The sequence below is a fragment of the Rana temporaria genome, chromosome 4 (genome assembly GCF_905171775.1).
Source record: "Rana temporaria chromosome 4, aRanTem1.1, whole genome shotgun sequence".
Classification (NCBI taxonomy): Eukaryota; Metazoa; Chordata; class Amphibia; order Anura; family Ranidae; genus Rana; species Rana temporaria.
Genome location: NC_053492.1, coordinates 176594432 through 176882789, shown reverse-complemented (window position 1 = coordinate 176882789; position 288358 = coordinate 176594432).

Genomic DNA, 288358 nt, shown 5'->3' with positions numbered 1-288358 from the left:
TGCCCCACAGATGCTCAATAGGGTTTAGGTCTGGAGGACATGCTTGGCCAGTCATCACCATCACCATTACCCTCAGCTTCTTTAGCAAGGCAGTGGTCATCTTGGGGGTGTGTTTGGGGTCATTATCCTGAGGCCCAGTCTCTGAAGGGAGGGGATCATGCTCTGCTTTAGTATGTCACAGTACATGTTGGCATTCATGGTTCCCTCAATGAACTGTAGCTCCCAGTGCCGGCAGCACTCATGCAGCCCCAGACCATGACACTCCCCACCATGCTTGACTGTAGGCAAAACACTTGTCTTTGTACTCCTCATCCAGTTACTGCCACACACGCTAGATTCCATCTGAACCAAATAAGTTTATCTTGGTATCATCAGATCACAGGATCAATGTCCTTAGTTTGCTTATCTTTAGAAAACTGTTTCCAGGCTTTCTTGTGCATCATCTTTAGAAGAGGCTGCCTTATGGGACAACAGCCATGCAGTGTGCAGCGTATGGTCTGAGCGCTGACAGGCTGACCCCCCCACCCCTTCAACCAGCAATGCTGGCAGCACTCATATGTCTATTTCCCAAAGACAACCTCTGGTTATAACGCTGAGCATGTGCACTCTACTTCTTTGGTCGACCATTGCGAGGCCTGTTCTGAGTGGAACCTGTCCTGTTAAACCACTGCATGGTCTTGGCCACAATGCTGTAGCTCAGTTTCAGGGTCTTGGCAATCTTCTTATAGCCTAAGCCATCTTTATGTAGAGCAAAAATATTTTTTTTTCAGATCCTCAAAGAGTTTTTTTGCCATGATGTGCCATGTTGAACTTCCAGTGACCAGTATGAGAGAGTGAGAGCGAAAGCACCAAATTTAACATATCTACTCCCCATTCACACCTTTTAACACTAACGAGTTACATGACATTGGGGAGAGAAAATGGCTAATTGGGCCCAATTTGGACATTTCCCCTTAGAGGTGTACTCACTTTTATTGCCAGCGGTTTAGACATTAATGGCTGTGTGTTGAGTTATTTTGAGGGGACAGCACATTTACACTGTTATACAAGCTGTATACTCACTACTTTACATTGTAGCATAGTGTAATTTCTTCAGTGTTTTCACATGAAAAGAGATAATAAAATATTTACAAAAATGTGAGGGGTGTACTCACTTTTGTAAGATACTGTATATATATACATCCTCGGCTGGATCATGGCTGCCACTGCAGCCATGGTTTTGGTGCCAAAATTTGCAGCCAGCAATGGGATTTTTCTACAGGGCACAGAAAGGCCCCCTCCACCACCTGCTGTCATTGCCAGGCTCTCTGCTGTAGGTCCGGCTGAACACAGAGGAAAGGCAGGTACATCCCTACCCACCCCTCCTCTGTGATAGATGAAACAGGAAGCAATGAGGATTTTGTCATTTATGTTTTCAGTTTGTTGTTTACAAATCATTATCCATTTGTAAAGAATCTGATCTCAGTTTGATCAGATGCTTTTGATGACTGAGGGGAGATCTCCCAGTAAAGAGTACTTGTTACTGCCCAGGCTATCACAAGGGATGTTGTTCATCCTTTGTGATAGCAATAAATTTGATCCCAAAAAATTTAAGGCATGTACAGCTTTAAGATGAGCTGTAAAACACCTCACAGCGTTTCTCAGACATTTTTTTTTCAATTCACTACAAAAAGTTCGTAAAATAGGGAAATATTGTGTTATTTCATCAAAATGTGTGTTATTTATCTCATGGAACCAATTTGTATTTGACATCATATCCACTGGGATGAGCATAGCACAGAGGGATTAGAATACCCAACAGTTTTTATTGCTGTCTGTGCCCCTGTTAGAGAGATTTGCTCTTTCTAATTCTTTTGTTTCTCCTTATCATTTAAAGCGGGAGTTCACCCTAAAAAAAAAATTTAAGATTAGACTCATGCTCATTTTGTCAAGGGGAATCGGGTAGTTTTTTTAAAAACAAAGCAGTACTTACCGTTTTAGAGAGCGATCTTCTCCGCCGCTTCCGGGTATGGTCTTCGGGACTGGGCGTTCCTTCTTGATTGACAGTCTTCCAACAGGCTTCCGACGGTCGCATCTATCGCGTCACGAGTAGCCGAAAGAAGCTGAACGTCGGTGCGGCTCTATACGGTGCCTGCGCACCGACGTCCGGCTACTTTCGGAAAATCGTGACGCGATAGATGCGACCGTCGGAAGCCTGTCGGAAGACTGTCAATCAAGAAGGAACGCCCAGTCCCGCAGCCCATACCCGGAAGCGGCGGAGAAGATGTATCTCTAAAACGGTAAGTACGGCTTTGATTTAAAAAAAAATACCAGATTCCCCTTGACAATATGAGCATGAATCTAATCTTAAAAATTGTCATTTCCGGGTGAACCTCCACTTTAATGTGAAAAGGAAAGAAAATCCCACATTTTGGGTTGACTTCAGAACACTAACAGAGGGGAAAACTCACCAATGGGGACACAGATGGCAATTTTTTTTAGATGTTCTAAACCTCCGTACTATACATTTAGAACCCTCTCTACAGACATTAGAGGCATAGTTTAAGCTCAAGCAAGAAAAAAAAAATCTAATTGTGTCTAAACATTCTATATGAGCAATTTTTTTCTGGCAAAGGGAACTGGCGTTTTTTTAAGCGCAGTGTGCACAGAGTCCTATAAGTGATTTTTGTTGGGATATTTGGCAAATTATTTGTTATATATTTGGTCGTGTCTGTTTTGTCTTGCTAGAGACTAGAGAATAACCATTGGGGAGATTTACTAAAACTGGAGCCCAGAGACGTTGGTGCAGGTGTTCATATTTACCAATCAGCTTCTAAATTCAGCTTTTTCATTGACAATAACATCTAGTAGCTGATTGATTACTTTGCACAGCTCTCGTTTTAATAAATCTCCCTTATGCCAGTCTCTGATGTTCTTCAAAGTCTCACTCTAGTATCCATCTCATAAAGTAATAGTGAATTGACATCAGTATCGCATGCAATATTTGGGAAACATGTGTCACGTGACCCAAATACCACATATAATATGCTTTATTGAATAGAGCCTTCAGTGTAAAAAAATAAATAAATAAGTTAAGTTAAGTTAATAAGTGAAGTTAAATTTAAATAAAATAAACAAATAATATATATATTTTTTTCTAAATACCCTTATCAACCCCCCTGTCCCCGTCCTTGCTCCCACCACAAACATCAAAGTGAGCGCAGTAATTCTAGCACCAGACCTCCTATTTGACTCTAAACAGGTAACTTTTAAAGGCTTTTGAAGTGTCACTTATGGAAATTTGGCAATGCACAATTTTAAAGTGTCCAAGGTATAGGTATCTATTTACTCGACATAGCATTATATTTTATATTTTACCAAAAAATGGCTATTATAACGTGTTTAGTGCATCAACATACATTAAGTGTATTTTCCTATAATTTGCATTTGATAAATGATTGCGCAATTATTGTTGCAACATTAAAATTGCAACAAACATCATTGTATTCTGCAGAGCTTTGGTTTAGAAAATATATTAATGCGTGGGGGGTTTGTAAATAAATTCTAGCAAAAACAAATCAGATTTTAACATGTATGAGAGAAATGTCCGAAATAGCCCAGATGGCAATAGTTAACTAAAAGTAATAATAACACTACTGGTTTAGGCTCCCACTGGGTATTGGCAGGCTAATGGTTTCTGGTCACTTTGCGGTTTGCAGCATTGGGAAGAATTTTGTGTAAAGCAGAGACACTGGGGCAGATTCAGGTACCAGCGCGCCTAGTTACGGAGGCGCAGGCGTATTGTATTTATGCTACGCCGACGCAAGTTACAGGATCAAGTGCAGTATTCACAAAGCACTTGCTCCGTAAGTGCGGTGGCGTAGCGTAAATGGGGCTGGCTTAAGCCTGCGTAATTCAAATGTGGAAGGGGGGGCGTGTTTTATGCTAATATGTGATGACCTGACGTGATTGACGTGATTGGCATGCGCCGTCCGTGTACATATCCCAGTGTGCATTGCTTCAAATGACGTCGCAAGGACGTCATTGGTTTCCACGTGAACGTAAATTACGTCCAGCCCTATTCGCGAAAGACTTATGCAAACGACGCAAACAATTCAAATTTCGAAGCGGGAACGACGTCCATACTTAACATTGGCTGCGCCACCTAATAGCCAGGAGGCAACGTTACGCCGAAAATGACTTACGCAAACAATGTAAAAAACTACCGCCGGGCGCACGTACGTTTGTGAATCGGCGTAACTAGGTAATTTGCATAATCTACGCCGAAAACGTCGGGAGCGCCACCTAGCGGCCAGCGTGAGAATGCACCCTAAGATACAACGGCGTAAGAGACTTATGCCAGTCGTATCTTAGGCTAATGTCGGCGTATCTTGCTTTCTGAATACAGAAAGAAGATATGCCGGCGCAGATTTGAATTTACGCGGCGTATCTATAGATATGCCGGCGTAAATTCTCTCTAAATCTACCCCACTGACTAGCTGTCCTAGCCTCATATAGATCCTCATATTGAACTGTTGGTACCTGTGGGGGTCCATACATGCAAAATGTAAATATTTCAGTGTGCATTATGTTTGGTACAGAACAGAAAGGTGGGAAAAGTTTTGCCTCCCCCAAAACTGCTAAAATCACATGTTGGGTTTAGGTCTACTGTAAGGTTCTCTACAACAGGTCTGGTACCAGGCTGTGGCCTCTCTGCAGGCCAGGCCGCAAGTGCAGCAGGCCAGTGGACGGCATGAAGAGCCAACAGACAGGCCAGCATGAGAGAGGCTGGCGGGCAGGTGACATGAGAGAACCGGCGGGCGGATGGTTTGAAAGAGCTGGCAGGCGAGCAGCATGAGAAAGCGGCAGGCAGGCGACAGAGCAGAGAGATGACATAATCTCTCACCACCCACCCTGCATCACCGCAGTTCTGCCTTACTGCCTGACCTCTCTCTCTCTGGGACCCAGGTGGCAGGCAACAGTGGGAAGCTTCAGCTGGTGACAGGATAGTGAAAAATTCACACCTGCTGGCAGACAACGTGGCAAGTTATAATCTGCATCTAGTGGCAGGTGACATGGAAAGTGACTATCCACATCTGGTGCCAGGTGACGTGGCAAGTGACAATCCGCATCTGGTGGCAGGTGACGAGGCAAGTGACAATCCGCATCTGGTGGCAAGCGACATGGCAATGACAAGTTGCATCTGGTGGCAGATGACATTGGCAAGTGACAAGCTGCATCTGGTGGCAGGTGACAAGGTAAGTGACAAGCTGCATCTGAAGGCAATGAACGCAGCAAGTGACAAGCTGCATCTGGTGGTAGGTGACATGGCAAGTGACAAGCTGCATCCAAAGGCAGGTGACGTAACAAATGACAAGCTGCATCCAAAGGCAGGTGATGTGACAAGCTGCATCTGGTGGCAGGCAATGTGGCAAGTGACACGCTTAGGGCTCCCACTCAGGACTCCCACTGATTCGTCATTATGGTGAGTTGAACTATTTCATTTTATATTACAATGTAATAATAAAAAATAATGCACTTCAATCATCCTGACACCATATCAATCATGGTGCCGTGATGATTAAAATGCCAACACCAGCCATTACCCAGACATATTGTCCATGAAAAACAGCATCAAAACCCCACCCCCGGGACTTGGCATAACTTTCTTCCACGCAGCCGGTTCCCAGTACCACACAGGTTGGGGACCGCTGTTCTACAATACCTTGTTCCTCCAGCAAGTAGCAATGCTGATACGGGACAATATTTAAATTGTTTTATTTCTAGCTTGTTGCACATCCAAATGTACAGTAAACTTCTAGCAGTCCAAATGGTTCAATAAAACAGGTCATTCGGAAAGGGGAAGCAACCACTTGCTGTGGGGGTCACCCTTTCCACAGTGCTTTGGAAAAGGAACCCTTTTTTGGGACGATTCTTAAACTCTTTCTCTGATGCTTGATGTTTTATCATGGAAAGGTATTACACTCTTACTACCCTGTTCCATGGGCAAGTAGAGCTGACTGCTGAACAAGTAGAGCTGGAGGTTGTAGGCTTGGCAAATAACCTACCAAGCAATTAATTTAAACGTTTGGCCCAACTTTGAACAGCCAAAATTCAGACTTAGAGATTATATAGGTTTGGTGCAAACCTGAGGCCCATGCCTATAATCCAACCAGGAAATAAGATGGGCTTTTTCTAAAATTGCTGTGGCTTCCAATGCACTCTATCAGTTTGAAATCAAAGTAAGCACTGTTCACAACTGTACAAGGCCAAAAGTAATGCTGCAGTTCACATTTTAATGTTGTGATAATTACTTTGTTATAATATGGAATATAATTTTTTTTATTATTAGAATTTTGTATTTTGATAAATATTTTGTTAAGTTTAGCATATTCATAATTTGCAAGTTTACCTTGAAATGAATGAAAACTTTATAGTGTTGTAGATATTGTATTGTGGGGTGACATTTTGCTTTAAAATTGATATTTTGTATTATGAATAATATGTTGGTTAGTTTAATATTGGACATTTTGCATAGCAAACACTTTTGTACCTTGATTCAGTTTGGAATGTTATTGATAGTTTGATTGGGGTGAACCTATAAATTGTTATAAATGTATTGTGCCATGATGCTTTTATTATTGTTCTAAATATTTTGTATTGTAATGAATAATTTGTATCATAATGGCTACTGTAAACTGTAATTAATATTTTGGATTATAAAGAATATCTTTGTGATGGATTTTTGTGCTGTGATCCAATTACAGAAAATAAACCCTATCTGACCTATGAAGAGGAGGCATGCTCTTCTCCAGAAAGAACATTTATGGTGAGCTGCAGACAGTTACGGACAATGAGCAGAGATTGACACACAGCCCGTAATGGTTTATTTTAAGATAACTGAAAATGATCTGCCGAACCTCTAAAAGAAATCACTTAGGGCTAGTATTATTATTCCTCTCAGTTATTTAACAAAGCTAAATTAAAGGGGCATATTTATAATGCAGTTAATCTAACATTAACCAGATATTCACAGCAGGTGAATCTTGTGAATTATAAATAGAAGGGAGAAGCAGAGACGCCTTCTAAGTGTAGCTTTATAATAAGGATTTATTACAAGTAAAAATCTTAACTACTCACAAGTGTAGTTAAAGTCAGGCATGTACAGTATCTAGGCACTGTGTAGGATAGGGGTTCTTAGCAACGCTGTTCGGGTGGTCCCCGAGGGAAGTGGTTACCCATCCAGTGGTGCAGGCGGTTGGCGCTGGTGAAATCCGGCGCTTCCTGGTCTGTGGAACGCACTGGCAGGCTGAGGATGACGTCACTTCCAGGATACAATGCAGGGATGTCTCAGCATTGGTGACGCATTTGGGGAGGGCCTGAAGAAGGAGAGCATGCTTTGCAATTGTGTCGCTGAAGCTGAGACATCCCTGCATTTTATCCCGGAATGACTTCATTCGTTCATCACTTTAACAGTGTTTGCATGTTCGCAAAAATGTTTTGCCTGTTCGCGTGTTCTGCTGCAAAGCGAACCGGGGGGGGGGGGTGTTCGGGTCATCCCTACACACAAAGTACAGAAGCCATTTTAAAACATCTTGGCTGAACAAAGGACTAAATAAAACATACATGCTTCAATACTTATATTTTAAGAAGCAAACATGTCTTATTTAATCTATTTTTATTTTATTTAAAGCCGCATTTATTTTTTTATTTGAACCTGCAACTTTTGTACTTATTTTTGTAACCTTTTGGGTGGTAAATAAAATCACACTTATTTTATCTTAGCTGGCTCTTTTAAAGCATTTCTTCTTACAATCACTCAAATACACAAGAGAATATTATTGGTGTCTTTTCACATTTAAAAATACTTTGGCAAGCGTCAGCCATTATCACTTTTTCTTGTTTGATCAGAGAGGAGAGTTGAATTGATTGATCAAACTTCAGAATGGTTGAAGAGCCTAGAATCGGTCAGTGATTGTGAAGAACTGAGGTTTCGTTTGGATACTAGACATGTGCATTCGTTTTAGTCCAAATGCATTTTCATCCAAATTTCGGGGTATTTTCGTTATCGTTTTAACAAACTAAAACAAATGCACAGAATCCAAAATCCAAAAGATCCGACATAAAAAATGCTTTATTTTCATTTTCGTTGCTACAACAGTTTGATATAGATAGGAGATTCGACATGACACTGACAATAGCAATTTGTGTCTATCAAACCTGTGGTCGAATGTGCCTGACCTTAACTCTATTAGTCCAAGATTATTCTACATAGAGAGAAAAGATTAGACATTATAGAGACAGTGTTGGGGTAGACCATTCGACATGAACAACGAAGATTCGACAAAGCAGCGAAAAACATACAAACTTTGAATCTGTCATTGAAGGCTTATGGTGTCTGTCTAAAGTTCGAAGAAGATTCAACAAGCAGCTAAACTGTACAATGCCACAATCGTACATTAACGGTCACATGCTCGGCCCATAGGCTATAGAAGAATTTGAATGTTGGTTGACTGGTAGTAATAAATATAATTATTACTAGTGTCATACAACATTAGAATTCTTCTAAAGCTTGTAGGCGGAACATTCGACTGGAAATCTACAATTGCGGCATCGTACAGTTACAGGGAGTAACTAAATAAATTAATTTTTTGGCCGAAAAACGAAATTCCGAAACAAAATATTTTAGTGTGCACATGTCTAGTGGATACAAGAAGTTCCTGAGCCAGCTCATATCAGGAAAAAGTGCTATATTTGGTGAGTAACAATAACGGAATTTTTGATTGTTTAGTTAATGAAAGCAAGTTGGAATTTCAGGGTTTAGCTAGCCATGCTTCTGATACTATTTTGTGGAAATCAATGTATAAGCAATTTTTACAGGCTAATGTTGATATTGATAAAAGGAAAACATTAAGTAATATAATGAAGCCATTTAGAGTTATTATTCAGGGGTATTGATGTGGCAGCAAGAAATAAGGTTTGTGTAGTGAATTAGTCAGGAGTGAAAAAAATTTGCACACAAGTGCATGAGACTGTATCACCTATTGACCAAGTTGTGCATAACTGTGAAATCTTTTGTAACTATATTGAGCAATCTGGAGAGCAAAATTTGAAAGCTCAGGATGTTGCAATATCAAGAAACACACAAATACTGTGATTTCTAAAAAATCTAAAAAGCAATCAGAATCTGCCAAAGCTTCCTATATACCAGAGTCACCAGTGGAAGGCAGATGATAATCCTAGTGAGGCAGAAGTTAGAAAACAGAAATTGTTAGATAGAGCTTCTAAACTTAAGTTGCAAATTCATGATCAGTTGATGAAAATTTTGAAGAACATCCAAAATTATTATATGAGGGCTGATGCTTTTCAAAATGGGGATGTCTTTTGAAAGTTTTTGTGACCAATTTATCAAAGTGACATGAGCAGAGGAATATCATTTTTTGCCTTTCGGTTCCCCAAATTTTATAGCACAGCGTTTAATCAAGTCGCCATATCTTGATGAAAATGGGGTTTACAGCGATGCCATCTGAAAGATTGTGTCAGTTTGTTATTATGTATTACCAGTGAAAGAACGCCTTCAACAGAATCCTGAACTCCTTAAGGGCTACCATCATGATGATCCTTTTGATTTTAGGATTAAAGGGGGTTGTAAACGCTCCTGTTTTTTCACCTTAATGCATCCTAAGCATTAAGGTGAAAAAACTTCTGGCAGTGACCGCCCCCCCAGCCCCCCGTTTTAGTTACCTGAGCCCTGGAATGTCCCACAGCGAGGATGCGCAGACTCTCTGCCCGGAGTTCTCGGCTCTTGATTGGATAGATTGATAGCAGTGCAGTCATTGGCTCCCGCTGCTGTCAATCAAATCCAATGATGTGGGCACTGGGGGGCAGGGCCGAGTCCTGCATTTAGTGGCTATGGATGCCAAATGCTGGACACGGGAGCACGCCAGCAAGCGCTTCTCCTAGGGGTTATCGAATGCGGGGAGGAGCCGTTGGGGGGGCCCCCAGAAGTCAGCGTCCTGGGCTACTCTGTGCAAAATTACTGCACAGTAGAGGGTAAGTATTTCCTGTTTGTTATTTAAAAAAAAAAAAAAACTTTAGTATCACTTAAGTTTGCTAAAGCATACAAAATGGTTTTTGCTTTAGAGAATGAGATGCCGGCTATGTTCAAGGCATTTGTTAGGAAAATTTAGAATCTGCATTGGTTATAGACATTGTAAGAAGACAATTAAAACAAAGTAATTTAAAAATCAAGATATCTTTTAATTCAGAATAGCAATTTTAAAAGAGATATGCAGTCTAGGTTCAAAACAGGAAACTCTATCCCCTATAGGAATGACTAGAGTAAGACAATTCAATCATAGAGAGCCATTTACTTGCTTTTTATTGCAATAAGACTGACAACTATAAATTCCAATGCAGGAATAATTGAAAAGATATTGAGTTGAAAAATATTTGGAAATAAAATGGACTTGTATCCATTGAACCATCCGCCCTACCTTCTGCAGAGGAAGTCAAATAATTTTCTCCCTATACTCCTCTGAGGAAAGAGCTAAGGGAGATGGCTATCAGCAATGGAACGAATGTGAATAACTTGCATTAAACCAATGGTAGACAGCCATTATTAGCTTCCCCATGACAAATTGAGAAAAAAATAATTAGAATCTCACAGTATACTAGATTATGTAGCTCCAATTTTTCTAGACAAGTGTGGAAGTCCCTTTTTAAAAGCTAAAAAAATTGACAAATTGTGGGAACTCTTCTTGACACAAGAGCTCAAATCAGCGTCACTGGCTTGAAACTACCTGTTTTATCAAAGTGCAGGTCAGTTTGTACAATTGTTGGGTTTAATGGGACATGCTCAAATGTATAAAAATGTGTTTTGAAATTCCAGGTTGCGTGCAAACTGAATATGATTTGCAAACAGAATATGATCTTTGGTATTGTTTTAGAGCAGGGAAACATTATTGGTACAGACATTTTGTCTCAAGAGGTGGATAATGATTTAGACAATGGAGTGATTCGGAAAGGTCCATCCAATCGTAAGCTTGTGGTAATTGATCCAGCAGATTATTGTAAAGTCAGAAGCATCTGTTTGACAGAAGCAATTGACACTGACTATAAATGGCCAGATACAGAGATAAATTTGGAAGTTTAAAGCAATTGGTACAGTCACACAAAGAAACGTTGGAGCCAGGGTAAAAATGAGGTTGGTTTAATTAATTACTTCAATACAGAGCACTTTCCCCCCTTCCTGCCCAGGACAATTTTCAGCTTTCAACGATGTTACACTTTGAATGACAATTGCGCGGTCATGCAACAATGTACTCACAACACTGTACATTTTTATTATTTTCTTCACACAAATAGAGCTTTCTTTTGGTGGTATTTGATCACCACTGGTGATCAAATACTGGGGGGGGGGGGCATCTTCCCTTTACTTAGCTCCATGCCGAACAGGGAAAGGGATCCGGTAAGGGATCCGGTAAGTGGAGGAGGGCACCAGAGCGCGGCAGGAGGGGGGTGGTCCTAAAGATGGCGGGCTAATATGGAATTGGGTATTGAAAGATGGTTTGGAATTAATATTAGGAATCATACCAGAAATAAGAGTGGTATTGTTGAAGGTATTTTAGGGGAAGTTTTGACAACGCTTCTGCCCTGAAATGGTATGGAGTCGGGTGGGGACCATCTTCCCCTCACTCAGCCCCATGCCAAGCAGGGGACAGTATCCAATCGCCTCCGCCTGCGCCACTTTTATCTGAAACCGGACTGCTCACTGAAAAAGAGGATACCTGGGTTATGGCAGTTAGCTGCTACCAAAATCAACGATATCCCTCTTCAAAGTGCTGACGTATATCGGCGTGAGCTGGTCCGGAAGTGATTAAACCAGATTAAATTTACACCGTATATATATGAACAGCCTTTATTGGAAATAATGCTTTTTTAGATGACATGTAAATGTATGCCTTTTAGCAAATGTATGCTAGTTCTGAAAAACAGCTAGAATTTTTTTTATTAATTTTAGATATGCTGTGTGAACGGTAATAAATAAGCAACTTATGTAGGTTTCTCAAATTTGACTGAAATCATTTTTATGAATCTGTTGCAAAGTTTCTTATCTAAAGATCCTGCCAATAACAGCACTTTCTTTTGCAGGTTGAAAATGCCAAGCCACTGCCATGCAATTAAGAGCAGCTCTGTTTTTCAGCTTCTTTTGTTTAGAATAGCATGATAGTTTGCAATGTGAAATTAGGTGTAAGATTGAGGGATATTTTTTTTAAAGTGCATTAACATACAATTTGCCACCAAAGCCTATATATATTTTGCCCTTTGTTAGGGCAGACAGAGTTTAAATCTAGTTTACGGCTCATAATAAAGGTCTGCCAGTACAGTACAGACAGGGTTCTCAATTTGATTTAGGTCTGTACTTTGACTGGGCCATTCTAACATATAATAATGCTTTGATCTAAACCATTCCATTGTAGCTCTGGCTGTATGTTTAGGGTCGTTGTCCTGCTGGAAGGTAAACCGCCGCCCCAGTCTCAAGCCTTTTTCAGACCCCAACAGGTTTTCTTCTAAGATTGCCCTATATTTGGTGCCATCCATCTTCCCATCAACTCTGATCAGCTTCCCTGTCCCTGCTGAAGAAAAGCATCACCACAACATGATGCTGTCACCACAATGTTTCACAGTGGGGATGGTGTGTTCAGGATGATATGCAGTATAGTATTTCCACCACACATGGTTGTTTTGCTTTTAGGCCACAAAGTTAAATTTTGGTATCATTGGACCAGTGCATCTTCTTCCACATGTTTGCTGTGTCCCCAACATGAATTCTCGCAAACTGCAAACTTCTTATGGCTTCTTTCAACAATGGATTTCTTATTGCCACTCTTCAAAATGCCAGATTTGTGGAGTGGATGACTAATAATTGTCCGGTGGACAGATTCTCTCACCTGAGCTGTGGATCTCTGCAGCTCTTCCAGAGTAGGTCTCTGCGCTGCTTCTCTGATTAATGCTCTCCTTGCCCGGCCTGTCAGTTTAGGTGGACGGCCATGTCTTGGTAGGTTTGCAGTTAAACCACACTCTTTCCATTTTCAGATGATGGATTGAACAGTGCTCCATGAAATGTTCAAAGCTTGGATATTTTTTTATAACCTAACCCTGCTTTAAACTTCCCCACAACTTTATCCCTGACCTGTCTGGTGTGTTCATTGGCCTTCGACATGCTGTTTGTTCACTAAGGTTCTCTAACAAACTTCTGAGGGCTTCACAGAACAGCTGTACTTATACTAGGAATAAATTACACACAGGTGGACTCTAATTACTAATTAGGTTACTTCTGAAGGCAATTGGTTTCCACTAGATTTTAGTTAGGGGTATCAGAGTAAAAGGGGCTGAATACAAATGCACGCCACGCTTTTCAGATATTTATTTGCAAAAAAACAATTCCTTCCACTTCACAATTATGTGCCACTTTGTGTTGGTCTATCACATAAAATCCCCTTAAAATAAATTTATGTTTTTGGTTGTAACATGCCAAAATGTGGGAAAATGTCAAATGGGTATGAATACTTTTTCCATGTACTATAAGTGCATAATGATTATTAATAAAGGCACAGTCTTTATGTTGTTTCAATGTAATTCTACATACACAAATGAGTCTTTATAGCATGCTAGGTGAATTAGCACTTCTTTGATTTTTTTTTTATATCAGATTTGGTATCACAAAATGCTTCAGACAACAGCTCATAGAATGATGCTTTTTCTCAACGCAATATCTATGACATAGATACTGTGTTCAGAAAAATCATCATGGTCTTTCTAAGATCTGGATGTTTGATAAATCTTTTTAACTTATTCCTAGCTTACTGCAATATTTATGTTGCTGTTTTGGTGCATATTTGGCCAGGCTAAAGATGACTATTGCAAAAAATAAGTTCTTGTTTTAACTATACTTTGCTGGCACATAGTAGTACAAGATTTTTCTACAGATTTTTCTCTTGTAAATGCATTACTATTTGTTTGTGCTTGTTCCTACAGCTTAGACTATCATATAATATTTTACCTATTTTCAACATGTTGTTAACATGCACAACGATTCTAAAAATATCAGTTAATAACACCAAAAGCTTTTATGATTGGATGAAATCCCTTAGTTTCATAAGATCAGCAATAGAGAGCTGAAATAAATGTAGCGCCTTTCTTTACTGAGAATAATGGGATGCTTAAAATGTGCTGTAAATGGTAAAGTAATCTATATATTCTTGGAATGTGGACAGCAGGCTATTCCTACTGAATGTACCCTTCTATCATTATCTCAGCATTATTACCTTGGCTTACACAGGATGGGATAGATATCTCCTTAGGGCAAATTGTCAAAACCTTGTCTTTCAGCAAGTTTGCAATAAACTTTCAGAGCCATTAATGTTATTTGTAGGTTTGCACAAGTTTACCTGCTGTATCATAAATATTGAAACAAATCATCGACTAAGCAACACTAGAAATGTTTGTTTTACTGGCATAATACCAGTAGCTTCCTGATGACATATGCCTTATTAGCAACACTTTCAATGTTCAAAATGGTAGGAAAGACACAAATCGGTTAGTGTCAGCCAAAACACAGTAGGGAAGGCTGATAACCTTTGTTAAGTTTTTTTTTTGTGTAAAAATGAGGAAATTGATTTCTGCTTCAAACTTCTCTGTAAGAGTCTAAAAATATATAAAAGTTCTAATTATATATGTATATATATATATATATATATATATATATATATATATATATATATATATATATATATACTGTATATATATATATAATATATATATATATATACATATACTGTTTATGGGACACTGGAAAATACCCTGACTTCAAATAAATACACTGAAGTGTAAAAATAAAGCTTACAATATGAATATAAATTACTTTAGTACAAAAATACAAAATATTTCATTAGGTAAAAATTATTTTTGTAGCCCCGGGAAAAAGGATCATCTTCTTAAAAAAATGTAAATGCAACAATGGGCCACTCTGACAACATCCCACACAAAGCAATTGTGGAAAAACATTTCTTGTCACTTGAACTGATTGTTTGTTCAAATGTACAATCTCAGGCTGGTAAATGTGTAAACTCAATAAGCAACAGCCACTGTAAATATTTAAAGTGTGTTTTCACTTTTGCAGCCACATTGGCATAACACCTACTTTATATTTGTTCCCATTTACATAGCATAACCTAAAACAAAAGTTTTAAAGTGACAGTTATATTTTTAGACTTTCACACTGTGGGGAAGATTTACTAAAACTGTAGCACTCAGAATATGGGCTGGGTGGTTGTACACAAGTCAATCTATTGACTGACTTGTGTACAACCAGCTTGTTAGAAAAACCTCTCTTGGTCAACATTCAGTGTTCCAGCATAATAGTCTTATCTCTTAAGTCTTATGCCGCTTACACACGATCAGATTTTCCATCGGAAAAACCTTGAATGTTTTTTCCGATGGGAATTCTGCTCAATCTTGGCTTGCATACACACGGTCACACAAAAGTTCTGAACTTTCGACCGCCAACAACGCGGCGACGTACAACACTACGATGAGCCGAGAAAATTAAGTTTAATGCTTCCGAGCGTGCATTGAATTGTTTACGAGCATGCGTCTGAATTTTGCGCGTCGGAATTAATACAGACGATCGGATTTTCCGATAGGAATTTTTTCCGTCTGAAAATTTGAGAACCAACTCTCAATCTTTTCTTGGCGGAAATTCCGACAGCAAAGGTCCGATGGAGCATACACACGGTCGGAATTTCCATTCAAAAGTTCACATCGGACTTTTGCTGTTGGAATTTCCGATTGTGTGTACGGGGCATTAGGCACACATATACTTCACATATACTAAGGGACAAATCCCCCCTTAATCCAGCAAGGCAGTGCTGTAGATCCATGTAAATCTAACAGTTTTTATGAGGCTGCACGACCACCACCGGTGACACTTCCTATTGGGTTCCCAAGTCACTTCTGGATAAGCTGCGAGTGTGGAGGAATCTTTTGGGTTGTTTATGTTGGCAGGGCCAGTGCAAGGATTTTTGACACCCTAGGCGGAACCTAATTTTACCGCCCCTCTGGCTCCGCCCCTGACTCCACCCCCATTGCCAGTGTTAAATGGTTTGATTCAACCCTATAACTGCTACATGTGCAAGACAGCTCATTCTTTTGAAAAACAGACTTACTAGAAGGATCACCAGATATATAGAAGAGAATATAAAAGAGAAAACCTAAAAAACAAAAACTAATGCAGCCACCCATCTAAGAATTGGTAAACTGCAGTATAATATTTTGCTTTGCTTTAATACTGCTTTAAGTTGATGAAGTTAATCAAGTAATTCTGTTATACAATATAATGTATAGGCAGATGATGGGAAGGAAGGAGTTGAAACAGGAGATAAACAGACTGTTGTTGGCAAGGAGAGAGAGAGGAAAGAAAGAGAGCGGGATGGCTCAGAGAGAGAGGGGAGAGAGAGCGGGGAGGGCTCAGAGAGAGAGAGGGGGGAGAGAGAGCGGGGAGGGCTCAGAGAGAGAGAGTGGGGAGGGCTCAGAGAGAGAGAGAGAGAGAGCGGGAGGGCTCAGAGAGAGAGAGAGAGCGGGGAGGGCTCAGAGAGAGAGAGGGGGAGGGCTCGAGAGAGAGAGGGGGAGAGAGAGCGGGGAGGGCTGAGAGAGAGAGAGGGGGGAGAGAGCAGGGAGGGCTCAGAGAGAGAGAGAGCGGGGAGAGAGAGCAGGGAGGGCTCAAAAAGAAGAGAGTGGGGAGCGCTCAGAGAGAGAGAGAGCGGGGAGGGCTCAGAGAGAGAGAGCGGGGAGGGCTCAGAGAGAGAGAGCGTGGAGGGCTCAGAGAGAGAGAGAGCGGGGAGAGCTCAGAGAGAGAGAGAGAGCAGGGAGGGCTCAGAGAGAGAGAGCAGGGAGGGCTCAGAGAGAGAGAGCGTGGAGGGCTCAGAGAGAGAGAGAGCGTGAGGGCTCAGAGAGAGAGAGAGAGCAGGGAGGGCTCAGAGAGAGAGCAGGAGGGCTCAGAGAGAGAGAGCAGGGAGGGCTCAGAGAGAGAGAGCGTGGAGGGCTCAGAGAGAGAGAGAGAGCGTGGAGGGCTCAGAGAGAGAGAGCGGGGAGAGCTCAGAGAGAGAGAGCGGGAGAGCTCAGAGAGAGAGAGAGAGGGGGGTCAGAGAGAGAGGGGGCAGAGAGAGAGGAGGAAGAGAGAGATCAGACACAGACAGAGAGGTCAGGGAGGGGTCAGAGAGAGAGCAAGAGAGAGAGGGGGGGTCAGAGAGGAGAGAGTAGGGTCTGGTCAGTGGAAGTGCTCACTCACTTGGCATTGTCCCGACTCCCCAGGGGCTGGCTCACTGGTTCATTCAGCATTTTGTCAGCTGCTTGTTTTAATCTTCCCGCCCACCTCCCCTTCACAGACGAGCAAATACAGGAGGGACTGGGGAAGCATGAAACTGATTGGGACAGACATGCTGGAGGCGGATTGGATGGAGCACACACGAGGGACGGGACACGGGAGAAGTGTGAAGCTGATTGGGACAAACATGCTGGAGGTGGATTAGATGGAGCACACACGAGGGGCGGGACTCGGGAGTGACTTCAGAGCGGAGAGGTGATTGCTGGACACTGTACATATCAGAGAGGAGAGCGCCCTGCTGGTGGAGGGGGGGCTGCGTGGTTTCTGAAAACGCCAGAGCGGAGAGCTGAGAGCCGCGCGGCATGGCGCTGCTTTACACATGACAGCCTGGTGGTAGTTGTAAATAAGCTCTGTGCCTAGTGCGGGAGTAAAATAACCAGCGGCCGGGCGCCCTAGGCAGCAGTGCGCCCTAGGCGGTTGCCTAATCCGCCTAGTGGTAGCGCCGGCCCTGTATGTTGGTCAATTAAGAGCAACTAAGAACAACTGGTCCGGGCGCTTATAGACAAAAGTACTATATATAAACAAATAAGCTGCTGTTATAATAAACAATTCATAAAAAACAACAAACCTAGAAATTCATAGCATGTAATTCATAGGTTAAATCAGCACTTGAGGGTGATAGGAAAAACACAAAATTGTGGTAAGGTGCCCTATGAAGGGCGAGTCCAAATAGGCACATAAAACTACATTTTTATAATTCCTATAGTGTTTATAAGAGATCTTGTCAGAAGAGATGACAGGCCTTCACTGCACTACGTGACACTGCTCCCCTCAAATTAAACACTCACCAAATGGATCTAATAAAACAGCTTTGAAATGTAAAGATTTATGTTGGGCAAGCAGCAACCACACTTCCTTAAATCCTTATTGATACTCATAAAGGGTTAGTGCATAACTCTCGACAGTCAGATAGGATCTCCACTCAATGGCTCATTGCTGGAAAAATGGATTGTGACATAAGGAAACAAAAACAATCCTCATAGAATGTAGTTTTATTTGCCTATTTGGACTCGCCCTTTATAGGGCACCTTACCACAATTGTGTGTTTTCCCTATCACCTTCAAGTGCTTCTTTAACCTATGAATTACATGCTATGAATTTCTAGGGTTGTTGTTTTTCTGTTTATGTTGGTGCTAACAATAGCACCAAAAAATGTGAGAGCAGTTGCACTCATTTTTCTTAAAAAATGTAAATGTGGTGAAGATTTACATTGTAAAGAATACTTAAACAGGTGCAAAGAAAAAAAAAAAAAAATGCATTTTTCTTTCACTCAATTGGATGATTGAAATCAGAAGGGCTTTACTACATTTACTAAGCTCTGGGGAATATTAGCGTAACTGCACTGGCAAAGTGCACAGTCTATTCATCTTTAGTAAATCAACGCCATTGCATTGCTTATTCTCTTATTAGGGTCTTAGTCAGTGGTTCTCAACCTCAGTCCTCAAGTACCCCCATGTTTTCAGGTTTTCCTTTATCTTGCACAGGTGTTTGAAATCAGAGTCAATGGCTTGGTATTTTGGACAGCTATATTATCTAAGAGAATTTCCCAAAACATGGCCTGTTGGGGGTAATTGAGGACTGAGGTTGAGAACCACTGGTCTTAGTGCTTTCAAATAAGCATTAATTTTGCGTTTTTTAGGCCTTAGACATTGCAGTTTCCTGCTCTGGATGACACCTTAGTACTTACTTCTGTAATAAATATAAGTGTGTTTGTTTTTTCTGTGTTTTATTTGGTTGTTTTATTTTTTACATCTCTTCACTATGTTTACAGTTCCTTATATAATTTTCATATAACTGTTGTTTTTTAGGATTCATTCTCACCTAGAGCCCATTCATGTTTTATCTTTGACATGCTTTTGTAGGCAGGTTGCCTACAGAAATGCTAGTTCAGTTAGTGGCTGAGGGAAAAAAGTTAATTTGTGTGCTGCTATTCCCAGGTATTTTGTATCCAGCCTGCTCACCTGTGATATAAAAAGACTGGTGTTTTGAGAGTTGTTAACTGAACATTTTGTGATTGCTGTGTAGTGAGGTTGCTGTGCCTTTCAGTCCGTCAGAGGCACCAGGAATCCAGAGATCAACCAGAACTTAGAGAATGTCTAAAATGGACTACTGCCTTTTGGTTGTAAGCCTGGAAAGCCAAGTAAAGATAGTTAGGGGCATTCTAACATAACTGTTCGTGTTGAATTGTACTGCAAAAGCAAAAAATGCATCAACTGTTCTAAGCCTCGTCTGAAGTAATTAAAGGGGTGCATAATGGTTCTGGCCTAAGAAAGAACCAGGGTCAGTAAAGCAAATGTGGGGTATGAATCAAAGCTACTATAACGGTCTACTGGGCAACGTCAAGTGAGAAGAGGAGGATGCAGTTGTTATGGATAACCAAAGTGTTAGTGCAATGTAGCAGTGTCGCAGTCAGTCATAAAGTGTGGTACCTGGTGCTGGTGGTGGGTCCTCCAGTAGCAAGGGGGTCAGTGTTCTGGCTCCCTCCCCAGCGCTCAGTCTCCTGTAGCAATCGGGACCAAATCTGCTTTCCAGACAGTATGAGAATGAGTGCTGCACTGTGTGCATGGCGGGCCCCATTATGTTACTGGGAGAGAGGTACGCTGGGCAGATGGAGGGGAGCGTGGGATCAGCAGCATGCCTCATAAATGCAACCTACATCAGTGCGTAGTGACACGTGACAGCACTTTCAGAGGAACTCTATGTTTTTGGCTCATCTCTGAAGCCCCATACACACTATCATTTTTCCTGCAGGTTTTTCTCTTCAGGTTTACCAAAACCATGTAGTGCAAGGGCCTGCCTGATTACATACAAATTGAAACTCTAAAGGTTTGACCTCATATTAGATGGTTTTGGTAAACCTGAAGAGAAAAACCTGCAGGAAAACTGATAGTGTGTATGGGGCTTAAGTTGTAGAACTGCCTTCAAGTGGGTGTAAACCCTCACATATACCCAGTGAAGTGAACAGCCTTAGATGATTAGATGATACACAGAGATAAAAACAAATCTCCCTACATAAGTTTTACATGCATATCTGCTGTCTTCATCTGTATTTATCCTTTAGAAAGTGCTGATCGTGTTAGGAGATTTTCTCTTCCTGGTCAGCACTGCATTGAAGCTGGGCATACAGCCAAGACAGCTGATTGGAGGAAAGGCACACACTGATAAAAATTATTCTGGTCGGCTTGTAATTTTAAACAAAAAATTGTATAATTCTCAACAAATGAATAAATGTTAATTAATTTACTTTAATATTTTAAGTACCTTACTTAATTTTCATTAGTTCTTAAAACACACACCTTTTACATTTACAAAAATAATGTATAATATTGAGTAAACTAGACAAAACCTTTTAGGTATGTGCATTTCCATCTTCTAATTGAGTTACATTTACTTAAAAAAAATATCTTTTCATGATGACTGAAATTGTGGGAAGCAGATGTTTGCCAAATGTGCAACGCAAAGAGTTTTGATGTGTGTAATTGTCAAAGGGTTTAATGTCTTGTTGGAACTTTGAAACCCCGCACAAGGGCAGTTCCCAAATGTGTTGGGGTCCATCAGGACAAAAGAGTGCCACCAGATTGACAAGAATTTTTTCCAAGTCACTACAAAGCCATGCAATGGCATTGAAAGGTTAAAATGAACACTTTCTTTTAAATGTTGCTTAATTCATCTAAAATGTTGTTTTATTTGTTGATTAATAAATTTATAATAAATGGAATATCTCCATTGTAAACACCTATTGAGACAACTCGCTTGTGTGCACGCAAAGTTTGCGCCTACTGCATTCGGCAGGAACGCAACCAAGATGCAGGGTGAGGGACCGCCAGCTATTTAGTATGTATGTTTCTGCCATTCGATTTTGAAGTTATTGCATATTACATTTTAGATTATATAACCCCAAGCCCCACTCAATTTGCACCCCATTTTATTAAAATGTAAAAACAAAGATAGCATTATTGTGCTGCGTCTGTGCTGATTTGTGCTGCAAAAATGAACAATGTGCTGTTTCGTTCTAGAGATATTACTCGTAATAGATGATGAAACCCCGCCCACTTTGCACCCCATGCTATTCATTCATTCTTTTAAAGCAATTATACCATTTGTGTTGATTTGTGCCACAAAAATTAATGTTTCAGCCAGTTCGGTTTTTGAGATATTGGAATTCAAATTCAGATTATGTAACATCAAGCCCCGCCCACTTTGCACCCAGTGTTATTAAAATTTTCAAATTATTTTACATAAAACAGTTCATTGAAAATATATACTGTATTTATTGGCGTATAACACTTACTTTTTTACCATGAAAATAGAGGGTAAACTGTGCCTGCATGTTATACGCAGGGGGCTGTGGAAGTTTTTTTCCTGAAACTTCCCTCTTAAAGTTAGGGGGCCAGATTCACGTAGAATTCCGGCGGCGTAACGTATCCCATTTACGTTACACCGCCGCAAGTTTTCAGCGCAAGTGCTTGATTCACAAAGCTCTTGCCTGTAAACTTGCGGCGGCGTAAAGGAAATCCGTCCGGCGCAAGCCCGCCTAATTCAAATGAGGCGTGTATCATTTAAATTAGGGGCGTTCCCGCGCCAAACGTACTGCGCATGCTCCGTTTTGTAATTTCCCGCCGTGCTTTGCGTGAAATGACGTCGCACCAACGTAATTTTTTGATGTGACGTGCGTTACGTCCTTTCCTATTCCCGTATGACTTACGAAAAAAAAAAAATTCAAAATTCGACGCGGGAACGACGGCCATACTTTAAAATGGCTAGTCTAAATATAAGCCATTGAAATAGCATGCGTAACTTTACGACGGGAAAAGCCGACGTAAGACAATGCGACGAGCGCGCGTAGCTTCGTGGATCGCCGTAAACAGCTAATTAGCATACCCGACGCGGAAAACGACGCAAACTCCACCCAGCAGGCGCCAAAGTATTGCATCCTAAGATCCGAAGCCGTACGCCTGTCGGAACTTAGCCAAATGCCGATGTATCTTTGTTTGAGAATTCAAAATAAAGATACGACGCGGCAAATTTGAAAGTACGCCGGCGTATCAGTAGATACGCCGGCGTACTCTCACTGTGAATCTGGCCCAGGGTGCGTGTTATACGTCTGTGCGTGTTATACGCTGATAAATACAGTAATTATTTTTATTGTCCTTTCAAGTCCTGTTGTGTCACTGTAATTTACTTTTAGCACTAATGGGAAGTTATGTACTTGCAAGGTGTGCTTTGATGGTAAAAGGAAAGGGGACTACTTCAAAAGCTTTTTGCCATCAACCAACTGTTATTACCTTTTTTCCAGTTAAATGATGTGATATGGGCATTTTCATATTTAGCATCAAAGAAACAAAATCATGAGAGAAATTGACTGAAGCCCAAATATTTCTTTGCAAAGCAAAAATAATTAACATCTTCAGTGTAATGAATGCCTTTTCTAAAAGGAAATTAGCAGAATAAAGAATCTTATTTTGGAAAAGATGAACATGACTGATTCCCCTCTTCCAGTGTAATAATAATATAACATACTTATCTAAAATGCAATAATTTTAAAAACAGGGAGGGTGCAGGCATGTATAAAGTGTGTGTGATTTACTAAAGATATAGGCCCAGATTCTCGTAGATGGGCGTAAAACTCTGCGGGCGTAACGTATCTCATTTACGTTACGCCGCCGCAAGTTTTACAGGCAAGTGCTTTATTCACAAAGAACTTGCCTGTAAAGTTGCGGCGGCGTAGCGTAAATCACCTGGCGCAAGCCCGCCTAATTCAAATTAGCCGGGTAGGGGGCGTGGAGCATTTAAATTAAGCGCCTTCCCGCGCTGAACGTACTGCGCATGCGCCGTCCGAAAAATATCCCAGGGTGCATTGCTCCAAATGACGTCGCAAGGACGTCATTGGTTTCGACGTGAACGTAAATGGCGTCCAGCCCCATTCACGGACGACTTACGCAAACAACGTAAATTTACAAATTTCGACGCGGGAACGACGGCAATACCTAACATTGGTTGCCCCTCATATAGCAGGGGCAACTTTACACCGCGCAAACCTAACATAAACGTTGTAACTTCACTGCGTCGACCGCGCGTAAGTTCGGGAATTCGCGTATCTAGCTAATTTGCATACTCGACGGGGAAAACGACGGAGGCGACACCTAGCGGCCAAAAAAAATATTACATTTAAGATCCGGCAGCGTAAGAGCCTTACGCCTGTCGGATCTAATGGATATCTATGCATAACTGATTCTAAGAATCAGTCGCATAGATACGACAGCCCAGATTAGGACTTACGACGGCGTACATTGCGTTGCGCCGTCGTAAGCCCTTTGAGAATCTGGGCTATAGACTGTGCACTTTGCAGGTGCAGTTGCACTAATTTTCACCATAGCTTGGTAAATGTGGTGAAGCTTCATTTTGTAAAAAAATACCCAATCAGGTACAAGGAAAAAAAAACAGCATTTCTGTGTGCACATGATTGGGTGATGGAAATCAGCAGGGCTTCACAATCTTCACAGAGTTCTGATAAAATTGAGTGTAACTGCACTTACAAAGTGTACAGTCTATTTTCCTTTAGCAATACAATACCAATGTTTCATTTAACCATCCAAGGGCCACCCCAGATACATTTACTGCAACATGGTGTCCCATTAAGCGCAAAATCACGTACCTGGGTATGATTCCTGATGTCTGGGGCGTGCGATTGGACACAGCGGGAGCCAATCAGTGGGTCCCGGCGGCCGCGCTGACCTCCGGGACCCGCTGATCATTTGTAGTAGAGGCAGAGCAGCGGTCTGCCAATGTAAACAAAGCAAATCGCTGTTTTGTCACAGAGGGAAAGAGAGATTTTTTGTTCCTGCTAATCCGGAACACAGATGTCTCTCTTCCTCCAGTCAGTCAGTTCCAAAGCTAAAGTGGTTAAGTAACAGTACGCATATGATAGTGTATGGAGGTGTTAGCAGCATGTTAGGATGCCCCAGCGTCACCGTCGGGCTGTGTCACAATGGACCTGATCCTTTTCCTGTTGAAAGTGTATGCTACAAAAACACAGGGCATGCCCTGGTAGTTTCTTAAAAGTATGCTTCTGCTAAAAAAACACATTAAAACATTCTTCATAGGTAAGTTATCAAATGAAAACAAATATTTCACAGGTTGCTCTGAGAAGACATCTTTTCAATGGGAACTTCGGCGTTAGACAGTTGCCAAAGAAACAAGTGTACCCAGACAGAAGATTTCCCCTGTTCTGGTAGCAAATCAATGTTTTGGAAGTACCCTTATTTTTATTCCCAGTGAAATTAGTGACCAAGACAATAGGAGAGGGGGAATCATCCTAATGGGGATACAAACAATAATGAAAACCTGGTAGTGGTTTTATCCCATCATCATGCTATCCATATATTACTATTTTGTACTGTCCCTTATATAGCAAGGCTTTAAGCACACCCGCACTAAAATACAAAGTCAACTTATTAGATGAGGGTCCCCATGCCCTGTAAAAGTCAGCATATTTTACAAGAGCAAAAAATATACCTGTAAGGTAAAAAGTTAGAATAAATACTTATTATACCCCATCTCCCACCCATGGTGCCAAGCTGATGGTGATACCATAATCCTTTAGGCGGAATCCAGGAAATAATGATGGTTCCAAATCTTGCAGAAAGCCACTCTTGCACTGGGCTGGAGAATCTTCTTCCAACATACTGTATGTGTTCCCAAAGAATGTCACTGGAAGGGATAAAAATGTTCACACAGAAGACCAGGGCTAATTAAGTGTTTAACATAACTTTACCTTTGCCCTTGTGATACATGGTATTTTTTACAAGGGCAGGGGGCCCTAATCTGGGCTTTACATTTTACTGCTTTAATTGCTAATTTAGTCTAAAGGAGTAGAAGAATAACTTACCTTATTCCTTTCTGTCCCAACAGTTAGCACTTTCCTTTGCTCCCAGTATGTGGATAGCCCTCTACATCATCACATACAATGCAGGAACCAAAGAGTGTGGCTTTACAGGTCCTGATCTAATAAGTGCCTGTAAGGAGTTAAGCGTTGCTATCCGTGGGGGCTGTGAGATGATGGAATAGCTAAGAAGGGCAAAGAGATTTGGGTACAAAAGTTTGACACTTGAGAGTTAAAACGTTTGTTACCCCAACATTTTATATTCCTGATATGTGCCTGCTGTACCTTGTACTTGTGTGGAAAAGTAACTTGTTTTCATTGTATTGCTAACTTTGTGTGAAACCTCTGGTGTTCCTGTCAGTCTCTTCTTTCCTATTAAAAACTGACCACACTAAGCATGAGAGCACACCATGGTCAGTTCTCTAGCTGTACTGGGAACTCAGCCTGCTCTCCTCCAATGACTAGACCTAGACTTGTCCTGACATGCCCCCCCCCCCAGCCACAGCCATTCACTTGGAAGCTCGCATGCTGTTGTCGTCTCCACCAACCAAGGCTCTTGCGCAGCTAGAACAAATTCAAGGTGATCACTTATAAAAAAAGAAAAAAAATATATTTATAATGTGTTTTTTTTTATATCTATACACAAATGTTTTGCCTTTATTTCTATTTTTAACCTGAATGGGTTGTTTTACGAAGGTGATCATTTACAATCACTTTGAGCATTTGAGCAAGGATAATTATGCCCATTAGCGTATTAATATTCAGTACCTATCATACAGCGTCTTTCCATATTTATTTTGTGAGACTGGTCTGAGACTCATTGTCTGTCTAAGCACGTCTGATATTTCAATCACAGACTCATATTGTTTATCAGGGCATATCATCATACGTTAAAACAAAACTGAGAGACTACAAATTGTACAAGTGGAAGATTCTTTATAAAAATTCAGCACGAGTCGTCTCCAGCACACCTGACCTTAAGTGTTTGATTTTACCACAGCTCACTGCTCCACTTTCATTTGGGAACATTATGTTCTGAGAAGAATAAATCGCAGTTGTGCAATTCATTGAAACTCTATGTCTGTTACTTAATGTAAAAGACAATACTGATAATGCTAATAAACATGTTCTGTAGAAATCATGACTGCATATAAACATATACACGTTGTCCTATATTATTTAGAAATAAGGTTTATTTAGCACTTTACATACAGTATCTGTGCATATATGGTTATCATTTCAGTAATATGTTTTTTTACATTGCTGAAAATGTTTTCTTTAAATATCCATTTACCCTATTACTCCTAAAGTTTTTAATTACTAGATTAATGCTTAAAGATACGCAATCATGCATCTAAAAATGTAGTCAAATGAGTATACAAAAAATATCAATCATTCTGGTATTCCATCTGTCATGAGCATTGCTAGAGCTGCACTTGAGAACCATTGCTTAGGTGAGGGGTGCAGCACCAAGTCTTAACGTGGATGTAAACCTGATTTTTTTTTTTTAGCTGCCACAATGTATAGTATGAGGCATCGTACACACAACCAGTTTCCTCGGCAGAATCCATCAAGAAACTTGGTGGGAGAGCTTTTTTGCCGAGGAAACCGGTCGTGTGTACATTTTTCATCGAGGAAACTGTCGAGGAACTCGACGAGCAAAAAAGAGAGCAAGTTCTCTCTTTCCTCGACGGGAGTCTCAATTTCCTCGTCAAGTTCCTCGTCGGGCTGATTTTCGACGAGAAACTCGAGCGTGTGTATGCTAAGAAACCCGCGCTTGCTCAGAATAAAGTATGAGACGGGAGTAAAAGTAGCATTTGTAATGGAGATAACACATTTTTCAAGCTGTAACAGACTGAAAAGTGCAAATTGTCTCTTAACAAACTTTTTCTTAACACACAAACACATGAGATTAGCAAAACCAGTCCCAAGAGTTTAGCCAGTGGAATCGAACTTCCCCTGCCGTTGTATATGTTGTATGTCACCGCGTTTGAGAACGAGGAGATTTTGTCTTGACAGTGTGTACGCAAAGCAAGCTTGTCGAGTTACTCAACAAGCCTAACAAGGAACTCGACGAGGAAAACGATGTGTTTCACCCGACGAGTTACTCGGTCGTGTGTACGAGGCCTCAGATTTCAGATCATCTGTGCCCAGTCTTGCCACAAAGAGTTAATCCAGCTCTGAGAAATCCTTGTATCTTTTTTCAGTGAGATAAAACAGACACATGAAGAAAACCCTGTCTATTCTTCCCCCCTGCTGTGAGTGACAGGTGATTTACATATCTCATGCTCGAGCCTGAGACAGTCATTATTTTTTAATTCCCACCCCCACTCCTTTCTTCTGCAGCTCTCCCAGGACTGGCTGCTCCACACCTCAGCATGATTGGGCATGCTGAAGTCATGTGGTTCTTTTTCTGGGTTTTAACTGGATATTAGTGATCATAGCAGAATTTAGTGTAAGCAATACACAGGAGAAAATGCATGTTGACAAGGGGAAAGCAGGGCGGGGAGTCTACTGACATCACGACACCACCCACTGAGCTCTGGACAACAGACCCACCCACAGAGTCTGCAGTTTTTCAGGTCTCAGAACAGACAGAAGGGAGACATTTGACAGGTAAGGATACATGCAGTAGGCATGTATATCCTTATAGATAACTGCTATGGCAGTAGTTTAGAAAGGATGAGAGTGGGTTTACATACACTTTGACATTTACTAAGATAAAATCAATTGGTATATAGACAGTCTATTGTTTTGTGTAATGCAAACTACAGATGGGTTGCAGGACAGAAAAATTGCTTGATTACTAGATCAACATAGTCAGTGTTGATGGGGGAATCCCTCCACAGCGCTATTGTGTTCTGCCGGCAGGGAGCCTTCCATGCCAGCAGAACACAAAGATCACTGCTAGCGTCTCTAGGCCTGGTACTGAAGCCGATCGATGGATTGACTTTAGCACAACCAGCCTGCCCGTGGATGGATCGAATCTCAGCCCTTCCCTGCTGGACCAGCCGAGATTCAATCTATCTATGGCCAGCTTATTCTATCCAGCCTGGATAGAATAGAAGGCATACATTAAGAGAGAAACAGTAAAGAACAATTGCTGTGTAGCACTACCAGCAAGAGGCACAGCCTTCATGTAATGATCAGATATGGCTACCTTATGTACATATACAGTACCCTTAAAACTATATACAGAAACAAGTTTTAAAAATATTAATAGATATTGTTAATATATTTGCATTAAACTGGTTTGCATGTATCAAATAAATAAATAAATACAAAGTCTATAACCCCCCCCCCCCCCCCCAAAAAAAAAAACACATAAAAGTATATCAAAATGATTTTGTTTAGTTATGTATATAATGGTGAGGTGTTTGAAGCTTGGACAGGTTTGTATTTATATTGCTGTCTGTGTCCCTGCTAGGGATTTTCACCCTCTCCTGGTGACCATACTGACCTGAACATCCAAAATTTTGAGTTGTCACCAGAACTGGAATAGAGGTGTACTCTACGTGACAAAGACCACGCATGATGAAACGTGTAGGGGTGGATCCTACATGCTTCTATCTGATCTGGGAAAAGCAGTTGGCGGCCAGTGATAAATGTTTGTTCTTGTCCATCTTTGTTTTGCAGAGCGTCACTGAAGTTACACTAATGCCGCAAACACACGGTCGGACTTTTGACCAGGCAAAACTTTTTCGGAATTTCCAACGGAAAAATAGAGAACCTGCTCTCTATCTAAGTCCGTTGGAAATTCCGACGGAAAAAGTCAGATGGGCATACACAAGGTTAGATAGCTGATGAAAAGCTCCCTCTGTCTTTTTCCATCGGAAATTCCGACCGTATGTGCGTGGCATAAGAGTTGTCTCTTTGTGTATAACTTTATTTTATTTAATAAAGATTGTGGTGACAGTATTACAAGATGTTAATCTTTTCTTTTGATCCAATCCATCCATTCACCTGGGGTTTTTTGAATTGTGAAAGAAACGTTTGAGAGAATTGCTGCTGCTTTAGATGCTTTGCTGGTGATTACTCTGACCAGGGGAGAGACACAAGCCTTGTTATCCTAATCTGAAAATATATTCCATATAAGTGGTGAAGCAATCACTGTTTTCTGGATCAGAGGACTGTATCTGCATTTCGATTTCTGCATCATGTCAAGTTTTTGACTATCTACTTGACCTCTGGAAGATTTCCTGTCTCCCCCCCTCATGATCAGGTCATTTTTTGAGATATGGCACTGCGTTATTTAACTGATGTTTGCGCAGTCATACAATGCTCTGCCCAAAAAATGTATGTCATGTTTTTCCCCCCACATATAGAGCTTTCCTTTTGGTGGTATTTGATACCACTGGGTTTTTTATTTTCTGGTATAAACAAAAAAGACTGATAATTAAAAAAAAAATGTTTTATATGGTTTATATACGTGCAGATCTGCACAATGCAGCTGACCTGTAATCAGTAAAATTGCTATAGGGCGATTGGCAAGTGGTTAAATAATAGTGTGCAGTGTGTGCGATGGGGGTGCGGACTGTACCACGGAGACACCCGCCAGAGGGGTAACACCAAGCTGGATCTAGGGGGTGCTGATTTTAGTTGTGCCCCCCTGGCAAGTCTTTTCATGGTATGGGCTTTGAAACCAGGAGGTGTGGGCTGTGGACCCGGAGTGTGGGCTGTGGGCTGAGAGGTGTGGGCTGTGGAGCTGGAGTGTGGCTGTGGAGCCGGGAGGTGGGGTATTCAAACGGTGTACAGCTCCATTCTGTATCATCTGCTGTATGGAGGATTTCTCCACTGATAGCACTGAGAGAACACAGCAAGACCTGCACCTCTACCTGGTTTTCCTACTGTAAGTTGGGGTGGGGCAAGCTTACAGGTCAAGGGGGGGCTGTACACTATGAAAGGGGGGGGTGTTAATGATTGGTGATCAGATGCAAAGTTATTGCAGGATGAAGCTATTTATGCAGCAAAGGGTAATAGGGGTGATTGGGGGGGGGGGGGTTGTGCTACGAGAAGGAATGGGGCATATATATATATACATATATATATATATATATATATATATGATCCTCTGATCCTTCCTGTATTGAATTGTATTGTAACTGTACTGTCTTCCCTGATGTTGTAAAGCGCTGCACAAACTGTTGGCGCTATATATATTATGCTTGGAGGGAGGTTGCGGGAGGATTTGTGTTAAAAGGAGGTATTGGGCTATGAAACGGGATTGGAAGGATTCGGGGGATATGATTAAGTAGGGTGGATTGAGGGCTTTTCTGCTAGGAGGGGGGATTGGGGGAATTTATGCAAGGAGGGGGGATTTGTGCTAGGAGAGGGGATTGGGAGGGATTTTTGCTGTTGGGATTGGGGGGGATTTATGCTCTGAGGGGGATCTGGGAATATGTGTAAGGAAGGGGGATATGTGCTAGGAGAGGGGATTGGGGGAATTTGTGCTGGGGGAGAGATTGGGGGATTTGTGCTAGGAGGGGGTATTGGGGGAATTTGTGCAAGGAGGGGGGATTTGTGATAGGAGAGGGGGATTTGGTGGGGAATTTGTGCTTGGAGCAGCAGCAGGACAAAATGGTGTCAACCCCCGGGTAGGTGACACCATGTTTTACCACACCAGGTGACACCAACCCTAGTGACACCACTGATAGTGTGGCAGGGACTTTGTTGTTGTTTATTTATGAACACCTTTTTTCATGAACACTTATAATTTTATGTAAGTGTATGCTTATAATAATTGTAGCACTTGGTTTATTTTTTTCTATTTGATACATTGCAACATTGTTTAAATTTTGTTCAGATTGTTTTTCTGCTAGCATTCAGTGCTGTACATGTGGAAGATTGTGATTTTACTATCAGCATATATTGACAGATTGTAGTCACCAACCTATCAGTTCCCCTTAAATACCTTATAAGGTTCCACTAGAAAGCACCTGTGGAGATGAACCCACAGCATAGGATCAAACCTTGCCTCAATGCACACAGGATATTGCAGTGATGGCGAACCTTGACACCCCAGATGTTTTGGAACTACATTTCCCATGATGCTCTTGCACTCTGCAGTGTAGGTGGGCACATGGGAAATATAGTTCTAAAACATCTGGGGTGCTAAGGAATACCATCACTGGGATAGAGTAATCTCTTCTGGGTGCAGGTTCGTTTTTAACAAAGACAAAAATAGGGAAAATGTTTAAAAACTATTGTATAAAGCTCTCAAGGACATGGCATCAATTTATAAAAATGTCAACTTGGTAAATGTGATTTTTAATTGACCAGTATGGTAGACCAACTCTAATAATGACAGATTTAAGGTGCTCATGTCAGAGGTAGAATTACTCAGACATCTGGAGTTAATCCATACTAGTCTTTAAACTTTTAATACATAATGAAATGTAATTTGCTGCCATAAATGTGTCAATTTACATACGTGCAGCCGTCTTTTATGTATTCAAGCCCAGGAATAGACGGCTCTGCTTTTCTAAGGCTGTTATAAACTTCAAATAAGTTCATCCTTGCCGGAGTATTGGGAAACCTCAGATGATTACAGGCTATCTACATTTTGTTAACTATGGAAATCAAGTTCCAAATAGTTTCTTATCAATGTCAAATCATTTTACGTGGGAAGAAGTGAAAAGAAAATGAGTTTTCTGTAACACTGCCAATTGCATTAGTAGTTCTCCATCCTGTCTGTAGACAATTATGTCTTTACAGTGAGAATGACCTTCAGAAAATTGCAGTTATGCTCTTAACACCTGCATTTCCAATGAAATGAATACTTGTCTTAAAGGTTACAAGACAAGTTCCAATCCTACATACACATTAAAGTGAAACTCCAGACAAACTAGATATTGATAGAGTTCATAAGAGTTAGAACCTCTGTTAGCGTTTTGTTACTATGGGATTCACCTTTATGATATACCCTGATGACCATTGCCTCTGAGACAGATTGTAATGTTTCTATTTCATAACTGAACACTATCCTAAATTCTGTTATAATATATTAGCCATATTATGGAAGGAAGCCCTACTGTTGCAGCATTCAAGACATATAAAGTTGGTTTACTAAAGGCTGCCCTTACCTTAGTGAATGTCATGAAAATTTACTTTGCAAAGAAAAACCAATCACATGCAAGAAAAAAAATGCTATATATGCTTGTGCATTATTGAATGATAGAAGTCAGGAGAGCCTTACCCAGTTCACTAAGCTAAGAGAATTTTTCATTGCAACGTGAAAATTACTTTGAAAAGTGAACAGCCTATTTGCCTTTAATAAATCAACCCTATACGCTTATAAGGTTCTACTTAAATTTACATTTTGGATGGACTGAACCTTTAACCACTTAAGACCCGGACCTTTAGGCAGCTAAAGGACCTGGCCAGTTTTTGCGATTCAGCACTGCGTCGCTTTAACCCTCCTGGCGGTATCCCCGAGCGTGACTCGGGGTTGATTTTTTCTACCAAAATCGGTAACCCCGAGTCACGCTCGGGGTAGATATGCAGAGCCTGCAGCGTGCGCTGGCTTACCTTGTCCTGGATCCAGCGATGTCACCACGCTGTGTGAGCGAGCGGGACCTCGCTCGATTCACACAGCGTCCTCCTGTGCCGCCGATCTCCGTTCCCTGCGACGTTACGACGCACGGGAGCGGAGATCGGCGCCAAATTCAAAAAAGTAAACAAACACTATACATACAGTATACTGTAATCTTATAGATTACAGTACTGTATGTAAAAAAAACACACACCCCTTGTCCCTAGTGGTCTGCCCAGTGCCCTACATGTCATTTTATATAATAAAAACCTTTCTTTCTGCCTGAAAACTGTAGATTGTCCATAGCAACCAAAAGTGTCTTTTTATGTCAAAAATGGTTTTAGATCAGCTAGAAAACAGCGATAATAAATTATAATCACTTGCAGAATTGTGCGATAGCGATTTGCGGGGAAATTCGTCATAAAAAAAAAAAATAATGACAGCAACAATTCTGCAACTGAGCAAATTTCAGTGATTTTGAGTTGATTACATTATTGAATAATTTTTATTTTAATTATATTATTACTTGCTATAATTATTTATAATTATTTATTATATTGTAATTTAAAATTTTGTTTTTAAAAAAATGTCATACCCAGGATGCCTATTAGATTCTTGTTTGGTCAGATTTAAGTGAGTTATTTCTAAAAATTACAGGCCTACAGTATAAAACACCAAATTTCCTTGCAAATAATTGTACCGCTTTCAGCATGTTTTTTTAGAAAGAATCATACCGCCAGGGAGGTTAACTGACAATTGCGTGGTTGTGCGACGTGGCTCCCAAACAAAATTGGCGTCCTTTTTTTCCCACAAATAGAGCTTTCTTTTGGTGGTATTTGATCACCTCTGCGGTTTTTATTTTTTGCGCTTTAAACAAAAATAGAGCGACAATTTTGAGAAAAATTCTATATTTTTTACTTTTGGCTATAATAAATTATCCCCCAAAAATATCTAAAAAATATTTTTTTTTCCTCAGTTTAGGCCGATACGTATTCTTCTACCTATTTTTGGTAAAAAAAAATCGCAATAAGCGTTTACCAATTGGTTTGCGCAAAATTGATAGCGTTTACAAAGTAGGGGATAGTTTTATTGCATTTTTATTAATAATTTTTTACTACTAATGGCGGCGATCAGTGATTCTTCCATATATATATCCCCCTGCCCCTTTAGGTGAGAGTGAGATTACATTATAGAGGAATCACCTCTATAATGTATAATGTAATTACATTATAGAGGAATCACCATCCACTACCCAGCTTTGATTCTTGGGACAACAAAGGGAAGAACCTAAAAGGTAATCAAGATTTTCTCAAACCACCAGCCATTATATAAAGACCCCCAGAAGATTTTGCAACCACTGGTTTTCCTACACGGTTACCTTACAGCAGTAAGGTAAGAGGACACTTCACACAGAGGTGACATTGCATGGAATGAATAGACACCCGTTTATATTTATCAGTTTGCATGGTTAAGACTGTAGCAGTAGACTTCATTGTTCATATTAATCCTAAGAAGACTGCCTTAGAGACTTGTTATTTGTCACATTTTCACTTCACTGTTTAGTGTATGTCGATCAGCTTGATGAGCATCGATTCACTTGCTTGTTAGATATGTCATCTTGTTTGTTGTACAAAATCATTTGTTATTTGCTTGATTGACTTTAAGGAATTTGTTATTTGAATAGTATATTTGCACATTTGGTTTACACTGTTACCTTGTGCACACCTTTATAATTGCCTTTTCATTTCAAGTATGTTTATTATTCTGTGACACATTCGTTACATTTCAGTTCAACAACAGCGCAACATCACTTATTATACACTCTACACTCAGAGTCCCAATAAGTGAACACACTAGCTTGCTAGTAGCAAACTGAGCCCTGCTCTATCTATCTCAAATTCAACAACACATTGCAAAAGATTTCCATGGGAAGGAACCGTTTATAGTGTGGGGTGGGACTATGAGCACTGAGCCCTGATTGAACAAAGCCATCAACACTTTGTCCAATCAGGGCTCTGACACTGCTCTGTGCCCTAATTGGCAATCCTCCAATTAGGGCTCTAGAACGCACTGTGCAGCACGCAGTGCATTATGAGATGCTCAGTAGGCGAACATCCTGCCGAGTGCCCCGCAAATTCAATTATTCACCGAAGGGGCAAACAGGCGATGTTCAGGCCGAAAATTAGCTCGGCCCAAACCATTTGCACAACTCTAGCCATAGATAGTCAGTGAGCAGCATGTCAAATAAGTAGAAGTATAAGTGACACATCAAGCTAAAAAGCTATGTCAAATACTTCCGTGTGACTGGTACCGATACAAACTAAAATGCTTTAAATGCGACACACATTTGCCTCAAATACTTAAACTGAATATTTATAAAATTACTTGAATTGTGCACATATAGTATTCAACGTTTCCAGCAAATTACTGACAATGACCTCATTGTATCTTCTGTGAAAGTCAGGCAGTAAATCACTAAAACTAACGTAGTGATCAATAACTGCTGCTGAATCTAAGATTGTAAAATGTAGAGCATGGCCTGAATGTGTCATTCTGAATTACAGCAAATGTAGTATTATCAACAACTTAAACAAATAAATCTGCCATATTGTTCATTAACAAAATACTTGAATCTCTTATGGATTCATTTGATGTTTTTTTAATCTGTGCTCCTTAATAAATAACAAAAACCTTCTAAGAATATTTGTATTTCTTTATGAATTAGTATAAAATGTGTCTTTTGTAATTAGATAAAAATTGTAAAAAAAATCTTGCCTATAAAACCAGATTAGATTCTTCCTTTCACCTGCAAATAAGCACTAGAAAAATGACAGATGTTTTTATGATGTTTTTATTTGCTGATTGGCTATCACCAGTCAGTATAGAAAATAAAAATTTAAATATTGTGGGTAGTTGCAGGATCTGATAATGGTGATGATATAAAGTGGCTACACGATATACAATGTCCTTGCATTTGTCCTTTCCTTCAAAGTCTTTAAATAAAATATATATTTTTTTATTCATTTCTTTATTGTGTTTAATGTGTTTTCTGTTCTTAAGTGTTAAGACTTTACAGTAAACAGCCACAACAGTAAAATCAGTCCGTATATGCAGTAAAGCATGCTTTTCATACTCACTGTGGAACATAAGGGGCTAATCCTGCACATTGTGTAAAAAGGCTGTTTGATCCTGTCTTTTTTGATCCCCCCTCTTCTTCCACAGTCACCAATCCACCTCATGATATTACAGAGTCTTGGGGGTACTCTGCACATGCTCAGTTTGGTGTGTATTGCTAGAGAGCTTTTTTTTTTCTTTTTTTGGGAGTGCATGTTATTGACACAGGGCCAATCAGCACTGTCCAGACAGAGGTTCATCAGTCATGCAGCCTCATAGGACAGTCAGATAAAAATGAAAACTCCTCCTACAAGCTTTAACCAGTGCTCAGATGGACACCGATAGAAATCAGAAGTTATATACTGCTGATGAGAAAGGGTATATAGCAGTTTATATTTACTAAAATAATTGCTTTGCCATGTTCTGTGTACAGTGATAGACCATATATAGTGAATTCAGGGCCCTGGGTTTAGTAACACTTCAAAATGGGATCTTTTTTTCACACATAATTTAATTTCAGGAAGATATTGCTAAATCCAACAAACACATTGCCAATTTAGGAAATATAGGCAATATGAAGACCACTATTGCTGGCTTAGTTCAAAACTGATAGTTGCCTGGCTGTCACACTGATTCTTTGGCTTCAATGTTTCTTGGAATTCGTTTATAATCTTTATTTATACATTTTTCATTTTACACAAAACAATACAAATATTACAGTATCTAACATCACCCATTACCCACCCATTCATCATTTTGATACCTGTATAGATCTAGTCTCATCTAGTAACATAGCTATTGATTTAAAAAGTCCCCTTATAATTTATCACACCCATACCAATACATCCCCTGCACTCGTTATTCCCCATGTCCTGACATACCGTCTGCACAACAACACACAAAAACTTAAAGAAAAAGAGAAAGGAAAAAAAAGGGGGGCGAGGAGGAATGAAAAGGGGAGGGGGAGTTCCCTGACATGAAGCTCTACATGTATGTTGATATTAGTGTGGAGGCTCTAAACTCTACCCATTGCTGCCATGTCTTTAAAGATTGTTCTTTAAGGCCTGCTTCTGATTCTATCACCATCTCCAGAGTATGCATCTCCCTCATTTCTTGGAATTTGACCTAAAACAAGTATGCAAATTAGTCCTGACTTAACTTACTGCATGTTTGTTCCATGTTAGTGACTTAGAAATCAGTAATGCCAAATAATTAGCACAGTGGCAAAGTAGTTAGCACTTCAGTCTTGCAGCACTTGAGTCTTTAGTTTGAATCCCAACCACGGCACTACCTGCACAGAGTTTGCATCTTCTGCCTGTGTGGGTTTTCTTTAGGTACACTGATTTCCTCTCACCCTCCGAAGACATACTGGTTGGTTAATTGGCTCCTGTCTAAATTGTCCCTAGCATGTGTATGAATGTGAGTTAGGAATCTTAGAATTTAAGGCCTGGAGATCATATGTGAAAGGACCAGGACTAGGGCTCAGTGGTCACAAATATTTACATAAATTGCAATTTCATAACAATAAACATAAAACATTCGAAAAGTAATGTGAAAGGTAATGTTTGGGATATAGAGTGTCTGTTAACTTTGAATCTACTTTACTAGGGTTACTATCATGAAACCATAGTAAACCCACAGATTGCACAAGTCCTTTTGTTACTGAATTCACCCCTGTGTCAAATGGTGGCCATATGAAGCAAAAATAAAAGGTAAGAGTAAACACAAATGGAAAATGTTGTGTTCTTCAATATCCATGTTTAAGCTTATTCTTTAGTCACTGGAAGCCCAACATTTCACTGTCCCCACCTACCTCTAATGCTTCCTTACCATACCTGGAGGCCCACATGACGTATTTTGTATGATTTCTGTTATATATTAACCCTTTCTCGATGTCTTTAAGCTGGTCACATTATGAGCAGGTCTTGTTCCTCTTTAACTAATCTCCATTGGTAGGCAATCCTCAAACTATGCCCCTGTTGAAGGCTTATGTGGCCGAAACGCGTCGGGTAACGCTATTGAGCACCCCATATTGCTTCACTACGTGATCACTTTTTTATGTCATTATTTTAATGTATGACGTTAACTGAATAAACCTCATATTGGTTTTATTGACCTGCACTATTGAAGCCCCTTTCTTTCATTTAAATTTTATCCCATGGTCTGACTGGAGCTGCAGCCAAGTCCATTGTTTGTACCCCTGGACACATGGCATAAGGATTTCATCAGGAAGCTGTTGCGGTTCTACAGTACGCCGTTGAAACATCGCTGGTTCCCAGTGTCCATCCTGGTTGGAGTCCCAACTACAGCATCCATCCTCTACCCGGTTGTAGTGGTCCCGGTTTCCAAATGACCACAACGCCCTTTTGACTCTTTTGCTGTATAGTATCAGAGTCCAACGCATCTGGTAAGCGTATTTACACCTACCATATATCTGATGTGATTGCGATTTTTACAGATTTCTGCAGACAACTTGATCACCTGTTTTGTTCTTTCAATCACTGGACATCAGTCCACTTCACATCTTTCACCAATTGTTCAATTGATATTCACTTCAAGTTCCCACTAGAGACTTGATTATGTTTTTTTGTCTATGGAACTTTATTTTGGACTTTATATGTCATTTGATATGTGCACATGCACTTCTTAATGTTGGTGCCTTACCTGGTATCTTACATTTTATCTTCAGCGCTACATTTTTTGTTCATTATCTATTAGCTTTGTTTGTTTGTATGTAGCAGCATATATATATTTTTTAAAGTTAGCGCAGTTTTTTCCTTATTTTGCAAACCTCAATGATGAGATAAAGTCAGTGCTGTTTTATTAATTTCATTAATTTCACCAATTTCATTAATGTGAATGCCATGATAGAACCCAGAATAATGAGGTAATTTAGCAGTGGGAAGGATTTTCGCAAGGAAAAGTGTCAGTGTGGGGTGAGTATTTTATTTATTTATTTTATTTGGGCTTTTAAGAGCTACAAAAAGAACCACTTGCTGCTAGAAAATCACCTTCTACTTGTTAATTTTTGTGACAAAAACCTGGGGTTTATTAAAGGGATCTATATATAAGGGACAAGGATGTCACATCCAGGATACTGAATGTGAATAGAATAGGCAAACAATGTATTACTTGTAAATTCAGCAGGGAAAAACCTTGTGAGGTACCCAGTTTTAAAATCACATAGTGTGGAAGGAAGATTTTACTGCTGAGCTTTGTCTGGATACTTAGCAATTCTGAATGCCTAACAAGATCTTACATTTCATAATGACATAACCTAATTGTGAAAATGACACACACTCCATCTGGGGGTCATGTCTCTATTCTGCATTGTAAATGCTTTTTTTTATTTAAAGCTTTTGTGTATCTGTCATTCTATGTCACTGCTATGAAATGAATAGAACTTTTAAATACCTCACCAAACAGTTCTTAAATACTTAGTTACTTTTTTCTAAGATATCCGTAATTCTGAACTTCAACTACAGACAAAGCACAGGTTTACTTAAAAACTTTTAGCTAGGGATGAGCAACTCTGCCCAGGTTAGATTTCTGCTTGAAAGCCATTTTGTTACACTGGGAATGTGAAATGCATTGTATATAAAAGTATTATGCTTAAAATACAAGTACAGCTAATTCAGTAAATAAACTAAATTAGCTTTTTAAAATTGTATTTTTTCATTACCAATGGAATAACAAGTATTGTATATGATAAGACCATTTCAACTATACATGAGAACAGGTAACCACCATTTTCCCCATGTAATAATTAAAACCTTCCTGCCAATATGCATTTTGAGTTATTGACAATGCTGATACAGAAGAATATAACGCTCTTGCAAGAGCTCGATCAATTATCTCCTGATTTTCAGGTGTAATTTTCTCTATAAATTAAGGGATTTTGTATTTTTGGGAGGCCGTGGTTGGCACTTCCTTACTTGAAGATGCTGCTGGTGAAGAAACACTTTGTGGTTATCTAGAAGCAACAGAAAGAGTGTTTCCGGAAGAGGAACTCTGAAGGGAAAAGCTACTTCATTTTCATTTTGGTCCTCATCATTTCATTCCATAAAGTATTTATAATGTCTTTAGGGCATGCAAGCATGTGTTTTGTCATCCTTGTAGCATTTGGAAAATAATATTTCTTCTTACAATATTTGCAAATCAAAGGGCCTAGTATTTGTCAGGGGTCAAAGTAGGATCCCGTTCATTGAAGTCGAAAGGAAGTCGGACATGAAGTCGCAGGGCAAAGACGAATCCACAGTTGTACAACTGTCTTGTTGTACCAGTGTGAATCCAGCCTTACTCTGAAGTGGGTTACTAGTCTAGTTATGTTCTGGCACAGCGTTAGTTGCAAGTTGGCATTATTTTATATATTTTTTTTCTCTGTAATTGCAAACAGCTGTTTAGCGCACACCAATGAAAAATGTGCATTCTGGTGGTGTAGGCTGTGTTTTTTTTTTCTAGGGACTGTGGGTGTGACACGAACGACTGAATATTGGTAATTGGTATTATAGTTTTTAATTGCATAGATTGCATGGTGTATGGTGGTACATGGGAAAGAAAATTTGGTTGTATAGGAGTGGGTTGTTTTCCCACTGAGATTAGCGAGAGGCAGACACTAATTAAGCACCTATACCACCTGCATATAACAGGCAGTCTTGGTATGACACAGGAGGTTGAGAAAGCGCCTTTAATTAGCGTGAAACATTTATCTGTTGTCCCAATAGTGTAGCGATTCCAGAATTTTTCATTGGTGTATGTCTGTAGATGGGCTATGCTAGCACCCTTCAACCATACTCGCAAGGTATCATCCAATATCTCACCTGAAGCGGCTTTTTAAACTTTGTAAGTTGTTCTGCATGGTAGTCTGCACCAAGCTGTTCTCTAAATCACGTGCCACAGAAAATACATATAAATATGAGCTTATGTTTCCACACTGACTTCCCTATACCCCCTTCTCAAAATTCTGGTAAATATCTATTTAACATTGAACGATGAATTAGCAGGACAGTCATACAACTACTATTTGTCTTTTCCTCAGACTGCTTATTTCTAGGTTGTTTTTATAGTAAGCATTTCCAGACATTGAATCTTGTATAACTACATAGGCACAGCTGGGATGGTTCCTGGGAAAAGACACAAATAGAGACTTCTATAAGTCAGTCCCCCAAGAGATGTAGGCCTTATTGCAGGTGCAAATGTGCAACGTCTGTTCCTTCTGCAAATAAGACAAGAGCCAAACAGGGCTTGTGACTGAAATAACTTAATTTGTCTGTGTGCTATTATTATTGCAATGCAATAAAGGTTCTGGGAGTTAAAGTACATGGTAAATATTTTTATATTTTATTTGGAGCCCAACTCCAAGTTACAAGAACAGGTAGGCTGTCCTTATCACCTAAAAACATTGGGCCAGATTTTACAGAAAAAGTACGCCGGAGTATCTGCTGATACTCCGGCGTACTTTCAAATTTGCTGCGTCGTATCTTTGTTTTGAATTCACAAACCAAGATACGACGGCATTTGGCTAAGATTCGACAGGCGTACGGCTTCGTACGCTTTCGGATCTTAGGATGAAATACTTTGGCGCCCGCTGGGTGGAGTTTGCGTCGTTTTCCGCGTCAGGTATGCAAATTAGCTGTTTACGGCGATCCACGAAGGTACGCGCGTTCGTCGCATTCTCTTACGTCGTCGCTAGTCGGCTTTTCCTGTCGCAAAGTTAAAGCTGCTATTTAGGTGGTGTAAAAATAGAGAGCCCATGTGGCCGTCATTCCCGCGTCGAATTTCAAATTTTTTCTTTGCGTAAGTCGCCCGGGAATACGAAAGTACATAACGCACGTCGCCGTTCAAAACATTACGTCGGGGCGACGTCATTTCGCGTAAAGCACAGCGGGAAATTTCAAAACGGAGCATGCGCAGTACGTTCGGCGCGGGAACGCGCCTAATTTAAATGATACACGCCCCATTTGAATTAGGCGCGCTTGTGCCGGACGGCTTTACGCTACGCCGCCGCAAGTTTACATTGTGAATCAAGCACTTATGCTGAAAACTTGCGGCGGTGTAACGTAAATGGGATACGTTACGCCGCCGGATTTCTACATGAATCTGGCCCATTGTGTTCATTTTAACTCAAACTATTTTTTTTATCAAAAGCAACCTAGAAAAATGTAAAAAATATTGTGGCTATGGTAAGCAGTCCAAAAGACTGTTTAATAGTTCACTTCCATAGGAGATTTGTGCAGGTTGGAGAATAAGGTAATGTTAGAAATTATTCTCCTACCCACCCAATCTAGGTGAGATGAGTATGGCTGGCATACTCAGCAATATTTTTTACTTTTTGCTATAATAAATATTCCCCAAAAATATATAAAAAAAAACATATTTTTCCTCAGTTTAGGCCGATACGTATTCTTCTACATATTTTTGGTAAAAAAATATCACAATAAGCTTTTATTGATAGGTTTGTGCAAAAGTTATAGCGTCTACAAAATAGGGGATAGTTTTATGGCATTTTTATTAATAAATAATTTTCTACTAGTAATGGCGGTGATCAGCGATTTTTATCATGACTGTGACATTATGGCGGACACATCAGACACTTTTGACACTATTTTGGGACCATTGTCATTTTTACAGCAAACAGTGCTATAAAAATGCACTGATTACTGTGAAAATGACACTGGCAGTGAAGGGGTTAACCTGTAGGGGCGCTAAAGGGTTAAGTGTTCCCTAATGTGTGTTTCTTACTGTAGGGGGGGCGTGGCTGGGCGTGTGATGTCACAGATCATCGTTTCCTATGACAGAGAACAGACAATCAGTGACAGGCTCACTAGGAAGCATGGGGAGAGGTTTGTTTACACTTACCTCTCCCCGTTCTTCAGCATTGTGACCCGATCGCGAGACACCGGCGGCAATCGGTCAGCGGATCCTCGCGGGCGCGGTCACGGAGCTCAGGACTGGGTCGCGAGCACGCTGGCGGCGGCATTCTCTCGCGACCCACGGCTGGGCTTCTTAAAGGGGATGTACCTGTACGTCCATATGCCCAGCCGTGCCATTCTGCCAATGTATTTAGTCGTGCAGCGGTCCTTAACTGGTTAAAGGCTGAAGTTCTCAGAATTCTCTGATCCCTGCTTGTGGTTACAGCGTTTTCCAGAAGTCTGCATACAGTATGATGTAAAATATCAATCAACTCTAGGGAAGTTGTTTTAATTTAATGCACTAAACATAGTGGGATAGTAGCCAAGTGTGCTGAAAATCTCCAGGTAAGCAAGGATTGTAGTGTTGCTTATTAAAACACTGGTACTAGTAGTGAGGTAAATATAGCCATTTTTCCATTTAATACTGTAAAAGACTTGAAAAGAATGTACCTGCACTGCAATATCAATGTCCCAATGTAGGCACTCTATGCATGAAAATAAAAAACCTCCTCTGTGCAGCACCCCCCCCCCCCCCCCCCCCCCCCAAACTTACCTGAGCCCCATCTCGATCCAGCAATGTGTCCCTCCTCATTGGCTGAGACAGCAGTGGGAACCAGTGAGCCAGTGAGGAGATAGAGAGGACCGGGCTGAGCCGTGCCGTTGTGTGTAAATGGACATGCAGAGCTGGTGCTCGGGAACGAGCCTGCTTGAGTGCCCCATTGCAGCTGCTTGCTCTGGGGGCACTCGACAGGAGGGAGGAGTCAGGAGCGCTGACGAGGGACCCACGAAGAGAAGGATCAGGACTGCTTTGTGCAAAACCACCGCACAGAGCAGGTAAGTATGACATGTTTGTTATTTTAAAATCAATAGAGAAAGCCGTTAATATTACTTTAACAGCCAGAGGTAAATAGATGACCGGGGGGATGGTTCAGCTTAATGTATTTTAAAAGTTCAGACAGAACTTGTACATGAAGTTTAAAAAAAAAAAAAACGTTTTAATCTATGATCCATATTTTAAATGTGTGTAAAACTGCTCTTTTGTCTACAATTGGTCATATTTTTGCTTTATACATCCCCTATGTACAGGGCACTGTATTTGTTAAAAATTAAAAAATCCCCCAAAAAAGGCATTTACAAAAAAAATAAAAAATATTAGGCACCTAAACAAACAGATTCAGGGTAGTTAAAAGACAAATCAGGGGGAAATATCTTTATACAATTTCCTGAGTCCCTGACCCCGGATAAGTACATTGGCCCAGATCCACATACATTGGCGCATATTTATGCCGGCGTAGCGTATCTAATATACGCTACGCCGACGTAGCGCAGAGAGGCAAGCACCGAATTCACAAAGCACTTGCCTCCCAAACTGCGCTGGGTTCCCTCGGCGTAAGGCGTCGTAGGTGGAAGTGGGCGTGAGCCATGCTAATGAGGCGTGACCCCATGCAAATGATGGGCCGAGTGCCATACAAGTACTTAAAACGAACGGCGCATGCGCCGTCCCGTGGACGTATCCCAGTGCGCATGCTCAGAATCACGTCGGAACTACTCCCTAAGATACGACGGATCACTGCCTACGACGTGAACGTAACCTAGGCCCAGCCCTATTCACATACTACGTAAACAACGTAAAATACGACGGCTGTGTTCCTTGGTCCATACCTTAGCATGAGTTGCGCCTCATATATGGGGGAAAACTTTACGCCGGACGTACGACTTACGCAAACCGCGTATATTATGCGCCGGGCGCAAGTACGTTCGTGAATTGGTGTATCTCCCTCATTTGCATATGTGCATAGAAAATCAATGGGAGCGGCAAATGCGCCCAGCGTAAATATGCGCCCACGATACGACGGCGTAGGCAAGTTACGCCGGTCGGATTAAGCCTATTTTTAGGCATATCTCAGTTTGTGGGCACGGCGCATGGATACGACGGTGCTTATTTACACTTACGCGGCGTATCTCGAGATACGTCGGCGTAAGTGCTTTGTGAATCCGGGCCATTGCTGATAAGGTCATGTTTTGTCCTGGTCTGGATACTTCTACAAGGTGAATGACTCACTAAATTGTAAAGTATTAGAGAGAAGTTGCCAATTGAAGAACAGATGTCTCTCTCATGACAGGTTCCCTTTACTAATGCAGTAGGATAAACAAATATATGTTTTAAATTCATGTAAGTTTCGGCCTTATATTTCCTATACCGCTGATAACTGAAAGCACTGGGATGGAAGAAAAATGAAAGGAATAAGACATATATGACCACAACATAATAAAGGTGAGAACAAGTTCCACTATTAATAAACTTTTTAATGAAAGGCACAGTGGGTTTAATTAGCAGTAACAAGTGTACGAATACAAAATACAACAAAGGAAAGCCTTTGAAAGTCTAATTCCATTCCAGCCTTTGATATAAAGATTCTTTTGGCAATTACACAATCTAAATCATGGAGTTTTGTAGATTAGACAGCAGCAACTTACTATACCAATAACAATGGGGCAAGGGCTTAAAAAACATTATAGACTATCTGGAGGATTGACCTTGCTCTAGATTAAACAAAATGATTAAAGCATTATATGAACATCAAGAAGACTTTACGCGTTTTGTATAAAATTTCTGTTATAACCACTGCTCACTGTGATACAGTTCTTTATGAGGGTTCGAAGACTGGCTTCAAAAGAAAAATGGGCAGTATGGCTTATTCAAATCAACTTGTTAGAATAATCACCAGTGGTTCTCTTGTATGTATACTGAATACTTACTCTTACAGCTGCCTGAGCTTACAAAAAAATGTTTCCACAATTGAACGCAGCGTGCTCTTTATGGAATTATAACAAGCAAATCATGGCAAGTGCAAGAAAAATGTTCATTAAATCATTTTTTTTTTTGTCCTAAAGCAAGACTAAATATTTGATCTCTTTAACGCTTTAAAAGACAGTTTAAGTTTAAGGCCTCGTACACACGACCGAGTTTCTCGGCAAAAACCAGCAAGAAACTTGCTGTTTTTTTAGCCGAGGAAACCGGTCGCGTGTACACTCTTCGACGAGGAAACTGTCGAGGATCTTGTCGAGCCAAAAAGAGAGCATGTCTTCTTTTTCCTCGACGGCAATGGAGAAATTTGGCTCACCGAGATCCTCGACAGCCTAACAAGGAACTCGACGAGCAAAACGATGTGTTTTTCGAGTTGCTCGGCCGTGTGTACGAGGCTTAAGTGATGTTATCCTTTAAAAAAATGTCCCTCTGAATGTAGCTAGGCATTTCAACCTGGAAACCTACCCAACACCACACAGACTTTGCACCCAAAATATCCTGGCCAGGTCATTTGCCTGTGTGACAAAGTCCCCATTAATTTGCTTGGATGGTCCACACTCATGGTAGCCCAAGAGATCTAGGGAAGTTTGTACCTTCCTTAACTCTTTCTTTTCCATCTACATATTTGCATACATTTCAGCTTGAACTAGTGAGCATTGTAACCATTATTGCAACAGTTGGTAAAGAGATGCAAGTGTCATACAAACCTGCACACAATGTAAGTATCAAGCTCAATTTACTAAGCTATAATAAATGTTTTATGTGTCACACTGATTACTATTTGTAGCCACATAGCTGTTATTTTAAACACTGATTGGCTGTCACTGTTCTAACATAATTCTAAAATAATGTCAGCCCACTGTCTGACGGATGCTCAAAGCAGTAGTTGAGTCCTGAAGCAAAAAAAAAAAAAAAAAAATCCCTGCAAGTTAAAGGGGTTGTAAACCCTTGTGTATTTTCACCTTAATGCACCCCCCCAGCCCCCCCTTTCTACTCATCTGAGCCCGTTTGTTCCCACGCCAGAGATGCGCACACCCTCTCTGGCCGGGTCTCGGCTCTTGATTGGATAGAATGATAGCAGCGCAGCCATTGGCTCCTGCTGCTGTCAATCAAATCCAATGATGCGGGCCCCGCGGGGCGGGGGCGAGTCCGGCATTCTGTATCTATGAGCGCAAATGCTGGACTCCAGGGCGCTTCTCCTAGGGGGTTTCCCGATGCTGGGAGGAGCCACAAGTGCCATTGGGGGACCCCAGAAGACAAGGATTGGGGCCACTCTGTGCAAAACAAACTGCACAATGGAGGTAAGTATATGTTTGTTATTTAAAAAAAACAAGGGTTTACAACCCCTTTAATGGCATAATGTGCTAGTATACATCGCATACTAGTACATTATGAAAGACTTAACTGTAAAACGCATTCCCTCCAGCAGTACGTCTTCGCTGTCAGGGCCTTTATATTCACCTGGTCTTCTTTTTCGGTTCGTGGGCTTCGACCTTTTAATGGCTTAGCCAAGATGCGCACAAGAGACAGGCCTTGTACACACGACCGAGTTTCTCAGCAAAAACCAGCAAGAAACTTGCTGTTTTTTTTTTTTGCAGAGGAAACCGGTCGTGTGTACATTTTTCGACGAGGAAACTGTCGAGGATCCCATCGAGCCAAAAAGAGAGCATGTCTTCTTTTTCCTCGACGGGAATGGAGAAACTTGCCTTGTCGAGTTCCTCGACAGCCTAACAAGGAACTCGACAAGGAAAACAATGTGTTTCTCCCGTCGAGTTCCTCGGTCGTGTGTACGAGGCTTTACGGTCAGGGCACAGCGCTCTAGACTGATGGCACATGCAGTGGGGTCTCATTTCATAGCACACTGTACATGAGTCGGTGATGCCACCGGCTGAAAAACATGTGAGTAGCTCCTAAATGGTGCACACGGGTAGGCTTTATTGGATATTAATGTTTACCTTTAGGTAAAAGTGACAAAGCAGAGTTTACATCCACTTTAAACTGTATTGGTGACTTTGAATACAAACTTTGAAGCCATAGTCTTCTTGTGGCTTGAATTGTACTGTAATATAGCCTTAGCACAGTTCACTGTACTACAAAAAAAATTCCATGCTACCAATACACGCCAGCGTGTTTTGCTAATCCTCACACTATGTCAAAAGCAGAATAAAAATGATTGCACTATACGGTAGTATTGTGTAGATTGCACTGTAGTATATATAGTGCTACATTTTAAAGAATGGGTTGGCTGGGGCAACTTAAAGCGGATGTGCCATGGGAACAAAATATTAAAAGTCAGCAGCTACAAATACTGCAGCTGCTGACTTTTAATATTAGGACACTTACCTGTCCTGGAGTCCAGCGCCGATCGCAGCAGAGCACGAGCGATCGCTCGTCACTCTGCTGCTCCCCCCGCCATCCACGCTGAGGGAACCAGGAAGTGAAGCGCTGCGGCTTCACTGCCCGGTTCCCTACGGCGCATGCGCGAGTCGCGCTGCGCCCGCCGATTGGCTCACACGCTGTGTGCTGGGAGCCGAGTGTTCCCAGCACACAACGGGCGACAGACGGGATGTGACGGAATGCCCGTCTTTCGCCCGTATCGTGTGGCCGGAAGTGGGTGCAAATACCTGTCTTTAGACAGGTGTCTGCACCCCCCTCCCCCCTGAAAGGTGTCAAATGTGACACCGGAGGGGGGGAGGGTTCCGATCAGCGGGACTCCACTTTAGGGTGGAGGACCGCTTTAAAGCTGTCAATTCACATTGCAGTTTGATGGTTTCCGTTCCATTTTTGGTCACAATTGAAAAGCAGTTGAAATTTGTGATTTCAATTAACCGCAAGGAGATAGGATTGAAATTGCCCCAATAGCATGCAGCAAAGTCGGATCACACGTGCATTTCAATTTTGCATGTTGATGCACTGTGCAGTTTAATCGTTATTATTGTCTACATACTCTTGGTGGATAAATCTTGTGGGTGCTAGATCAAGTAACAATTTGAGATTGCAATTCCTTGTGGCTCCAAAGCAGTTCACATTTACCACAAACAGCTATGTGTATGGCCGGCTTTAGTATTTCCCCCATGAAAAGTTTCAGCTTCGAATTATTTTTTTCCTGGCTGCATTACAATATCTGTCAAGCAGATGGAGCCCCAGTGCAAGAGCTGTATTTTATATATTTATACAATATTTCTTGTACTTACAACCCATCCCCCTTTTGTGAACAGATATGGTATATTATGTCATCTTTAATGGATCAGTTACTAAGAGCCTATGTGCATTATTAAAATTAAATACACATAATATGCATTGTTATAATAGGGCTGAATGACTGTGAAAGAGAAGAAGAATACAAACTTTGGATACATTATAATGATTGTACTTCCCTGAAGTGCCAAAAGTAAAAACTGAAAAAGTCTATAACATCTGTATGTACAGATAAAATTTGAAAAAATGTAAAAATTAAAAAAGCTTAAAGTCTAATTACAAAATGTATTTTTTATAGCACGAATAAGGCCTCGTACAACGTAAAACGAGCAAGAAACTTGCTGGGAGATATTTTTTTGCCGAGGAAACCGGTCGTGTGTACATTTTTCGAGAAACTCGACGAGCCAAAAAGAAAGCATGTTCTCTATTTCCTTGACGGGAATGGAGAAAATTGGCTTGTCGAGTTTCTCGACGGCTTCACAAGGAACTCGACGAGCAAAACGATGTGTTTCGCCTGTCCAGTTTCTCGGTCGTGTGTACGAGGCCTAAGAGATTGTTCATCACATCCTGTCCCTGTGATGCCTATGCAATAAATGAGGGTGGGAGAGAGGATGTTACTGTTGCCAGGACAAGAAAGTACATATAGCAATAAAAACTTTGGGGGTTATTTACTAAAGGCAAATCCACTTTGCACTTGTACAAGTGCAATCTACAAGTCCAAAGTGCACTTAAAAATGCACTGAAAGTGCACTTGGAAGTGCAGTTGCTGTAGATCTGAGGGGAACATGCAAGGAAAACAGCATTTTAGCTTGCACATGATTGGATAATTACCGTATTTATCGGCGTATACCGCACACTTTTTTCCCCTGAAAATAGGGAGAAAATCACGGGTGCGCGTTATACGCCGATATTGTACCTTGGGCTCGGAGGGGAAGGAGGGGGACGAGCGCTGCCGAGTGCCGCCGAGCGCCGCCGAAATTCACGAGCTGTCTCTCCTGTTTACTCGGCTCTAACGTCACACACACAGTTCCGCTTCCGCCACCAGCATTGGACCAGTGTTCTATCAATCACAGGAGCTGGTCCAATACCGATGGCGGAGGCGGGGCTGTGTATCCTCCCGCGATCCATACACGGAAGTGACCACTGTGCTTCACGGAACGCTGTCCCCCTCTCCACAGCACCGGAGGAATACGATCTCCCACGGCCGCTGACAGAGGCAAGGACAACAGCGACCCCAGTCCACCACCATCTGGACAAACAGAGCACTCACATTCTGGACGTAGAGCGGATGAAAAACCTACAGATGAGCCAGATAAACCATAGTTTTTAATTCCCTTGTGAGTGAGGCCTCGTACACACGACCGAGGAACTCGTCGGAAAAGACACATCGTTTTCCTCGACGAGTTCCTTGTTAGGCTTGTGGAGAAACTTGACAAGCTTGCTTTGCGTATACACTGTCAAGACAAAATCTCCTCTTTCTTAAACGCGGTGACGTAGAACACATACAATGGCAGGGGAAGTTTGATTCCACTGGCACAACCCTTGGGGCTGCTTTTGCTAATCTCATGTTACTGCGTGTTAAGTAAAAGTTTGGTAAGAGACGATTTGCACTTTTCAGTCTGTTACAGCGTGACAAATGTGTTATCTCCATTACAAACGCTACTTTTACCGAAGGTGCGCTCCCGTCTCATACTTTATTCTGAGCATGCGCGGGTTTCTTAGCATACACACCATCGTGTTTCTCGTCTAAAACCAGCCTGACGAGGAACACGACGAGGAAATTGAGACTCCCGTCAAGGAAAAAGAGACTTGTTCTCTTTTTTCCTCGTCGAGTTCCTCTACAGTTTCCTCAATGAAAAACGTACACATGACCGTTTTCCTCGGCAAAAAAGCTCTCCCACCAAGTTTCTTGATGGATTCTATCGAGGAAAACGGTCGTGTGTACGAGGCCTCACACTTTTATATGAATTGCCTTTTTTATTAAAACAACGAGATTACTGGAGATGGGCACATAGACTGGAGATGGGCACATAGACTGGAGATGGGCACTTCCCTCTGAAATTGGGGTGCGCGTTATACACCGATAAATACGGTAAATCAGCAGAGCTTGCCCTAATTTCAGATCTACCCCTCAGATTTATTGTGACTGCATTCCAAGTGCACTGTTAGTGCAATTTCAAATGCACTTTGCAATTGTAGTTTGTACTTGTATTGCAAAGTGGATTTGCCTTTTGTAAATAACCCTCATTGTTCCAAGTTGTAACCCTTCCTTACTCTACTAAATATATGTTTATGTGAGTGGCCCAGCTGGAAAGATTCCCCATCACTTCTTTTCCTGACAGAAAGTAAGGTAAAATCTCCCAACAAGTTCATGATTCCAATAAAAAAAACGCCCATGGACTCAAACCCTTGGTTGGGGATGAGAAAGCCAACGAGCCAGAGTACATGGCACATTTTATCAATTCTAAATTACTTTGCATAGTCATTTCATAAAATAGGCTTTTGTGTTTTGTTCTTCAATATATCCTAAAGAGGCTCAAGCAGAAATATAGGGAAACGGAGATGCATGCTAGTTCCTTCTATACACATTGGGGGTTATTTACAAAAGGCAAATCCGCTTTGCACTCAAGTGCAAACTACAAGTGCAAAGTGCACTTGAAATTGCACTGAAAGTGCTCTTGGAAGTGCAGTCGCAGTAGATCCGAGGGGGACATGCAAGGAAGATAAAAAAACAGAATTTTAGCTTGCACATGATTGGATGATTAAATCAGCAGAGCTTCCCCTCATTTCAGAACTACCCCTCAGATTTACAGCGATTGCACTTCCAAGTGCACTTTCAGTGCAATTTCTAGTGCATTTTTCCACTTGTAGTGCAAAGTGGATTTGCCTTTCGTAAATAACCCCCATTGCATTTTAAGAGTATAGTTAGTAAACAAAGGACAGTAGCAGTTCTTTTTGGGTCTCTTTATTGTGCAGTAGTGGATTTTCACAAGTCTTTGGATTCCCGGCTTTCTTAGGATCCTACTGGAAGGCTGAGTGATGTCACAAGAATCTAATCACTTCAACTCCGGAAGGTTTACCCTCCTTCCTGACCAGACCATTTTTTGCAATACGGCACTGCGTCACTTTAGCTGACAATTGCGCAGTCGTGAGACGCTGTACCCAAATACAATGTATTTTTTCCCCCCACAAATAGAGTTTTCTTTTGGTGGTAGTTGATCACCTCTGTGTTTTTTATTTTTAGCGCTAGAAATAAAGAACGACCGACAAAACACAAAAAATATAGGGAAAAAAAAAGCTTCTTCATCAATTTAGGCCAATATGTATGCTGCTACATACTTTTGGTAAAAACAAATCCCAATAAAGGTATATTGATTGGTTTGTGCAAAAGTTATAGCGTTTACAAACTATGGGATATTTTTATTTATTTTTATTCATTTTTTTTACTAGTATTGGCGGCGATCAGTGACTTATAGCGGGACTGCGATATTGTGGCGGACAAATCTGACACCTAACTGACACTTTTGTCACTTTTTTGGACCAGTGACATTAATACAGCGATCAGTGCTAAGAATATGCACTGTCACTGTACTAACGACACTGGCAGGGAAGGGGTTAACATTAAGGGCAAACAAAGGGTTAACTGTGTGTGAGTGTCTGCTAACTGTGGGGGGATGTGCTTTTACTACTGAAAGACATGGGTCGGTGTTTGATACATGTCTTCTGTACTCACAGAGTTACAGTTTGCCTTGTTTACATAGGTAGACTGCCATTCTGTCAGAGTAATAAATGATCGGTGTATCCTGGCGGACATCAGGTCCGCAGGACCCACTGATCAGCTCCCACTGTGTAAAATCACAGCGGGCGCAAGCCGCTTGTGGCATGCGCTAACGTCCAAAACTCCTGAAGTGCAGTGTCACGTATATATATGTGATTCTGCACAGATCGGCCGCCCTGTAGCATTAAATATGCTATGGGACGGTCGTGAACTGGATAGACAAGGATAAGAAAAAATAAGGTATAGGGTAAGTAACTTTTTATGCTTTGTATTTTTTTTTTCATAGCATTTGACTAGGGGGATATGGGTCTACTAAACACTGCAGCCTTAGATTTTGATGCAAGGTTCACTTTAAAATTTTAGAACATGAGAGTAAAGTTTGGTACTCACTCTGGGCTGAGTGAAAAAAACTGAGGAGCTTGTAAGGAGGTCATGTACTAACCGTGTGATGTTAGTACAGCAATCCCCCGCTGAGTGATTGTGTTCTGACAGGGGGGGACCGCTCCCCTACCAGAACGAACACACCGGTCAGCGCTCTTAGTCATTGGCTCAGAGTTATGATCGGATACTGATCGGCTGAAGGCTTTTCAGCATGCTTACTCGACAAAAGCCGGTCGTGAGATCAGCTTCCATCAAACAAGGACCTGTACACGTGGGCTGAGTGTCGGCCGATATCTACTATAGCGGCTGATTTTGGCTGATATTCAGGGTGTATGAACGGGGCTTAGGGCCTAACCACCTGCTTATGAAATCACATATATCAGCAGTGGCGGACACTCCATTAGGGTCGCAGGGGGGCCGCCTCCCTAATCCATGCGTCCAGCCCCTAATCTACATGCAGGGAGCCATACGCATGGATTTCTATGGGGTGTTTTTTTTTTTAAGCACATGATTATAGCCTGAGGCTGTAATTGGCTTCAAAAAAGGGTTGACTCGGGGCACAGAGCACTGCACCCTGATCTCACCCAGTTGTGTGACAATAGTGAATTAATATTCGCTATGTTTTCCTATTGGCCGAGAGGGGAAGTGACCATATTGGCTGGTACCGGGGGAGGATGTACATCAAGATCCGTGAGATCCAGAGGAGGCGTCATGTACCTGATGGTAGAGCCCAATATGCAGGGAGCGACTACTCTTACTCCTCTGACTCCGGAACCTCGGGTATTGCAGACAGGGAGCTCGAGAGTGCAGAGTCGCACAAGCGCCTGACAAGAACGCTGGTGCTGGAGCTGAGCTGGACTTCCGTAAACTCTGGAGAAATGTCAGTGGTACAGGTGATGACTGGAACAGCTGACAATCTGGAGGAAGAGGTGCAGGAAGCTGTAGCAGCGGGGAAGGTGTTCTGTAGTACAGGACACAAGCAAGTCCAGACAGGCCGGTTCACACACAGGCAGACAGATCAGATGCGGAGGCAGAGTCGTGGTTCAAGCCGGGTCAGCAACAGGCGGGCAGCAGTCAGACCAGAGGGAGAAGCAGAAGCGAAGTCAAACAAGCTGAGGTCAAAGGTAAGCAGAAGTCAGGAACAATCAGGAACAAGCCGGTTCACAGGAACGGATAGGCAAACAGGTTAAACAGGTAGCAGGTGGGTCTTAGGAACGCTGTAGACCGAAAAGCAAGGAGTCCAGGCATCAGCCCCTTTAAAGGGTTTGTAAAGGTAAAAAATGTTTTCCCTAAAATAGCTTCCTTTACCATAGTGCAGTCCTCCTTCACTTACCTCATCCTTCGATTTTGCTTTTAAATGTCCTTATTTCTTCTGAGAAATCCTCACTTCCTGTTCTTCTGTCTGTAACTCCACACCATAATGTGAGGCTTTCTCCCTGGTGTGGAGAAAGCCTCTTGAGGTGGAAGGGGGCGAGCAGGAGGGTCAGGACGCTATCTACGTTTTAGATAGAGAAAGGAGCTGTGTGTTAGTGGGCGTCCTGACACTCCTGCTCACCCCCTCAAGAGGCTTTCTCCACACCAGGGAGAAAGCCTTGCATTACTGTGTGTGTAGTTACAGACAGAAGAACAGGAAGTGAGGATTTCTCAGAAGAAATAAGGACATTTAAAAGCAAAATTGAAGGATGAGGTAAGTGAAGGAGGACTGCACTAAGGTAAAGGAAGCTATTTAGGGAAACATTTTTTTACCTTTACAACCCCTTTAAATAGCCCCGCTTGGCACCAAGAGCCGCGCCCACGCGCTCCCGCCCGTGTGCCGATATGGCGCATGCGCGTACCAGCGCACGCCAATGCGCCGCTATCGCGCATGCACGCACCTGTGTGCACCAACGTGTCGCTACCGCCACCTTGAAAACTTACTTGCCCTTCTTGACAGGAGACCATCCTCATCGGAGGGAGCGATCTTGCTCTGCATCGCCACGAACATCGGGAGCACCAGCAGAGAGAAAGTCAAATTCTTTGTGCAGTTTTTGACTTTAGGAAACTATGTACGACTTCCAGGATGATTAGCATGGCCCTGATGTAGAGTTATTTGTACTTTGAACTGCTCTGTGATTTATCTGCAGTTCAGGTGCCAGAATGGCGGTCATTTTAAGAACTGATGCTTGGTGACATAATATGATACTGTGGGAATTATAACCATTTTTGGGATTCTATTTGTCAAACATGTTTACTACTTGTAGACAGTGTGCAGACGTCCTGATTACTGAAATGAATGTTGTTAGGGCATTTAAGTGTTCTGTAGTGAAACACATTACATAAGTGTATATAAGAAGAGCTTTATACAAGCAAAAGGTCACATTACAAAATATGGTATTAAAAAACTGAGTCATAACCTAAAAATATTTAAGTGATTTTTGCATTACCACAGAGAAATCAAATAAGGAAAGGAAAACAAGCAAAATACATAAACATACCTAAAAAAAACATGAGGACACTGGAGCACTGGCAAAGTAAAAAGCTGCCTGATGAGGGGCAATGGGAAGTGAGGCAATTTCCTGCAGCTACGTATTATTCTCTAACTAGACATTGCCTGTACTGTATATTTAGCAACTGATAGCTGTAAGGAAGTAAAGGACTCATTGTGCCAAACTAAGTAGTAAAAATGTAGCGAGTGGTCCAGCTTCACTAGCATTAGTAATTGGTTGTAGTACCACAGAATGCCACTAGGACTAAGTTTTTTTACACAAAAACTTTTTTACATGGATAAGCTGACTTCAGCTGAACACTATTTGCAGCAGTTTGCATGTAAAACGTCTATTGCATGGGTTATTACTGGTAAAGTAGTGCTAACATGGAGATAATTGTGAGGCATTGTTGAACCATTCTTTTTTGAGGGTGAGGGACTAAACTGACTCTTTGCGGGATAAAATATTGATTCATATATTATATATATATATTTATTAGTGGGGTGAAGAAGAAATATTGCATATGAACTGTCTATGTTCCAGACACATGTGTGGTACTATGTGTGGTAAAAAAAATGCTGTTGTTAAATAGCTCATAATTTCCAAACAGACATAAATGACTCACCACTCATCAGATGGCTCAGAACAAGTTTTGTAGAGAGATAGATGCACCTTAAAAGGGAGCTACTGTTGCTGTGCTATCTCATTAGCTAACACATGGTGCTCTGTGAATCCTTTGTCTTGTACTAAATGTTTGTCAACTAAAGAATGTATAAGAAAATAGATACACAACATCATTAATCAAATAAATAAATCAAACGTACACAAAATGTTTCCTTTTGATGAACGTACCCAGGGTAATTAAAGGAGAGAAGGATGTTGTTGAACATTGACTTGATATAGATGGGGGGTCAGAAATATAAAAAAAATACTTAAAATGTGCTCCATCCAAAACAGAAATGACTGTTTACAGGGTATGGAGACATAATAGTTAACTGATTCCTTTTAAAATTGATTAAAAATAGATAAAAATCAATCATATAATGATCCTCTAGTTTAGTTTTTGCATCTAGTTTCGTTTTTGCATGTTATCCTGCCTCTGTGCTAGACAGAGCCATAGAGCAGTGATGGTTTGGAAAAAGAAACTAGAATTTCCCAGTACTGTGGTCATCAGGAAACAGACAACCAGGAAGTGTCCAGAACAGAGAAGGATTACAGCAACATCAGAGCAACAACGAACAATGAGGACATGAAACCAGGACTGCAGTAAGGTAAAGGAAGCTATTTAGCTAAAAAAAAAAATCCTTTAGTGACCCTTTAAGGCCTCCTCCTGTTTGTGAAAAGGAGCTTTTGGGAGGAGGGGGAGTGGGTACCCGATTTTGAAAGGGAAACCCACTCCCACTTCCACTCCGATTGCCTAGGGTATCGGAAGCAGAAATGCTTGCCCCCCCCCACAGTCTTTTGCGACAAGTGACAGGTCCCAGAAGACTGCAAGACCAATCACAGTGTGCAGCGCCACTCGTGCATGCGCAGTGGGCACCAGGCCATGAAACTGCAAGCTGTCACAGCCTGGCGCCCATCGTAAAGAGGCAAGGGAGAGAGGCTGTTTATTAAAAGTCAGCAGCTACAGTTTTTGTAGCTGCTGGCTTTTAATTTTTACATAGGGGGCTGGGGCTGGGGCTCCTCTAAGTAATTGAAGGAAATACATCAACATAAGTTAGTTATATGGCTGTAAAAATATAAAAATACCAAAAACTTAGCTCCAGCCATCAAGTAGAAGTATAGCCAGAGCTATTTTGGCTATACTCCTTCTGGGGATCACAGTAATGCAGTTTGCTCTGCACTCCTGTGACCAATTTCCATCCAACAGTGGGCCCACTGAAGCCCAGTGAATCCCACTGTCAGCTGATATCACTCAGTCAGTCCAGGCTCAGGAAAGATTCTGGCTTTAAAGTTGGAATCCACCCAGAAGCCTGGACTGGCAACTGGTTCGACGAGCCAGTGAGAGACTGAGCCAGCTGCTCCCAGCCCCTCCAAAGCTTAGCACTGGAGGGGAGAGCAGAGAGCCCTTTGACTGACAATCACCGCTCTTTGCTCAGAGCAAAGGGGAGAACTGAATAATCTGCTGTACCTGATCGCTCGTTTACAGTGCAGAGCAATGCTGCATCCAACTAGATGAGTATAAATCTTTATTTTTTCAAAAGCTATGCTTCGCTTTTAAAATTGCTGTTGTATTTGTGTCTGTGTGTCCCATGACATTTTTCAGCACTTTCTGCCCCTAATTGTTTCCACTCTAATAATAATGTGCTTGGAGATATTTCAACATCCCGTCCTCTGCTGACATTCACATTAAATCTGACTGCAGACCTTACAGTTCATTTGGCTGTTAAATAGCGCAGACCCTTCACTCCAGTAGATAATGGAGCTTTTAATAATGAATTAAATTGGTAGAGATTCAGATCCTCCTTTAAAGCGGGAGTTCACCCAAAAATGAACTTTCTGCAGTTAGATCCAGCATACTGCTGACATCTGCAGTATGCTGGTCTTTTTTTTTTTTTTTTGGTACTTATCGTTTTAGCAGTATTTCTTCTATGGCTCCGAGCGGGGAATCCTGCGGGGAATGGGCGTTCCCGAAGGCAAGCAAGTTGATTGACGGCCTTCGATAGCGCGTCACGGCTTCCGAAAACAGCCAAGGTGACACTTGGCTGTTTACGGCGCCTGCGCCTGCCGTGTAGAGCTGACTGCGCAGGCGCCGTAAATTTCAGAGTGTCACTCCTGTGGATTTTCGGAACCCGTGACGCGCTATCGAAGGCTGTCAATCAACTTGCTTGTCTTCGGGAATGCCTATACCAGGAAGTAATCCCCGCTCGGAGCGATAGAAGAAATACTGCTAAAATGATAAGTACCAAAAAAAAGACCAGCATACTGCAGATGTCAGCAGTATGCTGGATCTAACTGCAGAAAGTTGATTTTTGGGTGAACTCCCGCTTTAATATTTAAACATTATTGTGCTTTACATACCCTCCTAAACATTTAGGGGCAGATCCACAAAAGGATTACGCCGGCGTATCTATTTAATTTTTAAATTCCCGCGTTGTATCTTTGTTTTTTGTATCTACAAAACAAGATACGACGGCATCTCGACTGGGGTGCCATTAAGTAATAATGACATGGCAGTCACGTCCTGCGCTTTGCTGCAATTCCACCTAGGTGTGAATGGAGCCTTGAAGGGGTTGTGAAGGTGCATTTTCTTTTTCCTAAATAGCTTCCTTTACCTTAGTGCAGTCCTCCTTCACTTACCTCATCCTTCGACTTTTAAATGTCCTTATTTCTTCTGAGAAATCCTCACTTCCTGTTCTTCTGTCTGTAACTACACACAGTAATGCAAGGCTTTCTCCCTGGTGTGGAGTGTCGTGCTCGCCCCCTCCCTTGGACTACAGGAGAGTCAGGACGCTCTCTACGTTGCAGATAGAGAAAGAAGCTGCGTGTTAGTGGGCATCCTGACTCTCCTGTAGTCCAAGGGAGGGGGCACACCAGGGAGAAAGCTTCGTATTACTGTGTGGAGTTACAGACAGAAGAACAGGAAGTGAGGATTTCTCAGAAGAAATAAGAACATTTAAAAGCAAAATCGAAGGATGAGGTAAGGGAAGGAGGACTGCACTAAGGTAAAGGAAGCTATTTAGGAAAACAAAGTTGTACCTTTACAACCCCTTTAAGCTTTGACAAAAAAAACTGGAAGCCGATTGGTTTCTATGCAGAGTTGCGCCAGATTTTGCACTCTCCAGTATTAAATAAATCAACCCCATAGACTTTGTTAAAAAGCAAGTCACTTCAAAGGGGAGGATGCACTTGTTCAAGGATTACTTAAAACACGTAACTTTAATTTCAATGATGTTGTGCAATATACATACAACGACAAATAAATAAATATAACAATAAATCATAAATCAATAAATTGGTATTATATCTTTTTACAGGATTCATGCTTAAAAAAGTACACTAGTAGAGCACATAATAGAAACTATTTGATAGTCTATCGGCATTGCATAGCATTAGCAAAAGAGTCAGGATCTCCTTGTATGAGTGTTCTAATAGTTTTGAAGAATATAATGTACCTTTGAATTCAAACAAAAGGTCAACCACAAAATGTGTCTGAGTGCATTTAACGGAAATTTGGTCTATAAACACAGACTGTAAAACATCTGTTCAAGGACTTTATTTATACAAGGAATGAAAGAAAAACATGCTGCGAAGAGGGTAGTCATTTGCTGATTTTAAAGAGAAAATTCACTTACAAAGTGCAAATTCGCTTGTAAAGTGAACATTCTATTTAGCTGAAGTAAATTAACCCACGACATGTCTGCTTTGTGTTTTTCTACATTCACACAATCCCCCTTCATTAGTAAGTTTATTACAGCAGAATACAAATATGAAAATATAATATCACAATAATATTTTATAATATTATGAATTCAAATTCAAATTTAAGTCATAGAAAAGTGATGTACCATGTTAGTCATAAAATAGAGTTGCAGATAAGAGGGACCTGCCATGAGTGCTCTCATTACTTGAGTACAACCTGAAAGTGTCCTCAAAAAGGCAAGCAGATGGCAAAGGATTAGGCATCAGTAGGGATGAGCCAATGGTTCCGTCCGAACTTAGGTTCAGACTGAGAATCCGTCCGTTCGTTCCCTTTGGCAGGAGTTGTGTATCATATATTGAAGTGGTACTGCTACCCTATTTATGTGCAACAGTTTCCTGCTGTCAATGGTTCCTATGGAAGCAGCGGGTGCATCCCTAGCAATTGTTGATGTCACCGGGACATTGGCTTATATGGCTGGGGATTCCAGGCCATAAAAAAAAGGAACAGCAAGTAAATTATGCGCAAGAGCTCAGAATATTAATATCACAGCAGCATAGTCAGTGTAAACAGCACATAGAACAAATGTCAGGAGACAGAGGAAGTTCAGGCTGTTGTTGTTGTGGTTGGGAAATGTGCAGGTTTGCTTTGATAGGGGTATGCTCTCAGGGCTGCAGTCAGCGGGGAACAGAGACCATGTTCCAGATCTAGGAGGACAAGCAAGGAGAGAGGCGCCTCTGGGCGCAATACTTTAAAACAGTTTTTATTTTACAATAGCCAAAGATTAAAAACCACTCACATTTTGGTGGTGAGGAACAGGCATATAGGTGGGATTCTCCAGAAGGGATCTATCAGCTTGAAAAAGGAATGCGGCAGCCGTATCACTCGCTGCCCAGCATTCGGAAACGCTTTGCTTGCCTGGTGACGTCATCACCCATCGCCCGCTGGTATACCCGCGCATCCAGTGCCTGTTGAGGACCGTCCCGTCCACTCGCAAACCGAGTCAGAATTAAAAAAAAAAAGTTGCTTGCAAATCAAAACGCTCTAAAACCAAATTACTCTTAAACCGAGGTTCTACTGTACACTCTGTCATGCGAGGCAGGGATAGGATAGAGGTTAAAATATAGTGGTGCTCTTTAAAGAGGCAGGAATTGTCTTAGTTTTGGTTAGAATTTTTTGAAATGTTCTTTAATAAAAAAAAGGGAAATATTACAAAAACGGCAAAATATTTACAGAAAAAAGTATTCTGCCATTAATAGCAACAGTAAAAAGAATGGAGTAAGAGTGAAACGTTTTTTTTTAACAAGGTTTAGCCTGGTCTGTGGTTCTAACAGAGTCAAATTCAACATAGCATATTGTATGTCTAGTTCCATAGGTCACTGGGTTTTATGCATAGCTTAATGGAAAGAGCTGTCAAGAGGTAGTTACAACAGCTTTTTGTGGCCACTGAGGATAGCGTTGGTACCAATAAAAATGACCAATTAAAGAGTCTGAGGGGGTGTAAAGTAAAAGAGTCAAATAGCCAATATATTATCGTCTAGCGTAAAATTTACAATATACCAGATCAAGGAATATTTATTGATTTTTTTTTTCTGTGACAGACCTACAGATCCTATTTAAACTGAATTTATGATGGCCTGCTCAGTGTCTCTGAGCTGACAGGTAAATGTGAGAATTTGATTACTGAATTACCTCAATATCGTCACAATTCAGAGTTACCAATACTACACTTTCCAGTCTTTAAACTGTTGTAAGGTGTCTTAATAGATCCAGCAATATAAGTTTTCTTATGTGTCAGCATCTGTAGTCTTGAGGGGATTACCTTAAAGAGGGGGTTCACCCTATAATTTTTTTTTCTAGCATTAAATTAAGCATAGTAGTGCGAGCTACAGTATGCCTTTATTTATTTTTTTTGCCCCGTACTCACTGTTTAATCCTATAGTGAAGATTCAGACTCCCCGCGGGAAATGGGCGTTCCTATCCAGAGGGAAGATGATTGACAGCCGGGTCTGGCGCATCACACTTCTCCGGAAATAGCCGAAATAGGACTTGGCTCTTCACGGCGCCTGCGCCTAGTCTGTGCGCAGGCGCCGTATAGCGCCGTGAAGAGCCGAGACCTACTCCGGCTATCTTCGGGGAGCGTGACGTGCCATAGCCAGCCGTCAATCATCTTCCCTCTGGATAGGAACGCCCATTCCCCACGGGGAGTCTGAATCTTCACTATAGGATTAAACAGTGAGTACGGGGCAAAAAAAATAAATAAAGGCATACTGTAGCTCGCGCTACTATGCTTAATTTAATGCTAGAATGTTGTTATTGAGGGTGAACCACCGCTTTAAGGATGGAAGAGGGTCAACATGGGGCCATGCTGAGAAGGCCTAATTTTAGGCTTGAACCTTGCTGTAAGTATTCTAAACCCACCCAAAATCCCTTTCCAGACAGGTGTCTCTTTTTCAGCTGCTGGCAGGGAAGAAAAAATTGCCCCCCAACCACCCCTATGTCCCCAACTACCTCTATGTCCTGAGTCTCATACTGCTGGCTTTACACCTTACTGCACCACAGTGGTAGGTACCAAACCACAATTTTTTTCTCAGAAGACAACCCCTAACTCACACCAGCATGTGGAAAGTAACAAACCCTTGTCACAGGATAACATGGTCAGCAGCAGGTTCCACATGACCACAAACTTGTGGAAAAGCAAACACGGGTGGGGATGTAACATTTACTTTATGGCCGACTGTGTACAATTGCTGGCAGCTAGGAAGGATGTAGGACAGAGCACACCATTGGAACTGATGGTGCCCCCTCATGTCTTGCACCTTGGTGATGGTGACAGCACAGTCACCTCTACCTCCGCCTCCTCAATGGCCCCATCTAGTCCCCCCAAGTGACCTAGAGACTATGGCTCAGGAAAAATGCTATCATTCTGTTTTGCAGCTGGTATGCTTGGGGGACAATAGCCACACTGGGCCGTAGATTTTATCAGCCCTCCAGGGGAAGGTTGAAGGGCAGCTAACCCATGCCATCTTGTGCCAGGCACTATTTGGTGTGATAATGGCACCAATGTGCTGGTCACTCTTCAGTTCAATCTTATTTTATTTGATTTTACAAAAACGTAAACATATATGAAAATGAAAATGTACAGTAATACATATAAAAGTGGGAAAATAAAATTATAAATAAACTTCAGTAGCAAAATTGTATTATTATAAAAGAGCTATGTGATATGGTCCCGTATTGAGCTAAAAAAATATCACAAAGTTATCTACATTACTTGTACATCTCCAATAAATTAATCAGCTTAAAGTGGAACCTGTCAGAAGATAATAGGAGAAAAACTGGTAACTCCAAAACAGGTGGGAAGAAAAAAATATGGGAGAAATTATGAGAGGAATTTTGCTTTTGCTTTTTTTGGCAGGGAAAAAAAGGGGGGGAAGAAAAGTAAACATCCATCATGGCCCTAGGGATAAACCGTAGCTCAAGAAGTCATATCTCAAAGTTCCTGTGAGTTGCAAAATACATTACAAGAGGACCAGGTAGCAGTACATTTAACCAAATGTTCTGCCGCTAGAAGGTTCTCAAGGTCCATAATGGAATCCAGCCCCAGCACCCATTTGGTTAGTTGGAATCTGAGGGGATCTCCAGTGATCAGAGATAACTGCTCTATTTGCCATCAAAATGACAGATAATATCCCTTTTGGCTCATTTGATAGATCCTGGTATCATGTATAAAATAAGTATTTGTGGGATAGCCAGGTTCCTGTTACTTTGTATTATATATTTAGTCAGATTCTCAAAATCCTTTTATCAGTGAACACCGACCTAGCCCATATACTGTATGAGTCATGTTGCTTTCACAACCTTGATATCTCCAGCAAACATTTGGAAAAGATGGGTAGAATGTATGTTGGATATCTGAGCATCTATCCCATCGAGATCCCCTCACCTTACTTACAATCTAAGGCCTCGTACACACGATAGGATAGCCAGAGGACAACAGTCTAAAGGACCGTTTTCATCAGTCCAAACCGATCGTGTGTAGGCCCCATAGGTTATTCAACCTTAGGTTAAAAAAATGAGAACTTGCTTTAAAATTTAACCTATGGACTGGTAACCGATAGGTCAAAACCGATCGTTAGTATGAAAAAGCATCGGTTATCCCGCGCATGCTCAGAATCAAGTCGACGCATGCTTGGAAGCATTGAACTTCGTTTTTTTCAGAACGTCGTGTTTTACGTCACCGCGTTCTGACACGACCGTTTTTTTAACTGATGGTGTGTATGCACGACGGACCATCAGTCAGCTTCATAGGTTAACCTAAGACAACGGTCCTCTGGCTATCCTATCGTGTGTACGAGGCCTAAGAGGGAGGGTCAAGTGATACAAAGGGTAACAACTGTGGGGGATGAGCTGATGAAGAAAATAAAAGAACAGTTGTTAGGTGGAGGCAGGGTAGGCTTCTCCGAAGAGAAAGGGTTTCAGGCATTGCCTAAAAGTATATAGATTTTCAGATAGTCTGACATATTGGGGCAGGGTATTCCAGAGGATGGGAGAGGCTCGGGAGAAGTCCTGGAGGCGAATATGGGAGGAGGTGATGAGGGAGCTTGAGAGCAGGAGGTCTTGGGAGGAACAAGGAGGACAATTAGGTTGGTATTTTGAGACTAGGCTAGTGATGTAGCTGGGGGCAGAGTTGTGATTGTGTTTTGTTTTCTCTTTGTATACTTTTTTTTTTAATTTGATCAACATGTGCAGCCATTGAAAACAAATAATACAGGCTTGATTCCAATTAACACAAGGATAAGGCTCTTTATTTTAGCCATGTAATCATCATTTTGAAATCTTGTTGGAATTAATAAATTACTGGCACATTTTTGAAAAACAAGGATCCTTATCATAGTTTATACGGTTTGTGAATTGAATCTTAGTTTTTTTCTGTTTATCTTCAGTTTAACAAGATGCTAACTGCATTTTTTATAAACTGCAACCCAAAAAACAGCTGGGAACAATGGCTAAGAAGTTGCAAATGGCAACAGAGGAAATGTGCCCTTAGGCTTAAATGGTTGACACAACATTGAAGTGATCAAAAGCAGATGAATCAAAGGAAAAATAGTTATATTTTTTTTAACATAGATTTCTAAAAGTTTTTTTGGCCAAAGATGTATCAACATCATACTTTTAAGCCTCAAATACACGTGTAACCATAATTAGTTTAAGTGAATTGAAATGGTTTAAATATTTTTAAAATGAAATATACAAAAACATAAAATATAAGCAATTTAATTATGATAGGTATAAAAATATAGTTACACATTCAAATGAAAAGACCAAATATATAAAATATTATGGTAACATAAAAACATAAACACGATCGGATATCTGATGGAATCTAATCCGGTGGATTTTTTCGTCGGATATCCGATGAAGCTGACTTTCATCAGTCTTTCCTACACACCATCGGTCAAAAATCCGACCATGTCCAACGTGGTGACGTAAAACACTACGACGTGCTGAGAAAAATGAAGTTCAATGCTTCCGAGCATGCATCGACTTGATTCTGAGCATGCATGGATTTTTGACCGATGGACTTCCACACAGACGATCGTTTTTTTCTATCATTTTTTTATCCATAGGAAAATTTTAAAACATGTTCTATTTTTTTCATCGATGGAAAACAAACCGATGGGGCCCACACGCGATCGGTTTGACCGATGAAAACAATCAATCGGTCTGTTTTCATCGGACAAACCGATCGTGTGTACGTGGCTTTAGAGATAAAAACCCTAAAAAATGTCTATTTGTTTAGTCACATATCACAACACAACATACAAAATATAAGATATGCATGCCAGTGGTGGCTAACCTAATGTGTAACCCAGCTTTCACCCCAGGTTATAAGGCCGCCACATTCTTGAAGGGGTTGCGTGTGAATCAGTGGTTAAATTTTTGCCAAAACATGTAAGCTTCTGGTGCTGTCATTTTACTGGTTGTGCTAATAAAAACTGTGTTTTAGCAAGGACATATGTCAGGTGCGCTCTTTCCTGTCTTGGATTAGTGTCGCTTATTGAGGATCAGCACTCGGGCTGTAACCCTGATCTCTACACCTACCTTGTGCTTGGCTTCAGAGGTAAAGCTTGGTTTTGGGACTGCAGGGAAATCTATCCCCGCCTTAAAAAGCTTTACAAGCTAGCTATTTGGCACCTTACACTTCTCTGGCAGCAGAGTTATCTACTTTCCTGGTCATTGACTTCAGTCCCTCCAATTAAAAATGATTTATTATTCACCTTAACAAACTGGGAGATATACATAGGGATCTTACACCATTTGAAGCTCTCTTTCTACAATCCCAGACCGCTACCCACATTATTTCTCTACTCTGTGCTATACTATTGTCTCAGGAATTTTCCTCTACCCGTATTTTATAACGACCTTGGAAAGGGACCTGAGTCAATGCTTCTCTGACTAGGACCATGAAAAACTATTTATTTACGTCAATACACAAATTGGGCATAGCATCTAAAATCCAGGAAAGAATTCTCTTAGGCCTCGTACACACGATAGGATAGCCAGAGGACAGCGGTCTGAGGGACCATTTTCATCAGTCCAAACCGATCGTGTGTAGGCCCCATAGGTTATTTAACCTTCGGTTAAAAAAATAGGAACTTGCTTTAAAATTTAACCGATGGACGCCTAACCGATAGGTCAAAACCGATCGTTAGTATGCAAAAGCATCGGTTAAAAACCCGCGCATGCTCAGAATCAAGTCGACGCATGCTTGGAAGCATTGAACTTCATTTTTTTTCAGCACGTCGTTGTGTTTTACGTCACTGCGTTCTGACACGATCAGTGTTTTAACTGATGGTGTGTAGGCGCGACGGACCATCAGTCAGCTTCATCGGTTAACCGATGAGAACGGTCCGAAGGACCGTTCTCATCGGATGGACTGATCGTGTGTACGAGGCTTTACACTGATATAGGTGCTCTGTCCTTTTGCATAAAATATTTTCCTAGGTGTCAGAATACTGCTTGTGCTGCCTTACAGAATGAGGCACCATGATACACACATGGTGGTCCTGCTCCTTGATCTCACCCTTTTAGTCAAAGTTCTTTAGGCTATATGAACAAGTAAAAGGTCTCTCTGTATGGGAACACCAGAAATTTCTATACTCCCAGGATCAACTTTAATTACCAAGATGGATCTTCTCTTCTTCTTTCTGCGGTGAGAACAGTAATACCGAGGCATTTTCCGAACTTATTGTCTCCTCACTGTTGCTGAATGGGTGAATGAACTCACTCATTTGCAACACATGGAGTAACTGATGATACGACTTTACGATAAATTAGATAAATAGATTTCAGTTTGGAGTTCATGGATCCATTACATGAGCATTGACTTTAAGAGACCTAGTTTGATACCATTGCTTAGTATTTTGTGCCTATTGAGCAACACGCAGAAAGTTTTTTTGCCTTCATGCATAGAATTCATGAAGGTAAAAAAACTTCAGACTTTGCAACCACTTTATTAAAACTTTTTTTTTATATTAAAAAAGTAGACTCGCCAGTTTCAAAAGCTTTTGCACAACTGAATGAATGAATACCTAAAAGACTAACCCAAGCCACCCAATCTACAGTATATACAGTAGCAATCCTCTTTGTAGTCATGTGAAGCATGAATCTTGCTATTAGTTTTTTGGAAGAAGTTGATTTAAAACATGTATGCAACACCCTACCTACACATCCACACAGAAATAAGACACTTTGTCACACTTAAGCCTGGTACACACGATCGGAATTTCCGTGGACAAAGCGTAGGACTTTTGTCCGAAGGGCGTTGGCCATGAACTTGTCTTGCATGCAAACAGCAAAGAATTGTCAGCCAACAAACATGAAACTATGTGGTTTTCCAGCTCTTTAGCGCCACTTTTGAAGCAACTTCTGCTAATGTTGTGTTATGGTTAGCATTGCTCCTGAGCATGCATGTTTGTACTTTGGAGTTTTGTCCAAAAATCCGACAACAATTGTCCGATGGAGCATACAAACGGTGTGATTTTCTTACAACAGCCTGCCATCATACAATTCCTGTCGGAAAATCCGATCGTGTGTATGGGACTTAAGAGTGGTATTTCTATAGAATAGCTGTTGGTGTGCTCATCCAAAAAAATACTGTCAACATACCTTTCTTTTTCTTTTTTTTTTTTCATCAGAAAAGTTTTATTAAGAAATAAAACAGGAAACAATATAGCAGTACACATATAAAGTTTCCAAGACAGATCCACAAATACCATGAGCTAATAGTATTACATATGCCAATGAATGAAACAGTAATACAGATGTAAAAAACAAAACAAAAAGGAATATTGCAAGAAACACCTTTTTATTTACGTCAACATGCCTTTTAGAATGGGCAGCTGCAAGTCGTTATTCTTAAAACATGATTCTGGTAAAGTGGTTGTTATGTCAATCCTGCTATTAGAGAACTTATCAACGCTGTCGCACCACCCTTTTCTCTTTCTCCACAATGCAAGTTACAGGTTATAAAACAATACTATACTATACTTACAATGTTTTTAAAGTGAAACAAGCTCTGGTTTTCCAAGTTATACAGAGAGTTCAACCAACCAGCTAACCACCCAGCCCAGCCTTTATCAGAAAACATGCTTTGTGACTCGTTTCACACATCCTAAAGCCCATGAAGATGCTATTGAAGATGCATGGTATTGTAGTATAAAAGTGGTCTGATTACAGGATGTATTACATAGCTGCATGGGTCACTGTAATGAATCAATTGTTTCTGAACTTTTTAAAAGAAATGTAATAACCTTTCATAGACTTTCAAATTTCCCATCTATGCACAAGTTTTTGACCACTGAGCTGTGTTAATCATTGTAATTTTATATGCAGGTTAAATCAATGGAGGCTAAACTACAGGGTGGGCCATTTATATGGATGCACCAAAATCAAAAGTTGGATTCAAAATGGCCGACTTTAAAATGGCCGCCATGGTCACCATCCATTTGAAAAGTTTCCCCCCTTACATATACTAATGTGCTACAAACAGGAAGTTAATATCACCAACCATTCCCATTTTATTAAGGTGTATCCATATAAATGGCCCACCCGGGTGGATCCATATAAATGGCCCACCCTATATAATGGAAATTCCAATAAATTTATATTTTTTTACAAAAGTTCAATGACATCTCAGTCCAAAATTAATAACACTAACACTTCTGTAAGACTGATAATTTAAATAACCAACATAGTGGTTATGTGTGGTTACGTGACAACAGCTGTGCTATCATAGTCCGTGGTAATCGGAGGTGGTGAAACAATACAGTCTATCACATGATTTTGATACTCCTGATGTCACAGCACAGTTTTATACTATATGCAAGCTTTTATCTCGTACATTGTGAGTAGTTCTAGATTGTGTTTTCAATAAATTTGGAACTGTTGGTTACTGTACCATTGGAGATTATTTATGTTTCTTTCTACACGTTATTGGCCATCATCCATATGTATGGTGATACATAAGAACAACCTCTGACCTGGACAGCAGGATATATTTTAATGCTATTTGTGGAAGGCAATACTGTATATTGTGGTGAGTGTGTAATTTACTGGGTAAAGAGATCACTATCACATGTGAGGAGGTGTGTGGCAGAGTTCAACTATATAATAAATTTGGACACTACCTTTCACAGTTTTTGTGTTTTTTTATTATTATTATTATTATTATTATTATTATTATTATTATTATCTCATTCTCTTCTTGTTTTTTGTTTTTATGAGTGTTGTTTATTACTTTTTTCTATTTTGTTCTATTTTAATTTTTTTGTTTATATACACTGTCACATTTGGTATGAATAATATAAGTTAACACATTGTATTTTATGATTTAGATTATGAGCACAGCGCTAATGTTTGAAGTGGTTCACACTTTCAATATTTTTATAGTACACATATATATATATATATATATATATATATATATATATATATATATATATATATATATATATATATATATACACTGCTCAAAAAAATTAAAGGAACACTTTGAAAACATTTCAGATCTCAACGGGCTAAAAAATGTAACGCTGGATATCTATACTGATAGAGACTGGGTAATGTGTTAGGAATGAAAGGATGGCACATCATTTGATGGAAATAAAAAATATCCACCTACAGAGGGCTGAAATCAAAGGCACCCCCGAAAATCTAAGTGAAAAAATTATGCAGCAAGCTAGTCCATTTTGCTGAAATTTCATTGCAACAACTCAAAATTGTATGGCCCCCAAGTGTTTGTATGCATGCCTGACAACGTCAGGGCATGTTCCTAATGAGACGACAGATGGTGTCCTGGGGTATTTCCTCCCAGATCTGGACCAGAGCATCACTGAGCTCCTGAACAGACTGAGGTGCAACCTGGCGGCACCGGATGGACCGAACCATAATGTCCCAGGGGCACGGATTGCAGTGTCCACCCACTAGGATTAAAAGTGTCACTTTCACCAAGCACGCATCTATAAATATCCAGCACGAGGGAAATTCTTTTCAGAATTTGTTTCCTATTTTTCACCTGCCAACAATGGACTTTTTCATAGCCGTTTGATATTTGTTACACAGGATTTCATATGCACTTTAAGGCTCCATGCACACTGAAGCTGATAAACTGTAGTCTATTGGCGTTTTGCCTTTTTTTTTTAAAAGCCCATAAACTGCACTCTATGTTCGCCTATGTGTTCATGCACACCTGGACGTTTTTTAGTGTTAATGAGCAGTGGAGTTTATGGGCTTTTTTCTGAACGCCAGAAATTTTCGTTCAAAGTGCAGTTTTTCGGCGAAAAAAAAACGAAAACACTGAGAAACGATAATAAACGCTCAAAAACGCAGGTAGCCAGCGTTTTTAAACGTTTTTTTTATCCATTGAAGAATAAAAAAAAAAAAAGATACACTGAAAAACGCTAAAAAAAGCTATTGCAAAAATGCTAAAAAACGCTGAAAGGCTCCCTGCAAAGCTACTGGCGTTTTTTATAGCTTTTTTTAGCTTCCAGTGTGCATGGAGCCTAATATGTCTGCACCAGCTGTTTTGTATTGATTGAAGTGGATTACTGTTATTCCTGATTTGCTCGGGTTTATTGAACCTATTGATTGCACAGTTTAACCGCTTGCCGACCAGCCGCCGGCAGTTTTACGGCGGCAGGTCGGCTCTGCTGGGCGAGATCACGTATATCTACGTCAACTCGCCGAGCAGCCAATAGGGGCGCATGCGCGCCGCCGGAGGCGCACACGCACGCCCCCTTTTGCCCCTGACGCCGATGCGTGTGCCCGGTGGGCGCGATCACCGCCGGGCACCCGCAATCGCTCGTTACAGAGCGAGAGAACCGGAAGCTGTGTGTGTAAACACACAGCTCCCGGTCCTGTCAGGGGGGGAAATGCCTGACCGTCTGTTCATACAATGTATGAACAGCGATCAGTCATTTACCCTAGTCAGTCCACCCCCCCTTCAGTTAGAACACACCCAGGGAACATACTTAACCCCTTCCTCGCCCCCTAGTGTTAACCCCTTCCCTGCCAGTGGCATTTTTATAGTGATCAATGCATTTTTATAGCACTGATCGCTATAAAAATGCCAATGGTCCCAAAAATGTGTCAAAAGTGTCCGGGTGCCATTGTGTAGCCTGTGGAGGTCTGTGCATCCCTCCATGGATATGCCTTCCCAGACCATCACTGACCCACCACCAAACCGGTCATGCTGAACAATGTTACATGCAGCCTAAAGTTCTCCACGGTTTCTCCAGACCCGTTAACGTCTGTCACATATGCTCAGGGTGAACCTGCTCTCATCTGTGAAAAGAATGGGGCGCCAGTGGCGGACCTGCCAATTCTGGTGTTCAATGGAAAATGCCCATCGAGTTCCACAGTGTCTGGCAGTGAGCACAGAGCACACAGAGGATGTCGGGCTCTCAGGCCACCCCCATGAAGTCTGTTTCTGATTGTTTGGTCAGAGACATTCACACCAGTGGCCTGCTGGAGGTAATTTTGTAGGGCTCTGGCAGTGCTCATCCTGTTCCTCCTTGCACAAAGGAGCAGATACCGGTCCTGCTGATGGGTTAAAGACCTTCTACGGCTCTGTCCAGCTCTCCTAGAGTAACTGCCTGTCTCCTGGAATCTCCTCCATGCTATTGAGACTGTGCTGGGAGACACGGCAAACCTTCTGGCAATGACACATATTGATGTGCCATTCTGGAGGAGTTGGACTGCCTGTGCAACCTTTATAGGGTCCAAGTATCGCCTCGTGCTACCAGAAGTGACACTGACCCTAGCCAAATGCAAAACTAGTGAAAAACAGTCAGAAAAGATGAGTAGGGAAAAAAATGTCAGACACCTCCACCTATAAAAACATTCTTGTTTTGGAGGTCTTCTCATTGTTGCACATCTAGTGCACCTGTTGTAAATTTAAATGAACAGCAAAGCAGCTGAAACTGATTAACAACCCCCTCTGTATACACCCTTTTTTTGAGCAGTGTATGTATATATATATATATATATATATATATATATATATATTAGGGTTGTCCCGATACCGATACTAGTATCGGTATCGGGACCGATTCCGAGTATTTGCGGGAGTACTTGTACTCCCGCAAATACCCCCGATGCCTAAATATTATACTTGCCCCCCCCCGCCGCCGTCCGCCGACGCTACGCCGCATCCCGCCGCCGCTTGGGTAATACGGGCGGGGGAACATTACAGCTTTCATTTGAATAGCTGTAGTGTTTCCCGCCGCGTATAGACACTCCCCCTTGCTCGGGTGAACTGTCCAATCCCGAGCAAGGGGGAGTGTCTATACGCAGCGCGGCGCGAAAGACTACAGCTATTCAAATGAAAGCTGTAATGTTCCCCGCCCGTATTAACCAAGCGGCGGCACGGCGCGGCACGGCAGCATGTAGGTAAGGGGGACATGGCTGCATATATGGGGGGGACATGGCTGGATATGGGGGGACATGGCTGGATATGGGGGGACATGGCTGAATATGGGGGGGACATGGCTGAATATGGGGGGGACATGGCTGCATATGGGGGGACATGGCTGGATATGGGGGGACATGGCTGGATATGGGGGGACATGGCTGGATATGGGGGGGACATAGCTGGATATGGGGGGACATGGCTGCATATGGGGGGGACATGGCTGGATATGGGGGGGACATAGCTGGATATGGGGGGACATGGCTGAATATGGGGGGACATGGCTGGATATGGGGGGACATGGCTGGATATGGGGGGGACATGGCTGGATATGGGGGGACATGGCTGGATATGGGGGGGACATGGCTGCATATGGGGGGACATGGCTGCATATGGGGGGACATGGCTGCATATGGGGGGACATGGCTGCATATGGGGGGACATGGCTGGATATGGGGGGGACATGGCTGGATATGGGGGGGACATGGCTGGATATGGGGGGGACATGGCTGGATATAAGGGGGAACATGGCTGCATATGGGGGGGACATGGCTGCATCTGTGGGGGGACATGGCTGCATTTGTGGGGGGACATGGTTGCATTTGGGGACACATTTAAAAAAAGTATCGGTATTCGGTATCGGCGAGTACTTGAAAAAAAGTATCGGTACTTGTACTCAGTCCTAAAAAAGTGGTATCGGGACAACCCTAAGATATATATATTATATATATATATATATATGGTTAGACTATTAAAGCAATCGCTACAATATACAAACTAATATTCTGAAAGGTGGTTACGGATTCCCTCTATCTATTGTATTAACTTGTCTATACCTATAATTAGATAGTCTATTAAGAATCTGATAAGCAAAATTATATAAGGTTATCTATGAAAGTAAACACACTGCTTAGTAAAACAATATCTTTCATTTGTTTCCCAAGAAAGTAGGAATATGCTAACATCAAACACTAACGTAAAGTATAACAGCAGAACATCAAGAATACTTATCACAATCCTCTAGACATAGTCTCATCGGCTGGATTTAGGATGGCAAATGAGCCAGAGCCATGAGGCGCACACAAGCAGGCCGGGCTCCAAAAAGGAAAAAGGGACGATTTCTCTTCTGTGTGTATTTTTTATACATTCATTCACACCCACTCATAAAAACCCCCACTTGCCTCCTGTCCAATAAGGTATTGCCAAGAGGTAGTCCTTCTCAATAGATTATATTACTGTCAGTCTTGCTGTATTGGCCTCTAGGAGTAGCATTGTCCATTTTTCATCTCCAGGTGCTTGTTGATCTTTTGATCTTTGTCATCAATGACCTTGGCAGCCATTGCTCTCTTTGAAACTTGCTTGCAAAGTAGTAATCAATGATTTACATCCTCTCGACCTAGCCGTAATGGACCCAGGCTTTGTAATACACAGTTAGAGGTGTAATTGGTTACATTCCAACTTGGGGCCATCTGCCTGTATCAACCAGGAAGTGAAATTCCATAAATTTGATATTAAACCACATGTTGCCTTCCAACAACTATTAAACAAAAATAGGCCTATTCAGGTTACTACTCATCTCAACTCTCTAACCTGACAAGTCCCCTCATGTACTCTCTTTAACTATTTCTGGATAGATCTTACTTGACATTAATTTCCCTCACACACAGTTTACAGTTTAAAAAGGTGTCCCATACACATTTCTTTTTTTTTTCCACAAGAAATCCCTTACACATTTCTAAGATTAGATCACAGAGTATGAATAGGATAGGTGGAATTTTCAACCCCATGTTCTCTATAAATGTAACTGTAAAATTATGCATAGCAGCAAAACCAAACTATTTATCTGCCATCAATAGGAAGTCTACTTTCATATGTTTCCCTATGTTGATCTTGAAATATCTATGGGCCAATACATGAAAGTCAACAAAATGAAATCACGCAACCTTCTGTTAATCTCTACACACCCCTTTGTTGATTTATCCTTTAGGAACCAGAGCTTATTTTTACTCTTTCAAAGCTTCCTCACAAACTTTGTAGGAATATTGGTGATATGCTTTGCTAGCTAAAAAGGAGAATTCTATTAAAAAACATGCCATTTATTTTTTTATACAGAAGTGAAAATAACACAAACAGCTTAAAATAATACACTTTTTACAGACAAAAACAATGCCTCTATGGGTTTATCCTGTACATTTTTAACATGTACCTTTAATTTTTACTTTATATACAATGATACTAAGTGCAACAATCTTGATATCTGTGATTACACATTTACGACTTGTTAACAGAGAAGACAGAAGGACTGTGTAGGCATTAACATAATATGAATTATTGTTCTGTTTCAAATACTGCTTTATGCAATGATATACCTTCTTAGATCTCAGCCTGTCCAGAGAGCATGACCATTTGCTGAATCCTCAGAGAGTTTAATTCTCCAATAGGACACCATAGTTTTACTTTTCAGGGTATAATAGAAAGAATGTTTTTTTTAGCCTTCTGAAGTATAAGAAGACAATGACTTACCTAAATTCTGTCTGTAATGAAAGAAAAATTAACTGAGGAATCATGAGAGAGCAACACGTGTCTACCTAAAGTCTGTATTACCTAGCACTAAACAGAAGGGGGCTGCTGTGGCACCATGCTCCCCATTAGATGTTAAAAAACACCACATTTTTAAAAAACAAGAGCAATTCTAAGGAACAAGGAAACAAGGAAAAGTAATCAGTTAGCACCACATTTTGTAATTATTTTTTGTATGGAGAATAAGCTGGGCATTTGCCATTATTTCTAAGCCATGTCACCGTTCTCATGAGCAGTGCTTTTAATAGATCTTTGAGGGTATAGCTTAAATAATTTCATATTGTTGGTTTTGGATTGAGCGAGGAATGGTTAAAACACCTTATGAGTTTTTTCCACCTGCCTGTGTTCCAGTGACACCTCAAAATTTCAGGTTTCCCCATCTTTCAGTCCTGATCACAATAGTCATCAGGACTAGGGATGAGCCGAACACCCCCCCTTCGGATCGCACCAGAACCTTCGAACTGACCGAACGTTTGCGCGAACATTTAGAACCCCATTGATGTCTATGGGACTCGAACGTTCAAATTCAAAAGTGCTCATTTTAAAGCCTAATATGCAAGTTATTGTTGTAAAACGTCTTTGAGAACCCGGGTCTTTCCCCAGGGAACATGTATCAATGGAAAAAAAGTTTTAAAAACAGTAGTTTTTTCAGGAGCAGTGATTTTAATGATGCTTAAATAAAAAATAAAAAAAATGAAAAATTCCTTTAAATATTGTACCTGCTGGGTGTCTATAGTATGCCTGTGAAAACGTCTTTGAGAACCCGGGTCTTGCCCCAGGGAACATGTATCAATGGAAAAAAAGTTTTAAAAACAAGATTTTTTTTCAGGACTCCTGAAAAAACGACAGTTTTTTTTAACTTTTTTTTCCATTGATCTCTTAACCACCGCAACACACTACACAAGGCCGACCTGCAGGCGGCCTTTTATAGTGTGGGGCGTATACTAAACCCCCTGAGCCATAATTGGCCAAAGCCACCTTGGCTTTGGCCAATTATGGCTCTCCGTTTTTTGCAAGCTGTGATTGGCCAAGCATGCGGGTCATAGTGCATGCTTAGCCAATCATCAGCCAGCGATGCCGCAGTGAATTATAGTCTGTGAAACGTAACTCGAATTTGACGCGAATGATCCATTTTGTTTGTATTTCAACGAAGGATCGAACATACGATGTTCGAGTCGAACATGATTTTTACTCGAATACGAAGCTCATTCCTAATCAGGACATATAGAGAGAGTGAATCTTCTCAGTGGAGTCACAGACAGCAAAAAAAACATAACAGAGGTTATAACCCTTCCCTAATTAAAAAAAAAAAATACATTTTGAATTCGATGCATTTTAATTATACCTAGGATTCTAAATCCTAAAACCCATGGACAACAGTCCTTATAACAATTAAATCCAAAAGACTAGGCTAAAAATCACTGTAGAAATCGGGAAAGTGGAGATGCCTAATTCACAGAATAAACACCAGCATAAAAATTAATTATAAGATCAAAACTCAGATAGAGTGGTGATGGGTTGATAGATGAATTATATAATATAATATATTAAATACTTAAAACAGGATAAAGTTGATTCTCTTAAAAAAAAAAAGAAAATAATGCATTTATTATTTATCTCATGGTGTAAGAAGGCAGTCAATATATTAAGAATGTACAAATTAACCATGAGGGGAATTCTGCCAATAAGGGCCCTTTCACACTGATCAGTTTTTAATCAGTTTTAAAAGAATATTCTCAGATCTGTAAAGAGTCAATGGTACCAATCTATCTAAGGGATTTATTCCTTTTTATAATAACTATCGATCTTATCTATACTAACCTGTGCCATCACACCCTCTATTCCCCACTCCCAGACACAAAGCTTCAGAAGCAATGCTCTCAGTCTCAGACACAAAACACAGAATGTCATGAAAGCGTTACTCATTTTATTTCCTTTTTTCAGCATCTTAAGTAGAGTATACAAAGCAGGATATGACTGGGCAATATTTCCATTAAACCAATTGAGAATATCCACCTATAGTTTACCACCAATAGGGGACAGACCCATTTATATGGGTGTGGTCTATGTACGCAAACATATCCATATCCAATTGTAAAAATACACTTATTAGAACATATTTCTTATTAATTAGCATCCTGAAATGCCTGCCTAATAATCCAATATCAGAACATAAACTTTTTTCACTAAGCAAGCATATTCTACTGAGAACATTGTATGCGCCTCTTTTTCTATATAAGTTTATTGCAATATACCAGAGCAGAAATCAAGCTAGAACCAATGTTAGGGCCACCCTTACAGTTTTTTGATTAAAAAAAGTGGAAGAAGTTGTGTGTCAGGCTGCTTTCACACCGTTCCATTGCAAAAACACATAATGCATCCCTTTAACGTGAATGGATCTGTTCACACTGGTCAGTTGTGTTTCAGTTGCCTTTTTAAAAGTCCTGCTTGCTGCATTTTTGGTGTCTGTATGGTGCATGTACAATGTATCAGTGTGAAAATGTTATATCCTTAGCCCAGGAACATTGCATAGAGGACGATCAGTCTGTGAATGATAGCACACTAGAATGTTTTCTTAGTGTCACAATATTTCTGTGTGCCTCTATTCAAAGAAAAAATCAATTTCTCCTGTATTGAATTGTATTGTAACTGTACTGTCTGCCCTCATGTTGTAAAGCGCTGCACAAACTGTTGGCACTATATAAATCTTGTATAATAATTATAATAATAATCTTCCTCTGGTGCAGTGTTAGCTTGTGAAAAAAATGCGATAACACTATGTGAAAAAAAAACATTAATTTAAGCACTAAAAATTGCAAAACGTAAATATTTGCATTCCTTTGCTAAATAAGGTATTTTTTTTTTTAGATAAGTACCGCATGAGTTTTTTTAAGGCAAAAATCTATTTGGGTATTCATCTTTTAGTTATTTGACAATTGTTTCTCTCAGCTCTCTTTATTTGCTGTGGTAACCATTATTACCAGAACTGAAATTGAGAATGACATTCCAAACATTGTCACCATAACAAGAATATTAGGGACAACTTACAAGAGGGACATTTGTTATCTATCTAACTGAGGATTTCCCTAATTCTGGAGGGATTTCCTCCCCCTTCCTGTAATGTTTACAGGAAGTAAAGTGAAGAAAATGATCCTCAATGGGACATAGATGGCAAAGAAGAAAACTGTGATTTTAACCATTTCCTGCTCTTTTCAAAAATGTTCCTTTTCCACACCATATCACCCAAAGTGTGAATTTATTCAAGAATTTCTCTTGTGGTTGATCCACACTATGTCAAACCTTTCATTTTTCATGTATTCCTTATTTAAGACCTAAATGTGGTTGAGAAATCAATGCTATTGCCAATTTATGTGAACTGGAAGAAGTTCAAGAGCTCAGTGCTGGAAACTCTTAAAAGTGGTGATGGATCATGCAGAAAAAAAAAACAACAGCTCCAAGTGTTTGAACATCCCAAGTATGTGCAGCTGATCTGCAGGGTTCTCTGCTTTCAGAACCATACAAACAAAGCAAAATATACTACATATCTAAACCTGATCACAAAATTCATAAAAGCTTTCCACAGGCTAATATAAATTCAGTACTTTCCTGGGGAAAAAGTAATATAGCATGTACAATTGTGACATAAGTCATATTGTAATTTTTCTTATTAAAATTAGTTAATTGTTTGCTGTTGTTGTTTTGGATTGTTGCTGTTTTGCTAATTGTCAGTTAAAAATGGATTTCTGTTTCAATCTGTAGCACTGTATTTTTTTTGTAAAATTCAATGCTATATAGCAACCTGGAGGCGTTTCAAACCTATATGGTAAATGGAACACCCCAGAGACCAAGGCCCAGATTCAGAAAGGACTTACGACGGCACAGCGCCATGTACGCCGTCGTAAGTCCTAATCCGAGCCATCATATCTATGCATCTGATTCTTAGAATCAGTTACGCATAGATATCCATTGGATCTCTTACACCGTCAGATCGTAACTGCAGATTTTTTCTGACCGCTAGGTGGCGTTTCCGTCGACATCCGCGTTGAGTATGCAAATTAGCTAGATACGCGAATTCATGAACGTACCCCAGACCGACGCAGTAAAGTTACAACTTTTACGTTAGGCTTTTCCCAGCGTATAGTTGCCCCTGCTATATGAGGCATAAGTGCGGCGTACCAATGTTAGGTATGGCCGTCGTTCCTGCGTCGAAATTTGAAAAAGTTACGTCGCATGGGGCTGGACGTCATTTACGTTCACGTCGAAACCAATGACGTCCTTGCGGCGTACTTTGGAGCAATGCACACTGGGAAATTCCACAGACGGCGCATGCGCCGTTCGGCAAAAACGTCAATCACGTCGGGTCACAGTAGATTTACATAAAACACGCCCCCTGATCCAAATTTGAATTAGGCGGGCTTACGCCGGCCGATTTACGCTACGCCCCTGCAACTTACGGAGCAAGTGCTTTGAGAATACAGCACTTGCCCTTCTAAGTTGCAGAGGCGTAACGTAAAGCGGATACGTTACGCCCGTAGAAAATTACGCCGCTGACTGTGAATCTGGCCCTTCCTACTTGTGATTGGTTTACAGATTTTTCCAGAAGTCCACATTAAGATACAAGTCAGATGTTACACATCATCTGGAACAAATATTTAAATTTTGGTGAGATGCTTCGAAAGGGTTATTTACTAAAGGGATGCAGACCCTACCACTCTCCTCATTAAAGCTCTGCAAGTGCATCAATAGATCAAAAATGTAAAAGTCACTCCTATTCAGAATCAGTCCAGCATGAGACATCATCTAGCAAAAGAGCTATTCCTTCAGAGCAGAAACAGAAAGGATTCTGCAACAAAGTTTGTTAAAATCGTTGATCACCCAAGAGATTGTTTTTTTCTCAACAAAAGTGGAGTTGCTTATTGAATATGTAGATTTCCAGATAAGAAAATGTATATAAGAATATAATATTCCTTCCATGAAGGTGTCTGCATTATCTCCCTGTTCCATGTGTTTCTGGTGGAGACTAGAAGTGGCAACACTAATTGCACAGGCAAGGTGCACTGTTGTCAGGAAGCAGGTCCTGAGCAATGAGGTGCAGATGACAATGGAGCAAGCACACAATGACAACTGAATAACTGAATTAGGCTGGAGGAGATCAGAAGTAATGACAGGTAAAAAATTAAGAAAACCCTTAGAACAGTATTTTGTAAACACACAGTCAGGCCCTGGAATTGAACCTGGAATCTCTGCTGTTTTAGGCAATGTCTCTTCCTGCTGAGCCACCTGGAATGCTGGATAGCTCCTGGGACAATTCCTTGAATGATTCTGTCTTGCACCTTGTTTGTCTTGAACCCTGAACTCTGTGCTCCTCCCATGAACTTTGTGATTAAGTCATGTCTCTGCAGTTCCCTGTTTGCCAGATTATTGTGCTCTCTCCAGACAATATCTTGCTCCTGTCTTCCCTATATTTTGCTATCACTCTTTATTGACCCTTGGCTTTTTCCTTCGACTATGCCTCCACCTGATCCCATCTTGCAACTACTCATTACTTTTGGCTTTTTTTACTGACTACACTTCTGTTTAATCCCTACCTGCTTATCTGCTACTGGACACCTGCTTGCTCACCTCCTGGTTGGGCGATCCTGAGCACCGTGACCTGGTACTAACATGCAGCAAAATACATCTCCACCATCAGGAGCTCTGGTAAACACCAGTTAGGACGCCACACCTCAGATGAGCCCATGTCATTAACCAGGGTGACTTCCTGTGTACCTATCCTGCTGGTCAGTAGTAGTTCCTCTACTGCTATAGCAACTGGTCTTCTAGTCTGACCCCTGATCGTAACACATAAATATTTACATGGCAATTAATTGCGATACATGGTACCTGAAAAACAAAATGTCATCAATTTAGCGTTTAGATCTACTTTAGATCTAACTGTTTTTTTTTCTTTCGTACATACCATTTTAGGGCTATTTCACCCCCGGCTTTCCGGCGGGAGTGGACGTTCCTAATCACAGGCTGTGATTGACGTGCTTCCGACCGGCGCATTCTGCGCGTCACGAGTTGCCGAAAGAAGCCGAACGTCTTTATGCAGGCGCCGTATAGAGCCGCACCGACGTTCGGCTTCTTTCGGCAACTCGTGACGTGCAGTATGCGCCGGTCGGAAGCACGTCAATCACAGCCTGTGATTAGGAACGCCCACTCCCGCGGGGAAGCCGGGGGTGAAAATAACCCTAAAATGGTATGTACGAAAGAAAAAAAAAACAACAGCATACTGTCGGTCTCATAGGCCGGCTCCATGCAATGTTAGAATTTTTTTTTAGGGTGAACCCCCGCTTTAATACAGATAAAAGTAAGTGACATTTCTCACTTTTTTTCCTCTAGCTCTGCAAAGCAAGAGTGCTAGCAAGACCTTGACATAGGGAAGGTATTAGCTGCTTAGGGTGCCACCTGATGAAAAGAATACCAATTGTCATTAGTTTATAGGTATAGTTGGTGGCCTTTAGCTGTGGTTCAGAATGCAAATCTACTGCAAGCAGTTACAATGTTTGGTTCAGATATCATTCTAACCGGTCTCATTATGTAGATTTGGCTGTAGGTATACCTAGCCTAATTTGGGGAATATGAATGGCTTGGCTTGGCTTGACTGCCAAATTTATAACTATAGCTTTGTTAGGGATCCAGTATGATGAACTAATAAGACTGTACATAACAAAAAATCTGAATTTACTGTATGCCAATAACAAAAAGGTTTATTACAAATAAGTGCATGCTTTGTAAGCTCTATTTTAAATGTGCCATCATGTTGGCTGCTGAAGGAAAAACATCACACTTACCATCACGAGGCATGACATCCTTGTTTTGTTGCCCATACTATGCATATATGTTTTACGACTTAATACAAAGCTGATGACATGTAAAGAAAAACAAAGGTTTGGTGTAAACAGCTTAAACATTATATTTTACAGTAACAGCTTGAGTCATGGGGCTGCATTCAGAGTGCTATAACTGTTTCCATAGAAACTAGAAAGCGGTGGACCTTTGTTCATATTCTTTGTTATTATTTCCAATATTGTCTGTTTTTCAGTATTTGTATCTCAGATCAAGGCCATCCAAATAAAAAAGATTGGACTAAAATATTATTCTACTTGGTAAGAATTGTAATGTCATTGGTTAAAATTTGGAGAATTGAATGTTAAATCTGCAAACAACGGGCCAGATTCACATAGGTTAGCGGATCTTTAGATCCGCGTAACCTATGTGATTTAAGATCCGCTGCTGCAATTTTTTAAAGCAAATGCTAATTCACATAGCACTTACCTCAAAACTTGCGGCGGCGTATCTTAAATCCCCCGGCAGAATTCAAATTCCGCGGCTAGGGGGAGTGTAGTATTTAAATCAGGCGCGTCCCTGCGCCGATTTAACTGCGCATGCGCCGTCCGCAAATTTTTCCGGCGTGCATTGCTCCCAATGACGTCACTAGGACGTCATTGGTTTCGGCGTGAGCGTAACTTGCGTCCAGCGCTTTTGTGAATCAACGTACGCAAACAACGTAAAATTTCAAAATTCGATGCGGGAATGACGCCCATACTTAACATTGGCTGCGCCTCATAGAAGCAGGGGTAACTATACTCTGGAAAAAGCCGACCGTAAACGACGTAAAAAAAAAACGCCGGGCGGTCGTTCATTTCGGAATCGGCATATCTCCTCATTTGCATAATCGTCGCGTAAATAAAGCGAAACGCCACCTAGCGGCCAGCCTGGAATTGCAGCCTAAGATCCGACAGTGTAACACAGTTACACCTGTCGAATCTTAGGCATATCTATGCGTAACTGATTCTATAAATCAGTCGCATAGATACGACCGGCACATGTCAGAGATACGCCGGTGTATCAGGAGATACACCGTCGTATCTCTATGTGAATCTGGCCCAACTTATATTTGGAGATAAAATATTGTCACAGTATTACAGCTTAAATAATGAACATGTATTGATGGAACTATAATAAATACATTTCTATTCCAACTAGAACATGGTTAATGTATTCTCATTTATAATTCTTTAAAAGTGAGACACTGTCACTGCATTCAGTTTGTATTTATAATAGAAATATGTACATCATAATAGATCATGCATGTTAATAAACAGGGGCCATCAGTGAGGTCCCTGGGTCCGTATAAAAACATTAAACTGTATGTTCAAGTGTCCTTTTATTTGATGCATGTTAGAAGTATTAAAGGATTGTTCCTATTATACCACAAGTGTGAGATGAGGTTTTCTTATCACATTATCACCCTTCAGCTTCTTGCTATTACATTGGAGTAATGACAAAATCTGGTGTAAGCCTAAATGCTTCCTCTGGTGCCACTGAGCACAGGGATGGCATTTAGAAGAGCACGTTGATAGCTTCTCTGAGTCTCTTTTTATTCTTAGGAATTCCATTGGCTCAGGTCATTAGGGTTTGTGCACTTGATCCCCAGCAACAATATTTAAAGCATCTGTCAAGAGTTTGTGGTATCCAAGCTGCTTTCTTTTTAAATAAAGGGACCCTATCCTATACTGCACTGCTACACATGAATCTGCCAAAAAACATGCAACACTCTTCTGTTGAAGTGCAGATCATAAATCCATTTACATAAATGTTTAAGGCAAATGTGTTTAAGCTAGCAAGTAGCTTAGTGGTTATCACTTTTATCTCACGGTATTGTGGTCTTCGGTTTGAATCCTGGCCAGCGTGGTATCTGCATGGAGTTTGTATGATCACCCTGTGTTTGTGTCAGTTTCCATTCACACTCTAAAGACATGTTGGCAGGTTAATCACCCTAGTATGTATGCATATGAGTTCGTAACCATAGAAAGTAAGCTATGCTGCCTAAATTGTTTGTGCTATATAAATGACCTGTAATAATTCATATTTGGGAATTCCTTTAACCGACATTCACTGTTTTTGGCAGCATTGAAAACAATGTGGATTCTAGAACAATGGGAATTTGAAAAGTTGGTTTACAACATATGAAATACCCTGGATATTATTTATAAAGAATGTTGTTTATTCCTTCTTGAATTGAAACATGCCTAATGTGGTGAGAGGCCTTTATATAAAATCATTGGCTACTGTGCAGATAAATGGCATTACAAGTAGCAAATATTGTGTCTTATTACATCTATTCTGTCTTCACATTTTGAATTAATGCAGGCATAAAGTAATTGGATGCCTTCAGAAAGAAGAAACAATCCCAGTCTATGCCTGAGATGACTTGACACATGCAACATGGAAATGAACTGTATAGCAGCCTATATAGAACAGGTAATATTGGGAATAATTTATTTCTCTATTTCCAACTCCTAATTGGTTTTGTTGCCCTAAGCGGGATTGTAATGTTTCTATCCTAATAAAGTCAAGAGTGTAAATATAAATGATTCAGTGTTATTCATTTTTCAAACCATACATAACTGCAAATGCCCTGTCTACATTTGACCTAAAAATAGAGCTATCTGATGAAGAAGCAAAATTACTCATTAGTACTAATAGTGTCATTCAGGGCTGAACAATTACCATTTACATCTTGCAAATGCATTATCTTCTCGAAATGTCAAGGATTTCTTGTTGATGTGGAACGATCATGGAATATTTAACACCTTGTTGCTTCCGCATATACCGTAATCTATTGCAAACATGTTAAGTCTGACTAATTAAAACCAAGCTCAATAAATGTAATTAGAATTTACTTCTATTTATTTGTATGGTGTTTATTGATTTCTGTCACTGTGAATGTTCTGTCAAAGGAAAAAGCTAAATCAACTACCAACAAAGAGTTAAAAGCATTCAGAATACAATACTATATAGTTCTGTATGTTGTATATAGTATATTGTTATTGGTAGGTTCATGCACCATTTACCAACTAGACCCAAGTGTTTACATTTTAGTGTTATAGCCACTTTGACTGCTGCATAACTTTCTTGTTCTTGTATATTAATATAACAATCTTTATATTAGGTTTATAGCTTTCACAATTTTGATCAAGTTTTTCCACAGGAGGTTTGCAATTTATATATATGTAGGTGTGCACAATTAATGCATGCTCTGCATTAATATTGACACCCACTGGCCTACAAAAACTACAGCACTACAGAAATAGGTTGCTGAATGGCCTTCAGCTGGTTTTTACTTAGATGAGACCTGATCTACTGACTCTTCCTTTCCGTGTATGTCCCGGCTTGCCTGCCAACCTGCCTCTTCATTGTGCCATTGGTCTGCCTTCTGACTCTGATTGCTGCCTTCTCCCTTGTACTTTTTTTGCCTGGCTGATAAAGACTTCAGATTGATTCTGCACTCTGCTTTTGCTTCCTGATTCAATACTACACTGTTCGGTTGGTCCTGACCTCAGCTCGTGCCCCACTTTGCCTCCTGATCCTGTCTCCTGATCTGGTATCTCACTGACTGACCATGTCCATTTTTTGCAAGGGTCTCAACCTCATTCCTGTAACTTGTTTGGGTACCACGGTGTTCTTGCCCTTGGGTCCTGCTTTGTGATCTCCAGCCCTTTGCTCCATGCATCTCATCAGCAACATGCATATGGTACTGCCTGCAACTCTAGCACTTATGCTGCTCCATGCCTTCACACTCTCTGTCACTACATTCATTCACTTGGTCTCTGCCAGGTATGTTGTAGGTGGGGTGCAGTGTGGTTCGGCAGCAATAGCACACACAGTCCAAGTGCAATGAAAGAGTTTGTATTGAAATAATGCAAAGACAGTTCAAAATTAACCCAAGGGGGAAAAAGACCAATTGGGAACACTCACAGGTCCAACAGGCATGTAGAGATCAGGATTCAACTGAACTGACAATGCCTGTTTAGAGGGGCAGAAGCAGGAAGATGTCCAGAGAAGTTGCGAGCCATATGCTTTTCCTCCTCATTAGGAACCTTTCTCTTGCACTAGTACTGTCTTTACTAGGTGGGGTACCTGTCCCTGCTCTACCTACTCACAAACCTTGTGAGCCAGGCTCTTAAAAAGGCTTTGCCTGACCCAGGAGCTGTTAGAGTCACATGGTACAGCAGCATCCAATGTGATAGCTTCCCGAGGAAACCATAGAGGAACCATGTTCTTCTTGACTTCCTCTCCAACTGTAGTGCCGCTGTGGAAGAGCACCACCTGCAGTGAAGAAAGTAGACTGCACCTGCCTACAGTGTGATAGAAGCTTTCTCCAGTGTTCATTGACAAGGACAAGTATGGTGACTGAACTTAGCAAGCCGCAACATAACTGGCAAATACCATACTACTGTAAGACATAGAGGATGACTTACTAAAGACAAATAGATAGTTTCCTTTGTGAGTGCAGATGCATTCTGCAAGGGAATAATCCCCAGAGCTAAGTGAATAAGGAGAGGCTCTGCTGACTTCCATCTTCCAATTAGTTTACAAGCAAACATGCTGTTTTATATTCTGTTTTTTTTTTTTCTTGCAACTGAATGGGTATTCTTACTAGCATAGAGAACAGTGTATTTTGCCTTTACAAAATCAATCCCTACAGTCTATATTCTGGAGATTTTTTCTTTAAACAGAGCAGTGAAATACAAAAACGAAACAGATAAATAGCCATATCTTTTTCATTTCTAGGGTCAGTTTTTTTGGAGGCTTGCCTTTTCATTTTAAGAACTCTGTCAATCAGCATGGCAGGGGGTTACATGATAACCTTTCCATGTGGATTCTAGCCCACATGCCTGGTGTGCCTTTCTGGTAGAGATCAGATGGGGGCAGGCAATTGTTTGGGAATGAAATGTGAAATTGTTGCTGTTGTAAAATGGGTAAATGTTAAAGTAATTCCATTTTCTTACTGAAGAGCAGATGCTAGTAAATATTTTTCACCCTGTGAATTTGCTTTGGTAACATGACAATTAATACTTAATGAATGTGCAGTAAATGTATGGTGAATGTGCTGTGAATCCATTTATATACGCCCCAGAGTCTCAAGCATCATAGTAACTGTTTTACTAAGCCGTGCAGAAAAAAAATACCTTTTTACATTATAGGCTCAGTTATTGCAAACATAAAACATGCAATATTTTTTATATCCTGCCATTTCTGCATCAAAAATCGATTTTTCAATTCACTCAAAGTGATCAGTCAGGAGTTGTTTAAGGAGGCGATAAAATAAAATTTATATTCATGAGAAAAAATTACTTTCAACAGTTAAATGCCCATTTTATGAAAAAATAATTATACCCACTCTAAAGCAATATTTCTGTTTGAGAGATGAGCATTTTTAGCAAAAATAAAAATAAGTAAATATTAATTTAAAATGACACCTCCATTTAGGAAATTGAGCCTTCCAAATATTATGTTACTGATGTTCAAGGAAGAGAAACTGGCATCTAAAAAGTGAATCCAAAATTACAGTGCTGAATAATTAGTATAATTTACAATTCAACATGGCTTCTGATTCCTACACCCTTAAGCATTTTACACACAAGATTGCAATGTTATACATGATATCTAGATATATATTTTTTTTAGATTACTAGTCAAGGTCACTGCCCTATTACAAATGACTTCCTTCTATACTTAATCAACATATAAATAGAAATAGCTGGAGCATGAGTACTGTGGAAAAATAATGTTCCCCTCTATTTTTATCTTTTATGGAAATAATGTCAACTTCTGTGAAATATGAATCTATCTTTGGAATGGCATTAGACATGCTCGGCTTCTGTAGTGTTTTGTTGGGATGAATTTGCAGGACTCCTTATTGGTTCTCATTGTATTATGAACAATTTAGCACAAGGTACAATATATTTACAATGATTACAGTGTTACATTTGCAAATAAATATGTAGTTTAAAAAGTGCAAGCCAAACGACACATGGATTTTAATGGACTTTAATTAAAAAGGAGTGGAGGATGTTCAATGAGTAAAGTTAATAAAGTGAAGTTGTTCTATTCTCTCTTGTGTACTAGGATTTATTTAGCTGTTAACCATTCTAGATTTGACCTTGTCTGCAATGTCCTTTCCCTAATGTGGCTGTAAACCATCTGTTCTTCACTTTGTCTTTGATGCACATTATCTGGATCTACTGGCAACCACCCTGACTTGACCCTCAACTGCAACTCTCATGCTGGATCCAAACCCTATTGAAGTCAACGGAGCTGAATTTTAAAAATTAATTTGGGGTATATTCAAGGCTATTAGGCAATAGATTGTGAAACAAAAATCATGGGTCTTATTGATCAGAAACCTAACCCAGCCCTCTTTCCAGAATAGTTGCCAGATGTCCCTTTTTGCAATACAGTTCTGGTGCTTTCATATATGTGTATTTTGCTATACAAGTTATATAATTCACAATTTTCATTCCTTTTATAACTTTTCAACTTGACATAGTACCACTTCACTTGTGTAACTGGCTGTAATTCTCAGTAAGTGTCATGTTTTCTTTACGAACTAGTGCTGCACAGTAGCAATTATTTTCTGTTTGCTTGATGTAATTATCAGTATCTGTGTTTACGTCTGCATGGACACTGCACAGTACCATTTCTATTGAATCTTGGAATAGATTTTTGCCATCTGTTCTTATTTGCTAAGTGTGCTGTACAGCACCCTATGACTGTTTACCACCTACAATTTTACTATATTATGAACACTGGCCCGGATTCAGGTAGAATTGCCCATAATTTACGGAGGCGCAGGGCAACGTTTTTGCCCTGCGCCCCCGCAAATTTGCTCCGCTGCCCTTGATTCACGGAGCAGAAGCTCCGTAAATTGCGCGGGCACGCCGGCAAAATGCCCGGCGCAAGAGCACGCAATTTAAATGATCCCGTAGGGGGCGGGAATCATTTAAATTAGGCGCGTTCCCGCACCGATCGTAGAGCGCATGCTCCATCTGGAAACTTTCCCGACGTGCATTGCGGCAAATGACGTCGCAAGGACGTCATTTGCTTCAAAGTGAACGTGAATGGCGTCCAGCGCCATTCACTATTCACTTACGCAAACTACGTAAAATTCAAATTTCGCAAGAACGACGGGTATACGTAACATGGGCTGCCCCTGCTAATAGCAGGGGCAGCCTTGCGCGAAAACCGCCGTACATAAATGACGTAAATTGCGTACGCAGGGCTCGCGCAACGTTGTGAATCGGTGTTAGTATGCAATTTGCATACTATACACTGAGCACAACAGGAACGCCACCTAGCGGCCACCGCAAGAATGCAGCCTAAGATATGCGGGCATAAGAGCCTTATGCCGCGCAGATCTTAGGCTGCAGTCGGCGTAACGAGGTTCCTGAATCAGGAGCACTCGTTACGCCGGGGCAAGTAAGCAATTGCGCTGTGTAACCTATGATTACACAGGCGCAATTGCTTCTTGAATCTACCCCATTGCAAGCCCCTTTTTACACTGAGCATATTTTAGGGCACATCCCTTAAGCTATTTGGCCACACCTTGTTTTTTGTAAAAATGCACACTGCTTCCTTGTAACCATATAATGAATTCTCCCAGGATGACATCTCTGTCTTAGAAACATGTATTATCTTTACTCGGTTCTCAATTTTAAAATATACTAACTACTTTAGAGTTAAATTCCAGGAAAACAGCTAAATACGCAAATGAAATACATATACTAAATTTTACCTGCATAAGGATTTGTATTTCTGTCTATCAAGTTCTGAGGTTAATTTACTGTAGCTCCGCAACACAACACTGCACTGTTTGGAAAGCAAGAAGACCATATATTTCTAGGCTACAGTTAGGTAACCCTTACAGCCCGTGGGGTAGATTCAGGAAAGAATTACGCGGCGTATCCATAGATACGCCGCGTAATTCCAAAGCTGCGCCGGTGTACCTACTTTCTGTATTCAGAAAGCTAGATACGCCGACATTAGCCTAAGATACGGCTGGCATAAGTCTCTTACGCCGTCATATCTTAGGGTGCATTCTTACGCTGGCTGCTAGGGGCGCTTCCGTTGTTGTCGGCGTAGATTATGCAAATTAACTAGATACGCCGATTCACAAACGTACGTACGCCCGGCGCAATTTATTTACATCGTTTACGTTAGGCTTTTTCGGCGTAAGGTTGTTCCTGCTATTAGGAGGCGCACGCAATGTTAAGTATGGACATCGTTCCCGCGTCGAAATTTGAATTTTTTACGTCATTTGCGTAAGTCGTTCGCGAATAGGGCTGGAAGTAATTTACGTAATTTACGTTCACGTCGAAACCAATACGTCGTTGCGCCGTACTTGGAAGCAATGCATACTGGGATATGTACACGGACGACGTCAATCACGTCGGGTCATCCATTATTTACATAAAACACGCCCCCCTTCCACATTTGAATTACGCGGGCTTACGCCGGCCCCATTTACGCTACGCCGCCACAACTTACAGAGCAAGTGCTTTGTGAATACAGCGCTTGCTCCTGTAAGTTACGGCGGCGTAGCGTAAATACGATATGTTGCGCCGCCGTATCATTGCGCGCCCCTACCTGAATCTACCTCCTTGTCTCTTCCCCAGCCAATGAAAAAAAGGCAGAATACTGATGAGTGCAGCGCTGGTTGCTGGGTGATATAATCACCTTATCTCTCCCGAACACTCAACACTCAGCTGGCCACTGATCCGGTAATGCTTGTCTTCAGTGTTGACTGATACTCCATATCATTCAATCAACTTCCTGTGAGTTTGGGGCAATGGGAGCCTTGACATGTGCTGCTTTCTGCAGCATATTGGATCAACCGATCACCAGAGGAAGAAGTGGGCAAAGGGGAACTGTGACATCATTGGATTTGGCCAAGTCAGACACCTGGAAAAGGGTGTGTAGGCTGCCCAAGTAGTCATATGTGAGAAGGAGAGGCAAAGTGGGTCAGAGATCACAAAATAGAAGCTGGGATTTAATGTTATATTAAATATTTGCTCCTCCATTAATAAGCAAATTTACTGTGTAAGACATATGACTGTTTCTTTTAGCATGACAAATCTATACTACTGCATAACAAAGCAGCAATTGTCTTGCCACACAGTAGGACTATAAGCAGCTGATGAAAATTGTGTGTTTAGTCTGTGTATGTGTCACGTACCTGATGGGAGACTGAGATGATGAGGTCGGCCTCTCTTGTATCTCCTGCCCTGGGACCGCTGGAGATGAAACAGAGGACACCGAGGGACAGGAGGAACATGAGTGCCTGCAGATGAAGACTCCGGGAGCAGGAGCGGGAGGTTCGAGCCGGGATGGGTAGGCACTTCGCTGAAGTAGTGACACTGGACATCAGATGAGGTGTAGGGAGACTTGCAGCAGGAAGTCGCAGGAGCAAGTCGCAGACACACGGGGGTTGCCAGGGCGCAACACAGGAAGCAGATGCGGGTCACACAGATAGCCGGGTCAAGAGGTAGGCGGGCAGCGAGGTACCAAGCAGCAGGCGGAAGGAGCGTCAGGTGGGTAGCCAGGATCAGAAACCGGTAGTCAGAGTATAACAGATTCCAGGAACAGGGTCAGGGCAAGCTGGGTTCAGCAACAGGAGATCAGCAAGACAACAGCAGGGTTCAGAGTAACAGGGTACACGCTGAAGACCAGTCAGCACCGCCTGATGGTCAGAGCTCTCTTTAAATAGGCATCAGGAAGGATCTTCCTGTCACATGATGAGCCTATGGCTCCCATTTCTTCTACTACGGACATTTCCCTGACACTCCGTCCTTTCCTTACAGTATGTCAGTCAGACTGCTGCCACTACTGTAATGGGAAGTCTGGCCAGAATTGCAGGAAGTTGAAATTCAAGATGTCATGGCATTGATGTACCACTGAGCCTTCAAACCTGCCCACAGATCTTGCCAATATTAGTGGAGGGAGAAAGAGAACAGTCGTATAAAAGCTAGTAAAAGATACCAAAAGAGTATCTGGACATGAAATGTAAGAATGACACAATAAGGTTGTTTTCTTAAAACTGGAGAGTGCAAAATCTGGTGCAGCTCTGCATAGAAACCAATGAGCTTTCAGTTTTTTTGTCAAAATCTACTGTATTTATTGGGGTATTGCATGGTCCGGCGTATAGCGTGCACCCCTAATGTTGACCCGACAACCTGTAAAAAATTGTTTTATTACTAACAGTTTTGGTGTCTTGCCCGGCGTCCTTGTCCGGTCCGGCGTCCGTCCGCGGCCTCGGTGGTGTCCTCCCGGCTTCTCCCGCGCTGTCTCCGAGTTGAATCCTCACTTCCCCCGCTCAGTTTGAAGCTTCCGCCCACATATACCGAGCGCAGTACACTCGGGCACGTTCGGCCACGCTCGGCTTCTCACGCATAAACGTCACAGAGCGTGACCACGAGCGAAGCCGAGCCTGGCCGAATGTACCCGAGTGTACGGTATATGTCGGCGGAGGCTTCAAACTGAGCACGGGAAGCGGGTATCAGCGTATATCGCGCACCCACGTATTTTAAGGGGAAAAAAGTGCGCGGTATACGCCGATAAATATGGTAATTTAGCAAGCTGAAGTAAGAAGCTCATTGGCTAAAATGCACAGCTGCACCAGATTTTGCACGACCCAGTTTTAGTAAATCAACTCCAATGCACCCTTCTGTTTTATTTTCACATTTGCCTTCACATTTACTTTAATCAAAAATGACCACACATGCTGTTTGTATTATTGTGGGCATACCCCTGTGTTTTTAAAAATAGCCTTTATTTCATAAAGGTAATTACTTAAGCCAAACCTGTGGTTAGAATCAAAAGATGAAACTACTGCTCACTCAGGACAGCAGGCACCGTCAGCTACATTCATGTAACACTTTTTAGAAATCCAAATATAGAACAACTTCCACGGTTGCCAGCTCTGACCCACACCCTTCCATAAATCACTAAGTCAAGTGAAAATTACAGTAATTAACCATTAATGAGGTGCAAGATACAGGTTGGGGCAAGCCCCAACCAGGAACCACAGACAGTGGTCACTATTGACAGATCAGTATACAGGGCCTCAGAGCCTCGAAAAAGCTAGCTTTGACTAAAGTTGCCTAAAACCAAGTTCAACATTTTTAAATTATTACTGTAATGGAGTGAGGATGCATATATTGTACACTATGTAATATGCCTATTTGCTTAGTATCTGCTAAGTACTACAGCAGGGGTTAAACAACCCTTAGGATACATGGACCACTGCTCTCACACACAAGCATAAGCTCGGCTCTTTCATACAGACCACTGAACACTGCTCTAAACAAAAGCACTGCTTTGCAGACGAGATTGATGTTTATTAGAGCAATGTTCTGGGGTTATATGTTGGACTGATGAGTGTTCATTGGAGCATGTTGGACTGATGTTGATTGGAGCACTGTTCTTTGGAGCATGTTGGACTGATGTTGATTAGAGCAATGTTCATTGGAGCATGTTGGACTGATGTTGATTGGAGCACTGTTCTTTGGAGCATGTTGGACTGATGTTGATTAGAGCAATGTTCATTGGAGCATGTTGGACTGATGTTGATTGGAGCACTGTTCTTTGGAGCATGTTGGACTGATGTTGATTAGAGCAATGTTCATTGGAGCATGTTGGACTGATGTTGATTGGAGCACTGTTCTTTGGAGCATGTTGGACTGATGTTGAGTAGAGCAGCATTCAGTGGAGCATGTTGGACTGATGTTGATTAGAGCAATGTTCATTGGAGCATGTTGGATTGATGTTGAGTAGAGCAGCATTCAGTGGAGCATGTTGGACTGATGTTGATTAGAACAGTGGGGGATGCTGGGCCTCCAAGGTCACCACTTGTGTGAGAGAACAGTGGTCCCACCCTCCTTGTGCTTTCAGCACAGATATTTATAAACCAAGGCTTCTAAGGCTGTAGCACTTGCTGTATCACTTAGTAAATAAAAAAAAAAAAAAAAGAACATAGTTATTACTGTATATGCCTATGCAGCCTGACTGCAGTACACTAACAAATTAAAAGGGTTATTATTTTTTCTAGATACCCGTTAGAATTATCAGGCCCTTTGGCTTTCTTGGCAATTTACCAACAAGTGCTGAAGATACAGATTTTTCTTAAGGCAGGGATCACACTAGCTGTAGCCGTGGCCCGCAGCAGGAGGTCTGTTGCGTCCCTGTTCTCCATTTCAGGTGTGAATCGGGCCCAGATTTTTGCCTGAATTCTGACCTAAAATGGAACCAAAGACGCATTGGACCCTTTTCCAGTGCGGACCGCAGCCTCTTTGGAGCTGTGTGAACCGGCTCCATTCAAAGCTGATCACACTTCTCCTGTCATGCGAATGGTAGGCAGAGAAACTCGCATCCAATTTGCATAAATGTGAACCGAGCCCAAATGTTCTTATGAAAGGGATTCCTCTTACACTTAGCTGATAAAACAGTTTTCAGGTAAGAGTGGAGAAAGTAAAAAGCGCTTTTCAATTACAAATATTGTGCCATGTAGAATCTCCCATGTGGCGCTGCTGTTGAAATATAAATGTTCTATCACATTACCAAGGAGAAAAGTTGCTTGTAATTGTGTTCTTAAAGGTTTTTAAGCTGTTCTTTTTAGCCCAGTGGCATTGAGTCTGTATCACACCGAATACAGATGAGAGATTTACCATTCCCTCTTGTATTTTTCATTTGCATTCAGGTAAAATTGGTTAGCATAGCAGCTAAAGAAATTACCTGTGTGATTTAATGGGAAGCATTTCTGCTTGATTATCGGGCTATAAATGAAGCTTTGGTCTAACAAATAGAGCATTAGTAATAGCGGAAATGTCAAATGAGATAGAGTTTCAACTGCATTCATTATAATGAGGGCCCAACATACCTAATTGCCAAAAATAACACAGCACATGCAGAATTTATCAGTTATGAATTTGACTGAAAACACTATTCATAACAGTACTGATTTTATAAATTACATTACTTTAACTTCTAACCAACACAATTATCCATAAAAGTGCTAAAATAACCTGTGTATGCATCTTACAGTACATCTAATGGAGCTAAGGATAAACCGTTTTTTTTGTTTGTTTTTTAATCATTCTTATATCTAAAGAATAAACACAAGATTGTAGGGATAAAATGTCATTCATCTGCTTACAGTTCCCACAATATATTAATACTTTCAGGATACATTTTCTTATATATTATTTTAGGTTCTCCATGCCATCTACTGTATATTATTTGTATTGCCCTTACCCTCTGTATACACATTTTGTTTATTTAAATATTTTGGAATTTATATAGCAATCACAAGTAACAATGACCTGCTATTTTGGGGGAAAAAATGTCATGCTGCTTTTAATTTAAGTTTATATAAGTCAGATTGCTCTATATTGTAATGGTTGTAGTGGTTGTATGGTGCTGTATCACTGTAAGAGAACTGGCAGCACGCTCTGGGCACACTCAGGCACATGCCCACAAGGAACTCAGTGGACCGCAGACGCGCCAATGCGCATGCGTGGAGGAGCGCGCACGTCCGCGGGAGCGCGTCTGCGCGTTCCCTTAGCGCCAGATGGCCTATTTAAGGGGTGCACTGATCCCAGTCTAGTGCTGACGGATCTCAGCTGTTCCGGTACCTGTATCCTGTGTTTATCTGCCTGTCACCTGTTACTGAACCTTGGCTTTCCCTGACCCTGCTACTGGATTTTGCTACACTTCTGATTATCGGTTCCTGAACTCGGTTTCCTACTCTGACCTTGCTCCTGCCTGATGACTTTGCACCTTGCTGCCCGTCTGTTACTGAACCCGCCTATCCGTGTGACTACGCTCCTGTCTCCTGTTTATCTCTACTCTGCTTCCCGGGTATCTGCAACTCTGTGCCTGCAACTTGCTGTGACTTTCTGCCTTCCAAGAATCGCATCATCTGCTTCAGGCTTCCAGAGCTTCATCTGCAGGCACTCGTGTCCCTCCGGGCCCTTGGTTTCTCCTGTCTCCACTCTCAGCGGGACCAGGGCCGGAGATTCAAGAGAGGCTGACCTCATCACTTCAGACTCCGTCCAGGTATGTGACAATCACATTAAGAAAGGTAAGCTATTAGTGTCACTCCGAGATAGGTTGATACAATTCAAGATAATGCATGGGAGTTACTATACACGGTACAAATTGCATAGGACATTCCCGTCAAATCCCCAAAATTGCTGGAGATGTGCTAACATCCCTGGAAATTGTATTCATATATTTTGGTCCTGTCCGAAGATAGTGATATTCTGGAGGGAGGTGTTGAGAGTAATTTCTATAAAAACAACAGTTTTATTAGATCAAAAGGCAGAGATCTGCCTATTAGGATTGATAGGAAAGGACATTGGGGGTTATTTACGAAAGGCAAATCCACTTTGCACTACAAATGCACTGCAAGTGCACTTGGAAGTGCAGTCGCTGTAAATCTGAGGGGTCGATCTGAAATGAGGGGAAGCTCTGCTGATTTTATCATCCAATCATGTGCAAGCTAAAATGCTGTTTTTTATTTTCCTTGCGTGTCCCCCTTGGATTTACAGCGACTGCACTTCCAAGTGCACTTGTAGTGCAAAGTGGATTTGCCTTTAGTAAATAACCCCCATTGTCTCTATAGCAAAAAGAACACAGGTGAGCTTACTGCTTTTCTATGCAAGAAAGACGATAGTGTTAAACTGGAAGAAGTAGGAGGCTCCCTAATTGGTTCATTGGAAACATTTAGTAAACAGTAACATACCACTATATAGAGAAACATACTGTAATAGAGGATATGAGGAAAAATATGACAGAGTATGGGCAATTTGGATAGAGAATCCTCCAACAGCCTAAGGACAGTGGGCCAGATTCACAGAAGAGATACGACGGCGTATCTCCTGATACGCCATCGTATCTCTGTGTTCCGGCCGTATTAACTATGCGACTGATTCATAGAATCAGTTACGCATAGATAGCCCTAAGATCCGACAGGTGTAATTGAATTACACTGTCGAATCTTAAGGATGCAATTCTAGGTCGGCCGCTAGGTGGCGAGGCCATTGCGGTCGGCCTAGAATATGCAAATGACTAATTACGGCGATTCCCGAACGTCCGCGTTGCCCGTCGATCTAACTTTTCCTTTCCTTTCCGTCGAGATACGCAGCGTAAAATTAGGGCTGAGCCCTAGGTGTTCTAAGCCATATTAAGTATGGGCGTCGTTCCCGCGTCAAAATTTAAAAAATCACGTCGTTTGCGCAAGTCGTCCGTGAATGGCGCTGGACGCCATTTACGTTAACGTCTAAACAAATGACGTACGTGCAACGTCATTTAGCGCAATGCACGTCAGGTAATTTTCCCGATGGAGCATGCGCAGTACGTTTGGCGCGGGAACGCGCCTAATTTAAATGGTGCCCGCCCCATTTGAATTGGGCGGGCTTGCGCCAAGCGCATTTACATTACACCACCGCAAGTTTACAGGTAAGAGTTTTGAGAATCAGGCACTTACGCTGTAACCTGCGGCGGTGTAACGTAAATGGGATACGTTAAGCCGCCGTTGAGTAACGTAAATCTATGTGAATCTGGCCCAGAGAGGGTACAGAGAGGAGGCAAACCACACCAATAGAATAAGACGGTAAGAGGAAGAATAAATGTATGTTTTGTATCTGTTTTTATTATGAAAATTAGTAATGAAATTTATGGAAGCTCCTGTGAGAACAGATGATGAAACTGTGAATGTATATTGCATATTGGAAAACAAATAAAGAGATTTATAAAAAAATTAAAAAATAAAAGAAAGGTAATTTCATTTCAGGGTGTCAAATACAGTATAAGTGTATGAAGATAAAAACATTACAGTTTTTTCTTTTTACTTTTTCTCAAATTCTGGAAGAAATATAAGCAAATGCATTTCAGAGGTGTAATTCAGACATTACACAGAACCCATATGTTTTTTATTTACTAACCTGAAGCAACCTCTTTGTTTTTGGCGCAACGCTTCGGCTTTTGCAATCAGTTTACTTATTATGTTTTTTGGTGGGTCTACAACATCTTCTCTTGTTTCTATTCTGTGCAACCTCCCTTTAATGCTTCAATGGGTGTGAGAAAGCATGCGGTGGAACTAAAAGAAGGATTATCCTGAAACCTAGGAAACATTGATACACTAATGCCGCGCACACGATCGGTCCATCCAATGAGAACGGACCGATGGACCGTTTTCATCGGTTAACCGATGAAGCTGACTGATGGTCCGTCACGCCTACACACCATCGGTTAAAAAAACGATCGTGTCAGAAAGCGGTGACGTAAAACACAACAACGTGCTGAAAAAAACAAAGTTCAATGCTTCCAAGCATGCGTCAACTTGATTCTGAGCATGCATGGATTTTTAACCGATGGTCGTGCCTACTAACGATCGGTTTTGTCCTATCGGTTAGGAATCCATCGGTTAAATTTAAAACAAGTTGGCTTTTTTTTAACCGATGGTTAAATAACCGATGGCGCCCACACACGATCGGTTTTGACCGATGAAAACGGTCCATCAGACCATTCTCATCGGTTTAACCGATCGTGTGTACGCGGGCATTAGATTAAGGGTCATTAAGAAGCCTAGTATTTCTCGAGATTTTATCAAAATCAACAGGCATAAATAAATGAAAAAAGTATGCCAAGCCAAAAAAACTTTTTTTCTAGTTTTGAATATAGTGTGGAAGGGTTAGCACTCCTGCTTTCTGGGACCCTGGTGTCTTGCTAACATTTTACTAGATAGAAGGTGAGGTGAGCATTCCAACAGCAACACAATCAAACAATAGACATGCTTTACTTTAGTAGAATAATGGAAAGCTACAACCCCTGTCAGATATTTATTTCTGTCTGTGTTCCTGTTGAATATTTTCTTTCACTTCCTGTATAGTCTGTATGGTAAAATTTTGTAATTTAAAGTGCAAGTCCAAGTGTCATGCAAATCCACTGTGGGCGGAGCGGAGGATTCCCTACTACAAAGCTGCATGCACACAAAATGACTTTGTGGCTATGCACACAACAAAAAACAAAAATGCCCTTGGGACATTTAGGCTGCATTCACACCTTAGCGCGGTGTTTTGTACCGCAATTTGCCGCGACAAATTGCAGCGTTTTTACCGCGATTTGCCGTAACAAAACGCGGCGTTTTTTACCGCGGTTTTCGCTGGAGGGGTGATTTACACATTGTCGGCTATGCCGAACGCCGAAGCCGCCTGAAAAAAAGGGTCAGGGACTTGTTTTGAGCTTCAGGCGTACGGCATTTCGGCATTCGGCGTGGAGATGTGAACCATCTCCATAGAGAACAATGTTAAATCACCCCTCCAGCGTATTTCAGGCTGCAATAGCGTCGGGCTTCAGGCGTTAAAACGTCTAGGTGTGAATGGAGCCTAAAGGAGCACACCTCAAGTAAAAAGTATAAATGATTTATTTAACAAACATTTAAAAACAACAATTAATACAGAAAATAAACCACATATTATTATTATTATTATTAATATTCACAATTTATATAGTGCCAACAGTTTACTCAGCACTTTACAATGTAGAGGGGGGACAGCACAATTACAGTACAGTTCAATACAGAAGGTACAGGAGGGCCCTGCTCGTAGAGCTTACATTCTAAAGGGGGGAGGGGTGGTACAAAAGGTAATATCTGCAAAGAATGATTTGATGGGGGTGGCTCGGGGACAGTTGTTAGGTGGGTGTGGGATAGGCTTCCCTGAATAAATGAGTTTGAGGGATCTCCTAAAGGTGGACAGGGTAGGGGCTGATCAGACATACTGGGCAGGGAGTTCAAGAGGATGGGAGCATATTAAATATCAGCATATAAATCAATATTGCATTTTTGTCATAGACCTTTCCATTAGATCTGATTGGGTCATGCAGATGACTGTGAGTAGTCTAGGATGACTGTGCTAGATCTTGATGCATTTCACGAGAGGAGTCTCGCTTCTTGGGGAGAAGCACAGATAGATGCAGATGAAGGCGGACTCCTGGCCTACTAGCTGGTATAGATGACTCTTTTTGATGATCAAAAAATATATAAATTAGTATAAACGAATGGGTATATTACTCTAAGCTTGTAAGAAAGATTTCACAAGATGTATGTCCCAAACTGGGAAGGCCCACACCCCGTGAGGGAGACGCAGCCTGCCATACAACAGGTCACTGCTGTGTTCTAGCATGTCAGGAAGATGCTGCCAGCAACAGATGATCCAGACCTGCTGGTGCGCCATCACGGGTGCCAATGCTCATGCGCGTGTGCCCATTAGCGCCAGGCGTGCTTTTTATACCTGTCTGGCATATGTGAACTTTGCTGTCTGCTCTACAGCGTTCCATGTGTTCCTTTGCTTATCTGAAAATTTTTCCTGTGTTTATCTGTCTTGCCTGTGACCATCCCTGCTATCTGCCTGCACCTGATCCCCGGCTTGTAGGACTACTCTTCTGCCTGCTCCTCTGGTCCTTCTGCTGCCTGCCTGATAACCAACCCAGCTTGCCTGACTTTCCTAAAAGTTCCTATCCAGCTTGTTCCTGGTTCCAGTCCACTATTCCAGTTTCAGCCTGCTGTGCCTGTCTGCTGATCCAGCTTGTTCCTGGTTCCAGTCCGTTGTTCCAGTTCTAGCCTGCTGTGCCTGTCTGCTGATCCAGTTTGTTCCTGGTTCTAATCTGCTGTACTTGATCCTGCCTGCTGTACCTGCCTACCCATCCTGCCTGCTCCGGGTACCAGCCTGCTGTTCCAGTTCCTGTCTTTTACCTCCTGCAAGGAATCTCTTGAACTTCTGGACTGACCTCCTGCTGTTGATCCTGCCAGGCACTTATACCACTCCTCACTCTTGTACTTCCTGTTTACCCTATCAGGGGGCCTCAAGTCATATGCGTAAGAGAGGCCTTCTGCAATTCGGGCTCATCTACTAGGTACATAACAGTAGCAGATGTCTGAGCCCGAGCAGGGAGCCTCTCCAATGGAGGAACTCTGCTTACACCTGGCAGGCCTGACCCAGGCTGTTAAGAACCTTCAGGAAGGAATGGGTTCAATCACTGTCATCTCCCACCGGAAACCAGGGAAGCCCCCCATGCCTCTACTTCTTGGATGGGCTGTATAGCAAATGTGCATATTCAGGCTTTTCTTGGGTTGTGTCGTACGTGCATACGCATATTAGTCAAAAATGTAAATAAGGAAAGGGGGGGAAGAGGGGAATGCAGTTAAGTCACTAATGAATAGGTATCCTTGTAATTGGTACCTATATGGGGTCACACGTCAAATGATGGTACTGTTACTGTAACCATATGTTCATATATGTAAATTTGTAGAAGGAATAAGTATGGGGAAAGGGGGGGAGGTGTCTGAGAGGAGACTAGAAATTTTAGGTAAGTGGGTTACTTTAGGTAACAGTGAATGACCAAAAAACCTGATTTATGAAAATATCAAAAAGGTTTATTAGCACAAATACGTGCAATTTTGAAATTTGTAATGTTAATAAAAACCATTAAGCTCTACAAGTTGCGTTGCACATAAAACTTGACTGACAGGACTTACAAAGACAACAATTAACGACACCTGTCCGGACGTACTAGAAGGACTTACACACCAGTGACATGCATCAAGTATAAATGAAATGTAGATTCAAAATCCCCACTGTAATACAGTGAGGACAGTGTGTTTTGGCGACCGGATGTGGGAGGCGGTATGTCTCACCACGTCATCAAAACATTAGAATTCAAATGGATGAACTATCTGGTGGGTGAGTCTGGTGCAAGGGGGATGGGGGGAGGGGAAGGATGAGGAATTTTCAATTGTAAAAAAGGGACAATATAATTATAAGCAAAAAAATGAAAAAATTTTAATTGTCAATTTAGATACGATGATCTCGATGTAATATTTGATAGATTGTTGCAAAATAGGTTGATCGTTGGATTCCAGCTGTTGGTGAGTTGGATCGCAGGGTAGACAGGGTCTATCTATCAACATAGATGGATTATAGATAGGATGATGGTGTCACTGTTATGGATCTGTATGACGGCTATATCAATCAGCCTACTGCGATAATATCCAAATCGCATCAAGTGCATAACAGCATGGATTGTGGTGTTGTTAATTGATCGATCAATTGATGTCATAAGGGACTCAAAGATTTCATTAGGAATCTTTGGAAATCTATAAGTCTCAATGTGAGTATCAAGCAGTATCATAACAAGCAGTGACAACTGAGTAATCACTGCATTACTTTTCTCAGTGATACTCACATTGAGACTTATAGATTTCCACAGATTCCTAATGAAATCTTTGAGTCCCTTATGACATCAATTGATCGATCAATTAACAACACCACAATCCATGCTGTTATGCACTTGATGCGATTTGGATATTATCGCAGTAGGCTGATTGATATAGCCGTCATACAGATCCATAACAGTGACACCATCATCCTATCTATAATCCATCTATGTTGATAGATAGACCCTGTTTACCCTGCGATCCAACGCACCAACAGCTGGAATCCAACGATCAACCTATTTTGCAACAATCTATCAAATATTACATCGAGATCATCGTATCTAAATTGACAATTAACATTTTTTCATTTTTTTTCATTTTTTGCTTATAATTATATTGTCCCTTTTTGACAATTGAAAATTCCTCATCCTTCCCCTCCCCCCATCCCCCTTGCACCAGACTCACCCACCATATAGTGCATCCATTTGAATTCTAATGTTTTGATGACGTGGTGAGACATACCGCCTCCCACATCCGGTCGCCAAAACACACTGTTCTCACTGTATTACAGTGGGGATTTTGAATCTACATTTCATTTATACTTGATGCATGTCACTGGTGTGTAAGTCCTGTCAGTCAAGTTTTATGTGCAACGCAACTTGTAGAGCTTAATGGTTTTTATTAACATTACAAATTTCAAAATTGCACGTATTTGTGCTAATAAACCTTTTTGATATTTTCATAAATCAGGTTTTTTGGTCATTCACTGTTACCTAAAGTAACCCACTTACCTAAAATTTCTAGTCTCCTCTCAGACACCTCCCCCCCTTTCCCCCATACTTATTCCTTCTACAAATTTACATACGCATATTAGTGTATATCATTTTTTTTTTCTCTGTTATACATTGAACATTGTTGTAGAACATATGTGAACATATTCAAAATAATTCTACCAACGGGTGAACCTTAACACATATTTCTTGACTAGATAACTATAACTGCATTTTAGCAATAGCTTTCTATTTAAACTGACTCTTATTGTTCCAACGTTGTGAGGAACAGGCATCACATCTTTTCACAGGAAATCCTCTTGCTAGAAAAAGCAGTGGCCAGTGTGACTGATTCCATACATCTATGTGATGGAATTAAATGCTTCTGGCAGAAAACAAAATTGTTCTGTAGCTGGGTTGTTATTCTGATCTATTTCCTGCCTTCTGTGGGAAAATAAGATATTTCTGTCAGAATACAGAACTGTTTACATGTTTATATACAAAGAGAACGCCTTGGGATCCATTCAGTCTGCTGTGAAATATGGTTATGGTGGGACCAGTGGTTTCAATAACTGCCAATTTATATTTATACTCCACACAAACATATCTTAGTGTCTGTACCTGTTTGATCCTCAAACATTCAATGTTCACACAGGGACAAGGAGTTGCTTATTTTTTTATTTTATTTCACCAAGACAATCTATACAAAGTTTCATTGTATTACAATTCAGAGTTTGTTGGTCTAGTGACTTCACTAAAGATAAGCCTTAAAGGTAAACTCCAGTCTTTCTGTAACGGGCTCTCCTAGCACCCGTTCTAGTTGTAATGCGTTCCGAGGCTGGAACGCATTACACCACGCAATGGAACGTGGAAGTGCGCCATAGCAAACGGCGCTCCTTTTTGAATTAGTGCTTATGCACTACAGCTGGCCCTATTCTTTAAACAGAGCGGTGTGCCTCCTGCACACCGTTCTATTATTGTCAGTCGTAGCTCAGCCACGCTACTGATATTGGTGCCATCGCTCCCCATGCTGCGACACCGCTCCAGCCTGCAACTACTCTTTTAGTGCTGATACATCTACTGCCACAGAGAGCTATTGCTGGGGACAACCTTGAGGCCTTCCTTGCTGAACACCTTACACCACGGAATCCCTAACTCCTACACTGAAGCCTGCAAACGGATAGGTTGCTATTGTGTCACTTGTAGTGCTAGAGGAAGATCTGCTGCTTATGTTCCATCTACTATAATTGCTATTATTTATTAGGCCTTTTTTCTATCAACATACTATTTGGGATATACTGTTCTGCTAAAGACTGTTTTCTAAGGAGTATCCTAAAGGGCCATCTACCCTCAAATTACCTGAGCTATATTTGCCTCTCATATGCAACTATTATTACCTGTGCAATACTTGCTTCTTATATACAACTATAATTACCTGAGCTATATTGCCTCTCATACGCAACTACTAGTTGTCACTACAACTCCTATTTACTAGGAGCTTGACATAAGTGCTAAATTGCTTATAGGCCTTGTCCTAACTTGTTGATCATGGTTCGCTCTAACTTTTCTATGCTAAGGGTTGATGGTATTTTATACCAACACCCTTAGTGGCCTAATACATCCCCATATGCTCAAAGTGATATGATGTAGAGGACCCCCAAACTCCTGTTTGTGTGGAGTGATGCCTGCGGTCCCATACTCATAATCACTTGCATATAGAGGTGTATTGGATTCTTGATCTTTAAAGTAAATAATATAATTTTAAACGCTAAGCTCTGGTCGCATGTTGTAATGCGTCCATCCTTAGTAGCTCAACGCCTTTCTTTATGTGAGAGAGAGATGATGTAGAGATCCCCAAAACTCCTGTTTGTGTGGAGTGACGCCTGGGGCCCAATACTGAGTTCTCACATAAAGAAGCGCATTTAAATCCCTGCTAACAGCAGTTGTGGTTCACTCAGTTCACCAGTGCTGTTACACTTGCACAGCTGTACACACTGCATACTGTGAGATTCTCACAATGTACTTTAGAAGCTGCACCAAGTAAGACAGAGCCAGATTAATTTCCAACCTAGTATCCTTTCCTCCCCCAGCCTTTCTGTCCCTGAACCACCCTTTTCATTCATGGATTTAAGTTCTTTCAATCAAGAAGGTGGATCATGTGGGCATTATAACAGCTTCTGTTTTCATTAAGCTATGTACAGCCCCTGCCACAAGCCATGTGTTGCATAGAGACATACACAGACCCCATAATGATGTACCTGGGGCTAAAATAAAGTATACAATAGAACCCAGGAATATGAAAGTATTTTTTTTAGCTTTGAAATATATATAAAAAAAAAAAATTTAACGTGAAACTAAACCCTCCTATCCTTTACAGCCAAGGAAGCTGCCATCTGAACATCTATTTGATCTGCCGTCCCCATGATGCGGCACAGTTATGACACCAGCCATTTGATGACTTGATAGGTTGATCGAGAGCGGAAGCAGGGTTGCACGAAAAAGGAAACTGATAGCTCTGGTCAGGAGAATCTGTACTAACCATGCAAGGTTAGTCCAGCGATCCCCCCCTGCTAAGTTTTTGTGTGTTGCCCCTGTGTGTTGTCCCTGCCAGAACACTCTGATCAGTGCTCTCTGCCATTGGCTGAGAGCACTGATTGGGAGTCGGTCGGCTACTGGTTTTCCAGCATGCACGTCTGACAAATGCCGGCCGGCCGACATACATAGGGGCAGAATATCGGCCGGTATTTTTTGTACCAGCAAATGCCTCCTGACATTCTGCCTGTGTGTACGGAGCTTAAGATGTAACTGTTTGGGGAAACCGTTAACTTGATGTGTTCAGTTTTTCTTTTAGTTTTGGATAGTGGAAGGCTTAAACCCCTGTCTGTTTTTAGCTCCTTTGTCTCAATAGGGAGATTTGCCTTTGTAGAAACCACTGGAAGTGACTGAAAACCTTTCCAAAGTCAGGGAAATTCCCTTTGGACAGATGTCACTGAAACAAGTATCCACTTTGGAATTCTTCTTTGTGATCTTAAAGTTCATATTTGATCTTTGAGGGTTATCAAAGGATGTTAACTTAAAAAAGTGAACTTTACAGAGGAATTTTGACTTAACTTGGCGAATGAGGTAAAACTACACTGATTTCATACATCCAATTATGTGCATGCAAAAATTATTTTTCTTAAATTTTCCTTGCAACCCCTTTCTTTGAAAAGTTACTTTTTTTTATCACACACACTAAGTTAATTAAAAACTTGTACAAAGTGACCATGTTCTTTTTTTTGTAAATCAGGCAAGATTTTCAGATCTTTATAAATACAGTTCTGTAACTTTGAGGGCTGTTTATACAAAAGTATCAATTGAAAGTTTGTTTAGCAGGTTTTGTCTCATTTATAAGACCGGGTTCACACTATACTACACGACTTTCATCCTACTTTGCTCTGCGACAATGCTCCTACACTGATACTACATTGGTCCTTAATTTATCCTACATTGGTCCTACATCCATCCGACTTTCATGAACAGGATACTACTTTGATCCGACTTTGCCCTGGACTTGAAGTCCGACTTTCAATGAGCAGGAATCCGACTTGGATCCCTGCCAATATCAGGCACTGTGTTTGATATGAATCTTGAGGAGGAACTCCACGCCAAATTTTAACAAAAAAAACGGCATGGGTTCCCCTCCAAGAGCATACAAGGCCCATGGGTCTGGTGCGGTTTTAAAGGGGAACCCCCCCTACACCGAAAAAATGGCGTGGGGGTCACCCCAAAATCCATACCAGACCCGTATCCGAGCAGCAGCCCGACCGGTCAGGAAAGGGGGTGGGGACGAGCGAGCGGCCCCCCTTCTTAACCGTGCCAGGCCGCATGCCCTCAACATGGGGAGGTAGGTGCTATGGGGCAGGGGGGCGCACTGCGACCCCCCCACCCCACAGCACCCTGCCCCCATGTTGATGAGGACAGGGCCTCTTCCCAACAACCCTGGCTGTTGGTTGTCAGGGTCTGCGGGCCCGGATACGGGTCTGGTATGGATTTTGGGGGGACCCCCACGCCGTTTTTTCGGTGTAGGGGGTTCCCCTTTAAATCCGCACCAGACCCATGGGCCTGGTATGCTCTTGGAGGGGAACCCATGCCGTTTTTTTTTTTGTTAAAATTTGGTGTGGAGTTCCCCCTCAAAATCAGTAGAATACATGTCGCATGCCAAAGTCGGAGCGTGCAAGACTGCGTTCTGACTTTGATCCTACTTCAATGATGTTCAATGGAGTGAAGTAGGATCAAAGTCAGACCAAAGTAGTGCAGGGAGTGTTTGCAAAGTCGGACCGACATGTGTTGGACCAGTTAAGACGGCTCCCATAGGGAAACATTGCTTTTCACACGTCATGCGACATGAGCTCCCAATGTCGGAGCGTATGTCGGACTAGTGTGAACCCGGCCTAAAATGAGTGAGAAAATGTGATGTATCATTGGAGATAATAGCAAACACACCTGCTGAACTGGACACAACCTAGCAAACCTGTCAAACATTAGAGAAAAAGAGAAATTACACAAGTAATTATGTTCACCATTGTTATAACTTTTAATTTGCAATGCCAATTTAAATCTCTTTGTAAAAGAGTTCAAATAGAATAAAAATGAATACAGTTCAACAAATATAATTGAAATGGTTGAGGAACAGCTGATATGTTATGAAAAGCAAAGATAAGGAATTGAAAAATTCCCCTGGTAACTACCGGTGAAAACTTTTTGATAATAATTACAATAGGGTGGCAAAAGAAAAAAAAAAAGAAAAGGAAAAAATGTTAACCAAAGGAAAAAGTGAACACAACCTTTTTGGACTTTGGCTGCAAGAAATAGATGATCTTTCTACGTACGACCAAGAATAAGTTGCCTATCAAGTGATTGCGTCAGCAGAGCTTGCCTAACAATGTAGACATTTTCACCACAGTACCAGGATAGATTAGGCGGCAAGGCATGAGATATGATGGGCATGAAAACAGCCCTTTCCTTTGCTAATATTTCTAGAATCTGCTGTCAAGTCAGCTTACAAATAACTCACTGGTTCTCATCAGTGATAAAAAAAACTCAAGTCCAGTTTGTTTCTCTATGATCCACCTATTCCTGTACTGGATGTCACCATCTTGTCTATCACACAGCATAGAGACAGTAACGCAAGGTTATCAGCCACATCAAACCTTGCACATCCAACCCATGTCAGTCATGTGTCACTGCTCTCTGTATGCATCACCAATCATGGTAATGGTAAGGGTGAGAGATGAGGGTTTAGCTGTTGACCTTTGACAAAAGTTTGATATTATCAATTGAATAACAATCTGGACATCTTCAGCCCAGTAGGATATCATATTTAAATAGCTAATGGCACTGAATATGAAGGTATCACTATGTTACTTGCTTTGGGAATGTAAAAGTTAACTTTAAGCACTTATAAAGCAAGTGTTCTTATTGCTTATATTAGTTTTCAATGTCTGTAGTGACTGGAACACAGAAGAATAAAGAAAATCACACAGACGGCTAAAATCTGTACTATCTGTGTTAATTCTTGACAGGTGGCAACACTATGCCAGATATATATATGTGACTATACTAAGAGAACTAAAGATACTTCCTATCAGCCAATGATCAGATTCAAACATACCATGAAAGTTTACATATTATTAAAGTATCTACTTCTTTGTGAAAACACATTGCTACACAAGCCATTAATGAGATTCATGCTGCATACACACGATAGGTTAGTTTGATGAAAACGGTCTGATGGACCGTTTTCATCAGACCAAACCGATTTTGTGTGGGCCCCATTGGTTATTTATCCATAGGTTAAAAAAATAGGAACTTGTTTTAAAATTATCTGATGGATAAAAAACCTATAGAAAAAAACGATCGTCTGTGGGTATGTCCATCGGTTAAAAATCCATGCTTGCTCAGAATCAAGTCGACGCATGCTTGGAAGCATTGAACTTCATTTTTTTCAGCACGTCGTTGTGTTTTACGTCACTGCGTTCTGACACGATCGTTTTTTTAACTGATGGTGTGTAGGCACGACTGATCATCAGTCAGCTTCATCGGATAACTGATGGAAAAAACCATTAGACCGTTTTCATCGGATTGACCGATCGTGTGTAGAGGGCATTAAACCTTGAGAGAAAGTCTGTTAATGATCGGTGGTTAAGCAGAAGTAACACCAATTCTCAGTTAGGACATGTTGATACATAAGGCTGCAAATATAGATGTGAATAGGTGTGAATCTGGCAAATGCACGCCTAACTTATTCTAACATGTGTGTTTGTTCATTTATAATGCCGTGGTATGCATTTCTCCATACGTTTTATATTCTCTCAAAAGATATATATTAAAGTTTATCTCTAGCCACAACTTTTTATTTATTTATTCCCTGTCAGATTTTATTTTTCTTTCTGGGTCCCTTTGGGGAGATTTCTCTTAATTTCCTGCCCTGGAGAATCAAAGGGCAATGGGAGGAAGATCTCCTCTCTGATCTGCTCTCCTGTTTTGATTTCCTAATACTTTCTGTTACAGTGACAAGTGAAGAGACTGAGGCCGAGTACTCACGGCAGGACATGTCCGATGAAAACGGTCTGCAGACCGTTTCCATCGGACATGTCTGGCCGGGGACTGCCCGGGGACTTCTGTTCGATGGCTATACACACCATCGAACAGAAGCCCGCGCGTAAACATTACGCGGGGCGTGTCCGCGGTGTCGCCGCGTCGATGACGCGGTGTCGCCGCGACAATGACGCGGCGACGTGGGCGGGCCGCCTTAAAAATGCTTCCACGCATGCGTCGAAGTCATTCGACGCATGCGAGGGATGCGGGCGGCAGGACATGTACGGTAGGTCTGTACAGACGACCGTACATGTCCGGGCGGACAGGTTTCCAGCGGACTGTTTTAAAACAAGTCCGGGAAACAGTTGTCCGCTGGAAACCTGTCCGATCCGTCCCAAAATGGTCCGCTCGGGCCAACACACGGCCAAACATGTCTGCTGAAACTGGTCTGCGGACCAGTTTCAGCAGACATGTTTGGTCGTGAGTACGGGGCCTAAGTCTCCCTTGGGGGAACATAATGCAATAAACATTTGACAGGGTTCTAACTTTTTGCAACCCCACAGTTCTGGTGTGTTTTATTTTTGGCTAAATGTTTGTATAATTATTGCAGGAAAGTTCAAGGAACAAACCCATGATTATTTTAATATACTTTCACTAAACAGGAATGATGCATATACAAACTATTTACAGTTATAGCGAAAAAATGTCAAGACATATCAAGTGCTACAAATATGCATACATACAGTACACACATTCACACTATCCCTGCTTCCCTAGCAGGTGAACATAGGCAATAATATATAGAGAAGGCTAATGCAAATTCATCACATTTGGCATGAATATAGGCAATAGTCTGTATGCAATAAGGATACACTAAATGTAATTTAGCTTCCATTATAGCTGGCCCATGATTTCCCTAGAGAACAGTACTCGTAGGTTCTTAATTTTGGTTGATTTGTCTTTCTCCCTCTTGTAGTGAAGCTTTTGTGTTGTCTCCTTGTAATGTCTATCTTTCAACTTTGGTGCAGGCTTTTTTCATATGGAAAATTTGTAACCCTTCCTACTTTCTACCTAATTTTCTATGAGGGAAGCAGTTCTAACTGAAGACTCTAGATCAGTGGTTCTCAACATTCTAGTGCCGTGACCCCTTGATAAAATTTCCCAAGTTGTGGGGACCCCTAACAGTAAAATTATTTTTGTAGCGTGGGTTGTCAGCACCCAAGACAAGTAATTTGCGCCTAAACCACAGACATTTAGCGCTCCCTGAGTCCTTTTAATGGCAACTATAATCACACTCACTGTGTCTCCGACTTCACTGTGTCTCTGACTTTGTGGTGTCTCGTAGCAGTGACACTTATGCCGAAATCAAGAGATGGGGTCTCCTCCAGCCCATCCCACTTTACATTCCTCAACAGTCAGCTGACCTCTAGTCTCTACCCCCAGCCATGCTGTGAACTGAATGGGCGCCTGCAAAGAGGCTGAGTGGGCAGCCGCGGGCTCCAGGAACAGCCCAGCTGGGCAGCCACAGACTCCAGGGACAGCCCTGCTGGGTGGCCGCAAAAAGGCTTGGAGAGTGGTGCAGGCTTCAGGAATAGCCCAGGATTCGGTGACCCCTGGCAAATTATCATTTGACCCCCGAGGGGGTCCCGACCCCCAGGTTGAGAACCACTGCTCTAGATCATAGCACAGCACTATAATTGCATAGATGTTAAAAGCTAAACTGATTCTTATTGACGCCAGGGCTGTCTTAATGAGAGGGCACACCTGGGCCTGAACATTTCCCAAAGCAGCTGGTCCTTGAGCCCACGCTGCCCCGAAATTGGGGGCCCCATGATGGCACTGAGAGTGATAGATACACAGGGGAGGCAGTCTGCCTCCTACCTACTTGATGTCTGTTTACCTGCACTGTCATCATTGTAGGGGCCCCAGAGCATTACTTTGCCCAGGGGCCCATGATGCTATTAAGACGGCCCTGATTGACGCAGCTGATTTAAAGCTTGGGTCCAGTATTGGGTCTGGACTAGATAACGTTTCTGCAATATAATTGAAGTGTTCATTCTTACTTTAACATCTACTTGGCTGCTTAGCTTTTTTTGCCTTGGGTCTGCCTTGACATATTTTATTATTCATATGTATTATTATCTTTTTTTAATATTAACAGCAAGTAATCAAATGAATTAGCTGTTTTTTTTTAATGCAGACAAAAAAAAAGAAAACCAGTGGCTTACCAGTTGCTATGCACAAAACATCCACCTCTTTCCATTTTTTATGACTATGAAATACATTGTACAATACAAGCCACTTTTAGGCAGTAATGTTCTGCAGTAAAACTTATTTGGCATTTTCCTTTATTATACTCAGTTCAGTATATGTATTTATGGGGTCATGGATTTCCACTATAATTTCTAAAACCGATTTTCAGTACCTTTTAGTGCAGAGCATATATCTTATTTTATTGTATGCTGTAAGACAATAAAAGGTGTATTATTATTGTGATACAGACCTTGATTGCAAAGGGGATATAGACTTTATGTGTCAGTACCAATATTACTAAAATCCACATCTAAGTGCTGAAAAACAGCTTAGATTGCATCCCGTATGATGCTAGCACGCTGTAGGGGGATTTTATATTGTTAACAGAAAGTTGTTTTCTCTGCAGGAAATTCAGGAAATAAGCATTCACTGAATCTCAAATGTTGTATCTAAAAATGAATCCATGTTATATAACAGCTTTGGAACAGTGCTTCTACCTAAAATGTTCATTGTTTTATTAAACATTGTTATGGAGCTCCCTAGAACAATAATAGTTGATTGCTCAGGAAGATATACAGAACAGTAAGCAATTTAGGATATCAATAGATAGAAAGAAAAAGTGATAAATAGAGAAAGAGAAAGAGAGACAAATAGAAATTGAGCTACACTTACTGAAGGAAAATGAAAAACAGCAGATATAAATCATTATGGTCCTCCAAAATCAAAGAAATCAGGTGCATGAAAGGCCTCACAGCTTCCCTAACAAACAAGTTTTTTTTAGATACCACTTCTATTAGGGTATATACTGTAGAAATATTACTGTACCAATTTATATATTAATATACATAAACCAAAATTGTATCGTGTACAAAAAATATTATGAGGAGAAAATAATCAGTCAATATTTTAAAGCGACAATTGTAGTGCATAAAGTGATTTTGTGCAAAACAAAGTCTCTTTTCTGTACAATAGCAAGTGCTGTCATGCTCAGTTCCTGTAATGATATCTGTGCATTTACCACGTGAAAGACTTCTAAACACTGTGCACTCACCAGATATAATTGGCTCCTCTACCTTATAGTAAGGAAAGTCTGCTGGGCTTGTACGCCTTTTTTTGGGAGACATGTCCTACTGTGGTGTCCCCCGATGGCTTCCATTGGTACAGATTACCTCCAATGATGGCTCAGGAGCTCCAAAACTGGGTTATACGGGTATGAAATGAATGGATAGAAAGCTCCTCATGGTGTAAAATCCTTTGGTAATTTTATTTAATAAAATAAAAAATTTACAAGATAAGAAATTAGTTGTATAAAACTAAAGTTAAAAAAAAGGACAAAACGGCAGGTGGCAAAGCACAGTTATTTGTACTGTCGTTTTAGCGGGGCTTTTCTGATTTTTTCCGAAGAAGGATTATAGGTGCCGGCAAAGCGCTGCTGTAGCAACGCTTTGCCGGTGCTTCCCATTGATTTCAATTGGCAGGGGCGCTTTAGGAGTGGTGTATACACTGTTTCTAAAGTGCCTCAAAGAAAATGCTTGCAGGACTTTTTTAACACCTGGGTGTTGGCCGTAAAGCGTCACTATTTTTAGCAGCGCTTTGCTGTCATTTTGGCGGCGCTAGTGGCGTTTTGGTGGCACTGCCCATTATTTTCAATGGGCAGGGGCGCTTTAGAAGTGGTGTATACATGCTTCTAAAGCGCCTCAAAGAAAATGCTTGCAGGACTTTTTTTGACGTCCTGCCAGCGCACTACTCCAGTGTGAAAGCACTTGGGCTTTCACATTGGAGTGACAGGAGAGGTGCTTTACAGGCACTATTTTTAGCGCTATAGCGCCTATAAAGCACCTCAGTGTGAAAGGGTTCTTAAGGTGGAGCAAGCGCTGTCTGTATTTTTATTCATTCACTTTGGCTTACCTGAGGGGATAGCATAGATAGCAGAGGCTCACCCACACCATTAATTATTTAGATTGTATACCTAGGCATGGGTGTTTAACACTTAATGTACTTATTGAAAAACACTTTTACTCCAGAGTAAAAGTCTATTCTCAAGCAGACAGGCCTTTTGGCATAATCCCATCCCTTTTATCTCTATCCCTTCTTCGATGCTGGAGAACACAGACCTTCCCTTTTTCTCTACCTTTAATTTTTTCATTCTGCTCCTACCCCTTCCCTACTCTGCCCCCCGCCCATCCACCTTCCTCCTAAATTCTCCTGAGCTTACTCCACTTCCTCTGTATCTCTTATTTCATCTATTCTCCACTTCCCTGTTTATTGGAGTTGTACTTTTATTAAATGAAAGACTGGATTAGCATAAAACTCTCTAAATAGCTTAATGGCCTTGAACTGTGTGCAATGCTTGTCAACAATAAGGCAGAGATGTCCGCTTTCACTTTGTTGAATGTGTCCACAAAATTCACCTCATAAACATACAGTGCATAATATAAGTGCAGCACAATCACATATAAATTATACACTCTTAAAACAAAATATACAGAATAAAATTATAAGAAAAAGTGATGAATAAAAGTCAGTACAAAAGTCCCATACACAGAACCCCACCACTGTGTACAAAACTAGTGACAGTTCATATAACTTCTTTTGGTGTATCTAGTGCCCACCACCTCCAGATAAAGTATCTGCTCACCTCCAATATCTGACCCCACTACAGAGTCCTTGACCTTAATACACTCCACTCTGGATAGTACAACAACACTCCTCCTGCTCTCATCACAAAGTAACTCTACTTTACCTCTTTCCTTAAAGGGGTTGTAAAGAAGGAAAGTTTTTTATCTTAATGCATGCTATGCATTAAGATAAAAAGCCTTCTGTGTGCAGCAGCCCCCCTAATACTTACCAGAGCCCCATCTCTATCCAGCAATGTTGTAGGAGTGTCTTGGCTGCCCGGGACTCCCCACCTCCTGTCAAAGTCAGTCAGCCAATGAGGAGAGAAAGGGGACAGGGCCAGGCTATGGCTCGTGTCTGAATGGATACAGGAAGCTGTGGCTTGGCTTGGGTGCCCCCATAACAAGCTGCTTGCTGTGGGGGCATTCAACAGGAGGGAGGGGCCAGGAGCACTGAAGAGGAAACCCAGAAGAGGAATTGCTTTGGGGTTTAATACCTCTTTAAAATAAAGAAATGAAAAAAAAATACATTATTATGGTTAGCTTGCATTGAAGGATTGCACAAGTTTGTGGTTATTCACTTACATAATTAACACGATCCGTAAGTCTAGCAAATTTTTTTCCCAAATGTTTAATGCAAACGGTGAGCTCTCAGTTTTCAGTGCGAGTTATGTTGCAGAGTATGATTGCTGGGTGCAGTGAAGTCGATTCAGATCAGACGTTGTGGAGTCAGGGCCGTCTTTACCGCAGGGCAAATGGGGCAGGTGCCCTGGGCCCTGTCACTGTTGGGGGCCCAAAGCAACCCCCTTTAAAAAAAAAAAAAAAAAAAAAAATTTTTTTTTTTTTTTTTTTTTTTTTAGAGGTCCGGAGGCCCCCAGGGGCCCGGAGGCCCCCAGGGCCCCAGATGGCAACCCCCCAATTTTTTATTTATTTTTAAATAAAAAAAACATTTTTTTTATATATTTTTATTTTTTATTAAAGCGCCAATTTTTTTTTTAGAGGTCTGGGGGTCCCCAGGGGCCCGTAGTTCCCCAGGGCCCCGGATGATAACCCCCCTTTTTTTTATAAAAAAAATATTTTTTTATATATTTCTTATATATATATATATATATATATATATATATATATATATATATATATATATATATATATATATTATATAATATAAATGTTATTATTATTATTATTATTATTATTATTAAAGGACCCAGAGGTCCACAGGGCCCCCGGATGGCAATCCCCCTTTTTTTTTATAAAAAACATTTTTTTTTACTTTTTTATTTCTTTTTTTTCTTTTTATTTATTTTATATATATATATATATATATATATATATATATATATATATTAAAGGGCTCAGAGGTCCCCAGGGCCCCATGTTGCAAACACCCTTTATTTTTTTTCTAAATGTTTATTTTTTTATTTTTGTTTATATATTTTTTTTATGGAAGGGCCCAGAGGTCCCCAGGGCCCTGGATGGCAACCCCCCCTTTTTTTTTATAAATGTTTATTTTTTATATATTTTTTTTTATTTTTTATTAAAGGGCCCAGAGGTCCCGGATGGCAACCCCCTTTTTTTTGTAATTTATTTTTAATAAAAAAAATTATTAAAGGGCCCAGAGGGCCCCTTTTTAAAATATATTTTTTATATATATTTTTTATTTCTTTTTTTCTTTTTATTAAAGGGCCCAGAGGATGGCTACACCCCTTTTTTTATATATATTTTTGTTTATTTCTTTTTTTGTAAAGGGCCCCCCGCTTCTAAATTCGCGGCAGCCCCCCCCCTGCTTCTCATTTTCAGGCGGCAGCACCCCCCCATCCCGGTTCTCTGCTCCAGGGGGCCCATGCCTGAAGCTGTGTAAGTGGCCCCATAATTCCTGATGGCGGCCCTGCCGCCCGTTAAGCCCCTGTGCTGCCCACAAATCAGGCTGAAAATCATCAGCGGCACGCAGCCAGTGACAGTACTGCTTACCTTCCCAGTGTTTTAAAATGTACAGCACCCCTGGCTTCCCTTTAGACGTGCACTTCTCCCTTCCTGCCACTGGGTGCTGCTTGTATATAAAAGTGAATTAGAATGTGATTTTATAACATCCCCAGTTTGCTCTTCCCGAGGCTGACTTCTTCATGTCCTGCTCCTCAAGGTATGTCACTGTTTGCTAATCTATATTGTAAATAGAAGTTTTCTGTAGAGTGTGCCCAAAGTCTTTATAATATTTGATGATTCACTGCAGGTCTGGTCAGTGTTTTAAAAAGTTCCTCTATTTTACACATGGCATGGCATGGGGTCACAGCACCGTCTGTCCATTCTGCTTTAGCACCATGGGACCCCATGCCATGTGTAAAATAGAGGAACTCTTTAAATCACAGACCAGACCTGCAGTCCAGGCTGAGTAAGGCCTCAGAGCACATGGCATTACTGCCTGTATTTAACTGCTTGATGGGCTTATTTTGGGCCTGGCTGGTTCACATGTATGTGTTTTGGCGGCCCACATTTGCGCAGGCATAGCAGCCCATTCATTTGAATGGGCCGCCATGCCTGCGTTTCCTGCAAAGAAAAGCGCATGCCTCATGTAATAGGCTGCGCACACGGCACACCTATGCCCATCAAGCACTGAAATACAGCACTGTCTGTCCATTCTGCTGTCTGCTGTGACTTATCTGCAGTTCCTGCACTGTCAAACTTGCTGCATTTTTAGACGTTTAGGTCACGCTTTTAAAAACAGAGTGCGTTTGTGTGTGCAAGAACTGCAGGTAAGTAGCATGGTGCAAAAGCAGAATGGATTTCAAGGCAACTGTATTTTTAAAATGCTGAATGCACCTTTTTTCTGCAGGAAACAAAGGAATGGCAGCCCATTCAAATCAATGGGCTGCTGTGCCTGCACAAATGAGGACCGCCAAAACATACATGTGAACCAGCCAGGCCCAAAATAAGCTGGAGGGGGGCCCAAAAAAAATGTTTGCCCAGGGCCCAAACCATATTAAAGACGGCCCTGTGTGGAGTAACAGGAACTGGCTTCTTTATTGGAACATAACCACAATAGCAAAGATGTCACCTCACATGGTAAGAAACACAGACAGGAAAAAGAAACCAACAAGTACAGCACAATGTACAGGAAATACAACACATCATAGAAAATGCATAACATATCACTGAGCATTAGCGACATCTAGTGTCCTGTTTGTGAACTGCAGTCAGTAGACTAAGCTGAAAGTTGTTTTATCTCCAACAAGTTAAACATCAAATAATGCTGCATTTGTGCCTTCCTTTCTGATAAGGTGCCCAAAGAAATATGTGTTAGTAATTTATGTGAATATATGATCACATCATAACGTGTCAAATGCAATAATTGTTCAATAAAGTATAAAGTGCACATGCTCAAATGAAAGCAGAAATGTAAAAAGGCTTGTGTGCCCTGGTAGATCAAAAAAGGAAGAGTATATATGGGAAATATTCCAAAACTGTTTAGCAGCAGCAGCATTTAAAATCATGGACCTGAGCTGGCTGTAGCCTACTCGCACTGTAATAATGCCAGCAGGGGGACCCTGTTTGGTGACGTCTGCTGTCCCATATTGGCAAGGGCTATAGGTAAGCAGCTCTGCTCCTTTTTTACCCATGTACATAATATTTTTGTTATTTATGCATATGACTGTACTATTGATCTAGTCATATGTATCATTTTTGATTAGTTATTGATAATGAGGAGGGTAGTGCTGCGCTAATCAGTGGTGAATGGATAGGTGAATAAGCAGGTGGGGGAGGGGAATGAAAATAGGTGTAATTGAAATGAGGAGCAATATAGCCCAAATGGCATCAGCATAAAAATAAATATAAATGATCAGTGAACAATAACAGTAATGGTGCAAATCATATAACTACACAGGTTCCTCTTAATGTGATGAAATACACTATAAATAATGGTGCAGAAAAATTCCAGGTAGCTGTGCTAAGTGACACTCCTATACTGGTGATAAACAGTCCATCAACAGAGTTTGAAAAATATTAGCAAAAAATATAAGTAAAATTTCAAAAGTCCAAGAAAGCAAAGGTGCAAGTGTGGGTCCGCAATATGGAGTGAGAGGGAAATGGGTATCCAGTGATCCTTTTAGGGTAAGTAAGGATGTCCCCTTACCTTACTGCTGTAAGGTAACAGCATATAGATCCAACCACATTAGATGGTTCACTCGATGGGCTCTGATCCAACAACGGCAGGTCCTCCTTGGAGTTCTCGTCCCAGATTGGTCAGTTTCTCGCCCCAAAGAAATAAAGCATCGATGGTGTGATACCGTTTTAAAAAATGTAATTCTCAAAGAAAATAGACAGGGCTACTCACATAATCCAAAATACAATTGAGCATGTAAAAAAGAGGGGCAATCTGTCGCCAACGTCACCTCCGATACCTCTCAGTGGACTCATGCGCATTCGTCACTATCATGTGACTTCCTGAGGAAGTCACATGATAGTGACGAATGCGCATGAGTCCACTGAGAGGTATCGGAGGTGACGTTGGCGACAGATTGCCCCTCTTTTTTACATGCTCAATTGTATTTTGGATTATGTGAGTACCCCTGTCTATTTTCTTTGAGAATTACATTTTTTAAAACGGTATCACACCATCGATGCTTTATTTCTTTGGGGCGAGAAACTGACCAATCTGGGACGAGAACTCCAAGGAGGACCTGCCGTTGTTGGATCAGAGCCCATCGAGTGAACCATCTAATGTGGTTGGATCTATATGCTGTTACCTTACAGCAGTAAGGTAAGGGGACATCCTTACTTACCCTAAAAGGATCACTGGATACCCATTTCCCTCTCACTCCATATTGCGGACCCACACTTGCACCTTTGCTTTCTTGGACTTTTGAAATTTTACTTATATTTTTTGCTAATATTTTTCAAACTCTGTTGATGGACTGTTTATCACCAGTATAGGAGTGTCACTTAGCACAGCTACCTGGAATTTTTCTGCACCATTATTTATAGTGTATTTCATCACATTAAGAGGAACCTGTGTAGTTATATGATTTGCACCATTACTGTTATTGTTCACTGATCATTTATATTTATTTTTATGCTGATGCCATTTGGGCTATATTGCTCCTCATTTCAATTACACCTATTTTCATTCCCCTCCCCCACCTGCTTATTCACCTATCCATTCACCACTGATTAGCGCAGCACTACCCTCCTCATTATCAATTGCTTATGGTTTGATACACCTTCCAGTGCCGCAGCTGTACCTCCACTTCTCATCACTTTCATTCCCCCCCCCCCTTTCTTCCCCTCTCTGTTTCCCCTCCTTTGATAAGCGCGGTAATATCCATTTTTCCATTTTTGATTAGTTGTCATTTGGTTTGGGGACCAAAGAATTTCGATCTTTATATCTCTAATTTCTTGGATGATGGTGCTACTGATTTATAATATACTGCATATATATCTCTTAGGCCTTGTACTCACGGCAGGACATGTCCGATGAAAACAGTCTGCAGACCGTTTCCATCGGACATGTCTGGCCGGGGACTGCCCGGGGACTTCTGTTCGATGGCTATACACACCATCGAACAGAGGTCCGCGCGTAAACAATACGCGGGGCGTGTCCGCGGTGTCGCCGCGTCGATGACGCGGTGTCGCGGCGACAATGACGCGGCGACGTGGGCGGCCCGCCTTTAAAATGCTTCCACGCATGCGTCGAAGTCATTCGACGCATGCGAGGGATGGCGGGCGGCAGGACATGTACGGTAGGTCTGTACAGACGACCGTACATGTCCGGGCGGACAGGTTTCCAGCGGACTGTTTTAAAGCAAGTCCTGGAAACAGTTGTCCGCTGGAAACCTGTCCGATCTGCCCGAAAATGGTCCGCTCGGGCCAACACACGGCCAAACATGTCTGCTGAAACTGGTCTGCGGACCAGTTTCAGCAGACATGTTTGGTCGTGAGTACGGGGCCTTAGAGGCTACACTGACATTTTATACTGCCAGCACAGCATACACTATTGGTTTCTTTACTTTTAGGTCCACTTTACACCTGAGCCCGCATTCCTGTGATATTCCTGTGTGTCTCCTTTGAATGGACTGAAATCGCATGGGATCGCACCTAAAGTAATGCATGCACTACTTTTCAAAATTCCTATAATAAAGGCTGCATGACCGTCCTTAATTTTGGAAGCCATAAGAAATAAAGTTACCAGTTCCAATATGATCAGCACTGGGGTGACTTTGCAAGCACTTGCCATGTTGCAACAATATAGCATGAATTGCACACTGATATCTACAGTATATGTGGAAACTTTTGAAAGCCTTAATTCATGAAATTTTCAGGTGGAACTAATTGTGGCAGGCTGAATTTTAGGCATAGAAACATTGGGCCAGATTCACGAAAATTTGCGGCCGTGTAACGTAACCCGTTTACGTTACACCGCCGCAAGTTTTCAGTGTAAGTGCCTGATCCTCAAAGCACTTACCTGGAAACTTGCGGTGGTTTGTAACGTAAAGTCGTCCGGCGCAAGCCCGCCCAATTCAAATGGGGCGGGTACCATTTAAATTAGGCGCGCTCCCGCGCCGGACGTTCTGTGCATGCTCCGTTCGCAATTTTCCCGACGTGCTTTGCGCGAACTTACGGCGGCCCGACGTGTTTGTGACGTACTCACGCGGGAAAAAAAAATTCAAAAGCGACGCAGGAACGACGGGCATACTTTAACATGGTGGAGTAATTTTACACCATGTTAAAGCACACCTAACTTTGCGACGGGAAAAAAAGACTTGCGCTGACGTAACGACGGGAAAAAACGCTGTAACTGCTAATTTGCATACCCGACGCTGGAATACGACGCGAACTCCCCCAGCGGCGGCCGAAGTATTGCATCCTAAGACGGTGTAATTCAATCACACCTGTCGGATCTTAGCGCTATCTATGCGGAACTGATTCTATGAATCAGCCGCATAGATACGACAGGAGATACGACGGTGTATCAGGAGATACGCCGTCGTATCTCCTCTGTGAATCTGGCCCATTGAACTAGGAGTAGGAAGGGCAGATCTAAACACCATTCCAGTGACACTGACAGTGCACCGAGCTCCCATCTATCCACTATTCCAGTGACACTAACTGAGGTGCCAGCCAGGTGCACTGCCAGTTTCACGTGAATGGTAGATAGTTGGGGGCCAGGTGCACTGTGTGCATCATTTCAATGACACTTGCAGTACACCTGGTTAAAACCTCTACCATTTTGGTGAAACTTCCATCTGACTGTCATCTGGGTCCCTTGGTGACCAGCTCACATCTTTGACCACTCCCAGGTTCTTACCTTGTTGCTGGCTGTGCCCTTACTCACCTTGATCAAGAAAGGCTGCTGGTGGCCACATCCCAGTGGCTGCAACCGGCTGGAGGGGAATGAGGGGGGCACTGAAGGGAGGGTGTATCCCTCTGTGGCTGCCTGCACAAAAAACTGTTAGGAGGGTAGAGGAGGGAAGCTGACAGCAGCAGAATAGCCACAAGGGAATCAGGATTTGTGAAGAGGGGGGGTGATCAGCGCTGGGAGGGAAACAGAGCAGTGTGGGGTGAAGCGGAGGGGTAAGGAAGAATTAGAGTGGGGTGGGGGGCATTTTAGATGTAATCAAAGGCAGGTGGCATGGGAGGAAGCTGTGGCGGGGGGCCACATTTTAGTCTGCTGAACAATTCTGCTATAAGTTCATAGTCACTGTAGTGTAGTAGTAGTAGTAGTGTAGTGTACTTATAGTACAAGTAGAAATGTAGTTCCATACGGAGTATGGACCTGGCCAGCTGGAAGCAGTACTGTAGGCCGTACGCCGTTTGGACCTGGCAGCGAAAGGGTTAAGCAGGATGAGGTGTGTGGTGAAACCTGTGTCCAGTTACCCATTGGCATTGTTCCCTGCAGTAGGTGTGATATTTTATTACATTTTTTTCATTATACATACGTTATACATTTTGTAGAGGTAACTCATGTGGGTGTGTATTTGTCCTTTCCGTATTTTTATTTTTTTAGTTTGTTTAAATAGGTATTTTGACTACACCCTCCTGGCACATTTATAAGAGAGCTTTTTGGAGTTTTACTTTGCAGGACCATGAATTTTTGTTCCCTGCATGCAATTTTAGCATTGTAGTACTTTGTATAGAAACAGGCATTATAGCTTTCTTCATTACAGTAATGCTAGGCCAAGTATGAATATGTCACATTGTAACTTGTTCATTGCCCATACAACACATAATAAATACAGTATATGCTTTATCATGGATTTTTTCTCAGACACTAGGTGCAGGAACTCCTTCCTTCTCCATCCCTTGACTCCGCCTCCTACCCACCTCTGACAGCCGTTCCTTGGTTCCACGCCTACCTACCTCCGAGTACCACCCCTTTTAGAGAATACAGAACCAAGTATAATTTTGTGGTGCTAAGTGTATTGTATGGAATATTGTTAATGATAAAAAGAAAGGCAGTAACATAGATCTAGAAACAATGGCCAGCATCAATAGACCCTCCAGCAGCCAGCAACATTAGACCTCTCCCTCAACAGTAGACCAATATGAACAATGATTGATCCCCTGAAACATAAGACCCACCCCCAGCAACAATAGATCCCCCACCAGCAACAATACACCTCCCTAGCAACAATAGACCCCCCCTGCAGATTCCTTCCAGTAATAGTTGACCCCCTCCCCCAGCAACAAAGGGCCCTCTTCCAGCAACAATAGATCCCACACAAGCAACAGAAGGCCTCCCCAGCAACAATAGACCCCCCTCCTCCATAAAAATAGATCTCTAGCAGAAGCAATAGATCCTCCAGCACACCCCAGCACCCCATGACAGTACATATATTCAATCTTGGAGCTGCATTCCCCCCGTTACCCCCCCCCCCCCCCCCCGTTCCTGCTAAAAAAAAAAGCCCCGTGCTTTATACATAAAATCTAACTCCGGTATAGGAGAAAAACTACAACATTAAAAAGCACATTCCTACATCTGCTGGTATTCAAGTCTTCTTGGAACAGAGCCTTGCTTAGATATTCAGTTTTACTGTAAATTCACTTAAGTATATTATGCAGAGTACGCTTTCAAGACTAAAAAGTGCCAGCACATAATTAGGGCATTGCTATGGAAACCAAATGATCATACAGTAATATACCACAATGTTTTTTTTCTGGTAAAACTCAGTAAACAAATTTCTCTTTAACCACTTCAATACCGGGCACTTTCACCCCCTTCCTGCCCAAGCCATTTTTCAGCTTTCAGTGCTGTCACACTTTGAATGACAATTGCACGGTCATGCAACACTGTACCCATTTTTCCCCACAAATAGAGCTTTCTTTTGGTGGTATTTGATCACCTTTGCGGTTTTTATTTTTGGGTTATAAACAAAAAGAGAGCGACAATTTTGAAAAAAAAAAATATTTTTTACTTTTTGCTATAATAAATAACCCCCAAAAAAATATAAAAAAATTTCCTCAGTTTAGGTCGATACGTATTATTCTACATATTTACTCTACAGAGTTTATTGATTGGTTTGCGCAAAAGTTATAGCGTCTACAAAATAGGGGATAGATTTATAGCATTTTTATTATTATTATATATTTTTTTACTAGTAATGGCAGCGATCTGCAATTTTTATAGTGACTGCGATATTGCGGTGGACATATCGGACATTTTTGACACATTTTAGGGACCATTGTCATTTATACAGCGATTAGTGCTATAAAAAATGCATTGATTACTGTGTAAATGTGACTGGCAGGGAAGGGGTTAACACTAGGGGGCGATCAAGGGGTTAATGTGTTCCCTAGGGAGTGATTCTTACTGTGGGGGGAGGGGACTGACTGGGGGAGGTGACCGATCGGTGTCCCTATGTACAAGGGACACACCATTGGTCTCCTCTCCCCCTAGTGGCCTAAGAAGGAAAAGATGTTTTCCCAGAACGAAAGCCTTAACCCGCGTACACACGACCAGTCCATCCGATGAGAACGGTCTGAAGGACCGTTTTCATCGGTTAACCGATGAAGCTGACTGATGGTCCGTCGCGCCTACTCACCATCGGTTAAAAAAACGATCGTGTCAGAACGCGGTGACGTAAAACACAACGACGTGCTGAAAAAAACGAAGTTCAATGCTTCCAAGCATGCGTCAACTTGATTCTGAGCATGCGTAGATTTTTAACCGATGTTTGTGCCTACTAACGATCGGTTTTGACCTATCAGTTAGGAATCCATTGGTTAAATTTAAAGCAAGTTGGCTTTTTTTTAACCGATGGTTAAATAACCGATGGGGCCCACACGCGATCGTTTTTGACCGATGAAAACGGTCCATCAGACTGTTGTCCTCTGTTTAACCTATCGCGTGTATGAGGCCTTATGGTCCCGCCGTCATATGTCGGCGGGCGGTAGGCAAGTAGTTAAAGAGGATAAGACATGCAGCAAATAGGCAGCATGAAGGAAATTAATATACATAGGCCTCATTTACCTGGGCGTACCTAAGTGTACTCCTGTGCAAGGGTCATGTTTACCTGCACGGAAAGCACAGGTGTTTTGTCCATCTACGCACAAGCAGTCCCATTCTTTTACTTGGGACGCAACGGCTGCATGGACACAAAATCTGCTCTGTTGACATCTGTGTAGGTGCATGCCATTCCCTAAATGTAAACAGTGTGAGTTCAGGGACATGCGCCAACACACCCATACAGATGTCAAATTTGAAGCAACAGCTGCTGTGCAGCCTTGCATCCTGTGGGAGAAAACATGGCCCTCACATGGGCATATGCTTAAAGGGTAAGTTCACCTTTGTACTTTTTTTCCTAAATTCCAGCTCCCCTATGCACCAATATAGGATTTATGTACTTTTTTTGCAAAAATATCAAAGCTTTTCATTAAATCTTGGGTCACTTACTTTTCCTGTCTAAATCCACGTTTCCAGACATTTCCATTAGTAATGTCTTCTTCCTGTTTAGACTTTAGGTTATGATGCAGGAGGAACCCTGAATGGGCTGCCCTACACACAGCAATCATCCCAAAGAAGCTTCAGAACTTTTTTTTAGAGTGGAGCTTGGTGCTTTTTTGAAGCAATTTTGGTGCAGTGCATTTCTGAAATGCAAGGAAACCGCCTCATTGTTCTTGTGTTAACGTACCAATTTTACTTTCAGGCCCCATTCACATCTAGCATAGTGGGAGCGCACATTTTGTGTCTCATTTTTCCTGTGACACGCATAGGGCAGCCTGTTTGTTTCAATTGGCTGTACTACATGTGGTTAATAGGACATTTTGGCGTTTTGTGGGTTGTGTGTTTTTTACTGTGAGTTTTGCAGCATTTGCCCCTCGTTTTTTCACATGGCAAAATGTGTGTTTGCTTCTGTATTTGGTGTGCTGTTAACATTTGTTGCCACTGAAAGCGCAAGTAGCAATTTAAAGTGTAAAAACATTTTCATAAATATGCAATCTGATTGTATATTGTGCATTTACTGAGAAGGATGATCACTGTTTGATTTCATTTCATTTAAAAAACATGCAGCTGGGAATGGGTGGGTGGATGATGCAGGGTGTGTGCTAATGAGGTCAGATGGCCAACTCTTTCCTGTGTCATGATCTAAAGTCTGATTAGGAAGAAATACATTACTAATGGAAATGTCTGGAAATGTGGATTAGGACAAGAAAAGTAAGTTACTGTAGATTTTATGGAAAGCTTTGATATTTTTTCAAAAAAAGTACATGAATGCTATAATGGTGCATAGGGGAGCTGGAATTTAGGGGGGAAAGGTGTACAAAGGTGAACTTACCCTTTAAGTACACCATTTTGAATGAAGCCATACAGTACAATAATTATTTAATGTAATGGAAGTAGTTTGTTTGGGCCAGCTTGGGCCCAAATAACTATTCAAAGTCAAATTAAACATGGAATTCTATTTTAACCAGTTCCCGACCCCCGCATGTACATATACGTCCACAATATGGCACGTACAGGCACATGGGCGTACACGTACGTCCTCGCCTATTAGCGGGTGGGGGGTCCGATCGGGGAGCGATCCGGGACCACGGCGCGGCTATTTGTTTATAGCCGCTCCGTCGCGATCGCTCCCCGGAGCTGAAGAACGGGGAGAGCCGTGTGTAAACACGGCTTCCCCGTCCTTCACTATGGCGGCGCATCGATCGCGTCATTCCCTTTATAGGGAAGACACGATCGATGACGTCATTCCTACAGCCACACCCCCAAACAGTTGTAAACACATACTAGGTGCACCCTAACTCCTACAGCGCCACCTGTGGTTAACTCCCAAACTGCAACTGTCATTTTCACAATAAAGAATGCAATTTAAATGCATTTTTTGCTGTGAAAATGACAATGGTCCCAAAAATGTGTCAAAATTGTCCGAAGTGTCCGCCATAATGTCGCAGTCACGAAAAAAAATTGCTGATCGCCGCCATTAGTAGTAAAAAAAAAATAAAAAATAAAAATGCAATAAAACTATCCCCTATTTTGTAAACACTATAAATTTTGCGCAAACCAATCGATAAACGCTTATTGCGATTTTTTTTACTAAAAATAGGTAGAAGAATACGTATCGGCCTAAACTGAGGAAAAAAAAATGTTTTTATATATGTTTTTGGGGGATATTTATTACAGCAAAAAGTAAAAAATATTGCTTTTTTTTCAAAATTGTCGCTCTATTTTTGTTTATAGCGCAAAAACTAAAAACCGCAGATGTGATCAAATACCACCAAAAGAAAGCTCTATTTGTGGGGAAAAAAGGACGCCAATTTTGTTTGGGAGCCACGTCGCACGACCGCGCAATTGTCTGTTAAAGCGACGCAGTCCCGAACTGTAAAAACACCTTGGGTCTTTAGGCTGCATATTGGTCCGGGGCTTAAGTGGTTAAAAATGCCCAATTCCTTTAAATAACATGCTTGGATGATGCCTTAAATAAATCTACATGTAAAGTTGTACACTTGTCTGATGTATACAATGTATACATATTGGAAAACAATCCCAGAGAGGAATAGGACTTTTAAGGATGTAGGGCTGACACTGAGGTGAGCACACAGTATTGGATAAAAATAGTTAAATTAGAATTGTTAAAAACACATACAGAGATAATCAAATCTCAAATTGTAAACAAGAGCATAACATGATGTATAAACATTGATACTTGTTCCACATGCATGATAATAATTCATAAAAGTAGAATCATCCAACGAGTTTCATGTAGAATTATTATCATGCATGTGGAACAAGTATCAATGTTTATACATCATGTTATTCTCTTGTTTACAATTTGAGATATGATTATCTCTGTGTGTGTCTTTAACAATTTTAATTAAACTATTTTTATCTAATACTGTGTGCTCACCTCGGTGTCAGCCTTAAATCTTTAAAAGTCCTATTCTCTGGGATTCTTTCCAAATATGTATACATTTCCAATTTCAGGATGTGGCTGTAGTAGCTGTCCCTAGAACTGGTAACACTACCTTTATGATCTATACAATGTATTATAACAAAATTACATTTACAAAGAAATACCATTTAAATTTCTGTTAAATCAAATTTCCTGCCCAGCTTGTTTTTTTTTTAAGAAACGGCATAGGAATCTTACCTTCGCTGAACAACATACCAACCCCTAGGGGCCATTTTTAGACAAGAAAAAAAGAAGCTGTCGGGGAAATGTAAATGATTGTTTCTAAAATGTTTCTCACCGCCAACGCTCGAAACTACAGTATCCTTGATGAAGGTCTGTTATGGACTTTAAGGGGGAACATCACACAAAAACAAGAAAAAAATAGTACAGAGTCCCTCCTGAAATCTATATCAAAACCCTTGGATATAAAATTTCAGTATAGCCTCTAAATATATATATATATATATATATATATATATATATATATATATATATATATATATATATATATATATATATATATATATATATATACATATTGTAAGTAATACAACCATCATCCAGAAAATTAGAAATATAGAAAATGGAAATTTTTGGTCCCCAAACCAAAGTTCCAAGGGGCAGGGGCAATTGACCTATCTCGGTACAGGTTGAGAAATAGAATCAAGTGTGAAAACACATGTATAGAAAAATATATATAAAGCTTTTATTAATACAAAGTTGATAGAAGACAACACATAATCATGTACAAATTAAAAGCATGATGACAATCCATACATATAACCAGTATAATAGTCCCCAAGAGGGTTATAGGTAAGCAGTTCTGATCTTTTTTTCCCCATGTATATATTTTTGTTATTATTGTATGGGACTGTACCATTAATTTGGTTAACTGTATAGTTATTAATTATATGTTAATCAAATTACAGATATTCTCCTGACGAAGTGGCAATAGACAGCAAAACTAGTTGAGATGCCTTTCGTGACCCACAATCCCACTTCCCCTCTTGGGGACTAATATACTGGTGATATGAATGGATTTTTACCATGCTTTTAATTTGTATATGATTATGTGTTGTCTTCTATCAACTTTGTATAAATAAAAACATTATATATATTTTCTATACATGTGTTTTCACACTTGATTCTATTTCTCAACCTGTCCCGAGATAGTCCAATTGCCCCTGTCCCTTGGAACTTTGGCTTGGACACCAAAAGTTTCCGATTTCTAAACCCTGGGATTTGGCATGGATTTAAAGGGTGTACTCCATGCAGAAAAAGAAAAAAAAAAACGATGTGTTCTCCCCCACACAAAATACATACCAAACCCTCACCCGATCATGCAGTCTGGCTGGTCAGTAAGACGAGGAATGAACATACACCCCCCCAAAACTTTACAAGACCATATGCCTGAACATGGGGGGTACCTTGTCAGATAGGATCCCCCCTAGCAAACCGCCTTGTTTGAGACCAAGGGCCCACCCCCCACAATCCGGTAGTTATGGGGTAAAGCAGGCCTAATGGAATCTAGGAAGCCCCCTTCAATAAAGAGCCCCTAGATACAATCTAAACCCCCTACATGAATCAGCGAGGGATACATAGTACCGCATATGACAGATGGTAAGTAAACAGAGAGGTGGGTATGGTGTCTGAAATCATTGATCAAATATGGCCATAGCTGTTGACCTAATATAGCCATGGCCACATTTGTTCAGTGATGTCAACCACCTTCCTTTCCACTTTGTTTACAGCTCTTAGCAAATCAGCCCATTTACAGTAGTTCTATTTCAGTCTGAATCCAAAGCTCATTCTACTGTGCATGTACAATCTCGACAGTCCTATTAAGTTCTGCAGAAAAATAAAGGTACAAGAACTTTGTCAGTCTACGTTAAGATCAAACTAGTCAGATGAATTGTTAATGATAGAGAACATTCAATGAAGAGGTTAAGAGCTGGGAGAGTGGCTTGTTTTAATGGAATGCATTTTTCTTCTTCTAATGCTGGTCTCAAAAACCAATATAGAGTGGATGTGGCTATCATCAGATTTTCAGCTGGGTCATCAAAAAATAAAAGTTTGAATTTGTCTGCATTTATTAAACATGTGTTTGTATATTAAAACTAGAGAAGCAGAGTAGTTCAAAGGGTCAATTCTTGGAAAAAACATTACAAAGTTCAGACTTCCAATCCAAATCTTGCATCTCTAGCAAATGCCAGAAGTGCTTACTGCTCAACATTATTGTGAACTATTAGTACTGTATTTCACTTTGTGTTCTTTTTCCCTTTACAATCTTTAATATTATATGCAACTTCACTGTGCTTTCTCAAAGATTTACATTGGTTACTTAAAGGGGTTGTAAAGGTAAAACATTTTTTCTCTAAATAGCTTCCTTTACCTTAGTGCAGTCCTCCTTCACATACCTCATCCTTCCGTTTTGCTTTTAAATGTCCTTATTTCTTCTGAGAAATCCTCACTTCCTGTTCTTCTGTCTGTAACTCCACACAGTAATGCAAGGCTTTCTCCCTGGTGTGGAGTGTCATGCTCGCCCCTTCCCTTGAGGGGAGAGGGGGCGAGCAGGAGACTCAGGACACTCTCTACGTTGCAGATAGAGAAAGGAGCTGTGTGTTAGTGGGCGTCCTGACTCTCCTGCTCGCCCCCTTCCCCCTCAAGGGAGGGGGCGTGCACGACACTCCACACCAGGGGGGAGAAAGCCTTGCATTACTGTGTGTAGTTACAGACAGAAGAACAGGAAGTGAGGATTCCTCTGAAGAAATAAGGACATTTAAAAGCAAAATTGAAGGATGAGGTAAGTGAAGGAGGACTGCACTAAGGTAAAGGAAGCTATTTAGGGGATTTTTTTTAGCTTTACAACCCCCTTAAGGTGTAGAACACATCACCTAATGACACCATTTCTACAAAACTCTTGAAAGAATGTACCGACATCTTGACACCCACCATAACGCACATCATAAACCAATTGTTCAGTGAAGGGTTTGTTCCGATCTCCCTCAAGCAAGGCATAATTAAACCACTCCTAAAGAAACCCAACCTCGACCGTAAAGACCCAAACCATCGCAGACCGGTAACAAGCCTGAACACCATCTTAAGAGATCATGGAGAAAGCAGTAGTACAACAGCTACAACCCCATCTGGACGCCCACAAACTCCTAGACCCGCTTCAATCAGGTTTCCTCCCAGGCCACGGGACAGAAACGGCACTCCTCAAGATATGGGATGACGCCCTTGAAGCAGCAGATGACCGAGAATCCTGTCTCCTAGTGCTGCTGGACCTCAGTGCAGCTTTTGACACGGTAGACCACAACACCCTGCTCACTCGACTCAAAGAAGTAGTTGGGGTCTTAGCCTCGGACCTACCATGGTTCGCATCTTTCCTAGAAAATCGATCACAGACCGTGAAACTAGGAGGCTTCACGTCAGAAACACGGACCATTACATGCGGAGTACCTCAAGGATCACCCCTTTCGCCTGTACTCTTCAACATCTACATCCGCCCACTCCTCAAAATCATCAGCAAACAGGACCTGCGCTACCACTCTTATGCTGATGACACGCAACTTTACTATCGAATCACCAACAAAAAAGACCAATATCAGGAACTAGGAAAATGCCTCACTCTGATCGATAACTGGATGACGGAAAGCTCCCTCAAACTCAATGGATCCAAAACAGAACTCCTTATCCTTCACGCAAATCGGAAATCTAATTCTAAGACCACATGGACACCTCCCACCATCCTTGGACAAACCATCACCCCAAGCAACAAAGTCAAAAGCCTCGCGGTTACAGTATCTTTGACTCAGACATGACGATGGATGCACAAATAGGAGCAGTAGTCAGCGGTTCTCACCATCTTCTCCGCCTGCTGCTCAGACTTATCCCCTTCATCCCGGAAGAGGATACAGCAGTAGTGGTGGGAACAATCATCAATTCCCGACTCGACTATGCAAACTCTCTCTACTTAGGACTACCCAAATACCAGATTTTGCGTCTACAAGTCGTCCAGAACACGGCAGCCAGACTGGTAACAGTTAAAAAACCATGGGAACCAATCTCCCCAGTCTTGAGGTCCCTCCACTGGCTAGCCGTAAAGTATCGGGTCACATTCAAGACCCTCCGCCTCACACACAAATGCGCACAAGGAAACGCTCCTCAATACTTAGGCGAAAAAATAAAACCCTACGTCACAATCGCATGCTCTGGTCAACTAACCAAAACGTCCTCCAAATCCCCAAATCCCGCTACAAATCTAAGGGAGAACGTAGATTTGCAGTCCAGGGACCTCGGCTCTGGAATGCTCTACCCACCACCATTCGCGTGGAAAAAAAAACATCGGGCTTTTAGGAAAAAACTAAAGACCCACCTCTTCTGAAGGATCAGGACGACATTGGATGCAAAGCGCCTTGAGGCATTTGTAGTGCTATACAAGTTACTCACTCACTCACTCACTCACTCCCTCACTAGCCTGCAAGGACAAAACAGTTTTCCCTGTCTGTCCTTTCTTGACCACTGAGTTTTTATTTATTATTTATTTCATTTTATGAATATCACTGAGAATAATTTAATGTGGATTATGGAGGTCAAATACTCTGGGTGTGCCACAATTAAATGTATCAAGAGCTGGAAACAGGATAATTGTACATGTTATCCTTGAGGCCTGTAAATTATTGTAATTGCTCGTCTAGGCTAAAAAGATTAAGAAAAGCTGGGGTAGAGACTTAATTTAGCAAAGTGAGTGTCACAATTCTCAATTGTTAACAAGCTGAAGTTTAGGGATGAGATGACAGTTTGGTCCAAACCTAGGATGAGCACCCATACTTAAGCCTGTTTGGTCCCTTTTGGTCAAAGTCATGCATCATATAAACTGTAGAAAAGATGTGATGTTGGCCAATTGTTGCCATAGCCAAATTTGGTTCATGATGTCACTACTATCCCTGTCACTTCCTGTATGTATATAGCTGACAACAACTTGAGAAGCTGTTATTTGGCAATCAGTAACATCAAGATCAAACATGTGCATGGGGTTCATCTTTTTTTTAAGGACAAGTGTCTTTATTTCTAGCTTGCATTTTTTTATGAATAAGTAGAGGTACTATGTAAAGCTCATTCATATAGGGGTTACCTTATTTCTAACAAGGACTTCCAGATTTTGATAAGCTCCCTGTTTGCAGACCCCCACAACCAGTGGGTCAGGCTTGTGGGCAAAAGGCCCTTATCCTCATCAAAATGGGAAAAGGTGATTTGCCAGGGGAGTCCCCCATGCATCCATGTTGTGGGCATGTGGCCTGGTAGGGTCCAGGAAGTAGAGGGCTGCAAGCTTGTCCCACCTCTCTTTTCTGGTCAGTCAGGCTGCATTCTTGGATTAAGGGTCTAGTATGAATTTCCTGGGGAACCCACACTTTTTTTTGCATGGGGGACCCCTAAAATCAACACCAGACTCAAAATTGTACAGGGGAATCTACACATATTTTTGGTGTGCTTACTGTGGGGTGTGCTACAGCAACATTGATTTTACAAAGGGAAAAAATATAAACAGTTTTTGCCATACTCTATTTTGTAAAAAAAGATAACAGCACATAGACTGTGTGCTTTTTTTTCAATGGACCCCAATTCTTCTTTGTAAATGTCAGGGCTTTACAAAGGCACAGCTCTCGGCCAAATTGTTTTTTTTTAAATCTCACTGGTACATGATCCCCAGGGCACTGTTCATCCTTAAACCCCCCCCCCCCAGCAGGGCCGCCGATAAGGCAGTACAGCAAGCCCTCCTGTACTAGGCCTGGACCCCATCAGTTCAAAAGGGTGGCCCGGACACCAGCTGAGGAGGTCCATAAGTACTGTCTTATTGCAGACACCGATCCTCTTCTGCCTCCCCTTGCAACACTGCCAGCTTCTCTTATTTCTCCCCCTGGCTGCACTGCAGGGGGATTGGTTCTAGCACATGCACCACTTCATATGCTACTCGGGTTCCCCTGTGTGCCCCTTTCCTCCCCTTTCCTATCAGCTTCCCTCTTCTCTTCTGCTGCCGAGCTTCAGTTTGTTTTTAATGCCGGCATGATTGTTAAGGACACGGCAGACGTCTGCTTCTTAACAACCAGCTATTCTTCACAGATTCAAACAAATATACAAAACAAATGCAAAGGATACTAAATGAATCACAAAAAAAATGTATCTGTTCAAAATAATGAATATGACGAAACAAATTTCTTTAATTAACTAATAAAACAAAAAAGAAATTAAAAGAAAATTTCAGCCATGCACATGCTCAGTAGAAAATTAACTTCAGCAACCAGACAGGACACTTTTGCGCCACATATTACTGACATGACAAGAATAGAAAAGCACAAAAGCATGGCATTCAGTATCTTTAATGACATTTCTAAAATAAGAAATACAGGACTAACAGACTAAATAATACTATTTTTTTCTACAAACTTGATCTACAACAGTAGAATTACCCAATTAGTTAGCCAATTCCGAGAACAGTTATTGACCTTTAATCACACATAGCCGGAAGCACAAGCTTAAGGATCTCAGTCACAAACTAGCATGGAATGACTATATTGAAAGGCAGTATAGCTTAATTAGCATCTTAAAGAATAATTCAGTGCCATAAATAATACATGGCATTCCCAATGGGAAGTAACAAAACTGTATTCCTGTACGGGGCTCATGTCCAAGACTAAGATTTTGGTAGTTATAGACACACATTCCAAGTCTGTTAGTTGGTGATAAAAAATGGAGATGACCTCAGTTATTCCAGGAGTTCCTTTTCCTTACAAGTGAAAGTTGTATGTTTCTTCATATCAGACATAACAATGCATATGTTCTCCATGTGAAATAATTTACGAGGTATGTCTATTAACCACTTGCTTACTGGGCACATAAACCCCCTTCGTGCCCAGGCGAAATTTCAGCTTCTGGCACTGCGTCGCTTTAACTGATATTTGCGCGGTCGTGCGACGTGGCTCCCAAACAAAGTTGATGTCCTTTTTTTCCCCACAAATAGAGCTTTATTTTGGTGGTATTTGATCACCTCTGCGTTTTTTATTTTTTGCGCTATAAACAAAAAAAGAGCGACAATTTTAAAAATATATATATATTTTTTACTTGTTGCTATAATAAATATCCCAATTTTTTTTAAAAAAAACTATTTTTTTTTCAGTTAAGGCCGATAAGTATTTTTCGACGTATTTTTGCAAAAAAAAAAAAATCGCAATAAGCGACTGGTTTGCGCAAAAGTTATAGCGCCTACAAAATGGGGAACAGAATTATGATTTTTTTTTATTATTTTTTTTTTACTAGTAATGGCAGTGATCTGCGATTTTTATTGGGACTGCGATATTGCGGCGGACGTATCGGACACTTTTGACACAAATTTGGGACCATTCACATTTATACAGCGATCAGTACTATAAAAATGCACTAATTACAGTATAAATGCGACTGTCAGGGAAGGGGTTAACACTAGGGGGTGAGGAAGGGGTTAAATGTGTATCCTGGGTGTGTTCTAACTGTGTGGGGGGAGGGGGGTGACTGGGGGAGGTAACCGATGCTGTGTCCCTATGTACAAGGGACACAGATCGGTCTCCTCTCCTCTGACAGCAAGTGGAGCTCTGTGTTTACACACAGAGCTCCACGTATCTGCTGTGTTACCGACGATCGCGTGTACCCGGCGGACATCGCGGCCGCCAGGTACACGTAACGGCTCTTCAGCTATTCGCCAGGACAGTGTTTACCCGCTGCGCGCCCCCCAGAGGCGCGCGCGGGTAATGCACATAAAAGGACGTCTAAAGACGTCCACTTGGCACTTGAGAGCCACGCTGTTGACGTCTTTTGTCAATAGCGCGGGTCTCAAGTGGTTAAATAACAAGACTGTGATTCCACCTAGTAAACAAACAGAACCGGTTATAACTGCAAGTATGGTGACCTTAAACATGTTTAAGGCTGGGTTCACATAAGAGCCGCATGCGGCTCACAGCAGGGGTCCTGGTTCATCATTTCAGGTCCGATTTCAGCCTGAATTTTGGGCTGAATTCGGACCAGAAGCAGACCAAAAGACGCACAGCGGACCTGCTGATGGGGACAAGGGCCTCTTCCTGACAACCCTGGCCGGTGGTTGTCGGGGTCTGTGGGCAGGGGGGGTTATCACAATCTGGAAGCCCCCTTTAACAAGGGGGTCCCCAGATCCCAGCCCCCCTATGTGAATGGGTATCAGGGACATCATACCCCTACCCATTTACCCCGAAAAGAAGTCCACCGCCATCTTCCCCCTGACTACCACAAACAGACCTGTCCACAACTTTTCCCCCAGCTACCTCAACAATCTCCTAGTGAATTATTACCCAAATAGTCAACTCAGTTCCTCCCAGGACCTCTTGCTCTCTAGTTAGCTTGTCACCTCCTCTCATTATTGCAACCACGACTTCTACAGATCCCCTCCCATCCTCTGGAACTCTTTACCTTGAAAATGTTATTGTTTTCTCTTATTTTGTCCATCTTTAGACAATCCACGAAAACTCATCTATTCAGGGAATCTTACCCCACTTCCACCTAAAAATGTACATCAACCTTCTCCAGCAGTTCACCCCCCCCCCCCATAGCTATTACCTTTTGTACCGCTTCCCATCCCTTATAGATTGTAAGCTCCATAAGCAGAGTCATCCTAATCCTCTTATATCCAATTGTATTGTAACTGTTCTGTCTCCCTTTATTTTGTAAAGCACTGCACAAACTGTTGGCACTATGTAAATCCTGTATAATAATAATATGGGTTTTAAAATTTAGTAACCGAATGCTCCAGTGAACAAGTGATAAAATAACTTGCAAGAACAAACATCTGTCTCATGCTCTGAGAACTCACAAGGCCCAAAGATAGTCCTAATCTTCTAGTGATACATTAGGGAGTCTACATATAAATGTTTTAACACAAAATTCACATAACTTTCACCCAGGATTCACAGTTTTAATGCAATTAGAAAAATGTGTGACTCTTGGGATAAAAGTGGTTTGAATTGTGTGAAAACATTTATAAAAAGAACCCTAAGTAATAATACATAGTTTAAATTTCCAAATCTCCACTTTAGCACTCCTTTAGCTATTGCTGTATTGCTGTGCACCACTGACTTCGATAATGATGAGGGTTTGCTGGGGGAAAAAAGTATGTTTGTTCTAAAAATTTTAAGCTCTTTTCAAGCTGACTCCCAGTCATGTTTAAATCAACGCTGTTAGTCAGCTATTCCAAACTGCTGCTTTAAGAATTATTCCAATTATTTCCACTGTCAGCGTGACTTCCCAGCATTTCAGTCTAGCTCATATGCTCCTGTAATGCACTCACATTGATTTTTTCCCTTCTATCTGCTGACTGTACAGTTTGAATTAGAGTTACCCCAGAGTCAAGGTTAAGATTTTATTTCCTCAATAAACAAATAAGACAGCAAACAGGGGAAAAAACGAAGGGGTGAAATATATGTAGAAGAAATGCAGGAGCACAAGTATTTGTGCCCATGGGGCATACAGATAAAGTAACAAATAAACTTTGTTCTACTCAAAAGTTATTACAAATGCATTAAGTAGGGCATCAGGGATGGAGAACGAGAGGAAATGAATACAGTTTCCTCAGTGAAAATTGCATTTTTACTCTGCATTTAAATGTATGTTAACATATTCAACACCGTTACACCTAATAACTCCCACATCACTGTATTTTCTTGTTGTTTATAGTATAATATAAAGTAATATAAAACAGCAAAAGTACAGATTAACCAGTAGTACCAGGAAAGGTTTCATTAAATGAAGAGGCTTAAAAGAAGGGGAAAAAACGTATATACTTTTAACATACTGTATGAGAGTAACAATCAGACCATCACCTAGGACAAATAAATCAGTCAGCCTGGCATCCCTGGAGAAGAACACACTAGGAGGTACACATGTCATAATGGATATTATGGCAAGAACCCCCACTGAACTTTAGTACCACATTAAAGAGGACCTAAACTGTGACAGCTGTGACCAGAAAATGCAAAGGCCTTGCAATGTTGCCATCTTTGTGAAGGCAGAGCTTTGTTTCCTCAAGTCATAGCTTCCCCCTGACGATTGATGATCTCATTGTGAGCTTTACCCACTCCCCGCCTTACCAGAACAGAGATGTTACAGCTCGTGGGACAGCAATCTGACACACTGACAGCGTGTGAGGAGAGGAGAGCCGATTATCTGTGCAGATCTCCCCTGTGAGGAAATGCCGCTGATCGGTTCTCCTCTCCGCACATGCCCTTCTTTTAAGCCTCTTCACTTAATGCAACCTTCTCTGGTACTACTGGTTAATCTGTACTGTTGCTGTTTTATATTACTTTATATTATCAGTGCAACCCCATCAGTGCCCATAAGTGATGCCAATCAGTGCCCAGCAGTGATGCCAGTCAGTGCTCAGCAGTGATGCAAATCAGTGCCCATAAGTGATGCCAATCAGTGCCCATCAGCGATAAAAGTCAGTGCTGCCATTCAGTGCCTGCTCATCAGTGCTACCAATCAGTGCCACCTATCAGTGCCCATAAGTGCCACCTATAAGTGCCCATCAGTGCTCCCTATCATTGCTGCATATCAGTGCCGTCTATCAGTGCCGCATATTAGCGCCTACTCATCAGTGCCACCTCATTAGCACCCTTAGTGCTGCCTTATTAGTGCTGCCACATCAGTACCCCTCAGTGTAGCCTATCAGTGCCCATCAGTGCAGCCTCATCAGTGCACATCAATGAAGGAGAAAAATTACTTAATTACAACATTTTATAACAGAAACATAAGAAAAACATATATATTTTTTTAATTCTGTCTTTTTTAATTTTTTGGGCAAAAAATAAAAAAAATAGTAGTGATTAAATACCACCAAAAATAAAATCTAGCTGTCTATCTGATAAAAATGTTGTTTGGGTACAGCGTTGTATGACCACACAATTGTCATTCAAAGTGAGACAGCTCTAAAAAGCTGACAATTGGCCTGGGCAGGAAGGGGGTGAAAGTGACCACTATTGAAGTGGTTAAAGATCAATTAAATGGGAACTTCACTCAAAAGGGGAATTTCCGCTTGTTTGCATCCTCCCCCTCCACTGCCACATTTGGCTCTTTTTGGGGGGGAGCAGGTACCTGGTTTTGACAGGTACCCACTTCCACTTCTGGTCAGATGCGCCACGGCGATCAGAGACGGAAGTTCCACCCCCCCTCCTTTCTCCGCAGTCCTCTGGGACACGTCAGAGGTCCCAGAAGACTACAGGACCATTCACAAGATGCAAAGCAACTCATACATGCTCAGTAGGAAACTGGCTATGAAGCCGCAATGCTTCACTGCATGTTTCCCCTCCTTGAGGTGCTGGCACTTACACCGGAACTCAAGAAAATTGTTGATTGTTAGAAAATATATATATATGTATATACATAGGAACACTTTTAAAACACATCAGATCTCAAGGGGGAAAAATATCATGCTGGATATCTATACTCATATGGACTGGGCAATGTGTTAGGAACGAAACAATGCCATATATGGAGATTAAAATTACCCACCTACAGAGGGCTTAATTCAAAGACACCCCCAAAATCAAAGTGAAAAAAATTATGCGGCAAGCTAGTCCATTTTGCTGAAATTTCATTGCAACAACTCAAAATGGTACTCAGTAGTTTTTAGGACCCCCGTGTGCTTGTATGCATGCCTGACAACATCGTGACATGCTTCTAATGAGACAAATGGTGGTGTTCTGGGGTTTTTCCTACCAGATCTGGACCAGAGCATCACTGAGCTCCTGAACAGACTGAGGTACAACCTGGCGGCACTGGATGGACCAAAACATAATGTCCCAGAGGTGTTCTATTGGATTTGGGTCAGAGAACGTGGGGGCCATTCAATGGTATCAATTCCTTCTTCCTCCAAGAACTGGCGGTATACTCTCTACACAAAAGACCAGGCATTGTCATGCACTAGGAGGAACACAGGACCCACTGCACCATCGTAGGGTCTGACAATGGTTCCAAGGATTTCATCCCGTTACCTAATGCCAGTCAGTGTGCCATTGTCTTGCCTGTAGAGGTCTGTGCGTCCCTCCATTGATAGGCCTCCCCAGACCATCACTGAACCACCACCAAACCGGTCATGCTGAACTATGTTACAGGCAGCATAACATTCTCCACTGCTTCTCCAGACCCTTTTGTGTCTGTCACATGTGCTCAGGGCAAACCTGCTATCATCTGGGAAAAGCACAGGGTGCCAGTAGCGAAACTGCCAATTCTGGTGTTCAATGGCAAATGCCAATTGAGCTCCACAATGCCAGGCAGTGAGCACAGGGCCCACTAGAGGATGTTGGGCCCTCAGGCCACCCCCATGAAGTATGTTTCTGATTGTTTGGTCAGAGACATTCACACCGGTGTCCTTCTGGAGGTCATTTTGTAGGGCTCTGGCAGTGCTCATCCTGTTCCTCCTTGCACAAAGGAGCAGTTACCAGTCCTGCTGATGCATAGAGGACCTTCTACAGCTCTGTCCAGCCCTTCTTAGAGTAACTATCTGTCTCCTGGAATCCCCTCCATGCTCTTGAGACTGTGCTGGAAGACACAGCAAAACTTCTGACAATGGCACATATTGATGTGCCATCCTGGAGGAGTTGGACTACCTGTGCAACCTTTATAGGGTCCAGGTATTGCTTCATGCTACCAGTAGTGACACTGACCCTAGCCAAATACAAAACCAATGAAATAAAGTCAGGAAAGTTGAGAATTGTTTAGATGTCTTTCAATTCAGCCCTCTGTAGGTTAATCATTTTATTTTTATTTTCATTTTCAAACGATGTGGCATCCTTTTGTTCCTAACACGTTACCCAGTCCAGATCAGTATCGATATCCAGCATGAGATTTTTCCCCATTGAGATCTGATGTGTTTTAAAAGTGTTCCTTTAACTTTTTTGTGCTTTTCAGGCGTTTTGAAGCATTTTCTATTCATTTCAATGGATAGGGGCGTTTTAGAGGTGCTTTTTTAAGCACTCCAAACATGCTCTAAAGATGATGCTAGCTTGACTTTTTTCACTGCCCCACCAGCGCACCGCCCCAGTGTGAAAACATCCATTGAATATAAGGCCCCGTACACACGACCGAACATGTCTGTTGAAACTGGTCGGTCGTGTGTACGGCCGACCGGACAGGTTTCCAGCGGACATTTGTCCAGCCGACCGTTTTCCGCGGACAAATGTTTCTTAGCATGCTAAGAAACATGTCCCCTGGAAGCCTGTCCGTCGGACATGTTCGGTCATCTGTACATGTCCGATCGGCCGCCATCCCTCGCATGCGTCGAAGTGATTCAACGCATGCGTGGAAGCATTGAACTTCCAGGGCCGCGCACGTTGCCGCATCATCGTCGCGGCGACGGCGCGGCCACATCATCGCGTATCGTGTACGCGCGGATTTCTGTCTGATGGTGTGTACAACCATCAGACAGTAATCTCCAGGCGGACATGTCCGCTGAAAACGGTCCGGCGGACCGTTTTCAGCGGACAGTTCGTCCGTCTGTACGAGGCCTAATGGAAAGCAGGTTTCAGGAGCTTTTCAGACACTTTTTTTAGCATGAAAGCGCCTGAAAAGTGCCTCAGTGTGAAAGGAGTCTAAAAAAGCAGCATAAGTGGTGGAAGAAACACAATCCACAAAATTGATGAAGCAAGAGCATGGAGATTCTTGCACTGCAGGTCCTCAAGTAGAGATTTCTCTCCAGCAAATCCTCAGAACAGTGAGCCCACAGTACTGACATCACCAAAATCTCACTCCAAATCATGTGAGATTAACAGTCAAAGACAGCAGTGCCTTAGGTTGCACGCTGATGGTATAACGGCACAGGAAGTGCACTGCTACTTTTCTTTTGGAATTCAAGACAAAGGTAACAGTTTCAAGGTATTGCTTGTCAAAAATGTTCCCGTGCAAACTCTAATTGTTATGAATAAACATAACCAAATTGCTAAACAATTTATACTGTGTTAAAATAAATACACCAATAGAAAAAAAAAAGTCACATAAACATTTCTGTTTTGTTAACATATGAAGAGCAGCATATATATGGAATTAATTACTAAGAAATGTAAAAACAAGGCTTTACTTTGTGTTAGAAATGACTTGTTTCTGTATGACTTTATAACAATTGTCTCTAGTGCCGTTTCCAGCCAAGCACGTGACTGTCTCAGTAATAACATCATAGCATACTAAATTTTTACTATGTTTGTGCCAAGTGTTCTGTGTGTTCACTTGTTTGTAATTTGTTTGCAGGAACAATTTGCTTTACATCTGTAGTGGAAATCATGTGGTTGCCATGTGTGCCGGAGATAATTTATTCAAAGCTTGTGCTCTTCATCTCAGCCGCCTTTAATGTCTGAAATGTAATTGTTTTCATGTTCTTCTAGGAAGAAGTAAGACTACGAATGTTCATGCTTTGTGGTTCTGTTGGTTGCCTGTTTCTAGGATTGTATGTCACATCACAGCATGCAATATAAACAGTTGTATTGTATAGTAATGTCTTTGTTTGGTACGCAGGACTTAGTTCTTCCCCCAAAAAAAAGTGTTGCTATAGAAATTCTGTTAACTTGATCTCCTTTGAAGGAAAAGTTTATCGTTGGAATAAATCCTAATGCTAATGAATACCGGTCAGTCCCAAAGGAGTGACTGCAGTTCCGTAAAGGGAAAAAAGCAGCTCTGTTATCCAAAGCACTGTGCAAAAACACTATGGGCCAGATCCACAAAATAATTACGCCGGCGTATCTATTGATACGCCGCGTAATTTCAAAGTTCCCGCGTCGTATCTTTGTTTTGTATCCACAAAACAAGATACAACGGCATCTGGGATCGATCCGACAGGCGTACATCTTAGTACGCCGTCGGATCTCAGGTGCATTTTTTCAGCGGCCGCTAGGTGGCGTTTCCATCGATTTCCGCGTCGAGTATGCAAATTAGCTAGTTACGGCGATCCGCGAACGTACGTCCGGCCGGCGCATTTTTTTACGTCGTTTGCGTTCGGCTTTTTCCGGCGTATAGTTACCCCTGCTATATGGTGGCATACTCAATGTTAAGTATGGCCGTCGTTCCCGCCTCGCATTTTGAATTCTTTACGTCGTTTGCTTAAGTCGTTCGCGAATAGGGATTTGCGTAGAATGACGTCACCGTCATAAGCATTGGCTTGTTCCAGTTTTATTTCGAGCATGCGCACTGGGATACCCCCATGGACGGCGCATGCGCCGTTCAAAAAAAAAACTTTGTTTACGTCGGGTCATGACGTATTTACATAAAACACGCCCCCATCACATCCATTTGAATTTCGCGCCCTTACGCCACCAAAGATACACTACGCCGCAAATTCTTTGAGGATTCGAAAAAAAAAGTAAGGTTACGGCGGCGTAGTGTATCTTAGATACGCTGCGCCCGGCAGTAATATGAATCTACCCCTCAAGCTTGATTGCTATGGGCTGCACCACTTGGTTTTACTCTTTTATTTTCCTGAATATGTCTTCCATGGTATGCATAAATAAACAGGTCACGGGCACTATAGAATGACATCACAATTCATTATTTCATGATAGTCAAAGTTTAGCTCATGCTGGCTATATACTGTTATTTTATTTCTGAACAAATACTAAAAACTGAAAAACTAAAAAACACAGAGGAGGTGGATGGAGGAACCACCTTCCCATCGACAGGACATTGTATTTTGACAGCGGCTCCCACTGCTGTCAGAAGTCACTGGTCAGTGACTGCAGCCAATTGGCCACAGATGCTGATCTAGCAAAAGTTTTCAACATACCAATGTGAAAGAAATTGATCAAACAAATGTCTTCCATCAAATAGGGAAGGCCACACACTCGAAATTTGTCTGGTCCCTGTTATTCCGGACAAATTTTTATTTAGTGCATGGCCAGTTTTAGGCTAGGTTCACACTGCTGCGCTGCATTTTGGATGCAGCGTGTTTATACGTGGTTTATGTGCATTTTACATGAATTTTTTAGCGGCGGTCCCATTTACTTTTTTAGGTTGCATGTTTTTGCTGTGTTTTCTGAAAGCAAATTTAAGATGCGACATGCAGGACTTTTGGTGCGTGGTCAAAAAACGTAGCAAATACACATGATCTAATAGAAGTCAATAGGACTATGGCTAAAAACGCATGTAAAATGTATATAAACTGCACATACACCTGTGCTGTGGCCAAAACACAGCTCACCTGTGTGAATCCGGACTTATCTGCAGAAAAGAACCCCCAATGCCTATACTGAAAGCAAATAGACATGAAAACAATGAGCTAGACCTGGGTACCCTTTACGTCGGCCTATCTATAGATACACCGCGTAAGTTGAAAGATGCGCTGTCGTATCTATGCTTGCTATTCAGGGAGCTAGATACGCCTGAATTTCTGCTTCCTCCGACAGACGTAAGTCTTAGTACGCCGTCGTATCTAGGGTGCATATTTACGCTGGCCGCTAGGGGCGCTTCCGTAGATTCACGCCTAGAATATGTAAATGAGCTAGATACACCAATTCACAAACGTACTTGCGCCCGCTACGCCGTTTACGTAAGGCTTACGTCCGGCGTAACGTTACCCCTGCTATATGAGGCGCAGCCAATGTTAAGGTATGGACGTCGGAACAGCCGTCGAATTTTACGTAGTTTACGTAAGTGGTACGTGAATGGGGCTGTGCGTAGGTTACGTTCACGTCGAAAGCATTGCGCTGACGTTTCTTAGGGAGTATATGCGACGTGATTCTGAGCATGCGCCGTACGAACTGCAATTCATTTACATGGGGTCACGGTTAATTTAAATGAAGCACGCCCCTACCTGCCTATTTTGAATTAGGCGGCCTTACGCCGGCCTAATTACACTACGCCGGCGCAACGTACGGCGCGGGATCTTTCAGAATACTGTTCTGGGCTCCCTGATTTACGTTGGAGTAGTGCATATGAGATGCGCTACGCCGGCCAAAGGGTACGCCGCTGTACTTGAATCTAGCTCAATATCTGTGTATTTTCTAAAATGTACACATCTGACCTATTATCTGATTCCACACAACTGTAAGCAGACCAGATCTGTGGAACTTTATATCCAATACATTTATATGCATTTATATCCAGTCCTGCTGGCTAACTAACTCTTGGATGTCTTTAAAGTTGAACCCTAGGCAAATATAAAAGTCCCTGATTAAGACAGCTATGCATTTTTAAATAATGTACATCATTAAATCTATATTTATATGCAAGCAGTGTAGGCGCCTGAATTTGACCTGGTATTGCGCTCCTGCAGTCCCTTTACAACAGAGCTGGAGACTAATTCCCCGTACACACGATCGGCTTTAGCCCGACTAAACTCACATCGGAATTCCTAAGGAATTCCATCGGAGGAAAAGAGATGTAAACTCCAACAGAATTCCTCGGAATATCCGATGGAAAAACTCAGATGGGCATACACACGGTCGGAATTTCCGATGGAAAAAGTCCGTCTGACTTTTTCCATCGGAAATTCCGATCGTGTGTACGAGGCATTAGAGGGGGAAAAAACAGTTAAAAAGTTAATTTTCTGACAAAAGGCATGCTGATAGGAGGAGAAAGCAGAATGGCAGAGACATGATGTCATCACTGTGCAGAAAATCCTTTTATTGGCCAGTCACAGGCACAGACAGGTGCAGAATGACCTGGGCTCAATGGGTTGAATGATGTTGATCCTCAGACAAAAATAATGTAGATGGAATTCCTGGATTGAAGCTGAACCAGCAAAAGCATTTTTTTCCATTTTATCTTTTCAATGGACTGAAATTTATGTTCGGATGTTATCTTTCATTGAGTCACTATAGTGAAAAGGTAAATTGGAATGAAAAGAATACGTTTAGCAACAGAAAATATAAATGATAGTGATAAAAAGATAAAGACATCGGGCTAGATTCAGATAAGTGAGCAGATCTTTAGATCTGCGTAACCTATCTGATTTACGTTACGCCGCCGCAAGTTTTTGAGGCAAGTGCTTTATTCAGAAAGCACTTGCCTGTAAACTTGCGGTGGCGTATCGTAAAAATTTGCATATTCGTCGCGTAAAAAAACCGAAACACCACCTAGCGGCCGGCCTGGAATTGCAGCCTAAGATCCGACGGTGTAAGACACTTACACCTGGCGGATCTTAGGGATATCTATGCGTAACTGATTCTCTGAATCAGTCGCATAGATACGACCTCAGAACTCAGAGATACAGGAGATACACCGTCGTATCTCTTTCTGAATCTGCCCCAGTAACTTATAGGCAGAGAGGGAAATCAAAAACCAAATAGGGAAATAGTGGAAAATTAAATGCTGACATAAGTGAAATAAGAAATATGCACTTTTTGAACATGTTTACTCTGCCATAGAGTGTGATGCTTTTAGTAGGGTATTGATGTGGTCTTAAAGGGGTTGTAAAGGTAAAAAAAAAAAATCCCTAAATATCTTCCTTTACCTTAGTGCAGTCCTCCTTCACTTACCTCATCTTTCGATTTTGCTTTAAAATGTCCTTATTTCTTCTGAGAAATCCTCACTTCCTGTTCTTCTGTCTGTAACTACACATAGTAATGGGAGGCTTTCTCCCTGGTGTGGAGAAAGCCTCTTGAGGGGGCAAGCAGGAGTGGCAGGACGCCCACTAACACACTGCTTCTTTCGCTATCTGCAAAGTAGAGAGCATCCTGACCCTCCTGCTCGCCCCTCCCCCCTCAATAGGCTTTCTCCACAACTTGGCCCCCAGCTACATCAGAAACCTAGTCTCAAAATACCAACCTACTGCTCTCTAGCTCCCTCATCACCTCCTCTCATGCTCACCTCCAGGACTTTTTCTGAGCCTCTCCTATCCTATGGAACCCAATCTGTCCAACTATCTCCTACTCTGTTTGCTTTTAGACGATCCCTGAAAACCCTTCTCTTGAGAGAAACCTATTCTGCCCCTACCTAACAACTGTACTTCTATTTTCTCCATTAGATCATCCTCCAACGTTATTATCTTTTGTATCACTTGACCCTCCCTCCTAGATTGTAAACTGTAACAAGCAGGGCCCTCTGATTTCTCCTGTTTTAAATTGTATTGTAAGGCCTCGTACAAACGCCCGCTGAAACTGGTCCGCTGACCAGTTTCAGCAGATATGTTCGGTCGTGTGTACGGCCGACCGGACAGGTTTCCAGCGGACATTTGTCCACCCGACCGTTTTCGAGCGGACACATGTTTCTTAGCATGCTAAGAAACATGTCCGCTGGAATCCTGTCCGTCGGACATGTTCGGTCGTCTGTACAGACTCACCGTACATGTCCAGGCGGCCGCTATCCCTCGCATGCGTCGAATCACTTCGACGCATGCATGGAAGCATTGACCTTCCAGTGTCGCGCACGTCGCCGCGTCATCGTCGCGGCGATGGCGCGGACACGTCACCGCGCTGTCTGTCCGTGCGGATTTCTGTCTGATGGTGTGTACAACCATCAGACAGAAATCTCCGAGGGGACATGTCCGCTGAAAACGGTCCGGCGGACCGTTTTCAGCGGACTGTCCCCTCCTCTGTACGAGGCCTAACTGTACCGCCTCCCCTCATGTTGTAAAGCCCTGCGCAAACTGTTGGCGCTATATAAATCCTGTATAATAATAAATGAGATCCCACTGGAAAAAGGTATTACAGTGCAGAAATATAACATAAAAAATATTTTTATGGTGTCTGTCACATGCAGGTATTGTAAGTTGAGCATTCCTCAGGAGTGTGGTCTATGGCAAATTGAATTTTCTTTTTTCTTGGAAAATCCCTTTTAATGTTCTGGTTTTAGATTTGGTTGACTTGAGATAAGCTCCACAGAATTTGAAATAACTTATATAAAGCCATAATCTGTCCCCAAGTGAAACAGGCAGCACCGAAGAACTATGAATTCTAAGAGCATGCATAGCATTTGCTCATGTGATGAAATAGTTGATTGAATAGTTTGAATAGTTGAATTGAATAGTTCAAAACTCTGTGCAAATAGTAATATGTTAAATTCTGTTTGATGATTATCACTATAAAACATTAATTACCAAAAGCACTGCTAGGAGAGAGAGGAGAGATAAGAAAGATAGTTATGAAGCTTGCACTGTTGTGTGATCTCTGGTACAGCAAACAATAAATATTAGCTGAATGTGAATCCTAGCAAAAAAAGCCAAGAAATTTCTTAAGTGAACAGTAAATGTTAAAAAAAAATGGACTTTGGAAAAAAAAATCGCAAATAGTAAATGTAAATAGCGGCGACATTCATATGTAAATAGCGGCTGCATTATATGTAAATATCTGCATCCCGCAGCATAGATATGTAAATAAAGGCAGCATTCATATGTATATCATGCCCCATGCAGTGAGGAGATGATGTGCTGTAACCTCTAGCAACTAATCAGTGAGCAGTATAACTGTACAGTAATCTCTAGCAACCAATCAACAAGCAGAAATCACGTGCTGTAACTTCTAGCAACGAATCAGTGAGCTGTAATGTGTGCTGTAACCTCTAGCAACCAGTCAGTAAGCGGGTATGATACACTGTAACCTCTGGCAACCAATCGCAATCGCTGCAGGCTTGAGGAAAGAAGATTGGGACAGCCGCACTCCAAAAAAATCCTGGTTTATTAAAAGTTGATCACAAAACAACATGCCACGGCCAAAAAAACAGAAAAAAGCTGACGTTTCGCACTATAACTCAGTGCTTATTCATAGCTATTAAAATAGGAACGCCCAGTCCCGCAGCTCATACCTGAAAGCCACGGAGAACATCTATCTCTAAAATGGTAAGTACTGCATTGATTTTAAACAAAACACCCGATTCTGCTTCCCGTAATTAGGCCCAATCTAATGTTAAAAATTGATTTTTTTGGGTGAACCTCCACTTTAAAATAATTTTTATGGATTTCTGTCAAACATTTTAAAATATCTATACATTGCACCTATAATAATTTAGGACTCTGGAACAAAAGCACCTAGCACCATTCTGTGGTTTTTGGTCTGACTCCCACCATGGACACCATTTGCATTGAGTTTTTGTACTCCCTCTCTGTGTATTTCTTTTGCATGCTCTGGTTTCTTGGCACAGTCCAAAAAACTATTTATAGGATAACTGATTTCCACATAAATTGTTCCCAGTTAAAAGATGTCCTGTTTAATAACAAAGGGAATTACAGGGATTTTATCTCTTAAAGTAGAACTATGGCCAGCGCGTAAAGAAGTTAGAAACCTCTGAAAGGAAAAATGAACAAAGTATATCATCATATAGGCCCGGATTCAGAAAGGAGTTACGTCGGCGTATCTCCAGATACGCCGTCGTAACTCCGAAATGTGGGCCGTCGCATCTCGGCGCCTGATTCATAGAATCAGATACACCTCAATGTTGCCTAGATACGAGCGGCGCAAGTCTCCTACTCTGTCGTATCTTAGGGTGCAATATTTACGCTGACCGCTAGAGGCGCTTCCGCGTCAAATATGCAAATTAGGTAGATACGCGGATTCAGAAACGTACGTCCGCCCGGCGTATTTTTTTACGTCGTTTACGTAAGGCTTTTTCCGGCGTAAAGTTACCCCTGCTATATGAGGCGTAGCCAATGTTAATTATGGACGTCGGGCCAACGTTGAATTTTACGTCGTTTGCGTAAGTCGTTTGCGAATAGGGCTTTGCGTAAGTTACGTTCACATTGAAAGAATTGACTATTTGCGGCGTAATTAGGAGCATGCGCACTGGGATACATTCACGGACGGCGCATGTGCCGTTTGTTAGAAACGTCATTTACGTGGGGTCACACTTAATTTTCATAAAACACGCCCACATCTTCCATATTTGAATTAGGCGGGCTTACGCCTGCCCTTATACGCTACGCCGCCGTAACTTCGGGCGCATAATCTTTCTGAATACCATACTCTCCTCTCAAAGTTACGGCGGCGTAGCGTATAGGAGATACGATACGCCCGCCTAAAGATACACAATTGTATCTGAATCCGGGCTCTAGTGTGTACTTGCCTTAGTTCCTAGCACTTAGTACTGATCCTGTCTTCTCTCCCCTTATTCTACTATCTGAATGAGTCCTTTCTGACAGTTTTCCAGACACCATACAATCCTTGGAAAAAGTCAATCTGCAGTTGCATCTACCAATCGGCACTTAAAATTTCCCATTAGTAGTCAGCCTGCAAAGTGACACAAATATTTCTGGAGTCTGCCAGTGCAGTCCACCTAATCCATCTTTTCGTTATAATGTGGCAACAATGTTAATACTCTGATGCAGGCTTTCCCTTTTTGCACTGTAGTGGGATAAAAAAAAGTTGCAGCGGCATTGATTAATCAGCACCTGGCCACACCTAGCGCTACCCATTGATTTCATGACTGATAGCACTGCCTTTCACATTAAAGTGGTTGTAAACCCTCTGACGGACGTTACACCTACAGGTAAGCCTAGATTAAGGCTTACCTGTAGGTGCATGGTCTCAGAGACATTTGCCCCAGCGACGACTTCAACGACGCATGCGCCGTCTTGAAAGGGCACTCTGTGCTGTTTCAAGCCAAGATCATGCTGTAAAAAAAGCGGCTCACGCGACTCCAGCCAGTCAGAGAGCCTGAGTTTGCAGCCCCCGGAAGAAGAGGGGTGAAGATGAATGCTCGCTGCCAGCGTGGAAGACGGTGACATTGCAGGCTTCTACCGCAGGTACAGTAAGTGTCACATAATGGGCTGCTATGCAATGCATAGTAGCCCATTATGCTTTACCTTTGCAGGGAAAGATAGAGGAAGTAAACCCCATCAGGGTTTACTTCCTCTTTAAGCTGCAGTGTCTGGAAGGGGAAGCATGTGAGATACAAACAAACAAACATTTGGCTCAGTCATGGAAGGGACTTGGTTTACTTTATGAGGCTTGTACATCACACTGTAACTGAATTTGGTACTTTTTTTCCCTGTCACACAGAAGCCTTTAGTTAAACTTTAAATCTAAAAGCCCTCTACATTATATACAGTGCAGGGATGTTAGAAAACATTGCTGTGGATTTTTTTTTTGCTTTTTCTAGGCCATTCCAGCTCACTAGATGAATGTTTCATTTGCTTAGAATCTGACCTATGTCACAATTTTAAAATATATACCGTATTTATCGGCGTATACCGCGCACTATTTTGCCCTGAAAATCACGTCCTGTACGTCCAGGACGTCAGCGCGAGCATTGCCGACTATACGCGAGTGTACTGCGCTCGGTATAAGCCGGCGCAGTATTCAAACTCGGCGCGGGAAAGCGGGAAACGAGCGAGGAGGATGCCGCAGAAGGACGCCGGACCCGACGAAGAGGACACCCGAAGCCGCAGACGGACGCCGGACCCGACGAGGCTGCCGATGGACGCTGTGCAAGACACCAAACTGTAAGTACAAAAATCTTTTTTTCACAGGAATTTCTGGGCAACTTTAGGGGTGCGCGCTATACGCGGGAGCGCGCTATACCCCAATAAATACGGTAACTGAATAGGACTGCATACATGTGACCTAAAGCTAGTGAAACACCTCTTATGAGAAGTTTTTAGCAACGTATAGGAACAGGAGGATGAGAATTCCAGGACACCCAACATATATCTTGTCTAAATTGACCCTAGTGTGTGTATGTATGAATGTGAGTTAGGGACCTTAGATTATAAGCTCATAGAGGGCAAGGACTGATGTAAATATACAATATATATGTAAAGCGTTGCATAAATTGATGGCGCTATATAAGTACCTGTAATAAAAATAAATATACACTGGGGTTTGTTTTATTAACCACTTCCCCACGGCCGTACGACTTTGTACGGCCGCAGGGTGGCTCTAATTCTCTGAGTGGCAGTCTTTTTACGGCCTCCACTCCTTCTGGCCACTGGGGGGTGAGCGCGTGCCCGCCGCATCACTGAGATGCCGATGCGCGGGCCTGGCGGCCGCGATGTTCGCTAGGCACCCGCGATCGGCGGTTAAAGAGACAAGGACATGGATCTGTGTCCTGTCAGGGAGAGAGGAGACCGATCTCTGTCCCTTGTACATAGGGACACAGATCGGTCACCTCCCCCAGTCAGTCCCCTTCCACACACAGTTAGAACACTATGCAGGGTACACATTTAACCCCTCCCTCACCCCCTAGTGTTAACCCCTTCAATGCCAGTCACATTTATACAGTAATTAGTGCATATTTATAGCACTGATCGCAGTATAAATGTGAATGGTGCCAAAAATGTGTCAAAAGTGTCCGATGTGTCCGCCATAATGTCGCAGTCCCAATAAAAATCGCAGATCGCCGCCATTACTAGTTAAAAAAAATAATAAAAAATAATAATTCTGTCCCCTATTTTGTAGGCGCTATAACTTTTGCGCAAACCAGTCGCTTATTGCGATTTTTTTTTTTTAAATTGGGCTATTTATTATAGCAACAAGTAAACAATATTATTTATTTATTTTCAAAATTGTCGCTCTTTTTTTGTTTATAGCGCAAAAAATAAAAACCGCAGAGGTGATCAAATACCACTAAAAGAAAGCTCTGTTGGTAGGGGAAAAAAATACGTAAATTTTGTTTTGGAGCCACGTTGCACGACCGCGCATTTGTCAGTTAAAGCGACGCAGTGCTGGAAGCTGAAATTTCACCTGGGCAGGAAGGGGGTATATGTGCCCAGTAAGCAAGTGGTTAAAGGAGTAGAAGCTGTTCACTTAGCAAAGTGAATGGGTAAGAAGGTTCTTGCATTAGGCAAGACTTTTGTTTCCCTTGAGTTTCATTTTTTGTCAGTTGTAGAAATTCCTATTTGGGCTTGAAGCAAAAAACAATTGACTTCTATATAACATGAAATTGCAAAATGACTTGCATAGCAATTATACATTACATCAATTTTTTAGGGAACATTAAGTTTTCCTTTAATTCCAAGCAGGTTCTAAATGCAATGCAGACAGCATCACTAATGACTATGGCATTCCCATTGCAAAATGTTCTCATGGTTCAATTTAGATAGAAGAAAATATGAAATTCTTAGCAGCTCATCTTGATACATTGACCGCTGAGAATGTGCAGTGGGATAAAATTCTGTTCACAAAGTAGAATTTTGTCTGATTGTTATATGGCCTACTGTGCTCACACACTCTGGGGACTTAAATGAAAATCAATAACATAAAAGTATATTTTAAGACTAAGAGCTGAAGCCCTTGCAGGTTATTTTTTTTCAAGGTTCTCTTTTATCCCCTATGAAATAAAGTTTGAAAATAAGAGTGTCTTTTCCATTTTATGTTTCTGATCGTTAACCATAGGGTTATGAAAAGGTTATAAAAATCTGTAAAATTACAGATAAAAATCAGTAATCAAAGATGTTCTCTATAAAAATATGACCAAGACACCCCTGTCTGGAGCCAGTCTCTGCTTATTGGCGCCAGAAGTCAAAAAAATACTGAGGACTGTTTGCAAGGCTGTTTTACCATAATGTTTTTTAATATATATATATTTTATTTTACAGAAAAATGCGTTATTGAAAAATCTTGGTTTGCCATTACATCGATATAATGCATCTGATACATGAGGGGGCTTATTTACTAAAGCTGGAAAGTGAAAAATCATGTGCACTTATGCACATTGCACAGCAACCAATCAGCTTCCATATTTTATTGCCAAAGCGTAATTGAACAAGCCGAGTTTAGAAGCTGATTGGCTACCATGCACAGGTGCACAGATTCTGAGTGCAGCAGTTAGTAAATCTCCCCCATAGTTTCCAACATTTATTTTCACATCATAGTTCTTGACAATAAACTCATATGCTAGATATAACACAGCAGAAGCATAAATACAAAGCGCAATACCAATTCCCCCAGTGGCGGCTGATTCTCTAAATTTTTGGGCAGCGCAAAGGAAATGAAAAATTCTGAAAAATGCTGAAACAAATACATCAATTGCAGCCACTGTGTCATCAATTGCAGCCACTGTGCCATCAAATGCAGACACTGTGCCCAGCAAATGCAGCCACAGTGCCCATCATATGCAGCCACTGTGCCCATCATTTGCAGCCTCTGTGTCCAGCATTTACAGCCAACTGTGCCCATCATATGCAGCCAATTGTGCCCATAATTTGCAGCAAACTGTACCCATCATTTGCAACCCCTGTGCCCAGCAAATGCAGCCAACTGTGTCCCATCAATTGCAGCCTCTGTGCCCATAATATGCAGCCACTGTGCCCAACAAATGCCTCCAACTGTGCCCCGTCAATTGCAGCCTCAGTGCTCATAATATGGAGTCACTGTGGTGGTGGGACAGGCGACGAGCTGTGGGACTGATAGCTTGGCGATGGCCCCTGTGTCCTCCTTGCACGTCTTCTTCCTGTTCTGCACGGTGGCCAATGTCATCGCCTCTGCCTTCAGCCAATCAGGTGACCGGTTTTACCTCCATGCCTCCTGATTGGCTGAGATGCAATGCATGAATCTATCCATACTACACAGAGGGGGTGGCTGGAGAGAGGGGACAGCACCCGTGCGCCCTTAATGCGCCCTTAATGGACGCACCGCCACTGAATTTACCATAAACAGAACTGCTTTCCAAACAAAGGATAATTATGCAATCTTTATGGCAGTCTGTTTGCTACCAGATCTAGGGAACACATGCCTGGTCACAGGTGCTACAGGTACTATATAGCTTTCTATAGTACTTACTTAGAGCCTGCTCATCCTTGAGCTTGCTTACCTTTTTTGCTTGCTGGCGTTTAGACAATGTGGAAATTTGACTAAGTGGTGAGTTTAAAACAGGAGATTATAACAGGAGTCTTCAAGCCTGTAAGTAATGTCTGAGATTTCCTGTTAGTACAATGGGAGAAAGATTTGGGAAGACAGAAAGACCCATAGGACTGGCAGGTAATAAAAATAGCTCCCTCAAAAAAGCTTAACATTTTTTCTCATATTGGGGAATGCCTACAAGGTGTTATATGGACGCTATTATACTCCAGCTAGATTGGCCCGATTTATTCCATATAGATCTCCTCTTTGCTTCCGGGGCTGCATGCAGGAATGAACTATGGCTTACATTTGGTGGACATCTCCTAAGGTGTGCAGATTGTGGGTCAGGGTTTATACCCTTCTTCGTAACTGGCAGCAGGCCACTTTTCGCTTCCTCCTAATAGAAAGCCAGTTTAACTGATTCCCGTCACAATGGCACAACTGTGCAAAATCCCCGTACTGGTATGGGGTCTCCTTTAAGAGCTACCAGAGGGCCCGATGCGCATGGCCGGCAGGCGTGATCGCCACTGGCCATGCACATTTGCGTGCATGAGAGCCAGCACGGGGATTTGTGTGTGTAATTACACAAATCCCTGTTCTGTCCGGGCTGAAGTGGTTAATAAAGAATAGTTTCTTCTCTACAGATGAGACAGATAGATGTTTAAGAAAATATTGAACAGACATCCGTGCATCACGTATTGGGATTAGAAACATATCCACCTGATGCTCCCTTAATGTAGAATAGAAAAAAGACTGCGCTAGAACCCAAATATAAGGAAAAAAGCTGCTGGCACTCAAACAAACAAAGTAAACAAATGTGTGGAAAATTAGTGCAGCACTAATATATAGAAAAGGTGCACACTGAAATGCAATCATGAATAATAAATAAATATGTGAACATATAACTCTTTGTGAAAATAGTTCAGAGAAGCTCAAAGGCTTCAAGATGAGAAAATAGTCTGTGTGAAGACTATACAAACTGAAGAAATTCTTCCCATAGGACAACTCATGTGAGAAAACCACTTGTCTGCAGTTAATCTCCAAACTCTTCAAACATAAATAGGTAAAATACCCTTACCAGATGGTGTGGACTCATCTGTTGTACAACAGTGGGTCATATAGGCTTGTGATCCCAATGAATCTGGATCAGGGTGAGGATGGTCCCAGAGGGTCTAGGAAACCCGGCTAAATCCTGGATAGAACAATGGTCCAATCAGCTGGAATGTGGACTTGACTCTCTTCAATCAGCAGATGGATAACAGGTGTTTCCGTACAGGCTCCAATGGAGCATTACTGCACCCCACATTGCTTTTACATGTTTTTATTGTGATCACTTTTCTATTTTTATATGCCCATTTTTTTAAATAAACCATACCTGGTTTGATCTGCACCATTTGGGGCCTCTCTTTCTATTTTTTCCCCTCCATTGGTTAACAAGCCTATATGACCCACTGTTGTACAACAGATGAGTCCACACCATCTGGTAAAGGTATTTTACCTATTTATGTTTGAAGAGTTTGGAGATTAACTGCAGACAAGTGGTTTTCTCACCTGAGTTGTCCTATGGGAAGAATTTCTTCAGTTTGTTTAGTCTTCACACAGACTATTTTCTCATCTTGAAGCCTTTGAGCTTCTCTGAACTATTTTCACAAGGAGTTATATGTTCACATATTTGTTTATAATTCATGATTGCATTTCAGTGTGCTCCCTTAATGTAGTTAAAGTGGCGTTCCACCCATAAATATAACATTACATCAGTAGTTTTAAAACAATATCATTAGTCCTTTAAGAATTTTTTTTTTTTTTTAGATGCCTTCAAAGTGTTGTTGCTAGGCAGAATAGTTAATCTTCCCACTTCCTGCACCTAGGTGCTTAAGCTTCCTAACCTACACCGCACAGACTCCTGGGAATGTAGTGGGTGTAACTTTCCAGGAGTCTGTGCACTCCCCAGTCTCAAAGAATCATGTGACTTGGACAGTACAGGTGCTGAAACCTGATCTGCAAGGCTGAAATCCAGGAAGTCATACAGTCTGGCTTCATGATGCCCACACTTAAGATGGCCCCAGTCAATTTCTATTTTATAAAGTGTCTAAATGCTGTAACAACCTAACAAAACGGACCTTAGTTTACAGACTAACTTTACTAGAATACATTAAGCTTGTGTATTACAGGGGTATTTATATATAAAAAGTGAAATTGTGGCCGGAACTCCGCTTTAACCACTTGCTGACGGCCGTACGACTTTGTACGGCCGCAGCGCGGCTCCCAATCTCTAACAGGCCGTCTTTTTACGGCCGCCCCTTTGCACGTTCCCCGCGCGCGCTCCCGAGCGCGCAGCGGGGAACTGCTGTGCTGGCCGTGTCCCTTGGACACAGCCAGTCACAGATCGCCGTGAACAGCCAATCGGAGCGGCCGTTTCCTAGGCGATCTGTGCGGCCAATGAGAGATGATCTCATATGTTTACATATGAGATCATCTCTCATTCCAGGCTCTCGCAGACAGCGGTGCTGTCAGGGGAGAGAGGAGACGGATCTGTGTCTCTTGTACATAGAGACACAGATCGGTCACCCCCCCCAGTCACCCCCCTTCCCCCACAGTTAGAACACTAATATTAGGGTACACATTTAACCCCTTCCTCACCCCCTAGTGTTAACCCCTTCCCTGCCAGTCACATTTATACAGTAATTAGTGCATTTTTATAGCACTGATTGCAGTATAAATGTGAATGGTGCCAAAAATGTGTCAAAAGTGTCCGATGTGTCCGCCATAACGTCGCAGTCCTAATAAAAATCGCAGATCGCCGTCATTTCTAGTAAAAAAAAAAAAAAATAATAATAATTCTGTCCCTTATTTTGTAGGCGCTATAACTTTTGCGCAAACCAGTCGCTTATTGCGATTTTTTTTTTTTTTTTTTACTAAAAATATGTAGAATACGTATCGGCCTAGACTGAGGATAAAAAAAAACGTAAAAAAAAATTGAGCTATTTATTATAGCAACAAGTAAAAAAATGTTTTTTTTTTTCAAAATTGTCGCTCTATTTTTGTTTATAGCGCAAAAAATAAAAACTGCAGAGGTGATCAAATACCACCAAAAGAAAGCTCTAATTGTGGGGAAAAAAGGACGTTAATTTTGTTTGGGAGCCACGTCGCACGACCGCGCAATTGTCAGTTAAAGCGACGCAGTGCCGAATCGCAAAAAGTCCTCTGGTCAGGAAGGGGTTTAAGTGCCCAGTAAGGAAGTGGTTAATTATTTAATGGCATTAGTTTCTGATGTAAATATGCACTGCAGATATTCTTTGAATGCTTCTCAGCAGGTAAACCTCAATGGAATCATATGAAGGGGGAAGGTGAAGCCAGAGGGCATTCCGTTTCCAGGGGGCTCTAGATAGGGAAGTGCAAGGTTTGGCAAAAAGCCATATTACAAGAGGTTAATGGTCTGATATGCCCCTAGGTGTATATTGTATTTTGTCTACTAGCGCAGCTTTAGCCGAACATCCTACACATAAATCATTTCTAGAAAGTGACATATGTTTTCTAGAGAAACAGGAGAACTGTCATTCCAAATATCTTCTCTTGAAGCTAGAATGGAGGCATGTTTGTCTAATAATAGATTAAAGTAGCAATTGAAAGCACCTAAGGCCTCGTACAGACGGGCAAACATGTACGATGAAAACGGTCCGCCGGACCGTTTTCAGCGTACATGCCCGCCCGGAGATTTCTGTATGATGGCTGTACACACCATCATACAGAAATCCGCGCGTACACGATACGCGGCAACGAGGCCGCGCCGTCGCGGCGACGTGAGCGGCCCTGCCAGTTCGATGCTTCTACGCATGCGTCGAAGTCATTAGACGCATGTGAGGGATGGCGGCCACTCGGACATGTACGGTAAGTCTGTACAGATGACCGAACATGTCCGACGGACAGAATTCCAGCGGGCATGTTTCTAAGCAAGTTTAGAAACATTTGCCCGCTCGAAAACGGTCTGGCGGGCAAATGTACTCTGGAATCCTGTCCGCTCGGCTGTACAGACGACCGAACATGTCTGCTGAAACTGGTCCGCGGACCAGTTTCAGCAAACATGTTTGGTCGTGTGTACGGGGCCTTAGATTTGAAGGGGAAGATATAGATTATCCAGCAGGTATGTCAATAATACTCTGAAGATTTCTCCAGAGAAAAAAGATGGTATATATGTTATTGCTAATATACTGTACATGTAATAGTAAACACTCAATGTACACTATGTAAATCATTATCAATAACCAAGTCGAAAACCTGGAAGCCCAGTGATTTTCGAACCAGCACACTCACTCCTTGTGAATACAAGGTGTAGGTTAAGTGATATGTGTGACCTATCCATAAGCTGGGTATACAGCTTGTAGTGTATTTGGTAAGATGTGTTTCCTGCAGATCACAAATCACTGTTTGATAGTTTCACAGACTGTTGTTTTGCTTAAGGGTTTTTTTTCAGTCCCCTGGAATTCCATGAAACAATCGGAATATCCACCATTGTGTTAGTAGGCAGTGATGGAAACAGGTAGCCATCATTATATCCCTCTCATGGACCATATGGAGCAGGTCACTTCTTCCACTAGGGACACAAAGTATCCTTGATGGTGGGTTAGGTAGAAGCTGATATGTATATCATACCATGAAATCAACACGTGTACCTGGATAATGGATGTATCATTGCACCATGATGTCATTTTATGTAAGGTACAACGGGCTAGGGCAAATACAAAAGTCATCAAGGTGCTTAACATAGGGTAACCGTTCTTAGACTTTGAGCATAACAACCATTCAGGTTTCCTGTATTAGACTTAACAGCTCACCACAAGTACACCTGAGGTATAGTCTGCAAACAGCTATAAACTGTTTCAGTTAAACATAAAAAGACAAGGGGGTACTTCACAGTTCCTTGTCAAGGAGCTATACAACTGTGAGAACTATGAGAGCCTCTCAGCAGAGAAATCTGAACAGAAGGACACCTATACGCCATTATACTGGAGATTGTGATGCTCTTGGTCAAGGTGTAGTATTATATATTTATCGTTGTAGCTCAGGACTTGTGCCAGAATGGGCCTACAGGGATGTTAGGGCACATAGGTATCTATGAGCTCATTCTATAGAAAAGTTTCAGATGAGCTCCAGATGTCATTGTTCAAAGAAGTAGGTAGGATTTGTGCAATCCACTTGTTCTGGCAGCCTGACAATACAAATGATATTCCTCCTAAGCCTATTCTCAATATCCTCATTCTTCTTGTTATTTGTCATTGCTAGTTGTGAAGTTGTGCAGGATTCTCTAATAAGTGCAGTTATCTTATGTCCCAGATCAAAAGCGGATCTCCGCCCTCATTGCCGTCTTTGTTCTCTAATCTTTTGACGGTTTTGACGCATCAGAAATACTCTTTCAGGCTCAGGTGCCCAAGTGATCCTTTATGGTGTCCATTGAAGTTGCCCTTAAGACTTCCCACAGTGTAGTTGTTCTAGTGCATCTGTGTCCAAATACAGCTCATCCAGCATAATATTGGCCTGGGTGCCTGCAGCAGTACCTGCATTCACATCAGTGGCAGCTGGTGCTCAAAAATTTTGGGGGGACGCAAACAAACTAAAAAGTACTGAAAAAAATCCCATCAATTGCAGCCTCACTATGCCCAATAAATGCAGCCATTGTTCCCATTAAATGCAGCCACTGTGCCATCAATTGCAGCTATTGTGCCCATCAACGGCAGCCACTGTGCCCATCATATGCAGCCACATGTGCCCATATTATGCAACCACTTGTGCACCATTAAATGCAGCCACTTGTGCCCCATCAAATGCAGCCACTGTGTCCATTATGTGCAGCCACTGTGCCCATCATATGCAGCCACTTGTGCCCATCATATGCAGCCACTTGTGCTCATCAAATGCAGTCACTTGTGCCCATCATGTGCAGCTACTTGTTTCCTGTGTTTTCTGATTGTCTCCAGATGCTAAGAAGAGAAAAACCTACAACAGAACACTACAGTTCAGAAAAGCAACCGATCAGTGTTCACCCTTCAAAAATTGATGTTGAAATTCTGATTGAATACTGCAAGCAAAAATTACCCTTTTTTATAATTTCCTTGCCTCTATTTTTAACAGATATCGTTTTAATCAGCCCTAAAGGCTGAAGTGAAAAGCACATACTGGAATGTGGACTGGAATCAAACTGGAATGTAGCAAAATACTGTGCCCAGATTTTTCTGGTTCCGTATCTAAAATCAATTCATTTGATTCTTTTGCCTGAGCTGCAAATGGAAAGGTAACACTAAAGCGATTGGCCTACTTATAAAGTTACTCTAAAGAATACTAAACAGGATTAACATTCAAAGCAGAAGGCTTATGACCCTTGGAGACAGTGAAACCTGAAATAACCTTATTATCCTGTCAGATTGTGTTACACACTGACACACAATGGACATATAACACTCCCTATGTGATGTTCATGAGCCCAAACATATAGTTAAAGCATTTATTTAAGGAGATGGAGTATTGAAATAAATGGTTATTTATAGGAGAAATTATGGCCTCTGTCAGGACTATTATTTTACATGTCTATCTCTATGTTATTATTAAAACCAAACCCGCGAGGGCCCCATTACACTAAAGTGATCCTTTGTGGTGTGCTAACACATGCAGGTAACGTGTTGTTTTGCACATGTTAAAGTGTGTTGTGTTGGGGCAACCCGTTCATTATGAATGTGCTGTCAAAGCACCACAACAAAAAGTGCATGACCTTTTTTCCAAAACACATAGCACCACAATGCACAATATGTTCATTGTGGCGAGCGGTGTCATGCATTGCATTCAATAACAATGAATGGCACTGTAACACAACCATATAGAGCAGATCCATTGGCATGTGTTGTGACAACATGTGTTAACACGTAAATTTTAGCATGCACTACCACAATGCATGTGTATGAATGGGTCTTTAATTGTTTCCAACAGGCTAAATTAACAATCACTGACACTGCTGTTTCACAAAATGATTGGACTTGTCTTTTCTCTGCCTCTATGTGAGGTTAATCAATACAGCTAGCATTTAACAATAAAGTAACCAGTGACCTAAAACGTAAATCTGGGCTTTAAAGCGTTTGTTACCCCAACACTTGATATTCCTGATGTGACTGCTGTGCCATGCACATGTATGAGAACGTCTCTTGTTCTCTTTGTATTGCTTCCTTTATGTGAAATCCTGCTAGTCCCCTTGCTTTTCTTATTACAAACTGACCATACTAGGCAGGCAGGAAAGCACAGTAAGCACAGTAAGTATGCTCTATTCCAATGTCATAACATGCTACCTCTGCACAACCATTAACTGGCAAGCTCAGTGCCCTGCTGCTTCTCCTCCCTCCCCCAGCTCTTATGCACCTAAGAACAGAGGGAATGTGATCATTAACCACTTCCCGACGGCCGTACGAATATATGCGGCCGCAGGGTAGCTCTAATTCTCTAACAGGACGCATATATGCGTCCTCCGCTCCTCCAGGCCACTAGAGGGCGGGCGCATGCCCGCCGCATTCCTGAGATACCGATGCGTGTGCCTGGCGGCCACGATGTCCGCCAGGCACTCGCAATCGGCGGTTACAGGGACAAGGACATGGATCTCTGTGTGTAAACAGAGATCCATGTCCTGTCAGGGGAGAGAGGAGACCGATCTGGGTCCCTTGTACATAGGGACACAGATCGGTCACCTCCCCCAGTCACCCCCCTCCCCCCACAGTTAGAACACACCCAGGGAATACATTTAACCCCTTCCTCGCCCCCTAGTGTTAACCCCTTCACTGCCAGTCACATTTATACAGTAATCGGTGCATTTTTATAGCACTGATCGCAGTATAAATGTGAATGGCGCCAAAAATGTGTCCGATGTGTCCGCCATAACGTCGCAGTCCCAATAAAAATCGCAGATCGCCGCCATTACTAGTAAAAAAAAATAATAATAAAAATTAATAATAATTCTGTCCCCTATTTTGTAAGCGCTATAACTTTTGCGCAAACCAGTCATTTATTGCAATTTTTTTTTTACAAAAATATGTAGAATAATACGTATCGGCCTAAACTGAGAATTTTTTTTTTTTTTAAACAATGGGCTATTTATTATAGCAACAAGTAAAAAATATTGACTTTTTTTTCAAAATTTTCGCTATTTTTTGTTTATAGAGCAAAAAATAAAAGCCGCGGAGGTGATCAAATACCACCAAAAGAAAGCTCTATTTGTGGGAAAAAAAGGACGCCAATTTTGTTTGGGAGCCACGTCGCATGACCGCGCAATTGTCAGTTAAAGCGATGCAGTGCCGGAAGCTGAAATTTCACCTGGTCAGGAAGGGGGTATACGTGCCCAGTAAGCAAGTGGTTAATAAAATAAAAATAAAAAGGTAAAAAATGTATATATTTTTTTTTTTTAATATCTATACAAAATGTTTTGCCTTTCATTTAAAAAAAAATGTTGCCCAGAGTTGGTCTTTAGTGCAAAACTGCTAGAATTGTAACATGTGTAACATAAATATGTGTAGTATGATACACCCTGTGATCTTGACTGCCTGCTCTCACATCCTACTGTCATAGCAGAATGAAGATGCCACATACATCAGGAAAAACTGTACACAGATAAGGCTTGAGGACATATTTAAAGGCTCATCTACATATTAAAAGGCTGACTAACATATATAAATTACCAATAATGAGAAATACTGACTAGATAGGAGAGTGTGTTTGAATCTAACAGACATGCATTACACATTATTGAGGATACATAAAGAGGTTATAAATAATGAACAAGTGGTAGAAAATGCTATTTATGGAAAACCTTTGCAAAAACGAATTATCTTATTGTGTACACTAATCTCACAGAATCCAGGAACAGCTGTATGATCAAACAGTTTCCATATTCTTGTTCAAAGAAGAAATATGCCGAAAAAAATACAATAATCATTTATGATGGCTATAAAAATATTTTATTTTTATGCATCAGTTAATGCCCAACTCCAAGAATTATGACAAAGTTACCCTTGTAGTTCTGAACATGTTACATACTACACCCTAAATACGGGTGAAATATGTCCCTTTTATTTCTCTATGTGAATGATGATACTGTAATTGTTTTAATAAAAATAAAAAAATGGAAGTACCTTTTTCCTAATCGATATACAGCTGTCACACCCAGCTCTTTCCTAGCCTGTTTACAGGGAAACATAATCAGGAGGAGCTTCTAGTCCTCTGCTGCTGGTCACATGTTCAAAGTATAAAAAAAAACAGCCTTTGGAATACAGAGTAAAATAAATATATATATATATATTATCAACAAACTGTTTTAAATTGTCACACAAATATGTATTTGAAATCAAATCTTTATTTTCTTTGGGCAATAACATAGTGTGGGCGGATTTCTGCCAGTCACAGGCTGTGTCATGCACCGCCCGACCACCAGCCTTAGAATAGGAGGGAGGTGAAGCCTCTATTAATCTATATGTAATATCCTGCCCCTATTGAGTTTAGCTGTTCAGCTGTTTAGTGGGCATGGAGGAAGAGGGAGGGAGTGGGTTGTCATTTACCACTGTGTATACACCCACATGTGTGACTGCATACTAACATGGGCTGCTCAGATGTGATAGAGAGGAAATGCTCAACATAGAAACTCACTGAAAACTGAGCATGTGCAAAATTGCCACTAAAGCTGCAAAATCCCTAACTGTATTGAGGACATGAACAGAAGGAGGAGATAGAGAACATCAGGATCAACCAGGTTTTGTGCAGAATACAGTAAACAAAAGTGATATATTACTTTGTTGTCTTAGGCCGCGTACACACGGTCGGTCAAAACCGATGGAAACGGACTGAAGGACCTTTTCATCGGACCAAACCGACCATGTGTGGGCCCCATCGGTCAGTTAGCCTTCGGTCCAAAAATTTTCGTTTAAAATTGAACCGATGGACACCTAACCGATCGGTCAAAACCGACGGTTAGTATGCAAAAGCATAGCATGTAAAAATCCACGCATGCTCAGAATCAAGTCGACGCATGCTTGGAAGCATTGAACTTCGTTTTTTTCAGCACGTCGTGTTTTACGTCACCGCGTTCTGACACCATCAGTTATTTAACCTATGGTGTGTAGGCACATCAGACCATCAGTCAGCTTCATCGGTTAGTCGATGAGAGCGGTCCTTCGTACCGTTCTCATCTGATGGACCGACCGTGTGTACAGGGCTTTAAAAGGGTTGTAAACACTTGCTTTTTTAAAAAACAACAAATATGTCATACTTACCTCCACTGTGCAGTTCATTTGGCACAGAGTGGCCCCGATCCTCCTCTTCTAGGGGCCCCCTGGTGGCTCTATCAGCTCCTCCCTGCATCGGTAAACCCCATAGGAGAAGAACTCCCCCTGGGGGTTACCCCACGGGCATGCTCCCGAGTCTGGCTTTTGCATCTATAGACACAGAATGCCAGACTCGGCCCTTACCCCGGCGCCATTGGATTTGATTGGGGAGCCAATGGCTGTGCTACTATCAATCTATCCAATCAAGAGCCGAGACAAGGGGCAGAGAGGTAGAGTGCGTCTCTGCCATGGGAACAAATGGGCTCAGGTGAGTAAAACGGGGGGTGGTCAGTGTCAGAATTTTTTCACCTTAACCACTTCCTGCCGGCCGTACGACTTTGTACGGCCGCAGTGTGGTCACCTCCCCCAGTCAGTCCCCTTCCCCCACAGTTAGAAACACTATGCAGGGTACACATTTAACCCGTTCCTCACCCCCTAGTGTTAACCCCTTCCCTGCCAGTCACATTTATACAGTAATTAGTGCATATTTATAGCACTGATCGCAGTATAAATGTGAATGGTGCCAAAAATGTGTCAAAAGTGTCCGATATGTCTGCCATAATGTTGCGGTCTCAATAAAAATCGCAGATCGCCGCCATTACTAGTAAAAAAAATAAAATAAAAAATAATAATAATTCTGTCCCCTATTTTGGAGGTGCTATAACTTTTGCGCAAACCAGTCGCTTATTGAAATTTTTTTTATTTTTTTTTACCAAAAATATGTAGAAGAATACGTATCGGCCTAGACTGAGAAAAAAATGTTTTTTAAAAAAAATTGGGCTATTTATTATAGCAACATGTAAAAAATATAGATTATTTTTTCAAAATTGTCGCTCTTTTTTTGTTTATAGCGCAAAAAAAAGAAACTGCAGAGGTGATCAAATACCACCAAAACAAAGCTCTACCTGTGCGGAAAAAAGGTCGTCAATTTTGTTTGGAAGCCCTGTCGCACGACTGCGCAATTGTCAGTTAAAGCGACGCAGTGCCGGAAGCTGAAATTTTCGCCTGGGCAGGAGGGGGGTATATGTGCCCAGTAAGCAAGTGGTTAAAGTGATACTATGGGTTCAGTTTTTTTTTTTTTTAAACAAATATGTCATACTTACCTTCACTGTGCAATTCATTTTGCACAGAGTGGCCCCGATCATCCTCTTCTGGGGTCCCACGGCGGCTCTCGCGGCCCCTCCCCACAATAGATTTTCTTCTTTGGGAAGTTCTCTCCTGAGGGGGTTACGTTGTGGATGCGCTCTCGTGTTATACACTCGGCGGTATGACTCGGCCCCATCAATCAGCGTTCGAGTCATTGGATTTGATTGACAGCAGTTGGAGCCAATGGCTACGCTGCTATCAATCTATCCAATGAAGAGCCAAGGAGCTGTAGGGAGAGCAATGTGGGATCGTGCCCATGGAAATTCGGGGCTCAGGTGAGTAAAATGGAGGGGGCTGGGGGGCCGGAAGCAGCAAGGTGTTTTTTCACCTTAATGCATGGGATGCATTAAGGTGAAAAGACTGTAAGCGTCATCGCCGATTGTGTTCCACCTTGGAACGCATTCGGCGATCGCACTCTGACGTCACTTCCCAGCGCCGCGCACTGACGTCACTTCCCGGCACCACGTGCGTTCCAGCGTGGAACGCAGAAGCGCAGTGTAGAATCAGCGCTATTCCAGGCACCTGTTTTCTCCCTATATATTTACTGTGCTCCCTCAGTATGGCGTTCTATTATTGTCAGCCGTAGCCGGACCACGCTACCATCAAACTACTGGTAATATTATCCCCTCTGCTGTAAACCATCGCAGCCCGGATCCACGCTACCATCAAGCTATTGCTCATTTCTACTAAGTATCCTCTACCTGGATCCACGCTGCCATCCTTACTCCAGTTGCTGTGGGGACACCCTAAGATATCCACCACCAGGAGATCCTCCATTACCTAATTCCATTGCTGCCACAATACTCTGCTATTGCTGAAGAACGCTCATGCTCTGCAAACGGATAAGTACCCTTACCACGTTATATTTATTGTTCTAGAATTACCCTGTTCACATATTGCGTTTACTAAGTACTGTATTTGAACCTGCCTTAAGTTTAAACTACCGCTTTGCTTGGCATTACTTATTGTGGATTCATATAACAGTTGTGGCATATCTTAAAGGGACATACACTCTTAAATCAATTTAATCTAAAGTTGCCTCTCTCAAGTATATGCTATCTGCATACAGTATTCTCATGTGCTACGTGCTTGACACTTGTTATTTATAGTATACGGCCTCTTGGCCTGAAATACGAAAACATGTTTGCTATACCTTTTTAAAGCTAGGGGTTGTAGGTATGTAGTAATACCTCCTTTATTCGAAGCTCAATGCATTCCTATATGTGAGAGATATGATGTAGTGAACCCCCAAACTCTTTTCTCTGATTAGAGCTACGCCTGGGGTCCAGTACTGAAAATCACATTACATAGAAGTGCATTGAAATCTTTTCCCTAACCGCAGTTGTGGTTCACTTTCGTTCACCGTAGTTTGTGACAAAAACACAAGGGTTTACAACCCCTTTAATGCATAGGATGCATTATGGTGAAAAAACATGAGGGTTTACAACCCTTTTAAGGCATGACAAAGTTATTGCCTAATAAATAACCCGTAATGCAAGTGCAAAAATTGTTCTGTTTCAGAACAGTTATATTGGTATAGGAACTGATATGATTACATTAATTTCAAACTACTCCAGAGATATAGTTTTAATTCTACATTCTCAGATGCTTACATTTCCGTTTTCAACCTTGCAGAATTATTGAGAAAGAAAAAGTCACTTACTGGAAAGTTTTTTTGGCAGCTTTTCAGAGTCATTCCCCATAGTGCAAACATCTGTTCCAACTTCCAAACATATTTGAATAATTATTGTCACACCAAATATATTCTAATTACTTTTAGTACAATGAAACAGTAAAACTTAAACAATTTGAAAACATAAGTTTAAACAGATACCATTAAAATATGTTAAATATTAAATATATATGACTTGTTTAAGATATTGACACTAAAATGTCAAGGTACATTTAGAAAACTGAACAATGTTTCATGCATTTCTGCCAGTATTTTATTATGCAAACTGGGAGCAGTGTAAAATCTGTATAATCTCACACACAGCTGGCTTTATGCAAAGTTGGCCCAGTAGGGAAAGCTGCAGTGAAATTTACCTAAATTATCTATTGTGTTCTGTAATTCAACAACAGATTGTTTCTAGAATGCATTGATGGTAGACAATTGTTTAGCAGATGATTAGCAAATATAGGAGCTGTGTTGTAAATTGTCATTAAACAATATAGCTATTCCTAAGTAATTTTTAATGACAGCATACTGACAGGAATAGTACTAGCTGATTGGCGATGGGCCATCATACTACCAATTCAAAAAAGGGCCAAAAGATATATCTGGGAACTACAGGACTGTCAGTCTAACATTGATAGTATGTAAACTATTGGATGGGATTATAAGAGACTATATCCATAAATTTGCTGATGAAAACAGTATCATTAGTAGTAATCAGCATGGGTTTATGAAAGGTTGTTCTTGCCAAACCAATCTGTTAACATTCTAAGAGGAAGTCAGCTGCCATATAGATAAGGTAAGGCCGGTGGATGTGGTAGTACATGGATTGAAAACTGGAAACAAGGGTGAGTTCAGAGGGTGGTGATAAATTGGGAATACTCAGAATGGTCAGGGGTGGGAAGTGGGGTCCCCAGGGTTCTGAGCTGGAACCAATCCTGTTTAATTTGTTCATAAACAATTGGAAAATGCGAGTATAGCCTCGTTAGAAATAAATCGCAAGGTATATTAACTGTGCCAACATCCCTGTTATTTGTAATAAATGTGTCTTGATCGGTGGACCACAAAACAGGCTGCTTGAGGCCTGACTGATAGACCATAGATCGAGATAGAAAGGAAAAAGGGTTTTTTTTGGGACTTTTAAAGGCACTGGTATACAACAGTATAAAATATATATGTAAAAATGTATTTAATAAATTATAATAGTAATGCACAATGTACAAAACAGCAAAACAATTGGGACAAACCCCACATATCAGATTTGATCACAAGACCGTTATTTTCTAATACAGTGGAGTTGTGGTCTCGACCGGTTTCGCAGTATAAAACTGCTTCTTCAGGAGAGTTGTCTATAGGGTACATATGAAAAATATAAGTAACATAATAATAATAGTAACAAGCAATTGTAAACAGTGATTTAATGAAAAAAATACATAAATTTCAGTGTTGCGTCTTATAGGAGAGTCAAAGACTACTCACCTTGATTGGCCAAGGTGATCGTGGATTGGCTTAGGCAATGGCCCTCTAGGGCGCACGTGGGGGATAATAGGAGCGGGCTCTGATGGAGAAGGTGTATAGGTTATTGCTGATAATGAGAATGGTGGAGGATGGTTGTGCAGAGAAAAGGGGAAGGCAGGGGATGGAAATAAGGAAAAGGAAGGGAAAAATGATAAGGTGGGAGTAAGAAAAGAAAAGGAGAAGGGGAAAAGGAAAAAAAAAAAGGGAAAAAAGAAAGAAGGAAAAGAGGGGGTAAGGAAGAAGGAAAAAATGGGGTGGAAGGGGGGGAAAAAAGGGGGAAGGGGGAGAAAAGGGGGGGCAGGAGGGGAAAGAGAAGAGGGAAGAGGAAAGGAAAAATAGGGAGGGAACAGGGGTCGGAAGGGTGGGGGGAGGGGGGAGAAAAGAAAGGGGATTGAGAAAAAGAAGGGGATGGGAAGGAAGGGGGGGGAGGAAAAGGGGGGGGGGAAATGGAAAAAGGGGAAAAAGGTGGGGGAAGAAGGGAGGGGGAAGAAAGGAAAGGGAAAAAGAGATGGATAGGAAAATAGAAAGGAAAGAAAGGAAGGAGCGGGGAGGGGGGTCAGATAGTGGGAGGAGAGAGAGAAGAAGAGAGATAGATTGAGAACTAGAGAAGGAAAAAAGGAAGGGAGGAGGGGAGGTCGGGTCGTGAGGTAGTGAATGGTGAAGGCTAAAAATAAAATTGAAGTAGGGAATGCCCGGGTAACAAGTATATATAATAATAATTGAATTATATATGGAAATGGAAATTGAAAGCGGCCACCAAGAACAGTTATGCTTCAGCAGCGGAACACCAGGGAGTGATGATTAGTGCTGGAGTGAAAAGGGTAAATAATACTGCAGCTTACCCTCCAAGAACTTGTAATCAGTATAACAATTACTGGGGTGGTGGATACATGTTGACAATTAGATAACAGCAAGCAATGAAAGAAAGCCAGTGTAGGTAAACACAAGCAGGTCAATCTAGGAAAGATATAATATCAGATGGTTGCTTGGAAATAATGATATCTAATGGTAAAGTTGCACCGCAATGATTGTTGCAAGATTAGTGTTGATTAAGATATGCTTACCATCAAAAGTGTGTTGTCAGTCCATCCCCAGGGAGAGCACCGTGCACCTCACTACAACCGCTCAGAGAGCGGCTTAAATGAGGAATCCCAAGCCACGTCATACGTCACGTGGGCGTGACGCAGACGTGACTCACCATTCAGAACGGCCGCGCATTGGTCAATGCGCGGCCTTGCAGACAGGACATCCAATGGCCGAGGGCCGGGTGAGATGCTGCAAGTCACGGGCTCCGATTGGAGCCCGTGGTCTGAAAGGTCCAGCGTGCGCCAATCAGAAAGAGGGGGCGTGGCCGCGGCCGGCCCGATCACATGGCAAGGTCCTAAGCTGACAAGGCACAGCACTGAAATGTACAAGGAACATTTGTAAGGTAAACATTGGTAGGTGAATATCACAGACATGATCATTGTAAATATATACAGGGGGATAAGCCTGCAGTATATTGGATTGTGGAGTCATTATACAGTAATGATGCAAAGATCAGGGAAAAGACAATCATAATGAGAAAATTCAATTAGGCTATAACAAGCATCACAGTGTAATGATGACCATAGAGGAGGTGTATATAAAGAAAACACAGCATTAATATTTGTAATCATACAGAGTTAAGGGAGACAAGAAAGAGATTTGTTTTAGTTGATGATGGCGTTCTGATAGAACGATCAAACATGTCAAATTGAAATAAATTATAAGTAAATGAATAGTCAAACAGTCCAAGTCCCGCCTATATAAAGGATTTGTATGAATTGACCTCATTAAGGCCTGGATAGGTCATAGCATTCAAATGTTCTATCCATAAACATTCTTTTTGGAGAATGGATTTGTCCCAGTCCCCACCACGTGGATGCGGTGGGATGACTTCCAATATAAGAAAGCGTATCACTGTCAAGTCATACCTATGATAGAGTCCTATATGGCGTCCAATGGTGGTCAGTTTGCCAACTCCTGTGTCGTAAAGGTGGTCACCCATACGTTGGCGGAATTCTCTTATTGTTTTTCCAACATAAAAGGCGTTACAGTTGCACACCATTAAGTATACCACACCTTTGGTACCACAATCAGCGTGAAAAGAAGGAGAGAAGACTTCGTTATTGGGTAAAAGGAATCGTTTGCCCTCCAGTACCCACGGGCAACGCGGGCAGTTGCCGCATTTGTAAGTTCACCTGAGGGCTGGAGGGGGTGGGCGTTCTTGAGTATAATGACTCTGGGTGAGTCGGTCTCGCAGTGAAAATGCACGGCGATAGACCATTTCAGGATGTACTTTCACATGTTTGGACAAGGTATTATCATCCGTAAGGATGTGCCAATGTCTATTGAGGATATCACGTAGGACATTGTGATGAGCTGAATAAGTAGTGATAAAACGAACAGAATGGTTAGCTGGAGTGGTTGTATTTCTCTGTTTCAGTGTGTCATATAACAATGAATTCCTAGAACGTAGACAGGCCCTATTATAGGCTTTTTTAAGGTTTGTCCGGGCATAACCGCGGTCAAGTAGGCGCAACCTTAATGCGTCTGCTTGTTTTTTGAAATCACTGGGTAGTGTACAATTCCTGCGTAGTCTTAAATATTGGGCGAAAGGAATACTTCTAATTAGTGGCTTAGGGTGAGCACTAGTGGCAAACAATAAAGTGTTTCCTGCCGTAGGTTTACGGTACAAGTCCGTATGTAGAATACCGTCACTTTGTTTGATGACAGTCAGGTCAAGGAATGGGACCTGAGTGTCATCAAATTCGACGGTAAATCTAAGGTTAAATTCATTTACATTAAGTAAACGTACAAATTCTAGTAAGGATTCAGAAGTGCCGGTCCAAATAATAAACAAATCATCTATAAATCTATACCAAAGTAAAACCTGATCCAAAAAATTTCGGAAAATGTCATTAGCGTGTAATGAGCGTTCCCAGCCACCAAGATATAGATTGGCATAGGCTGGGGCGCAAGATGTACCCATCGCTACCCCCTGATTTTGCAAAAATAATTCGTCGTTAAACGTAAAATAGTTTTTTGTTAGGATAAAAGATAATAACTGTAAGATAAATTTGACCAAGGACCATGAAGTATTTTCCTGTTCATATAGAAAGGACCCGGCCGTTCTGACGCCCTGCTCGTGGGGGATGCTCGAGTATAAGGCCTCGACATCTAAGGCCACGAGCAGGGCGTCAGGAGGGACTTGGGTCCCCTCGATATGTTTCAAGAGATCAGAAGTGTCACGAATATATGATGGAAGACTCGTGACATGAGGCATGAGAAAGGCGTCCACAAATTTACTAGCGTTGTCTGTGAGAGATCCCATGCCAGACACAATCGGTCGGCCGGGGGGGTTTTGCACATTCTTATGCGTTTTGGGCAACGAATAAAAAGTAGGTAACCGAGGAAATTTGGGAATCAAGTAATCTAGAGTATCCTTATCAATCAATCCTAGGAAGTAAGCATCTGTACAAAGTGATTTGAGTTCTGTAATAAAGTTAGAAACAAAAGTGGAGGGAATCCGACTGTACCAGTCGGTGTTGTTTAATATTGAATAACACATGTTTTGATAAAATTCATGTGTCATAAGTACAATATTTCCACCTTTGTCAGATTGTTTGATTACAATATCAGTACATTTCTGCAGAGATTTGAGAGCTTTCATAAACAACCTGGAGGATGGGGTAAACAGTTCAATATCTGTATTTGTGGACAACACTAAGCTAAGCAGGGCTATAACTTCTCTGCAGGATGTGGAAACTTTGCAAGAAGATCTGAACAAATTAATGGGGTGGGCAACTACATGGCAAATGAGGTTTAATGTAGAGAAATTTAATTTAATGCATTTGGGTGGCAAACATCTGAATGCAATCTACTCATTAGGAGGTGAACTTCTGGGGCAATCTAAGATTAAAAAGGACCTGTGGGTTCTGGTAGATGATAGGCAATGGCATGCAATGCCAAGCTGCTGCTCACAAAGCAAACAGAATATTGGTATGCTTCAAAAAGGGGATTGACTCCAGGGATAATTCTCCCACTCTACATGACTTTGGTCTGGCCTCAACTGTAGTATGCTGTCCAGTTCTGGTTCGCAGTTCGCAGAAGGGAGTTTAATAAGACATGTGGCCACTCATTAAAATTAGAAGAAAATAGGTTTTACCGTAAACTGTAAGAGCGGCAAGGATGTGGAATTCCTTTCCACAGGCGGTGGTTTCAGCGGGGGGCATCGATAGTTTAAAAAAACTATTATATAAGCACCTGAACGACCGCAACATACAGGGATATACAATGTAATACTGACATATAATCACACACATAGGTTGGACTTGATGGACTTGTGTCTTTTTTCAACCTCACCTACTATGTAACTATGTATATCAGGATAAAGAAAGATTTGGATAGGGACTTTTAGGGTGCATAGAAAACGCAAATAATTATGTCAAAAATAAATGTTATTTATGAAAAATAGAAAATTAGTAATAAACAATAAAATCCATCATATAGTGAAATATGGTTTCAAGATATGCATACAGAAAAATTTCTCAACATGTTTTGCCATTTGAATTGGCTTCTTCAGGAGCTTTGTCAAGCATTACTGAAACAAAAAAAAGAATATGAACAGAAAACACAAGATGATACAATGATAATACAAGATGTACACAACAAAATACAATGAAGATTATTGAAGATGACTGGAAAATATTCTAACCCCCATATCAAACGCTCAAAATTAAGAAAAAAACATTTTGAAAAATTGAATCTTTTTTACCTGTGAAACAGGGATGGAAAAGCCTAAAAATATATAAAATATTAAATATGCGACATCAAGGGGAACATCTCAAAGGTAGAGTCATGTGGTGTACCATAGAGGGGAAGATACTATCTCAGAGCACATAAACACGAAATGCACGTTTGGAGATGCAGAAAAGTGGCTGAGGATCACCTATGGGAGCAGAGACTATATAGATGAATAAACACACAAATAAGCAATTTATGGTGTCTCTGAAGAAGCACACAAAGCAGCCAAATAATTTACCTGGTCCCTGCCTATTCCAAATGAAGAGGCATTTCAAAGGCAAATATATCTCATAGTATCCAAAAATTTGTGTCCCCTCTATAACGAAAGACACAAAATAAAATATATAATCAACAAATAAAATGGGACTTTGAGCACAAATTTAATTGGCCACACAATATCCACTTATTTAAAAGGTCCACACCTGATAAATGCTGCTAGAATGTGTATTGAGTCCAGAAATAAAGGACATCCAAAGCCGAAAAAACGGCATTCATCTATCAACAATCTAGAAAAATACATATATACATCATGAGGTACAGACACAAAAATCCGTAGAGAAGCCTTAAGCTAGTCCAAAAACACCTGTACCATTAGAGTTGTTTGATAAAGAAGCCTCTTCCCTTAACGCCGGCCATGCCACTAACACAGACAAACTGTATCACTTATATACCCCCCTCCTCCTTCCCATTGGGCGCACAATGGCGCCTAAACAAATGGGCGGAGCGGGCACATCAGTACCAGCGTCAAATCCCCTCAGCGGCATACTGGAAGTGATAAATTAGTATTCAAGATAACCGCAAATTCGTCCGCGCACCGGAAATGACATCAGTATATCCGGATATGCCTGACATGACGCATATGAAGCCAGAACTTGACAGGGCGGAACTGGAAGGCAGACAATAGGGGAATGCGAGCCACCGCAATTTCACATCCATAAACAAAACCAAAATAATCCGGGCCAGAAGGAAAGGGAACAGAAAGCCAAAACTAGATGGTGATCATTATGACAACCGACAAGGGGACCAAAGATGGGCGGTGCCAGTCGCATAGACCAAAACAATTTGGACATGTGAGTGGACGCCCTGGGCGCCCGTATGGTCACCTGACCCTTTTGAAAAAATTCCCCTTTTAAATGATGGAAAAAATATTTCAATAATATATATCAGGATTTTGCAAAAGCATTTGATACAGTCCCCCATCGACGCTTAATTCAAAAACTGAGGTCTGTGGACATGGACCATAGGGTTTGTACTTGGATAGAAAGCAGGGGTGGGTTTCAAGGATGGTGATAAATAGCGAATACTCAGAATAGTCTGAAGTGGTAATTGGGTACCCGAGGCTCTGTCCTAAGACCAATCATGCTGTACTTCTTTAACCTGTGATGGAAGCATATCATGCAGAATACCTCATAGTTTTAGAGGAAGCATGAGTATATAAGCTGATTCAAGGATATCTTTATCTTAGGGCTGTTTGTTTCTACTTGTGTCCCATCTGTTCTGTTTCTGTGGTTATTTAGGTAATCTTCCAACACTCATCAGGTCACTTGCATCTTTCATATTTAGGCTATACTGACGCTCACACTCCTGTCTGTCTCCCCTTGACCATGTACCCAATTTTTTGTAATTCTTTACTGTACTTACATTACTGTTCCTGCTCTTCCCTGGATTACTCTTATGCTCCTGTCACTGTGTTCCTTAAATACAGGAGTTCCCCAGTCTAAATCCTGCCCAATCCTCTGCTACATGTGACAACAATCAACAGAATAAATTGTGACCATTTTAGAGAGGGTGTTATACACACTGGAGACTGACTTTCTGATAGTGAAGATTGCTGGATTACATATGAGGGGCACTTTTGGGATGTGCCCAGCAATGATATGCAGCACCGATACTGTGGTGTGGTCACGTAGAAAGAGGATGTACACATGATAACATTTCCCAATGTAGGAGGCACCTGTACTGTACACTGCAAAGGACACTGCGCAGGTTGTGTTTGTGATATATGTCCATCTAAAGTTCAGGAAACAATAGTTTAATTTGTAAGATTTTTTTTTATAAAGATTATATGGCTAAGAATAAAATATAAATTAGTAAAATTATACCCAAGAAAATATATATTCTAAGCCTTCAAGAACATTATACATTAGGTGTACTCTACTTAAAGGCAGAAGTGGATTTAAGTTCCCTGTTGTGTGAAAATGATTGTATCCATGGGAACAGCTAAGAGAAAAAAAATATATAACCCTCAATGTAATATGGAAAATATATACAGAGCTTCTGAAGATATATTCAGAACACTTATGGTACATTTCCATAGAGTGCAAATTAGGGTTTCAAAATTCTATCCACAAAATGTAATTGGAAATGTGCTCTACAAACTGTCACTGGAGTTGATATTCAAAGAATGATGATAGCACACCTGCAAACACCCTATATGTATTTGTATCTTAAAAAATATATAAAAAAAATGTAGATACCCTATTGACATGCAAATAAAGAGACTTGAAATAAAAAGCTGAGCCAATGATATTGTAATTCCAATTTATAAAAGGTCAATATTACATTAATTTATGAAAATACTTTACATTGGCATCTTACATTATAGAATCTCACTGAATATTTGACTGCTGATGTATTTGGTATTTGGTACCTGCTTGGATCCTTGATTTCACTTTAGAGCACTCGAGTATTCAAAAAATTCCAGCCGCCCTATTCAAGTATTAATGATAGCTACAGTGGCCTCCTCTTGGCCTGCCTCCAGGCACTCCTTTCTGCCTATTTGCAGTCAGACCACCAGCTGTATTTAGTAACTAATAAACAGGTTCAGAGGTAGGAGGTGGGGGAACAGCAACTGACCACTGTGGTCAATATTTGTATAATAGTGCATAAGGGTTTTGAGGATACCCTGCTGAATGCACTCAAAACATAAACCAAGGGAGCAAGCAGACATCTAGAGATTACTGTTCCATGGATTAAAAAAAAAAAAAAAAACATGATTCCTCAGATACACTTTTAGGTTATATATTTTAGAAGAAATATATGTACCTCCGGGTCTCTAGCTCCCTTGTTACCTCCTCCGATGTTTGCCTTCAGGACTTCTCCAGAGCCTCTCCCATCCTCTGGAACTCCCTGCCCTGGTATGTCCGTTCAGTCCCTACCCTGTCCACCTTTAGGAGATCCCTGAAAACTCATTTATTCAGGGAAGTCTATCCAACACCCACCTAACAACTGTCCACGAGCCACCCCCATCAAATCATTCTCTGCAGCTATTACCTTTTGTACCACCACCCCCTCCCTTTAGAATGTAATCTCTACGAGCAAGGCCCTCCTGTACCTTCTGTATTGAACTGTACTGGAATTGCGCTGCACCCCTATACATTGTAAAGCATTGCATAAACTGGTGGCGCTATATAAATCGTGTATAATAATATGTAAATTTAAAAAAAAAATACAAATCCATGGATGAACTTCAAAAAATGTGCCTCTATAACGACACGTAAAAGAGTTATCAACTGCAAGCAAAAGTAATAAAAAATCAAATTTAACCCTACAAAACATACAGTTAATACACATATAGTTATGGCACTATATAATGTTGAGAATAAAGCTGTGCTAACAGGAGCTGCCTGAATCTGCCGTATATCTTGGTAAAGCTACCAAAAAAGGAGGGGGGGGCAGAGATTTTTTAATATGGCGTTGGTCATTTTACACCAGTGATGTAAATGCTTTATTGAATTGCCCAGACTGTTTTCACTTTTTCATTTTTGTTTGCATCTTATGCCGCGTACACACGATCGGTCCATCCGATGAGAGCGGTCTGATGGACCGTTTTCATCGGTTAACCGATGAAGCTGACTGATGGTCCGTCGCGCCTACACACCATCAGTTAAAAAACTGACCGTGTCAGAACGCGGTGACGTAAAACACAACGACGTGCTGAAAAAAACGAAGTTCAATGCTTCCAAGCATGCGTCGACTTGATTCTGAGCATGCGTGGATTTATAACTGATGGTTGTGCCTACTAACGATCGTTTTTTTTCTATCGGTTAGGTATCCATCAGTTAAATTTAAAACAAGATTGCTTTTTTTTAACCTATGGATAAATAACCGATGGGGCCCACACACGATCGGTTTGGTCTGATGAAAACGGTCCATCAGACCGTTCTCATCGGTTTGACCGATCGTGTGTACGCGGCATTAGTGATGCTGATCCTCTTCAGCCTCTTTCAGCCATAACAGTGAGTGTTACATTACATTAACATAGCATGTTAACCAGATATTATTTTGGTTGCGTATTAAATCAACTTTTACATCTACGTTAGCATGTTGGAGCTTGTAGGATATTTTAGTGACGGGGTTTACATTTTTTAAATGATTTTTTTTTTTTTTTACATTAGATTTTCATTCAGATTTTTTTATTCTATGAAAGTTGAAAAGTTCATTTACTTGGATGTTGTTCAGCCAATAATCAATCCTGTTTCTGCTTGGCAAACTAAAAAGTAAAATTAAGATACTATTTTGACTGATAGCAATGCAATACCGTTTTTAGACCGATTTCAATTTTAATCAAGAAGCTTTCTTTCGCTCTCGTACATGATACATGAATAAAACATGAGTAATTCATTTAAAGCACCATCAATTAATGTTGTACCAATATAAAGCTGAACAAACTATAGCTGGCAAATTGCACTGCTTCCGCTTAAAAGGTTATTTTTAGAATTTAGTATTTTGTAAAAGCCTTGTGGGTTTCATTGTGAATGAATCACTGATACTGCTGCCATGGAAACAGGACTCTTCTGTGATTGGCTAAACAGTATCCATGCTCTTGAATTTGAACATGTACTTATGAACTGTGGGAGATGTTAATATTTAACGCTAGGCACAGACGTGTTGAAACCTAGCAACCCTTATAGCAGCAGTTATGTAATATTTTATTAACAGAATAAACAGATTTAGGTCACTTCAATTATTTTGCTTCACTGGGTGTCTGTGCCGTTTTTCAAAATTTGGAAAAAATGATACTGATTGAATCTTCATATACCAAAAATGAAAGCGGTCAGAAACAACACTGCTGTCCAGCATTTCCACCGTTTAAATAATGAATATTTTTTTTTTTCTTAGAAAATACATTTTCTGCATAAATATCTTTATGGGATTCATTTTTAGCAGAGTTTAGATATCAATATCCTGTGGCCCAGATTCAGTAAGCAATTGCGCCTGCGTAACCATAGGTTACACACCATAGGTTACGCAGCGCAATTGCTTACTTGCGCCGGCGTTACGAATGCTCCTGATTCAGGAACATCGTAACGCCGACTGCAGCCTAAAATCTGCGTGGCATAAGGCTCTTATGCCACGCTGATTTTAGGCTGCATTCTTGCGTTGGCTGCTAGGGGGCGCTCCCATTGTGATCAGCGTATAGTATGCAAATTGCATACTAACACCGATTCACAAAGTTGCGCGGGCCCTGCGTACGCAAGTTACGGATTTTCCATACGGCGTCTTTAGTGTAAGTCTGCCCCTTCTAATAGAGCGCAGATCTCTTTGAATCTGGGCCTCTGTTTGTTATTTTTTTGCTGGGCTACACAAACCATGTCCTGTAATTCACAGATAGTCTATATACAGTGTTCCTCAACTTTTTTTCAGCCAGGGCACCCTTTAAAAATTATGGACAATTTATTTTATTTACCACTTCCTGCCCAAGCCAATTTTCAGCTTTCAGCGCTGTCGCTGTTTAAATGACAATTGCGTAGTCATGCTACACTGTACCCAATTTATATAATTTCGTTCCCACAAATAGAGCTTTCTTTTGGTGGTATTTGATCACCCCTGCGGTTTTTATTTTTTACTAAACAAAAAAAAAAGACTGAAAATTTTGGAAAACAAACATTTTTCTTTTGTTTCTGTTATAACATTTTGTAGGTTTTCTCCTTCACTGATGGGCACTGATAAGGCGGCACTGACAAGGCGGCACCGACGAGGTGGCACCAATGAGGTGGCACTAATAGGCAATGACAGGCATTGACGATGGGCACTGATAGGAGGCACTGATGGGAACTGGTAGGCGGCACTGATGGGTGTCACTGACATGCAGTACTGATGGGCATTGATAGGCGGCACTGATGGCCACTTATGGGTGGCACTGGTGGGCACTGATGGACACTGAAATGCGACACTGATGGGCACTGAAAGGCTGCACTGATGGGTACATATGAGTGGCACTGATAGGCGACATTGCTGGGCACTGATAGGCGGCACTGCTGGGCACTGATGGGCACTGATACGTCAGAGGCTCTTTACCGAGATCGGTGTAGCAGTGTGTCAGACTGACATGCCACACCACTGATCGCCGCGATGCGCGCCCCCATGGCTGCACGGCAGCTGTTATCCTGCTGGACGTCATATGACGCCCAGTCAGGATAACTGAACCACCACCCGGCCGTCATTCTACTATAGGCCAAGTGGGAAGTGGTTAAATAATGATATCACTACAGCATGACCATTCAACTGTTTTTTTAAATAAACCTTTAAATGGTCTATGCTTAAAAGGACACTTATTAACCCTCTAGCCAAAAGGACAAAAGGCAATGTGTAATGTGCATGGTGTGCTAGGCTGGTAACTCAGGGAAGTGGGACTACTATGTTTTAAAAACAAAAAAGATATAATATAAGTGAGTGACTCATATTGCTTCAAACTTGTTTGCCTTTACACGCATATGAACTTTAATGGCATCCCAGTCTTAGTCCGTAGGGTTCAAATTGGGTTCAGTGAATGTAACTCTTAAGGTGTCAGCATACCAAGATATTTTGGACAGTTTCATGCTCCCAACTTTGTGGGAACAGTTTGGGGATGCCCCCTTACTGTTCCAACATGACTGCACATCAGTGTACAAAGCAAGGTCCATAAAGACATGTATGAGTGAGTTTGGGGTGAAGGAACTTGATTGGCCTGCACAGATTCCTGACCTCAACTCGATAGAACACCTTTGGGATGAATTAGAGCGCAGACTGAGCGCCAAGCCTTTTCTCCAACAGTGCTTCTGGAAGAATGGTCAAACATTCCCAAAGACACGCTCCTGAACCTTGTGGGCAGCCTTCTCAGAAGAGTTGAAGCTGTTATAGCTGCAAAGGGTGGGCCAACTCAATATTAAACCCTACAGACAGGGCTGGTGCAAGGATTTCTGACACCCTAGGCAAAACCTCATTTTGCCGCCCCCCCCCCCCCCCCCTTGGCCCCTTGGCTCCACCCCTGACTCCACCTCCTTTGCCCTGCCCATGTACATCCCACCTTTTTAACTTTTTACTATTTTCTATTTTGCATGCAACACTTTGCTAGACCAGCAAATGCCATCTCGCCCGCGCACATCAGATTCCATCTCACCTGTGCCCATCAAATTCCATCTCACCCGTGCCCATCAAATACAGCCTCACCCACGCCCATCAAATACAGCCATACCTGCACCCAAATTCCATCTCGCCTGTGCCCATCAAATGCCATCTCACCCGCGCCCATCAAATACAGCCTCACCCGCACCCATCAAATTCCATCTCACCTGTGCCCATCAAATTCCATCTCACCCACACCCATCAAATACAGCCTCGCCCGCGCACATCAAATTCCATCTCACCCGCGCCCATCAAATACAGCCATACCTGCACCCAAATTCCATCTCACCTGTGCCCATCAAATGCCATCTCACCCGCGCCCATCAAATACAGCCTCACCCGCCCCCATCAAATACAGCCTCACCTGCATCTATCAAATACAGCCTTCCAATGCCCATCAATGACATTTCACCAGTGCCAATCAATCCCTGGGGGGGGTGGGGCGGGGGGCTTTTGGAAGATATTTAAATATACACATACACACATTTTAAAAAATGTCATTGTCATCAAGAGTTTTACTCACCACACCAATGTAAACGTTAACCCTGTGATTTCTGCTTGTTCCCACTCGCATCAACTCTGATACTGTGTACCTGCCTGCTGCCTCTGTGTCGGTGGCACAATCCCTCTTCCTGGCTCCACCTGCCCCCAAGCCCGGGGAGCTGCCGCCAAATCCCATGATGCATCGCATCCAGACTGACACGGCCAGGAGAAAGGGGGGGGCTGCGCGCTGCTGGACACTGGAGAGAGGCCTCGGTCCTGGACTGTGGACACATGTTGCACACAGTGTCAGACAGAGCGGACTCAGTGGAGAGGGAGGGACCGCTGCCTGCCTGATTTTAAAAACATCTCAGAGGCAGGAGCGGAGAGCATACAATGGGGGATGCTGGACACCACCAGGACATGACAGTGAATAACTGTCAGTGATGCACATCAGAGCGGAGTGCGCCCTGGGGGGGTTGCAGCCGGGACCCATGCCATGTGACTGATGTCAGAGCAGCGGAGAACGCGAGCCGCGCTGGCGGAGGCGGGGGGGGGGCGCTGCTGGTGGATGTGTGCAACTTGCAAGCTCTGTGGGAGGGGAAATAAGCAGCGGCCGGGCGCCCTAGGTGGCAGGGCGCCCTAGGCGGTCGCTTAATCCGCCTAGTGGTAGCGCCGGCCCTGCCTACAGACTAAGACTGGGATGCCATTAAAGTTCATGTGCGTGTAAAGGCAGGTGTCCCAATACTTTTGCTAATATAATATATATATATATATATATATATATATATATATATATATATATATATATATATACACATACATATACACACACACATACTTTTCAGTGGAGACCCTAGAGAATAAAATGGCAAGCGTTGCAATATTTAAATGTCACACGGTATTCGTGCAGCGGTTTTCAAATAATCAGCAATTAGATCAGAATTATATGGAGGCTTGACTGGAGCCATTGGCTGCCAGCACTGAGCAGATGCTGATTATCAAGCATGCCCATTCAACAGAAAGAGAGTGGCTTTGGTAGAACAGACAGCTGTACACACAAGCTGCAAGTCTGTCAGTTCCTGTCCAACCAACCGATTTTGGCTCATTTTGGGCCTGTGTACAAGGCTTTACTCCCACATCTCCACATCGCCACAACATGAGGGCTAATTATCCTGTCCAAGAACTAGGAGGGCTCTTTGAGATAACAAGAAGTGTACAGAAGACACAAGACAGCTCTGAATTTCTGACAATGTCAAAAGTTTTTTTACACTTATCAAACAGACACTGTGTACCAAAATACTTCCAATTAAGTATTAAACAGAGCAAAATTTAAGAAATAAGAGAAGTACATTTTATAGGTTTACACTTTAATCTAATTGCTGTTCGCCAAAATGGAAACCAATTAGGTTATATTGTGGGGCTTGTATACAGAACATTGGAAACCATTGGATAATCAGCAATTAGATCAGAATTATATGGAGGCTATGGCACATACAAAATAATAAGAACATTATTTATATATGTAGGGATCTGCTAGCATCTACTGTATGTATTTGTAAAAAGCTGTTGTTTATTTATTACCACAGAATAGTTGAATATAGACAGGTACTTCCTGCCCCTGCTAACTGAGTTAGAAACCCTAGAAGAAGGAAGTGGGGACTGAGAGAGAGAGAGAGAGAGAGAGAGAGAGAGAGAGAGAGAGAGAGAGAGAGAGAGAGAGGGGGGTATTGAGTCACATGACCTTAAAGCGGATGTGCCACTAAAAAAATATATTAAAAGCCAGCAGCTACAAATACTGCAGCTGCTGACTTTTAATATAAGGACACTTACCTGTCCTGGAGTCCAGCGCCGATCGCAGCAGATGACAAGCGATCGCTCGTCACCCTGCTGCTCCCCCCTCCATCCACGGTGAGGGAACCAGGAAGTGAAGCGCTCCGGCTTCACTGCCCGGTTCCCTACGGCGCATGCGCGAGTCGCGCTGTGCCCGCCGATTGGCTCCCGATGTGTGCTGGGAGCCGAGTGTTCCCAGCATACAACGGGGGACGGACGGGAAGCGGAGAAAAAACCCGTCCTTTGCCCGTATCATAGGGCCGGAAGTGGGTGCAGATACCTGTCTGTAGACAGGTATCTGCACCCCCCTCCCCCCTGAAAGGTGTCAAATGTGACACCGGAGGGGGGGAGGGTGCCGATCAGCGGGACTCCACTTTAGAGTGGAGATCCGCTTTAAACACAGAGCAGCTGCTTCTGCTGTATTTTCCCCAGACCAGAAGCAGAGAATATTAAAGAGGAACTGCAGTCTGCTACATAATTTGTAATAAAAACATCTTTGCAATTTTGAAGCTTCCCACCAGCCACTTTGCATATTATTTTATATATACTGTGATTCTGTACTTGCCAAATATGCTGCATAAATCTCCCTCCACTGAGTCTGGCTGCAACCATTTTAACTGTGGGCAACTGAAGCTGCTGTCCATTCATTTCCTGGATTTACACAGACACACAGAGGCATACCTCCAGCTCTGCAGCCCTGCAGCTCTCATTGGCCCTCTTATGACTCATCCCCCCCTCCCCTCCTGGCAAACTCTCAGGAGAGTGCAAGAGAGCTGTACATGATGTCATAACCCTTCATATTTTACCAGACAAGAAACAGGAAGTGGGCTGTATAAGGTATTTACTGGCAGATTTATTTACTATGTAAAGTTAAAACAACAAGGGCAGAAGATTTAATAGATGGGAAGTTGAAAACATGACTGAAGGTCCGCTTTCTACGTTCTAATAGTTTAACTGCAGCTGCCCATAGCTTCTTGAGTGTGTATCTGAATCCTTGTGACAGATGTATATCTTTCCTATTGTTATTATCTCACATGCACAATGCCAGATGGCTAGGTCTGTGTTACTGTATGTGTGTAGTGGTCACCTTCCAGTATATCTGTTTATTTCAATAGTTTATATTCAGTTCCTGTTTTAGTTAATGTTGTCCCTGCTGGATTATATAACTACTTTGCAGCTCAGGGCTCAATAACCAGCATAGGCTAGAGCCAGGTAGGGCATCCAATGGCCATTTGATAGTTGGAGGTCTGGTTGCATAACAGATTGGAAGTTACTAGGGACTTAGATAAGCTTCAGTGCCACACCACAGTTTCAGCTGGTAAGAAGCTGTGTTCCAGGCTGGTTGGAAGACAGTTGTGGGATGTTCCCTTCACCAATGCTCTTGTCTTCAGGTCAGGACAATGAGAACACTGAGAAAAAAATGCAACTAAATACCCTTTAATCCAGTAACCTGTTTTCCCTCCCTGTGAACAATTGACTGTGCTCACCTCAACCTCCTAATGCTGTAGATACGCCGACCTAACTCGGAATCTGCGCCGACCTAAGTTTAAGTGTATTCTCAAACAGAGATACACTTAAACCTATCTAAGATACGACGGCTTGCGCCGTCCTATCTTAGTGCAGTGTTATCCTCCCTGTGCCATTGCACAATGTACATTCAAGTACCAGTAGCCTGCCTGTGAGATCACAGATAGTCATGCCTCCAGGCCTACACTGAAGTGTTCCCGTCAAGTAGTCCTGGGGCCCCACACTCAGCCTTGGTGTGCACAACCTAACAAAGAAGAATTATAGTAGTAACATGAATGCTGAAAAAATTGCTAAATTAATTAATTTAAGACCTTTTTTATAGTTTATATATACAGTGCCTACAGCACACCCTAAAATATATCTTAACTAATTGGTTCACACAGGTTTATGATAATCCAAACAGAGAGAAGGGTAGAACCGCTTACCATAGAAACCAGTTTTTGTTTATTGAAACAAACGGTGGCACCGACAATCTAACTGATATGAAAACAGCTGCACCGCATATCATTTATTACAGGAGCCTAATTGTAACTCTTTATTTAGGCTCCTGTGAGGAGTGAAATGCAGTGGGGTTGTTTTTATATCGAATGATTGTCGGCGCATTGGTTTGTTTCAATAAACAAAAACTGGCTTTTATAGGAAGCAGTTCTCTTCAGTTGAATTATTTTTTATTCTATGTGTTCAGTGGTACACAACCACGGTGAACCTGCTCCCAGAGCTGGGATATGAGATATGTGTGCAGCCTGGAGCAGAACAATTTATTTTTTCTACAATATTAATAAGTTCACATATTCTTTAAAGATAAACAAGTCTCCTTGCCTACTGTCCTTAGGGATACATCTGTTCATCTATGGTCAGCCTAACACTCAACAATCTTTTTAACGCAAGGAAGCCCCTGATATCTATTTCTAGTTTTAGTATGGGAAATAAATACATTTTTACAATATATTATATTATATATTAAAGTACTTGTGAATATACAGTATCTGGAAGTCACTTACTATGTTGTTATAATATAGAGATATGTCTCTCTATGTGGTATCTTATATCTGACTTAACATTGGTGTAATTTGCATGACATGGAATTTATACAATGCATATTGTACCAACATTGAGTCATATACAGTGCCTTTAAAAAGTATTAATACCCCTTGAATTTTTTCTCATTTTGTCATGTTACAACCAAAAACGTAAATGTATTTTTTTGGGGATTTTATGCGATAGACCAATACAAAGTGGCACATGATTGTAAAGTTGGGAAAAAAAATGGTTTTCCTTTTTTTTACAAATAAATATGTGAAAAGTGTGGCGTGCATTTGTATTCAGCTCCCCTAAGTCAATACTTTGTAGAACCACCTTTCACTGCAATAATAGCTGCAAGTATTTTTGGGGATGTCTCTACCAGCTTTGCACATCTAGAGAATTACATTTTTGCTTATTCTTCTTTGCGAAATAGCCCAAGCTCTGACAAATTGGATGTAGAACATCTGTGAACAACAATCTTCAAGTCTTGCCACAGATTTTCAATTGTACTTAGGTCTGGACTTTGACTGGGCCATTCTAATACCTGAATATGCTTTGATCTAAACCATTCCATTGTAGCTCTGGCTTTTTGTTTAGGGTTGTTGTCCTGCTGGAAGGTGAACCTCTGCCCCAGTCTCAAGTCTTTTGCAGACTAACAGGTTTTCTTCTAAGATTGTCCTGTACTTGGCTCCATCCATCTTTCCATCAACTCTGACCAGCTTCCCTGCTAAAGAAAAGCATCCCTACAACATAATACTGCCACCTTCATATTTTACGGTGAGGATGGTGTGTTTAGGCTGATGTCACACAAATAGCTAGATTCAGGTAGTTTGCCGCAACTTTAAGGCGGCGTAGTGTGTCGTATTTACGCTATGCCGCCTTAAGTCAGAGAGGCAAGTACAGTACTCTCAAAGTACTTGCCTCCTAACTTACTGCGGCGTAGTGTAAATGCGGCGGGCGCAAGCGTGCCTAATTCAAAATAGGCTGAGGGGGCGTGTTTTATGATAATTTTATTTGACCTGACGTGATTGACGTTTTTTTGGAACGGCACATGCGCCGTCCGCCTACATTTCCCAGTGTGCATTGCGGCAACGTAAGCCGCATGGGCCTATTGATTTTGACGTGGACATAAATGATGTAAATCCCTATTCACGGACGACTTACGCAAACGACGTAACATTTTCGAATTTCGAAGCAGGAACGGCGGCCATACATTAACATTGGCTACGCCACCTAGGGGGCATCTTTATCTTTAGGCAGCCTATCTCTTACGGAAACGGCGTATATGTACTGCGTCGGCCGGGCGTACGTTCGTGAATAGGCGTATCTAGTGATTTACATATTCTACGCCGACCGCAATGGAAGCGCCACCTAGCGGCCAGCCTAAATATTGCACCCTAAGATAGGACGGCGCAAGCCGTCGTATCTTAGATAGGTTTAAGTGTATCTCTGTTTGAGAATACACTTAAACTTAGGTCGGCGCAGATTCCGAGTTAGGTCGGCGTATCTACTGATACGCCGACCTAACTCTATGTGAATCTAGCTAATAGTATTTGCTTTTAGGCCAAAAAGTTCAATTTTGTCCTCATCTGACCAGAGCACCTGTGTGTCCCCCACATGGCTTCTCGCAAACTGCAAATGGGACTTCTTATGGCTTTCTTTCAACAAAGGCTTTCTTCTTGCCACTCTTCTATAAAGGCCAGATTTGTGGAGTCCACAACTAATATTTGTCCTGTGAACAGATTCTCCCACTTGAGCTGGGGATCTCTGCAGCTCCTCCAGAGTTACCATGGGCCTCTTGGCTTTTCTCTGATGAATGCTCTCCTTGGCTGGCCTGTCAGTTTGGGTGGACGGCCATGTCTTGGTAGGTTATCAGTTGTGCCATACTCTTTCCTTTTGGGATATTTTTTTTTATAACCTAACCCTGCTTTAAGCTTCTCCACAACTTTATCCCTGACCTGTCTGGTGCGTTCCTTGGCTCTCATGATGCTGTTTGTTCACTTAGGTTCTTTAACAAACCTCCAAGGGCTTCACAGAACAGCTGGTTTTATACTGAGATTAAATTACACACAGGTGGACTCAATTTACAAATTAGGTGACTTCTGAAGGTAATTGGTTCCACTAGATTTTAGTTAGGGGTATCAGAGTAAAGGGGACTGAATACAAATGCACGCCACACTTTTCAGATTTTTATTTGTAAAAAATGTGGAAAACCATTTATCATTTTCCTTCCACGTCACAATTATGTGCCACTTTGTGTTTGTGAAATCAGATAAAATTCCAATAATATACATTTACGTTTTTGGTTGTAACATGACAAAATGTGGAAAAATTCAACGGGTATGAATACTTTTTCAAGGCCCTGTATTATGGAATTGAAAATGAGAGGGCAGCATTACCTAGTCGCTCCTTATGATGCATAAGCATACAAATCCAAACATCTAAAAAGAAACAGCAATCATGACAGATGCTCAGTCAATTTAAAACTAACATTGTTGGTACACAATGAAAGGTGTAAAAACTGTGCAATACAGTGCACAATTCCCAGGCACTTAGGTTTACTAAACATGTATCATTGCGTGAATAGATAAATATGTATGGAAGCTATGGGGGAGATTGACTAAAAATGGTGCACTCGGAATCTGGTCCAACTGTGCATGGAAGCCAATCAGCTTCTAACTTCAGCTTGAATTAAAGGGGTTGTAAAGGAAAAAAAACGTTTTCATAATAAGCATCCTTTACCTGCAGACATTGCTCTTTTCACTTCCTCATTGTTCGTTTTTGCTCAGAAGTTGCTCTATTTCTTCTCTGTTCTGTTCTCTTCCTGCTTGTCTGATTGTTACTCACCACCGTGAAGGGAGGCTTTACTGCGGTGGTCAGTAACGTGCTCACCCCCTCCTGGGAACTACATCTGTGTGGCAGGACGCTCTCTACGTGTTAGAGACTTCAAGGAGGTGTGAATTACTGGGCTTGCCACAATGCATACTGGGAAATGTAGTTCTTACAATGAACGAGCGCTGCAAACCAGGAAGTGAATGAGAGAACAGAAACTAGAATGCCGGAGGTGATATAGATGAAGGAATTTAATAGGGATTTACTCGTTTTTTTTAACAGAATCATTACACTATTCTGTTTGTCTACCTTGCAGACATTCATTTTAGGCAAAAAAATGTTTTCCTTTACAACTCCTTTAAGCATTGACAATAAAACCTGGAATCTGATTGGTTTCTATGCAGAGCTACACCAGATTTTGCACTCTTCAATTTTTTTTCTATTTGTCTAATCAAACAGCAATTTATTATGCAGACCCGCTTTATTCAAAGTGAAAACCAGCAGTGGAGAATATACTGTACTATAGCATTACATAAACTGACATCAGGCTTACCTGAGGACTTCATTTGCCTTTTTGGAAGCCTGGATCTTCATGTCTATAAACTGGAACTAGATTAATACTATAATATACTGTATCTTCCATTGTTGATGCTTTCATAGATTAGAGTGGGACCGCACAATGACAAGGCCCTCTGATGCAGTGTGTAACTTTCACCTTTATGTACGCATACATGTAGCTGAGACCTCTGTCTTAGAACTAGAAACAGATTAGATGGGTCCTTCTTGCTACCTATTAAGCGAAGATCACAGTATTACGGGTGCGCGAATGCGTGTACATCACATGCATTCCCGCACCTACTGGAACCCCCAGCCAAACTGTGCTGCTTTTTAGCAGACCCCTGGGGATGCCATTAGTTCCTGACTGCCCCTCCCCCTGTATTGGAACACATATCACGTCTTTGGGTCCTTTAAACCACATGATGCCAAAGCACCATGTTGTTCCATGCAGCTGAGTTTTCAAAAAAGGAGGATGGATTTTTTTCCCCTGCCAGAAATGTAGGTACTACAGACAATTCAAATGAATGTCCTGCTGTGACAAAGCAAACGTGGGGTGCTGTACCAGCCACTACAGTGTTAACCTAACCCTAATACCATGCCAACAAATAAAATGCCTGGAGCCACCAGTTGCCTTCCCACCAAATGACCAGTAAGTGAAAGTGAAACATCAGTAGAAAAAGATAAGGTCCCCTTCCTGCTAAAGAGAGCTGTGTTGTGTGTAAGGCCGGGTTCACACCTATGTGAATTGAATGCGCGCATTCAATTCGCATAGCAGGAGAATGTGACTGGCTCTCTATGGAGCCGGTTCACATATCTCCGCAGCGGGTACGATGCGTTGTGCCGGAAAAACGCATGATTTTTTGGTGCGTTTCAAGTTCTATTTCAGACAAAAATTCGGGCTGAAATCGGACCTGAACCTGTGAACCAGCACGCAGCGGACCTCTGCTGTGAGCCGCATGCGGGGATGGTGTGAACCCGGCCTCAATCCTATGATTGAATGCATAGAAATGCAAATCTTTTCACAGGTAATATTTGCATACCTCCCAACTTTCTGAGATGGGAATGAGCGACACCTATAAGCAAAAGGATACACACCCTGCTGAGAGTCCTTAACCATTTCTCCACTGGGCCTATTCTGGCATTTCTCTCCTTCATGTAAAAATCTAAATGTTTTTGCTAGAAAATTAATCAGAACCCCCAAATATTATATATATTTTTTAAGCAGACACCCTAGGGAATAAAATGGCGCTCATTGCAACTTTTTTCTCGCACGTTATTTGCGCAATAATTTTTTTAAGTGCCTTATTTGGGGGAAAAAAACGGTTTCATGAATTAAAAAATAACTAAACAGTAAAGTTAGCCCAATTTTTTTGTATAATGTGAAAGATGGTGTTATGCCGGGTACAGACGAGACGATTGATCCGCGGATACGGTCCGCCGGACCGTATCCGCGGATAAATCCTCTCGAGGATTTCCGCGGATTTGGATCCGATGGAGTGTACTCACCATCGGATCGAAATCCGCGCTGAAATCCCATCGCGATGACGTGTCGCGCCGTCGCCGCGATGATGACGCGGCGACGTGCGCGACGCTGTCATATAAGGATACCCACGCATGCGTCGAATCATTACGACGCATGCGAGGGAGGGAATCGGACGGATCGATCCGGTGAGTCTGTACAGACCACCGGATCGATCCGCTGAAGCCGATTCCAGCGGATAGATTTCTTAGCATGCTAAGAAATTTTTATCTGCTGGAAATCGGTCGGCCCGAAAAAAATCAGCGGAAAAAGATCCGCTGTGATGTACACACCAGCGGATCTATCCGCTGGAACTGATCCGCAGATCAATTCCAGCAGATAGATCCTCTCGTGTGTACGGGGCCTTACTCCAAGTAAATAAATAACTAACATGTCACGCTTTAAAATTGCGCATACTCATGGAATGGCGTCAAACTTTACTACTTAAAAATATCCATAGGCAACTCTTTCAAATTTTTTACAGGTTACTATTTTCGAGTTACAGAGGAGGTCTAGTGCTAGAATTGTTGCACACGTTCTAACGCACGCGACGATACCTCACATGTGGGGTTTGAACGGCGTTTACATATGTGGGCGGGACTTACATGCGTGTTCGCTGCTGAGCACGAGCTACCGGGGACAGGGACGTTTAAGTAAAATATATATTATATAAAAAAAATTGATCACTTTTATTCCTATTACAAGGAATGTAAACATCCATTGTAATAGGAATAGTGTGACAGGTCCTATTTATGGAGAGATGTGGGGACAATAAGACCCCACATCTCTCCTCCAGGCTTGAAAGCATGAGTTAGTGAAGAAAAATTCACCGATTTCATGCCAACAGTCGCGATTGCGGCTTTGTTTACTTCTGGGTACCCGGGCGTGACATCACAATGTCGCGCCCGGGCCTCCAACGGTCATAGAGATGACTGGCGACCATCTGGGCACCGGAAATCTCTATCATCGTTAGCCGGTGCCGGCCGATTCGTTCTCCGGGCCCCCAATGGCACGGTAGAGCCCGGAGAAGCACCGGATGGAGGCGAGAGGGGGGGAATCCCCTCCCGCTGCCTATAAGAATGATCAAGCGGCGGAACTGCCGCTATGATTGTTTTTATCGTGCACAGAATCGCCGGCAGAAGATGGTGATATCTTAATGATGCCTGTAGCTGCAGATATCACCACACAAAGTTGAGGACGTCGTATGACATCCTCGGTGGACAAGTGGTTAAAGGAGAATTATCCTTTATACTGGCTTTTTAAACTTACCAAAGCATCGGTTTGGAAACTGGATGAAAGGTTTAGCACTGGGAAACACTTTAAGAACGATAAATAGTGCATTTTATATACAACTATATAAATCAGACCAAAATGAGCGACAAATGAGGAGGAAAGAGGGACAGAGGCACTTTGTTCCAAATCAGGGACAGTCCCTCAAAATCAGGGACAGTTGGAAGCTATGGGCCAGATTCACAAACAATTACGGCTGCGTAACGTATCCCCTTTACGTTACTCCGCCGCAAGTTTTCGTCGTAAGTGCTTGATTCACAAAGCACTTGCGTGTAAACTTGCGGCGGCGTAGCGTAAAGCCGTCCGGCGCAAGCCCGCCTAATTCAAATGGGGCGTGTACCATTTAAATTAGGCGCGTTCCCGCGCCGAACGTTCTGCGCATGCTCCGTTCAGCGATGTGCATTACGTCCTTTCGTATTCCCGGATGTCTTACGCAAAAAAAAAATAATTGAAATTTGACGCGGGAACGACGGCCATACTTTAACATGTCTGGTCTAAATCTAAGCCATGAAATAGCAGGCTTAAGTTTGCGACGTAAAAAACCGACTAGCGACGACGTAAGAGAATGCGACGAACGCGCGTACCTTCGTGGATCGCCGTAAACAGCTAATTTGCATACCCGACGTGGAAAAATGACGCGAACTCCACCCAGTGGTCGCCGAAGTATTGCATCCTAAGATCCGAAGGCGTACTTAGCCAAAAGCCGTCGTATCTTTGTTTGTGAATTACAAATAAAGATACGACGCGGCAAATTTGAAAGTACGCCGGAGAATCAGCAGATACTCCGGCGTACTTTTTCTGTGAATCTGGCCCTATGTATTTGTATTTAATCTGTGTATTTAGCTATTTGCTTTGAGTTTAACTTTAATGTTTACACTGTTATTATGTTAAATCCTAAAATGGTTTAACAGTACGTACTCTCAATTGCTAGCTTGTAAAAGCAAGGATAAAAAGTCTGGTGATCAGTGCTGCTAACTGATAATGACTTCCCCACAGCTGGAGCACCAGACAAATCCAGAAACAATTGTTTATTTCCCTGTAGAAATAATAGAAGTCCTTTGACATCGCCCCCTGTGCTGTTGCCAAGCATTTTCCACATAGCTCTGCAGCAAATGGTAAGGAGGGGGGTGCTGGCTAGCAGGATGGGAGAAGGTCTGGGAATGCCTGATGCTGGCTTACAGAGCACAATTTCCTCTTCAGTGACAGCACAATAGATTTTATATGATAAAACAGAAACGCCATCAAGGCGACTAGAGACATCATTTTTCCAAATAAAATATTGTTTTAAAAAGACTATAAATTGTCCTGGTGTTTAAAGCAATCCATTTCTCTGAACTTATTTCAAACGCAGCGAGCAATAATGATTACTGAGAAGGAAATATCACTGTTACCATATTATCAGGCTACCTATTGAACCATGCTGTGTATATCATCATAAAGCCAGGGATTGTCCAAGATCCCAAACAGCTTACTCCAGGACATACAATTTGTTTCATTAAGAATCACGAACAGCTATTTTTATCCGTGAGTCAGCCGGCTATTCCTCCCTTGTTGTCAGGAGTACTCATTATGGAGTGCTGCCAGAAAGTGAGCAATATTTTACTGCATCTCCCTGGTCACTGTAGGTGGTTAACACAACATATATAGTGTATAACTATCTAAAGGTGTCAATTCACTTACTTTCTGCATTATTTGTAATCACTGGGAAGGGATCAGGCCTTGCATATCATCCCTAGGCAAGCATAGAGGGGATCATTTACTTAAAGTGGAGGTTCCGCGGTCCATCGTTTTTTTTTTTTGTGTGCATTCAATGGGGTTTAAGATCACAACTTAGTACTCACTTGTTTGGTGATTAAAAACCATCCCCCATCCATTTTCGTTTAAAAGTTATACTTATAAAAAACGATCCTGGTATTTTCCATTTTGCTTGTGGGCATTGTGAAGCCCACAAGCATGGACTTCCTGGAAGCGGTAAATGCTCGTCTCCCGCCATTCAGCGCTCTTTCCCACGCATGAGCAGTCTTTACGACGACCTGCGCCATAAACTTCACTGTGCACCCAGGAGACATTGCGGAGACCTCCCAGCAAACACTGCGGTGCCGGGAAAATAACAGATACGCCTTTACACAGCTGTTTGACGGTATTTAAATCAGCACAACAAAAAATCTTTAGGCATATGTATATATATATATGGTGCAATGATCTGGATAACATAATGTTGATATTTTGGGTGAACCTCCGCTTTAACCCCCCTGGGGGTTAAAGCGGAGCCAGAGACAGCAGCCAGAGACAAAGTTACTTACCTTGTCCCTGGATCCTGCGATGCCTCCGCGCTGTGTGAACGAGCGGGTCCTCGCTCGATTCACACAGTGTCCTTGTGTGCCGCCGATCTCTGTTCCCTGCGACGTTACGACTCACGGGGGCGGAGAACGGCGCCAAATTCAAAAAAGTAAACAAACACCTTACATACAGTATACTGTAATCTTATAGATTACAGTACTGTATGTAAAAAATACACCCCCCTTGTCCCCCGCTGGTGTGATGTGCGGTGGGGTGCAAAGCCTTGTAAACACAATCGGATTTTCCGCAGGCAAAGCCCCGTACTTTTGTCCGAAGGGCGTTGGCCAAAAACTTGTCTTGCATACAAACGACACACAATTGTCGGCCAACAAACACAAACGTAGTTGTCTACTACGTCGTTTTTTAGCTCTTTATCACCACCCTTTGGGCACCTTCTGCTATTGCTGTGTTTGGCGAGCATTGCTTCCGAGCATGCATGTTTGGACTTTTGTCCGAATGGAAAATCCGACAACAGACCGTTGTTCGCGGGAAATTTTAAAGCCTGCCATCCAAAATTTGTCCCTGGAAAATCCAACAACAATTGTACAATGGAGCATACAAACGGTGGGATTTTCCACCAACAGCCTGTCATCACACAATTCCCGTTGAAAAATCTGATCGCGTGTACGAGGATTAAAGCAGAAGAATGTTGCATTCTTCTGCACTGTGCTGAATGGCAGCACATGTTTCTGCACTGCAGTGCAATGCACCATGCTGTTGTACGGAAACATGAATATAGTGCCACTATATGACACTTCAAATAAAGATAATAAAAAGAAAACAAGTATGCAGCATGAAGTGCTGTGATGGAGCCAAAAATGACACCAGCATGCGTGGGGTTGATTTACAAAAACTGTAGCGTGCATAATCTGGTGCAGCTGTGTATGGTAGCCAATGAGCTTATAACTTTAGCTTGTTCAATTAAGCTTTGACAAAAAAAACTGGCAACTGATTGGTTTCTATGCAGAACTGCAGAGGATTTTGCACTGTTTTACCATGCAGAATAGTGTGGACCAAGCCTAAATAAACCTAAGACCCCTTTCACACTGAGGAGTTTTTCAGGCGGTACAGCGCTAAAAATAGCACTGCTATACCGCCTGAAAAACTCCTGCACTGTATACTCAATGTAAAAAGCCTGAGGGCTTTCACACTGAAGCGATGCGCTGGCGGGAGAGAAAAAAATCTCCTGCCAGCAGCATCTTTGGAGCTGTGAGAGGAGCGGCGTGTATACCGCTCCTTCACCGCTCCTTCCCATTTAAAACAATGGGAAACCGCAGCAAAACCGCCCGCAATGCGCCTCTGCAGAGGCGCATTGCGGGCAGTATTAACCCTTTATCGGCCACTAGCGGGGGTTAATACCGCACCACTAGCGGCCGAATCCCGCGGTAAATCCGACGGTATAGCACTGCTATTTTTAGCGGCGCTATACCGCCACCGCGCCTTCCACCCCAGTGTGAAAGGGGCCTTAGTGAGTGCATACAGCTGTTCTTTAGGTATGAAAGGTGAGCAAGTGCAGATTAGTAAATATTGCAAAAAAGAAAGGGAACAGGTGTTTGATGGCTTGTATGCCATTAACACCCGTTGAAAAAGCCATAAAAAAGTGCACTTGAGCACCAATCAGTTGTTCACTATCTCTTTCAATGAGACCTCTGCTTGTAGGGGTCCTAGGCTAAAATTGTACCTTAGGCACAACCACACATGCATTGAGTTTGTATGTTCTTTCCCTGTTGGCATGGGTTTCCTTTCAATACTCCAGATTTCTTCCCACAATCCTCCAAACATACTAGTTCAGGGGTGCCCAACCAGTGGCCCGCGGAGCCCTCTGATGTGGCCCGCGGCCTCCTGCTCTGGGATGGCGGATCCCAGTCCAGATTGCTGGTCGCTGACCCCCCATCCCAGCACATCAGTTTTGTGATAGAAGCCAGTGGTAGAGGAAGCAAGCAGCTGCAGAGTAGAGCTGCATAAGTCGATGCTTCCTGTATAGCGCCGGCTCCTGTCATAAACGGAGTGATACCAAATGCACTCTGCCTGGGACAGCAACAGCCGGTGATACCTGAATGGTTATTAAGCTTATTACTAAAATCACAGTGTATATATGGGCATCTCTGTTCTGCAATGATTACTGGGCTGCTTTCAAACTGATATTTAGCTGCAGAGCAGTACACCTGCAGGTTACCTTCATTGAATCATAGACTTCTGTTATTACCTGCGGATTTGGTGTGCTTTCAGAAAGTGCAACACACTTGCAGGATATAATTGACGTCTATGGCAAAGTGCAGCTAACCCGCAGGAAAGCCACAGGTGCACTGTGCTGCATCCATGGTGTGGGTAAACCGCAGCTCATCAGTATAAAAGCATTTTTGGGCCTCTTTCATGCGATTGGTCTGACCCATTCGGACCCTCCATTCACCTCTATGGAGCTGCTAATGTAAACAGACATGTGTCTGATTACACCCGCCTACCTCCAATCCGATCTGCTTAAAAAAACAGAAGGGGATCTGTCCCCTTCCATCTGGGGGAGGGGGGGGATCCGTGGCCCCATAGAGTAAAGTAAAGTGGGCTGTGTCTGCTCTGCATATGCAGAGTGGGCTGTGTCTGCTCTACATATGCAGAGTGGACACGGACCTGTCATCCATCCGCTCTGCTCATTGTGGCCCGCTACCGGTTACCAAATTGCTTAAGTGGCCCTCGCTCTTCAAAGGGTTGGGCACCCCTGTACTAGTTGATTAATTGGCTTCCCCCTATATTGGCCAACTGGCAGTGGCAGGGGTAAGTATTTTTTTCTTTTTTTGTTTGTTTTTAATTTCTATTAGGTACAGAGTCACTTTAAGAGGACAAGGTTTGATGTATCACCCACATTGATTATCTTAGGGCCCTTTCACACCAGCGGACCGTATGTCCGTATTTCATCCATCCGTTTTCGAATGGAATACGGACATACATGTATCCCTATGGGATAGCGGGTGTCAGCGGATTATATCATCAGTGTCCTCTATGCTCCGATTCTGCAGACGGAGAAAAATCCTATTTTCCATCCGTCTGCGGATCGGGTGAACGCGGACAGATGGTGCATGTTCATCTGATCCCCCCATAGAGGAGAGCGAAGATCTGACAGGGCGGTCCCTGCACAGTGTGCAGGGACCGCCCTGTCAGCTGCCGGCTCAGCGGGGAACAATGGAGTGATCCCCGCTGAGCAAGCGGATGAGAAAGGTACAGATCCTCACGGGATCTGTACATGTGAAAGGGCCCTTAAAAAGAACCTCTTATGAGATTGTAGAATAATACTTTTTTGAGCACACGGAAGCAAAGAATATAGATTCACAAGAACAAAACAGGGTAACAGAAAGAAAATTACTTTCTCACATATTATTTTGGTGCTACATAAACATTGGTGAGGAACGAGGTAATAAACCTGCCCGCTGTTACAGAAATATTCATGCACATTGTGGAATATTTACTTTGTGGAAATGAAGAGCTGAAAATCAAAATTGTCAAACACAGTTTAGATGACTGCATTCGGATTAATTATTTGTATAGGATCACATTAGATATTGTCACATTCACTTGTAGAGGCACACCTGTTATATTTGGAGGTGCACAAAGTGTAGCAGAAACCATTAGTAAGCATGCAAATTTCATTCTATTAGGCTTCATGCACACAGGACGCTCAAAAAAGTCAGCAGGAAAACACTGCTTTAAAAACGTGATTTTGTCAGCGTTTTTTATTGGTGTCAATACACGTTTAGCTGTGCTAGCTTTTAACCACGTTCCTCTGCCTCTATTCAAAATCAGTGGTCCCCTACCAGAAGTCGGATCATGATGATCTGACTTGCAAGATGACTTGTTTGCTGAGGATGTTAAAGAGGTACCCCCGCCAAAATTAAAAATAAATTGCCGTGGGGTCCCCCCTGGACGACCCTTTGGTCTGGTATGTATTTAAAAGAGAAACCCCATGCCAAAAAATGGCGTGGGGTCCCTCCAAAATCTATACCAGACCCTTATCCAAGCACGCAGCCCGGCAGGTCAGGATAGGGGGGACCAGCGAGCACCTTCTCCTGGACCATACCAGGCCACATGCCCCCAACATGTCACCATGTTGATGAGGACAAGGGTCTCTTCCTTACAACCCTGGCCAGTGGTTGTGGGGTCTGCGGGTGGGGGCTTATCAGAATCTGGAAGTCCCCTTTAAGAAAGGGACCCCCAGATCCTGTCCCCCCACCCTATGTAAATGAGTATGGGGTACACTGTACCCCTACCCATTCAGCAAAAAAAGGTGTCAAAAACAAACACTGTACACAGGTGTTTAAAGTATTTTATTAAGGCAGCTCTGGTGTCTCTTCCGATTCCGATTTGAGTTGGCTTTACTTAAACCCATGGTCTATAAACTGGAAAAATTTAGTTGGCTTTATTTGACTCTATAGTTCCAGACAAGTTAGGGTATGTATTCCAAACTTAATACATTAAATATATTAATACATTAAACTGAAAAAAAAAATAGTTGGCTTTACTTAAAGCAACAAAGTTTAAAATATGAAAAGTCTAATGAGTCAGACAAAAATAAGTTTAGTTGACGGTACTTAAAAAGCTCATGCAAATAGTTGCCTCATTTTTTTGGCGTAGACCCAGCACAATATTTTTAACAGTGTAAACTCATGGTTGTGGACAGTGTTTACACTGAAAAAGACAATTCAGCTGTCAAATAAAACTTAGGCATTCAGGAGTAACAATATCACCTTGTGTATGCCTTTAGCTGCACCTGTACCACTGAATGAAGAGGCGATCCATTATATCTGCACAAGCACCTAGAAAAGCAAGTATAGGATGCACATATAAATAACACATCGACTAATTAATTACCATTTTTCTGAATGAAAAACAAATGTGTTTATTAACTGAAACAATAGATGGAGGACCATGTTTTCTTTTGAAGTGTATCTGGATGACAAAACAAAAGATAGCATTTAACTGAAACTTACAGGTCAGAAATCTTTTGCAGTTGCTGTTTTTTTACAGGGAAACTCATTACTTAATAAATGTATTTCATTAAAGGTTGTAGCAAGCAAGCCACATATAGGATGATGAATTTACGAGATGTAAACCCAGGCTTACAACATGTTAATGTATTAAAAAATTTAAAAATTACTCAAATACATAAAAGTTGGCAAGACCAAGTCCTAAAAACTTGCAAGCTGGAAATGACAGGCAAAGCATCATCCAGCAATATTAGCAAGGGTTATTTGTGTAGCGCCCACCCCAAATCTAGGGGGCACTATTTCAAATTTAAGGGAAGACTTGACCTATACTTGGGCCCAGACCTGTTTGATTAATACAAATTTGCCTCTGTTCTGGCAGTGGTACTACTTGATAGTTTCCCTTGTTGCCTGCAGGTGGTATTGCCATCTTGGCCTTATGTTGGAACGCAGGTGTACCATTGTGTGTTGGGTGTCTCTTCTCGGCAGCGGTGCAGTGGGAGTGGTGACCCCGCTGTGCATGCTGGGGAGGGGTACTTAATTGGCAGATGCCATTTATTGGGGTCCCTTGCCTCGTGGCCCTCCTGGCGCGAGGTGTGTGTATGTGAGCCTGACTTCCGGGCCACGTTGGCTCGGAGTTGTTTCGCTGTTGAGTAGGCCCAGCTATGCTGGCTGGGGCCTGCAATCTTAAAAGGGGATCCCAAGCTGTCTGTCCACAAGAGAGGAAGCTGTCTTAATGAAGGCAACCGGTGGAGGACCTTCCCTGGAGGAGACCGGCAAAGTGCTGACGTCTCGGATGAGGCCTGGTGACCTAATTAAGGAGGGATCCACTATATTGAAATCCCTGCAGTCTGCCGGTTCCGGCTTAAAGGCTCTTCTACCGCACGGCTGGAGGTTCGGGACTTTGAAATCCTGCGGCAGAGGATTCCTGGACGCATCCAAGCTCATTCAAAGGTCTGTGGCAGAGACCAAGTTCATTCCAAAAGGTCTGTGGCAGAGACCATCTGGACATTAGTTTGTGCATCATCCCGGCTGCTGGGCCATGTGAGAAGGGACTATCCGGGTGAGCAATACCCACTCAATAGCTGAGAGTGAAGACTGATTTATTCTGTACCGTGTGCCTGAACCTTCCCCTGCTCTTCTCCACCCTTCTACTTTCTCTACTTCAAGTTATCCTGCATTAAAAATAAAACCTAACTGTTGAAGGTTTTACATCTGTCTGAACATTGCATTTATTATGGACTTCCATACCCTGACAATGAAGTTGAAAAGGTAATGTGAAAAAACCCAAATTTAACCAGCAGCTCCTTTGGGGATAGTACTACATTTGTTTAGGCTGGGTTCACACTGTGCCCCCTGCAGGGTTCACACTGTGCCCCCTGCTGTGCCCGCACGGGGCACAGCAGGGGATCGAGTGCGTCACCATTCACAGTTTCAAGTCCAAATTAGGTCAGAATTTTGGGCTGAATTCAGACCTAAAACAGAGCCAAAGACATGAAGGACTCCTGTGCAAGCCGCTCCGTGGCCATACCAGAGATGTGTGAATTGGCTCCATTGGGAACCGGTCACACGCTCCTATCATGTGAATTGAATGCGGTGAAACCCACATCCAATTCGCAATAGTGTGAACCCAGCCTTAATTAGAACCACCGTCTTCTGGAGTATCAAACAAAAAAAGAACAGTAAGTACAACTACATCATTATAACACACACAAACACGTGTAATATTAGAACCTTATCCAATGGTTTCTAATAGAACAAAGAAGGTACTGTAGAAGGTGAGATTTGAATTTGTAAGGTTTTATATTCAGTTTGCATAGGATTATGGATTTTCTCTTTTTAATTAAATCACAACAATTAACCTGAAGCAAGCCTTTGCTACTGGGTGAGCTAGGGAAATTAAATGATATGATCATATTAAACAGTACAAGGAATTAGACCAATAATTCCTACTCCAGTCAGATGTTATATATATCCAATGATGCTTGGCTGGACAGAGACAAAAAGGTCATTTGCTAAACAACTATGCACAATTACCTATTTTACTGCTAATATATACTGTTTTTGAAAAATACAATTTTGTAATTAAAGGGAATGTTTAGTGGCTTTTTTTTTTGTCATATTTAAGACTACAATAGAATGAAACATCCTTCCCTTGACATCCTGTTTGCAGAGTGGTAGTGAGTGCCAGCACTGGAACACAGATTATTATTATACAAGATTTACAGTATCTCACAAAAGTGAGTACACCCCTTTTACATTTTTGTAAATATTTTATTATATCTTTTCATGTGACAACACTGAAGAAATTACACTTTGCTACAATGTAAAGTATTGGGTGTACAGCTTGTATAACAGTGTAAATTTGCTGTCCCCTCAAAATAACTCAACACACAGCCATTAATGTCTAAACCGCTGGCAACAAAAGTGGGTACATCCAGTAAAAATGTCCAAATTGGGCCCAACGTGTCAATATTTTATAACAGTATCCATAATTCCATACTTCTTGCCAGAGGTTGTATAAATGTATGTGCCACTAACACCGAGTCTGGGGCGGGTAGCGGCTTTCCTAATTCACTGACTACTGATGAGTGGGTTTGAGCGAACCCGAACTGTAAAGTTCGGGTTCGGTACGGACTTTGGGTTTTTCCCGAACCCGGACCCGAATAATTGGAAAAAGTTTGGGTTCGGGATCGGAGTTCGGGAAAAAAAAATGCGCGGAAGTCCCAGCAAATTCAATAACCAGACCCTTTATAGGTCTGGTATGGATATTAAGGGGAACCCCGCCGTCAATTTAAAAAAAAATTACGACGGTTCCCCCTAAATATCCATAACCAGACCCTTCAGGTCTGGTATGGATATTAAGGGGAACCCCGCCGTCAATTTAAAACAAAAATGACGTGCGGTTTCCCCTAAATATCCATAACCAGACCCGTTATCCGAGCACGTTGACATGGCCAGCCGCAGAAAAGAGGGGGGGACAGGGTGCGCCCCCCCCTCTCCTGAACCGCACCAGGCCACATGCCCTCAACATGGGGAGGATGTCCCCATGTTGATGGGGACAAGGGTCTCATCCCCACAACCCTTGCCCGGTGGTTGTGGGGGTATGCAGGCGGGAGGCTTATCAGAATCTGGAAGACCCCTTTAACAAAGGGGACCCCCAGATCCTGACCCCCCCTGTGTGAAATGGTAATGGGGTACACTGTACCCCTACCATTTCATGAAGGAAGTGTAAAGTCTTGTAAAAAAAAAACACACACACCATAGAATAAAGTCCTTTATTAATAAAAAAAGAAAAAGAAATACACTCCAGCGGTGATAATCCACTCGTTCCCAGCTTCCTGCTCCAACGTTGTCCCGTGACGGTGTCCAGCGGTGAGAGGAGGTCGGGGATGCTGCGCTCCGGATGGATCTTATCATCGCTGGAGCGGAGATCACCCGGCCGTCGCAGGATCTTCTCATCGCTGGAGATCACCCGCAGCCGTCACAGGATCGGGACAACGTTGGAGCAGGAAGCCGGGAACGAGTGGATTATCACCGCTGGAGTTTTTTTCTTTTTTTTTTTATTAATAAAGGACTTTATTCTACGCTGTGTGTGTGTGTGTTTTTTTTACAAGACTTTACACTTCCTTCGTGAAATGGTAGGGGTACAGTGTACCCCATTACCATTTCACACAGGGGGGTCAGGATCTGGGGGTCCCCTTTGTTAAAGGGGTCTTCCAGATTCTGATAAGCCTCCCGCCCGCATACCCCCACAACCACCGGGCAAGGGTTGTGGGGATGAGACCCTTGTCCCCATCAACATGGGGACATCCTCCCCATGTTGAGGGCATGTGGCCTGGTGTGGTTCAGGAGAGGGGGGGGCCGCACTCTGTCCCCCCCTCTTTTCTGCGGCCATTGTATTCTGAGCTCAAAGGGTTAATCATGCAAGGGACTCTTCACCGTTGAATGCTAATAGTCCCTTTGCATAGCTAATTGACTCTCCGTTGTTTAGTTAATCCCTTCAGAATACGGAGGCTGTTATGTGTGAGTGTATAATTGTTTTAAAGGTTAATTGAATTCTATTGTCTGATCAAGTTAAGGAGCCAAAACGGCTAGCGGCTGATTGGCTCAAGGGAGTGTCATGGTTTCAAAGTGTGTGTATTGAAGTCCCCCCTGGGTGGGGGGGGGGGAAGTGTCATTTGTTTCTGTACAGTTTTGTAACCAGATATAAGGAGGAAAAATATGCCAAATAAAGTGAGTCTGCTTGACCCTTCAAACGTAGCCCGTCTCGTTTCTTGGAAGGGCGTTCGATGGGATATACCGGCGGTACCTGCATATCGCATTTTGCCAGGGAAAAGGACGTCTCCAACGGCTGAGACCCTCACACTACTTGGGTAGCCGTTACATTGGTGGCAGCAGTGGGATGGTCCTTTTATCCAAAGAGCAAGTGCTGAATGGAGTCGCAGTACGCCTGGCTGAAAAGATCCACACTGAAAGATTTATTAGAGAGTCGTGGTAGGAGCGCCAGCAACAGACCGCGGAGGGAGCTGATAGCTGAACTGCTGGGGCTGGACGAAATGGATGGATCCATGGAAGGAACGGAGCCCCTTGCACCGGTCAGCGAAGAAGATGTAATTACTGGGATTGTACAGCGGAGATTATCCTTGTATCCAGAAACGTCCGTGGAACTAATCAACCAGCTGTTCCGGGAAGCAAGGGAAGAGATACAAACGAAGAGGGGACAAGAACTGGAACTGGTAAGAGCGAGACAGCCCATTACACCTGCAGTTCCTACCCCCCCCCCCCCACCTGCTGCTACAGGAAAGAAAATACCGTTCACTGCATTTAAAGCTTTTGTAGAAAGTGAGGAGGAAATCGATGGATATTTGGCGGACTTTGAGAGGCAGTGCTCACTACACCAGGTACCACCAGACCAATGGGTCACTATTTTGTCGGGGAAATTGTCGGGCAAAGCCAATGAAGCCTTTCGGGCTCTCGCTCCAGAGGATATTTTACAATATCAGCAAGTTAAAAAGGCGCTGCTAACCCGATATGCCGTAACGCCAGAAGCCTACCGCCGGGGCTTCCGGGAGTCCAAGAAGATGGCTGTGGACTCCCACATGGAATGGGCCAACCAGTTACAAAGGGTGGCATCCCTTTGGGTCCAAGGGTGCAAGGCCAACACCGGGGAGGAAGTATTGCAGCTGTTCCTAATGGAACATTTCTTCCAAGACCTGGCCGCAGACATACAAGACTGGGTACGAGATCGCCGTCCCGCTAACTTAAACGAGGCGGCTCGGCTAGCAGATGAGTACGCAGAGACAAGGAAAGTAAGCCAGGGTACTATGCGGCTGGCTCATAAGGTAGAACCACGTACTCCAACCGTCACCCCACGCCCAGAGTTTCGGGCTCCAGTCCCACCACGTCCTCAGGGGCCTAGCAACTACCCCCGGGATTCGCCTAGGGTGACGTGCCATCACTGCAGCGACACGGGACATATTGCTCGTTATTGCCCTTTGAGAGCTACAAATAACAATTGGAGACGCACAACACCCAACACAGAGGTCACTCAATCACGTCCCTCTGCGGCCCACTGCCTGGAGACCGAGGGGGGCCCTGAGGAATGTCTGGGAATTTGGTATGAGGCAGACCCAATACAAGCTGCCTCTCCGGATAACCGTCAGCATCACCGTCAGGAGGTACGAGTGAATGGACAAGTAGCACAAGGCCTAAGAGATTCCGGGACTACTATCACTCTGATTCAAAAACATCTGGTAAAGCCAGAGAACGTGTCCACTCGCACAGTTGCCGTCCGGGTCGCAGGGGGTGCTGTATTTCGCGTACCCATCACCCGGGTGCACTTAGACTGGGGAGCCGGGTCAGGAAAGACCACAGTTGGTATCATGGACAACCTACCTGCCGAGGTGGTGCTGGGCAACGACATTGGCCCTCTGACTTCGGCTTATTTACCTACACCTGCTGCTGCTTGTCCCGTGACCACCCGCGTTGCTGGAATCAACCTGCTTGCTGCTGAGAACCGGGTAAGACTACCTTCCCCGACATGTACTGTAGATCCGGCACAATATCACAGTCTAAAATGGGAATGTGACAAGTTGGCCAGTGAGAAATCAGAGATGCAACGACACTATGTCATGTATTATGAGATGTCCCGTGGCTTGAACATTGAAATACACAAACAGGCGGAAATTGTCAAAAGATTAAATGGGATTTGCATCCAGGTGGTGCCGTATCTGTCCCAAGAGCATCAGCAACAGGTTTTGGGAGCCATTGAGAGAGCAAAGCAAGTGACTGTTCCAGAACTGAATTCTATTATTCACCGTCACCATCAGCTACCGACCTGGTAAGCCAATGGGAAGGCCGACGGACTGTCCAGGCAAACTGAACTTTTACCCTAACAGCAGACCGCACATCCCCAAGTTGATCCGAAAAGGACCAATCCGGGTCTGCCGGAGTGTTCCACAAAAAGGGGGCAGTGTAACGGATTATGGACTATTCTGCCTGGACATTGATAATAACTGCAGGACTTGTTACAGTTGGATTTACCACATTGTATTCTGAGCTCAAAGGGTTAATCATGCAAGGGACTCTTCACTGTTGAATGCTAATAGTCCCTTTGCATAGCTAATTGACTCTCCGTTGTTTAGTTAATCCCTTCAGAATACGGAGGCTGTTATGTGTGAGTGTATAATTGTTTTAAAGGTTAATTGAATTCTATTGTCTGATCAAGTTAAGGAGCCAAAACGGCTAGCGGCTGATTGGCTCAAGGGAGTGTCATGGTTTCAAAGTGTGTGTATTGAAGTCCCCCCTGGGTGGGGGGGGGAGTGTCATTTGTTTCTGTACAGTTTTGTAACCAGATATAAGGAGGAAAAATATGCCAAATAAAGTGAGTCTGCTTGACCCTTCAAACGTAGCCCGTCTCGTTTCTTGGAAGGGCGTTCGATGGGATATACCGGCGGTACCTGCATATCGCATTTTGCCAGGGAAAAGGACGTCTCCAACGGCTGAGACCCTCACACTACTTGGGTAGCCGTTACACCCATTGACTACAATGGGGTTCGGAGTTCGGGTTCGAACCCGAACTTTTTTTTTTAAGTTCGGGTTCGGACCCGAACATCCAGGCTCAACTCTACTGATGAGGTCATTGACAGCAGTGATAAGACACTCCTTCCTCCCACTAAGACTAACAATGGGGCACTGGGGAATTTGTTACTTCTACTGATTCCAGGGAAATGTTTACACTAGCTGATACTGAAACATTCTTTACTCCCACTGCCCACTGGATGTAATCTCCCCCCCCCCCCAACAGTCTGAAAGGCAGTGAACTGACCCTTTTCCTACACACTTTAAGGACCCTTGGTTTAAACTGTATATGCATAATATATAAAATGCAGTTGACCCAAACCCATTATTTTTCCCTTTTAAAAAATATGTCACTATGAGCAGGTAAGAAAACTGAGATGACTGCCTCATACCAGGCAACAAATGGTATTACATAGTTACATAGTTAGTCTGGTTGAAAAAAGTCCATCTAGTGCAACCAAAAAAAAAACATACAATCCCATATACAGTACACAATCCTTTACCGACAGTGGATCCAGAGTTAGGCTAAACCCCCAGCAAAGCCCCAGAAAAGCATGATCCAATTTGCTACAGCAGGGAAAAAAATTCCTTCCTGATCCCCGAAAGGCAATCGGATTTTCCCTGGATCAACTTCACCCATAAAGGTTGGTACCCAGTTATATTATGTACATTTAGGAAATAATCCAGGCCTTTTTTAAAGCAATCTACTGAGCTGGCCAGAACCACCTCTGCAGGGAGTCTATGCCAAATTTCCACAGCTCTTACTCTGAAGAAACCTTTCCATATTTGGAGATACAGTAATTTTTCCTCTAGACAAAAGAGTGTCCCCCTTGTCCTTTGTGATTACCTTTAAAGTAAATTACTCAACACGAAGTTCACTATATGGACCTCTTATGTATTTGTACATGTTGATCATATCCCCCTTAATCTCCACTTCTCAAGAGAGAATAAATTCAGTTCCTCTAGTCCATACCTCTCTTAATACAAGAAAGGACTTTGCTTGCTTTGGAAACTGCAGCTTGGCATTGCACGCCATTATTAAGCTTATGCTCTACCAAAACCCCCAGATCCTTCCCCACTATGGATCCCCCCCAGTTGTACTCCCCCTAGTATGTATGATGCATGCATATTCGTAGCCCCCAAGTGCATAACGTTACATTTATCAACATTAAACCTCATTTGCCACTTAGTTGCCGAATTAAACAGTGCTTTGAGGTTGGCTTGTAAATTGGAGACATCTACAGTATGCTCTTCATTCGGCAGTGGCCGATTCGTTCTCCGTGTCTCTGATATATATATTCTTTTTTATTTATATATATATATATATATATATATATATATATATATATATATATATAAATTTTTTTTTTTTTTTTTTTTTATTCTTTTTACACACGTAATAGGGCGCTGCAAAGCCCCCTTCTTAATTATACTTTGAATAATGTTTTGCACAAATTGAGTTTTGGTTATGGGTAGGTAAGTGGGTGGGCTTTTTCCTTTTTTTTCTTTCTCTCTTCTGAAGAGGACATGATCAAGGATCCAGTGTGTTTTCTCAGGGTGGGGGGGTTAGTGTGGTGTATGTTAATGAAAGGATTTACAGTATATAGATATTTTGTGCAATGTGTATTTCTATGTTGTATGTTGAAATTTGTCTTAATAAAGAAAAAGTGATTATATAAAAAAAAGAAATCCACTAGATGATAGCATTTAATTGGCATTCATTATCAGTCCATTGGTCCCAGGTATCGAGTAGAATGGAACAAATAAAACTCTCAAAGCGTATCCACCATACACTCTTTGACACCATGCACGTTTTTTTTTTTAAATGGTCCCCTTGGGACATACCACTTCCTTAAATATCATCTTATATAGCCCAATAATACATATCATTATAGAATAAAATCATGTTTTAAATGATATAACGTGATAGGAAAAATTCATACTTAGATCTCTCCATTATTGTTCTTATGTTGTATTATATTTATATGTTGTATATATATTTGGTGGAAGGGGACCAGAATCACCCGGTCTTAATATAATAAAAGTTACAGATTTAATGGGTTCGCTGCTACTTAAAAGGAATTATTCAATTCAAATTCTGTTTGGAAATTTTGAATTGTGTTCATAAAGCAATCTTTAGCATAATGATTAAAAAAGTTACCTTCTGAAGTATTTTTTATTTCTTTTTTTAATAACAACTCCAACGTCTATGTCCCAAGCAGGTGTGAAAACTGATTGTTCCAATGCTGCAGTCTGTGCCTCTGCTGACTGGTTACTTCTTTTGTGATGTCATCACGCTGTGTAGCCTGATAGGACCCCACCATTGGACAGACAATAGAAAGTGTTCACATCATCCAGGCAGCAACAGGAACACCCAAAGAAGGCTCCTCCTCCCCTGCAGTGAAGAAGATAGTAGACTCAGGACCCAGTAGACCCAGTGCATCATGTGACCACGGGTTAAGGTGAGGGGCTTTTAGTTTAAATTTATTTTTGACACATTTTGTTTAATGGGTAGGGGTGCTATGTACCCCACAATCATTAACAGGGTAGAGGCCGGGATCTGAGGGCCCCCTGGTTAGAGGGGGCTTCCAGATTTCAATAAGCCCCCTGCCCGCAGACCCACACAACCACAGCCCAGGGTTGTGGGGAAAAGGCCCTTGTTAGTTTAAATTGGTTTAACTTAGTGAGTAGTTGGGAGGAGAGGCAATGGGTTGATGTCCAGAGTTCAGCTTTAATAAAAACATGTTGATAAATAAGATCAAGTGACCTATAATTTTGATGAATGTGGATATGAACTTTGGAATTAAACTGTTGCTTTATTTCGTGATATATTTGATGTTAATTTTCTCATGCTGAGATCATCACACTGCTCACTTTACTGGTATTACTGTGCTGATGTGCAAGCTGAGGTCATTAGAAAGAATGGCTCATTATTCTTAATATGGCAATTATTACTGTCTGAGACATCTAATGACCTATTGTATTTGACAAATAATTCAGGTTATTGCTCAACTGCTTCATCCAAAATGTTCTCAGTCTACACAAGAGTTTCTCCCAAAATCATTTTAATCATTATGACAAATTAAGTAATCACAGAATGAATTATTGATAGGAGAACCTGCAGGCATGTAATTTGATGACCTGAACTGTAAATTTGTTCTCGCCTCTTATATTAATCTGCAAAAAGTTACAGTTTAGAAACATATATTTATTTATTGGGCAGGAAGTGGCCAACAGGGCCACCCACGCAGTGAATTTCATATAGTGTGTACCCAGCTTAAAGTGGACCTTCAACCTAAATAAAAATGGCGTTCGCCCCTTAATTTTGTCAATGTGCAAATGTGCCATGGCACATCTGCGCACACATGGGTTTCCTGCTCATCCCCAAAAACAGAGCCAGTATGGAAATTCCAAAACTCACCGTATCTGCGCATGTCCAAAACTCCCCTCTCCCCGCATGTGTGCTGCAGGGCTCTGCCAGAACCTGGAGATCGGGTAAAGCCCTTTAACACATGTACATGTGCACCAGACTAAAGAAATTCTCGAAAACTCAGATACAAACACACAATACAAACAAACCATATATGTGGTTTTCCATTATGCACCTCCACTGGAGTGCTTGATTAAGCCATTTCATATCTTTTCTACCCATCCACTTGGCATCTTATCCATATATAGCCCTCCTCCACAAGCATATTCATCTACACCCTCACACACCCATTAAACCCTTTTTCACGTGGATACACAGATGATTGATCTATTTTATATGCTCACCACACTTCCATTTTTTTTCTTCTTTTTTTTCTTCTTAATAACATCTACACTTTTGTGATATCTTTTGGGATGTTTGGTTTCACATATTATTATTTTTTAGGACTGACACTATCCTGAAGGTAGGCAATACATACTATGGGCTGATGCTGTGGTGCTTTGGCGTACCTCCTGGCTGTTTCACCTGGCCCCTCTTCCTCCTTGAGAGAGGAGGGAGAAGTCCCCCATCTCAACCCTGGGTGAGACACATCGCACGGTCCCACCGTACCCCCATTTAGAGGCTGGATACAGTAGTTATCTGTTGTGTGCCTGTATGTTCCCCCCTTTTTTAGAGGGAACTATACACCAATAGTTATATATTTATTTTCATCTTTCAGCATAGTCTTGCATCTTTTACTCCTGATGATAGGCTATAGGCCATGAAATGTGTAGAATCCCCGCAATAGGGTGCCAAGACAAGCCGTTTGATGAATTGTGAAACATTCTTGAATTTTAAACCTCTAGGGCCAGATTCACGTAGCTCAGCGGATCAATAGATCCGCTCGATCTACGTGAATTAAGATCCGCTCCCGCAAGTTTAGGAGGCAAGTGGCTAATTCACAAACCACTTACCTCCAAACTTGCGACGGCGGATCCTAAATCCCCCAGCGGAATTCAAATTCCGCGGCTAGGGGAGTGTCATATTTAAATCAGGCGCGTTCCCGCGCCGATTTAAATGCGCAGGCGCCGTCCGCGAAATTTCCCGGCGTGCATTGCTCCCACTGACGTCGCTAGGACGTCAGTGGTTGCGACGCTTACGTAAACGACGTCCGTCCGTATTCGAGAACGACTTATACAAACGACGTTAAAAAATTCAAATTCGACGCGGGAACTCCGGCTATACTTAACATTGGCTGCACCTGATAAAAGAAAGGGTAAGTATACGACGGGTACGCAGCTACGGAAACGTCGTAAGAAGACTGCGTCGAGTCCGCGTACGTTCGTGAATTTGCGTATCTCGCTGATTTACATATTATTTCTTGTAAATCAGCGGGAACGCCCCCGGCGCCATTTTTAAATGTAAAAATAGATCCGACAGTGTAACACAGTGTAACACTGTCGGATCTAGCCCTATCTATGCGTATCTGATTCTATGAATCAGGCGCATAGATAGGACCAGTTTACGTCAGAGATACGATGGTGTATCTGTAGATACACCGTCGTATCTCTTTGTGAATCTGGCCCCTAGTATCATGTATTGAATTGCATTGGATGTATGTTATTCTTCTGTATTTAATTCATCAATCATGACCATTGTGATTTCTAGTCTTATCTATTATGTCTACTGATTATTTGAATCAAATATTGTATGATTATTGATTGTTATGTGAACTAATCATTGAACAAACATTAAAATCATATAATTATTTTATCTTCATTATTATTATTACCCCCCACTATTATTAGTAGTAGTATTTTTATCAATATTAGTATTATTATCATCAATACAGATCAATCTGTTATGTGTCTGTTCGCGTTGTTATGCAATTGTGACACTTTTACCAACTTTTAACCATATGCATATATTATTTTCCGCATTGCATGTCTCAAGTAAAGTCCCAACATTTTCTTTTCTTTATTTATGTTTACATATTAGGGATGAAGGCTTTAAGTGTATAAATGTTTTCTCTTTTTTGAAGCAATGAATATTTCTGAGATTTCATGAAATACCTGACATACTCAATCCAAGTCACAAAATACACCCAAGATTTTTTTTTACCTGCATAGAATTTATATTTATGACTTTCTAGTCCTGAAATTTACACAGACACCTTACAAAGCACAGCCTAGTGGATGACATCTCTTACAGTTAAATAACATCTCTAAGCAATACCATTGTTTTAGTTTTGTACAGAGAAGAGGCTTAAAACCTATTGCCGCCTGTGTCTCCATATGGGAAAATCATCCCTCTATTGTGCTGGTAAGCAATGTCACTGAGAAAAAAAAAAGAAGGGGAAATTCAAATGTTCCAGTTGTCCCCAGAACAACAGGTAGGGTGAACATTTCCAATGGGGAGATCTGCCCTGAGGACAGTTGTCTAAGGAGGGAATTGCCCTCATTTTGAGATTTGATTTTTTCATACCCTGTTGTGTGTCTAGAACAGGAAATGAACAACAATTTCCCCAATGGTACACAGACAGCAGCAAATAAACTGGCAGAAATGTTTACCCTTTAGTACTCTTCCCAAAGCTAAATTTTTTTGGGGTTAAACTGTACTTAATGTAGCACTACCCCTGCAGAGGCAGCTAGTAACTGGTTTCCTTACTCCTGCACATCCAGGCAACATGCAGTTCCTTTGGCTTTGTTTTTATGTTTTATTAGGGGTAATAACTATGATGGGGTGAAGAGATATATGGGATGCCCAAGTTAATTTAAAGAATAATAACAGGGAACAAAGTCCTCCCTGTGTAATCTTGAACTGTCTCTCTGAAGATAAAATACAAAAGCCCCTTAAAGTGATTGTAAAGTCTTGTTTAAAAAAAAAAAAAAAAATAACAAACATGTTAGGCCCCTTTCAGACGGACGGATAGAATGGTGCTTTTAGCTGCGGATTTTACTGCAGCTAGAAGCACACCATGTTTTTCCCCGTGGTTTTGTGCGGATAGAAAAAATAGAACTGGATGCGTCCAGCTGCGAAATCCCGCAGCTATTGGCACATAACTGCAGTGCACTGTGTCAGCTGCGTTTGGTATGAATCTTGAGGAGGAACTCCACGCCAAATTTCAACTAAAAAACCGGCATGGGTCCCCCCTACAGGAGCATACCAGGCCCTTGGGTCTGCTATGGATTTTAAGGAGACACCCCCTGCGCCGAAAAAATGGCGTGGGGGGGTCCCCCCAAAATCCATACCAGACCCATATCCGAGCAGCAGCCCGACCGGTCAGGAAAGGGGTGGGGAAGGGGGAGCGCCCCCCCTCCTTAACCGTGCCAGGCCGCATGCCCTCAACATAGGGGGGTGGGTGCTTTGGGCAGGGGGGCCCTGTGGCCACCCCAAAGCACCTGTCCCCATGTTGATGAGGACAGGGCCTCTTCCCGACAACCCTGGCCGTTGGTTGTCGGGGTCTGCAGGAGGGGAGCTTATCGGAATTCGGGAGCCCCCTTTAATTAGGGGGCCCCCAGATGCCGGCCCCTCACCCTAGGTGAATGAGTATGGGGTACATCGTATCCCTACCCATTCACCTGGCGAAAAAAAAAATATGCAAAAAAAAACACGACACAGGGTTATTAAAGTAATTTATTAGTCAGCTCCGGGGGCCCCCCTCTCTTCTTTAACTCTTTTATGAGGGGGGGCTGCTTCTGTCGCCTTCTGCCTTCTTCTTCTCCGATGTTGACACGTAACTTCCTCCTGCTGCAATGCCGTGTGCGGCGGCTCGCACCGATTTATATAGGCCTCTTATGACGTCACAGTCCCAGCATGCTCCGGGCGCCAAGTTGACTTTGACAGGAGAAAATTATTTCAAGATTATCCAACAAGCATAGCAATGAAGTGCAATATAAAAGTGTTAAAAACATCACCAGTTTGAATATCTACTGTATGTCCTTTCCTTTTTTTCTTTTCATTGTATTTTGTTTTGCCTTTGGGTAGATTCTTGCCCAAGTGATGGTTACTTAAAGGAGTTGTAAAGGAAAACATTTGTTTTGCTGAAATGACTGTTTTCAGGGTATGGAGACATAATAGTTAACTGATTCCTTTTAAAATTGATTAAAAATAGATAAAAATCAATCATATAATGAACCTCTAGTTTCGTTTTTGCATCTAGTTTTGTTTTTGCATGTTATCCTGCCTCTGTGCTAGACAGAGCCATATAGCAGTGATGGTTTGGAAAATGAAACTAGAATCTCCCAGTACTGTGGTCATCAGGAAACAGACAACCAGGAAGTGTCCAGAACAGAGAGGAATTACAGCAACATCAGAGCAAAAACGAACAAAGGGGACGTGAAACCAGGACTGCAGTAAGGTAAAAGAAGCTATTTAGCTAAAAAAAGAAAAATCCTTTAGTGACCCTTTAAGTATAGTTGTTTCTGTTGAACAGGTGATATATTTTATTAAGTGGTCTTGCATAGCAAGAGCACTTATTGTTATCTCACATATATATTATTATTATTCTTATAGCCAAATTTGCCCCCCTAACTCCTCCCACAGTTTTTACACTACATAGACGAGTAATATATCGAATCGTGCGGATTGTTCCCGATCGGTGGGCTATTACTGTGTGGAAAATTTCGCCGAACCGTTCGCGAAATATTGTAATTTTTGCGGCAAAATTTTCCCATAGGAATGAATGGGGAGCGGTAGAGTGTGGGATTTCTAAAAATGAAAAATCATTACATGATTTGCAAACTGCGACCACACCCTCATTTTCAAGCCGACCTACACAAATCTTATATCAAAACGTTCAGCTATCCCTGCTGCCTCCACACGTGTTCACGGCTAAGTGATTGATCAAACCATTTTCACAATATGATAATTTGTTTGCAACCTACGCCATCCATTATTTCAATGGAAGTCAATGGAGGTCAAAGTTTAGAAAACTAAAATCATCTTTGGAATTTGTAAACTGCGACTGTGCCTTCAATTTTATTATTTCAGAGACATACTATACATCAAAATGTAGGTCTGGGTCTTGTGATTCGTAAAATATAAAGATATTCGCTGTACGATTCATAGTTTTTAAAATACAACCATTTGAATAGGACAAGTATTTAAGAAAAATCCAGGATCTGAGTCTCTGCTTAGAGGCTGCATGCTTATGTTTACATTGGTTTCCTAGGAGACGCTGAGGTAATAAAAACTCCTCACGCACAGCTGTAAGGGGATTCTATAGCTCCTCCCACACAGTTGTGAGGCAGTTGTGAGGTGTTTTCTGTGAGGTAAATACCTTCATACACACAGTTGTGAGGTAGTTGTGAGGCGTTTTCTGTGAGGTAAATACCTTCATACACACAGTTGTGAGGTAGCTGTGAGGCGTTTTCTGTGAGGTAAATACCTTAATACACACAGTTGTGAGGTAGCTGTGAGGTGTTTTCTGTGAGGTAAATACCTTAATTTGAAGTACAAGTATTAAAAAAAAAATCCTCAATTTCTGCTGTGTTTACAGAGAGCCTGCAAACCAAACAATTGGTTTCCTAGGAGACGCTGAGGAGTTTAATAACACCTCACAAACAGCTGTGAGGTGAGTTGGCTCCTCCCACACAAGGCTGAGGGAACTTTCCTCTGCTTGCAAGGGTCTCAAACTGGTGGCCCTCCAGCTGTTGTAAAACTACAAGTCATGCCTCTGCCTGTGGGAGTCATGCTGGTAACTGTCATTCTTGCAATGCCTCATTGGACTTGTAGTTTTGCAACAGCTGGAGGGCCGCCAGTTTGAGACTCGAGTGTGTTTGCATATGTTTACATTGGTTTCCTAGGAGACGCTGAGGTAAAATCCTTCATACACACATCTGTGAGGGCTTTCTATAGCTCCTCCCACACACTGTGAGGTGATATGGCTCAGTTTTTTTTGGCTCTGCGTAACTTCTGCATGCTCTGCATATAGCAACCAGTCCATAGAAACCAGTCCATAGCAACCAGACCATAGCAACCAGTCCATAGCAACCCTCCATAGCAACCAGTCCATAGCAACCAGTCCATAGCAACCAGTCCATAGCAACCGTCTATAGCAACCAGTCCATAGCAACCAATCCAGAGCAACCGTCAATACCAACCAGTCCATAGCAACCAGTCCATAGCAACCAGTCCATAGCAATCAATCCATAGCAACCAGTCCATAGCAACCAGTCCATAGCAACCAGTCCATAGCAACCAGTCCATAGCAACTGTCCATAGCAACCAGTCCATAGCAACCAGTCCATAGCAACCGGTCCATAGCAACCAGTCCATAGCAACCGTCCATAGCAACCAGTCCATAGCAACCAGTCCATAGCAACCGTCCATAGAAACCAGTCCATAGCAACCAGTCCATAGCAACCACTCCATAGCAACCCATCCATAGCAACCGGTCCATAGCAACCGTCCATAGGAACCCGTCCATAGAAACCAGACCATAGCAACCCTCCATAGCAACCAGTCCATAGCAACCGTCCATAGCAACCAGTCTCTAGCAACCACTCCATAGCAACCACTCCATAGCAACTGTCCATAGCAACCATTCCATAGCAACCGTCTATAGCAACCAGTCCATAGCAACCAGTCCATAGCAACCATTCCATAGCAACCACTCCATAGCAACCACTCCATAGCAACCGTCTATAGCAACCAGTCCATAGCAACCAGTCCATAGCAACCAGTCCATAGCAATCAATCCAGAGCAACCGTCCATAGCAACCAGTCCATAGCAACCAGTCCATAGCAACCAGTCCATAGCAACCAGTCCATATCAACTGTCCATAGCAACCAGTCCATAGCAACCCGTCCATAGCCATCAGTCCATAGAAACCAGTCCATAGCAACCGGTCCATAGCAACCAGTCCATAGCAACCAGTCCATAGCAACCAGTCCATAGCAACCACTCCATAGCAACCCATCCATAGCAACCGGTCCATAGCAACCGTCCATAGGAACCCGACCATAGCAACCGTCCATAGCAACCAGTCCATAGCAACCACTCCGTAGCAACCACTCCGTAGCAACCACTCCGTAGCAACCACTCCGTAGCAACCACTCCATAGCAACCAGTCCATAGCAACCCTCCATAGCAACCAGTTTTTGATGGGGCAAATAGGATGGTGCAGTTTTGATGGGGTAGTTTTTAATGGAGCAGTTTTTGATGGGGCAATGGACCGAACTGGCTCGACACACTGTTGGATCACATTTACATCTCCAGGGGCACCGTCTCCAGTCAGGAGTATTGGTGGAGGCAAGACCACGCCGCACAATTTCCCCAGAAATTGTATCTTTTCTAGTTTATATTGATCTTTTAAATATTAGAAAAGATTGTCCTTCTCAAGCTTTGTCGGTGTTGTGATATATGGGAGCAAGGCGATCTAGATTATGGGATTTTTTAATGTAACCTTGCAAACAATTTAATGAAAATGTATATTTGAAAAAAAAAGTTTGCATAAATTATAAATTAACCTCAATCATTATCAAAGCTATGTTAAAGTTAAATCATCCAAAACAGTAATGCCCTGTACACACAATCGGTTCGTCTGATGAAAACGGTCCGTTTTCATCGGACGAACCGATCGTGTGTGGGCCCCATCGTTTTTTTTCCCATCGATGAAAAAACTTAGAACCTGTTTTAAAATGATCTGATGTTTAAAAAACCGATAGAAAAAAACTATCGTCTGTGGGCAAGTCCATCGGTCAAAAATCCACGCATGCTCAGAATCAAGTTGACGCATGCTCGGAAGCATTGAACTTAATTTTTCTCTGCACGTCGATGTGTTTTACGTCACCGCGTTGGACATGATCGGATTTTTACCTGATGGTGTGTAGGCAAGACTGATGAAAGTCAGCTTCATCGGATATCTGATGAAAAAATCCATCGGCCCGTTTTCATCGGATGAACCGATCGTGTGTACGTGGCATAAGTATGGAAAAAGAGGAGGGGAATAGAGACAGTTGCTTAAAGGGGTTGTAAGGCTTTGTTTTTTTTTTTTAAAACAAACATGTTATACTTACCTCCACTGTGCAGTTCGTTTTGCTCAGAGTGGCCCCGATCCTCCTCTTCTGGGTTCCCACGGCGGCTGTCTTGGCTGATTCCCGCAATAGCTAACCCCCTTCATGGGAAGCTCTCTCCCAAAGGAGTTAGCTGGCGGGTGCGCTCCCCTGATACAGCTGGCGGCTATAGCCGCCGACTGTATCACTCAGCCCCACCCCCCGGTGCGCCGTATCATTGGATGTGATTGACAGCAGCACGAGCCAATGGCTGCGCTGCTATCAATCTATCCAATCAACGGCCAGACTCCGTTTAGAAGAGGACATCGGGGGACGCGCACAGCAAGTAAACGGGCTGAGGTAAGTAAAACGGGGGGCTGGGGGGGCCGTTATTGCCAGGTGTTTTTTCACCTTAATGCATAGGATGCATTAAAGCGGATGTGCCATGGGGAAAAAAATATTAAAAGCCAGCAGCTACAAATACTGCAGCTGCTGACTTTTAATATTAGGATACTTACCTGTCCTGGAGTCCAGCGCCGATCGCAGCAGAAGGCGATCGATCGCTCGTCTCTCTGCTGCTCCCCCCGCCATCCACGCTGAGGGAACCAGGAAGTGAAGCGCTGCGGCTTCACTGCCCGGTTCCCTACGGCGCATGCGCGAGTCGCGCCGCGCCCGCCGATTGGCTCCCGCTGTGTGCTGGGAGCCGAGTGTTCCCAGCACACAACGGGGGGGGGGCGACGGATGTGACGGAATGCCCGTCTTTTGCCCGTGAATTCCGGGCCGGAAGTGGGTGCAAATACCTGTCTTTAGACAGGTATCTGCACCCCCCTCCCCCCTGAAAGGTGTCAAATGTGACACCGGAGGGGGGGAGGGTTCCGATCAGCGGGACTCCACTTTAGGGTGGAGAACCGCTTTAAGGTGAAAAAACACAAACCTTTACAACCCCTTTAAGCTGTCTATTATGGCTTGTGAGCTGTGCGGACAATCCAGCCCAGGTGGAAGCCTCAGATCCTTGTAGCAAGGTATGTATTCAGCTCCTGTATGGCTCTATGTTGGCCTCTCTAACCGTCATAAGCTATTTCACTGACATGCAACCTTTACTTTGTGTCGCAGATTAATCTGGCTGAAATGCCATCTATTTGGATGGACACAGCCTGATAGCAGCTGTAAAGAAAATCAATTAAGGTGATTCTCCTTTGTTGCTACCCTATACATTATGTCTCCCAGGAAAAGTTTATTTTAGGCAACTGAATATTTGACACATTATATAACAAATTGTATTTTACCCCAACATACAAAATTTATGAATGGCCACCTTTACATTATAAATGCAGTGTCTTACTGTACTCAAATCCAATGCTTGTTAGCCAGTCTGTCTCTTATAAAGCCTGCCTGCCTCCTAATCATACCTGTTATTCCACGTACACACGGCCGTTTTTTGTGATGTAAAAAATGACTTTTTTTTTTAATGTCATTAAAAACGATCGTGTGTGGGCTCCAGAGCATTTTTCACGACGTAAAAAATGGGCATTAAAAATTTAGAACATGCTCTAAATTTTCACGTCGTTTTTAACATTGTCGTTTTTAACCTCGTAAAATATGGTCGTGTGTGGGCTTTAACGACGTGAAAAAAACGTGCATGCTCAGAAGCAAGTTATGAGACGAGAGCGCTCGTTCTGGTAAAACTAGCGTTCGTAATGGAGATAGCACATTCATCAAGCTGTAACAGACTGAAAAGCGCAAATTGTCTTTCTACTAACACAAAATCAGCAAAAGCAGCCCCAAGGGTGGCGTCATCCGAATGGAACTTCACCTTTATAGTGCCGTCGTACGTGTTGTACGTCACCACGCTTTGCTAGAGCATTTTTTTTCACGATTGTGTGTAGGCAAGGCCGGTTTAACAATAATCGGGTTGAAAAAAACATTGTTTTTTCTAGACCACTAAAAATGGACGTGTGTACGCAGCATTAGATTCAATAAACGGAATAATAAAGTGTCCTCTCATAAGAGAGCATCTTTGTAATAAATAAAGCAGAGCTTTTTTCAAGAAATTCTACTTTGGCTCTGAAAATGATGATCACCAAATGACACCTTAAAGCGGAGTTCCACCCATTTTATATAGATGCTATGTATGTTATCCCTTTGAGAATGCTTTCACCAATGTAAATTTTACCTTTTTTCTATTAATTTCAGCCGCACAGCCGACCTAGGTGATTACATCACTAGGCGATATGCAAGGGCTCCTGGGATAGCAGTGTCGTGTTTCCCAGGAGTCCTTGTGAATCGCCTAGTGCCGAAATCTCACAATGATTGATGGGAACATCTGCCGGCGCTGCTATGGCAACATGTCAGGAGGAAGGAGGAAGGAGCGCAGCGCGTCGGCATTACTGCACAGGCGCAAGATCAGGAGGTGCATGCTGGGTAGCCAGTTGCACCGATTCCCAGAAATAGAAGAGGGTTTCAGATGCCCACAGTGAAGATGGACCCTGCCAGCTTTCGATATCCAAGTACTTTTATTCAATTTAAACATAAATATAAAGTCCATCAGATTTACCAGGTCTCTTTCCAGTAGCAGGCATGTCGGTTACTGCCCAGCTAAATGTGTTTCTGTTGCCTTCTTTCCTTTTATTTTATTATTTAGGAAATGTAACTTTTATATTCTGCTGCAGGCTGCCAACCTCCAGCCCTCAAAGTGCAGCACCAGATCATAGTGCAGGCTGTCAATCTCCAGTTGCCACAGTGCAGAACTCAATGACAGCACATATAGGACAAGGTTGTAAAAGGTGCAGGTCAAGCACTTATCAGCCAGGAGCAAGATTTCAAAAAGGCTTTTAAAATAAAAAGACATTAAAAAGGCAGCTACAGAACCTTCAGCTTAAAGACAATGTATAGCAGTTATGAACATTATTTCTTTTGTTATTATGGTCAGGACTAAAAAATAACTAATTGTTTGTTAGTGAAGTAAACATAAAATATTGCAAAATCAGAGGCATTTATTAGAAATATGAAACAAGCTATGGAGAAGCATCTGCACATCACATCTAATTAATTATTACAGGGTATTGTAATCACAAGATTCCAGTACCCAACTCCATTACATGCCAGCCTTTCAAGAAATCCTCTAACTGTACTTTTTGTTAGTATACAGGTTTTACATGGACTATGGCCAAAACTTATATTTAGAAGTAGTAAGTTGGGAGAACTTCTTGTAAGACTGACATAACACAGTGGCTTGACTAAATGAGAAGAGATATATGGAATCTTGGTGTCTTGTTAACATGTACTTATGTCAGTTCCTATCTGTTTAAAACAACACTATTCACAAACTGGATTAAGTTTTTTAGAGATTCTTTTCAGGATACCTGTACTGAAAAATGTGAAATCTGGCGTTTCCAACCTTTACTCTTGAAAATGCTGCTTACCTGAAACCAGTGGCGTCGCTAGGGGGTGGCTACTGGGGCCATAGACCAGAGTCTTTTACCGGTAGCAGCAGGGCCAGATTAACGTAGGGGCATATCTGCCGCGTTTGCCTCTGGTGGCATTCTATAGGGGGTGGCACCACGTGCACACCCGCCCACAGAAGGGACACTAGTGGTGTGACTGGAGGTTCGGATATACCAGAATTAGAGCCACCGTTGCGCTGGCCCCATCTCTGCCACCACCTTCACTGCTGACTGAAGCCCTTACTGATCACTGGTTGCTAGAGTCACCTGGCATATAGCAACCAGTGACATTACGTCCACTACTCCCAGCCCTGTAGAGGGAGCTTGAGGCGGTGTTCTGTGCAATTCTCCAACAGAACAGTGGCCCCAATGTTCAAAGCAGGGGACGATTTTACTTCCTTCTCCGCATCAAGTGCTCTATGGTCCACCGCACCCATCTCCTTTATGATCTCCTCTGGGCCTCCGCTGCAGAACTGGAACTGTGTGAACCCTGTAAGGTGAACCCAGCACAGGCCAGTCTAAACAGTGTGTCAGTGACATTATGTGCAGTCTGCAGAGCCAGAGACTCATACAAACAGGAGGAGTTTATGCTTGGACCTGTCGTTCTTCACTTTTGGGGGATGTGAACCCCCAAAAGTGAAGGATGACAGGTCCCAGCATGAGCCCCTCAGAGATGAGGATGTGACCCCCCTGCCCCTCTTAACTAGTGAAGGACTACAGGTCCCAGGCATGAAATGATGAGATCTAAGGGGTTACATTCTTAGATCTTAGGGGTTCATGCTGGGACTTGTAGTCCTTCAGTTTTGGATGTGACCCCCCCAAAAAGAGAAGGACTACAGCTAGGTCCCAGGATAAAATCCTCAGAGCCGAGGACATGACACCCCCCCAACTAGTGAAGGACTACAAGTCCAAGCATGAACTCTTGGGATCTAAGATTGTAACCCCTTAGATCTCAGGGCTCAGGGTTCATTTATGCTTAAACCAAATTGCCACCACCAGAGACAGTCCACCAGGCTCTCTGGGGACCCTGATGTAAGGGGGGCTCTCTGGGGACCCTGATGTAAGGGGGAGCTCTCTGGGGATCCTGATGTAAGGGGGAACTCTCTGGGGATCCGGATGTAAAGGGGAGGCTCTCTGAGGGAGGACCCCGATGTAAGGGGGGCTCTCTGGGGACCCTGGTGTAATGAGGGGAGCTCTTTGGGGACCCTGATGTAAGGTGGGATCCACACTCATATATGTAACAATATTTTATTTATATATACATATATATATATATATATATATATATATATATACACACACACATACATACACATGTATATAATATACATGTATATGCCCGCCCAAGCGTATGACTTTCTTTAGGTCGCTGCTATGGGCTCTAGCCCCAGATCTTTTGTAGATCTAGCCATGCCCCTGCCTGAAACCAAACGCATCCGTATACCACCTACATTTGATCTGCAGAAAATTCTATCAGTCTGACAGTGCTGTCACTATGTCGATCAGTGATTAAAAAAATATTGATGATCTGGCAACTAGCATTTGCAGAAGGAGGTCAGAATTGGAAACTTCCATGTTTTCTGATGCCCCGTACACACGATCATTTTTCGGCATGAAAAAAACGTTGTTTTTTAAAAATGTAATTTAAAATGATCGTGTGTGGGCTTCACATCATTTTTCAGGTTCTGAAAAACGACCAAAAAAAAATTCGAACATGCTGCATTTTTTAACGTCGTTTTAAATTATGTAGTTTTTCGGGTTGTAAAAAATGATCATGTGTGGGCTAAAACAACGTAAAAAACCTGCGCATGCTCAGAAGCAAGTTATGAGATGGGAGCGCTTGTTCTGGTAAAACTACCATGTATAATGGAGTAAGCACATTCATCACGCTGTAACAGACAAAAAAGCGTGAATCGTCTTTTACTAACACGGAATCAGTTAAAGCAGCCCAAAGGCGAATGGAACTTCCCCTTTATAGTGCCGTCGTACGTGTTGTACGTCACCGCACTTTGCTAGATCATTTTTTTAAAACGATGGTGTGTAGGCAACATCGTTTTACTTATGAAGTTGGGAAAACTTTGTTTTTTTTCATGCTGAAAAATGATCGTGTGTACGCGGCATAAGTGTTTTTTTTTTATGTAAATCTAATAGCAGAATCAAGAAGGAAAACTGTATTGCCTAGAATAACAAGAATGCATTTGTTTTAAATAAAAGAAGAGTAACACTGGGCCAAATTCCCAAAAACGTAGCCTAACTTAAATTTCAGCAGTTAAGTTACACTGACTTAAAATTTCTACCTAAGTGCCCGATCCACAAAGCACTTACCTAGAAATTACACGCCATGTAACTTAAGTGCCTCCGTCGCAAGGCAGTCCTCCTCTCCGGGGGGCGATTACTATTTAAATGAGGCGCGCTCCCGCGCCGGCCGTACTGCGCATGCATGTGACGTAATTTTCCCGACGTGCAGCGCGCGAACATAATTTACGCCGGGCTTTGTGGATTGCGACGGGACACTAAAGTTGCGACGGGTGAAAAAAAAAAATGCGCCGGGAAAAAAAAAACAAAAAAGAAAAATTGTCAGCGTCGCTCGGCATGCATTCCTGAGAGGGAGAACTCCATGCCAATTTTCAAAGAAAAAACCGGCATGGGTTCCCCCCCCAGGAGCATACCAGGCCCTTAGGTCTGGTATGGGTTGTAAGGAGACCCCCCCTACGCCGAAAAATCGACGTAGGGGGTCCCCCTACAATCCATACCAGACCCGTATCCAAAGCACGCTACCCGGCCGGTCAGGAAAGGGAGTGGGGACGAGCGAGCGCCCCCCCCCCCCTCCTGAGCCGTGCCAGGCCGCATGCCCTCAACATGGGGGGGTTGGGTGCTCTGGGGCAAGGGGGCGCACTGCGGGCCCCCCCACCCCAGAGCACCCTGTCCCCATGTTGATGAGGACAGGACCTCTTCCCGACAACCCTTGCCGTTGGTTGTCGGGGTCTGCGGGCGGGGGCTTATCGGAATCTGGGAGTCCCATTCACCTGGAGGCAAAAAGTTAAAGTTATTAAACACACAACACAAGGGTTCTTAAAATAATTTATTAGTCTGCTCCGGAGGCCCCCCCTGTCTTCTTTATTAGCTCTAATACCAGGGGGTGGGTGCCTACCCACGTGGGTACCTACCGGAGCATGATGGGACGGTGATGCCTATATAAATGGGATGCAAGGCGCGCTTCTATCATTGCAGTGAGAAGAGGCGACGTGTCAACATCGGAAGAAGGGAGAAGAAGAACATGACGTCACAGAAGACCGAGCTGGCTGCCTGCTAGTAATTGAGCTAACACACGAAGATAGCAGGCAGCCAGCGCTGAAGAAGAAGGCACCGGACAGCTGCAGAAGAACCGGGGTGCGCCGAGTCAACAGCGGAGAGCGGCGAAGATAGAAGAAGACCCCCGGAGAGCGGAGAAGACCCCTCCGGAGAGCGGAGAAGACCCCCCCGGAGAGCGGAGAAGACCCCCCCGGAGAGCGGAAGAAGAAACCCCCCCCGGAGAGCGGAGAAGACCCCCGGAGAGTGGAAGAAGAAGCCCCCCCTGGTATTAGAGCTAATAAAGAAGACAGGGGGGGCCTCCAGAGCAGACTAATAAATTATTTTAAAAACCCTTGTGTTGTGTGTTTAATAACTTTAACTTTTTGCCTCCAGGTGAATGGGTAGGGGTACGATGTACCCCATATCCATTCACTTAGGGTGGGGGGCCGGTATCTGGGGGCCCCCTTATTTGAGGGGACTCCCAGATTCCGATAAGCCCCCGCCCGCAGACCCCGACAACCAACGGCAAGGGTGGGGTGCTCTGGGGTGGGGGGGCCCGCAGTGCGCCCCCCTGCCCCAGAGCACCCAACCCCCCCATGTTGAGGGCATGCGGCCTGGCACGGCTCAGGAGGGGGGGCGCTCGCTCGTCCCCACTCCCTTTCCTAACCGGCCGGGTAGCGTGCTTTGGATACGGGTCTGGTATGGATTGTAGGGGGACCCCCTACGTCGATTTTTCGGCGTGGGGGGGTCTCCTTACAACCCATACCAGACCTAAGGGCCTGGTATGCTCCTGGGGGGGGAACCAATGCCGGTTTTTTCTTTGAAAATTGGCATGGAGTTCTCCCTCTCAGGAATGCATGCCGAGCGACGCTGACAATTTTTCTTTTTTGTTTTTGTTTTCCCGGCGCGTTTTTTTTTTTTCACCCGTCGCAACTTTAGTGTCCCGTCGCAATACACAAAGCCCTGCGTAAATTACGTTCGCGCGCTGCACGTCGGGAAAATATTACGTCACACGCATGCGCAGTACGGCCGGCGCGGGAGCGCGCCTCATTTAAATAGTAATCGCCCCCCGGAGAGGAGGACCGCCTTGCGACGGAGGCACTTAAGTTACACGGCGTGTAATTTCTAGGTAAGTGCTTTGTGGATCGGGCACTTAGGTAGAAATTTTAAGTCAGTGTAACTTAACTGCTGAAATTTAAGTTAGGCTACGTTTTTGGGAATTTGGCCCAGTACAGTTTTTACTATAGGGCTTAAATATTTAAATAATATAATATTAAAGATCACATTAACCCTAATTAATGATCCTCAATCGATCGCTAAAGTAATTAAAAACTTTGTTTAAAAACCTTGTTTGCAGCATTAAAAGAAGTGGCCACTCCATCCTATGTGTGGGCATCTGAAGCCCAGTATTTTTTTTTACTTTTCTCCATGGAGAGGTGCATGCTGGTTACCTCTCGATCTCGCACGTGCGCATTAGAGCGCCGCTTTTAGCGGCGGTTGTTTGTGCCGTTGTCATAACCACGGACGGCGGCAGAGGAACGTCCCGCTCGTTGTTCTGACAACGGAGATAACAGAATCCCTAACAGCCCTAATCCCGTCATTTCCTGTATCGAAATGCCGCGATTTTTCGGGACATAGGAGCGCACAGTCTCCTGGGAAATTATGACACTGCTTTCCCAGGAGTCTGTGCGGCGTAGGTTAGAGAAGAGAAGGACCGCGGTGCAGGAAGAAGGCAGATTAGGAATTCTGCTTAGCAATAGAGCTTTCAAGGCATGTTACATTTTTTATTTATTTTTATTTATTTCCTTTCCTTCCATCACTTCCTGGCTCGCCTCCTAGTTTTCTTGCCTATATAAGCCATTTTCAGTGTAGCCCACATTGTCTGAGCAACTTCACAATTCTCTGAGCTCCTGTTCGCTTGATACTTGTGTATTCTGTGCCCCACTACCTGTGTAACGACCCCGGCTTCATTCATACAGTTGTCTGTGCTTGTTTGCCGCCCCCATCCTGAACTCAGTTCATCCTGGATTTCCAGTTGTCTTCTGTACTCTGCACACACGAGTGGTCTCTGCATCTTCAGCTGGGAGTAACGGGGGGGCGACAACCTGGTTTCAGTTTGCAGCAAGTCCATCCCCACCATCAGGGGCTCTGGTGAAGAAGCTGGCTGGGGCTTAGACTCCGCGTCCAGGGGAACCCAGGGTTGGCAATCTACAAGGGCCAACTACCACAGATGCTTGACAATGATCGTCTCCCTCACTAACATGTCATTGACAGTTTTTAGCAGGTCTGAGTGGGTAGGAAGCAAGGGGGCTATCCACCTCTGGACAATGAGTTTGTGGTCTAGAAAAAGGCACCAAAGTATCTGTATCTGCATTGAAGGGGGTATTAACTCTTCGTCCATGTAACCTAGCAGGCAAAATTTTGGATTCAGTAAAAAAGAGAAATTTAAAAACAGTATTTTATCTTGGTTATCACGTTCAGCCAGTATCTATTCAACCTAGGGAACCTCCAGAGCATGTGGATAAGATTGCTAGATGAGCATCCACACCTTGGACAGAAGGCATCTGGGCGTCGTCCAAATTGAAATAATTTTTGGGTGTGAAATATGATCTTTGAAGCAAGAAGAGCTGTGTTAGCTTTTGTGAGGGAGATAAGGAAACTAGGGAGATTGACTCTAGAATGTAGCTCCACTGATCATCTGTCTTCCTATGTCCTCTACCTAACATGCTATACACAGGAAATCGACTTTACAGTACAATGCTGCATTGCATTACATTAGAGCTTAAGTCTGAAATGAGCCCCTTAGTGGAGATAGTGCTTGCCAAAGAATGAAGTAAGGGAGCAGTACTTCACTCCAGTGTTGCAGTTCTAAACTGCGCAGATAAGGCATACCTCACCTGTATATACTAGTAAAAGGACCGATTGTGAACAGAGTATTATTCATCCTTTACATTTTGAAAATAATTCAGGGTCCTAGCAGTTCCACTCCCATTGACTCCAAAAGGGCTCAAGATTGCACAACCAAACTTCTAACTTACCACCTCTGCTACCAATACAATTTTAACTCTCCTGCACAGCTCAATTGGCCCATTAGAGCACTTTGAAATACAAATTTTGTCCAGGTATAGGGAGCATGTGACTTCCCAACCTTCCTCATACTATGTGTAGCGGGTGTCTCACTCTGTAACCCGTGACCCCACCAAGCTGGCTACTGAGATGTACACAGGCTTTCCAGCCTGAAAGAAGAAGAGAGCTGCCTGTCACGTCTGCATGGCCTCCCACCCCCCCCCCCAATTCTTCCTGTTTCACTTACTGAATATAATTCAATATGAGCTGACTCACATAGAGCTGCTGTTCGCTCTGTAGCCTTCCCTGTGTCCCTATTGGCAGAAGGAAGAAATCCAAATAACCACATGCCGACAGCGGCAGAATGGCTCCCCTGTGCAAATCGCCGTAGCTGTACGACAGGCACTTTAAGGGGTATAGGGGACGTGCACGCGTGCCTGCTGTGTCACTGAGGAGCCAATGCGCGTGCCCAAGGGCCGCAATGTCTGCCGGGCACCCGCAATCATTCTTGGCAGAGCAGGAATGGGAATGTGTGTGTGTGTGTGTGTGTGTGTAAACACACACACATCCTTGTTCTGGCAGGGGAGAGGAGACAGATTGTGTGTTCCTAATATATAGGAACAACGGTCTGTCTCCTCCCCCAGTCAATCCCATCCCCCACAGTTAGAACACACAGTAAGGGAACAACTTTACCGCCATTACTAGTAAAAAAAATTTAAATAATAAAATGCCATAAATGAATAACCTATATTGTAAGCGCTTTAACTTTTGCACAAACCAATCAATATACTCCGTAACGGAACGTCCCACACTCCGCTTGAGTGCTTCCATCATATACCGCTTCCTATCAGTCTGGATATAGATATCAGATATTCCAGCTGCTTACAAGCACACAAAGAGATGAGACTTGTTTGTCTGCTGAACATGGAGTGTTTTATAGAACCAAGAATACAACATTATATACAGTTTAAAGAGGAGGTAACCAGAACATAAATTAACATGAGCTAATTAACTAATCATTTACCCAGACTAGGCGACTCATAGATAAGACCTTTCAGGGTAGACGTAATGTCTTTTCGCTCACCTGCTATACAATACACATTATCATAAGTGTAAACACAGGACATCTTCACACAATAGCAGGGTCAATTAGCACAGAGAACAGACAGATGGCTGGAGGGGATGGTATTGGCATCTAACAGTATGTGTCCCAACATTATGAATGAGTCACTCTTACAATTACCGTATTTATTGGGGTATAGCGCGCTCCCGTGTATAGCGTGCACCCCTAAAGTTACCCAGAAATTCCTGTGAAAAAAAGATTTTTGTACTTAAAGTTTAGTGTCTTGCCTGGCGTCCATCGGCGGCCTCGTCGGGTCCGGCGTCCGTCTGCGGCTTCGGGTGTCCTCTTAGTCGGGTCCGGCGTCCTTCTGCGGCGTCCTCCTCACTCGTTTCCCGCGCCGAGTTTGAATACTGCGCCGACATATACCGCGTATAGTCGGCAATGCTCGCGCTGACGTCCTGGACGTACAGGACGTGAGCGCGAGTGTAGCCAGAGACTGCCCGACAATACACTAGTGTACTGCGCTCGGTATATGTCAGCGCAGTATTCAAACTCGGCGCGGGAAAGCGGGTATCGGCGTATATCGCGCACCCACGATTTTGCCCTGATTTTTAGGGCAAAATAGTGCGCGGTATATGCCGATAAATACGGTAACCCGTTGAGTTCAGAATCAACAACCAGTAAATAGTTCTTTACAGATATCCTGGGTTATATTGTGGATAATAATTACATACGCAAGTTTTGATGATGCTATTAGGCTTATAAAGAATTTTGGTACAGGGGCTTTGTTAGCAAAAACTGATATTAAATCTGCCTTTAGGCTACTGCCCATTGCCCCTGAATGTTTTAATTCTTTAGCTTTTTGTTTTGAGGAAAAAAAATTCTATGATATGTGTTTACCAATGGGTTGCTCCTTATTGTGCCGGTATTTTGAAACTTTTGCTACTTTTTTGCAATGGGTCATCTCCCATGAGTCGGGTTGCGACGGGATTATCTACTACTTGGATGATTTTCTTTTTATCGGTCCTCCTAATTCGACCATCTGTTTTTTATTACTGAAATTATTTTTGAACATTTCCCAGTTTTTAGGCGTTCCAATTGCTACTGAAAAAACAGTTTTTTCAGTCACGGTCATAGAATTCCTAGGTATCAGCATTGATACTGTGTCATGTCAATATCAGCTCCCTTTGGTTAAAATATCTAGGATTCAAAATTCAATTTTTCTATTTTTACGCCATAAGAAAGTACTGTTAAAAGAGCTTCAGTCTTTTTTAGGGTTATTGGCTTTTGCCATTAGGGTAATGCCAGTTGGCAGAATTTTTTCTAGGAGATTATCCATGGCCATGTCTGGTTTTAAATCCCCATTTTCTCACATTCGCCTAACTTCTGATTTAAAAGATGATCTTTTAGTTTGGTCACAATTTTTATCTGATTATAATGGCCGTACTTTCTTTCAAGAAGATTTTATTTTTTTCAGCCGATTTGGACCTTTACACAGATGCGGCGGGTTCTCATGGTTTTTCAGCTATCTGGAGCACTCATTGGTGTTATGGTTCTTGGCCGCCATTTTGGGTTGCTAGCAAAGCAACCACGAATATAGTATTTCTGGAGCTGTTCCCCATAGTAGTTGCGTTTGAATTATGGGGTAACTTTTTTGCTAACAAAAGAATTTTGGTACATTCTGACAATAAAGGTGTTATCTACGCGTTAAACTGTCTCTCTTCTAAATCCATATTTGTGATAAAACTGTTAAGATACTTTGTTTTATTATGTCTAAGGTTTAACATCTGGGTAAAGGCGAAGCATGTTCCTGGAAAAAGTAATCTGATAGCTGACAGCCTGTCTCGTTTTCAGATGGCCCGTTTCAGGCAGCTTTTTCCAGAGGCGGACCAGTTTGGCTACACCTGCCCGAGTCATCTTTGGGATCTGATTTAGCCCCTGTTATCTCGGCTATCAAGAGCTCGATTGCTCCAAAAACATGGATCGAGTACTCGGTTGCATGGAAAAAGTGGCTCTTGTTTGCCGATGAATTAGGTGTATCTGGTTTTTCATCTACTGAGCAAACGGTCCTTGCCTTTCTTTGTTCGCTTATGCAACGGAAGTTATCTTTTAATCATATTAGCAGGAGCTTAGCGGGTATTTCTTTTTTCTTGAAATTACACAATCTACCGGCTTGCAATAGTTTATTTTCAGTTCGCCAAGCCTTAAAAGGATATAGAAGACAGACATTTACGCCTGATACGCGTAGGCCCATTTCAATAGAGCTTTTAAAAAAAAATTGTTTAAGTACTTCTAAGGTGTGTCGTTCAGAATTTGAAGCGTTATTGTTTCATACAGCCTTTGTGCTAATTTTCTTTGCAGCGCTTCGAATTTCTGAACTAGTTCCAAATAATAAAAAAAGTAATTCTGGTTTAAAATTTAGGGAAGTTTCCATTTCAGAAGGTAAAGTTCGGGTTTTTATTAGTAAATCAAAAACAGATGTGGCAGGCAGAGGTCATTGGCTCATGTTGCATGCATGTGGTGATCCTATTATTTGCCCTTACTTAATCATTTCCAGATATATTTTGGTAAGACCTTCCTGTATGGGTAATTTTTTAGTTCATCTAGATTTTTCCCCATTAACGAAGTTCCGATTTTCAGCCATATTTCATCTGTTTGATTTCTTTAGACCTTGGTCATTTAAAATTTTCATCTCATTCGTTCCGTATTGGAGCTGCCACGGAAGCTGCTAGAATGGGTCTTAATGACTCAGTAATTATGAGTTTGGGTAGATGGGAATCTAAGAGGTTCAGTTTATATATCCGCCCTAATCTTTCTCTCTAATTCTAGGTTCATTATCTTCCGTCTGGATCATTGGACATTCATTTGTTCACTGGGCTCACAAACGGGCTTGCCAACGATGTTACTCTGCAAATCTGTCTTTGCCCCCTGATTCCTTTAAAAAATTTTGGAAAGGTATTCGAGGTTTGCGATGGGACAATCTTTTTCATCACGTTTCTTTGTTATCTCATAGTTTGCCTTATCCTGATATTTTAATAATCCACGTGGGTGGTAATGATATAGGAAAGTATTCAACGTTAGATTTAGTTTTTATGATAAAGAGCGATTTGCAGCATATTCCTCTAGACTTTCCCAGTACTAGAATAATTTCCTTTGAAATGATTCCACGTCTGATTTGGCTATCTTTTCCAGAGAATAAATCTTTGGAAAAAATACGGAGGCATGTCAATCACTCAATTGAGAAATTCATGCCTATGTTGAACAGTTTTTCATATAGGCACACTGAGTTGGAAGGAGATTTTTCTGGACTTTATAGGCAAGATGGTATTCACCTATCTGACATAGGTTTGGATATTTTTAATTCGGATCTTCAAAATATGGTAGAAATGACCACGGTGTTGGGGTAGGCCGTTTTTGTTAGCGGACAAAAACGGCTGGTGGGGACTTTGTATTTATTATTTATGGTATGCCCTCGTATTCTTTGACTGAGCGAGATCTTAAGAGAGAATTTAAAGTTTTGAAAGTTTTATATTAAGAATTTAAATAATATTGAAAATTGTATTTATTAGAATTTAAATAATATTAAATGGAATATTTATGATTATATATATATATATATATATATATATATATATATATATATATATATATATATATATATATATATATATATACCAATAAAGGTTCCGCGGCCATTTCTATTACCATCAATAAAAAAATGTTTTATATATTTTTTCAATAAAGTTATTTTTTTTTTTTTTGTAAAATTCTTTTTATTAAAGTTTTTCCAACATGACAGACATACACAAACAAGAGAGTGTCACGGCACAACACCATGTCTCTCACGACCAACATGGTCGTATCCTTGGCATTCTACCTAACATAGGCAGCTATCTTCCAAGAAATACATAACTCCAAAACCCCTAGCCCCCCCTCCCTCCCTCCCTTAGCCCCGTAACTCAGTCCACCACCTCTTCGGACATCCGTGTCTGGAGAATTGAAGATCAGGCACACATTTCCTGGCGGTAAATACATGTAATGGCAGATATATGTCACCCAACTCATTATTCAGTAGCTATTGACCATACACCCCGACCCACATCCCCCCATCAGATTGGTCCGGAGGGGTGCCGGACTGCCCGCCCCCCCCCCCCCCTCCTCTCGGATGAGTGCCCCTTTGTTTCTCTTGCATAATATTTAAGTCAACCGTGAGGCTCCCCGTTCATCCCTCCCTCCTAACCAGCGGTGGTATCAGCATCAAACCAGGCCCGCCAGACTTTGTTAAACTTCTTTTTGCACCCCCTTGAGAGATATGTCGCCTTGTAGAAGGGCATCATCGAGTTCACCAAGCCTTTCCAAAATGCTAATCCCGGTGGGGCTGGTGATTTCCACCTAAGTAATATGGCCTTCCTCCCATAGAATAGTAGTATATTTAGTAGGGTTCTCTGGGCCCTGGATGGGACCACGTCTTCCACTAATCCCAGGAGGCACACCTGTACCGACAGCGGGACAGGCACCAATAGGATGTCCTTCAGGCATGAAACCACCCCCTCCCAAAACACTTTTATTAGCGGGCATTCCCAAAAGATGTGCTTGGCATCCGCCGGTGCATAGGAGCACCGCCAGCACTCAGAGGCAGCTGAGGGAAACAGAGCTGAAAGTCTCGCTGGGGTGTAATAGATTTTGTGCAGAAATTTGAAATGTATCAATCTGTCCCTTGCCGAGACCAAATGTTGAAAGGGGGAATCCCACATGTCGTCCCAATCCTCACTATCTATACCAGGGACCTCCCTCTCCCATCTCTCCCTGCATTTATTCAGCGCCGCCGGGCGTTTCTTGAACATTTCTTTATATGTGACCGACAAGGTTTTATGAAGATCTTCTTCCATTAGCATGTCCTCTAGAGACGATTTAATGGACTCCACCGCCTTCTCCCGGAACTGGGCCCGGAAGGCATGGCGGATCTGAATGTATCTAAAAAAATATGAATTCGGGAGATCAAATCTGGCTTTGAGCTGATCAAAAGTGAGTAGATCCCCATAGCTGGTTATGTCCTTGAGAAGTTTAATGCCTTTAGTTGCCCATATCATTGGATCTGGGTGTGAGTAGAAATGAGGCAACCTGGGATTCCCCCACAGCGGAGTCTGTGGCGAGAATCCCAAATAGCTGGGGCAAGCCAGCGCCACCGCCTCGTCCCACGCTTTAACTGTCGCCCGCATGGCCGACGTCAGAGGCAGGTCCGACCCCCCCCCCTATGTACAGCCAGTCTGAGAGTCTCGTACGACCCTAAATGAGCTGCCTCTAGCACCGTGGCTGAATCCCCATCATCAGAGGTTAGCCACCTGTGCACAAAAACCATCTGGCCCGCAAGGTAATATTTCCTCCAATCGGGCAAAGCCAGCCCCCCCTGTCCCCAGGGTTCCTGAAGCACCTTGAGCCCTATACGCTGCATTTTGGGGGCCCAAAGAAAGGAACTAGTAATGCTGTCTAATTGTTTGAAGAAGGACTTAGGGATTCGCACTGGAGCGTGCCTTAGGAAATATAAAATTACTGGTAGAATTTTCATCTTTAGTAGGCTTATTCGACCAATCAGTGAGAGCGGAAGCTTCTGCCACGTCTGAGCTTTCTGTCTAAAAAATGACAGGAGGGGGACCAAGTTAAGGGCCACATATTCTGCACTGTCTGCCGTGACCTTGACCCCAAGATAGGTAATGGACGAAACCCATTGTAGTGGTAACGCTGGGTCCGCCCCGGCTTTAGCTCTCTCATCTAGTGGCAAGACCGAGGACTTGCCCCAGTTTACCTTCAGCCCCGAGAACCCCGTGAACTCATTCAGAATCCTCAGGGCCGCACGAAGCGAGGTTCCAGGATCCTCAAGAAACAATAGCATGTCATCTGCGTATAACGCCAGACATTCCCGTATTGTGCCCACTCGAATAGCTCCCACCTCCGTAGATTTCCTAAGCGCCACCGCTAAGGGCTCCATGGTAAGGGCAAAGAGAAAAGGGGACAACGGGCATCCCTGTCTGGTTCCTCTGCTTACTGCAAAAAAAGGGGAAATTGAGCGGCCCATTCTGATTGCTGCCCTAGGGGCACTATACAGTAGCGTAATCCATTGTCTAAAAACCGGACCAAACCCCATACTCTCCAAAATTCGGTGCATATACCCCCAATCTATTGAGTCAAATGCCTTTTCAATGTCGATTGACACGATAATCCTGGTACCCCCCTCTGGCCCAGGGAGCTGAAGATGCGTAAACAGACGCCTCAAATTCGTGTCTGTAGATTTCCCGGGCATGAACCCCGTCTGGTCAATATCGACCAGGGAGGAGATCACCCCCACCAGCCGTGTGGCCAGAATCTTTGTTAGAATTTTCAGATCTACGTTCAGCAGGGCAATAGGTCTGTATGCAGAGCATTCTAGCGGGTCTTTGCCAGGTTTGGGCAGCAGCACCATGTAGGCGTCTAGCATAGAGGCAGGGAGCCTATTCAATTCCAAGCACCGAGCGAAGAGGGTATTTAATCTAGGGGCAATTTCCTCGGCAAAGCATTTGTAGAAGTCCGCCGGGAAACCATCGGGTCCCGGGGCTTTATGGGGGGGGGAAGAAAAAATGGCCGCCACTATCTCTTTGTTAGTAATTGGGGCATCCAGCAATTCCCGTTCCTCGTCAGACAACCCCGGGAGGGCCAAGCCCCCCAAGAGGGTATCCAACTCAGCGGAGTCATAGTTTGAGATCGGGGCATAAAGGTCTGAGAAATATTTTTGAAAAACCTCTAACACTTCTGAGGGGTCACTAACTAGGGTCCCTTCCCTGTTATTGATTACCGGGATATTGGTGATGTGATTGTCTACTGCCACCAGTCTCGCCAGCAGTTTCCCATTCTTGTCCCCCTCCGAGAAGACCGACTCGGCTCTATGTCGAATCTCTGTGTGGGCCAGATCCGAGAAGTGTACGGAGAGAGTCCGCCTAGCCTCCATCAGGGATATATATGATGCATCAGAGGGGCAACTGGCATGTCTCTCCGCCCATTCCCCTTCAGCCTCCTGCAATTTATGTATTTCGGCATTATGAGCCACCCTCTCTGCTTTGATGGCCGACACACATTCCCCCCTCATCACTGCTTTAAAGGAGTCCCACACCACCGGCGGATCCGCAGACTCCTCATTTACAGGCCAGTAAGAGGCAGCCGCCTCTCTCAAACGGTCCACCACTTGGTCATTCTGCAGCCATCCTGGTGACAACCGCCAACTCCCCCTCCCCCTCCCAGCGGACAGGCCCAGGGTGAGAGACAGGGGGCAATGATCAGAAACCCCCCCTGCCAGGTAAGCAACGTCCTGCACCATAGGCAGTAGATCTGAGTTCCCAAACACCAAGTCTTTCAATAAAGTTATTTGAACTATTTTTGGTCTATGGTATTTTATTTCAGTTTTGTATTAGATCTAGGTTGTTTTGTACGGCTTACACTCCCATGGAAAGGGGGCATTAATTAGTGCCCACATCATGGGAGTGTGGCTGTCGGAACAATAATTAAATTAGAAAAAGTTTTATATTAATAGCAATGCTATGTAAAATAAAAAATAAATTAAAAAAATGGCTACTTTAAAGCTGCTGTAGCTGGCAGGTAACTCAGGCAGGAAAAAACATAATTTTGAGCGGGATGAGTCACGTTTTTCCCGGGCCTGGGACAGTGGTATAAACTCGCGTGTTTCCCGGGCTTATTACAGGTGTTTAATGTCACTTGTTTCCCGGGCTTATTGCAGGTGTTTAAGTCACGTTTTTCCCGGGCTTGGTACACGTGTAGGGGGCTATATAAGCCCACTGCTTTAAGGCCTAATCAGCATTGACCAAGAACGGTGTGGTGTGCTCCCCCTTCCCTCCCACCCTGTTGCAGCACCTGTTATGTGGTATGTCACCCTTGAAATCAAGGGGGGACTTTGTATTTATTATTTATGGTATGCGCTCGAGTTCTATGACTGATAATAAATGGAATATTTATGATTATATAGATATATATATATATACCAATAAAGATGCCGCGGCCATTTCTATTACCATCAATAAAAAAAAATTTAAAAAATGTTTTATATATTTATTCAATAAAGTTATTTGAACTATTTTTGGTCTATGGTATTTTATTTCAGTTTTGTATTAGATCTAGGTTGTTTTGTACAGCTTACACTCCCATGTCCCATGGAGGTAAGAGAAGGTTTGTTATTCCTGTCTATTCTCCTAATCAGGGCAGCTACATTTGAACAGGGATAATGTGTAAAGTAATTATTAATGTGGGCTATAAATTGAACCTGAATGGACAAAGTGACAGATTCACTTTGATAATAAGGAATATGCCAGACAGTTGTAAGTGCTCTGACTCATACATTGCGATTGTCAGACTTGTTATTAAATCTGTCTGTCAGCAGGTTCAAGTCAAAAACACCAAGTATGTCCACTGCCATGATCAGATAGGCCTCTCAACAGGTCTGTGCACTTGAATAGATGCAGTTGGATGTGTCTCTACTAGCCATCCCTCAAGATATTTCTGCCTGTCTATGGTCAAAGTCAAATGTTAAGACTAGGAGGATTTTAACAAGCCAATAAGCTCAATAAATAAACCTATAAAAAAAAGGGAAAAAAATTGTTTGCTGCTGAATTATTGAACGATTGAGTCTAATAAAAAAAAATCAGCATGTTTTGTTGCTGATAACAGGCCAAGCAGCCAACTGAATATTTAATAACAGACAGTACTATAGCAAGGGAAAATAGTGCAGTGGAAAAATGTGTAGTACTAGTCAGGACATACTGGCACTAAGTTAAATTTAGGATTCTATTAAAGCAGTAGTAAAAACAATTTTTTTTTTTTGTTATTAAATTGCAGCTTAGATGTGGTGACTGCCTTAGTAGGTCTGTTGTTTTTCAGTTTCCTGTTACAGGCAAAGCTGTCCAGCAAAAGTAGATGTTAGAGGGTTAAGGTAAATATTACAAAATATATAAAAAAAATAAGCTACTGACACCAATCGTCCACTGCTCTACCGACACTGTCCATTGCCCTACTGCCATATATATATATGTGAAGAAGGCATTTAGTAGAGCTGCCTTCTCATGTGTAACCATCTTCCCTTCCTCATCCTTTATGCAGCCTATGTGTTCCGACCTCGCCTTTTTACTGGTAAAATATTTAAAACATTTCTTGGGATTTTTTTTATTCTTCTCTGCTATGTGTTTCTCGTAGTCTTTTTTAGCTGCCCTGATTACGTACTTGCCCTTCTTATTGCATTTCTTGAAGTGTTGGATTGCTGACAATGACCCCTCCACTTTGTACTTTTTAAAAAACATTTTTTTTGTCCTTAACCACTTCAGCCCCGGAGGGTTTGGCTGCCCAATGACCAGGCCATTTTTTGTGATTCGACACTGCGTTGCTTTAACTGACAATTGCATGGTCGTGCAACGTTCCACCCAAACAAAATTGATGTTCTTTTTTTCCCACAAATAGAGCTTTCTTTTGGTGGTATTTGATCACCTCTGTGGTTTTTATTTTTTGAGCTATAAATAAAAAAATAGTGACTATTTAAAAAAAAAAAAAAAAAGCAATATTTTTTACTTTTTGCTATAATAAATATCCCCCAAAAATATATAAAAAATCTCAGTTTAGGCCAATATGTATTCTTCTACCCTATTTTTGGTAAATAAATTGCAATAAGTGCTATAAAAATGCACTGATTACTGTGTAAATGACACTGACAGGGAAGGGGTTAACCACTAGGGGGCGAGGAAGGGGTTAAGTGTGTCCTAGGGAGTGATTCTAACCCTGGGGGCTGGGCTATGAGTAACCGACAGTGATCACTGCTCCCGATGACAGGGAGCAGTATATCACTGTCCTATCACTAGGCAGAACAGGGAAATGCCTTGTTTACATAGGCATCTCCCTGTTCTGTAGCTCCATGACACAACCGCGGGACAACGGCGGACATCAGGTCTGCGGGTCCTGTGGGCACGGTCACAGTCACGGAGCTCATGGCGGCAAATTCAAAGCAACGTACCTGGCAGCCGTGCTATTTTGCCGACGTGTATCTACAGGCCGCGGTCGGCAAGTGGTTAATAAGACATTTTACGTTTTGCTTTAGCCACCCAGGTTTAACCTTTGTTCTTCTATATTTATTACCCATTGGAATGTGCTATTATCACTAGTGTCTCCACTATTCCCCTCTGTCTTATGCTCACTGCCGGCTATCGCTTCCTCTAATCCCCCCCCCCCTCCCAATGCCTAGTTTAAAAAGTGGCAGCTGCAGCACTGGCACCCCTGAGCTGATATCCCAAACTCATGCATATTTGTTGTGGTGTACCAACTCAGGACTAGCCTCCCTAGCGCTCTTTCCTCGACCCCTCCTTCTATCTGTCACCCAGCTACCTACTTCTGGCTCTTGTTCCTCCATGTCTCCACCCTCCTCTATACTGGCCCCCGTCTGTACCTGCTGGGCAATGTCCAAACTCCTTTCAAGGTTGCTGATGCTGCGCAGTGTTTACACCTTGTTTTCTAGATCCAGGATTTGGTCTTCCAGAGAAACAACTAGATGACATCTCGCACAGTAGTATTCACTTTTGAATGGCTCTTCAAGGAACGCATGTATGGAGCAAGATGTGCATTGGGTCACATCACCAATCCTGTTGGACATTTTACCCACTGCTCTAATGAGGATATTAAATGGTTACTTTAAGTACGCTACACTACTCCAAGTTACTTCTTGTGCTAAAGCTACTCTAAGTTATTCCCAATAATGCACATTGCTTCAAATTACTAAGTTACTCCCAATATTTCAAGTTACTTTAAGTTACTCTAAGACCCCATACACACTATACAACTTTGGTTGTCTGATTTCTTTTAGATTTACCAAAACTATGTAGTGCAAGGGCCTGCCTGATTGCATACAAATTGAAACTCTTAAGGTTTGACCTCATAATATATGGTTTTGGTAAATCTAAAGGAAAACAATCTAAAAAACTTTGTATAGTGTGTATGCAGCTTAAGACACTCCCAGAACACCAAGTCACTACCTAGTACTCAACGTATCAGTCTTTACTCCGAATCACTACTCAGGACTTCAAGTACATACCCAGTACTCCAAATCAATAACCAATGGCTTTACATTAACTTTAAAGTGGTGGTAAAGGCTCAAGGTTTTTATTTACCTTCATGCATTCTATGCATGAAAGTAAAAAAACTTCTGTGTGCAGCAGCCTCCCCTAATACTTGCCTGTGCCCCATCTCGATCCAGTAATGTGCAGGGGAGCAGAAGCTCTCCTGGGTATCTTCCTCCTCATTGGCTGAGACAGTTAATCACTGTCAATCACAGCCAGTGAGCGAATGAGGAGGTAGTGAGGGCAGGGTAGAGCCGTGCTCTGTGTGTGTATCAACAAACAGAGCAGCCTTCAGAAGCAAGCCTTTTCAGGTGCCCCTTGGAGGACCCAAGAAAAAGAGGATTGCTGCATCTCTGTGTAAAACCACTGCACAGAGCAGGTAAGTATGACAAATTTGTTATTTAAAAAAAAATCTGCATTTAATATCACTTTAACCACACCCCATCCCACGCATTGTCATATGACGTCCGCAGATGGGATCTCCCATCCTGGGCGGGCCTTATATCATGTCCTCGGCCTCGCCTGGTGGCCGCAATGTCTGCCGGGTACCCACGATCACTTATGACAGAGCAGGAGTGTGGATCTGTGTGTGTAAACACACAGATCCACGTCCTGTCAGGGGAGAGCAGACAGATCATGTGTCCCTAGTATATAGGAACACCGATCGATCTCCTCCCCTAGTCAGTCCCACCCCCCCCCCCCCACAGTTAGAATCACTCCCTAGGTAACACATTTAACTCCTTGATCACCCCCTAGTGTTCACTCCTTCCCTGCCAGTGACATTTATACAGTAATCAGTGCATATTTATAGCACTGATCGCTGTATAAATGTCAATGGTCCCAAAATATTGTCAAATCTGTCCACCACAATTCACACAAATAAAAATCGCAGATCACCGCCATTACTAGTAAAATTCATGCCATTACTAGTAAAAAAATAATAATAAAAAATGCCATAAATCAATAACCTATTTTGTAGACACTTTTGTGTAAACCAATCAATATACGTTTATTGAGATTTTTTTTACCAAAAATATGTAGAAGAATACATATCAGCCTAAATTGAGGAAGAAAATGATTTTTTTTTAAGAAAAAATAAATGGATATTTATTATAGCAAAAAGTCAAAAATAGAAAGCTCTATTTGTGGGGGTAAAAATATGTCATTTGGGTACAGTGTTGCATGACCGTGCAATTGTCATTCAAAATGTTACAGCGTTACAGCTGAAAATTGGCCTGGGCAGGAAAATAGCTCCCTTATATGTATTTCATCTATGTACTTGGCTGTCTGCCTCGAGTTTGGCTTTAACAATATGTTTCACTCTATAACTTGGCTTGTGTGACCTTATCATACATTTGGAACTGTAGAATTTAGATTTCAGGCGGACACACAAATGTTATCCCTCATACCCTATGAGCTTTGGTTCACGTTGCTACATTTCTTTCAATAGGTACAGTATGTAGCACACCAGGCAAAACTCCTAAAAAAAATGGGAGCACTGTTACTACCTGTCTCTGGTGACAATCCTCCTCCCTGACACACAGTGAAAACAGAAACTGCAAAATACTCACAACTATATTGACCAATGGCAGCTAGCTGAATGGAAAAAAAGACGGTTAAGCAGGGAATAGAACAAATACTTTACAACCATCCTAACTGCTGATCACAACATTACATTGTGTCATCAATAAGTACAGTATCTCACAAAAGTGAGTACACCCTTCACATTTTTGTAATGTTTTATTATATATTTTCATGTGACAACACTGAAAAAATTACACTTTCCTACAATGTAAAGTAGTTTAACACACCTGCTCCCCATTCACACCTAAGACCTTGTAACACTAACAAGTCACATGACATTGGGGAGGGAAAATTGCTAATAGAGCCCAATTTGGACATTTTCACTTAGGCGTGTACTCATTTTTGTTGCCAACGGTTTAGACATTAATAACTGTGTTGAGTAGGGATGAGCCGAACAACCACAGGCAAAAAATTACTTTGAACACGTGAACACCGTAAAAGTCTATGGGACACGAATGTGAAACATCTGAAGTGATAATTTTAAAGGTTAATATGCAAGTTATTGTCATCAAAAGTGTTTGGGGACCTGGGTTCTGCCCCAGGGGACATGTATCAATGCAAAAAAAAATTTTAAAAATGGCCGTTTTTTTTCGGGAGCAGTGATTTTAATAATGGTTAAAGTGAAACAATAAAAGTGAAATATTCCTTTAAATTTTGTACCTGGGGGTGTCTATAGTATGCCTGTAATGTGGCAAATTTTTCCAGTTTTTAGAACAGTCCCTGTACAAAATGACATTTCTAAAGGAAAAATAGTAATTTAAAATCAGCTATAATGAATTGTCGGGTCCCGGTATTACAGATAAAAGTCATTAAAAAAAAATAGCGTGGGGTCCCCCCAAATTCCATACCAGGCCCTTCAGGTCTGGTATGGATATTAAAGGGAACCCTTCGCCAAAATGTAAAAAAATGTCATGGGGGTCCCCCCAAAAATACATACCAGACCCTTATCCGGGCACGCAACCTGGCAGGCCACAGTAAAAGAGGGGGATGAGAGAACACCCCCCCCTGAACCGTGCCAGGCCACATGCCCTCAGCATGGGGAGGATGTCCACATGTTGATGGGGACAAGGGCCTCATCCCACAACCCTTGCCCGGTAGTTGTAAGGGACTGTGGGTGGGGGGATTATCGGAATCTGGAAGCCCCCTTTAACAAAGGGGACCCCCAGATCCCAGCCCCCCATGTGAATTGGTAACAGGGTACATTGTACCCCTACCATTTCACAAAAAAAGTCTCAAAATAGTAAAAAACACACAGACACAGCTTGGGACAAGTCCTTTATTAAAAAAGGAAAAAAAATACCAGCAATATAATCCTTCCTCGACCCGGGACACGGAAAACACGCCCCCACGATCCGATTCTGCCTCCATGGGAGGTGCCCACTGAATGATGCTAGACCCGACGTAACAGCTCTTAAATAGCTGAGGGCGGGGCCTCCCGTGATGTGCGCGGGTGACCCCGCCCCCCTCTGACGCAACATGGAAATGCAGCGGGGTTACCCAGTGACATGTACGGATTACCCCGCAGCCCTCTGATGCCACGGGGGTTTCCCGTGGCATCAGAGGGGGCGGGTCACCCGTGACGCCACAGGGAAACCACTGCGCACGTCACAGGTGGTCCCGTTCTCAGCTATTTAAGAGTTGTCATCCAGTGTCATTCGGTGGGCGCCTCCCATGGAGGCGGAATCGGATCATGGTAGCGTGTTTTCCGTATCCCGGGTCGAGGAAGGATTACATTGCTGCATTTGTTTTTTCTTTTTTAATAAAGGACTTGCCCCAAGCTGTGTCTGTGTGTTTTTTTAAAAAATGTACACTTTTTTTGTGAAATGGTAGGGGTACAATAACCAATTCACATATGGGGGGACGGGTTTTGGGGGTTCCCTTTGTTAAAGGGGGCTTCCAGATTCCGAAAAGCCTCCCGCCCGCAGACCACCACATCCATTGGCCAAGGGTTGTGGGGATGAGGCCCTTGCCCCATCAACATGGGGACATCCTCCCCATGTTGAGGGCATGTGGTCTGGTACGGTTCAGGAGGGGGGTGCTCTCTCGTCCCCTCTCTTTTCCTGCCGCCTGCCAGGTTGCGTGCTCAGATAAAGGTCTGGTATGGATTTTTGGGGGTACCCCCATGCCTTTTTTTTTTTTTGCATTAATACATGTCCCCTGTAGCAGGACCCAGGTCTCCAAACATTTTATGACAATTACTTGCATATTAACCTTTAAAATTAGCACTTTTGATTTCTCTTTATAGACTTTTAAAGGGTGTTCCGCGGCTTTCGAATTTGCTGTGAACACCCCAAATTGTTCGCTATTCGAACAGGCGAACACCCGATGTTCGAGTCGAACTTACGTTCGACTCGAACATCAGACTCATCCCTAGTGTTGAGTTATTTTTAGGGGACAGCAAATTTACACTGTTATACAAGTTGTACACTCACTACTTTACATTGTCACATGAAAAGATATAATAAAATATTTACAAAAATGTGAGGGTTGTACTCACTTTTGTGAGATACTGTATATGTATTAGTTAGGGATGGGCCGAACACCCCCTCCCCCGGTTCGGTTTGCACCAGAACATGTGAACCCTATTAAAGTCTATGGGACATGTACATGAAAAATTAAAAGTGATAATTTTAAAGGCTTATTGCATGTTATTGCGATTAAAAAATGTATTGGGACCCGAGTACTGCCCTAGGGGACATGTATCAATGCAAAAAAAAGTTGGAGCAGTGAATTTAATAATGCTTAACGTGAAACAATAAAAATGAAAGATTCCTTTAAATATCGTGCCTGGGGGGTCCCCTTAGTCTGCCTGTAAAGTGGCGCATGTGTAATGTGTCGAACAGTGCCGCAACAGGATGACATTTCTAAAGGAAAAAAATGTAATTTAAACTTGCTCGCGGCTGTAATGTATTAGGGTCCCTTAGTCCATACCAGGCATTCGGGTCTGGTATGTATTTAAAAAAAAAATTAAAGACCCTCATCTGAGCATGCAGCCTGGAGGACAGGTTAGGGGGGCAAGTGAGTGCCCCCCCTCCTGAACCATGCCAGGCCACATGCCCTCAAAATGGGGAGGGTGCTTAGGGGTCATTGGTTGTCGGCGTCTGTGGGTGGGGGTCTTATCGGAATCTAGAGCCCCCAGATCCCGCCCTCCCCTATGTGAATGGGTATCGGGTACAATGTACTCCTACCCATTCATCAAAAAAAGTGTCAAAAAAGTAAAAACCACAATAGATCATTTTTGACAATTCCTTTATTTAAAAAAAAGAAAAAAAAGTGCCCTGCGATGTACATCCATCTTCAATCACGCCACCCGACGGACCTGAAAAATAGAAAATATGCATTTTTTTTTACCAAAAAAATGTAGAAGAATATATATATATATATATATTTTTTTTTTGTATGTGTATTATAGCAGCTTGCTATGAGGGCACCTGAGCTGAGCTGCAGCTCTCTGTGTCCATTCAGACATGAAGCCGTGGCAGCCCCCCATCTCTCTCCTCATTGGCTGTCTGACTTTGATTCACAGCAGGGGAAGCCAATGGTGCCCGCTGCTGCCTCAACCAATTAAGAGGAAGAGTCCCAGACAGCCGAGTCTCTCGTGCAATTTCGCTGGATCAAGATGGGGCTCGGGTAACTGTTAGGGGGGCTGAGGGGGCTGCTGCACACAGAAGACTTTTTATCTTAATGCATAGAATTAATTAAAGTGGATGTAAAGCTTTATGATTCATGAAATCTGAGCTGGGCACATACAGTAAATCTGCAGTGTTTTGTTACCTCTCTTCAAAGCACAATGTCCAGTAGCTGTCATCTGCTCCATTCATCTGTTATCAGCCTGATAACTCCTGACAAGTTCTCTGTCACATATGATAAAAGCAGCCTGAGTTTTGTGTTGGGAAAGATGCTATAAATAGATTAGAACAGAGCTGAACGATTCAAAAGACAGAGCTGAAAGCCTCTACCTCTGTGTTTAGGGGGTATGTGCCTTTCCTCCAATCAGATGTCTTGGCTGTAGGCCCAAACTTCACTGCAGTGCTGAACAGGAAGAGAAAATCTCCTAACATGATCTGAACTTTCTAAATACTACATAAAGATGAAGACAGCAGATATACATGTACAACTTATGTAGGGAGATTTGTTTCATCTCTGTGTATCATCTAAGGCTGTTCATTTCACTGGGTATATGTGAGGGTTTACATCCACTTTAACCGCTTAAGGACCTCCGCACGACTATTTATGTTGGCAGAATGGCACGGCTGGGCACATGGGTGAACAGGTACGTCCCCTTTAAGATGCCCAGCCGTGGGTCTTCCCTGTTATAGGAAACGACGATCAGTGATGTCACACGTCCAGCCACGCCCCCAACAGTAATAATCACTCCCTTAGGGCACACTTAACCCCTTAGCGCCCCCTAGTGGTTAACCCCTTCATTACTATTGTCATTTTCACAGTAATCAGTTCATTTTTATAGCACTTTTCGCTGTGAAAATGACAATGGTCCCAAAAATGTGTCAAAAGTGTCCGATGTGTCCGCCATAATGTCCCAGTCATGAAAAAAATTGCTGATCGGCGCCATTATCAGTAAAAAATGTTTTTATAAAAATGCCATAAAACTATCCTCTATTTTGTAAATGCTATAAATTTTGCGCAAACCAATTAATAAACGCTTATTGCGATTTTTTTACCAAAAATATATAGAAGAATACTTATCGGCCTAAACTGTGGAAAAAAACTTTTTTTTATATATTTTTGGGGGATATTTATTATAGCAAAAAGTAAAAAATATTGCATCTTTTTTTTTAATTGTCACTTTATTTTTGTTTATAGAGCAAAAAATAAAAACCGCAGAGGTGATCAAATACCACCAAAAGAAAGCTCTATTTGTGGGGAAAAAAATACGCCAATTTTGTTTGGGCGCCACGTCGCACGACCACGCAATTGTCAGTTAAAGCGACGCAGTGCCGAATTGCAAAAAGGGGCCAGGTCCTTTACCTGCATATTGGTCCGGGTCTTAAGTGGTTAAGATAAAAAGCCTTCTGACTTTACAACCACTTTAAACCTGCTCCCACCCCCATTTTCACTACTCTGTGAAAGGAAGATATGTATAACTAACTATTCTGAGGGTTCTCCGATTCCAGTCTTGTGATTAGCTCCCATAGACCAGCTTTAGGGAAGAGGCGAGATCACCGACAATGACTGAAATATCTGGGCGAAGACATCACCCATAAGCTTAGGCAGTGCAAATTTCTTTCCTGCAACCAAAGGTTGTAGGAAAGAAATTTGCACAATTTCCCCATCAACACAGACAGTTCTGACAGGGGAAGTCCTCTCTCGGTCAATCAACTTGGTACATTCAGCCTGCCCATTAACAGTTTAAATCTCTGCCGGTTCCTGCTGAACCAGCTGAGATTTGAACCGTGTATGGCTGTCCTTATTGTGGGTCATTCGTAATCGGCTGTCCCCCATCTCCCCTGAAGCTGCTGGGATCTGATAATGTGATCGGACAGAAGCGCCCTCAGAATAGGCAAGTATAGACATCTTTCCTTTACAGGGTAGTTTGAGAAGGAGTTAGAATGGTGTCGGAGCAGATTTAAAGCGGGGTTCCAACCACAATTAGCATTTTTAAAATGTATGTCCTTTCATCCTGCGTTTTTATAATATAAATCCGGTCACTTACTATTTTATAATCCGCCGCCGCTCCGCATAGTTATTCAAAAAAGATAGTTTATAAAACTATGTCCACACCGTTGTCATTTTGCTTGTGGGCATTGTGAAGCCCACAAGCATTTGCTTCCTGGAAGTCTTGGATGGGGAGTGATAATTGGGTAGCGCACTGCATCCTGGGAAATTATGACACACATTTCCCAGGAGCATTAGAGGGAGATGATGTCAGAATCCTAGGTAATTCCAAAGGCAGTTTTCGTGGGACCGCATAGCAACAGGCATTTCCAGATGAGTAAAACATTTTAGTTTTTTTCTTTTTTTCTTTTTTAGGTCTAATGAGCACAATAATGAAAAAAATAAATTTGGGATGGAAACTCCACTTTAAGCATAGGTAGGAAAAGCGTGGACTTCCACTTTAAAGTTTAGAATGTCAGTGTACAATATACTAAATATTGCAGTTCTATGAATCTGCTTATGCTTAATAAACTTCAATGGCTCTTCATCATGGCTGAGGAAGTAAAAATGTCCTATATTATTTCACAAGTATATTGTCAAAACAAACTGAAGCGCTTCACATCCCGAGCAGATTAATTAGTGCTGATGAAAGCAGTTCACTTTGTATCCAAATGAAAACTGCTGACACTGTTCACACATTCAAGATCTCAGCTACAGTTACAGTGAAATATAGATGATAACACTGAATTTGGTGAGTGTAATTAGATGAATAAGAATATATTCCAAAATACAGTTCGAAAATACGCTGCATAAATCATGGCATTTGGGAATATGTTACTGCAGAAAAAAATCACTTTTAGGTGAATGCTATATCATATATAAATTACAAAGGGCATAAAGGTATTACATGAAGGTTTGAAAACCTGCTAATTAGGGTATGGATGTTTCCTACATTACCTATATTTAACAATTACAATGAACCCACTTTAACTTGAATAGGTAGATTCAGGTAGAGTTAGGCCGACTTATCAGTAGATAAGTCGACCTAACTCAGAATCTACGCCGACTTATGTTTAAGCGTATGCTCAAACAGAGATACGATTAAAACATATGTAAGATACGACGGCTTGCGCCGTCCTATCTTAGATTGCAATATTTTGGATGGCCGCTAGGTGGCGCTTCCATTGCGGTCGACGTAGAATATGTAAATGAGGAGATACGCCGATTCACGAACGTACGCCCGGCCGACGCAGTACTTTTACGCCGTTTGCGTAAGAGATAGGCCGCGTAAAGTTAGAACTAGGCCCTAGTGGAATAGTAATGTTAAGTATGGCCACCGTTCCCGCCGCAAAATTTGAAATTTTTACGTCGTTTGCGTAAGTCGTCCGCGAATCGGGATTTACGTTGTTTACGTCCACAACTAAATCAATAGGCCCGTGCGGCGTACTTGGCCGCACTGCACACTGGGAAATGTAGGCGCCCGGCGCATGCGCAGTTTAAAAATAAACGTAAAAAACGTGAGGTCAAGCCTCATTAACTTTAAACACGCCCCCCCCCCCCAACACATTTCAATTAGGTGCGCTTACGCCCGCCGATTTAGGCTACGCCGTCGTAACTTAGCAGGCAAGTACATTGTGAATGTACTTGCCTAGCTAACTTACGACGGCGTAGCTTAAATTCCTTAAGCTACGCCGCCGCAAAGTTGCGGCATTCTACCTGAATCTACCTAGAAATCTATAAGGTGATTTAAGTCTATAATGTGAAAGCAGACAGATAGAAGTGCCTGCACAGAGCTGAATATACCTTTCCAATCACCCTGGATTGTCTGCTTTATAAGTAGTGATAAACCAAATTGCCCTGAGTTAGGTTCCAGCAGGGTCCTGCGAACTTCAAGGGAGTTTGGATGCTGAACCCCAACCTGAACCCCATTGAAATCAATGAGAGCTTAACATAGGTGTGCGCCGCCTGTTGCATTAGGGTGTGCACCCCAAAGATCAAACACATAGTACCGATCACTCACAATGAAACGGAAGGGGCCAGTAAGTTACATACTTACTGCCCCCTTTACTGGCCCCTTCCCCCACTCATCCTAAAACATCCCTGCACCAACAGCTGGAGGGAAGACTTTGAGGAGAAGATATAGACAGCCGCACACCATAGAAACCTTAAAAAGGTGGCCTTTAATGGTAAAAGGAAAACAGGCACTACAAAGCACAGCAAGCAGTGGGGTATATAGCTGACGCATTTCGCACTGGGGTTCAGTGCTTAGTCATAGCTCAGCTGGAGGGAGAGGAGAGTAGGGAAGCACTGCGGGGGGAGGCCAGTCTGTCAAATTGAAAAAAAATGGCACCCCCCTGGGAAACATGTACCAATACAATTATTTTTTTTTAATTCCATGCACCCCAAAGCAGTAATTTTTACACTAATATTTACAAAGGAAAAAAGAGTTTTAAATTACAGGCAAATGACACCTCCCCATGGCCTTCTTCTTCTTCTTTTTTTTAATGGCACACAGACCACAAAGGTTCCCCAAAATACATAGCAAACCCCTAGGGTGTTGTTATGTATTGTGGGTGACCTTTGGAAATGTCTGTGTGCTGTTTTTTTTTTTTTTAAGAAGCCAAGCAATGAAATTGTATTTGTTGGCAATTTAAACTTAATTTGTTTTTCTTTGTAAATATCACTTTTGCTTTTGCACATTCTACAGCAAGAATGAAAAAAATTGCATAGAGTCCTCCAAAATGCATGCCAAACCCTTTGAGTCCCCTTTAATAATAAGATACCTCCCCACCTCCCTACGTGAGTCTAAGGTACATAGTACCCTAATGCCTCGTACACACGACCATTTTTCCCAACAACGTTTTTCCCAACGTGATTCCTCTCCGACCAAAGCGCACTGGCATACAACTCATACGAAGGGACTATAAAGGGGAAGTTCATTTCAAATGGCACTGCTTTTGGGCTGCATACTTGATGCACATTTTTTTCCCCCTCCGAAACGCATACACACAACCGTTTTTCGTGACAAGAAAAAAAACTGACGGGAAACACAACGAGAAAAAAGAGAGCTGGTTTCAATTTTTTTGCGGGCAGTTTTTTCGTAGAGAAAACTGCTAGGGAGCATACACATAAGGCCCCGTACATCCGACGGACCAGTTTCAGCAGACATGTTCGGTCGTGTGTACGGCCGACCGGACAATTGTCCGGCGGATCGGACAGTTTCCAGCGGACAAATGTTTCTTAGCATGCTAAGAAACATGTCCGCTGGAAGCCTGTCCGTCGGACATGTTCGGTCGTCTGTACAGACTCACCGGACATGTCTGATCGGCCGAAAGCCCTCGCATGCGTCGAAGTGATTTGACGCATGCGTGGAAGCATTGACCTTCCAGGGCCGCGCACGTCGCCGCTTCATCGTCACCGCGACGGCGCGGCCACGTCACCGCGTATCGTGTCCGCACGGATTTCTGTCTGATGGTGTGTACAACCATCAGGCAGAAATCCGGCAGCGGACGCAGCGGACATGTCCGCTGAAAACGGTCCGGCGGACCGTTTTCAGCAGACAGATCCGCTGGTGTGTACGAGGCCTGACGGGTTTTCACGACCAATATAAAAAATGGCAGTTTTCTCGTCGTGAAAACTGGTCATGTGTACAAGGTATCAGGCTCCATGCACACTGGCGTTAAAAAATGTTGCTTCTACAGAGTTTTGTGTTCTGCCTGTAGAAGCAACTCAATGTCCATGTACATTAGGACGTTTACAGGCATATTTTGAGATCAACTTTTAGAGGCAGGAAAAAAAAAACTTCTCATTCGCGTTTCTAATTGGAGCTCACTGGCAGAAAAAAAATAAAACTCTCCTAAACTCCTCTAAACTTTGTACAAAAAATGCTCTATAAGAGCGTTTTTTTTTACTCCAAAGAGAACAAATGTTATTTTTAAGCCCAGTGTGCATGGAGCCTTACTTATTCACCAAAAATATCAACTATATAAAGGGAAGAATAGCAATGACATCATTGATCAAATATGGTCAAAGCCATATTTGGTCAAAATCATGGGCCAGTGGCTATTATTGGGCCGCAATGTCACCGCTGTCCCTGCGCTTTTGATTATGTACCAGGAGATTTCCAGTGAAGCAGCGATTCCTAGGGAAGCAGCCGGGGCAAGCACCTGTTGATTCCTTAGCAACTAATGACAGTGGGAAGCTGTCATATATAGAAGCTGTAGACATAAATCCAGCTTGTTAAATATAAAAAATGCGCTACCCTACCATGATTATATATAAAACGTGCTGATAGAGTATGTGCATATACTAAACAATATATATACTGTATATATATATACAAAGAATGAGTCTAATGGTGCAATATATGCATATATAACATTCTATCTAGTGCATAAAAAAGTGCTTTTACATAAATTGGTGCTTCATAAGAATGCTGTGAAAACTGTCAACACAAAAAATATAAAAAGTCCATAAAGTAAGTTTAAATATGCTCCCAGTGAGGGCAGTGAAAACCAAATCCTTAAAGGAATTCCATACACAGGTGCTCCAAACCCATTCAAATAAATCACTGCAAATCCCCATTCCTGCTCGCACCCACAGATGTGGACCCATTAGGTGTATACCTAGGCAGATCTATAAGGCTAATAAAGTAATGTTGTAGTGCCCGGGGATAAGAAGACCACATTACTGGATCAAACTCAAAGGAAGAAAAAATTCCAAAAGAAAAACCTTAGCACAATGACGTTTATCAAACTGTGCATAACACACACATGGATCTTACGAATGTATGTTCGCATCATCCAATAATAGACTTTCTTCCACCAACAGATTGTGGACCCCCTGGTTTGAATGGTTCCAAAGCAACAAATGCTTTTAATTCTCTTGTTATAAAGTACAATGGCTATAAGTAATTCCACAATTACTCTCATTTCCTTTTTTCTTTATTTGAGCGATATTTATGTACTGATACTCATGACTAACCTGTTTGTGTAACATGTACACCCTATGGCAACCATAGTCACTTTGTGTTACTTGCTATTTTATTTTGTATTATGACAAAAATGCAATAAAAATCTATTGGATAAAAAAATGTGCATAACAAAGTAAAGAAGTATATACACTCACAAGGTAGGTGTCGTATCCCAGCACCGGGAATGGTCTGCCGATATATGTGTCAATGAATTCCCCTGCTCTGCAGTCCCCTAGAGCCAGCGTGTGTTCAACTGGATGGAAGTGATCTGCTGCGTGACAGAAAAGCCCGTCTCTACGCGTTTCATCATCAAGGCATCATCAGGAGGTGTTGTTAATCTCCATCCTAATATACCATGTCTCTGTCCAGTATTGGGTCACGCCCCTGGAGTGATGTGTTAACACCAGTATGCTATCGGCAGATGATTCTTACAAGTACTACATTAAAACACATCTAAAATAAAAATAAAATATTATTAAAAGGTTCAAACTTTAACCTATTGGTTCCTAATTAGTCCCATCTTGTTGTAAACTGGCTAAGTACATCCTAATAATTACCAAATGCTAATGATCATGGATTCAAGTTATTACAGTACATAATTATAAAACAACAAAGGGGTACCGTATATTTATTTGTTTAAAAATGTATTTAAAAATGAGGGGATATTGCTCTATTGTCATACTGTATAAAGCGGATGGGAATGATTTATTTATTAAAACAAAATTCTCATAATAAAATCATATCTCATAAAGAGGAATTTTTTCTATTATAGAAATGATTCCCACTTATCATATTTTTAAGGGATGGAGCAGTCAGTGGTCTGCATGCCAAAGCATCCAAATTTTGCACAGCTGGCATGGAATCTGACACATTACAGCAGGCATATCAGTCATTTTGCTGTCTCTGATTCCAGTATGATATACATGCTTAGGAAAAATATAAATCGCGCTACCTCAACCACCCTTCTTGCCGGACACAAGCATATGCAAGTGGGTGATCTATAGTGATATAAATATAAAGCTGGCTGCTATGTCAAGAGCGACCTATATTGGCCACTAGGGTGCAGCATGCAGCCACCTCAGAATCCCACACCAATGATGGTGATGGTGATTTACAAGTGAAAACCAAAAACAAACAAAAAACACTTAAATCAAAAAGACATTAGCTAGATATGAACTATGGCTATGAATGAGTTAATAGTCCAAAATATTAACAGCAGAAAGTCCATTAGATAGCAGGTAGTATGTCAAACACCCGTGCATCTGTGCCACATTACAGATTGGTTGTGAACGTGTCCAAAGGAAAACATGATATCTCCTCCACCAAACTTATAAATTGGCCTCTTACCGAATTCCCATGATCCCTTATTACAGGGGATCACAAAGAGCATATAATAGGTCCCAATCTCACAGTTTCGGATATGCAGTCCTGTTGGATCTCGTTCTTCAGGAAATTTCAGCAGTATCAATGCCCACCATGTAAAAACAGTGACAGCTCCACATAGTGCATTAAATGTGTAGAAATGTATTTAAAAAGGTTAAAATTGCACTTACAATTATGCAGTTTACAATTAAATTTGCCATGAATCTAATGTGCCGGCTGGTACACAAAACTCTCAGGCACACGTCCACTGGGGGAACGTCAGGAGCTTCTTGGGTTACGTCAGCGCGCTGCTCGCCCTACGTCCGTTTCGTAATAAACATACTTCTTCCAGGGGCACGAGTAGTGCGCTGCGTCACCTCTATATATAAGAGTACAGTAGTTATTGTTTACATGATAATCGCAGCACCTAGAGGGATTAGACCGTGACTACGTTGCAGTTCTCTTTCCCCTTTTCTCATTTTTTGGGTATTTTTTAGCGCAGTTTCTTTTCATTTTTCCTGATATACATGCTTGCATGTTCTCTGTGTGCTTGCATAGGTTTCCTTTGGGTACCCTGGTTTCTTCACACTTTCCAAAAATATGCTGGCAGATTAATTAGCTTCTGTCTAAATCAGGGGTTGACAAATTTGCTTGGAATCTAGGAGCCAGCTAAAAAAGTTAGGAGCCAGAAAACGCGCCCCGTCCCGACGAGCTTTCGCGCAGAAGCGAACACATACGTGAGCAGCGACCGCATATGTAAACGGTGTTCAAACCACACATGTGAGGTAACGCCGCGATCGGTAGAGCCCTAGACCTCCTCTGTAACTCAAAACATGCAACCTGTAGAGTTTTTTAAACGTCGCCTATGGAGATTTTAAAGGGTAAAAGTTTGACGCCATTCCACGAGCGGACGTAATTTTGAAGCGTGACATGTTGGGTATCAATTTACTCGGCGTAACATTATCTTTCATAATATAAAAAAAAAATGGGGATAACTTTACTGTTGTCTTATTTTTTAATTAAAAAAAGTGTAATTTTTTCCCCAAAAAAGTGCGATTGCAAGACCGCTGCGCAAATACGGCGTGACAGAAAGTATTGCAACAATCGCCATTTTATTCTCTAGGGTGTTAGGATAAAAAATATATATAATGTTTGGGGGTTCTAATTAGAGGGAAGAAGATGGCAGTGAAAATAGTGAAAAATTACATTAGAATTGCTGTTTAACTTGTAATGCTTAACTTGTAATACCAACGGCCACCACCAGATGGCGCCAGCTCACATCTGGTGGTAATAACTTGTAATACCAACGGCTCACCAACAGATGGTGCCAGCCCACAAAAAAAAAAAAAAAAAATTTTTTTTTTGCCCCCCTATCCAAGCCAAGTCGCCAGGACCCTATTTCTAGTCGCCATGGCGACCTGGCGCCCGGGATTTGTCGAGCCCTGGTCTAAATTAGCCCTAGTATGTGTGAGTGTAAAAATCCAACTGTAGCCACCTGGGCAGGACCTGATTACACTCCATTAGCAAATGCAGCTCTGATACTCACTTCAAACATTGAGCCACATAAAGAGTAAGGTTTCAAGGTTTGAAGTGCACCCAAAATGGTAGTGGATGGATAGATGAGACAGGTTTTCACACCGGGATTGTCGGGGTTGTGTCTGGGCACAGCCTACTCACCCTGTGCACATTAGCATTATCAAGTGAAAAATAACAAAAGGTCTGGCGCTGTTAGTGTGTTGCAACTCCTACGTGAATTGAGGATATAATAGTGTGACACTCCATCCACACTACGTGACCATGTGTTAGATCCTATTCTGAAGTGAAAACATAACTCTCATATCAAATAGATTAAACATAAAAAAAAATCTTTTATACATACATTTTCCAGGCAACGTCATTACGACAAAACCGGTCGAGCGTACGCACGCTGTTACAGCACTTCCACGAGGATTTAGTATGCCTGACTTGTTTTTATGTATTGTGAGTACCCAGTATATATATTTTTTTTAAATAAACATTAGACTTTTAAAACTGTATTACACTATTTGGGCATCCTTTTTCCTTCTCCTGAATGGTCTTTGGAACCAAGCCATATATAGGGGGATAATCAAAGATTTGCCAGAGCGCAGCACAGGGCGGACACTGTGGATGCTTGTTACCCCAGGAGGGGATCTTGATCTGGTGAGTGCGGGATATACCTGAACACGGAGGGTGCACTGAGTGAATCACCAGAATACCTCATCTTGAGTGACATGCAGCACTTTTTGCACGGATTATCCAGCACTTTATATTACAGCACAAATTTTTTAGAAATTAATTATTCAGCACGTCAATGATAAATGGACTATATTGTTTAATATCAGATTTCATATGTGACACAATTATACTATCAATTATATATTTTTTTTTTATATATTCAATTTTATATATGCAATTTTTTTCTATGCAATTTTGATAGCATTTGTTTTAATATTTTTCATCATTTAATTTATTATATGTTCACTATTTATTTATACATCACCTGAACACTTATATTAACGTTTATGTGCACTACACATGTTTATGATCGACACAGTAGGCGCCACCAGTTACTCTAGGAGGGCTGGACAGAGCCATAGAAGGTCCTAAACCCATCAGCAGGACTGGTATCTGCTCCTTTGTGCAAGGAGGAACAGGGTGAGCACTGCCAGAGCCCTACAAAATTACCTCCAGCAGGCCACTGGTGTAAATATGTCTGACCAAACAATCATAAATAGACTTCATGAGGGTGGCCTGAGAGCCCGACGTCCTCTAGTGGGCTCTATGCTCACTGCACGGTACCGTGGCTCTCGAATGGCATTTGCCATTGAACACCAGAATTGGCAAGTCCCCCACTTTTCACAGACGAGATCAGGTTAACCCTGAGCACATGTGATAGTGATAGTCTGGTGAAGCTGTGGAGAACTCAATGCTGCCTGTAACATCGTTCAGCATGACCGGTTTGGTGGTGGGTCAGTGATGGTCTGGGGAATCATATCCATGGAGGGATGCACAGACCTGCACTGGCTAGACAATGGCATCATTACTGCCATTAGGTATCGGGATATAATCCTTAGACATTGTCAAGCCCTACATTGGCGCAGTCGGTCCTGGGTTCCTCCTGGTGCATGACAATGCCCGGCTTCATGTGGCAACAGTATGCAACCAGTTCCTGGAGGATGAAGGAATTGATACCATTGAATGGCCTCAACTCTCTCCTGACCTAAATCCAATAGCACACCTCTGGGACATTATATTTTGATCAATCCAACGCCACCAAGTTGCACCTCAGTCTGTTCAGAAGTTCAGTGATGCCCTGGTCTGGGGAGAAATACCCCAGAACACCATCTGTTGTATCATTAAGAGCATGCCCCAACGTTGTCAGGCATGCATACAAGCAGGTGGGGGCCATACAAACTACTGAGTGCCATTTTGAGTTGCTGCAATGAAATTTCAGAAGAATGGATTAGCCTGCTGCATCATTTCACTTTGATTTTTGGGGTGTCTTTGAATTCAGCCCTCTATATGTTGATAATTTTAGTTGCAAATTCTTCCTAACCCATTACTCAGTCCATATCAGTATAGCTATCCAGCATGATATTTTTCCCCATTGAGATCTGATGTGTTTTCAAAGTGTTTCCCTTAATTTTTTTTGAGCAGTGTATATACTGTATACACACACATGCACACCCTAATGCAATGGGCTATGCAGTTCTGGGGAAACTAACCATTTATTGTTCACTTATTTTTAAATAATTGAATTCCCTTGAAGATTCTGAAAACTGGCATAACTGCAAACAAATGATAACGTTATTACAGTAAAATATTATCAGAGTAGATGAGTAAGGAAGGTTAGATTCAGAATAACTCCCTGTTATCTTTATGCCTGCCAAAAGTAAAACTCCACACCTGCCAAATGTTTCCAACTGTAGCACAATCAAGTGTTTTTTTTTCCAAACACATTAGGAACTAAAATAGTTATCTGCAGTGAGAACTATTTTAAAAGCCATATTTCCAAACAAAGCTTCCTTTCGTGTACAAGGATAGGAATTTGGATTTCAGAAAATTCTTGTCCTTCGCTTGCTTTATCATAAAGACAAAAATTGCAGGCACTGATAAACTGTAAATATGTTCAAATATGTTGTAGGCATCAGATTTAAGATTCTCTCATCAGGCCTTATTGGGGAAAGGCTATTCCCAGCACACAAAATAGTAGACACCTATCAGGAATTATATAGGACAAAGTAATATTTCACAGATATTAATGCCACTAGAATGCAAATATTGAAATACTCACGAGAACCCCTTTCTTGTGATTCCACTAAATAATAGTGACCAGGGGTCAAGTCCTGGGGAAAAAAGTGTGGGAAATCCCAGCCAAGATCCTCTCCCCCACCAAAAAAAAAAAAAAAATGATACGCTCATATGCATAATTACTAAACCGCATGTTTGTTTTTTTCTATCCACTGTACCTTAGTAATCCTTTATGTTACTGGCCGCTTTCTGTATATGGATTCATTGGGTGTGTGCGGAAATTCCGTCACTTCCTTGATGCCGCAATGTCTCCCGGGAGCTTTTGTCATTGTTCCCAGGAGACATTGTGGAGGTCTGCCGCGAGTTATCGCTGGATTTAGAAATAACTTTAAGCAAGGATTACTAAGGAACTTTAAGCAAGGATTACTACGGTTCTCCTGCCCCTGACAGTGACTCGAGCTGGGCATCGCCGCTTAGTGAAGGATTGGCTCGGGCGGCTCAGCTGCTCTAGTCCTGCAAAAAAAAAGTGCAGGGATGCCGTTCCCACGCGTTCCCGCAGGACTTGAGCCCTGATAGTGACTCTCTAGAGAAAAAAAAACTTTCTGAAGGAGAGATTGCCTCAGCTATAAAGTATATCAACTAATTAACACCCAGATAGCAAGAAATTGTGCTGCAAGTTTGAAAATTACTTGCTAGGTTATTGCTAGACTTGCCAGGCTTCACAAGTTTAATGCACAATTGCATACCTCCAAACTTTTGAGCTTCAGAATGAGGGACACTTTAATGAGTGAGTGAGCAGTAGCGCTAAGCGCGCCATGCAAAATATGGGTGTGGCCAAACTTCTATCAGAGGGAGGAGCTTAAGGGTGAAGGGCACGTTGTGTACAGAGTGCAGGGTTGAGGAGTGTTCTGTGTACCAAGTGTAGGGTTGAGGAATGTGCTACGTACTGAGTGCAGGGTTAGAAGATGCGCCGCGTACTTGGTGCAGGGTTGAAGGATGTGCTGTGTACAGAGTATAGAGTTGAGGGGTGTGGCTCTGGCACTGTTAAAAAGACAGGGAGAAGGCTGACATTATAATTGTTAGAGGGACACAGGATGTTCTGTACAATAACAGTAAATCCCAGAGCCAGACGTAACCTACCAACCTGTGTGATTATTTACTAAATGTCCTCAGTCTGGTCACCTTGTGCTGTGCCAGGAAGAAACTGTCCCCTATATGGGTGCTCCCTGTCACCATCTATTGTCACCCCCATGCTCAGAGCAGTCAGTGCCCCCATGCCCCCAGATGAGTCGCGTCCTCCCCAGTCATTGTTTTCCCACCTGTCAGCCCCTCACCCCCAGTGATCAGCACAGACATATCTACATACCTGTAACCTGTAGTGGGGAGCAGCCCATTGCTCAGCATGCACCATCTCCAGACTGGCAGTGGTGTGGTAGCTCTTCAGGGGTTTGGTATATTTGAAGAGCTAGTCTTTATAGGTGTCAGGGCCGGGTGTTTAAAAATGTAAGGCAAATGGAGAGAAGAATGCCCAAAAGACCATAACATCGAGACACTGAGCAACAGTGACCAATCTGAATTAGAAAAATATACACAAATGAACTACAAAAAATCCTTTATTACTACAAAAAAATATATAAAATAAAGTGCAAAAAAACACAGAAATCACCTTCTGTCACCAGTAAAAGACAACGTTGTCTATGAAAACCAAAAACTACTTTACACTCACACTCAAGTGACTCGCGTCAACACTCACATACATACAATCCACACATACATTGAATTGCGCAGCCATAAGATGGAATATTGCATAGGGGATTGTGTATGAGGGCCACCTGAATAATGTTGTCAGAAAGATGCTGCAGATAAATGTTTGACAATGGCACAGCGAACCAACCCAATGGCTCAGACCTGGAACAGCCAATAAAGGCTTAAATTATACATTTTCTGCTGCAGCACCACTACACAGAGACGTACCGGGTACACAGGGAGGGTCACATAAATCAAAGAAAAGCACCCAAAGCACCAGCTGCAAGAAGAGAAATTAATAATGGCAAACCTAAGTATACTTCATTAGATAGTGACTGTACATATTTAAATTAATTGTTCAAACAGCACACGTGACCATTGGTGAATTGGTTGGTAATATAAAAAAACTGATGCTCAAAAATTGTCTACATACAGTCACTCCTCCCTATGCATAGCTATGAGCAGGCTAGGAATTGAATAGAAGGTTGTGTCCGCAGAGCAGTTAAGTGGCAGCAAGTGAAGGGTTAACATAATTTCTCTTCAGTGCACAGTATATGCAGCCTAGAAATGCAAACAACGATTATATTTATGGCAGAAGCAGGAATTAAATCAACAGGCTTTATTGTGGGACACAGCATATCATAAACACACACTAATATACACACATACTCATGCACACAATCATATACACACAGACACTCATATACACACACACTCATATACACACACACATAAAGCACAGTAAACTGACCTGCTGAACTTCTGTGCAGACCCCTGGCATTCTCTGCTACACACAGGAAGGGGGTGAAGCTGAGCCAAGAGACCAAGGGGGCAGATTTCTTTCTTTAGTGAATGCAGCCAGCAGGAACCAAAAGGAGAGCTCAGTGAGTGAAACCACAGGGCAGCTCTAAAGGTCCCTGCAATCACTTGTGCTGCCGAAGAGACTGGGGGTGTTATAGGAAGCACAGCCTGATGTGCTCTAGACTGGCTACTATGTGACCCCCCTCCTTCTCACATGTAAACTCTGCCTCCACAGAACCTGTCTAGCCTTTGTCCCAGCCCCGCTCTTACCTTACATTTGCAACTTGGAGCCAGGAGTCGGAGGGGGCGGGGCTGGTACTGAGAACTGCTCTGATCAGAGGTAACTTCCTCCACAGTGCGCACCCGCAAAGCGCATCATCAGTTGCCAGGATGCCACAGTTGCCAGTGACCCCCTGACATGTGGCATGTCAGGGGGTCACTTTCCCTTAAAGCGGAAGCTCCATTTTGGGGTGGAACTCTGCTTTAAAATCAGGGTTCTGTGGGAGTCATGCCATCTTTTTTAGAGCTTCTTGTTCTTTTTTTTCACTGAAGATAGTCCTTTATTATATCATTTTATAATTTTAAGCATTAAGGTGTCCATTATTACATGTGCAGAAAATCAGCCCCAAACTTGTAAGGAAACTCCACCATGCTCTACCAGGGCACTGCTCCATGAGAAGTTTATCAGGCCCCTTGTCGGTGTGCCCATTCTTGCCATTGTATGAAATGTTTTACTTTAAAGTTTTACCAGCTGACAGTTGAATATGAACAAAAAAAGGTGTATGGTCTGGTAGGAATTTTAAGGTGGAAACCCATACATAAATCAATTAAAAGCATGAGCCGCCCCCTATCCATAGATAACAACCTAACTGAGCATGCAGCCTAGCAGGTCAGGAAGGGGGGATAAGTGTGCACCCCCCACCCTTCTGAACCATACCAGGCCAGGACGCATGTCTTCAACATCTTGATGAGAAGAAGGGCCTTTTATTCACAACCCTGGCCTGATGGATGTGCAGGTGGGGGATTATCAGAATCTGGAATCCCCTTTTAACAATAAGGATCCTCACCACTCAACCCTATGTGAATGAGTACGGCCCCGTACACACGAGGAGACATGTCCGCTGAAACTGGTCCGCGGACCAGCTTCCGCAGACATGTCCGACCGTGTGTACGGCCTAGCGGACAGGTTTCCAGCGGACAAAAGTTTCTTAGCAAGCTAAGAAACTTGTCCGCTGGAAACATGTCCGTCGGACATGTTCGATGGTTAGTACACCTAATCGGACATGTCTACTGGTTATGACGTGTAACCAGCGTCCCGAAATCCCACGCATGCTTCGAATTGATTCGACGTATGCGTGGAAGCATTGCACTTCCGTGTTTGAGAACGTCGGTGTCTTCTATGTTACCACGTTCTCTGTCCGCTGGGATTTTGGTCTGATGGTGTGTACACACATCAGACCAAAAGCTCCCAGGAGACATGTCCGAAGAAAACGGTCCGCGGACCGTTTTCATTCGGACATGTCTCCTCGTGTGTACAGGGCCTAAGGGGTACATAGTATTTAACAATTCACAAAAAAATTACACAGTAAAAATAAAAACAACAAAAACTGATTTTAACAAGTTCTTTATTTAAAAAAAAAAGGTCCCTCAATGTACAGGTATATCCACTATCATCTACATGATCCAGAAATTCAAATCCAGGTCAATCATGATGAACGATGTCCTCAGCTAGAGTTGTGGAGATGTGCCCCTTGTCCTCATCAATCTAAAGTGCCTGGTATGAAACCCCACCCCCACGCCATTTTTTTTTAAACATTGTCTCCACCCATTTGTTTACATTCATCGCTCAGCTAGAAATCCGTGGCTTACAGCTGACTATGCCAGCCAAAGCTGAGTCCCTGGTTATTAGGATTTTGACAAGTCCCGACTCTCTGGCACCCAGAGCAGCCGCTTTCATATTTAGCAGTAATACAACTGCTAAATATATTTCAGTTTTAATTGTGGACATTTGTTAAATACCAAGTGGCTAGACCAGAAGATAAAAAACAAATATATTTATTTGTATCTTGACTTTAAAGTGGATGTAAACCCACCACTATTTGAATTGAAGACAATGGTATAATATAAGTACAATACAGTATATTATAACACCCACAAAAGCATACTTATCTCTGTCAATAGGCTTTGGGTTTGTGTGATGACATCAGCTTAACATCAGTTTGAGATATTTCCGAGATCCTTTGCGATACAGTTGAACCATTTTAGCCCTGCTTCAAGTGGAATTTGCATTCCCATAGACTTGTATAGGCATGAAAAACCTCTATAATGTGAACAATCACTGCATACAATTGGAAAAATGTCCCTTTACTTTCTGTTCTGAAACCACAACAAAGAGTGAGTGAAATTCTCTCCAAAATAAGTGAAAACGGACAGCTGTCACTGATACAGGTTTTCCGTGAGAAGATTTCCCCTCACTTCGACAGCCATAAATCACTTTCTGTCCTTGCAATGAGGGTTTGAACAATATGTTGAATTATATCAAAAAATTCTGCAAAATTCATCCAGAATTTAAATAAATATTGACATAATTTGCAGATTTTAGGAAACACCTTACATTTAGGTGAACAGCAGACATATTGTTACATATATTGTTCAAGATTTCTGTCTCCCAAGTGTCTTCTATACAGGTAACAAGCTGAGATTAGGAGCCCCCTCTTAAAGGAAGTGCTCCTAATCTCAGCTTGTTACCTGTATAAAAGACACCTGTCCACAGAAGCAATCAGATTCCAATCTCTCCACCATGACCAAGACCAAAGAGCTGTCCAAGGATGTCAGGGACAAGATTGTAGACCTACACAAGGCTGTAAATGGCTACAAGACCATCGCCAAGCAGCTTGGTGAGAGGGTGACAACAGTTGGTTGGGTTATTCGCAAATGGAAGAAACACAAAGTAACTGTCAATCTCCCTATTTTTCGGGGATATTTATTGTAGCAAAAAGTAAAAAATATTCATTTTTTTCAAAATTGTCACTCTATTTTTGTTTATAGCGCAAAAACTAAAAACCGCAGAGGTGATCAAATACCATTAAAAGAAAGCTCTATTTGTGGGGAAAAAAGAACGCCAATTTTGTTTGGGAGCCACGTCGCACGACCGCGCAATTGTCAGTTAAAGCGACGCAGTCCCGAATCGCAAAAAGTGCTCTGGTCTTTGACCAGCAATATGGTCAGGGGGTTAAGTGGTTAATTAGTGGGCATAAGTCCCATTTATTACATTCAAAGCATAAATGAGGACATTGGTGACTCACCCATGCACTCAGTTGACAGCAGAGTACAATGATCGGGCTTTGTTTTAAAACACAAAGCCTATTAACAAGTGTCTGTTTGGAGGGAAAGGGGATGGTACATCAATGGGATATGACATGCCTTTGCGATGACAATGATAATAGCTTTGTGTCAGCATAAACCATGGTTTCATCTACACTATAGTCAATTTAAAACATCATATAACAATTTTGTCTTGCAGTGATGCATGACCAAATTAGAAGAATTATTTTGCAAAATTTTGCACCCCTTATCACAATGCTACTCCTTGTTTTACTATGTAATGTTTCCGGTGTCAGATGTAATGCTCCCTGGGTCAGCTAGGTTTATTGTCTAGCAATCAGCTGGAGAGAGATGATATACAGTACATAGAAGCATAATTACTGAACCAGGTAGCTCCGTTGTTGAACCAGGAAGGGTCCCATCTATTTATATAGGGCCAGATTCACATACAATTGCCCTGGCGCAGCGTATCAGAGATACGCTACGCCGCCGTATCTTACCTGGCTCTAAGTCGAATACAGGAAGATTTCGCGCCATAAGTTACGGCGGCGTAGTGTATTTCTCGGCGCGTATTTTAAATTGGGCGGGTAGGGGGCGTGATTCATTTTGCGCGAAATGACGTCGCACCGACGTCATTTTTTGAACTTAGACGTGAGTTACGTCCTTTCCTATTCACGGACGACTTACGCAAAAAAAAAAAAAAATTGACGCGGGAACGACGGCCATACTTTAACATGAAGAAATCATTTTGATGAAACATGTCGGGGAGTGATTACTGAAGTCACAACCGCACACCTAACTTTCTAAGCTTGAACGTGGAATGGTCTAATCTGCCACCAGCTCAATTACCTAAGCAGCAGCTCCAGTACACCTGCACAAGGGCTGTGAGTAACACTTGGGCTATTCGTTGGTCCGCTGTGACCACTAGTTCACCTGGAGGATATCTTTATTTTTTGTTTTACACCGTGTCAGTTTTTGGATTTATACACTGCTTGTAATAAGAGTTACCTTTGTGAGTGCATTCTTTGGGAGATTTGTAGTGTGTTATTAAAAGTTGTGTTACAGTATCACACTATTGTGCTCTCTTTTTCTTATTTGCATATGGCTGTTATCTTGGAGTTTTCTTTTTGCTTCGGATCTCCATCTGTTTAACTGAATGCTCCACTCTATATGAAAAGAAGGAGTTCTATCAACTAAACTGAGGGGGTCAGTTGACAAGCCTGTGTGCCTAAACACGAAAGTGTCAGGCCATTTGTTGCGGTGAGTTTGCATTTCTGATGGGTGGTGGAAGCACGCAGTCACTGTGGTGTGGTGAAAGCACTTATTGAAGATCGGGAAGGATTTTTTCTTTTCCTTTGCTCTCCATTTATGAACTATTTATATATATTTTTGTTCACTTAGACAGTTCATGGACTTTATTTGCCAACCTGGTATTTTTTGATGCGATTTTTGCACGGATTTTTGGACACTTATATATTGACTCACTTAGAGGGTGGATTATTTATTTATTTTTCACTATGTCACTGTACCAATATTATATTTGTTGATTTACATTTTCACCTATTTTTTTGAGCGCTGTTTAATATCACATTTGGCACCTTATTTATAATAGGTATCACTGTATTTGCATATTAACTATTTTGGATACTTTAACATGGCAAGTCTATCTATACGCCACGAAATAGCAGCTTTAACTATACGATGGGAAAAGCCGACTAGCGACGACGTAAGAGAATGCAACGGCCACGCGTGCCTTCGCGGATCGACGGAAAAAGCTAATTAGCATACCCGATGCGGAAAAAGACGCAAACTCCACCCAGCGGGCGCCGAAGTATTGCACCTACGATCCAAAGGCGTACAAAGCCAGATCGAAGCCAGAAGCCGTCGTATCTTGGTTTGAGGATTCAAACTAAAGATACAACGCGGCAAATTTGAAAGTACGCCGGTGTATCAGTAGATACGCCGGCGTACTTGCTCTGAGAATCTGGCCCTTAGTGTTCAAGATGTGTGTATATCAACCTACATATCCTTGGCAGGTTAAAAAGTTTATTTGGTTGTTTTCCTAGAGTTACACCACTTTTTCAAGACCAAGGATTATAAAATAAAATAATGGAACAGAAGAAAGAAATTATTGCACGCTTTTGAAGCATTTTCCCTTTTTTGGAAGAAAAACAACTCACTGAAGATCAAATAATTTCTTTTTTTTTCTTTTTTTTTACATACCAATGATTTTTACAGTTTCCTTTTCAATCTACAAACATATCTTTGTTTCCACAATTTTAAAGTTGCCTGCTCATGGCTAGAGATGAATAAATCTTGCAATCCTATTTAAATCCTAGTCTGCTCTTATAAACTAGGTTTGTAAAATAAAATAGAGTTAAAGTAAAAACCTAGGCATTTTTATCAAAATTCTCCTTCAATGACACTATACCAATGACAGAAAAAGCTATAAGCCTATGTTTAACTTGTTGAACTGTATTGTGAGCTAAATTCATTTTTAAAATAGGAAATGTGAAATCTTCGAGGTAAATGTTAATGCGCAGCCAGCTAGAGAAATGTATAGCCACATCACCTATCAAATACCATTTAAAAAAAAATATTCATAGGTCCAATATGGTATGACTATAGTTTGCATCAAGACTTGAAGCTTCTGGTAAATGTAAAAGTTAATAGAAAGATATGTAGTATCAGACTAGTTGTGACTTCTAATAAATCCTGTAAGTGCAACTAACAGTATTCAAGTGAAAATTATTATTTAATATTATTACAGGAATAAACTGTATTGATTTGACAGATCTGCACACAACACAAGTTTGAATGAGTCTATTAGAGCTTATTGAAACCCAAGAAAAACAAATTACATTTCAGCATACCAATCCTTATATGTGGTGGCTACATTCATTATTTTTATTTATTTATTTTTGTCTTGAGATCCTGCCAGTAACATATTTCCTGCCCATGGGTGACAACACTCACTCACTCCAGAGTATCTAGAGAAGACCAGCATTTTCACCCTAGGACAGTACATGGGGGACGAGACAGTAAAAAATGTGCTTTACAGCTCTTACATTTTTTTTTCTTTCAAACTTCATAATGGGACTGAGAAAGGGGCACTGGTGGAATCTGAGTTATATTACATAAAAATGTTTACCCTTTAACAGTATTGACCAAAGAAGAAAATTAGTGTGCATCAAGTTAAACTGTATGTAAACCCTAACAATTCTTTGCTTTATTTTTGCTCTGTTAAATATACCATTGGAATTAAATGTTATATCTGTTCAATATGTGCAAAAAGTCACTGTTGATCTTGGCAGAAATCCAATAAGGTAATTATTTGCACTTTCCCTGCCGACAGTTATCAATAAGCATGGGGGGTTATCCACAAAAGGGATACGCCGGCGTATCTACTGATACGCCGTCGTATCCCTGTTTCTATCTATGGAACTGATCCACAGAATCAGTTTACCATAGATAGGCAGAAGATCCGACATGTGTAATTGAATTACACTGTCGGATCTTAAGGATGCAATTCTAGGCCGGCCGCTAGGTGGCGAGGCCATTGCGGCCGGCCTAGAATATGCAAATGAACACTTACGGCGATCCACGAACGTTCCGACGGGCCCGTCGCGCTAAATCTACGTCGTTTACGTAGATTTTTTCATCTCCATAGCTTTCGTCAGTTCGCATAAAGAGCTGGGAACAATGGGCCAGATCCACAAATATCCTGCGTAACTTAAATCTTCCGATTTAAGTTACACCGCCGCAAAATTTCTACCTAAGTGCCCGATCCACAAAGCACTTACCTTGAAATTTGCGGCGGTGTAACTTAAATGTGTCCGGCGCAAGGCGTGCCGAATCTAATGGGGCGAGTCCCATTTAAATTAGGCGCGCTCCCGCGCCGGACGTACTGCGCATGCTCCGTCGGGTAACTTACCCGACGTGCATTGCGCTAACAGACGTCGCTCCGACGTCATTTGCTTAGACGTTAACGTAAATGGCGTCCAGCGCCATTCACGGACGTCTTACGCAAACGACGTAGAGTTTAAAATTTCGACGCGGGAACGACGGCCATACTTAATAGGGCTTAGTCAAATAGGACTTAGCCCTATTTTTACACGGCGTAACTCGACGTAAACGACGTAGATTTAGCGCGACGGGCCAGTCGGAACGTTCGTGGATCGCCGTAAGTGTTCATTTGCATATTCTAGGCCGGCCGCAATGGCCTCGCCACCTAGCGGCCGGCCTAGAATTGCATCCTTAAGATCCGACAGTGTAATTCAATTACACATGTCGGATCTTCTGCCTATCTATGGTAAACTGATTCTGTGGATCAGTTCCATAGATAGAAACAGGGATATGACGGCGTATCAGTAGATACGCCGGCGTATCCCTTTTGTGGATAACCCCCCATGCTTATTGATAGCTGTCAGCAGGGAAAGTGCAAAGAATTACCTTATTGGATTTCTGCCAAGATCAACAGTGACTTTTTGCACATATTGAACAGATATAACATTTAATTCCAATGGTATATTTAACAGAGCAAAAATAAAGCAAAGAATTGTTAGGGTTTACATACAGTTTAACTTGATGCACACTAATTTTCTTCTTTGGTCAATACTGTTAAAGGGTAAACATTTTTATGTAATATAACTCAGATTCCACCAGTGCCCCTTTCTCAGTCCCATTATGAAGTTTGAAAGAAAAAAAATGTAAGAGCTGTAAAGCACATTTTTTACTGTCTGGTCTGCCTAGTGCCAGAACAATAATTGCATCTGACACTTCCAGCATACTTTCAACATAATGCACAAGTGCCTGTGGTATTGATATTTTTCTAAGGCCAGACCCAAACTCTGACGTGATCTAACAAGATGCTGGGAGCACCACAGAACATAAACATTGGGCCATTTTATATTTATCCAATTGTTCAATGACAATGCTGTCCTTCAGGCAACAGTCAGATATGCTCCTAAAGTCACCTCATCTTTTCTTTTTAACCCTTTTTTTTATATACCAAATATGGTACTAAGACTTTACAACACAATGGGGGTTATTTACAAAAGGCAAATCCACTTTGCACTACAAGTGCAAACTACAAGTGCAAAGTGCACTCGAAATTGCACTGAAAGTGCACTTGGAAGTGCAGTCGCTGTAGATCCGAGGGGCACATGCAAGGAAAATAAAAAATACCTTTTTAGCTTGCACATGATTGGATGATAAACTCAGCAGAGCTTCCCCTCATTTCAGATCTACCCCTCAGATTTACAGCGACTGCACTTCCAAGTGCACTATCAGTGCAATTTCAAGTGTACTTTGCACTTTTAGGCCCAGATTCTCAAAGGGCTTACGACGGCGCAACGCAATGTACGCCGTCGTAAGTCCTAATCTGGGCCGTCGTATCTATGCGACTGATTCTTAGAACCATTAGATCCGACAGGCGTAAGGCTCTTACGCTGTCGGATCTTGAATGCAATTTATTTTTTTTGCCGCTAGGTGTCGCCTCCGTCGTTTTCCCCGTCGAGTATGCAAATGAGCAAAATATGCGAATTCCCGAACGTACGCGCGGTCGACACGGAGAAGTTACGACGTTTACGTTAGATTTGCGATGCGTAAAGTTGCCCCTGCTATATGAGGGGCAACCAATGTTAAGTATGGCCGTCGTTCCCGTGTCAAAATTTAAAAATGTTCGTTGTTTGCGTAAGTCGTCCGTGAATGGGGCTGGACGCCATTTACGTTCATGTCGAAACCAATAACGTCCTTGCAACGTCATTTAGCGCAATGCACGTCGGGAAATTTTAGGGACGGCGCATGCGCAGTACGTTCCGCGCGGGAACGCGCCTAATTTAAATGCTCTACGCCCCCTACCCGGCTCATTTGAATTAGACGGGCTTGCGCCAGGGGATTTATGCTACACCGCCGCAACTTTACAGTCAAGTTCTTTGTGAATAAAGCACTTGCCTGTAAAACTTGCCGCGGCGTAACGTAAATGACATACGTTACGCCGCCGCAGTTTTACGCCCATATACGAGAATCTGGGCCTTAGTTTGCACTTGTAGTGCAAAGTGGATTTACCTTTCGTAAATAACCCCCATAGTGCCCTGATGACCTTTAATGATCTTAAAGAGCGATACGGATTCCCAAACTCACAAATTTTTAGGTATATCCAACTGAGACATGCTTTTTGCTCTGAATTTGGAAAGGACCCTCTTGATCTTGAACCCAGCAACATAGAACTACTGACATGCAGTGACTCATTATCCAAGCCAGTATCCATTCTATATAAGGACCTCTTTCCAGAGACGGTTCAATTGATGGAACATTGCAGAATAGCCTGGGAGGCCGCAGCTCCTGGACTAGACTGGGACAGTTGGAATGACATTTGGGAGGCTCCCTTTAACCCTCCTCTTATGTTAGCTTTCTGTTACTATCCATGATGTTAACGGGTTGGTTTTGACCCGTGTCTTAAATCAGCCATAAAATACCCTCTGAACAATTATTTATCATCCAATTTGTTTCTTACCTCTTGGTTATCTTGTTAGGCTTCTTTATCCTTGAAAAGATTGGTTTTAATATGTTTGGTGTGACCCCTTAGACCTTTCTTTTAATAGCATACCTCTCAATTTCAAATAAAAAAAATGGTAAAATGAACCTCAATAGAATATTATTAATTGGTCCTATGTTTCTTTACTTTATTTAGAGAAGCAGACAAGCAGGCAAAGAGATAGGCCCCTCCCTAACTACAGCTCACAAGGTTGAGAGATGATTGGCTGTCAGTGTTACTAAGCAGAGAGAGTGTTTATGATTTCAGTTTTGGCACTTATTAGTGTCCTATAATCCTATATTATAACTGGGTCAGAATTGACCCTAACACCATAAACGTCTTAATTTTCACCACAGTATTTTATAATTTAGTGAAAAGGATTATTTTTCTATTTCATTGTTTAAATAGAGGTTCCTGACAAAGTAAAACAATCTTGATGCAATAAACAAATTGATGTGATACTTATAGACATTCAAATCCTGAAAACGGGTCGGTTCTGACCCTAACACAATAGGAGGGTTAAGTGCCTAGCTTCAGCTAGAGACTGTTTGATCCATTACAAATTTTTACACAAAATCTAACTTACCCCTGCTAGGCTAGCCAGGATTTTTAGAGGCCAACCTGCCCTGTGCTGGAGATGCTTAGTACCTCTTGCACATTTTATGCACATCTTTTGGGAATGGTTTAACATTAGGCCCTTTTGGCAAGAAATTGTGACATGCATTAGGTCAGTCACCACCCTCTCAATACCCCTTTCGGTTGAGGTGTGCTTGTTGCACATAGTTGAACCTTTGGCTACCACTAGGGCTATACACACTCTCCTCACTCTCTTATTGTTCTATGCCAAGAAACTGATTATTCTGTGATGGAAGAGGTCATATGCTGCAACTTTGGTATCCTGAAAATTACTGGTTAACAAAGAGGTGCCCTGGCCAAATTTGATAAGGTATAGGGGGGCTGGATGGCTTCTGTAGACACAGTTTCTGACAGAATTTATATGTAGGTTTTATATGTCCTGTGGTGTTGGCTGAATAGCTGAGGGGAGTGTACCTCGGGGAGGGGAAGTTGTTTGACCTAGACATTATTAGCTAGATTCAGGTCGGCGTATTAGTAGATACGCTGACCTAACTCTGAATCTGCGCCGACCTAGGTTTAAGTGTATTCTCAAACAGAGATACACTTAAACCTATCTAAGATTCGACGGCTTGCTCCGTCCTATGTTAGGGTGCAATATTTTGGCTGGCCGCTAGGTGGCGCTTCCATTGCGGTCGGCGTAGAATATGTAAATCACTAGATACGCCTATTCACGAACGTACACCCGGCCGACGCAGTACAGATACGCCGTTTACGCAACGCATTAGCAGGCCTAAAGTTATTCCATCAAATAGATGGAATAGTAATGTTAAGTATGGCCGCCGTTCCCGCGTCGAAATTCGAAAATGTTACGTCGTTTGCGTAAGTCGTCCGTGAATAGGGATTTACGTTGTTTACGTCCACGTCAAAATCAATAGGCCCGTGCGGCGGACTTAGCCGCAATGCACACTGGGAAATGTAGGCGCACGGCGCATGCGCAGTTGAAAAAAAACGTCAATCACGTCGGGTCAAGCCTAATTATAATAAAAGACGCCCCCTCAGCCGAATTTGAATTAGGCGCGCTTGCGCCTGCCGCATTTACGCTACGCCGATGTAAGTTAGGAGGCAAGTACTTTGAGAATACAGTACTTGCCTCTCTGACTTAAGGCGGCGTATCGTAAATACGACACGCTACGCCGCCTTAAAGTTGCGGCCATCTCTGTAGATCTACCTATATGATTTTATATTGTGCTGAGTGTTTTTATTGAACTTAATTCTCCTGATGAGGGGGAGGTAGAGGGTCTTGGGAACTGTAATAATAGTATTAACTAATTTGGTTGCAGGGGCTGTCATCACATAAGAGGGTATTGAACTATGCATTCTTTATATGGGCAAATGATGGGGTTGGGTGTTTTTTTTTTTTCTTTTTCCTTTCCATGTTTGAGTTTTGATATTGGCTGGTACTGCTCTTATTGTGACCAGTCTGTATGTTATGCAATGTGTAAATAAATAAAGTGCAATAAAATGAAATTTACCAAAATATATTCTTTTCTTTTGTTCTTGTTTTTTTTATGAGGAAGCTCTAACCTTACATGCTCTCGATATCATAAGAGACTTGAAGACCTTCATTACTGTCATGGGTACAAAATCCTTTAGAAAAACAGATCATCTTTTGTGATCCTTGCAATGAGGCACCTAGGGGGTGCGGAGGCTGCGGCCCGCACCAGGTAGCGCAGTTCTAAAAGTGTCATAGCTGGCTGGTCAAGTCAAAATTAACTTTCAGTGGCTTATGTTTAGCTACCCAGGCTACTTACAGTACAAATTCACAGAGGTGCTGGGTGGCTAGTCAAGCAGATTCTAGAGAAAAAAGAAGGAGAAGGCTGACCTTACAGCACTTCTACGCTGAATTACTCCATTCCTCCTTCCATCTCCCTAGAAAAGCTTTCTTGAGCTCAGGTGACCTGAGTAGAAGATTGCCAAGACCCTAAATATGCGCTGCAGCACAGTGGCCAAGACCATACAGGACAGGTTTCACCCAGAACAGGCCTCACCATGGTCGACCAAAGAAGTTGAGTGCACGTGCTTGGCTTCATATCCAGAGGTTGTCTTTGGGAAATAGATTTATGAGTGCTGCCAGCATTTCTGCAGAGGTTGAAGGGGTGGGGGGTCAGCCTGTAAGTGCTCAGACCATACGCCACACACTGCATCAAATTGGTCTGCATGGCTGTCATCCCAGAAGGAAGCCTCTTCTGAAGATGATGCACAAGAAAGCCCACAATATGTAGACAGAATTTGGGGAGGTCTCTGTTACTGAAGTAAATATTGTTTAAAATTTGTAGGAGACCAGATAGGGGAGTGGTGTAAGAGAATTGTAGTAGTCCTAAATTAAGTTTTTCTATCTATATGCATTTGCCAATACCCAGAGATGCGGACAGTTTTGAAAGGGAAGGCAAATAATTCAGGCTATCCTTGGATTGTCCTCCCTATGCCAAGCTATGAATGTAAGGCTAATGAGAACTCTGAATTAGAGAACAGGAAAGTCATCGGTCACAGTCTGGAGCATAGGATTCTTTTTTTAGCAGATCATCCCAGACCTTCAATGTGGCAGTCTCCTCTTAACTGTGTAATGTGACAATACACTTACAGAGTCTAGATCTCCTACGGAGCCATAAAGCTCTTACTGATTTCATTATTTGGTTCAAACAAAGTTTAAAAGGTTTACGGGTTGAGTTTTAAATAGGTACAATATTGTTGGCTGGATATCTATCCTTATTATACTTGTACATCCTAGCAAAAAAAATGATGGTCTATCATAAACTGTTGGACTGCTTAGGATGGATTAGGCAAGAAGTCTGTAGTTAAGATCAGCTCGTTGCATGATATCCTGTGTAATGTAGATCCCCAGATATTTGTTTTCCTTTAGTTGCCACTAGAATGGAACGTTATTATTTTTTTAAATAACCCATATATATTACTTAAAGGATCACTAAAGGAATTTTTTTTTTTTAGCTAAATAGCTTCCTTTACCTTACTGCAGTACTGGTTTCATGTCCTTATTGTTCGTTTTTGCTTTGAAGTTGCTGTAATTCTGCTCTGATCTCCACACTTCCTGCTTGTCTGGCTCCTTATAACCATCATACTGAGAGCTTTTCACGGTGGTCTAAGCTGTCATTACTGTGTGTCTAAAACTCCTCAGAACCAATCAGATTCATTTTAAAAACAAAACACTGCCCTGGATTTGTTTGTTTTTATATACCCTGTAAACAGTCATTTCAGCAAAAAAAAAAAAATTCCTTTAGTGACCCTTTAATGGCCCCATGATCTATTTTTAATGAAATAGTTTCTTACTGTATTTTTCTGCCTCCTTGTAATGTCCTCTATGAGCTCCCAACCCTCTCCTTTTCCCCTCACTTTCGGTTGTTGCAAATTAGTTATGGTCATGGGCACTGCTCTATGCAAACTTCAAATCCCATAGTCTATAGTTCCTGATCCATCTCAGGAGTAAGAGGGTGGCTACGTTCCTACATACAGTGGGACCATGGAGAACAAACATAGTCACTTCTAACAGGAAGTTGGATCACAGCAGCAGAATTTGGAGATTTGTTGGAGAGCAATAGAGCGAGCAATAGAAGGTTTAGTGTCGCTTTTAAGTGTGCTGGGGGATAAGGAGACATTTATTGCCTCTTTTTGTCTTCAAAATTCATCTTAAAATTGGCAACACGCCTTACAAACCATCTATAGAGCCACAAAATGCTTAGCCCTCTGGGAACTCACTCAGAAGCTATCACTTCGATGGTATATGACACATGCTAAAATAGCATCCTTTAGCCCCCAAACCCCCAAAACCTGCTGGAGATGTAAAGTAACCAGAGGTGACCTGGTTCATGTATTCTGGACATGTCCAGGAATATTGAAAAAACATTTTTAAAATCATTTCAGACATAACCAACAACACAGTACACCCCTCACCCGAACTTGCAGTGCTAAACTTAATCATCGAAAAAATCCCCAAGCCCTTCAGGCATGTAACAATTTACCTACTTCTGGCCACTAGGGTGACCACATTTCCAAACTACCATTCGGGGACACCCCCCACTTCCCAAAAATCAGCTTGTGCTGTAACAATTTACAGCACAGTGATTGGACACAAGAGGCGGGATTTATGATTTCTCCAATCACAAGCAGGGGGCGGGGATTGTGCTCCTCCAGGCATTCCCGGCCAGGGCAAGTACTGTCAGTGAGTAAAGCGGTGATGTGGTGGCCTTTTTTGTGGGCATGAGATTTGCCCGGGAGGTAGCTGTGTCAGTTTCATTCCAGGACACTGCATTGTCCTGGAATGAAGGTGCCTGGGACAGACCTGAAAAATGCGGGACTGTCCCAGGCAATCCGGGACACGTGGTCACCCTACTGGCCACCAGACTAAATATAACAAGACTTTGGAAAACTGACCAGACTCCAACCAATGCAAACACTATCGACCTAGTGAATCTACACTTCAGCTATGAGACAATAATGGCCGCCAGTAATGGTCAGGCTACCAAGACTCGAGAAGCTTGGAAACCCTGGGCACAATGGTCCGAAGCTGCCAAATTCCTGTAACACCCAAGTTTTAGCCTTACTTCCTTTTTGACCGAGCAATATGAATAGTCCGTTCAAGTTTTGTTTTATGTATAAGTTCAATAGTAAGTTATACAATACACATGTTACTAGAGTTAATACTCATACTAAGTAAACGCACAGTGGGTATTGCACTTCTTTGGACACAAACGTGCTCCCAATAGGGGTGTCCAGAGAGGGTCCACGATTTTGTCAGTTATCAGTATGAAAAATCAAGGCATGCGAGTCATACATGGCTCGATCCCTAAGGTACTCTGTTAGTTCGCAAACTTGTTTCTTATGTAAATCTTTTATGTACAACAATGTCGTTACGCGACGTACAATGTCCACATTGTTATCTATGTATACCTGTGAAAATATACTATTAAAAATTGATTGGAATAAAAAAATTATCTTAAAAATTACTGAGATGTTCAAATTTGGTTTGTGAAATAAAAGGATCTTCTGAATAAATGAATCATGGCCCTGTACTGTGATGCATTGTATGTCAAGGTTGTTACATATGACAGTTGCAAAGTGTAATATTAGTAATATATAGGTGTAGCGCCTGGTTACTTCAAAGTACCGGTGCTATTTAAATTTAGAAAGAGATCAGAGTGCAGTTAAACTCTGATCTGGCTAAAATTGTTCAAATTGGGTCTCTGTCTCAGCTTGCCTGTCTGTGGGCTCATTCTGTTGTGCTGGGGTGTTCTTCCCACCCCAGGGCAGTAGGTGGCAGCAGTGGAGTCATAGTTTGGGTGCTCTTCCCCAGCAGCCAATCAGGAGGGTTGAGCCTCGATGTGCATGCTGGGGGAGGGTATTTATGGGGCAGACGCCATTGGTTCTGGGTCTTCTTCTTCTTCAACTGCGGCATCCACCTTTAGGGTGTCTGCACCACGGCGCCCCGGCGTTATGGCCTACCTGGCCGGGGCGTGCGTGCCACGCGGAGTTCCTGGTTCCAGGACCATATGGGTCCGGAGCATTTGAGTCGTGACAGGGAGCCCAGTTGTCGACTGGGTTCCCAATCCTGAAGATCCCAAGTGGTATAGCTGTTCGGTGGGGAGTCCATCTGAGGAGAGCCAATGAAAGGCTGGCGATCCAATAGTGTCTCGACAAACCACCGGGGATCGAGGTATACAGACACTGAGAGGCTGGTCACCTGTCAGTCGCTACCTGAAAGAAATTAGAATTAGATCCAGGCGTAATTCCACTGAGGAGGTACATCTCTGTAACTACAATCAGGAGGGCCTAGGGCAGAGGTTTCTCACTGAATACATTCCAGGAGGGTCTGTGGCAGAGATTTCTTCTCAAAGGTTCAAGCGATACTCTGGCTGCCAGGTCAGTTAGAGAGGACTGTCCGGGTACGCTATTCCCACTCAGGCAGGGGTGGCGCAGAGAAGTGTTACATGTGTGAGCAGGACTGTTTCCCTATTGCTACGCCTGAATTTTCTATTCTTCTTATTCCTTCAACTTTACCTTCTTCACCACAAGTTTATTGTTTTTACCCGGCTGGGTAATAAAGAGCACAGCAAAGAGCACCTGTTGCGGGCATTCCTTTACTTCTGTTATATGCACCATACACCCCTAGGAATTCGGAGAGCCACGAGGTAAATGTGCCACCCAAAACAAAGCAGCAGCTCCTCCGGGGGGGTAGTGCTACATAGGGAAGAGGGAAAGAGAGCAGAGGTAACATTTTGAATTTCAAAGGGTTCTGACAGTACACTATTAAAATGGACCCTGGAGTGTCATATAGGGATATATAGATAGAGAAAGGATAATTAAAAATAGCCCTAGCATTGTTACATTAATATTATAACAAGATTAACAGATATAATATTGGTAAAAATAAAACAAACAGCAAAGCATAACAATAATAAGGAAAAGAAGAGAGAATTTTCTACACAAATTCATTATTAATAATGAAGGTATTAATAAGCCGTATGTGAGCTTACAGTCAATAACGGGTCATATTGTGGCAGAGGAAGCGCTTTTGGATCAGTGACTATGCAGAGCATCCTAGCTCAGATTATATAACCAATGAGGCGATTTCAAGCATGTGTTTGAATGCTTTAGGAGTTAGAGTATTGAATGGCAGGAGGAAAGGGATCACCTAAGAATGTGAACCTTTGTGTCTTTGATGCAAAAGTATGAAGAAGTGATTAGAGTTGATGATGAGATAAGGTCATGTGCTGATCAGAGGTTACACACGAGACAGCATCTGGAAATTTGTAGGAAACTGTATGCAGGGACAAGACAACAGAATGCTTTGAAGTATAGTGAGATTTACCCATGGGCACAGATGTCAAGAGTAGAAGAAGCCACTTTTAGTAGGAAGGCTCAAGTAGCTCATGTCATAGTTTACACAGGGCTACTAATTCTTCCCATAGTGCTTGGCCCAAGCGCAATCAAATAGAGTGAGTCACACTGTCCTCCATTCTGGAATTACTGGGAATTTTGATTGCCAGGGGTGATCCGAGTGCCAGGGGGTGAAGGAAAATGTGCAGAAATGCTGCTGAGATGGAGGCGATTGAACAAAACCAGTTGGTTTGCTCTGCATAGCCAAATCACAGCTGGACTTTCAGTTTAAATCAGCTTCAAGTGGTTGTTAACCTCAGACATAAAATATGAACAATGAATTTTCCTCTATAGTGTGTACTTGTCTCAATTAAGAGCACTAAGTGTAATTTCTGTCTGGTGCTTCATTCCTCTGCTATCTGCATGAGTCACATCTGATAAGTTTTTCTGATACCAAGAGAAAAATAGTGACAGAGGAGGAAGCTCCGGCTGATTGATAGGCTCTGTTCCTTTGTGCTGTTTAAAGAGGGGAAGTCCTTTACCTCCAATCAGCTTTTAGAGTTCTCCTACAGTGTGTAATGCCGTGTACACACAACCATTTTTAATGGTCTAGAAAAAACAATGTTTTTTTTCAACCCAATTGTTGTTAAGCCGGCCTTGCCTACACACGATCGTGAAAAAAAAATGCTCTAGCAAAGCGCTGTGACGTACAACACGTACGACGGCACTATAGAGGGGAAGTACCATTCGGCGCCACCCTTGGGGCTGCTTTTGCTGATTTTGTGTTAGTAAAAGTTTGGTGAGAGACAATTTGCGCTTTTCAGTCTGTTACAGCGTGATGAATGTGCTATCTCCATTACGAACACTAGTTTTACGCTTCCGTCTCATAACTTGCTTCTGAGCATGCACGTTTTTTTCACGTCGTTAAAGCCCACACACGACCATTTTTTACGACGTTAAAAACTACGCCAAAATTTAGAGCATGTTCTAAATTTTTAATTGGCCATTTTTAACGTCACGAAAAATGCTCTGGAGCCCACACTCGATCTTTTTTAATGCCATTAAAAAAAAAAAAATTTTACATCGCGAAAAACTGTCGTGTGTACGCAGCATAACTCTGGCTCCCCCCCCCCCCCCCACTTTTTCAGAGCTTAGAGATCCTGTGTACATTCTGTACTTTGAATGGATCTAGGAGGCAGATAGCTGTAGATAAACAGGTGCAACTTATGTAATTGGATTTGTTTTGTTTTATCTCTTTGTATCACCTGAGGCCAGTCACTTCACAGGGTATTTGTAAGTATTTACAACCACTTTAATGCATCCCATGTATATCAAAACACAGGTAGCTGGATTTAGAGAGATTTCGCCGTAAGTTAGAGCAGCAGGTCCTGTATTCACAAAGAAGTTGCGCTCTAACTTACAGCAGCGTAGTGTAACTGGGCCGGCGTAAGCCCGCCTAATTCAAATGTGTAAGATGTGGGCGTGTTGTATATAAATTCATTGTGACCCCACGTAAATTACGTTTTTTACTAATGGCGCATGCGCCGTCCGTGGACGTATCCCAGTGCGCATGCTCCAAATTACGCCTCAAAGACTCATTGGTTTCGACGTGAACGTAACTTACGTCCAGCCCCATTCATGGACGACTTACGTAAAACGTGAAAAATTCAACGCGGTCCCGACGTCCATACTTAACATTGGCTGCGCCATCTTTTTGGTGGTTTATCTTTACGCCTGAAGACGCCTTACGTAAATGGCGTATCTTTACTGCGACGGCCGGGCGTACGTTCGTAAATAGGCGTATCTAGCTGATTTACATATTCTAGGCGTAAATCAGCGTACACGCCCCTATCGGCCAGCGTAAATAGGCAGCTAAGATACGACAGCGTAGGAGACTTACGCCGGTCGTATCTTAGCAATATTTAAGCGTATCTCAGTTTGAGAATACGCTTAAATATACAACGGCGGGGATTCAGACTTACGACGGCGTATCTACTGATATGCCCGTCGTAAGTCTTCATGAATCTGGCACAGGGTGTGCTAAGTCTTAGGACTCAGTCACACCTCTCTATTCTGGTGTGTTGACCCAAGCTTGTTGTGTTAAAGGGTCACTAAAGGATTTTTTTTTTTATCTAAATAGCTTCCTTTACCTTACTGCAGTCCTGGTTTCATGTCCTCATTGTTTGTTTTTGCTTTGAAGTAGCTGTAATTCTGCTGTGATCTCCACACTTCCTGCTTGTCTGGCTCCTTATAACCACAGTACTGGGAGCTTTCTCACGATGGTCTAAGCTGTCATTACTGTGTGTCTAAAACTTCCTAGAACCAAGCAGATTCATTTTAAAAACAAAACACTGCCCTGGATTTGTTTGTTTTTGTTCTGTGTGTCTCTTTACTTCACAGAAACATGAAACCAGTTTAAAAGTGAAAGTAAAACTAGAGGCACATTATATGATTGATTTGTATCTACTTTTATTCATTTTTAAAAGGAATCAGTTAACTTTTAGGTCTCTATACCCTGTAAACAGTCATTTCAGCAAAAAAAAAAAATTCCTTTAGTGACCCTTTAAGCCTCGTACACACGATCAGTCCATCCAATGAGAACGGTCTCAAGGACCAGTGTCATCGGTTAACCGATGAAGCTGACTGATGGTCCATCGCGCCTACATACCATCGGTTAAAAAAACGATCGTGTCAGAACGCGGTGACGTAAAACACAACGACGCTGAAAAAAAACGAAGTTCAATGCTTCCAAGAATGCGTCGACTTGATTCTGAGCATGTGTGGATTTTTAAATTTAAAGCAAGTTGGCTTTTTTTTAACCGATGGTTAAATAACCTATGGGGCCTACACACGATCGGTTTTGACCGATGAAAACGGTCCATCAGACCGCTGTCCTCTGGTTAACCTATCGTGTGTACGAGGCCTTAAAGTTGCCCATTTATGGGACTAGAAATTGGACATGCTGGCAGGGTACAGGTTTTTCTACGTGGGCTGTGACTGCTTTCAAAACAAAACAAACTGTTTAAATACTTATCAAATATATTTAGTTTAATTAAACCGAATGTTCAATTGGGCGTTGAATGAATGGACAGTATATCTAAATTATTACCCCAGAGCAGCAGGATTGGAAAGTTGTGGCTAATAGGATCTTGTCAACAAGAATAGTTGTTTGCCTATTTTCATGTCTTTATATCGGTACAAACTGTAATTCCAATTATGGTTTTCTTGTATTCATTCCATATGCATATTCCACAGATATAAACTATGATGTTAAATAAGTTACTGATCATAATTTTGTATAACAGATTTCATGTTCTGGTTTCCCTTTCTACCTTTTTTAAATTTTTGCTTGTTTTGTAAGTCCTTATTAACTCTTTTAAGCCGATGCTGGATCTATATCAGGGTTTATTTAAGCACAATGTTTTGGCAGCGCTCCAAGAGTTTTTGGCTTCAGAAATGCTGACAACACACTGCTAATAGAGCAATGTTCTAGTGCAGCTGACAGGATGGATACAGAGTCTGCCTTGGGAAGGGGCCACGGAAAGAGGAGCAAATGTGGACACATCAAACAAAACTCAAAAGAATGCTTGTATTCCACAGAAAGGAGTAATCATTAACCTTATGTGGACCTTCACTATACAGAAAGTATAGGCATAACAAAGACTTTAGTGGGATAGTTTGATACATTTAAATCACTTAAAGCGGTAGTTTCCCCTCAAAAAATGTTTTATCCTTAGATTGATGCTCATTTTGTCTAGGGGAATCGGCTAGTTGTTTTAAAATCGAAGCAGTACTTACCGTTGTAGAGAGCGATCTTCTCCGCCGCTTCCAGGTATGGTCTTCGGGACTGGGCTTCCTATTTTGATTGACAGGCTTCCGACGGTCGCATCCATTGCGTCACGAGTAGCCAAAAGAAGCCGAACGTCTGCGCGGCTCTATACGGCGCCTGCGCACCGACGTTCGGCTACTTTCTGAAAATTGTGACGCGATAGATGCGACCGTCGGAAGCCTGTCAATCAAGAAGGAACGCCCAGTGCCAAAGACCATACCCGAAATCGGTGGAGAAGATCGCTCTCTACAACGGTAAGTACAGCTTCGATTTTAAAACAACTAGCCGATTCCCCTTGACAAAATGAGCATCAATCTAAGGGTAAAAAAAAATTTGAGGGGGAACTACCGCTTTAATTGTCAAATATTACTGACTTCAAAAACTTTAATGATGTAACTTAGTGTAATTAAAAAGGATGCACTTTATTTTGTGCTGTCATTTTGGAATTTATTGTCTACGTTTTTACCATGCAATAGAAGAAATTGATCAATAAGGAGTCAAATAAGGCACACATCTCCCTAGTGATATAAGGTGTCTGCATAGGTGTGCACATACTGTTAGACAGGTTAATTTGGTTGTTCTGCAGGCTGGTCGGTAAGGAGGCTTGGTTTTTCCCTGGGCATTCCCAGGTTTTGTTGTTATCTGTGTTAGCCTTTCTATGCCACTTACTGCGATTGCCAGCAATAGATGGGGGCCGTGGACACATTTTTGTTTCACCTGTGGTGTTTATATTGGTCCAGCAGTGCACCAACACCTTTGCAGCCATTGTGCTATATGTTGGGTGTTTGGTGTGCTCCTGTACCTTTAAGGAGGGGTGGCTCCCCCTAAGACCACCTGCCCCCATCTATCCATTAGAATGCATGTGCCTCCATTGTGGGAGGCTCATTGTTTAGTGTTAGGACCACAGATTACAGGGTGCCTTGGCGCGGCTCTGTGGCTCACGGATGCGTTTGCAAATGCGTGCGGACAAAACCCCTGTTTTTAACACATACTGTTAGACAGGTTAATTTGGTTGTTCTGCAGGCTGGTCAGTAAGGAGGCTTGGTTTTTCCCTGGGAATTCCCCAGGTTTTGTTGTTATTGCATTAGAGTGTGTACCCCAAAGCTCAAACACAACTGTGTGTGTGTGTGTGTGTGTGTGTGCATGTGTATATATACTGATGGTGTCATGAGGGCAGAGATTGGTTTCAGTAGGACAGTGTCAGTATTTTTTATTTATATTACTTTGTTTTTTATTACTTAAAATTTAGAATATTTTTTTACCAAAGAAAATAGAAAAAAATTTGATTTTTTTTTTAATTTGGTGAACTATCAGGGGTCTAAACAGGGGGAATATAAACCATGTGGGTGATTAGGGTGTGTCCAGGCACACCAGGAACACCCTGTGCACACGCCTATGGGTGTCTGCATGATGAGTGACTTAAAATCCTATCTAGTGTTATCAGTGAGGATTTGTTATCAAGAGGATTTGTGTGCGGGTAGCTTTCAAGAAACATGGATAGAAATTAGGCCAGAGATACCTGCAGCTTTGTTGGGGTTAGGAGCCAGCTAACTATAGAAACTACAGACACTATTGGCTAGTTCTGTCCTCTGAAGAGTTCTACTGGAAAAGGCTGTAGTGGAATTGGTGGAAAGAAGTCTCAGCTGAGAGGGATTTGCCATTCAGACAATTCCCTGGATGGTTTAAGAGGTCCTATGTACTGAGCAAAAGGGAGCAGAGCAATGGTAAATGCCTGTTCCTTAGTTCTCCCTAGATGCCAAAACTGAGTCAATATTGGGTACCCTGGTTTAATGTGTAACCCCCCCAATTCATATACTGTACATGATTGGATGTGTGGACATTATAAAACAGTGTGCTGGTGTGGACAAGTTGCAGATAGCTGCATTTCTCCTGAATGTGCCAACCCCCCCCCCCACTGAAGAATCACAAAACATAAGAGATTCCAGGCTCCGAATTCGGCATATGTTCCACAAAACAGAATCATAGTTGGCATCTGGCGTGCAGCATGTTGCTTTTTTCATTTGATCTCAGCACAGCAACCACATAGCCCCCTTCTAGTCATTGACACTTCACAGGAATCCCTCCTAGTGGAAGATATTTTATTTTTCAAAAGCTTGGATTTAAAAAAAAAATACTTACTGTATTTATTGGTGTATAACACTCACTTTTTTACCCTGAAAATAGAGGGCAAACTGTGCCTGCGTGTTATACGCAGGGGGCTGTGGGAAGTTTTTTTCCCTCTTGAAGTTAGGGTGCGTGTTATACGCCTGTGCGTGTTATACGCCGATAAATACAGTAATTATTGCAATAGTTTCACTACATACATAATATAAAAACATTTATTAAAAAAATTAAAAAATAAATCATACTCCGTCACAACCCTCTCCCACCATCCACACACTGAAGTAAAACTGTCACTGGTCTACAGTGCAACACGCAAGCAACTGTCACTGCAAGTTATGTGTAGATTAGCTAAAGACTGTAATCCTTTATAGAATCAGAGGAAATGGAGGAGAACCTCCCAGGGTTTCCATGAGAGGTGCCGTCTTAGTGATTTGTATCGCCCTGACATTAGACAGCAGAGATTGTCCCTGTCACTTTGGTTATGGAAGTGTTTCACAAAAGAATTAGTTCAGCAGGTCTGGATACTTTATTCCGAGTTTTCTACAAGCTATTTGTATTGACAAGCTTCCTTGTAAGTGTACTTGTTCTTGGTTGATATGATACAGCAGTAAAGTTACTTTTACTGTCATCTATGTGTCTATGAGTTTGATTCCTGGAGGGAAAAGGGGCAGTTAGCAGCAAGTTGACACAAGAAAAGCTTTAGCCAACTGCCTGAATGAACTTCGTCATAACATTTCCATTACACTACCCAGATGTCATCTGAGCACAGCGAAACTGACATAGATGAATTCGAACATAGCTTTAATATTTATTTTTTTTGCGTGAAAATAATTTTCAGAAACTAAATGTTATCAGAAAATATTTTTCATTTTAAGCCTAGAACTTGCATTCAGGGACAAGAATAACTGAATGTAAAAATGTTGTTGGACTATTTTTATTAACAGACTGCTTTCTGGTTTTATGTACTAACCACTTGCCGCCCGCCAATGACATATTGACGTCGGCAAAGTGGTTGTAGAATCCTGACTGGACGTCATATGACGTCCTCAGGATTCTGAGCCGCTGCGCGCCCCCGGGGGCGCGCATCACGGCGATCGTTGTTGCAGGGTGTCAGTCTGACACCCCGCAACACCGATCAAGGTAAAGAGTCTCTCACGGAGACTCTTTACCACATGATCAGCCGTGTCCAATCACAGCTGATCACGATGTAAATAGGAAAAGCCGGTAATCGGCTTTTTCCTCACTCGCGTCTGTCAGACGCGAGTAGAGGAGAGCTGATCGGCTGCTCCTGTGACAGGGGGGGTTTGTGCTGATCGATCATCAGCACAGCCCCCCCGAAGATGCCCACTGGACCACCGGGGATGCCCACTGGACCACCAGGGATGGCCATATAGACCACCAATGTAAAAAAAAAAAAAAGGATGCCACCCTAGACCACCAGGGATGAGGAGGACACACAAAATGGATGCCAATCAGTGCCGCAATGGATGCCAATCAGTGCCCACAATGGGCATCACTGATTGGCAGGCATTGTTTGGCACTGATTGGCATCCATTAGTACAACACATACAATAGTGCCCATCTATGCCCAACCGTGCCACCTATCAGTGCCCATCCATGCCGCCTATCAGTGCCCATCCATGCCGCCTATCAGTGCCCATCCGTGCTGCCTATCTGTGCCGCCTATCCGTGCCCGTACGTGCCGCCTATCCGTGCCCGTCCATGCCGCCTATCCGTGCCCATCTGTGCCACCTATCCGTGCCGCCTATCCAAGCCCATCCATGCCGCCTATCCGTGCCGCCTATCAGTGCCGCATATTAGTGCCCATCAATGCCACCACATCAGTGCCACCTCATCGGTGCCCATCAGTGCCGCCTTATCAGTGCCCGTCAGTGCAGTACCATCAGTGCCCATCAGTGAAGGAGAAAACGTACTTATTTACAATGTTTTATAACAGAAACAAAAAAAAAAATTTTTCAAAATTTTCGGTCATTTTTTAATTTTTTTTGCAGAAAATAAATATCCCAGAGGTGATCAAATACCACCAAAAGAAAGCTCTATTTGTGGGTACAAAATGATAAAAAATTTAGTTTGGATACAGTGTAGCATGACCGCGCAATTGTCATTCAAAGTGCAACAGCGCTGAAAGCTAAAACTTGGTCTGGGCGGGAAGGTGTATTCGTGCCCGGTATGGAAGTGGTTAAGGTAGAGTATAATCCAATGTATACTCTAGTAGTCCAACGGTTTAATGCACTTTCTAAAAGTAATGTATAGTAAGCTATACATAGCAGCCACTTATGACCTTTAGTCCAACCAAGTCCAGAGGAAATGACTCTCTATGGTGTTGTTAACAATATTATACATACTCTGCATATTTTTGCACAATATACTTTACCACAGCGTGTTAGGCTGAATTGTATTACTGTACCACGTTGGACATTATTAAAAGCAGAAGAATGTGAAGTTAAAGTCGGTCATAAAAAAGCATATAATGCCACTATTCATTGTCCTAATGCATTTCTTGGGCAAGGATTGGGCTATTTTAGGAAGGATCTCAGAGTCGATAAACATAGCACATATTTTTCAAATGTTTGATAAATCTCCGTACAATCAATACGTTTCTGTGGGATTTTATTTACGGTATGCTAGTTATGGTTAATAGCCGTTTGTCACATTCAACTGGACCGACTTTCTAGTGTTGACATTTGAGTAATCATCCAGGGGGTTTTCTCAATTCTAATGAGTGTCAGAAATGTACCCCAGCATTTATAGCCACACAGGTAACTCAGTCAGTTTAAAACAGTCATCATGTTGTCATGTCACATGTCAAGGCAGATGTTGATTGTCTAAAGCCCCATACACATGTGTATGCCTTTTGACCAGCTTCTGTTGGACGAGCATGCTGAAAAACCAGCAGCCGACCAGTTCCCGAATGGCTGAGAGCACTGATCGGAGCGTTCTGGAGTGGGGGCCAAATTCCCCTGTCAGCACACAATAGCTCAGAGGGGGAGATCACTGTACTAATGTTAGATCGTTAGTACAGCAGCTCCGACCAAAGCTGACAGTTTTATTTTCGTTCAATCCGCTGGATTGAATGGAAAAAAAACGAATAGTGCGTACCAGGCTTAAAGTGGAGGTCCACACAAAAAGTGAACCTCCGCTTTTCAGAACCCTCCTCCACATTTGGCACCTTTCAGGGGGGGTGCAGCTCCCTGTATAATACAGGTATTTGCACCCACTACCGGGTATGTTCATGCTCCTTCCATTCCTCCCTCCCCCCGCGCTTTCTTATGGGAAACACACTGGTCCCAGAAGACAGCAGGGACCAGTGAGGATGCGCAACGTGACTCACGCATGCACAGCAGGGAACCGGGCAGTGAAGCTGCAAAGTGCAGTTTATTAGCGTTTTGGCTTTTTTTTTTAAAGCCCATAAACTGAACTCTATGTTAGCCTATGTGCCCATGCACACCTGGGCGTTTTTTGGAGCTTTGGAGTTTATTGGCTTTTTTCTGAACGCCCGAAATTTGCATTCAAAGTGCCGTTTTTTGGCGAGAAAAAACGCTGAAAAACGCAAAACGCTGAAAAACGCTGAAAAAAATGCCCAAAAACGCTCAAAAACGCCAGTGCCAGCGTTTTTTGGCGTTTTTTAATCCATTGGAAAAAAAAAAGAAGAAAAAAAAAAGCTACACTGAAAAACGCTGATTAAAGCTATTGCAAAAACGCTAAACAACTTTGAAAGGCTCCCTGCAAAGCTACTGGCGTTTTTTTTTATAGCTTTTATCAGCTTCAGTGTGCATGGAGCCTAAGAATGTGACAGGGGTGTGAAAGTTTGTAAAACCACTATGTTCTATTTTCATAATTACAATACAACTAGGCCAGTCCTGCCATCTTCTTTCTAAGAAGGAAGGATGTGTCCGCCTATGTAACTCTACTGACATGACATGTTCCTGACACTTGAGAAGACATCTGCTTTACAAACATTGCTAGCCCTTGGGTTACCTTTTACTGGTTAACTATTATATAATTGAAAACTTAAATTACGAGGGCGCATGCGCGGACGCCTAGCGGGACGGTAATGCCTGGCTAGTGCTCCGCTCCGTGATCGGAAGAGACCCGTG